Source organism: Condylostylus longicornis, unplaced genomic scaffold, assembly GCF_029603195.1.
Source record: "Condylostylus longicornis isolate FDR11 unplaced genomic scaffold, ASM2960319v2 ptg000015l, whole genome shotgun sequence".
NCBI lineage: Eukaryota > Metazoa > Arthropoda > Insecta > Diptera > Dolichopodidae > Condylostylus > Condylostylus longicornis.
In genome coordinates this window covers 795915-1070600 of record NW_026577984.1, presented here as the reverse complement: position 1 = coordinate 1070600, position 274686 = coordinate 795915, and the positions used below count along the sequence as shown (strand labels likewise).

The 274686-nt window shown below is 24.0% G+C and overlaps 8 protein-coding genes across 12 annotated transcripts; 5 read left to right on the top strand and 3 right to left on the bottom strand.

The window, feature by feature from the left end:
* Positions 1–66050: 66050 nt before the first annotated feature.
* Positions 66051–66743, top strand: LOC129605835 (uncharacterized). Its single transcript, XM_055515810.1, has one exon. The coding sequence runs from the start codon at positions 66051–66053 to the stop codon at positions 66741–66743; it is 693 nt and encodes a 230-aa protein (XP_055371785.1).
* A 46199-nt stretch (positions 66744–112942) lies between these two features.
* On the top strand, positions 112943–117057 carry LOC129605809 (ras-related protein rab7). The gene is made up of 5 exons (XM_055515767.1): positions 112943–113091; positions 114680–114877; positions 114998–115216; positions 115285–115422; positions 115482–117057. Exons 2-5 carry the CDS (start codon positions 114698–114700, stop codon positions 115569–115571), a joined length of 627 nt encoding a protein of 208 aa, XP_055371742.1. The 5' UTR covers positions 112943–113091; positions 114680–114697; the 3' UTR covers positions 115572–117057.
* A 730-nt stretch (positions 117058–117787) lies between these two features.
* On the bottom strand, positions 117788–120096 carry LOC129605849 (uncharacterized protein C2orf42 homolog). Of its 2 annotated transcripts, none has more exons than XM_055515825.1 (6): positions 119960–120096; positions 119413–119902; positions 119119–119356; positions 118574–119044; positions 118100–118417; positions 117788–118038 (listed from the first exon to the last, which is right to left on the bottom strand). In XM_055515825.1, exons 1-6 carry the CDS (start codon positions 120048–120050, stop codon positions 117934–117936), a joined length of 1713 nt encoding a protein of 570 aa, XP_055371800.1. In that variant the 5' UTR covers positions 120051–120096; the 3' UTR covers positions 117788–117933. The 2 variants fall into 2 exon arrangements, with proteins under 2 accessions (XP_055371800.1, XP_055371801.1); XM_055515826.1 differs by having other exon boundaries at positions 117788–118013.
* Positions 120097–120995: 899 nt separating this feature from the next.
* LOC129605848 (zinc finger matrin-type protein 2) lies at positions 120996–122150 on the top strand. Its single transcript, XM_055515824.1, has 2 exons — positions 120996–121194; positions 121355–122150. The coding sequence occupies exons 1-2, from the start codon at positions 121089–121091 to the stop codon at positions 121837–121839; spliced, it is 591 nt and encodes a 196-aa protein (XP_055371799.1). The 5' UTR covers positions 120996–121088; the 3' UTR covers positions 121840–122150.
* Positions 122151–123482: 1332 nt separating this feature from the next.
* LOC129605827 (guided entry of tail-anchored proteins factor 1) lies at positions 123483–124183 on the top strand. The gene is made up of 2 exons (XM_055515800.1): positions 123483–123621; positions 123673–124183. The coding sequence occupies exons 1-2, from the start codon at positions 123553–123555 to the stop codon at positions 124099–124101; spliced, it is 498 nt and encodes a 165-aa protein (XP_055371775.1). The 5' UTR covers positions 123483–123552; the 3' UTR covers positions 124102–124183.
* Positions 124096–126039, bottom strand: LOC129605826 (glutamyl-tRNA(Gln) amidotransferase subunit A, mitochondrial). Its single transcript, XM_055515799.1, has 4 exons — positions 125889–126039; positions 125586–125833; positions 125282–125524; positions 124096–125230 (listed from the first exon to the last, which is right to left on the bottom strand). Exons 1-4 carry the CDS (start codon positions 125919–125921, stop codon positions 124243–124245), a joined length of 1512 nt encoding a protein of 503 aa, XP_055371774.1. The 5' UTR covers positions 125922–126039; the 3' UTR covers positions 124096–124242.
* A 791-nt stretch (positions 126040–126830) lies between these two features.
* Positions 126831–131190, top strand: LOC129605828 (uncharacterized). Of its 2 annotated transcripts, XR_008696738.1 has the most exons (10): positions 126831–127205; positions 127267–128038; positions 128105–128262; positions 128327–128536; positions 128638–128758; positions 128823–129017; positions 129099–129291; positions 129351–129426; positions 129804–130810; positions 131012–131190. XR_008696738.1 is itself a non-coding variant. In XM_055515802.1 (9 exons), exons 1-9 carry the CDS (start codon positions 126957–126959, stop codon positions 130737–130739), a joined length of 2910 nt encoding a protein of 969 aa, XP_055371777.1. In that variant the 5' UTR covers positions 126831–126956; the 3' UTR covers positions 130740–131190. The 2 variants fall into 2 exon arrangements, 1 of the variants encoding a protein (XP_055371777.1); XM_055515802.1 differs by having other exon boundaries at positions 129804–131190.
* Positions 131191–140968: 9778 nt separating this feature from the next.
* On the bottom strand, positions 140969–269791 carry LOC129605853 (tyrosine-protein phosphatase 99A). Of its 3 annotated transcripts, XM_055515831.1 has the most exons (13): positions 269403–269791; positions 246995–248978; positions 209537–209740; positions 199707–199987; positions 196250–196366; positions 190213–190352; positions 151321–151610; positions 144570–144910; positions 144263–144429; positions 142271–142826; positions 141887–142155; positions 141502–141776; positions 140970–141171 (listed from the first exon to the last, which is right to left on the bottom strand). In XM_055515831.1, the coding sequence occupies exons 2-13, from the start codon at positions 247620–247622 to the stop codon at positions 141134–141136; spliced, it is 3306 nt and encodes a 1101-aa protein (XP_055371806.1). In that variant the 5' UTR covers positions 247623–248978; positions 269403–269791; the 3' UTR covers positions 140970–141133. The 3 variants fall into 3 exon arrangements, with proteins under 3 accessions (XP_055371804.1, XP_055371805.1, XP_055371806.1); XM_055515829.1 differs by having other exon boundaries at positions 140969–141776; XM_055515830.1 differs by lacking the exon at positions 269403–269791 and having other exon boundaries at positions 140969–141776; positions 246995–248980.
* Between the last annotated feature and the right edge of the window lie 4895 nt (positions 269792–274686).

Below are 274686 nucleotides of genomic sequence, written 5' to 3'. Positions count from 1 at the left end.
AGTATAAATCAATCAGTAAATTTAATTTATTCATTTATAAACAAAAAATTAGAAAATTGAAATTAATAAATGTATTTATACTATATAAATAAATCTTTATTATTAAATACATATTTTAAACATAATTTGATTATAGAAACTTACTTTACGTTTTCAGATTTAGAAAATTTTTTAAGACAAACTACAATTCTAATTAAATTAAAATGTGTAAAGCTCCTATCCTAAATGATCCTAAACTTGTAAGCTTGTAAAATATTAGTTGTATATGCTTATGTATATGCACACATGATCAAAGTTTTATTAAATCACTTTAATTTGCAAAGAAGTTCGATTCAAAGAAATTCGACTTTAACAAGACGATGTAGACAATGCAGCAAAAATAAACTAAAAACAAAACACTCAAAACATAACAACACAAAAAATTAGGTAGCATCTTGGTTACTGGGCCTAAAAATTGAAAATACTTCCAGATTCTGTAAGGAAAATAAGAAGACTGCAGTACACCTTCTGAAAGAGTACGAAAGGAAATACTTTGGAACTACACTTTCAGAGCGGTGGAAGTGCGATATTCCGGCCTTCCCAATGGGATTCAGCTCATTAGAAGGATGGATCTTTAAGAAGTGTTCTAGGTCAAAGTGTTCACTTAGCGGTCGTGCATTATATATCATCCTTATACGTGGTCGCAGTGCACTGTTATCTTCCAATTGTATAAATCTACGACAAAATGTAAGAAGTAATTCTAATGGTGTATTCACAACGCTTACTTGATATTTGTCATTTATGATTTGCAATTTTGAAAATAAGTTACAATTTTTTAAAGAATCATTGAACCAAAATTTTAATTTCATTGAAATTTTTGTAAGTTGCTAATCAGGGCAAATCATTCTTCCTTTTTTTTTTGAAAATATAATTTCAATTTAAGATTATATTTCATAAAATCTTTAGAATTTCCACAATATCACCTTGAAATTTATTATTTTTGCGTCACTTTAAAAATTCAATATAATTCTATTTTTAAATTTCAAATATAATTACACACAATATTAATTGAATAATAGCAATTGATCAACTCTCACTAAGCCAAAAAAAAAAACAAGAAGAAAGACTCAATTTGTCAATAAATTACAATAATTTTCTAATTAACATGAGTTTTTCTTAACTGAAAAAAAAGAAATTCATTGTTTTGTAGCTTTTACATCATGTTAATTATTGACATGGAGAATTCTTACCAACGACACATTTTAAAATATTCATTATCACTAGGCTTATGTAATCATATCAGATCAGAAAGCTATAATGGAAATTTCATATAAAATTTAATGTCATAAAAATTACATGCTCACATATTGTAAAAATATGACGCTTCCATATAACTTGCTCAATAATACAAAAATTTGCACCTTTTAAATCATTAAAAAAACAAAAACCGATAATTTATTTTTTACCCAATCATTTTTACCCAATAAATAATTTTTTATTTCTTTAACTAAATTATGCATTCAATGTGTATGTAAAAAATATATTTATTTCTAGTTATGTATGTACGTAAGCTCATAAAATACAATCCATTATCATTGCATCGTTTTAATTCAATTATAATCACTTATAGGCCTGCTAATGACACTATACGCATACATATTATATAGAAGAGTGAGAAGGTTTTAAAAAATCGTAAATTTCACTTTAACATTTTGATTTAAATAAATTAACAGTTTGCATGATATTGTCTATTATTTTGAATTTCTACTTATGCCTTCCTCCTATTTTATGCGTATACACTTTGTTAATATATTCCTGCATAAATCATACATGAAATTAAGCGAAATTACCTAAAGAGTCTTCCGATATTGTTAATTCGTTTGACACATGATTCGTATTATAATTTTCACACGTAATATATTTTATTTATTTCTCTGCATGTGAACTAGAATATTTGTACTGTGTAAATGTGTGCCTAAAATAAACAATTCTTGCACAATAATTTAACAATTATTTTTGTGCCTATTATTCATTTAATAAGTATTTTAAAATTAATTATTTCGAATTTTCACTCTCAACATTTTTAATTTACCACGTTCCCTCTTCCCCAATCATAACACAGTCGCTAACTAAATGGCACTCGCACAATGTAGATATAATTTCTAATTTCATATTTCATACAGTGAGTCTGTGTCATATTAATATTCTTAATTTGCGATAAGTAATGCAAAATATTGAAGTTTTTGACGTTCTACGCAAATTATCCGTAGAATTTCAAAAACTTTAATATTTTGAAAACTTTAATTTGTAAAATTCCACAATGTAAAATGGAATTGTTTTAATTAACTTACATAAACTCTCCAAATGTTCGAAAGTACAACATTTAAATTAGAGTATTAGAGAATATTTAAATTATAAAGAGCACGCAGTTAATGAATTCGGAATTTCGTGATTGAAGGAAACCTACCCTATAACTAGCAGTTTTCTTTCTATAAACATATCTAAATATATAGAAAATAAAACCGGATCTACAATAACAAAGACCCTACGGGATAATTGAATTCCTGCACAATGAACGAGATTTTGCACAGCTGTAAATATTCATCCAAAGTGCATTTACTGTATTATACGTATAGAAAAATAAAATTGCATTTTTTAAGAAATTCAAATTGAATTAAATTTTCTAAACCTACTCGAATTTTTAAGAATGAACGCAAGTAAGAAATCAAAAACTCATTTTTTTTAAATGAAAACATATTAGAATTCAGGTATATTGTATACGTTTTTAGAAATCAAGCACAAACTTATTACAGTTATTGCTATAATTTTAATTAATTTGGCTCAAATTTCAATATTCGTTTTCGTATAATTTATTTAATTAGGTCCGGCACTATTAATATAGTAATACGATATAAGTAAATTCATTAAGTCATTCTTTATTAGCCTAAACTTTATTCCAATGCCTTATCCTTTAGTTTTATTTTATAAAACAAATCTAAAATATAACTACCGTAATATTTTAACTATTATAGAATAAAATACACACACATTGTACGCATTATTATAATCAAAAATTCATTTGTATCTACGATGAATTCCTTTCGTTCTTTCATATCAAACTTTTATTCAAATTATGAACCAGTTTGCGAGTAAATAAATTGGCGCCATATTCAATTCAATTTACAATTTTTTTTACCCTTCTTGATCTTTTCCTATGCCCTGTTCTTAAACGTCTATCTTTTATGTTGTGTATCGCTTTTTTACGGTGTCACGGTAAGAAATTCATCATTCAAACTAAATACAAAAACAATTTTTTTTCTTATTCTTGATTTTTTCCTGTACAAAAAAAAGAAGAAGAAGTAAAAATCCTTAATTTTTTTTTTTTGGTTTTTATTTTACTTTTGGTAAGTATTTATTTTGTAATGCAAAATCATCTATAGCTACTAATTATACCCTTTAAGTTGTCTTTAAGAATAAATTTTCCTTGAAAATTATACTTTTGGCAGGGGACACGAAAAAAAAACAGGGAATTATACTTGTTTTTTTTTTTTGCTTTTGTTTTCACATAGCATACAATAATTTGAACGTATGTCAAGAAACAATGATGATATATACCAGGGATGAATAAGCTCCTTGTTAGGCCGAGACATTTATTAAAATTTTAAAATTTTCCAGGAGCCACAATTAAAGCGTTAAGAACTTAACATATTCTGATGACTAATAAATTATATCAGTAGCAGGAGTGATGAAGCGAGTAATTTGTCCCTTCAAAGCTCAATATCATTACAATAAAAGTTTAAAAATCAAAAATCTATCTGAAATCAATCGATTACGGACAATAAGGCATAACATTCTTGGGTTAGACGGAAATAAAATTTGTTATAACATATAACACTTACACCTTCATATTTTTTCCTAATAATTTAAACGACGTCTTGAAACACCCATGCAACAATGGTAATATTTGTGTTACACAAATTATATGACAATGTAACTTGGTCACATTAATATTGAAAGTCTCAAAAAAATCTTCAAAGACCCGATTATGGTTCGCGAGCTTCAATTTAACCACCCCTGATCGAATGTACATGTATGGCTGTATATATTATATACAAATGATATTGATAGTGATAATAATGATTATAGTGCATTGCAAAAATAATCAAAAATGAAAATTTTAAGCTCCAAATACGTGAATAACGCATAATATTTAAAAGCATAATATAATGTGTTTAAATTTTCATTCTTATATACGCTATTATATTGATTATTGTAATACAATATATAGGTATATATTATATACTCATATAAATTATAATAAATGATTCTTAATTAGGTAGTTGTTATATTAATTTTATACGCCCTTAAGACATAAAATTCAAGTCAGTTTTATAAGATAGCTGAATTCACTAAATGAGTTTATTCGAATAGTTATGTAAAATGTTGTTATAGCATGATAAACTAATTACAATATAAAGACTTGAATATATGCTCGAATATTGAATTAAGTATAATCAACATACCTTAATATACGTAAAATATATTTAATGTATCATATACATATGTATATAGAACATACACATTTACATATGTAAATAACACATTTTTTCATTAAATTTTAATATTATAGCAAAATATGTTCAAGCTATTGAACTCAATTTATATTGTATTTAAGCATAAATTTTTTAAATATTCAAATTTATATAAATTAAATGGTAATTATGTATAGTTTACATTGCAATTTATTTATAGTTTATTCATTAACGTGAAAAGATGCACAAGATCATTCAAAACCATGTCCAGATATACATTCAGACATACATGTTTTGAGAAAATAATGAAAATTTAGAAAAAATTCTAAAAATAATTGCTAACTTTTAATTGATTATTGGAAATTATATAGAAAATTTTATTTAACTACTTTTGTATATAAATGAATAAATAAAATAAATATTTGTTGTAAAAGAAAATTGTTATATAAATATAAGATTTAACATGCAATTATTTTTTTCAAATTACATAGAAAATTAATTATTTTATACGAGTATTAGACTATTTCCTTTCATTCAACTCAATAAATATTTAATTTTATTATATTAAACGTAAGTAATTGAATGAGATTTTCTGAATTTTTTAAAAAATGATTCTTTTAAAATATTTTTTTATAAAATTTAAAACAACTAAAAACTAATTAATTCATGCTTATTGTTAATTATCAAAATATCAAGAAAACTACATTCATTTCCGTTCACTGATTAAGTAGCAAAGAATAATTTGAAATACCATTTCTATTATACCTTTAATTTTGAACATAATTCTTAGTTGAGCATATACACCTAAACCTTCCCCCAAGAACTTTATATTTTCTTTAACAACTTCTACGAGTATAAGGATTTTTGCAAATCAAATATTTGACAACACATCTGTAATAAGGTTAACTTGTGTAACTTGCACATTATTTTCCATTTGTTTAATCTTTGAGGTATTCAAGGTATCCCGCAGACAAATAATGTTGACTTGATTGAAAAATTGTCATTCTTTTCAAATTTTAAATGCCAAATATTATTTGAGAGTCAATCATAAATTTTAAAATATATATAACCACAAATCTGTTCTTCATATAATGTTATGGAATTTTTAATGTTTTTTGTAGAGGCTTTAAGTCTTTATATGGGATATAGATATTGGATTGCATTACGACATTATTAAAGACAATATCTAGATTATAAAATATGTACTTTAAATTTTTCGAAAAAAATTTTGTGCCCCAAGAATTATGCAATAAATTAAATTAGGGCTGAATTTGCCTATTTGTTATATATATATATATATATATATACATATATGCGATATTAAATGAATTTTACAATTTTAAATTTATTTTCTAAAATTTATTTATCCTGATTCTGACTAAAAATCTGTACTATTCATGTAGCTTTAACTTTAAAGCATAACTTTTATCTATATGAGCAACTAAATAAATCATCTTTTAAATTTCTTAATAAGAAAAATCCGAATATCACCCTGTATAAAATTAAAATTCATTCCAATGTAATTTTTCTTTTTTTTAGAAAACTCAAAATAACTAAGCACATAACATTTTCTATATTTTTGAATTGATTAATTTATATTTACATTTATTTTCACTTAATTAACAGAAAAGAAAAATTAAAATTTAAAAGGGGAATAGTTTAAAATTTTTTTTATTTTTTTTTTTTTCATATTAGTTAAAATATACAGAGTGTCCTATGATAAAAATTTTCTGCTAAATATCCCTATAATCCTTCTACTAAAACACTAGTAGGAAAATTAGAGTATACATAATACAATACCTGCACAGCTTATAATAGTCCATTTTGTGTAATAAATGTGCATGTAAACATTAATACCCATACACATGCATACAGGTATACTACAAATTTTTATGGAAGAATTCGCGGTTATAGGTTAAGTTTTGAATAGCCCGAAGTCAAAAATGACTTTGTAATAAAAATAGTTCGTAATAACTTATAAGCTTTACAAGAACAGATTTTTTTTTATTTTCAACAATATTAAAGGCGCTTAATAAAAAATTACTGCATATTTTTTTTTTAGTACAAAAGTGTTTATTGTTTTTTTTTTCTTTGTGTTTGTTTTCTGCTTTAAAATAACTTATAATTTTATGTACCTATATTGCAACCTATTTAGATAGCCTTAAATCTTGAATATAACAATATTTATAATATTTCTGCACATCAGCACATTTATATATATGTATATGTATATCATGTATGAGCTTATAGATAAATGCATGTGTTAATGGGTTATTCAAAACAGAACTGTAATTAAATTCAAATTAGCACAACATTCATCTTTTATGCAAACGTTTAAATTTCGAAAAACAAAAAAAAAATAAAAACCTTAAGGGTATTGCAAATTTCAGTTACAAATTATAGTTTATACATGTATGTATGTTGGTATATATGTGTCTGTAATTCAATGTAAATTCATATAAGAAAGCATATAATATGAATGTATGTACATAACAGTATTAAAAATATAATGGAATTTTAAACACATGTGAATAAATTTGAATTCATATTTTAACTCTGATTTTATAAAAGACAATAAAATTTATTGAATGTTTGGTTATTATACAAACTAATTATAAGTAAATAATAAACTATTTGCAAAATTATTTTTTTAATCATTATATTTTTTTAATTTTCTGAAAATTCTTGCTAAACAAAATTAATAATTTTGTTTAAAATTCGAACGTTTTACATAATTGCAATAAAATAGAATGATAACCAAATTTAGAAATATTCAACAAATTATAATGCAAAAGTTTTAACATATAGCCATATAAAACTTATAATTTATAAGAAAGTTCTAGTTTTGAACAAAACCCCACCAACTCGTTATATAAAAGATTTTCTAAATGGTCACCCTTTCCAATGAAAATTGAGACATTAAATTATTTCTAAAGACAGTATAATTATTTCAAATCTTTGCAAAAATAATCTTTGAACCCATGGGATACATTAATAAACACAAACATATTAATATATGTAATCCACGTACACGATGTATACATGTATATAGGAATATAAAATATAATTTACTGGAATATGTGGTAAAAGAGTTAAGCCCACCAATTTTACTTGTTTAACTCAATTCAATAAAAAAAATCTAAGATAGATACAATACCCTTTTACACAGAAAAAAAAAACACAAAATCAATCATAATTTAAAATTTAAAGTTTTACCGCTTAACTTAAAAACTATAATGGACAAATTCAAAAGAAAATCCATGAAATAATGAAATAATCCGAAAATTTCAGTTTTTGAAATTCGAGAGAAGATAACTTCTAACAGAGTGAAGATGGGAGAAACAATTTCTTTCAATTAAATCAATTGTTTATTAGAGTCTAAAGTCTGTAAAAATTTCCCTTCTTTTGATGTCACAAATTACCGCCTAGGAAAAAAACGATATCGATATTTGCTGATGTAGTAATTAATGTCAAAGGATAGGTAAAAGTTTCTTTTTCAGAAATAGCATATTTAAATAAGAATTAATCGCGAACAAAATTTCAGCTTTCTATCTTAAGGGGTGAGTATTTTTTGCAAACAAACACATGGACGGATTCAGTTAATCTAATAAGCATTTTTTTTTTCAATTTTTTTTAAAGCGTTAAAAAGGCATCCTAGTCACGATGTTTATTGGTAATCAAAACATTACGAAGAATTTCAACTTTTAAAACCACGAATGGAATGCAAGAGTAACTAGGCCAACTAGGCCCGTTGTGGTATTACCACAAGTTTTCTTTTTCAGAACTGGCGGCCAACTAGGCTGGATCTCTTCCCTTCCGCTCCTAATCTGAACCACCCCGAGCCCCTCAAAAATCGGTTCAAATTCCTTATAGTTACATTCAAGTAAGATCCAAGGAATCTCTGCCTGGAGCTCGCCAGTACCGGAAATGAGCATAGAAGGTGGATCACCGTTTCCTCCTCCCCTTCGTTACAACAGCTTCTACAAAGATCGTTTGCGGGGCGGCCCATTCTCGTTGCATGTTCGCCAATCAGACAATGGCCCGTCAGAACCCCTACTACAGCACTGATATCCTTCCTACTGAGAGAGATCAGATCCTTTGTACGACGTAAATCCAGCTTTGGCCACAAATTCCTTGTCGCGCTCAGGTTGCTCCATTATTCCATCTAAGGTTGGTGTGCTCCACTGCCGCGTTGTGCAGCAGCAGCCCAAGGGTTCTTAGAGGCATGCAGAGTAGTTCTATATCTTGCAACCTCGTCCGCCTTGCAGTTCTCGGGACTCCACAGTATTGGGGAACCAGAACAAGTTTATTTCGAACTACCCCGCCATCTCGTCGAGAGACGACCTGCAGTCCCGGACCGTTCTAGATGTGGAGATCTCAGAGCGCGGTGCTCTTATCGCGGCTTGGCTGTCAGTGAAAATACTGACGCCACCAGCCGATACAACATTGCAACCAAGCACGGAAGGAGAGCTCAACATCTAATTGCTCAGAATAAACTCCACCACTCACTCTGCCATCGAATTTGGATCCGTCCGTGTAAAAAAGGACCGATCCGTCATCAGCAACTCCCTCGTTCAGCCAGGCTCCCCTAAGCGGAATCGAGGTCCAAAAGTTTCTCGTGAATAAGAGCACCGGAGGAACATATCAATGGAGTTATTGTTGCAATACTGCCGCAAAACTTCCTCCAGGAAGACCTCTGAGCCCTCTTCAACTCCTTCTTGTACTTTCTTAGGCCATCTCTATAAGCGCACCAATCAGATGGTGCCCTAGTGAACTTTGGTTTGTTAAACTGAGTTCTACATTTTTTACGAAGGGCGTTTAACTTATCGGACCACCGTTGTGGTTTCCTGGCGTCCCTTATCTGAGTTAAAGGGCACGCTTCCCTAGAGGCTCCCCAGGTAGTGTGTTGGGAACCTTGGCCAATCAGTCCGCCTGCGGTTCCTGAAAGTCAAAGGAGAATTCTGCCTAGCAACGAATTCAAATTCTATATAGCGATGGTCCAAAAAAGAATGCTCTTGCGATACTTTCCAATTCGTAACCGAGTCTAAAATAGTTTGTGAGGCAATGGTTATGTTTATAACCTCCTGCCTATTTTTAGTAACGAAAGTGGGCTCTGAGCTTCTATTGCATAGTGTGATGTTAGTACTCAAGATAAAATCAAAAAGTGACTCACCTCTAGTGTTGGTATCCGAGCTTCCCCAGATCACGTGATGTGCGTTGGCATCGCTTGCCCTGATGAGGCCAGTGCCAAGAGACTGTGCCTTCTCCACCAGGTTTCTCAGATTACTAGTTGACATCCCCTGTGTTTTTAAAGTCATTCGACAATTGACTTTGTGTTTTAATAAGAAGTAATAGTTTTGAACTCGATAAACTACATATAATCGACCGTTATGCAACAACTTAATATGACCTAAAAGGAATGTGGTTTTTGACTATGTAAAAAATATTTCTACTCTACAATTTATTTTTTTTCTATCTAAAAGCAAATTTTAGTGCATTTTTCTCAGTGAATTATATATATAGTTACAAACATTCATCTACTCTTGTATAGATGAAATAAAAATGGACAAAATATTTATTTTAACCTGAAACTATTTACTTTTTAATCCTTATATTTATAAAAGTATTTGCCCACTTTATATTTTTTTTTTGTGTTTCTGTAGTATTTTAAATTTAACACTTTATGGGGAGGAGAGTAACAAAACGATATGATTCTTTCTTTGCGTGTTTTCATTTATACTGACATTTTATAATTTTTCCTTTTATTTTTATTTAATTTATTAGATATTGTAAATTTTGCTATATAGACTTCTATGTTTGTTTTTATTGAGTTCACAGGCTATTATGAAAATTCTATGTGTATAATACGAACAAGACAATTTGAAGACCATATGAACCTGAATTATTTGAATCGATGTTTCATGTAATTTTAACAATTTTCTTCATTCTGGTTACTGGTTATCTAGATTTTCTTTTTTAAGAAATTAAAGAAATAACTAATGACAGAAATCCACATATATGTGTAATTGAGCTTTATATAAAGGAATTGTAATGATAATTATAATGGCATTGATGATAGAGTTTATGATGATAATGATGATGATTATGATGACTATATATATATAATGATATTGATAATGGTGTACTGATGATGATAAATTTTAAAGATCATTTATATTTATACAGTAATTGACTATTTTATATTATTTGTATATACGAGGATTAATGAGAAATTTTTCAATAGTAAAAATTTTTCGCATATTAATAACTTAATTTTTATTTTTAATATAAAACAGGGTGAATCACTTATTTCATTTTTTTCTTTCTTTGCGATCGATTTAATTGAATGCAGAAAACAAATTCTTACGACGTAAGTGTTTTTTTTTTTAAATTTACTGATTTGAAAGGAAGTCCTTAATTTTCGCGGTTGCCTGATACAAAAATATATATAATAAATGTAAGTTACTTGTTTATTCTTAAAAAAACTATATCTATAGACATAATTTAATGTTTTATAAAAAGTACCTAATTTTAACCCAATTTGAAAAGTTCTCTTGTATGTTTTAGGCTGTTAAAGTTATAATATTTATGTTTTATTTCAGGACTGTGAGATGCTATGGTGGCTTTTTGTACAACGAATATTTTCTTACATTCTTCATGAGTAGGACCAGTAGGAGTCGTTTGTTTCTGATTCATAATTTTTCAATACTTAATATGTATAAAAATAAAAATTTAATTTTCACTCCCTCTACGATTTACTTACTCCGTCAATTTTTGTGCAGCAACCTTCTGGAAACTGAGAAATCAAATGCAGAATTCTTTATTAATTACTGAAAAATTGGTATTGGAACGGTTAACCATAATATCACTTATGTTCTCAACAATTTCCTATCAGACCCTGTACTTTATTACAACTAATTCATATTTACACAAAATTATTAATATTTTTTTTAAAATAAAATGCGTGCTTAATATTAATGATTTGTTTGCGTTGAAATGATAATTTTTGCTCATAAAAAAAGGAAAACTTGTAAAATGTAATATTACACTTATATTCTTGTACATATACACTATACATATATACTGCGCACATTTTTACAAAATATTATTGTTAACTAAATTATGAATGATATTTTTCTTATATATATATATTGTTGTAGTGATAATTAAATCTTATGACGATCATCACATGTTAAATGGATAAAATGTACGTATAAAATTAATACAAAAAAAAATTACCATTTTAACAACATCATTTTTTATAATAAATCGAAAAAAAAAAAACAAAATGGGAAAGAAGATCTTTGCCAGACTTTTATTTTAATAACTCTATTAAAAAAGATAAATTTAAATTTTTTTAAACTAAGAAATAAAACGAAAATAAAAGTAAAAAAAAAATATTAATTTATACGATTTAACTTTAGACAAGGTGAAAAAACATTTTAAATGATCTTAAGCAAAATTTACACATACAATAATTTTAATAATTCTAAAATTTTATGATGTTACATTAATAATATTCAACATAAATATTTTGATAAAATATTTACAACGTGATTGAATTTCCGGGGGCTATTTTATAAAATAATGAAATTTTAATAGAATTTCTGCGATATTAAATTTTCAAATTTATTACTTGATATACGGAAAATTTCGAGTTAATTCTAATGAGCAATGAAATTGAATCGTTGACATTATGAGTTATTGGTTTAGGTAATTTTATTTTTCTTATATTTCACTACTTTTTAATCTTTTCAAAAGTTCACCAACCAAATATATTTTGCGCCAATAGGTTTTTCTACTGACGTAGAGGCAACAGGGCAAAAAAAGGTGTGGCAAAACCACGACTAATATTGAGGCGAATAATCGCCAAAGAATTGGCAACAACTGGGCAGAAGCGTGGGCAGAAATAAAAAACATTGTCGCAAAGACATGAAAGGCATAGTAAAAGACTTAAAATAGACATACTGCTTGATTCTGTATTTTATGTACTTTCGGAATACGAAGCATTCGAACTTTAGGGAAAATCAACTTTTTCCCTTGTTTTATTTTTCCAGTTTTTTCTAACTGGATAATTTCGTACTCGTAAGAAACTTTTTTTTTATAGAATTTTCCCTAATTTAAGCTTTAACTTAAGTCTTTCTGTACTATAACATATCCCGTACCATTCCATCCATTTTTATGCCAAGATTTTAAAAGCCTTATTTTTCACTATTTTTGATTTTCATTAATTTTAAACGCTGTAATTATCAACTATCATTAATTTTCGATGACAAGAGTCACTCAAAAAAACAGTTGACATTTTTAAGAGCCATTATGCTCTAAAAATTATAAACCATCTGAATTTTAATGTTTTTATTGAAATGTAACAAATAATAAAGAAATTTAAAAGAAATTTTATACAAACTTTTAATTTGAAAAACAAAAATTGATTTTAAAAAATTTAAAATTTTTGAAAAGAAAAACTAGAATTTTGTATTAGGAAAAAAATCTAGTAATCAAAAATTTTTTTTCGAAACTTTTCTTGGTAAAGAAAATTGATTGTTTTTTTATTTTTGCCAATTTTTGTAAGAAATAGTACCTATATGGTTTGAAATTTTTAAATGCATTTTTCTCAGATTGAGTGCAATTTAAAAATTTGAAAAAATTATTTTCGAAATCTAGATACCATTTGGCATCTGAAGTTATTAAAATTTTCAAACTGGAGCGTTTTTTTAAAGACATGCCATATAAATTTTGACATTTATTTTATTTGAAAAAAATTTTTTTTTAATAGGAAAATTTAATTTTTTTATACAAAATGGAGTTTCTAAATGATATGGTATTAACATTATAAAAATAATAAATAATTATTAAATAATTTAATGGGATTAATAAATTTCAAACATATTTCTAGAAAAACTAAAATTGGTATACGGTTGATGCAACTAAAGTAAAGCAATTAATTTAAAATATGCGATTGAGTAGAAATAGATTTGAAAGAAGAAAAGCAGAAAAAGAATTTCCTAGAAGTTTGGTGTTTGTTTTGAGAAATTTATAAACTTTTTGGATATGGAATTCTTATTTTTCCAAATTTTTTGATAAAGGAAGAATAAATTGAATTTAATTTTAGTTTTATAAATATCTGGTTTGATTTTAATTGAATTTGTTGCCCACAATATTTGTGGTTTTTGTACTATATCTTCTGTACCATAATAATTTTTTAATGTTTGAGAACTTAGATTAAAGTTTAAGTATCTGGGGAAAATTCTACAAAAAAAATATTCTTACAAAATTATCCAGTTAGAAAAAACTGAAAAAATAAAACAAGGGAAAAATTTGATTTCCCCTAAAGTTCGAGTGCTTGGTGTTTCGAAGATACATAAAATATAGAATCAAGCAGCATGTCTATTTTAAGTCCTTCACTAGGCCTTTTAGGAAATATTTTTTGAATTTCCAATTTATTTCAGAATAGAAGTTATAATTCTAAAAACTTGGATAAGTAAAAATTTTGTGAAAATTCGTCAAAACCCCTAAAACTCGGAAGCCCTTGAGATTTAATACCGAGTACGAAACAAAAGTCCTACCCATTTTCGATCTTCTAACCAACGGTATATGTTAATGTATAGCTTTCTGAATCACTCTGCTTAAAAATGTTGTTTAATAAATCTTACTAAACAAAATTGTGATATTTTTTTTTAAATTTATTAACTTTACCCATAGGGTAGAACTAACTGTTATAACCACTAAAATTTCAAGGAAAATAGTAATATTAAAATTCCAATATTAATAATAAATTTTGACCATATACACATAAAATTATTAATAAAATTTTTTAATTTTTCGTATTGCAAATGAAAAATTATAATTGCCTTTAAATATATAATTCAGGTCAAAATATATTTAAATTTTACTATATTTTAAGTTAAAGTGCACATAAATTTATAAATAAATTATTGTGATTTCAATTACAATTTTAGCGCCCAATAAATCTTACAATTCTCTAAAACAAAAAACAAATTTTACAATTCCTAATTTAATAAAATTTTTAATAAATTCCAATTTTTACAAGAATTTATTTGAATAAATTGCATACTATATCAATTTAAATACCGTTTAAATTAAAAGATTTTTTTTAAATATATTGCAATAATTTAAAGAATCAATAAAATATTTGCATAATAACATGAATGAAAAAACGAGAAAAAAAATAGAGTTGATCTTGTCAACTCTGTGATACCCGTACGAATTTTTTATCCCATGTGCGAATAGACATGTCCTAACTAACTATGGGATAGACTATGACTTTAAGTTACCGTATTACCATATTAATCTATGCAAAATTTCAGTGCTATGTGTTATTCAAAATACTGCGTGTGCAAACTACTATTGAAGCTGTATGGCAGCTACCAAAAAAGCCAAGAAATTTTAACAAATTTTATCAAGCACATCGGCCCTACTAATATATTTGCTTGTGTGAATTTCAATATCACCGCTTTTATAGTTTCTGAGATATAGCCAAGATATTCGTTTGTGTGAAATTTCAATACCATAACTTTTATAGTTTCTGAGATATAGCCAAATAAATTTTGAAGTTGTATGGCAACTACCCGAACCGGTACCCCGATCATGTCCAATTTAAATAGAGTTCTTGCACTTACTACAATAAATCATTTGTGAAAATTTAGTGAACTTAGCTCAATTAGTTTTTGAGTTATCGTTGGGACGGACGGACGGACGGACGGACAGACAAAGCTAAATCAACTCAGAATTTGACGCTGATTAAAAACATACACTTGAGTCTATACCTAAGACCGTTATTTCTTAGCGTTACAAACGTTAAGGCAAATTTAGTATACCCTTCGAACATAAGTTCGTACGGGTATAAAAAGCCTTAAAATGAAATTCCTTTACGGAACTTCTGACATTTTAAAAGTGGGCGAAATGAAAAAAATAAGAAACACTTAAGTCTTTAAAAAAGTATGCGAGTGTAAAAGTTCAAAAAGGGTCAGTGCTGTTTTTTTGTACTTTATGATTGAGATATTGAGATTCTTTTAAAAATATTGTATGTGGCGATTAAAAAAAGACTGTAAATTTTTTTAGTTAAAAACTTTATTTGGTTTTTCTGTTACAAATTTATGAATTATGGAATTTAGAAAATATTTTCAGTTTAATAGTTACTCTTATTACATTTAAAGGACCTTTTCACCTTTTGAATTTTTGTTTTTATAGAACAGTTTGAACACACAGGTATACTGAAAATTTAATCCAAAATTTAAAAAAAAGAATACAAAAATTAAAATATTTTTATGAATTATTATGCTACTAGCAAACACTAAAAAAACATTTCCGAAACACTAAGAGATATGATAAAAAATTATGTTGTATGTAAATTGAATATGTATGTCGGTATAAAAATAAACAAACAGTATTAATAAACAAAGATAAAAAGAAAAAATAACGAGAGTTTAACCCTTAAATACATATCGTACCCAAAAGAAACCAATATGTCTAAATGAATTCATTATTTTGTATTAGAATATGAAGTATGAAGTTTTAAAATTTAGTGAACTAAACAATTACTTTGTCATATAGTAAAACCGGATTTAACATTACAATTCCAGTTTCTGAGAGCGTGGAAATTATTACTAATTTAGGCATATTTAAATAAAATTTATGATTATTTTAAGGAATAAAATTTTGAAATATTAAGAAAAGGCAGAAAATAAAAAGTTAAACTTGTTTTCTTTTCATTTCTAGCAATTATAAAAAAAAGGTGAAATAAAAATTTATAAAAATAATAAAATATTTTAATAAATAATATTCTAAAACTTAATGTTGCACAACTTCAAAGTTTAAAACACGATTAATTTTTTTTCTTAAATCTTTCACATTATTTTTCAATGAATTTAAGTTTTTTAGTGAATAAGAGCGAGGTCGAAATCGTCCCAAATAAAAAATTAATGAAAAATAAGTTTCGATATCTGCATACTTTCATAACAATAAGAGCTGTTTGTAAAGGCGATCTTAAATAATCAAATTTTTTTATAATTCTGTTATAAACTTTATAACAATAAAAGCACTATACCTCCCTCATTGAAACTTTTTTATTGTATGGTAAAAAGCAATAGATTTTAAATACAAATTTTTAGTATTGTTTAGGTCTCTACCCTTAGGCCTTAGTACTAATAAAAACTCTCTTAAATTTTAACATTCTCTCATTTTTTTTTTTCGAATATCCTGCAATAAGCTGGACTCTTTTTAATTTTTTACATCACGAATTCCAATGTGAAAAATATAAAATATATTTAAAAACGAAAATCGTGATATTTTACATAATATTTAGCATAAAATTTAACAAAAAAAAAACATCATTCTTTTTGTCGCAGTTTTTTTCATGCCTCCACGTTTATGTTTTTTACTTCACTGTTTTTTCGCGGTCTAAATTTTATTTGTTTTAATTCTTGATTTTCCTTAAAAATTAACTTAAAAAAAAAAACAATCGTATATTTTAATAAAATAATACAAAGTTACAAAAAAATATAAAAATTAAATCCAGTTTAGAGCCAACCACTTTATTCTCTTAGCTCGTTCTATATCTCTCTTTTGGTATATATGAGTTAAATACCGTCTCGTACGTTAAATACCATCTGGATAATAAGGAGCTGGCATTTAGTACAAAAACTGCCTGAAGATTTGTCATAAATTATGTCTTTTAAGATAAAAGAAATTTAACAATAAAACAAGTAAAACAAAAATATGCTTTGGAATAAAGATAAAAGTAACAAAATATTTTAAGGGAATGAATGGCAAATTCTAAATACACAAGTGACACGATTTTTATCACTAATTTAATTTTATTTTGTAGCCTTTTTGTTTTTAATAATTAACAAGAAACTTTACAAATCCTTATTTATTACCCTGTGTTCCTGTTTTTTTCAAGATGTTGCAGTGTTTTTGTACACGTTGTGCCAAATAGAGTGGAATACTAATGTTAGATTTGATATTTGTGGCAATGAAATCAAACATTAGTAACCTAAATTAATGTAGCACAAAAACTTACGACAATTTAAAGTGCAGTAATATAAAAGTACACTGAATTTTACTGAATCTCAAAAAATAATATATGGAAAAGATTCTGTTTTAGAATCTGCTTTAATGCTTTGAAAAGAAATTGTAAAGCATTTCTTTAGAATTTCTTTTCAAAGCATTTAACTGCGAATTAAGCCTAACACTATGTAATTAAATCAGTATTGGAACTTCTTAGGCCAATTCATTATTTTACTCTTCCGAGAATCTAACATAAGCTAAAAATCAAAAAAAATGTTTGACTCACAGTTTAGTATGTACTGGGACTTACAAACTCTTATAAAATAAAAGTAATATAGAAGTAATTCCTTATTAAGACCTTCTTGGTTAATGTAAGGAGTTGCTAACCTGCCTTTCTATACCCGCACGAACATATAATTTCTGGGATACATACTCAAATATACTAATTGATCTAATATCTTGATACTAAATGCCGAAAACCTATTTAAATTGAATGTGATGGAGACAGTTCGGGTAGCTACTTTATAATTTCAAAAGAAAAGAAAGGTATTCTATTATATCTCAGAAATTATTGACATGATAAACTCAATTTTTTCTCGTTTTTATTAAATTGCCCCGTTCGGCATATTTAAAAAAACATCGAATGTAGACTTATTGTCGCCTATTAAAATGAAAAATTCGAAATGGCAAAAACGCGAAAAATAATGTGGACATTTTCTTCCTTAACACTTGATTTTTTTTTGTGTTTTATTATTTTTAAAAGCCTTAATATTTGTATAAACTAATGAAGAAGTACAAATCTTTTTCCTACTTATCGTATCTATACGAAACACAAATTTCTGTTGAAATAAATTAATTAATTTTATATAAAGTTTAAGCGAAAAACAGTACAAAAAATTAAAATGAAAATTCTCGTTTATAACTTCATATGTATCTTATTTGGGCTACATTATAATTAGTTAAATAAAGGTTCAAGACAATAAGATTTTTATATCAGATTTCTATGGAAAATTACTTTTTAACTCGTTTATTAGGTGTTAAAAATTTATTTTTAACATTATGAAGTTGCCTATATAAAATGAATTAAATTTGCGCTGATATTGAATTTTATAAGTATACGAAATTATATAAGTGCTTGTTAAACTGAAATTAAAGCAACAACTATAAAAATGTTCGAGTAGCTTGTAAATGTTTTATGTTGATGGTTTGGAATTTGAATAGCGAAAACTCTTCACACTACTTTAGTGAATTTGAGAAAAATTTGTTATATCAAAAAATAGCTATTACAATTTTATATATATTAAAAACTTTTATTATATAAATTGCCTCGACCTGCCTCTTTTCTAGGTATAAAAATTCTGTGTTTACAAAAAAAAAATTTTGAGATAATTTAATAAATATTTAATTACCCTAATATGCAATCATTTTATAATTCATAAAAATATTCAAGTTTTCACTCTCAACTCAACATTTATTTTAAGTGAATAAATTGTCCACTAAAAATATGAGTAATTCTTAATTTATTCGTTAATGTTATTAATTTTTTTTTAAGAAATGGAAAATAAAAGTTAATGAAACTAAGTTTGCACAAGTAAATTTTACAAATAAAGTTTTTGTAAACCCCCCATGTGTTAATCTTTCTTGTATAGAGTTTGATTTTTCTTGTAGTGCATTTATCAGCACACATTTTTCTATTTTACTCACCTCGTCCTCAGGATTTATTTCAAGGGACATATCTACTCTTCGCTTTTTGCTTTTTCTCTTGAGAATCCAATCGATTTCCAGAGCCGGATCCTAGTCGTCTGTGCAGTATTCTACTTTGTTTGTGGCAACTTTTTCCGTACTGATTTCTTTAATTGCATTTACATTGCTTAATTCCAATTTTAGCTTATTATTTTCCTCTCTGAGATACTGGATTTCATTCTTTACAAAGCGCTTCTAGCTCACTTATTCTTATATTTAAGTGGTATTTATCAGTTTTCTGATCTTTTTTTGCTTTAATTGCACCCATGTTCGTATATTTCTGTTAGCCGCCTTTGGACATATTTTCTTTGCTTTTACCACATGGTGGTGTCCTCATGTCCGGAGGTGTTCTTTTAAAAGGGTTGGTAGTAGTAGTTTGATGCAATAAGTGGTCTCCCCCAGAATCCCTGAGACCAGTCTCTAAAGAATGTGGATTTTCCAAATTTACTGGATTACCACCTGAGGTATAAAATCGTTTTGTTTTGCTCATTGCATTTGTTTTTGTTTTATTTCGGAGTCTACTTTTCCTAGCCTTTGGCAATAAATATCTCGTGCAAGGCAGCACGCCCAATTTCTGCCATCCCTCAGGGATCAGTCGCAGACCAGATAGCCGTCCATTTTGGATCAGACACTTCTGAATTTGCACTAGATTTTAGTGGACTCTTACCACAAGCATTCCTACGGCGGGTATTTCATACCTTAAAAATAAAATATGTGATCGAAACCTTAAAAAAAAATTTTTTTACGATCACATATGTTATATTTACTTTACAAATATACATTATGGAATACGTTATACAACATCTACGAACATAATACATATATACTACATATAAATGGGCTTCAATATAAACCATTATACAATTCTCAAATTTTAACGAAATATTTCATTTTTTATTACAAGAAATCAATTTTTCGCATCTCTTTCTTAAAAATATACAAAAGGAAAAGGAATTAATACTATTCACTTTTTTGTTTAAATTATTTTTTTAATATTAATATATTTTATTTTAACTTTATGGGTATATTTTAAACTCTTAATGACTCTTACTATAGAATTATTATATGGAAACTCAGTGACAATTCCTGAATAAATGACAACCATCATAAATTAATGCCTCTTAATTTATTAATAAGCCTTAAAATAAATTCAATGGAAAAGAAAATGAAAACCACAATATCTCAGACACAAAGGTTTTCATCCAAAAATATGAGCATTTTGTATTTTTATAACCATTTTTATAAAAAGCGTATTTCTTTGAATTCCAATATTAAAGATGCATGAATTTGGTAAACATACAAAATATAATAATTATTCGTGTCGCTTACAAACATGAATGTATGTTTGTCAGTTTTGGGGTAATTTGATGGTTCATATTAAGCGAAAATTATTTATGATCTTATAATTTAACAAAAAAAAAAAATATTCTTCAAGCTGTTAAAGCTTAATTGTTTGTTTTTTATCTCATGTTTTGCATTTTCTTTTGAAATTCCATGATAATGTTTTAAAAATTGTGCTTCTTTAATAACAGGTAACTAATATAGCCCGACAAAATTATGAAAAAAAGAACGGGCTTTTAAACTTGACAATTTGTTTTTCTTATTGTTTCTTTTTATCTTGTTTTCGGCTATTTAACTTTTTAGTTTGACTTTAAGAATGTGTGATATATGATGGCAAATAATGTGTTAAACATTAAATTTCATTTTTTTTTGTCGCATCATCAGCCTAATAAATTTAATTTTATACTGCGTTGTATAGTGTTGTCATATTTAAAAAATTTTTTAAATATTTTAATATTGTTTGAATTTTGTGTCCGGTAAATCGGACTATTGTTTTTTTTTTTTTATAATTAAAGGATAAATTAGAAAACTGCATATCAATTTTGGAAATTGCTTTTATTGAATTAATACAAATTTAAAGAAACGATTATACCAGAATCTAAAAGATTATATATTTATTAAAGCACCTTCACATTTGTCACTCACTTAATTTTGCACATAAGGTAATGAAAAATATGTGGAAATCTAACTTCTGTCCACAATTTCGGTAAGTAGGTATTTTCTAAACTTACTCAAGACTTGATGGTATTATTATATATTATTATACTTATATATTTTTCGTTCACAGGTACAAGGCCGACCATAGGTCAACTCACCCTACTCAAGAAGGTAGGGAGAGTTAACCCTTTTGCTGGTTTTATTAATTTCAACCTCTCAAAATTTGCTTACTTTCGCTGTTAAAACACTCGGTATTGTTAACTGATTTCGTATTTACTAAGACTGTTGTTAACAAGATATCAAAGCGTACAATTTGGTAACATCATTTTGATTTTTCCCTTATATGATACTTAAAAAGGATTAGTTTTTTTGCGGCAACATTAAATCTAAAAGAAAAAAAAAAAAACAAATTTTTTTTTAATAATTACAATAATCGCTTGGCGGTGAACAATTTAACGCTTTCGATTCAAAAAAAAAAAAAAATACAGAAGGAAAGAATTTTTGTTTCCATCTTCTTTTTGATTTTAATAACTAAACTTAGAATGAATTTTTTCCCTCAAAAATTTAAAAAGAATACAATGAAATTATAAAATTATTTCTCTTTCAATAAAATCTGTGATTTAAGAATAGTAAAAGGAAAAGGAAACAAACCAAATAAAATAAACGAAAAAAAAGAGAGGGTTAAGTTTCAAATGAAATTTATCTTTCGAATAAATCTAAATCTCGTGCATCATTATTTTGCCCCAAATATAATTTTCATGATTAACCGAATTTAAAATTTGAAAGGAGAAAAACAAAAACCAAACAAGTAAATACTAAAGGTTGTTGATTTTTTTTCAAGTTTTAAGGGTTTTTAGTTTTTAGGTAATTGGATATGATTTCTATCTTTTTAAATCTTAAAAGTTTTCTGTGTGAATTTCATCATGTTTATGAGAATAAAATTAATTTAAAAAAGAAAAACAACAAATTTTCTCTTAAAATTAAATTTATTAAAGTGATGATTATTTGTAATTATGGTGGTCAACATAGAAATTTATTTAATTTTTTTTTTGGTAATTTAAAAATATGATCTAATTCTTAGTTAACTATTCCTTCTTTTGTTTTATACCTTTTTAAAATATTTAATATATGATTCATTAATCATGTGAGAATTAAAATTTATTGGATAATTTAAAGTAAACTTTTAGTGTAATATTTTAAATTCATATTTGTGTAAGAAAATAATATTTCAACTGGCAGAGAAAACTAAAACACTATCACTTTTCTTGAGAAGTTCCTTTCAAAATTTCGGTGAGAATAGGCATTACTTTTTGTTAATTTTTGAAAAAAATTTATAATAATAAAATATTTCCTCACCGAACAAAAAACTTCATTGTTGTTGTTTGTTGTGCAAGATTTCAATGGTGTACTAATAAAACAAAACTGATGAGTACTAATAAAACATAACTGACTCCCTGGAAAGTTTGCCATTTAGTTTCAATAACAACCAGAACTCACATATTAAATTTCAAGAAAAATATAAAATTTCAATTTCATTAATTAGTTCCGTAGATATGGTTAAAAATGTGAAATCGGTGTCCGATCGCTGATGTTTTTAAAAAATTTATAGATCCATTGTTTTAACACCACGAATCTATATATAAAATTTCAAGGCAATCGGTTGATTATTTCTCTTTATACGCAAAAATGTAAAATCGGCCCGCAAAAGGTCAAGTACCCTATGTCCGATATATTTTAAAAATCCGTAACGTACAGAAACACGATTACAAAATTTCATCAAAATCGGTTGAGCCATGCACGCATTCACATACCAACGGGGACCGACAGACCCATAAACAGACGTCTTTCTAAAAATAGTTTATTTACACTTCCCTACTATGGAGAAGTGCGGTCTCACCGAAAATTCGGCATCTAAATTTTTGGTGCGATCACCACCCCTATTGCATGCAAAGCGGTCGGTAACAAACAACTATTGAGAAAACTATTTTTCCAGAATTTTTCTATCTGAACAGTTTTATACGAATTATATTCTGCTTAAGGCTATATTTTTAGAGAATTTACGCAATCATCTACTTGCAAACCCTTTAAAATTTAATATACAAATACCACACACTTCTTGTACTTTTTATTTCTTCAAAAATGGTAGATTAGAAGTTCAAAATATTTGCAATATAATTCAATGAAATGTTTGCTCCTCCGAATAATTATACTGACAAATACATAAATGTCCAAATTCCTTTATACTCTGATTATGCTTCCATTTAAAAATAAAAATGAATAACTTATAAGAGCTCGTCAATTATAACCGCATATCTTCGAAAAAAATTATTATTTCACATTTTGAACAGTTTTGAAAAACGTGATTTTATTTTAATAATTTTCTAGTTAAAAAAAATGTATAATACAATAATAACATAATCCATACATTTATCACCAACTTTTTCAAACTCTTATTAAATATCGTGCCAAATTCAGAAAGAAAGTAGTATAAAAACTCTTATTTTTTAAATAATACAAAAATATTGTTATTATTTTAATTTGTATTTAATTAAATAACCTAAATACATTGTTACTTTCACCATAATATTAATATTTTATCAATATAATAATTATATCAATTATTCTTATTTAGTTTATATAACACCAATTATCGAATACATATATTTAATATGTTGGTACACCACACATGCACTAACATTATATTAAATCTCAGTTCACATATGCTTATACTACAGAACTTATTATAATATTATACGTCCCGTATATAATATTATTTTTCCTGTGTATATTTTACTTATGTACGCGCACTTAAAATATATTCGAAAAAAAAAAATTAATTAACACCACACCCAACAAGGAAAGAAGTAAAAAAAAATTCCAACCCAAAACATTTCAACAGTTTCATTCCAATCAATTCACAACAAAATATACAAATCAAACCTCCTTATATATTTTTTCTAAGTTAAAGTAATTATGGTTTTGTTAGCAGTTTATTATATTTTTTCTGTTATTTAATAAACTTGGATTATTACAGTATATGTGGTTCGACTCTAAACCAAGTCTCGTTTTTCATTTCATATTTTTTTGCCTGCATTTTCTCTTGTATCAAATTGGATTATTACAAGTTAATCTTACATACAATATTTTAATATTTTTGCTTACCAATCCACTACATTTAATAATAATAATTTTTTTTTTTTGGCGCTCCATTTAACACCTGACCATCAAACTAACCAAAGAAAATTTAAAATAAAAAAAAAAGAAATTAAATACAAAAAATGAAAACTTATGGTATAAAAAAAAAACTAAAATCGACAAGGTGTATCTTAAAATAAGTAAATCATTTTAGTTATTATTTTAAAATATTTATCATAATTCTTTAAGAAAGCAAATAGGTTACCCAACTCTACATAGGATAATAAAATACTGTAATGTGTTCGTACTTATAGTTTGGTTTGCGAGTTATTTTCTTTAGCCCTTAAAAAAAAAGCTGAGAACAAGAGGGGCAAGATTACTAATAAGGTTAGAAAAAATTGCACACATTACGTTTTTGGAAACAAAACCAGACTATCTAAATTGAGTAGCATCAGTAAATTGAGGTTTTTCAACTAATAAATATTTTTGAATTCCGAATATTATTTTATTTAGTGTTGTAATATGACACAATTCGAATCATTTCAACAAAATCAAACTATTTAAAAAAAAAATACACCTACAGAAGACAATTTTTGTAATTAGACAATAGAACTATTTTTTTTTTCGAATGGCACTGTTTTAAATTAAAAAAATTTATACTCACTAGTGCTCCTCAAAAAAGCAACTTGGTGTATAATTACAAAAATTTTCCTCTACACAGCACTTTAAACAGCATACGCAATGCTACTATGTATATAATTTCAGAAGATTTATTTCATAAAATTTCATTTAAAATCTATTTTAGTAAAAGTTCATAGCAGAATTTTCAACTTAAACCAAAAAGTGAAATTGTTAAGTAAAAATATTCACTTAAATTCTAAAACTAAGATTTTAATTTGCCCAAATATTAAACACGAAACTACTAATTCTAAAGTTTTGTCTGATTGTAACAAATTTTTATTGTCATTAAATAAACACTTCCTTTAAAAAAATGAAATAAGAAATATTTAATTTAATTTAAAGATAAATAAACTTTAGTATCTAAAATATGTTGTACTGTTAATAATAGTGAAAAGGTCCCTTAAATGTAATAAGTAGCGACAGATTTACAATGTGTATATATAAACTAAAAATTTGCAATGGCTGCCGGGAAACACGAGGAAAATTCTCGAAATTTTTGTTTACAGGGAAATTAACATAATAGCATGTACTTATATACAAAAAATGCAAAACAAAAAGGAGAAAGTTCAATTTCAGATTTTAATCCTACGACTAATTTTGCATTGAGCATGATAAACTTACGCGAAATTTTTGTGTTCAGTTTATAAAGGAGAAAGAGGGTCGCACGTTTTGGAAACCGACCCGGACCTGACTATTATTATCCCATTGTTCACTATCATTTCCCCATTTTGTAACAAATTTTTAGTTTCGGTCAAACAAACCTCGAAAAGATTTGATTCTAAATCCCTATATGTTATTGAATAATTATTTCTTTTTGGTAGAGTTATAAACGAAGCTAAAAACCTTAATGTAACAATGTAAACCTCAAAAGAAAAATGAATATCCTGTGAAAGAAGAAATATCGTTAAAAAGTGGAAGAATTTTAAATCAGCAAGTCAAGGTAATAATAATTTTCGTGTAGACAATCATATTTATGGTAAAAATATAATTTTCACTTCTTTACTTAAATTTTTTTTTTTGTTTGGAATATTGTATTTTACAATCCCTTCATATTTTTAAGGCTGCCTATATAATATACAAAAATTCATTCAATCTCCTTACCATTCAATTATAATTTTTTTATTTTATTTTATTTTCTTTAATGGTATGCTTGTTAGCACATACAAGTACCAGCCACCTTTTCAGCAGTTTTTTTTATTTCTTTATCATTATTATTATTAACGTATTATTGTCTTTATTCTGTTATCCTTTTCTGTTATTATTATTAAATTTTTTCACCTCAAAATATACTTGAAAATATAAAAAAGAATACTTTAAAATTATAATTTTGATAGTTTGTGTGCATGTATCGGTTGCAATAAATTTAGAAAAAATAATAAATCTGCATGCAATTTTAATATACACACATACATACACGTACATACTGTTTTAATATTGTTATACATATATGGATATATTGTAAATTCCATAAATACTATAATAATATAAAACCGCCTTAAATATGCCAAAAACCAAATGAAACCACTAAGTTACTAAATATGAGACAGGATTGCAAAAAAAATTTTTTGTTTAATATTTTTCTGTATGTGCATAAAAAAGTATATGTGCATGTTTGCACTAACGGTATAATGTTAGTGTGCATTTATATACATGTGTTTATATTGTGCATTTTGTTGTATTGCTGCTACTGACGTATTTACTTTATGAATTTCCCAGACTTACCGTAAAGTGCTTTTTTGCTTCTTAATTTTTTTATTTTCCTGATTTTTGGAATGTTGCACGATTTGCTAATATCACATGTATAATTTTAATAAGTTGAGAAATTTATTTTTTTTTTATTATAATTGTTAAAGTTGTTTATATTTAGTGCTAACAAGACAGTTTTGAATAAGTCAAAAAACTTCTTGAAAATATGGAAAAAAATTTAAGAAAATGAAATTTTTGTTATCAGTAGCGGACAACAAAATTATTGTAAATCAATATTAAATTTTATTTTTTAGCAAGGTGAACTGAAATGCAGTGTAACTTTAGTTAAAACGAGAAAAAATAGAGTTGATCGTGTCAACTCTGTGATTCCACGAATTTGCTATCCTATGTGCGAATAAATATGTCATAGGTGACTATAGGAGAGACTATGACTTTAAGTTACGGTATTAATTTATGTAAAATTTCAGTACTGTATTTTCAATATTTTCTAAAATATGGCCAAACTATATCACAGCTTTTATACTTTTTAACATAATATAGCCAAATAACTTTTGAAGTTGTATGACAGCTACCAGAAGGAGCCAAGCAATATCAACAACTTTTATCAAACACATTGGCCCTACTAATGTATTCGCTTGTGTGAAATTTAAATATCACAGCATTTATAGTTTCTGAGATATAGCCAAATAAATTTTAAAGTTGCATGGCAGCTACCCGAACTATTAGCCCGATCATATCCAATTTAAATAGGGTTCCGGCATTTACTATAGTAAATCATTTGCGAAAATTTGGTTAACTTAGCTCAATTAGTTTTTGAGTTATTGTTGGGATGGGCGGACGGACGGACGGACAGACGGACGGTCGGACAGACAAAGCTAATTCGACGTTGATCAAAAACATACACTTGAGTCTATATCTAAGATCCTTATTTCTTAGCGTGACAAACGGTAAGGCAAATTTAGTATACCCTTCGAACATACGTTCTTACGGGTATAAAAATTGTAATTGTTGCACATGGTAGCAACTAAGCTTAATTTTCGAAAGCTGATAAACCTACAATCGAAATTGAAAACACTAAATCTTAATAAAAAAATTTCCCATTTCAGTCAGCTGAAAATCATTTCGATTTTTTCGTCTTCTTCAAATTTAAATACTTATAACGAGCAATCAGATTCTTTAAAATGTAGGAGCACATTTTCAAACTCCAATAAGTGCAGAATGGTAATTGAATCTCAGAATTGATCTTCACCATCCAATATCTAGTTCCATTTCTAGATAAATTAAATTAATCGTTACACCTAATTTTGTTATTGGTATACGTCGCTATATTATTTCTCATTTTACATCATTTACTTATCATATATAGGCGAGGAAATTTTTATATTATGTACACAAAAAAATTTTTGAAAATCGGAAACATTTCCACAAAATTAAATTATTTGATTAAATAACAAACATGAAAATTGTGCGCACGTAAATGCATTTTGTATACGTATACGTATTTTGTATTAATAAAAACTCTGAAAGTTTAAATGATTTCCGCAAATAAAATTTTACGACACCCTTTAAAATTAAAGCTTCGACATCACAGATTATAGAAAAATATTAATTTATAGTATTAGTTTTTAATTTTTTTTTTTTTGAAAATTACACCATAAATAGTGGGTAAAATCCCAGTACTTATGGTGTTCTAATATTATAGCCGATAAATTTGTAAATGGGCTGTTGTAAGCTTGCGTGTTAAATTTTCTTTTAAAATAAATTCAGGTGAAGTTCCTTGAAACTTATTATTTAATTTATTTATTTACTTACATATAATAACGTTTATTTTGTTGTTGTTGTTTTCTTTCTACATTTGCATAATAATAATGCAATTAAAGTGTATTTATATGTTTCTTTCGTTAGTATAATGCACCGCAATTTACGGTATAATTTTGATTTTTGTAGATTGCATGTTTTTATAAATTGTTTAATTTTGCATTTAATATATGTTTGCATAGATATATATGTATATAAAATTGAATTCATTCTTATGTACGTTGACGTTTGTATGTAAGTTGACGTTTGTATGTAGTATGTACTATCACAACTATGTCTGTTTTACAGTACCAAATTAAATTTAGGTCTAGGAGAAAATTAAAGCAAAATATCCAAACGAATTTTTCTATTCATAAAAAAATTATCTGAAAATGTTGCTGAAAATACTACTTTAATGAACAATGTTACACGATTTAAATGACGAAATGACAATACCTCAAAAATGAAGTTTTAAAAACAACCTTATGATTATCTAAATGATGGAAATAGAAGGTTTTCTTAACAAAATTTTTCTTAACGAAGAACAAATATCCACTTTTATCTCTTTAAAATATAGCGTAACATTTTAGCCCATCACAAAAGAGAATTTAAATAATATTTCGTCCTAAAATAATTGGAATGTTGAGAGCAGAATCATATTCGAATTAAATCAGTTGAGAGTTCTACAAAGCCTATCTCAATACTAAATTTTAAACTTGACAACTTTAAACCCATTTTCAAAAAAACATAAACTAAAAGAGTCCAAATCGCTCTACAACAGCAAATAATCCCCACTTGATAGTAGTTTTGCATCCTCTAATTTCATTATCATTAACAAAGCTACGAACTTGATAAGAATACAATGTACATAGTTTGTATATATTACGAATCCGAATTCACGTATATTTATACAATAAATGGAAAAGTATTTGTTTCCTTATTAGTTGTCTATTATTTTGACTAGTACTGTACCTACTTTTAAAAGGAATATACTCTTCTCCTTTCTGTTCTTTTAAAATATGATATATACTATATCCTGCATTGTACTAAAAGAGGGCTATGTACATACCAAAATTATTAAAGCAAATCTAAACAAACTATTCCAGGTATATTATAAAAAATAAACCAGTATTTCACATTTTAGGATGTCATTTTTTTTTTTCGAAATTTTGACATAAATAATTTGACACATAATGGAAATTTGAAGTTTTTAACATGCATGTTGAAAATTTTTTTTTCCACTCTAAATCTCAAATTTTTCTTTTGTGATAGTTTATTTATTAACAAAAAAAAAAAGTTTTTGATTTAAGAACTTTTATACTGCACTAATTTATATCAGTTATATTGAAAAGAATATCGTCATAAAACTCAACATATTTTACTAAATTTGTGTACTTGAACAATTTTTTTCTTATTTTAATACAATTTATGTATATATGAAAATTTTTGAAATAAATTTTATAGGTCATGTTAAAATATTTAATTTTGACAGTAGATAAGACTATGCATTTAAAATATAAAAAAACTGAAGCACATTATTAAAGTTTTGCAAAAAAAAATTTATTATTTTCTACACACATAATATTATCTTGGAAAATCGGAATGAATATGACCACACATAAACCGAAATATTCAAATCGAGATATTAGTTTGGTAGAATTTTGACTGAATAAAATTTTAACCGAGGTAAATGGAACTCGAGTAAATGGAATGGAAAATAAATTATATTTTTATATTTTAATTAAATGATTTGTACTTCAAATTTCGTCTATTGCCTACATCTTTATTTTCTACAAATACTGTACTTTCTGTAATCTGTAATTTCTACAAATAATTGTCATAATAAATACCATATTGTTTAAGTCATCAGCCAATAAAATTCGAAATAAAAGATAACTATTTCTAAAAATCTCTTAAAACAATAAAAATTAATTAATTTATTGTATTTTTAAGTAACCCAACCATATACACAAAATCCTTTCAAAAAATTCCCATTATCATTGGGTCAAATACCTCAAATTATTGAATATAACAATTTACTCATAATAAATTATAAATAATTTAATTAGAGTTGAATAAAAAAAGAAAGCAATTGAAACACAAAAAAAAACCTTAATTACCAAAATCTTGTTAAGTACTTATTTATACATTCATACATGCATATGTATATATATCCTCATATTTTTACCAAAAATAATTATTAAGAGAAAAGTTTCCCATAATTACCTCATTCGAATATTTTTTATTGCCCAAAGCCTCAAAAATAAAAAAAAGCAAGTTTTTTTTAATGAACCTTTTGACATCACCTTATTTTTGCTTTAAACGCAAACATAATATCTATATACACGTCATATACCAATTTATTTAATTGTATATCTGTATGTATAAATAATATTCTCAATTTCTCTCAATGTTGTTCAATTAATTAGATTTAGATGTTATGTATATCTTTATGAACAATTTCCTAAAAATTTTTCTTATTTTTTTTTTTTATTGTTTGCTTGTATTTCTTTAATCAATCTTATAATATCTTTCATCAGTATCAAATTATAATTTCATAGCAATTAATTTAAAATCAAAAAGGAAAACGAAAATAGCTACATGGGAATAAATTTCTAAAATTCAATTATTAAATTTTCATTGTTTCAAATTTATATTATACAATAATAATAATAGCACAAATTTATTAATCACAATAAATTTATTGTAGATTAAAAGAAAAGCAAAAATATAAAAATATTAATGAAATATTCACAAATATCATGATGATAATGCCAATAATTAATTCTGTGAAATACCCATATTATGTACATATGTAGGTACTTACATCGACCAAAATCTAACACATTTTGATTGTACTTTATATATATACTAATAAAATTTATGAGAGAAAATAAATACCGAATATTTTAACAAAAAAATTATTACAAATACAAAAGTTTCCGAAATGATAACACCCACAAATTACCACCCCTTATATTTGATTTAAAATTTTATATTTATTTTATTTTACTATATGTATGTTTGCTTGTATATAGAAGTTCAAAACTTATAATTTTCCTTAATTAATGATATTGTTTTAATAAAAAAAATCTCAGCAAATTTATTTACTGCGCAGTGCGCACAGTCATGTTGAAGTAACACAGTATTTTTTGAAGTGTATGATCCCAGTCATTGTAATACTGTACAAGGTATACCTGATATTCTTAAACAAAAGTCGAACTCGTAAAGCATAAATTATACTATTTGTATTTACTTTTGGTAACTTTATTTAAAAATGTAGTTTTCTACTAGAAATTTTATTAATCCTAAATATGTATGCTTGACAATTTTTATTGTATAAAAACCATTATACACTTTTTAATTTTGGCAAACGCCGAGAAGTAGCCGCTTACTTTTTCTTTTGCGAAACCGCATATGGTCAAATACTAAAATGATAAATGGCTTTAGCATTTTCTCTTGCAGAGTAAATTGTAGGAGTCTCAACGTTCTTCAGCCTTTAAACATTGAAAAATTATTGATCTTGTCCGAAAAAAAATCTCTACACTCACATTTTTGAAAATGCAAGCTTTTCCAAATTTCTGTAACATCAATTAACAAACTCCTAAATTGGACCATTATCTTAGAGCTTGCTCTAAAAATTTATTCTTTCAAAAACACATGATTTCCATTTGTTCAAGGGATAAGTGCCACTTTACAAACTGTTGATTTTATTCGAATTTATGGAAAACCAAATTTACCGAAATCTATACTTTCTACTTGTATTCGTCGCGATAAATTGCACCTACTGGAGAATTAATTTCAGTCATACCTCTTCAAAATTACTTAGTATAAGTAATACAACTACGTACTTTTTTATCAAAACCCAAAAAAAAAAAAATAAATTTTTCTTAAATAAACTTACGACTTTATATTTGACGATTTTTTTCTTATCATTACAAAATTATTAAAAACTATAACTAATCATCAAGAAACAACCATACATTTCAAAAGAAATGAGATGATTTTTTGACAGGCCATCTATATTTACCTGTATATATGTATATACATAATTTATATGATATTTTAAGAATATCAAAAATCAACAATATTATAACAAATACACTGTGCAACTGCGGTAATTATGAGTGATGTGATACTCTCCTTCATTAAACCTTTTTGTCTTTGTTTTAAATCTCTTAATTTTCATGGTTAACCTTATTTATTATTTCGATAAGCATTTCGTAAATTTATATATTAAAATTAACATGTATAAATAACGATTTTAACGGGTTCCCATATCTAAATCTGTTCTGTTAATGAATTGCATGTTATACATATACATATATATAATATAATATGTAATGTAACTCTAATTTATCATGTATGTAAATATTAAGAAGAATATTTTCCAAGAAATATTTGTTTGTTGTTATGCTTTCGTTTTAAAAGAATCAAATCAATAAAAATACCTATATGCATTTCAAAAATATTTCGTAAAACAACTTATTCCGATTACAATTGCGTTAGATTAAAGAGTCATTTACAAAATTTTATTTTTACATGTAATACTAGATTACCCGATTAATAAATTTCATGAATTGATTGATCTACTTAGATTATGAATTACAAAAACTCTGATTAGCGAATTGAAGTTTTTGTTATAGCTCAACTTGCTTTATACATAGAAAACCCATTCTATTTTTAATTAATATGCTATTCAAAATATCGAGTCAATAGCTACTTATGAAAACAAGAAAATTAGCCCAAATTTTATTGACAATTCTGAAATAATAAATGAAATAGAAGATTTTTTTTCACCTTATTTAATGACCTTTTTTTAATATTGCTTAACGTATTTACTGACAACAAACCATTAATACCTTAATACTGTTTTTTTGCTCAGCGAATGCTCCGCTCTGATGAGGAGGAAAAAACGATTTTAGGAGGATATTGGTTCGACATATTGGAGGAGCTCTGAAAGGCGCCTGTGCCTGATCTGCTAATTTTTTTAAAGAGACTTCAACGAATTTAGCGGAGAAATATGTATTGTGGAGAGATCCCATGGGCCTGCTTCTGGCCTAGTGCTGGGTGGTAGCGTTGAAGGTGCAACCTACCTAACTAACTAATATTTATTGGATTGCAAATATAATGTTTTCTTAAATAAAAATTCAATATAATACTCTTTTTCGCATCTTAGTCTAATAAAATCTGATTGAATTGCAATTAAACTTCTCAGATATAATTTTGATAATTTTGTAAACTTACCTTAAATAAGTCCATTCATTTTGACCATAATTAATTGTACATAATACAACATGCGTCTCAAATATTATTGATGCTCTAAAAATACATCATTTAGTGATTTAGAATCAAATAAGTTAAAAAAGGATATCATCTAAATTTATTTATTTATACTTTTCTCATTTTACTCACATAATAAAAGAACATTTACAAAAGAGTGAATTAATGATGGTCAATAAACATTAATCATTATTATTATTAGTGTTGCGCAAGCTTTAAACAAACATCAGTTTTGTTAGTAACTATTCGAATAATTTCATACCTGCACTATGATTCGAAATATCTGAAAATGTTAAATAAAAACAAAAAAAAAATTTAGAAAACAAGTGATTGAGGCATCAATTTAAAGGTTATCTATGTACACACACATCACTGTAAATTTACGAAAAATAAAGATCTTGCCAATCTTAGAGTAATTCAATTTTTAAGGCTGCAATTGTTTTACAAAGAGTTAAGGTTCATCATAGTGAGCTCATCATTTTGGCTCACGAAATGACTTATCTCTAAAAACTTTTTTCGACAGTATAAAGTTTTGAAAAATTAAACTAATCTTTTATTACAAAACTAAATTTACTTGCTCCAAAATATAACAACATCTAAAGCACGTTTTGTCCGATCCTTAATTAAAAAGTAAAATAATTAGTATAATTAAAATATTACTTAATTTAATCAGCTTGCACCTTGATTCAGTCACTCGATTTAATCATACAAAATTCGAAATTATAAACAATTTGAATTTCTCTTAAACAGTACATGAACCTTAGCTTTGCAAGAAATCATGAATGAAATTTTAATTTTACAAGTCCAGTATTTAAATTGTTAAAAGTATGGAATGCATTTCATATTGATTGAAGTATGACTTTTAATCCTCACTTAATTTAATTTCAAACAAAAAAAAATTCCTACTCATAATATTTCTAATTCTAATCTTATGTTATGTTGGCTTGGCATTACTAATTCAAAATGCATATGAAAATGTGTAATATATGCTTAATCTAACTCAATCTGTAATGAACAATAAATTCTTTTATTTTTTCTCATTAATAAAAAAATATCCCGCTTATTACATATTTCTAATCTTTAATATAATTTTTTTCCTAGACAGGTGAGAAATCTTAAAGGTATAAAAAAACAATCATGTTGTACAAGATGCAGGTATGCCTACATATATAGAAAATAGCGATAAACCATTAGAAAAAAATTGTATTGAATGAATTTTTTCTCAAGCGATATTTTTAAATTTAATTAAATTTAAAATCACCTTATTTGTGATCCAAACTGATATACACACACACTTATGTTTGTAAATGAAATATGTTGTGTATTTCGATCAGTAAATTTTACAGAAGAACAATAAAATCTTCTTTAGAAGCATAAAAGTTGCGCTTCTCATTATTAAGATTTTCGAATTTAAAAGAAAATTTTATAAAAAAAAAAAATGTTATTATTGTTGTGGGGCAGTTTTACATTTTTTTTTTTTGGCGTTTTCATGGTTCAGAATTCTGATTGATCTCCAATTATAATTTATAACCAAGTGATTAACAGTATTACCTCGTTAATTTTTTTTTTTTTTGAAGAACAATCAATGAGGAGGAATCACAAGAAAAAAGAATTCAAAATTATTATTTGATTAATTTTCTTATGACCTATGGGTTTCAGTCGTTTTCTGTATTTTGATAATTTTTTTTTCATTTCTTACATATGCACATGCAACTTAATTTATAAAAAATTTGAATATAAAATTTAGACAATATTATTGACGTAACATTTACATTATAGACATTAAGGGACTATGAGGTGTTCTTCAAGAATTCAATCTATGAATATTCAACATTGCATATGTAACGCACTTACATAATATGGGCATGCAAGGTTTTTACTTTCTTCATACTTTGAATAAATCTTGTATTAAATGAAAAAAATTTACAAGAAATTTACAAGTGTGACTTACCAAAACATGATCTCAAGATATCAGGTGAACGGCTGGCAATGCCTTCATAATTAAAACAGAAAGTAATGATAATTTATAAGGGATGTTGATCTGTGGACGAACATGCGGCTAATTTGGAATACTTTAGAATTTGTCATGTCCGGCATGCCAAAAGATAAACAATGGAAATTGTTTTTGAAATTCTCTGCAAATGTTGTCTTTCGGGTTAAACGAACGCGATGTATAAAATAGCTGGATTAAATATAAGAAATGCAGGTGGATTTCTTAAAATACGAAAGTTGCTTAGATAAGTCACCCATTTTCGAACATACAACACTGACTTATAATTGCAAAACACATATCAATTGAAATGCTGAACAAATTATATACTGAAATTTTCAATTGCCCGAATTACAAAATTACCGCTCTAATGTTGTTTCAACACAGAATTTCTTTCTACTTTGAAATTTTACTATGTATGCATAGCATGCAAGTTAAAGGTTCTTCCTCTTTATTTTATATTTTCATTTATAAATTTAAATTCAGAAAACTTTTCCAAAAATGATTTTAATATTCAATTATTTATTCTGTGACAAAATTTACGAAATCAACAGTAACAAGTACACAAAAAAGAGTATCATAGTTTATTCAACTTGCACATTTCATACACCATATGGAATGCAAAAAAAGAAAAACTATTGGCGAAGTAAAAGCAATATATTCACGGTTTATAATAAAATGTAAATTTTCTCATATTATTTTCACATAAATCTGATAATGAATATAATAATTTTAAATTTATATACAATATGTAGGCATTATTTAACTTTTACGGTTCACCCGTTGATTTTGTGCAAAACTATAAGAAATTGCTCTTTTTTTTTAAAAAATACAAAATTCTTTTGTAAGAACAGAAATTTATTTTCAAAAGACATCATCAATTCCTGGAAAAAAACCTAAATTTTTATTCTGAAATCATCAACCAAAAATTGGATTATCGATCTTTATAACTTCTCAAATATAATAAACACACAATAATATAGAATACTTTCCACTTATAACTCCAGCCTGTCCATCAAAAATCGAAAAATCCAAAATTTACAAAAAAAAAAAAATATAATTTGAAAGAATTTGTTAACCAAAAATCATTTAAAGTCCAATTCAAGTCATAAAAAACATCGAAATTTTAACTTTTTTTCTTATTCCCTTAATCTTAATATCAATTTATAGTTCAAGGAAAATAAACATTTTGTTGTGTAACAAAAGCAATTTTGTGTCAACGAAAACTTTAGCAAAAAAACTTAAAGGAAGAAAAATAATAATAATAATTCTTATCATATTAAACACATCATTATGTGGACATTATATTGTTATAAAAAAAAAATAATAAAACAGAAAAAGAAGGATCCGAATTGGTTGAGAAAATTTTTAAATTGCCAAAATCAATTTTGAATTATACAAGGAACACTAAATTTATTAGCAAAATTGTAATTTTACCTTTAGGAGAGACGGCGGTGTCCAAAATAAAATCAAGAAAATTCTATTAGAAGCTATTATTACATTTTCAGAAAGCATTTCAAAAAGTACACTACAGGAAATTCTTCAAACTTTTCTTCAATCCTGCTCACAACACATGACTCCTTATCTGCATCAAGGATGATCGTATACCGAAATCAGTATTCGCTAGAACTTACATTGTATAATGATGTACATTGTATAAGAATCAAATTTACCACAGTATAATAAAATTTACCACAACAATTCTTAATCTTTTAAATATGTTCCGAAGTATTCCAATTTTTATTTTAAATATTTTTTGTCAAATTTTTAAGTGTTCTCATTTTATTTGGTATATTTTCAAAAGCCTCTTTAGATTTTTTTTTAATTTTCAAATTAAATTTTTTTTTTTAATTCTATACCCTTTCATTTGGAAGAAGGGTGCAATTAATTTTTTTAGCGATTTTACCAACCGTTTTAGCATAGTTAAAAATCTTAGTCAATTTTCTTCAGACAAATTTTTTCCAATAATCCTTGTGATTTTCACAGAAATTTCGAAATAATTTTTGATTTTCTCTCTGAGATTGGTGGCCTGATAGATATACTCGTATAAGGCATAAATAAATTACTGAAATTCGCCACTAGAGGAATTAAGATGAAGGGAATAGATATCATTACATAATTTAATACATAAATATTAAAAATTTCACGGCACTTGTTTGTGTAAAAATTTAAACGACTCTCTTAATTATGTGGTTGGACAGACTAACGTACGAAGTTTCTAAAGAAAGAAAAAATTTTATTCAATGTATTTCTATAAAAATCAAAATATTATATTGAACCGCTATATTGTATCGTGTTTTGATGTTAAACACGACCTAACTATACGCAATAACATCAAAAAGATGTGGCAGTTTAACAAAAAGGACTGTTTGCTTTGTTTTTTTCTTTATCAAAATTTAATACTTGTAACAGAAAAAAAAAACAAGTGAACCCTTTTATAGTGAAATCATTTTTTATTGTGTGCAAATTGGTCGTTATTTCATCCCAGAAGGGCATTAACATCAGTGAAACAACAGGCAAGAAAAAAAATAAAATAAGAAAAGCTGTTGCACTAGCAATACCAACAGTAGCAACAGGAACAAAAAAATAACAACAAAACAAATCGCAAACAAAAGTGACATCTTTAATATGGTTTTGAAAATAAGAAGAAAAAAATTGGTGCTTTCATTGCCGCTTCTGCTCATTTTTTTGATTTTTTGATTTTCTTCCTCGTTTTTTTTGAAACATTTCGGCACATCAAAACTTTGATGTGATTTCATCTTGTTTTGCTCTAAATTTAGGTTATATACTCTTATTACAACTTCGTATTTTTATAACCAAGTAATATGTAAGTTAACCTATAATATACCCTATGCGCTCCTTCATTATTCATTGTTATTTTAAAATTTTTCTTCTTTTTCTTCTTCTTCTTCTTCCTTATTATTATTATTTTCATTTCCATTTTTCTTAACTAAATATGTGCATGTTCATGAAATTATGTGCGTAAATCTCATGACTCCAATATTTTTACTTATATACAAATAGTTTCTAAAAGGATATTATGCTGTGAGATTTTATAAGCACGCGGAATTTCCACTTAAAAATAAAATATCACTAAAATTAGTGACCATTGGTATTCACTGTATAAAAGAACAGTTAAATAAAAAGAAAGCGCAAATGAAAATAAAAACAAATGACAAGAAAAGCCAAAGAGTAAAAAAAAAAAATAAGAATCTCATAAGCATTTTTACCTTGAAAATTATGTTGTGTTGAATATAAAGTTGCTAAAGTTATCATTCTCCATACGATACGTAAACCTACATAAATATTGCAAGGAAAAATTCCACAATATTTCTGGATGGATTTATGTGAAGTGTTAACATAAATTAGAGAAGTTTTCTGTTTGCTCTTCCCTTAGTCAGATTCGTTCTGAAATAATTGAATAAAAAAAATTTCAAGGTATTTTCTGTTTTTCTTATTTTTTATTCGCAAAATATTTTGGAATTTTGTAAAAAAAAAAGTAATTTGGTAAAAATAATAAAAAAAATCAAAAATATTTCTTTTAATATTATGGTTTTTCTTTTCTTTTTCGGTTTAAATTGAAAAGTGCAAAGTTCTTGAAATTTTTACAGCTGGTCAGGAATTTCATTAAAATTAGGATAAACAACAATGTGTTTAGAATGCATGTGATCCTTGCGTAATAACTAAGTATAGTTTGTGAATATAAATGTTAATATGCACGTATTTTAAAAAGCATTTCAAACTAAAATAATTTTCAACTTAAGAATCATTATTTTTCTCCCGTTGTATTATCTAATATTTAAATTGTTTTCTGGGAATTGAAATAAATAATATTTTATTTTAACAAACTGAAAGAAATCATATTAAATTGTAGCTTATAATTGCTTATAAATATGAAATTGCAGCAATTCGGACAAATTCTGAAGAGCTACTTGCCCACAATTTAACTGTTTTTGTTGGCCTGACCGTCATATCCAGTATACAATCACAATGATCATTTCTTACCAAAGTTAGAAAAACACTGCATTACAATTTTAACTGTGCAACTTTGTTTAAGATCTTATGTTTGGTCAGTGCTTACATATGGTATAGAAACGTGGACTCTAAAAATGGCTGCTTTGAATAGATTAGAAGCTTTTGAAATGTGGTGTTACAGGCGTATCTTAAAGATATCATATCTAGATAGAGTAACGAACCAAGAAGTTCTCAATAGAATACAGCAAAACAGAGAACTACTTCTAATCATAAAGCGTAGAAAAATTGGCTATTTTGGCCATATAATGCGTAATCGAAAATATGAATTGCTGCAATTGATCGTCGAAGGTAAAATAGAAGGTAGAAGAGGCATTGGGAGAAAACAAATGTCGTGGCTTAGAAACATCAGGGATTGGACCGGCATAAGAACAATTGGTGAATTGGTCCACACGGCAAGAGACAGAGATGAATTACGAAACATCATATCAAATATTCAAAATTAGCCAAGTGAGCGCGTAACATCCAGCAGTGGATTGCAGACGAAGAAGAAGAACTTTGTTTAAGTAATTTTATGACAACTCAGTACTATTTTAAAGAATTCATATGATGGTAAATTTTCGGATTTATTTACAATAAAATTGTTCATCAAAATTCATTAAGAATTTGAAGAAAACCGGAATTTCTTTAACTAAACTTAAGCAAATTCATACAGCTAGTTTAAAAAAAAAATAATGTAATACTGCAATGTTTTCTTTTGTACAAGTACAGTTAAGCCTGAATAAGAAATACTCCTATATTACTGAATTTGCATGAACTTTCTAAAAACAATTCTCTATAAGTGGCACTCTTCCTAAATTGGTTCTCTGAGGGCAACGAATTTTCTGAATTTTATCCACTATTTTAGCATTTCTCTAGTAAAACATTAATTCTCTAGTAAACATTTTAAAACATTAATTTTTTTTTTCTAATGGAAAATAATTTTTTTTTTAGTTTAGCCAGTTTTTCTTTTATAAAATTGTATCCTAACTGAATCAACAATAAATTTTGTAATTCTAAGCAATATTTAAGACTCTATGCATAATTTAATGAAGGAAATTAGAAGAAAGAACACCTACAAAACGCACACTCGTCGCCTTTTGGGGTTTCTTTTATAAAGGCTCACCTGTAATACACGAATAGTTTATATTCCAACTAGTTTAATAGCTTGTAGAATATAAATACATATTAAAAAGTTTAAAATAATGACTAAGAAAACTATTTAAGAGTTCAGTTTCCAAAAACAAAATCATACAATCGCAAGCACGAGTATTCAATCAATTAATGAAACTAACAATTACCTTAATTGTAAATTTATATAGATGAGATTTCCTTCTCCTTTTATAGTAAACTAAAAATACATTAAATGTAGGTAATGTGTAAACCACCTTAAAATAAATTTTATCATAATATTATAAAAACTTTTGATGGAAAGGATGAAAATAAGATGAGAATTGTGCACTGTTTGCAACCTATATAATTTAATACGTGTACATGTAATTAGCCAATAATTTAATTCCTAATTAGGAGATCTTAAAAAAGAATGAGAAAAACACAAAAAAAAAAAACTTTTTAAATGATGCATCATTACTCGTATTCAGTTTAAACAAGTTGCACCTTTAAATATCAGAATTTTTTTTTTATGGTGTTCACGAAATATTTGGTGTTTAGTTATTTGTTTTTGCCTTCTTTCTTGTTTCTTTTAATTTCAGCTATAAAAACACGATATTTTGCGCGCTTTAATTTATGTCAAGCAATAAAATAACTTTTTGATGATTTTGATTTATGATCGAACATTGAAATAAAATATTTTAATATGAATATTAGCGAGTTTTACTGGAATCTTTTAAAAATTGTTTTATTTTTCATATGGTATATGCACATACATGTATGTATATGTAGATAATGCTTGTACCTGTATATGAAATGTCACCAAATATAAAAATTTATTAGTTTTAATATTAATAAAATTGATTTTAACGATTTTAAAAGGAAAAATTTCATAATGATAAACTATTAAATTAAAAATTTGTTACGTAAGTTTTGTATTGTAAATTTTTAAATATGATAGCTATAATATTTTTCAAAAAAAAACTACAAAATTAAAATTGATCTTAAGATAAGGTGTGGTGGATTTTTCAAATAAAATTATTGAACTGTAATATAAATGATACTAATTATTTAAATCTATTGTAATAAATCAATGATTAGCTAATAAAAAAATATAAGTTAAATTACATTTAATACTATGCCATCTTTGAATATTTATTGGATCATTATCGAATATTTATTACTGAATATTTAATCATGGTTCTTGAATAATTTACTACAAGGATGGCAATGATAAAAGAAAAATAAATTTCATTTTCAATCAAGTTTAATTTCTTCAATAAAATGTCACATTGTAATTGCGGTAAATATTGAAATATTTTACGGAATATCAATTAGTAGAATACACGCATATTATTTATGTACAGTATTAGATGAGTTTCAAGCCAACCATGCTGGAACATTATTTTCATTAGGTTAATTATGATAAGTTCAAAGTCATTTATATGACAGCATTATTAAACGTATATAATACAAAAGATTTTTAATTATTTAACTGTTTTATTAAGGGTAACACAATTATACCAAATCAAAAGCAAACACCTTCAGAAGAATTACTCAGAGGACTATAACTTTGTCTTAGGCGTGTGTTAAAAATAATAAAAAATTCAGAAATTAAACATTTTCATATGAAATATTAAAATATGCTTACGTGGAATGTCAGTTATTTAGTACATCGTGACGACGTACAAAAATATGTCTGTCTTGAACGCCATTTCAACGAAAAATAATTGAAACTTGCAAATACGTTTGCTAATATTAAAAATTCTTTCTTTATCTTCCGAAATATTGATATTAAAGAACTTTACTCTAAAATAATTATACAAACAAAAATCTTTAAATATCCTTACATATACTTGATTACACGTTTCTCATTAATAAAATCTACAATATTTCAATTTGAAATTAACTATAGTCACTTACATCATACAGATGCATATGTTGTTAAACTTAAGGCTAAAATTTTTTTTATATTTTCATTTTTCAAATTTCCAATTAAAGAAAAAAGAAAGTTTAATTAATTTTAATATGAATTTAATTTCCAATTTTGATCCCATAACAAATCAGGAAAAAGAAAACAAAACATTCAAACTTTCAAATTCATTCATATTAATTATATTGAATCCATCATACTTGATCCATTTTACATGAAATAATTAACAATAAAACTTGATTGGTTTGAATCAATTTCAATTTTAATGGAAAACAAAAAACCTGTAAAATGAAATTTACAAAATAATTTTTTTTTTGAGATATGAAATAATTTTTGAAATTAAAAAAAACAAAACAAGAAAAAAATTAAAAATTTTAAACTACTGCGCGGCTGCTGATTATCCATGTTGTTACAGTTGATCATGGTAATGATTTCAATGATAATGATTATTATTACGATGATGATAATTGTAAGTAAATGATTAATAAAAAAAAAAAAAACAATAATAATAATAATAACAACAACAACATATAAAAACACCTTTTTATCATTAAATTTACCTGTACTTTATACACCTCTTGATAGCGTGATTAAACTTTATTTAAACTGTCATATGGTGAGTTAAATTACTTCCAGAGATAGATTAACTGTGAAACGCTACAGGTGGTAACAACGATGTTTTCCTCAAAAACATTTTTCTTTTTGGCTTTTAATATTTGTTATTTCTCTTTTTTTTTTATTTTACGCTTATTGTTTTTCATTTTATATATTTTATTTTATACAAATACATCTTTATAATGAAATTTTTTTTCCTGATATTATATTTATAATTCGTATATTATGTATATATTGTAAAGATTCATGCTCAGCATGGTCAGCAACATGAAATTGTTGGTCATTTTATGCGCCTCTTACCAACACAAAAAAAAACAAAATCAGGCAACACGAAATTAATCTTAAAATCTAATCTTAAAAACCAAATACAAGTAAATTGTTTCTCATAATTGTGGCTTATCTCTTTTATTTTCGAATTTTCGTATATAAGATTATTTATTTATTATACTTGTAGCAAATAAAATGATTTGAACTTTTTGCAATCTCTTAATATTTTTGCATTTTATCTTCATTTTGTAATTGTTTTGTTATTAAATTTTAACAAATTTCTTTTTTATATACTTTATCTTTTTATCACTTTGTTAATAAAATAAATCAATTAAACTTTAGCTATATACATATGAAGAAACATATGTGAATGTAAGATAATAGAAATTCTAACGCAAATAATGAATTGTAATTTCCAATAAAAAAATGCCTTCTTTTTAGTCTGAAATAAAAATTCAAAGGAAATAAGTGCAAATCTTTAATAATAGAAACAATTTTAACGGAGTATACCTATTGTGAATTTAATTTCGTGAAATTACCATGTTTATATAAAAAACAATTGCTTTATTTTTAATGAATCTTTGTTAAATTTCTCATATTTAATAAAACAGTACTAAAATATTTTTCTTAAATGATATTAAAACCATTTCCAATAAGAAAGTAATTTATTTTATAAGTCTAAATTAAATCCCTTAAAAGAGAGTTTATTTGTTTTCCTGATGAAATGACAATCCATAACTACTATCCACAACCATAATTTTTTATATGTTTTTATTGTTTGCTATTATTAAATTAAAATTATTATTAAATTATGTCATACTTGTATATAATACAGAAAACGTAATTCTCCACTCATTTAAGATGCGCACATTGATTAAACATTGTTTGATTCAAAGAGAAGTTTGAACTACTTGAAATTCGAATAAATGAAATTTGACTATAGTCTTCATTGAATACAAGCAAACGGATATCCAATGCACAATTTATTATTGAATCAATTTATCTCAAATATTGAAGTTAAATAGAAAATTTGAATTATATTCTACAATCTATACCATCTATTCTCTTATGTATTACTTTAAGAACCAAATATTCTACAATCATGCCGATACCTTAAGAAATGATTGAATTCAACAAATGCATGTTTATAACAAATACATTTATAATTAAAATAAACGTGTATGTACATAAATTCTATTGGACGCTTCCCTATCAATGTCTAAACTGACAAACGAAAATTTTATACACATACTCGTATGAAATCTATGCGTCAATATCAGATTTACTTATATAGACTGATACTTTCTGTCAACAATTTAATTATATTTGCAAAAGCCTAAACAACAAAGTTTCAAATTTTATATAACTGTCATTCTTTTGATTGTAAAAAAAAGCAAATCTCTTAACATGCAATCAAACATGCACTCTTTGTCAAATAATTTCAATTTCACACTAAAATAATAGTGATATTAAGAATCCTATTTATTACCTGATATTTTTCTACCTTTTTTTTTTAAATATTCCAAATTAAAATGTTAAAAATCGCTTGAAGAAATTAATTGAGTTAGGCCTGTTTTATTCATATTGTATACAAGATAATTTTCGAAATAAAAACAAAAATTCAAAATAAAATTAATTTCATTAATATTATTATTAAATGATATCATAATATGAAAAGAGAAAAAAAACAATTTTTTTTGTTTTTCTTTTCTCTTTTTTTTTTTGTATAAAAAATTATAAAACTATCATTACAAAAACTACAAAAAAAAATATTATCCTCATCTCCTAATAGAAAAATTCTTCTATTTGACACAACATTTCACAGCATGCAATATACAAAAAGCAAAAGTAAAGAGATAGAGATAAACACAAAATAATATCATGCTGTGATAACTTAATTCCAATTGCCCCAATCTAATGAAACTTTCCTTATACATGTTCAGAGATTAAAATCAACTTTATTTTATTACTCGTATGCATTTCTAAATTACAAAAATAAAATCACAACAATAAAAAAAAAATCAAAATGTAAATATGAGAAGAGAGATTTTCGGTACAGTATACAGTGTTAGGACAGTAATATTTCGGAAGGCGGGTGAATAGCAATCACATTCATAGTGGCTAATTAGATAACTACTAGAATTGATTTAAAGCTATTTTTTTACACATAGTAGATATTGTTATAAAATAATTTTTAAAAATTTCCATAAACCTTCCTCGGTAACAACTTAACGTATAACATAAAGCGGGTACAATTTCACTTTTCGAGAAAATTCAAGTAGTTTATAGAAATTGACATTTTAATAATATTCACTATAATTTGATAATTTCGAAACTATAAAATTATTATAGTGTTAAGAATTTGTAAATTTTGATAAATTAAGTGGAAAAAAATAATAATACAGAAAAATGGTCCACTTCCTTAATTCTACACTAACAAAATGTTGTTTCTCTTAAAACCAAAACTCCCAACACTGGTACACTAGAAATGATCAAGAAACGAGGTTCAAGGCTTGGAAGGGGAGGAATTTTACACTATATTTTTCACTATTATATAAATTTACGCTTTATACACACACACACACAATGTAATATATATGAAAAACCTTCTATTTTTATTCTTCTATGGCCTTTATCCATGTACGGTTTTAACTTTTAATAACAATAAAGAAAAAATAAGAACAATATTGTATAATAATAATAATAATAACGAACATAAAAGGATCTCTCTAATACAGTATTTAGGATAGGTGTAAAGTATAAGTATATTCCTATCAACATTTTTAAATTGATATTATTAATACCTGTTCAAGTATTAACATTCATCTCACGTGGTGAAGCTATTTTCAATGGTGTGAAGCAATATTTGTTTTATGAAAACTGATTGTAATTTTTCATAAACTTTCTTTTAATTCTTATTTTTTATATTTATGCCTTTTTTCTCTCATATAGCTAATATTTTTATTTTTGTATTTTAATATTTCCTCTCTTGGCATAATATTACCTTTAGAAGGCATGCTAGTTTTAAATTAAAAAGCTAAGATATTTTAATTATGTCGCTATATGACTCTGTATATTGTGTCATATACATTATATATATATATATAGAGACTATGTGCATATTATATATGTATGTAGTGTCTATTGAATTTCGCAGAAAAATGTGCTTGGGAAAATTTTCACTTTAAGGTGGGTGCGCATTTCGTGTAAGAAAATAATTTGCCATTATCAATGTTCTTTGTTGTTTTGGAAAACCTATTCATTTTCGATTAAAATATAAATTTTTGAAAAATAGGTATTAAAAATATTTTTAACAAATATTTGAAATTTTGTGTGAAAGGACTTTTTTTTACTTAAAAAAGAATATGTATACATAGTTAGCTTTTCGATTCAGGCAATGTCAGTCTTAAAGTGATCCTTATTGTATAATTATAGTGAACGCTTTTAATTTCATTATGAATATTACATTAATTCGTTAATTCTGCGTATATTTTGAAGAAGATCATAAAATTGTAAATTTTTTACTAATTTCATCTAATAAATTCGTTAATTATAAAAATTCTAAAATCCAAGAATACATGGTTTTGTGCAGATAACATTGATTACAATACTAAAATTCTTAATAACAAAGTTATAAACGAATTTCTTAGAAAAATATCTACTTATTTACTCGTTAAAACTCTAATTAATCCAGGTGTTAAACTTTAAAATATAAACACACAGTTTGAACAAATAAAACATATATAACAACTTATGAGCCAATTATCAAATCACTTAAAAAACCAAAAAAAAAAAAATAAAAAAAATGACTTTTTTACAAATCTTTTCCATTATACCAAAGATATTTTCAAAATAATCATGCTCATTATACCAATTTGTTGAAACACAATAAAGAAAAAAAATACAAAAATAAAAAAACGCCAAAAATTTTTATAATGACAATCGCGTGATGAGAATTTTAAGAAAACAAAAATATTTTTATTTCTGTGAAATTCTTTACAAAAATACCAAAAAATAAAAAAAAAAATTCTTGTTGCATTTTTCCCTAAAAGAAGTTATGGCGAAACGCATTCATGCCAGCGATCAAACACTCAGAAATACACGCAAAATTGCCCACAAAAAAAATTTTTTTTTTTGGAAATGAAAAATTTTGTAATTTTAAAGTAAACATACGCGTTTTAAATGCATTTTTAATAAGAGAAATTGATTAAGTTAAAGGTGCTAACATTTAATTGAGATCTTAAACCATTTGACACGATATCATTATTATTAAAAATACTTATATGGTAAGCACAAGAATTGTAAAATTTCGGAGAAACTGGATGATTGAAAATCAAAATTTTATATGTTATATGAATTTTAGTTTTTAGTTTTTATGTTTAATATTCGAAATTCGTGATAATTTTCTTTAAAAATCTAAATTGATTTGCTCAAAAAAAAATAATTCAGAAACTGAATGGACTGTCAAAGGAACAAAATGAAAATGAATGCAGCTCTACTTATGATTTCTTACAGTGCGGTATAAAAATATTGTGTGCAGCAGTTTTCAATGGAAACGGAAAAGGCGAAATTAATCTTTGTATTTGATATCAAACTTTTTTTTTTAAGAAATATTGTTGAAACACCTTTAAAACACTGTAAAGCCAATTATTTTATATTATGTAACAAAAAATAACCGAATTCATAATTCGGTAAATTACTTAATAAAAATTAAGTAATTTACCGAAAATTACTCTATTTAGTTCAAAGTCAGCTTCTGGCGGCCAAAATCCACCAAACTCTTCATAATATTAAGTGATTGTTTTGATATTGCATATGGCACATTGCATTGTACAACTGAATGTTACAAAATTTACACCAGTCAGCTGTTAAAATAAAGATAAACTCTATATTTGAGGAATATTTGAAGTATATATCTCTTCATGATGTAACTTGTATCCTTCCTGCACTATAACAGATTTCCTGGATAAAACTTCCACTATAACAAATTTTATCCAGGAAAGTTTAATAACAAGGTTCTCTGATCTATATAGAAATTCACGTATACAAATAGTTTAAAATTCCTATACTTTTGTTAATGAACTGATTATTTCGTGATTTCTGTAATGCTTAACATCTCACAAAGTATAACTTTCGATTTTCGTAGTAATCAAAGCCAACATCAATTATACCCTAAAATCTGATTTTGTATTGAAAAAACCTGCATTCCAGTTGGTTTTTTTTCGAAATCTCACATTCTGTATATAAAATTTTCACTACTTAAGATTTTTATAGGTCTACATAAAATCTTTAAATACATTGTAACAAACACTTCATATTATCTTAAGATATAAAAAATAAATAAAAACCACCCAAAAGAACATGATTAAATCCAATTTATATGAAAACAAGCCCTTAAAATTATATCATTAATATTGTATTTTCATTTCTTTAACATTCTATTAATAAAATTTATAAACAAAACAAATAGATCCTTTTAAAAACCTAAAATTAAATGGAACTGAACACGTAATAAAACTATAAAAAAAATACAAAAAAGCGTGGGACGAATTGTGACAACCTGTAAGAATTACAAAAAAAAAATTATAACAATCTAATTTTAACAATACTAATCGATCGAAGAAATCAATTGAATATCAATTTCAAAATAATCACCTATACAGCAACATAAATGTGGTGTACCTTTTTGGTAGATCAATAACAAAAACAATAATTGAAATAATCAAATAATATAAATCACAATAGGTGTGTTAATTAAGACAACACAATAAAAAATAACACAATACTAAACAATAAACAAAACTGTGATCATAAAAAATTCCAAATACTAGGTTTTAAATAGGTACATATAAATTTAGAATGAAAAAAAAAAAGTACAAGATTCGAAAATAAATTTTCTTAGAAAACTGAAATATGAAAATAAAACAAAAATTCCAGGATCCCCTGGAGGTTTTCAAGAACAAATAATAATCTCTTAATAACCAGAAAAACTAACACATTATTTTTATGCTTTTTATTTCTCCGCACTCCTTCTCACTCATTATTGTAGCACATACATACATACATACATATTTTCAATGCAATTGAGACTCCTTTATTTTTGTTCTATTATTTCCCATTTTTTTTTTTTCATACATGTCCGTAAACAATACTTTTACTTTTTTAATAGCTAGCTAATAAAAAAAGTAAAGGAATATAAAGACAAAAAAAAATTACAAAGGAGCATCTAATTTTGATTATGCCATCATATAACTGTTTTACCTGTTAAAAATAATTTAACGGTCATCTAAAGTATAAGCTAAAAACGAAGAGATGAACCATGTTTATTTAGAATTGAATTTAATGTGTTAATATATGTATGTATGTAGATTTAAAGGACTCATATAATTTTTTTTATTATAGGAAAATGGAAATGTTTATTTGAACTTTAATATTCCATTTAGAACTCAGTCAGATATTTTTATAATTATATAATTTTTATGAATTTTAACCCAATCTGTTAACATTAATTGAAATACAGTCGAAACGGATGCGAAATTGGAAGGACATTGAAGTGTTTTCTCGGATTAGATAGATTTTTAGTCAATAGTTTCTTTTTTAAATTAAAACCGAACATTTTCTATATTTTCCGATCTTCTACATATTCCGACCTCCCTTCGTGAATTAATAAATCAAAACAATAATGATATATCTTCATTATAGAATAGATATATAGATAGAATTTCTCAAATGTTTGAATTAATCTACATTTTCTAGAAAATTTGACGTCTTTATATTTAACTTGTGATTTTTTTACGGCAAATAACAAGTTTTCACTTTTTTATATTTACAATTATAACATCCTTTCTTAGGGATCACTATTTCACTTATGCTTGTGAACAAACCCTGTATCATTTCGAGTCCTAACTTCCAGAAAAAACTGAAGAAATTGCAAAGCACAAAAAATTTTTGAAAATAGTTTGAAAACATTGTATATATTAAAACTAAATAAGATCATGTACACATTCTACAAGTTGACTCAAAACTTGCTATGATAGATGCAAAATACGCTCCACATTCAGGGCGGACAATTATTCGAAGAAAGAATAGCGATAAATATTTACAAAGTAAAAACAAATTATTAGTTTAAAAACTTCATTTTAACTGTGAATATAAATGTTAAATTAAAACTTTTATCCTATAGTTGTAGGCGTTTATGTGGTACAATTTTAATTATTGTATGATTTTTTTTTCTTTCAACATAAGTTTTACAATCCAAGAAAGTTACTATTCCTTTTTTCTGCACGAATTCCTATACTACGTCTGAATAGGTTGGTAATTAATCTTATGAATGTGAATTGATATGTATGTGCAAGTATATCATAAACAAAAATATATTATGCAATCCAACTAAATACTTAATTAATTTATTATCCTTTATTTCAAAATTTAGAAAATTAAGATGAAGTTGTAATTTAATAACCTTTCTTAATTTTTCTTCGAATTAAATTGTACATAATGATAATAAATAAAAAAAATGATTGAAGCTATAAAATCATTTGATTTACCCTAAAGTCACCCTTATTCTCAGAATAATATAGAAATCAAACTAAAGATGCTATACACCTTTATTATTATATGAAAATGAATGAAAAGGCTGTAAGAAATCACTAAAAAAGAAGTAAACAGTTCAAGGAATTTATAATTTACTCACATATTTTGTATGCTATTTATGCTATGAATAGTTAGAAGATTTTGAAATCATAAATTGTTATATAAAAAGTTAGAAATATTTATCATTGTCATTTTGATGTTTATTTTCAAAAAAACTATAACTTTCAGTTTTACACGCCTCAACCATGTACACAAATCGTCCTATACGACGGAAAATCTCGTGAAACTCACAATTTGCAAGTTTTCTGGGATAGATTTAAAATCGTTGCAAATAATTCAAACATTATTGGCTGTATCATCTTAATAAGTCCCCAAATTTTTTGGACATAAGACCCCAAATAAATCAACGAATTGTCGTAAAATGAACTAGTTTTGGAATCACCGTATTTGTAACCATTCTTGTTTGAAAATATTCATTCTGCAAAATAAAGCTTAGGCAGTTATTTAAGGTGAAATTCATTTGGGCATTGAAAATACACGAAAAATTTAATACACGCTCACCTTTTATTTGAACATTTAAACATACTTATTGAAAGACCTATTGTATGTTCAAATCATGTGCAATTAAAATTGCTATATAAACGACCTGATCTTTAGAATTATAATTAATTTCATTATGTAATATACTTCTTCAAACACATTATATTATAGTTGTTAAATCAAATAAAACATTCTTATATAATTTAGGTACTGTCAGGTGTTATAATGTATGCGCCCTAATATAAATGTAAGTTATTCTATACGTTATATAGCTATTGTATAACTTTAATGTTTTTTTTATTATTATTGTAAAAAAATTTAAGGACCTTTTTTATTATAAAACATTTTTTCTAATAACTCGAGTTAAAAAAAGAAATTTTACCTGATATGTGGGTATATGGTTGTAAATGAGACCGTATGGCGCTTATAGAAGTAAGGTGTTCAATTTTATTGTATGCATTTTATACCCATGTATAATAAAAGTAAAACACTTAATTATATTGCTTTCATATATAAATAATTTTGTTAACAATATTGTTACAGTGAAATTTTTACTTTTAGTGCGTGGGAAACATTTTAAAGTGATTAGTTTTTTAATATAAAAAAATGTTACGAATAATTAATATTACTGTATTTGTATTTTATATTTAATGTTAATTTTTTTTAGTTTAATTCTGTGCATTTGTTTCTTCATTATTGCTTCAGATGGAGTGTTAAAAATAGAAGAGATATTTTAATAAAATAACAAACCACAATATTTAAAGTTGATCGTATCAACGACCGTGATGATGTGAGTAGTATAGACAACAAACCAACATATAAACTTTGGCAAATTTAAATATTAGGGACCATGAAATTAGTATATTGCATACCTTGAAAAATTTTAAGTTAGAAAACTAAATGAAAACTCATTTATTACATATTCTTAAATTTTGAATTTATTATTCAAAAATCATTAATTTTCTTAATTAACCACCTATACCTAATTAATAATATCCAAAGTTCGTCATATGTGTATTAATAAAATAGGCATAGAAAAAGCAGAACTCTTATGTATCTACATATGCTTAAGCTCTTGAAAACTTATAAAAATGGAAATTAACCTTGTTCAACTATCAGAATTAAAAGAAGAAACAAACTAAACGAAATTCTTTCAAACTTCTGAACTAATATTTAATATTTTACCTTTTGTATATAAAACGATTAATTTCTGTTCTTTATTGTTTGCTTCCTATATATAAAAAAAATTAACTTAAATTTCATTCATTTATACAGTGAAATCCCTACTATATGAACATTAACTCGCAAATACTATTTTTTATTAATTTACAATAGAATTTCATACATTTTTACATAAGAGATTTTTTGCCTCTGATAATTAGTTATTCATGTCGTTTGTTAGACAATAACGTTTATGAAAATTACTTACAGCTTTGCTACGACATCAGAGGGGAAAAAGTTGAATTTTTTATTATTCATTTGTTCAAGTTCAACTGCTTTTCGATATACGATAAGTATATATTTTTTTGTATATTTTCTTTAATTTGTCTTCTTTTTGTTAAAGCCTGACCCTGTTGTGTTTTTCAAAAAATCTTAATAAACAAGAACTGGAGATCTGGCAGAGACATATATTGCATTACAACGACTACTTTTGTGGACTTATAAATCTAGTACAACAGAACTTGAAAAGATTCTAAAAATCATATGCTGCCAGAATAACCGACTTTGCAGACTAACTTGCATGAGTTTTTAAGCAAATTCTCAACATTTCATGGTCATCTGATCAAAAGTATAGAAATGCAATATTTTAGGTTAGTAAGGGTTAAGCAGGAAATTTTTACATAGAAATACAATTTTCTGTATTTTTATCTGTACTACTTTAATGTGAATCACAAAACTTTACAATTTAAAATTAAATAAATTTAGTGATTTTAATAAATCTCTCTTTTAATAGACGTTTCACTGTACTCTTGGAACAAAACCTATTCACATAAATACTAAAAAGTATTTAAAGCTTTAAAGAATTAGAATAATTTTTTTCATATTAAAACATTTGCCTAAAAATCTTTATTTATTACAATATATTTTTTACACTTCGATTTCAATAACAAGAAAATAAATCTGAATAATAACATCAATTCTCTATCCTTTAAATATCTTAAATCATTATAATATTTTTAATAAATTATTCATAAATAAAATACCTTATTATAATAATATTATACACCCTCCAATACAAGTCATTAACCGTATCATCAATATACTTGTTGTAAAACCAAATAAAAACCAAAGTGTGTATATGGTATGTAACATATAATATTATATGTATAACATGTAAATAAACTACTCCTAACTGCATCCGCACAGAATCGTTGAATGAATTATTTTTAAAAGAGAAAAATTTCAATTGCAGCTTCTCAAAGAAGCTGGAAAATATGAAATATTAAAGATGTAACAAAAGTAAAAAAAAAAATTTAAATGTGTTAAATTTACCAGTTAACAAAAAAAAATTATTTTTTTTTCTCTTCCAAATTTTTATAATAGTTATTTTCTTTTTCTTTTCATTTTAAAATCTCTTGAAAATAAATTATCATAATTTACCACAACACCATATTGAAAACTTATAACATTTTGTATTATAATCGCATGCAACAACTCGTATTATACAAAAAAAAAAAACAAAACTCCACCAACTATTCAATTTAACAAAGGAAAAAGAAGAGAAAAAAATCCCGAGTATATAGAAAAAATATTTTAATAAATAAATAAATAACAATCATTCCAATGCAGTTAAATTCAATCTTTTTGTAATAAAAGTATAAATTCAAATTAATTAACTTGTCTTCTTTCCAAAGTTAAAATATACTCTTGTACATGTTAACATATATACAAGTTACATACTTATATATTAAATTATTTATATGAAATATTTGTGTATTATTGTAAGCTTGTATGTTTATACATATAGATTTTATAACCTCCAATTTATAACTAATATGACACCGATTAAAGAAATATGTTCACTAATTAACAGACAAACACTTTTTTTTTTGCTTTTTTTTTTGGTTATTTGGTCTTGTCTTATATACGTTAGCCATTGAACAATAAAATTTTAAAATATTGATTCTGTGATAATATACTGTGATATTCTTTCCATCTGATAACTCTAGGAATACACATATAAAAATTGACAATAGCAAACTGGCATCTTAGTAACCAAATTTTCGTTATTACAAATAATTGGTTTATTGAACAAAATAAAATATTCGAGGGCCAACAATCAATTCCACTTCACATAAATTTTTGAAATTCAAATTAAGTTTTAAAAAAACACAAATGCACAGTTTTGTTGATAGGTTGATGTTGGGCTTTGATATTTAGCTTAACTTTTCAATTAAAAACCAAGTATTTCTGTTAGATTATAAAAGGATTTTAACAAAGAACCTCAATTCCATTTATTATTTCCTGCTTTCAATTATTTTATTGAAATTGAATAGTATCATAAACGTTCCGTCAAAAATACACCACCACTTTAATAAATTTGCATATCTACCTTATATTACAAAATCATTTATATTTAAAAAATACTTAAAAAAATTTTTTTAAATCAAAGCGACATTAATTTTGTTTGTCATATTAATTTTAAAAGTAAATAAATTGTAAATAACAAAACGATACGAAACGGACACGGATATCGTTAAAATATTCGAAAACGTTATAAAAATTTTGTATAGCAGCGCATATTTAGAATATTACTCGTATTGGAAGTAAAATATAAACATACATACGCATGTATATTATTGCTTTTCAGTAGAATTCACAAAATAAAGTGCTTAATAAGAGTACAAGAAACATTTTTTTAATTCTCATGAGTTCCGAACGTATGTACACGGCATTTGTATACAATTCCGCAATTAGCATTTGTCAGCTGATAATCGAATTGCATAGTAGTAGCTGGATTATCGTAATTCCAACCTTAAGAATACATACCGAAAAATTGATTTAAAATTTCATAAATACTTCATGATATTTAATTCGAATTGAAATCAATTATCGTTTCGTAGCGAATCGTAACATACGAATTTACATAAGCAAGCATTTGCATCAGACCGTAACAACAATAGCACGTGGAAACAGCTTAATTAAATATTGAATTCAAAATTCTCTTATACTACTTTAATACTCAATTTTTATTTTTATAATATCACATTCACATTAAGACGGTCACTTTTTATAAGCTCTATAAATGATTATTGTTTGGCTGCTGCTGAACGTCATATCAATAATGTACTTGTAAGGATTATGTATTTGTTCCAATATATATGAAGAAAAAATGTGAAAATATTATAAGAAATAAGAAATTGATCTTTAAGTTTAAAAATTAAAATTAAAATGAGAGGAAAAAAATTTATTTTTTAATTTTTTTTTTTTATTTTAATTCTCGCTTTTTTTTTTGTTAAATAATAAATTTAATTCCCTCTGATGCATAAATCAGAAGGCGATAAATAAGGATTTTGTCTTGTAATAACTCAGCGGGATCTATTTTTGTATGTATTTACGAAGTAAATATGAATTGATCAAAAAGATGGAATTATTTTAAGATTAGTTTAGTTTTACAGCTCTTTCTTTGTTTATTATGGAACGAAATATGAAACTAAATATTTTTGTCAGTCAGGTTATTCAACAATATTGAATTTAACTTAAAATTAATGAATGTTATTAAATAAAAATAAGTAAATTCAATTGACCATTTTTAAAAGAGAGTTGATACAAAAATATTATTTTTTAATATAGAAAAAATTGAAGTTTTCTTTATCGTTTAAATTAATTTTTAAAATTCGCCTGAAAGTATGCAACAAAAATATACGTAAAGAAATTCAAGTGTTTCTCATGGATGTTTTACTCGTTTTATTCACAAGGAAGTACAAACTGAATCCTATATAACTATCACATATGCAATATCTTTTTGTTATATTACCAAATAATTTTAAGAAAATGTTCAAACTACATAATAAAATATTACCAAACAGATTAATTATTTCCCAAATTCAAAAAAAAAAAAACAAAAATTTTTAACCAATTATACGTATTGAGATTAAAGTTTAACAAATTTATGTTTCAATAAATAAATCCCGTCCTATAAAAAATATGAAAATTGGCATTCTTTATTTTCTTTATTCCTCATTTCCAAAAATATTATAATTTATTTCAATGTTTCAATTACGAAAAAAAAAACGAAAACTAAAAAAGAAACAATCCGCTTACTCTAAGATATTTTTGATATTTGAAAAACTTTCAATGAATTTTTAATTCCTGATAAATTTACTCGTAATGGCTCCAACATATTTGATAATATTGGAATATTTGTTGAATATATTATGTAGCTACCATAATTAAGCAAATTTCAAAAATAAAAAGTTCAAAATATCATTGAAATCTTCTTCTGTTCTCAAAAAAAAAAAAAACAAAATAAAACAAAACATTAGGCAAAGTTGAAGATGTCAACTCTCTAATATCCGTACGAATGAAATGATTTTAAGTATAATTTCAGTACTGTAGCTTTAACAATTTCTAAGTTATGACTATTGCAGCAATTACTACTATAAGTAATTTTTGAAAATTTTGTGAGCTTAGTTCAATTAGTTTTTAAGTTATTGTTAGGAAGAATCGACGGATACTACGTCGGAAATGGTTTAAATCAACTCAGAATTCGACGTTGATTCAAAAGCATATACTTAAGTCTATATCTGAAACCATTATTTCTTAGCGTTATAAACGGTCAGATAAATTTAATATTTCTTTTGAACATTCGCTCGTACGGATATAAACCCATTCGAACATGTATTACATACATTATGTATAATCGAACTTATGCACTGAAAATTTTGTTTCACTTTATAAGACTAGGGTCTTAATAAGAATTATCAAATTCTTTTCTTGCGAAAATTATTTTCGCTTTCATCTTCGCTGAGTTATGAGTGAAATATGAAATTTGTAATATTTTCATATTTTGTTCTTATATTTTAGTAAATGTATATATAATTATTTTTCATCTTCAATGGTAAAATGTTAACTTTTGCTCTTTCATAATTTAATTTTATTAAAATTTTCTCAGTTTAACACTTTATAACCTCATTTATTGTTGGAATATTTTAAAAGTCCTGTAAATTATACCTATTGAGCTCATATTAATTCCTAAAATATGAATTTATTGGATTTATCTTGTTATTTTTTTTCTTTTGTGTTTTTTTTTTTACCTTTCTTTCTCTTCGTATTACATTATATAAGTTATAAATTTATGTTGAAGATCCTTTATTCATAATGGTGCGATCAGTATAGTTCAAATATTATGTTATTGGTTTTGTTTTTTTCTTATATTATTTTAATGTTGCAGTGTTACTGAATAAATAACAGTGCATCAATTTTTAAGATATTGTTAAACTGGCATCCAAATAATTTTTTTTTACCTAAATAAAGAGCCAGCAACAACAATGATTGCTAAATAAAAAACATGAACGAATTTATAAAAGTTCACAGGTTAAAAAATAAAGAAAACGCCACAATATGAAAGTAATGTATGTATATACATATATGTGTTTTTTATATTGCAAAATATATTCACTTTTTGATGAAGTTTATTTTAAGGTATTTCAAGATGTAGGAGAATCGAATCAAATTTTTACACATTCTTTCATACATAATAAAAGTACTAAAGACATAAATACACTTTTGAAATTTGATGTTCACTCTTTAGCAAGAAAATCAACATACGAGTATTAAAATTAAAAATAAAAAAAAAAACCAAAACAAAAAATTGATTTTTTTTTTTTTGCTCGAAAAAAGAAACATAACTTTGTTTGATAACTGATTTCTTACAAGATTGGGACCTCCTGTTGGGAGAAAAACACCTTTAATGTGAATTATTATATTTTTAACAATATTGCGTATCATACAAAAAAAAAATTTTAATTCATTTCTGATACTTTAAATGAGCCTCTTTTAAAATTTTTCTGAAAAAACAAAAGAAAGAAGATCACAAAATTGAAATGAACATCTTTTGGGATGCAGGAAATAATTTTCTTGATATTTGTATTTGAAATCGTTTTAAATGAAATTTTATTTTCTTATTTCATACTGTCAAGAACTTCAATGAAATTATGATGTTTTTAAAATTAAAAAAAAATAAAAGACATGGAATGGAAGCAGAACAAAGTTTTTCCCAGAATTTTTTTTTAAAACATAAAAATTTAATTTCAATATTTTTATTATTTTACAACTAAATGAACAAAGAACAGTTTTTATTAAATTGTAGAAAAACTATAAGAAATCAACATTATTGGTGAAAGACAACATTGAAGAGGGATGTGAGAAATAATTGTACAGCGCCAATATGCTAAAATAACAACTTTAAAAACAAATATATTTGTAGAAATTTTTACATCAATTTTCAGCACAAGTAAATGGGAAAGCATCAAATTTTAGAAAATTACGAACTATTATAGTTTTATTCAATAATTTTAATTAAAAAATTAGTTTGCAAATAAATTTTTGGGATGGGTTATGAAGTATCGATATTTCTAGCATAAATTTTGCCAAAAGAATTGAAAAAGTACTTTTAATATAAAGTTTTATACAGTCATTTAAAATCCGAAAGTCATTCGCAGTTTTAACGTGAAAAGCATGTCAAACACAAAACTGGCACTTTATCTTCTAGACTTTACTGCTTGTGGTTGTATTAATAATATTTTATTGAAAGTATAAAGTTAATAAAAAACTGAGTTTTTCCATCTACTCATATACTATCACGTTTTAAACTAAACTGTTCCCCGACAAATCATGATAATATACATATTTGAAAAACAAGTTAAAAAAGAAAAATTTAAACCAGCTCCTTTGGATACGTTTTTCATCTGTTCAGAAGTTCTCTGGAGAAATTGTCTTTGCCTCTGTAATTAAGAAAAAATATAAAACGCGCAAGTACATGGTTTTATTGTTTATATGTACTTAAAAACATTTTAAAAAATTTGATGTGTTCAGCACATAACCAACCGCAATACACATTAATTGTTAAGTGAAAATGTTACAAAATATTATAAAAATGTCTTAAATACTTCTTTCCAATTTTTAGGACATTAGTAAGCTTATAGTTAACATACCTAGAAAAATGTAAATTTGGCCCATAGTAGAATTTCGTTTTGTGCTACCCGAATTCCCTGAAATGTTAATTTCGGTAACAACCAGATTTCCAATATCAAATTTGAAGAAATTTCATCAATTCGTTCCGAAGATATTATGGAAATTGTAAAATCGGCCCGCAGATCAGTTTTCGAGCCCTGATCTTTCCAAAAAATTTATATGTTCATTTTTTTAGTACAAAGCATTTAAATATCAAATTTCAATGAAATCGGTTCATTATTTCTCTTTATATACGTAAAAATGTATATTTGACCCGTAGTAAACGTCCAGTTGCTGACGCCTGATTTCTTCCAAAAGTTAGGAGGCTTCGCGGACGGTCGAACGCCACAGTCGAGTGCCACAGTCGAAATAAACTTACATATAAAATATCATTAAAATCGGTTCAACCGAACTTGAGATACACGCGTGCACAGACCGACAGATCGACAGGTTGCTAAAAATATTTTACTTACACTTCCCTACCATGAAGAAGTGCATTCCCAACGAAAACTCGATATGCAAAATTTGTTGCCATCACATAACCTACCTATTGTATACACAATACGTCGGTAAAAATGGTAATAACATAACTGTGAAATGCAAATAAATGGTCTCGTGATTATTTGTTTAAATGAATATTGAATATAGATCGGAGATTGTTGGTCAATGTGGAATACATTTGGCCGATAATTTCTTCATACCTCTCATGATGTAGCAGAGTTGGTGGATCGTCCGCCCAGAAAAATATTTTTTTTTTATCTATCCTGTGGTCGAGATATTCGTGAGTTTTGCAGCTATATGTATCGAAATTTTCTTTGTTTATTTCATTAAGTTTTAAAATTAATTTTAAATGAATTGTTCAGCTTTTCTTAAGACATTTTGAAAAATTAACCATTTTATAAGAACTAGCAATATTTCAAAAACATTAAATTATTTTTATTACTCAGAAGCTCAGTGACAGACCAAAAAAGTGACTCATTTTGTGAAAATTTTGGTAAATACTCTTCATTTACTCATTACCTTTATTTTATTCACTTATTTTTATATGATCACGGATAACTCATTTCCTTATAAATTACAACATTTTTTTTAAGAAGAATTCGTATAATATATAGATATACGGGTATGTATATAGGAGCGAATAATACTATTTAAAAAAAGAAACAAATGAATTTTTCTTTTCATCTTTCCCAAGAGATCATCTTAACAGTATTAATCATAAATTATTCCATAATATCCCAACTAAATACATCAAAAACAACACATTTTTCTCTCCATTTCCATTTTAATTGCCAATTCATGTATATATACATATATATATAAACGGTGGTACCGCATATATAATAAAATATCATTACAAATTACCATGTTTATGTGCTTAAATCCAATTAAAATCCAAAAATAAACAAAAGAAAATCCAAGAATAAAAAATAAGTAAAATTAAATACATTTAACAATTTTGTTTTATTAAAAGCGCGATTAAAATCGCGTATAAATACCGCTCATTTTATGACTGTCACATATTTAAAACAAGAATCTCCATTAAATCGTTTATTATGTATGTACATGCTTACACACATAATGTTACCTTTGTACATAGAGTTTGACCTAAGTTATACATGAAAAAGAAAAAAAATTTCGGAAGATCAAGCGTAGTGTTTGGAGCCATTTGAAACTTAAGTAACTATCTACCTACATACTATAATATTTTTATGACAATAATACAAAAGAATTGTATAGCTATGTTCAAATAATAAAGAAAATATTATTTGAAAAAAAAAATGATAAAAATCTATGTGTCCTCTCAATGTTATCAGCATTTAAATACATACATAAATATATTTTAATATATCCTTGTATGCCAAATATTGTGCAAGACAATGAATTAATAAAATGCAAGAAATTTACAAATAAATGACAAAATTCTCAAGATTTTATACGAAAAGAAGCCCTCCGACGTAATGCAAATTAAAAATTATTAATTGCCTAACTATTAGTCGAAATTTTTTATATGATTTTGTTTTCACAAAACAATTTAGAAAAATATTATTATTTATAAATTAATTATTTAATTAAGTTGGCTTTAGAGTGTCGAATTCCTTACTTACACTTTGCAATTAAATTACTAAAAAAAGTCCACAGACCACTTTCATATTCAGCTATTTTTTCCGTTCCGAAACCGGCAAAACACACAATTTTTGATCATTATCACACCTTAAAATATTTGGAGTACTTATAACTTGAAAATCAAAATTGTGAGGTTTTTAACAGAACTTGTTATCCCCGCATATTAAAATTTAACTGGCGTAAGAATATTCTATAAAATAATTAATTATCTATTCACATTTATCATAAATTTCAATCCATAATTCTAAAAAAAATGCTATTTATTAACATAGGTTTCTTTAACAAAATCCAATAAACCTTAATTTTTTAAAAAATTTTAAACTTTATTTTTTTTTACTCTTTAAAGACTAACTATAAACTATATTAAATTTAATTAGAAAGAGAAAGGAAAAACCAAAACATTGGAATGCCAATTTTAATGATTTTAATGGTAAAATATTAACAAATGTAAATATGGAACTGTTATTGATACCATGAATTCAATATATTGCCATAATAGACATTGCAAGAACATATCGTTAAGATCTCATCATAAACTTCATTTTAGTCTGTATTCTAATTTAAACAAGAAAAAAAATAAAAACAAATCGTTTTTCACAACATTCAAAGTCACAAAATTGAATATGTTTTTCTTTTTTTTTTTTTTTGTGGTATATATTAAAATCTATAAATAGTGAATACAATGGACCCTTAAAGTGTGCATTCAAGCGCCGTAACTCAAACAAATTGCATCCTTTATTAGTTTTTTTCGGCTCATCCTATCAATACCCGTACTTTTATTTAAATATAAAGTTTTATATGCATGTATGTGTATATATATATATATATACATTAAACTCAAGTGAAGAATTATAACCAATGATCTAAAACTTGTAAAATATCGCCTTATATAGAATAAAATAAAACAAAATAAAACGAAAAAGAATAAAAAATTCACTCAACAAAATGAAAATTTAAACAAAAGTTTATAACCAAAAACACAAAAAAACAAAAACCAATTTTCATTTCATTATTGATGTTGCCACCAAAAATAACAAATATAAAAGTGAATTTTCTGATTTACATTTAAAAGTAAAGATTCCAATTCAAGATCAACAAAAATAAAAAAATTCGCATAAAAATTTTTTTAAGCATAATAGTGCATAAGGTTACCAAAATTTAAGAAATGAAATTAATGGGCTCCAAAAAAATTATTTGAAGCTTTTACGTTGCATTAAAAGTTTCAAAAGTTTACGTTGGCTTCAAACATTACATGTGCATATTGTAAATATGACAAAATTTTTCGAAGTTCCGTAAATAAATATATTGTTATTGCATATTTTCAGGAGGTGATCAGTTAATTAAATCGGTTGAATTAAATAATTATATTTTGTCATTAAAAGATATTAATACTTCTTCTATGCTTAAGACTTTAAATTTCTAAAAATTGCCAAAAAATTGTACTGTGCCCCTATTTTGAACCAGTAAAAATGGCTTCTACGAGGATAAAAACAACTATTTTGTACCAGTAAAAATGAGGACGACGATAAGAGGAAGCATGAGAAATATATTTATTTTAAAATATAAAATCGATTATCGGGAATGATCCATCTCTATTCAAAATTTCAGCTGTTTATTTCAAAGTATGTAAAAGTTTTGTAATCAGATACGCGAATAAGCGGATGGGCAAATTGACTGCAATAAACCATTTTCCTCAACATAATTTTATTGTAACTGTTTCAACAAAATTTTACAAAAATATAAAGAATTTCAAAGCAAGATGGTAATCCTTACAGAAATAAAAAAAAATTTCTTAAAAAATCAAAAACACACAATTATTGTAAGAGATTATCAGATTTTCAAATCAAATCATTGTGATTTTAATTTTCTATTTTTTTTTTCTTGTAAGTCATACTTTAGAATTTTAAGTTTATTCCCTTTGCATAATGTATATACATGTATAGTAAATGCTTTTGTAACAATACATACAACAGAATAAGTATTTTATATGAGACAACAATCAAATTTAGCTCGTTATCTTTAATTCAATTCCTTTATGGGAGAAATCCTCAAAAATTCTAGGCTCTGTTTTACATTAATTTTTCTCTCTTCTTATATTTTATGTTTTTTGTATATAATAATGTATTTGCAGTTGCATACACACTCGTATACATCAATTTTCTAAATTCAATTTTCAACAATCATCTTGTATCCAAAAGAAGTTACCTCAAAAAAGAAATATAATAAAAATAACAATTTAAGATTATATCTAAAAAGGCGCTTACTTGGCTACTAAAAACTTTTCTGTAACAACAATCAACAAAAATATAACAAGCGAAAAATCAAAAACAAAAACAAAATACAACATAAAACAATCATCAAACAAGAACATCAACATTATCAACATATTAATGGAATGAGAAATAACCAACAAGAAATCCATAATAAAGAAAAATGTTGCATAAAATTGAATTTACTTTAACCTTTTCATTTTACATACATACGTTATGTATATGTACATACACATAATATATATTCTCCAATTCAATTCGCCTTATAACCAATTGGTTTAAACATTGCAACTCTTTATATTATTTTTACTGCTGCATTTTCATTTAACAACCACACTAAGATGGAAAAACATTGAAAAAATAAAATATTTTGGTTATATAACGAGATTACTGGGAATTCACGTATGTATACAAACTTTGATAATTTTATATATGTATACAAATACATATGAATATGCGTATAATACAAATATACATAGGTATATTTTTGTTGCTTATTATTATTGCTGATCATGTTGCTACCACTGATAATGCTAATATTTATAATAATCACAATAATAATAATGCTAAGGATAATAATACTGATGCCAATGATGATGACGATGATGGTCATGATTATATTGATGATATTTTTTTTGATGATTATTATTATTATTATAGATAAATGATGTGACGACGATAGTATTTTAGAATATGATGTTCTTAGATGGTCTTTCGAGACATCATGTCTGTTTGGATTTGTTTTGATGTCTCATATCTTGTTTTAATTTTTAGTTGATTTTTTCTCTTCATCTGTTTTTTGTTTTAATATTATATACACTGTATTAAATTAGTTAGTCTTTTTCAACCATACGATTATAATCTAGCTAGGTAATAAAACAAGTTTGTATAAAAATTTATTCTTTTAGAATTTTTTATAGTGCAGTTTAGAGTTTTTATGTACTAAATACTGTATATCATGTAATTTTTCTAAAAAGATTTTATTAGAAATTTTTAGTTTCGAAAATTGCAACTCAAAACCAACTAAGGTGGGTATTTATTTTAATTAATCTGCGAATTATTTATGTTTGCTTACTACTTAGCTGTACATATAGAATTAACTTAAAAATAGCTCATTTGGATGTAAAAGCTTTACGAAAGAAAAACCGTGCTCTCACTGGATCTCTTCGTCTGACAAATAAAGTGAAATACTCTAGCTGTCTCATCGTTTTTATACAAAACTTGTACATCCTCGTAGACACGGAGCTGCAACTTTATAAATAAAAAAATTTTTGATGGAAAAATATTTTTCTAGAAGAAAATTTTTGCTTATTTTGTCCTTGTTAAAAAAAACTATGGTCTTACAAAATTCTAAAAATATCGTTTTTCTGGAAACTTTCTACATTAAAACCATTAAGTATTTTTAATTTTAAAAACCAGATTATGCCCCTTCTCTGTGAGCAGAAAGAAGGGGCATAATCTGGAGTCTCACTCAACATCTGGAGGATCTAGATTATGCAGATGACATCTGCCTTCTGTCCCACAAGATCAGCGACATGCAGAGCAAATTAAAACATCTTGAAAAACTTGCCAAACTTGTGGGGTTAGAAATAAACATAGACAAAACAAAGGCGATGAGAATAAACTCTACTAGCACAGCCAGTCTGGAGCTCAATAACCAACAAATAGAGTTCGTTAGCAACTTGTGCTACCTGGGAAGCATCATAACACCTGAAGGCGGGGCCCAAGAAGATATAGACAACAGACTGAAGAAAGCAAGAGCGGCGTTCGGTAGACTGCAGCCGATATGGAGAAGTAGCCAGGTATCCAGAACGACTAAGGTCAGAATATTCCGGTCTTGTGTGAAATCGGTTCTGACATATGGCAGCGGAACTTGGCTAACATCAAAATCTATCAGTCAAAAGTTGCAAGTATTCATCAATAGATGCCTTAGAATAATATGCCGCATATTCTGGCCAAGACAGATAAGCAACAAAGACCTCTGGATAATAACAGGCGAAGAACCTATCGGAAGGCAAATAAGAAGAAGAAAGTGGAAATGGATTGGGCACACTCTAAGAAAACCCGCCAATAATATCGCTAAAATGAGCTTAGAGTGGAACCCGCAGGGTTCAAGAAGCCCTGGACGCCCCAGAAACACCTGGCGTAGATCTGTAAAATCAGAACTAGAAAACGCAGATCTAACATGGAGTCAATTCAAGCAAATAGCCCAAAATAGAACAAGATAGAGATGTCGAGTGGAAGCCCTATGCTCCCAAGAGGAGCAAGGAAAAAAAAATAAATAAAATTTTAAAAACCGTATTTTTTCTGGTAAACGATTGGTATATGTCACTGTGACAAAATTACAATTTAAAAAAATTTTAACATTTTTTTTCTCATAGTTTCTAACTGTAATTTGTAAAAATTTATAGTTTTGATATATTGTAGAAAATAATTTTAACACGCTGTAGAAATTAATATTTCGCTAAACAAAAAAATTGTTAATTTCCCGACATTACAATTGTTATAAACAACTTTTTCATAAACTATAAATCAAATTTATTTTGCTACGTTTGTGGCTGCAATACAACAATTTGAAAATATATTAACAAATTAATGTTTCATAATCGATTTTTCGGTGAATCGAATCGATTATTAAAAAAATTAAAAAAAAGACATCGAAATTGCGGTCCGGTTAAATGATGTAATTGATCAAATTTCTATAAGAACAATACAGCATCATTTCCTTCCTATCAGAAAATGGAGCTATTTCTGAACATACCTTCAGTACTTCACAACTGCTCTAGTTAAATAAGTTATTCATTCGCTTCTAAAAGCTGCTTTGTATTTTTGTTCTCCTATAAGTATGCAAGATTTTAATATCAAGTACATGGTGCAAACAAGTGTTCAAAGTCATGGGGAGGCAAAGATAGGCGAGCTCAAATATCCGTCAGGTTTATTAATAGTCATAATTCCCTGAATTTAATCAAACTGACTAACAATTAATGAATTCCAGGAAGGAAAGCCCGGACGTGCTAACCCAGCACTTTAGATTACAAATTTATTATCATTTTCATGAAAGTATTTATTGTTTATATTTTTCTAATACTTATTTGAAACAACATAGTATTAAGATTTCTTATTGTAGAAAAAAAACAAGCAAAATTTCACATGGGACAACCTCAATCCTTTGGAATATGAAAAAGTCAAAGTAATTAGATGAGAAAATATCACCTAAATTAAACCAACCTGAGAAAAAAAATTAAATAAAACAATATCTGTCAATTTTTTTGTCATAATTTCTGTTCCTTTGTTTTGTTGACTGCTAGTTGAAATTTAATTCAACGATAAATAAAAAATAAAGTAATATTGAGTAAGGTATTCACAAAACTTCAAAAAGCAGAAAAAAAGAAAATATTTTAAATTTATGAAACGTACTTACAAATCAATGCACATCACATATAAGTTTTGCGATAACCAAAAAAAAACACACAAAAAGAAACAATATGAAAAGGACATTAAAAATCCTTAAAGTTTTCTTTGAATGTCACTAATGTGTCAAGAAATATTTCGATTTTAACAGTTCCCTACACTAATTTGGTAAATTAAAAAAAAAAGAAACAAAGCCTCAAAGAAATTTTAATTACAAAAAAACACAAGTTTCTCTCTTTAACTCCCGCTCTTGTCGTTTTCCTTTGAATTCAAGTACAATTTCAACATGTAAGTTAATATTATATTTTTTTTTGTGCATTTACAATATATGTACCTATAACGATCCAGTGGTTATTATAATATAGGCTAAAAAAAAGGAACATAAAATTTATGGCGAATAATAAACGAATTGATATGATTTGATATCATAAAAGAAAATCAATTTATTTGCCGCATTGTGATGTTTGCTGTAGAAACTTCTTGTATTTTTTAAGCATTCTTTAATCTCCTCTTCTTGTTCTTTTTATTTCAATTTTATACACTCGTTCTTGTTATATATTGAAAATATTTATGACAAAGAGTTTCCGAAAAGATTTCACATTGATTTTAAGGAAACATTAAAAATTTTTCAACATAAAAAAGTAAATTGTTTTTTATTTTCGATAGTTTTTAGTAAAAAAATTATTATTTTTGTATTATTCAAGCTACCGCACTTATTCCCAAAAGTGACTAAAAGATGAGTTGGACCACAGAACAATGTTAATAAAACGACAAAAAATAATAAACGCAGTACAAAATAAAAATGAAATTTAAGAAAAGTTTTTTAAGTAAAAAAAACAAACAAATTAATGTTTCATAATCGATTTTTTGTTGAATCGAATCGATTATTAAAAATATTTATAAAAAAAACATCGAAATTCCGGTCCGGTTTAAAATATGATTATCATAAAAAAATATTCAATATTAATTTGACTTTTGCATATTTCAAGAGATACATATTCAAATTGATCAAATCGATCGGTAATACACTAAAAATATACAGACTTTTGTATTAAATGAAGTTCTATAGGTGTCTCATAAAAAATATCTGTTCGCCGAGTCTAAATTAAATTTGTGATATATAAGAAATATGATGAGATCAGCTAATAACTGACTGCAATGTGCATTGTAGCTAGTTTATCCAAAATGTTGCTAATTCTTAGGAATTCTTTCTAATTTTAACGAAATTAGTAAGCTTTTAGTGAACATGCCTAGAAAAATGTAATTTTGGCCCTTAGTAGCATTCAGCTTTGTATACCATTCGAATTAACTAGTTAGTTTCGATAACAACCGCAACTAGAATATTAAATTTCAAGAAATTTCATCAATTACTTTACCGGAGATATGGTAAAAAATGTAAAATAATTATAACAATAAAAAACAATTATAACAATTGCTCTAAATTTTTAAATCAAATATTTTTCTACTTCATTCTGTGCTACTACCATCTGGAAGACAAGAAAGTTTGAAGGTATTTAAATTTTCAATTAATTTTTTTATTCAAACGCAGTTTTCTAGGGACAATTGGCAACCAAATGTATTATTTTTTAATTTGAACGTTTAGTATTCAAATATTAGGCACAATCAAGAGAGTTAAGAATATTAGTGAACTTACTTCCCTCTGAATTCAATATTAGATTTTACATTAGAAATAAGCAATTAATTATTAATAATATATAATATTAAATTCTTACTAATTCTGATTCTATATTAATAAAACTTTCAAAAATATCAGTTCAATATCATGTACATATGTGCAAAGATACATATATACATCAAACGGATAGAAATATCAGTTCTGGAAGAATCAGAATTATCAGTTATAAATATTAATTTCACATTACTCATTTTTTAATCGCTTACAACTTAATACACATATAAGTGCTTTAAAATGAGAAAATTTATTTCTTCACCAAGACGATATTAGAATATGTACGAGTATACATACTCGTATTACGTATGGATTTAGAATAGATCATTTTCATTTAAATATTTCATCTTAGGAATATAATAGGAAATTTCGAATGTATTTTTAAAGTGTTTATGCATTATTAAATAATAAATTTAAACTCAAAAACACAAATTATATACAGCCACAATTTAGAGTTTGCATTCATCCTTATGTTTCCAACTGCAATCCTCAATTAAATTGTCAAATAAAAAAGAATTTTTATTATTTTTCTATAATTAACCTCATTATTTTGACATTTCCTTTATATATGATTGTATACAATTTATGAGCTAACGCATTTTCTCAAATAAAACCAGTATTTTGACATTTCTCACATATTATGACAGCTTTATACAATATTTTATTATTAAAGCAATTAATGGTATACTAGGTAATCATTATTTCGAAAGTTTATGTTAACAAATTTTCATCTTGATCTAATGTAATACATAAATTTACAAAAAAAAAAAAAAGCATAAAAAAATAAGATCAGAAACATAGAAAAAAATTCTTGGAATAACTTTTTTTCAATTTTTTTAATAACTAGTTTTATCTGTTTATAAATCCATAAATAGACAGACTTAAGAGATTTAATGGCGTATTACGGAAAGAGAAAAGTTGCCATTTTGATTTAGTTTAATTTTTTTTTCTTATTTTTCTTTTTATTATCTTAAGCGTTTTAGTTTTTTTTTTGTTTTTTGTTAATCCACTACTTTGCGTGATCATTTACCACGCGTAAATTAACCTTTAAGGTTAAAGCCGTAATAAAGAGTCTAAAGATCAAATTTACGTATATGTGTGTATATAGATGAATGTGTGTATACGAGTATAATATACAATATAATAAAAAACGAATAAAGAAAAAAAACTTTATTTTGATGTTAGAAACATTAAAGCAAAAAAAAACAGAATATTAAAAAAAAATTAAATTATTACAGAGAAAATGATGTTTCCTTTTAAGAACATCATTATCCAGAGATATAACACAAGTACCACATAATGTAAATGCCACACACCACAATTACGGCAATATTTTTTTTTACATAAATGTATGTATGAATGTGTATAAATATTGCATCGCTTTCATATAAATTAACGAAGAAATTAGAGTTAGAAATCTACTTGATTTTCTTCTTTTTATAAATTGTGTAAACACATAACTTATGTAGTTATACGTAATTCAAAAGAATTTTTGGTAAATTAAATTTTAAGGTAAATTATATTTAATGGTATATGATTTAGAATATAACATCACAATAATATAACAGAAGTTATACGAAGAAAAAACCATTAGATTGTCAAAAAAATAAAAAAAAAACAAATAGTAAAAAATTAAAAGAGAACAAAACAATATTGTAATACTAGGCTCATTTTATTTTATACCCACTGATTTTTGATGGGAATTAAGTTGAAATACTATAATAGTTTTCAGTCACAATTTGTCATAAATGCTCCAATTCAAGACAAATTTTCGACGTTAATTTAATATTCTTCTTATTGTTATAAGTAGTAAGACGCAGTCTGAAAATGGTACCATTGCTATCAGGAGAGTATTTTATTAGACACTTCATTGCATTTTAACAGATTTTTCGCCATCATTAAAATAATTTTAATTTGTAGAACATTATTTGATTTCTCATTTTCCTCCTCAACACTCCATTCACAGAAATCGTTGAGATGAAAATTTCATGCCTTAACTTCTATAAGAGAAGTAGATCGCCTATAAGCTCTTCTACGCCGATTTCCAGACAGACTATAGTCAACTGTAAAATATTTCTATTTTATTAAGACTATATTATTGTACTTAAAAAATTCAATGAAATTTTATTATTAATGTTCCTTAAATTTTTAAAATCATTTACATTCAAATGAAACGGCAAAATTAATTACGCATACAAATACAAAATTTGTTCATATTTCCCTGAAAAAAATTTCATACCACCCTTTTCATTATTTAAAATGTTTCTAAACTGTTCTTCTGTATGTATGTATTTCAGAGTTTAAAATGAAATTATCAAAATGCTTTTTATGATTTTTCTTTTTGAGACATTTTTCATGTTATACAATTCAAATAATTTTTTTTATTCTTTTAAAAATTAAATACATAATTAAATTTTTGTATAGAAAGCGTTAAATCTAAGCTAATTTAATTTGTTTCTTTGTTTTTTTTTTCCAGTAATTTAATTTTAACATTTAACCCTTTTTTACCAAATGATTCTAATATAACACAATTTAGTTGTTACTATATGTGCATATTAATGTATAACATGAACTTGTTGGTAGCACGCGATAATAACAAATAAATCGGTGGTCCTATATCAAAGCTAAATTGTAAATTATTTAAATTATCTAAACTAAATCATAAGTTTACATTTGAAAAGAAAATTATACACGGTTCTGAATACAAGTTGTATATATACAAGTTCTTAGATTATAAAATATTTGTATAATAAAGCCTACTGTTGTTGTTCGTTCAAAATTTACTTATACGACAATTAATATGAAACTAAAATGTAACTTTTTTATTAACTAGTTTATTATACTTAAAACAAGATAGATTGTTGTTCAGGTTCATGGATTTTTTCTGTAATTCTTGTTCTTTCTTTTTTGAACATATTTGGAAAATTGTTTGTAATTTGAGTTTAAAAGAAGATAAATTCGTTTTATTAAGATCATTTTGAGAAGAAGATTAAATACAGGAGTGTATATAAGAGAATAACAGTTGTTATTTTTGTTAAGATTTTAATCAGAGTGTATGTAGGCACATGAACATTACATATAAAGTTAGAATTATAAATTATAAAGAATTAAGATGTCTTCATTATTTTAAATTGTTTTTATATTTATTAAAGAGTTACAGTAATATTCTTCGAATTTAATTATTTGATTGTCCCATCTTTTTATTTTCATGTTTTAAGAATGAACGCAAATATAAGAACCGAGAACACTCTGTTTTCTCTTTTTATCTGAGTACAGGCTCATACTTTTTCCTTATATCAAAGACTATATTTTTAGAAAATACGAAATTTTGCAAAATGACCAAGAAAGAAGCATAATTAAAATGGTGTAATAAAACCGCACAAAATCGTAGTAAAACATTTGGGTTATACAATCGCAGTTTTATGTTCTTCTTTTGAAATTTATTAGTGTAATATTTAGATATTAAATTTTTTTCAGTAAAGCTCTTAATTTTCCAAATAAATCTGTAAAAAAAAATTGTTTCGTTATGAATTACAAAATGGTCTTCAATTGTACACAATTCACACCCGAAATTTATTACGAAATTTAACCGTGTTAAGAAAATATTTTACGATCTTCAAGATGCGCAGTGCGTTTCATAATTATTTGCATAGATTAAAAACAATTTGATGGCAATTAAATTTTTTTTAATCTATGTATTTGATAATAGGCAATTGAATTAGTTTTGAATTAATAGTTACGAACATCAATTCTTCAACGGCTAAGTTTTGTTATCTACTAACTTTTAGTACAGCCAGCCGAATAAAAAACAAAAACAATTTCTTACAATTAGAAAAGATTTCCAATACAATCTGTTTTTTGAATGCTGTTTAACAATGAATTAGTTATTTGAAAATCTTCCCTTTTACTGGTCACACAAAGAGACCGTGACATTCAGAAAAATTCCCATGAAATTAATTAGATGATCAAATGCTTTTACCGAAAGGGATACAAAATACAAAAACTTTCTAAAACAATTAAGAAATTTCACAGCTCCTAAATGTATGCAATCAATTAAACAAATTCATATCGCCACAGATAATACCACGTTTGCAAAGTGCATGCTCCAATAAAATTTTGCTATGAGATTATGAGAAAATACTGGTTTAACTTGCAAATCACACATCCTGGAGCATTGAAAAAATTAAATAAATCTTCTTTTTTAGTTTCCCAAGTTTTACTTTATTTTATAAAAGTGCTCTTATAATTACTCTGGCTTTTATCCTAATTTTCTCTTTTCAAAATTCTTACGTCTTAATTTTTTTTTGTTTTTAATATTAACGATTTTTCACTTTTCGATTTGATCTTTTAAATCTATAATTCTAATAAATATAGTTAGCATTTTCCAACCTATACCACAAAATTTCAAATATAAAATATAAAAATTCACAAAATTCACAAAACTTAAAGAATGCGAGCGAATACAAAACAAAATAGAATTAAAGCTAAAAATTGTTCCTACACATTTTAATTTATCAACATTTTTTATAATAGCTATAGTGGATTTATATTGTATACAAAGAAAATAATCTCAATTTACACTTTTAGAATTTTTCATTTTTATTTTTTCCTTATTTTTCTACATATACGTATATAGGCAATTGATTTGATGTAATAAGGATAAAAACATATGTAAACACTCCAAAAGGAATTTGTTACTTGTCCGGTTTGTTAACTCACATTTTATTATTGTTTCACTATTATTCTATAGTACAATAAACATTTTGTTATATTTTTATCTACACTTATGTATGACTTGAGGTGATTTTAGAATTTTAGAACATGTTTAGTTGTCCGTTTTAACTCTGAATCTTAATAACCTGTACATGAATTCTTTAAAGATAGTCACAAATAACTTTGTAGGATATTTTATAATGTTTTTCTCCTTTTATGTTTTTTTTAGCATGTTATTCCCTTTATATTCTAAATACATATACATTAAGTAAATATATACAAATATACAAATATAGGTAGGTTTATGCATAAATGACTAGTCTGGAAACATTATGGTGTTGCTTTGTGTATTTTAGTTTGCTGTGTGTCATTTATCCATTAAACTCCTATTAAATTTTCCAAATGATTTTTTTTTGAAGTTTTATTATATTTTTTAAATGTTTAACTTTGAGTGTAAATTAGCTTAATAATGGAAAGGTTCAAGTAATTGTCAATAAATTTAAAAAGATTTTTAATTTCGTAAAATTATCAATTTTTCCTTTTACTACCCAAATATTTAAGACTGAAATTTCATGTATCAATTCAAGGCTTGTAAAATAATTTTCAACTAAGCCTTTATAAATAAATTATTCTCTTCGAAATTTTTTGTTAAATTTCCTAAAAATTAAATCTTATTCCAAAACTTTTTAAACAATTTTCGAAAATTTGAAATTTAACATTATTTAAGTATGTACTCCCTGGTACATCGGAACTAACATAACATCTTTCACATCTTAAAATTTGCCAAATTGGGTACAGTTGAATTTGCGTTTACTGTTCCAACAAAGATCTGTAATGGCAGCACGTTTTTGTAGTTTGCTGCAAAAAGAATTCCGTTTTTGTTGGTAGAACTGTAAAAGATCTTCTGTCAAGTCGGCGGCATAAAATTTTTTAGTTCAATCAATAGAGAACTCAATTAATAAATAACATAACTCAAACTTTTTCATTCTAAATTTTTTGTTGGTAGCGCTGCTTTAGTAATTCTATTGCAGTGAAGTTTTAACTAATAAGATTCGCATTCAGAATTTCAAACTCTACGAGATGAAATCAAAACTCATGCACCTATAAACGTTTATTATGTTTTAGAAAGAAGTTGGTTGTAAATTTGAAAAAATAAATCATTTTTCATTGCAAATTGGGTGATGTTTTTAAAAATTGTTACTTTGGAAATCGTTCTTTTGAATTTCTCTTGCATTAATTGGAATAGGAACTCACCTCTGCAGCATTACTAAGCAGGCAGACAGATGTTCAGACATGTACCATATAAAAATGCAATTTTTACCTTATGTCGTTAAATATTTTTACATTTCTTAATACCAATATAGAAATTTTGCGTTTATTTTAATAAAAAAAAACTATTTTCTTTATCTTCTTTTTTAAATTCGCAATTGAGTTCTCTTCTGGTGTTGATTACATTCCTCATTTTTGAATTGAATTACTATATGGGATAAAATAAATAAAATGTGTAATTTTTTGTTATAATATTGTAAGTATAATAATGTTGAATTCAATTTTGTTCAGTATTCATTGTGTCTATATTTTTTCTACAAATAGACATGCATATACTATATTCCAACATTTATAAAATTTGTACAAAGACATACAATATATTTTTTCTTTTTGTATTTATGGAATCTGTTGAATATGGACATTATTTTGGAGGGATTATTCCAATTGCACTGCATACATCAATATAATATTCCCTTAAAGATTTGATGAGATATATGAGGAGACTATAAGGTGTATATAGCTTCCTTTTATATACATAAATCTATTTTAACATGCTCGCAAGCTACATATAAATTATCATGAATATATTATAACATCAATATATAGAGTGTACCCTAACTATTAGTGAAAAATATATTTAATAGAAAAAGAGAAATTTTATACAGAATTGTTAATTTTATTAATTAAACTCGGATAATTTTACAATTGGATGGCTAATTATTTCGGAAACATATTCATTATGTTTTAAGTCTAATGTCAGATTGACGTAATCCAAAATCAAAAAAATAAAATTTATTATAAAAATCGATCGTGCATATCTTCTAGAATCTGCGATATTAATTCCTTGTTTCAAAATTGTTTTTTCATTATTTATTTATGAAAAAATTACAATTAGTTTTCTAAAATTATTAATTTTCAAATGTACTGTTCGAAATATTATGTTTAATAATTGAAACACTCTGTAAAGTAAATAATATTATAAACATATTTATAAACGTGTATATAAAATAATTTATTCGTTCTTGGGACAATAATATACGCTTTTTGAATGTTTTTATTCATTGCTCCTTTCTTGTTTTGTTGTAAGAATGTGTATAAATATACATATATGCGATTTTGTTGAATATTGAGGATTTGATGCATTGATTATGATAAAAGAATAAAAGAAATAATGAAATGGTCACCAGGTGATTATTGGAATTGTATTGCAATGTGCAAATTTTCTACATTCCTTCTTTATGTAAGATTTCTCTTTATAAGGAGCTGTAGTATATGCACATATATGAGGATAATAATATGATCATTATACATTTTGTATATATAAGTATGTAAGTATATATCGAACTTATTTATATCCCTTTTCGGAGATATATGCTAATAGATAAAACTTGAAAAAGAATTTATATTCGAAACCATATTTGTTCAATATTGGTATCAAAAAGATTGTATATTAAATTTTTTTTCCGTGTTATTTTTCGCGTTATTTTTATAAAAATGAGATTTTCTCCTTGTATTGCATAAAAGAGGTGAAAAACGAATCAATATAAAAATTGTTTTGTTTTCTCTTTTCTGTATTCTTTTCTATAGAGATTTTTTATTTTGTAAATTGAGATAGGATTAATTGATGTGGAAAAAAAAGGAGAAATAAAGAGAAAATGAAAAAAAAAAACAAAGAGAAACACAATGAAATAAAAATTGGTTTTAATTTTATTCAATTAAGAATTTTTTTTTTAATAAGAAATCGCGCGTTCGCTACGAACATGTTAATCTCATTTAATTAGGTGCATGTAGTCAGAGATTACAATTTAAATTATTTTGATTTTACATTTTCACTTAACAAAATACTTTTCATGTCGCATTATAAAATACATACATATAATATGCAATCTCATGAATCAAGAATTTAAGGTATAAGTAAATTGGACACAAAAGTTAATATAATTTAAAATGTAATCATCTTCATAAGATTTAAACAAGTTATTTATTTTATACAAAACTCTATACAAATTTAACATTTAGCATTACTCTTACTACTAATTGGAAAGTATTGACTTTGGATTTAACTTATAGTACATTAGATTTTTTGCTATAGAATTTCGGAAGCACATTCAATATTATGCAGTCAAAGCGATCGTGTAACATAATTATGATATTCAAAAACTAATTACAAGCACTTGTATTTGTTAATTCAATTATAAATTCATATTTAACTTGAGATTAATTGTTTGCGGATATTTTTTAATTCATAATTTCAACACAAGTTCAATTTTAATTCTTAATTTAATATTATTGAAAAGCTTAAAACTAATTTAAATTAATCAGTAATAATTATTTGTATTCAGCTAATAACAAATTCACTTCTTGGCATCTACAAAATTTTACAAAAATATCTTAAAAATAATTGATAAAAAGCAAACTGCAATGCAAAATTTATATTCGGCAAACGCAGGAATGGAACAAATTATTCTTATATGTTAAGAGTTGTATATGAACGAGAAATGGTCAGAATTTTTAATTGACTTTAATTGGAATCTCTGGTGTAATATTTAAAAAAAAAAAACAAAAATATTACCATAAAATTCTTCATAAGGAATTGGTAAGCAATTCAAATTGATCTTAATCCAATAATAGAACTTGTTTAAAACTGGTATATTAAAACTGCTCCTAAATATAGGCAATATAACGCAGTAATAAAACAAAAACTTCAATTAAACTTGGTTTTTCATAGTAACACTCAGACTCGTAATAAATATTTATCAATTCTTGCAACTCTTCTAGTTCTTAGCAATATAACTAAAGATTTCTTTTTTAAATAATTTTTAATTTATCCAAATTTAATATTCATAATTAATTTTTACATTCAACATAATTTTATTAGGCATGCAAATTAAGATGCTCATTTTCTAATAATCGAGAAAACTTGAAAAAATATTACAAAACCACTCATAATAAATTTTAATTAATTAATGAAAAATTAACTAACAAAATTAAATATTTGTACATTTTTATATATAATTTAATGGCCCCTATATACTCATATTTCACAAATTACAATTTATGATAATTTTTTTAATTATTATGCATCATTTGCAAAATTTCAAAGAATTTTCAACTTCTTCTAAACAAAGTGACATTAATTTATTAATGAATTAATTTAATTAACTTTATTTAACATTCATATATCTATATATAAAAACAAATTACTTTATAAACTAAGTAAACATAAAACAGAGAAGAACACTATAAGAACAACTAAAAAAATTACAATTTAATTTAACACTATAGAATATGTAAAGTTAAAATCCAGATATAAAAATTAATCACTTAATAAGAATAAAATAAAATCGGTAGAAAATTTTTTCTAGGAATTTCGTGATTTTTCATTTTCTTTAAGTTTTTCATTCGATTTTCTTTCCTTTTTTTTTTGTATTTGCTACAAAATACGTCTTGTCTAGTCTTAAAAACTTTATAATAGTAATTGTAGTGTTTTGCCAATTATGTTGCAGTAAAAAACTCGTGAAATTAATTTTATTAATGATGCATGAACGCTGATCTTTAAATGAACATGAATTTTGCATTTTAAAGTGATAATGTAGAAGAACAAGCCCTCATGTTTGTTTGTTTTTAAATTTTTGTTTTCTTTTTCATTTTATTCTCATTTTGTTTTTTAATATTATATGTCACAACTCTATTTATAAAATAAAGAATTTAAGAATTGAGCTTTTTTGTAAGTTGTCATTTACGACAATTTAAAAATTTATAGAAAAAATATTTCGAATTTTGAATTTATTTAATTAAGTTTACTCGTATTATAATCAACAAACTGAAATTATTATTTCATATTGTTCCGTTCTCTTACAAAAAACAGTACTTAAGTTTAGAATCGAGATTTAGAGCTGAAATTTTTCCAAATTAATCGGAATACAAAACAGGAAATGTAAATATAAAAAAAACTGTCAAAGAGCGTCATATGATTTCAGGAAGACCATCAAATCCTAAAAACAACGTATGTATGTATAAATTATTTCTTTTATAAAAATTAATTTATTTGAATAGTTTTGTACTTGTTTTTAAACTAAATATTTTTCTAAAATAATCTTAATTTTTCAGTTATTTCTAGATTTACAAAAATGCGTAAAATATTGTTAATAGTTCTGTTAACAAAACTTGGAACCAATTACAATTTTCTCACAAATTGGTTCCAAGTTTTAATTTCAATATAAATTAAAAATAGGAAAGCGATAAAATCTGTAATCGTTGACAGAATCGCAAAGGACCAAAGTTGTTTAACGGCTTAGATAAGCCTTAAAACGATAAAACATAACTTTTTCTAAGCTTCCTAACCTTCACAACATTTATAATCTTCACAGTGATGCAAATCCGACATTACTAGCTCAAAAGTTTCCAGCGGAAATTCGCTAGTGTTAAATCAAATTTCTTTCAGCGTTATTAAAGAATAACTTTAATAATTTTTTGAATTTTAATTTAAAGAACAAAAATAAATTCATTGCCTACTTATAATGAGACTTAATTCTCCAAACGTGCTATTATATTTACAAACATTTCATTATATGTCCAATTTCAGAAAGAAATATGACTTAAACAGAAAACCTTCTAAGAGATTCATTTGTAAAACTTACTTTAGTTAAAAAACTTACAGACAGACGGACGTTTTTGTTTCGATTTTCAAAACAATAGTCTTTTGTTTTATAATTTCCAGATTCCTTTTCTTTTGTTGTCCTTTTGTTTATTAAATAACACCAATCTCATTTTAATACCTTGACTCTATATTGAATTGAGATTTTTTAGAAAATACAAAATTCATACCCGTCGGCGTATATCGTTAAGATTATATAAGGTAAAAAAACTAAATAGTATAATGATAATGATTAGGTTTATTAAACCTTCTATATAATAAAACAACCGGTATAGTACTTTATTGCTTTATAAATTCAAATAAATTTCAAAAAAAAAAAAGCAAAAATTGTCATACAAAGAGAACATTATTGTTGTTAAAAATGAAAAAACAAAAAGAAAATTCACTAGGTTTTTCTTTCTTTTATCACAGAGACAATATGGAGACATCAGAGAATTAAATAAACGTCATTCTGCGCTTTACCAATTTGTAAATTAAATGCTAAATTTTTTTTCTCCTTCTTCTTCTAAATAAGAAAATGAAAATAAGGCAAACAATCAACAAAACAACCAAGTACAAAATTATTTCAATTTAAATAAGAAGTTCTTTTCTTTTTGTTCACAAAAAAAGAAAAGAAAAAGCAAAAAAAATAAAAAAAAAAACAAAGCGAAAAAAATTTTTTTACTTTATTTTATATTTTTGGTCATAAATTTTCTTCTTGTTTATCTTAAGATTCAGGTACTGAAAGGATGGTTGTTTAATCGGTTGTTAAATTTGTTTTTTAAGCGTTATGTGTTTTTTGTTTTAATTTTTAATGTTTTATATAGTTTTTTTTTTGTATTTCATTTATTTGTTGATTTGCAATATTGCAGTGTGATTTTTTTTTTCATTCTGCTGCCGCCGTGAGATGGCAATTTTTGATTGCTTCCACAAAATGTGCAAATAAAAGGTAAAAAAAAATTATTTTTTTTATATTATATTTTTTTTTTTGTTTTGTTGTTCTGTTTTTGGTTTTTGTATCAATAAAAATTAAACTTGAATAGGTTGGCTACGACGCCTTTAGGGTATAAAAATAAATTAATGAAATACAGAGTGGGTGTAAATAAATTAAACATTTTAAAATTTTTATTTTTGTTTATAAATTTTTTTCTTTTACTTATTATGAAAATTTTAGATTTTCTTTTTTTTTAATTTTTGTTAAAATTTTAGTTGTATTTATTTGGAAGAAATGAAAGAAAATTAGTTAGAAATTTAAAAAAAAATTGTGAAATATAATAAGTGTTCTAAAACCTTACGTTAAATAGGGTAGCTGAAAACAGGTTTTAGAAGAAGATTTTGTAATTCCTTTTCGCGGATTTCCATTACAATTAAATGAGGATCATTATATTTGAGTTACACACAATGTGTTTACATTATTTTTAATACAGTCACGTTTACATTTTTTATGAACACTTTTTGTTTTAAGTTCAATAAGTTCAAGTTATTTGGCAAATATATTTCACTCTACTAGGTTTATTCGAATTTTGGTAAAAGATGTGTTTATGCGTAATGAAAAATTTCTGTTTTGTTGTATATAGGGGCATATACATTAAACCTTCTATATAATAAAACAACCGGTATAGTACTTTATTGCTTTATAAATTCAAATAAATTTCAAAAAAAAAAAAGGTATGCAATTTAAAAGCACTTTAGAAAAATTATTTAATAGCATGTTTATTAAAGGAAAACCATTTTCATTAAAAAAGTTTAAGCATGCATTTTAAGTTAACACTTGCATGTAGCGGGATGCGAACAGTTTAAATAATCTGAATTTTCAAACACAAATTATGTAATACATATATACTTAACATTCGTGTCTTCTATGAGAAAATTTATGATTTTCTTCAAATTTTATGGAATTAATTTTTTTTTCATTAAATATTTTTAAAACACCTTGCCTTTAATTTCGCTTCCCTTCTATTTAAACTAATATTATTATTAAATTTAACAGCCACTATAAAAGGTCCCTATAAAAATTAAACAAAACCAAAAACAAACAAAAAAAAAAAATTTTATTTCTCTTGTTGTTTTTAGGTAAAGTTGCATTTGTTTAACACCTGTGATGCTGCACTAACTTAATTTGTAAATATGTTATTATAAAAAAAAAAAAACAGAAGAGAAACCTCAATACCAGAACAAATAAAATAAAAGATCTTTGAAAAGGATAATTTGTTGAAAATTTATATTATGTTATTTTTTAATTCACAGTTCTGGGATTTATAATAAAAAAAAAAAACAAAAATTAAACAATCAGCAAAAAAAAAAAAACAGAAAAAAAAATCATTCAAATCAAAGCTTGGTATCTTCCCAATTTCCATTTTAAGAGTTCAGAGGCGGATAAATATCTTGAAACGGCGGATGTTGAAAATATAGTGAATGATTTTAAGCTTTAAGGTTTTTGATTTCTTTTTTTTTTCACATTTTATGAGTATATACAATATATTTATATATATATATATATATGTATGTGTATATTTCACAATTTTTGAATTATCTTTATTAACAATATTATTTACTTTATTTCAATTCATATATTCACATACAAGAGTATATATACCTACAATTTAGTCGTTCAATAAAAAAAAAATTTTCAATGAAATTTAGAATTGAAAAAAAAAAAATTTTACTTAATTTAGATTTTAAAATTTTATAGGATGATTTATACGGTATAAGAGAAATTATAAAAAGAGAATAAGAGTTTTTATTTTGTTATCAATATCCTAAAGGTTTTTGTAAACAAACCAAAATTATAAGAATAATTTTAAAACTGTTGAATTAAAAATTTCCAAACAGGCCAAATTTTACTCGGAGTGACATTTTCACTCTATATGGACTTAATATTGAATTAAAAAGTGTTGATAATTTTAGCTACAAAATTGGAAGGATGAATGATTTAATTAACATAAAAATTTTGAAAATCCTTAAAAATATCGCATAATTTATTTATAATTTTCAATTTTTGGTTTTAAATCTAATAACTAAAATTTGGCCTAAAAGTTTTCACAAACAATAAAATCTAATGAAACATCATGCTCTAATAAATTTTTAATAACTTGCAGTGTACAAGTTATTATAGAATTTTTAGTATTATCTGGAAATAGATTCATTATTCTGATAATTCGAGGGCTTAAATTCGAAGTAATACATGTATGCTCTCGAACTATCAAAATAAGCAAAAATTTAGTTGATTTTAACACATAAATTCGGTTTAGAAATTCGTTTAATATGCCGTGTCCTTATTTTCATTGACCAGCTACATTTCTATATATTCGGATGAATTTCTAGTTGTGTAGTATTACTATTTCTTGCTACTTATACTTATTAATATTAAGGAATAAATTTTATATAACCGATGATATTATACAATTAAAAGACACTATACAAATTTCTTGATTTTTTGTTTCAACTGTGAAACTGCAGGTTTACTTAAGTCTTAATATCAAATGGAATAAAGTAGCTGCAATTTGAATACACAGTTTTATTCGAATAGCTTATTTGTTATTCCAATATATTTGTTGTAATCTTATGCTTATATATTATGTAATATTTTTGTAATATAAATATTGTAATAGAATATTTTCTAATAAATAAATGTTAGTACTCACATTTGACCTATCTTTATTTTCTTCAATAACTTCAATATAATAACATCAACTTATAGCTTCGATAAAATGACAACAACTTCTCAACTCACTCAATGATGAAAATTATAGTTGAAACACAAAAATAAGTTAATCATTCTCAAAAAAAAATAAAAATTAATTATTTTTTTTCCTTATTAATTTTTGATTAATAAAAAACATTTTCTCTAATTGTCCTTCCGTTTAATTTTTTTCCAAACTTAACCTAAAAAATTTTTTAATAAAAAAATTATCATTTCATCAAGGTAAAATGCCACATTTTAATGTAATTTAAAAGAAAAAAATTAATTTTTCTTTAATTTCATGTTTAAAGTGTTTATTAAAAATAAATTAATCAAATTGAATCCATCATCTATGTACTCTACATTAACTATATATATCAAACATTAGCAGTCATCTATAATATTCATTTCTCGAGAAACCACTTAAAATTTCTTTTCCAAAAAAAAAACAACGAAAACAAAAACTTCATTTTATAGTAATTTAAAATTTTATCTTACGAAAATATCTTAATTATATAGGTAAATGTTGATAATGAAATACTTTCCTCATAAATAATTATAACGTTTACCTAACAATTATCTAGTGGAACAATTTTAGGTTATTTCACAAAAAATTTAGAAAATGTAGGTACCAACTTATAATTACGTACTTGTGCTATGTATATACACATTTATATATAAATTAAAATTTTTTGAGAATTTAATAACACATTAAAACCGTTTAGATTATTAAAAAAATCAATTAAGGTCCATAAGTATATGAAATTGAAAATTGAAAAAAAAATTGAAATAAACACAAGGTCTCAGAAATTTATTTTATAATTATCAGAGAAATACGTTCTCGAAATTAGAAAATTTAAGATCTTAATTTATAAAATACAATATTGGGAAATCATTTTTTTTTTAATATTTCTCGTTTATTCAAGCTAAATATCTCACATTTTGGTTTGAATTGAAATTTTCTTTAATTTTTAAGACAATTTGTGATTTAGTTATAAATATCTATTGTGATTAGATATGAGCAATTGAAATTTATTCACAATTTTTACCATAGGTAATATTAATATCGTATACTCTCTCACTCTCCTGTTTTCTCAAATATCTTTTGAACATTTCTAAAACTCTCTCTCAATAAGATTTTATGGTATTTATTTCTTATATATTCGAAGTTTCACTGTCCAAAACACAATCTTCAGCATTATGTTGAGTGATTCATTTTCAAATTAAAGATTTATAAAGCTTACACGAGTTTTTTATTATTTTGAACGAACTGGTTATTAACTATCTTCAATGGAAAATTTTCAATTGCTTCCGTATAACTCTTTATTATACCAGTACAAATTTAAGAAATAAGAGCGGCAATTGCCATACAAATCTTTTAATCATTCACTCGTAAGGGTGTCATATTATTTGCATGGTGAACTCTAGACCTTATCTCGTTTTATGGTATAAAATATTATTTTGTATTTGTATATACATCAAAATTATTCCAACTTTAATACCAATACATTGAACATAATTTCGGTATTGGCAAAACTTCCAAATTTCATTATTATGTTATGTTTTTTTTTCAAAATTAATTATCGTAGTTAATTTATTCATTGATTTCCAATCAAAAATGTTAAATATGAGAAAAAAAAATTAAAAATTTATTTTAAATTTCAATTCGTATCCCAAATTCACCACAAGAATTCACTAATTATCGCATTCTATAGTTCGCACGCTCAAATAATATTTTTATAAAAAGGCTTTTTTAACATATTTCTCTTTTGTATTTAAAAATCATTAATTCTAATAGCGAATAATCATTTATTTCTATATATATATATATATATATATATATATACATATATATATATATATATGAATGCTAATTTTAAATATGAACCAATTATTTAAATTTTGCGGTAATAAATCAAAAAGATAATTTTCAAAGAAACTGTCAAAAATTAACGAAAATTAATCACAACCTCCTTTTAAAAAAAAATTTTTTTATAAAGGTACGTCTTTCCTTTTTTCATAAATGCATAATGGCAAAGCTTCCAAAAACAACAACAAAAAAAAAAGAGAACACTGGACTAATTATGTACCTGTATAGAATTTTAATAATAGCCTTTTCTTAATTTCATTTTAATCTGAAATTATAGGTTTTTTATTGGGATAATTTATTCATTTTTATTTTTTTGAGCACCGTTTTCCGTTTATAAGTTTTTTTTTTCTTGTTTTGGTGCTCTGGCGCACATCATCTTATAGGTTCGTTTAAGAAAATTTGTTATAATGTAGATCTATATTTTATTCAAATTATAATATTCACAAATAAAATAAACATGTACGAGTACCATCTCTATATCAAAGTTTATTATCCCTTACTCATCATGGATCTCAGTATAACAGTTCAATACATTATAAAATATTATGTGCTTATATATTGTACTATCTAGTATTTGTTATCTATATTCAATGAAGTTATAATGATTTAACAATATTTAAAACTTAACACTCATGACGCAAAATACCAATAATGTCCTGTTTATATAATATTAGGAGGAAATGTTGATCAGATAATTTAAATTTTAGTCGAAAACAAAGGAAAGAGTTAAAGACAGAAAAATTCAAAAATTTTCCTCCTCCAACTGGACTCGAACCGATGATCTACCACATTCTAGGCGGGTGCTCTACCAACTTTTTTAATTTTTCTGACTTTAACTCGTTCCTTTGATAACGTCATCCATCTGTTCTGCAGTTGTATGAAGAAATTTCCATTCATATTATATTTTTACTGTAATAGGCTCTATAATTATTGATTGAACAACTACATACACGCTGTATTCGGCATCATAATGTGTTATTAACTATAGATAGAATGAAAGTGAGTTGCTTCGAAAACTTAAATAATCTATACATTATTTCTTACGGAAGAATGCAAAATTCATAAAGCTTTACTTTCTTTGAAGCAGGTAGAGTATAGCGAAATGCTCATTTTTCATGTTAATATCGCTTTGTAAGCTTTGATCATAAAAGTGACAGTTTTTTTTTTTGTAATTCTGTAAAAGCACTAATATAAAATTCTTAAAAATTAAAAAAAAAATGTTTATTCAAGAAAAAAGAGAATGTTTAAAAAACAATTAACTAATAATTTCGCTCTACTTAGGTTAAGTTAGGTATCACTCCTTCACCGAGCTTTTCAAAAACCAACTAGCATTCATATTCGTTAAAATACCTAAAGCATCTCCGGATGTTCCTTACCAGAGCTGGACATTAGCAAACGAGATGAGCCACCGTCTCCTTCTTCTCCTCGTCACAGCTGCTCTTACAGAGATCATTCTCAAACCGAGCATCTCCCTGGCATGTTTACAAATAAGACAATGTCCCTCTGGCGAAGAAACATCAGTTTTCTGAAATTACTTATTTTGCTTTAAAAAACTTTCACTCTTTTATGAATCGTTACTATCATTGAATGTCACATATTCGTACCACGTAAAATGTTTCTCATTTTTTTCCCAAAAACATAATTCAGCAAAAATTTAGTTGAGTTCTCTCTCTCATCTAACACGCAGTAGAAATATATATATGTATATGCAAAAACCCGTGTTATAAACATACAAAATTATCTGCTAAGAAGAAAATCTAATTTGCCATTATATATGTTGTAAATATTATAACGCTAAACAATTTCTTGGTTGAAATTTTCATTAAGAGCTTCATAAATTAAAAATATTTTAAAGAAAAATTTGATAAGAGTTGAATTTTAAGAAAAAAAATTCAGTAAATTTTACCATATTTACAACAATCATATTATGGCGCTATTTAAAGTGCTCATGTACCCTAACAAAAACAAGAACTCTTCACTTTAAAATTCAAATTTTTTTGTTCTCTACTTCTCCCTATACATAAATATACCACTCATTTATAATCTTATGGATTTCTAATTTTTGGTTGCGTGCCTTGTATATGTATGTATAGTTTCATTTATTTTGATGAGTTTTTTAACGGATGCGCTAATTATAGGACTTTAAAATATTATTTAAGTTGAATTAGTGGTTTTAATAGATACAATAAATTGGATATTAAGGTTAAATCATTAAAAACCCATTAATTTTTACCCTATATGCGCACATGTACTTATACATATGTGTATGGGTATTAATATAGTAAGTAATTTTTCATCTTGTTATTTCTGAAATTCATATTTAAATACCCTTATTATATAATAGCATATTACTAATACCCATAGTACACATTATAATATTATGTATGTATGTATTAAATTTAGACGAAAATGATATCATATATTGCCAACTTTATAAATGCTAAATGACTCCTTTTCTTCAGGTATAGGTTTTATGTATTATTATAAATTTTATGGTTTTAGTGAGAAGAGCCACGAATTTCTATAATATGAAAAGTAATTGTTGTTTTTCTTTTATTTTAAATTTAACCAAATATTTACATATACCATTGTTTGTACACAAAATATTGAACAAACACAAAAAAAAATAAAAGTTATATTTTTGAGGAGTAAATAAATATAATTGGGTTTTTCATTTACTTGTTTTTAACTTTTCGTATATTCAACTGACCATAACACAAGTTTTTTGTTTTTTTAAAAACTAAGTATAATTATATTATTTGAAGAGAGAGAAAATTTTATTTGAAACTTAAAAGAAGGAAATTGATATTTGAATACATACACTTTATTTCTGTTATACAGTAACATTATATAGTTACGATCTGTATATGTATATGAAAGGCTAATATGTTTGTTTAAATGTGTAAATTTAAAAAAAAATGTCCAGGAAATATCTTGTTACGCGTCATTTTCTGTTAAGAGGATATTTAAACGCTCTAATTATTTTTTTTTCTACATTTTTATTATTATTTTGTATAAGCATGTTGTTATTCAAGTTGATTTTTAATGAGGTGTGTTCAATTTTTAATGATCTTTATCATCAATACCAAATGTAATAGTATATATATAGACAGGTATTTGAAAATAATTAAGAAATTTCATAAAATGGCAATTTATTTGAAGAAAAATTATTTAGATTTTATTTTTTTAATATGAAATTTAATACAATTCAACAGAATAAAATATAAGTAGATATTATAAATGAAGGGTCTTTGAAAAATTAATTCCAGAGCTGAAACACGACATTGCGTCGGAACGACATTGCTGCATTCTGTGTGATAATATGTGAGCAAGTCGTTGAAAATTTTAATATTTGTATGATTTGTATGCAGGATGGCATTTAGAAATGGTGAAAATTTTATTAATATTATAAATTAAAAATATATGCCTCCGTGTATACTCAATATTTGATAAAACTGGAATTTTAATTAATAAAAATCTAAGATAGTCTGTTTAGAAATTTAAAATTTTTTAAAGTTTTCATGGACTGCAATACATATTATGTATAATATAAAATAGATGCGACTTTTCTCGTGTATTTATAATTGCCATTTGATACCAAAATTTTGAATATTCTCAATGTTATTTTATTAATAATCCTAAATTTCTGTGTATTAAGATCAAAAACCTTTTTATAGAATCAATTGCAATATTTTATATTTTTTCTATATGTATCTTTAAAATATCGATTTTACCTAATAAAAAATTTGCGAATTTCAAAAATATTTAATTGAAACACATACCCAAATTCATTTAAGAAAAAATTTATAAAAAAATTAAAGAGTGAAAATTTTTCCAAATTTCTGTATTATTGTATTAATATTTTCAAAATGAAGGTATCAATTAAAATTTTAATAAAAATTCAAAATTCGAATACATTTTGTAATTTATTAACAAACTCAACTTTTTAGCTTTCTCTCAACTTGCTCAAAAGGAATGTATGTACATACAAGCATTATGAAAATAATTTTCAAATTAGGTAACTAACACACGATTTACAGGGAAATCCATGGGTTACAGGGAAGTAACCCATGGATTTCCCTGTAAATCGTAAAAATTGAATTTAAGTAAAAAATTTTTAAATATTTTGCAATTACTCGTATAATAGGAAAAACCTATAAATTTCTAGTAATTGTTCTGTAAATCTTTTTTTAAATAAAGTAATCTTTCTTTTAATTTACAACACAATTATTTGTAATCAATAAAGGTATTCTCGGACTTGGTTCCAAATTTTTTTAAAATTTTAATATTGCATGATTGAGAAATTTGATCATAAGTACAAATTTTCGCAGTATACGTACATATTATACATTCTAATTTTTTGCTTAATAAATAAATATATAAGACACAAATACAGTATTTTTATAAGTACATATACATTTTTTTAAATATATAATAATTTTATTCCGGTTCTACTAATAATTTACCACAATATAAACCACATAAAATTAATCTTAAAATTTAATTTGATCTCATGTACATATATATATATAAAAAGCAAAATGGATATGTACATATAAAAATATCATATTATATTCAACATAAAATTTATCATAATCAAATTAAAGAAAGAAAATTTCTATAAAAAAAAAAATCTCTTTAAAACCTCTATATTGTTACAACAATAAAAAAAAAAAAGTTCACCTTAATTCTATTTAATATAAAATCTAAATGGTACACTCACCAAAACAATAAACCAAAATCAAAATGTACCTAAATAATAAAACCAACATTCTAGCATTAAATTACTGATTTATATATTGCCTGTTCGCGATCTAATAATAATTGAGTTATCAAATGAAATATTACTATCGTGATAAATAAATCAAAAAAAAATTTCCATAACTATCAAAAGACTGATTTTAATGAGCATAAATTGATGTGATGGTCAAATATTTTCTTCTTGAAATTTGAACAATAAAACAAAAGAAAATATCTCAGGTAACCATATACGAGTATACCTACTCATATATAAAAAATAATATTAAAAACCATATACATAACTAAAACCACTCACCACATTGATCTTTAATATTATACACATAGATGATCTATGACAGAATATCTATCATAATTTTTTTTTGTTGTTGTTAAAACTATTTGTATAACATACAGGGTTGCCAGACCTGGGGTAATTAACGAAAGCTGGGGTATTTTCGATACTATATAATATAGAAATAATCGGGTAATTTTTATTTTGGGCATAATTTTAGGTAATTTTAATTTTTGTAAATCTTGCATCCTTAAAAATTATAAATTTTATAGGGTAATCAGACAAAATCTATAAAATTTTCAATTTTCAAACTTCAAAATTTCATTTCAAAAATAACTTTGATGGAAACGACTAACTTTTTATTCTTAATGTAATCAGATTTTATTTTTTAAATTTTTTTTCAATATAAATAAAGATGCTGCACATCTCCAATTCTATTTATACTTCAAAAAACTGTTTTACAATTTGGAGAGGGTGAGTGCACTACGAAATGCTAGACATTCACCCTGAAAGATAGTTTTTATCGATTTTAAAAGATTTTTTGAATTTGCAAATAGTATGGGTGGGCTTGATGGTGCAGCTTCAACTTTTTAACTTGAGCCGCTTCGTTGTTGTTTTCTGACATACATTTTTGATTCATCATCTTGTTGTTGGCAACGTAGTATCCCCTTTTATGTTAAGTCGAATTTTTTACAGTTTGTATTCGTCCGTTTTTTATAGAAACAAAAGTGTTTAAGACCAGACTCTACGAAAGCATTGATTTTGTTTAGTTTATTTTTTGCTTATGTGACGCTTTATTTCATCATACTACTCGCCGTGCAGTATTATTTTTCCTTCTCCTTTCCGTTCCGATCTATAAATAATCAATCGTCTGGTACAATTAAAACATGTTGATCTACAAGTACATAGCCATTCACAATATTATATGAAATTTAAATATAGGCCCAACATAGATTAAATATTGGGTAATTTGACCATTTTTCGGGTAATTTTTGCATTTTCTATTTGGCCACCCTGATAATATATATAAATTCGTACACAATATAACACATTGCATATAGCGTGGACATACATAGGAAACTATTGTAAACTTAACATAAAACTTATTTTGTATTATTAAGTATAATTTATATACTGTTTTTGAATTTTGGAAATTATTTAGGGGATTTTAGATAATTTAGTGAAATAAATTAAAGTTCATTCAAGAAAATGAATTAAAATGGAATTTTCAAAAAAAAAAAAAATTTTCCTTTTTTAAAGTATATATACATATATGAGAGCTTATTCGTTTAGCCATAAAACCATTTAAATATTATTAAAGTGAAAAAAACAAAAATATGAAAGAATTTTATTACACATTTCTTTAATCAAAAATGATTAATTGGAAAAAATAAAGTAAAAGATATAATAATAAATAAATATATATATAAATTTGGTAAATAAAATATTTTCAATAGAATATTGAACGAAAATAAATAATAATTTGCATTTTATTTAAAAATATATTTTTTTTATACAGCAAATCCACTTTTAGCTTTAAATATGGGAGAGGGAAATTTGAAAAAATTTCCGTAGGAGTATACATTTTTACACGCACATATTATGTATATTAAGAAAAATTTATGCAAATATTCCAAAAAATATAGATGTGGAACCTAAAAAAGAAATTTATTTGGTAATAAAGTAATGTGTATTTGACCATGTATAGATAACCCTAATAGAGACAGCTTCTTAAATCAAAATGGCGAATTTGAACGGTTAACATTCTAATTATGATCCTATATTTCCAATTTTCTACTTAAAATATTTTATGATGATAAGTTTTAGTAATAAATACACTGTTATATTTTGCCAAATATTTATGACGGTATAATATTGAAGAAACGGTAAAAATTAATTAAAATATTTGTTATACATATTTTTAGTGCAAAATTGTTATACACGAACAAAGGCAATAAAAGTTGAAATTATTAAAAATATTTTCTCTTTAAATTTAATGTATAACTTTCTATATTAAATTTCATATTACAAACATATAAGATATTGTATTATAAATATAATATCATAAAATTTATATGATTTTTTCTATAATAAATTTAATTTCTTGTATAAAAATTAAATACTTAAAAAGTAAAATACGAGTAATATCTCTGCACATTTTAATCATACTCTATGGAAATTATCGAAACCATATAGGTTTATGTGCGCTCATTATAATTGCTATTATAGAAAAAATATTTAAAATATAACATTTAATACAGTATAAGTACATTTAATGAAAACACTAAGGCAATTTATAATTTCAAAAATATTCAAAAATATTTGAAATTACACGTATTCCCTAAAGATAATTTTTTAAATAAATTTTTTCTTTTATCACCCAAATTATATTGAAGTTTATTGTTATAATAACTATTTATATTTTATTTTTAATATATTGTACACGTCGCTATATATTTGATTATATATATATATATAAAAATTAAAATAAATGGAGTTGACCGTGTCAATTCTCTGATACCCGTACAAATAAATGGAAGTAAGAATTTTACGATATTTAAAAATCTACTTAATATTCAAATATTTCGTACTTAATTCTAGCATAATTTAGTCTAATTTTATACTGTATCACTTTAATAGTTTCTGAGACAGAGCCGAATAACGTAAATTGTATTGCAGCACCTATAAAAGTACTATTACAAGTTTTATTGCAAGCAACGCCACTGTTATTATATTTAATTGTGCAAAATTTTAATACTGTAGAGTTAATCGTTTCTAAGATATGGCCAAGTAAATCTAGTAGCTTTTTAGCGGCTATCATAAAAACACATTCCATCTTCATACATTCACACTATATTGCCATATTTATCTGTACTAAAAATTTCAGTACTATGAGTTAAATCGGCTTTGTTCTACAGCTAAATAGCTTTTAAAGTTAAGTAGCAGTTTTGAGTTGTATCGAATAATTGCCTCGATCATGGAACGGCAAATTTATAATACTCTTTGACCTTACATTTATACGGATATAAAGAGTATTGAAATATTCATTGCATTCTATTAAAGATAATGAGTCCTTTTATAAAATATATTATTGCATACATAATTTCACATACATCGGTAATAAAGTAATATTATCTAATTTGAACGAAAAAATTAAAAGCAGTTTTTCTATATAAACACAAGATTTTCTTTTTCTTTTAAATAAATTCAACTTCTGCTTTTTTTTTTTGTTTTATTGATGGCTACTATAACTTAATAAATTACAAAAATTAACTTTTATATATAATATCATAAAAAAATAAATTCCTCAATCTTCTAATTATGATTCATTTATTTTATGATTATGTTAAATTAAAATAATCATAGTCTATCATATTTTAAAATAATTTCTTCAATTAAAATCCTTTTTTCTTATATGAATTAAATCCTTACACAGAGAAAAAAAGAACAGCATAACTTTAATAAATGTTATTTAGATATCGATTTCTTATAATACGAGTATTCTTCAGTTCAAACTTTTTTTTAAAAAAAAATTATAAAATTTTTCAACATTTTTAATAATAATAATAATAATATCTTATAGTTATTAGTTTTAACAATTATATATAGTAAATATACCATTAATTATACCATTTATTTAAAAGTTTGTATAACGAGATCATTCCTTATACAACATATTAAATTTTTTAATAAAACAACAAAAATGTCGCAATTACAATTGTCAAAAATAAATATTGTTTAAAATTGTATTTTATATTAAGAAAATATAGTAATACTAATGGTGAAGAAATATCCTACAGGCTTCAAATAGAGCTATTTCTTCGGCCAATCGACGAATATAAAATGTTAAATAAAATGTTCTTTTATATGGTACTGTATAGGAAATGTTTAGTAAATTCGTGAAGCACCATAAATTTGTTCAAAATTTTGCATACTGTTCATAGTCTGTATATTTTCCTTCTGATCCTCTTGTATACATTTACCATAGTGTTTTTGTCAGCAGCCTGGTAAAGCTGGCATGATAGATAAACTGAAGTGCAAATTGTTGACTAATTCTCGTTCGTCTTTCAATCTTAAATTGAAATTTTTGAAAATAATGGTTCACGTCCAAAATCTAAAATCATATTGAGATTCTTGTATTTTAATCGTAAAAAAAATAAATGACATAATAAAAAATTAGTGACATAAATGCCACCGAACAAGAACTAAAACCGAAAGAGAAAATTTTATTACTAAATTATGGTTAAATATACTACCCTTAGAATATACTATTATGACATGCTTTTAATTAAAATTTTGAAATTTTTGAATAACAACTCTTACATAACTGGCAACTTACATAAAACTAGGATTAAAAGTTCATTTAAGAAGACAGACAATAATATATTTTTATGCCGACAATTATATTATCCTTACTGTTACCAATATTTATTTTCGATTAAAGAAATTAAAATAAAACGTGCTAAACGTCGTCGAAAAATTACATACGTACATATATTTGTAAAACGTACACAATAATTATTAAGAAAAATAATTTGTTTTTTTTTTTTTTCTTAACAAAACATGAAAATTACCTTTCCTTAAAACATTGAAGTTATAAGGTTTATTGTTCATTTTCTTTTTAATTTTTCTTCTTTTTTTTTAACTATCAGTAATTATGATGTAAACATTTTAAGACTTAAACGGTTATTTATTGCTATAATTAAAATTTTAACCCTTTCCTTCAATATCAGTGTCCATATATTTTTATTAAATTCATATAAGAAAACTGGAAGTATAGCCACTACAATTAACTTCATTTTTAAATCTAATATCAAAATATTGTTATCGAAATATTAAGATATAAAAAATTCCCCTATTCGTTTATAACTTAAGAAACTAGACAAAGATATTTTGAATTCAAATTCTTGAACATATTAGTATCAAAATCACTTTAATGTTAACCCTCAACTTGTTCATTTATTAACTCTACTACTATTCAAAACCCGAAATTATAAATATTGTTAAATTTTGTACGGGCCTTGAAAGCCTTACCATTCAACTTGTAAAATGCAGTCAATTTTATATGGTACACTTTTTAGACCAAGCTCTTTAAGCTTTTCAAAATATTTAAGTTAATATTACGTAAGCTCACAGTTCTCCTAAAAGCCAATATTGACTCAATGAAAATGCCATATTTGATATTTTTACCTTTAAGTTTTAATACCAAACCCTATTTATTTTATACACAATTTTGTGAGGAAATTTTCTGTACGCTCGAAAATATTCAAGTTAACAGTTGCATTATGATGAATTAAGATTTTATTTCAAAAGTACAGCATATGTGATCTCTTATCGTCCGCATGATTATACGCTTACATTATTCTTTCCTTTTCATATACGTTATGTGTTAAACAGCAATAAATTTTTTTATCAATTTTATATTTAATTTTTTCACATTATGATTTTATTAGTTTTAAGGTTGGAGCATTTTAATGGGAAGCAGCTTAATGTTTTACGTGTTTTTTGTGACTAATTGCTATAGAATTGTGTCAACCAAATAAAATTGCAGTCGAATATATACGGACGCCGAGTAATATCATATATAAAACGAGTAGTTAAACTTTTATAAATTTAATATATTGTAAGATGAATAAATGATCTGCACACGCATAATAAAAAGACGATGAGTAACGGAATTTTTTGAAGAATTTATTTTTTAAACAACGATATTAATTACACTTAATTAAGAAATATTTTTTTAATAAAATTGACGAATAGGAGGTGTAAGCCACAGTTTAAGAAAATACGATATTAAGACAATATGAAGTTTATGCCACTCCCTAAAGAAGATGGCAAGATGAACATCTTCCTTGATTCAAATATGTTTTTGGAACACAAGATTGAATTTTAGAAAATCTATTAAAAAATTTCACGATTTTCAGGAAGCCCAGCTTTATAGCCTTATAATTCGAGCAAGAGAGTACAAAAAAAAAATGTAACTTATTGGTCTGCTCATGATTATTATATGATTTTTTCGTCTGCGTCTATTTCAACACTCTGCTTCTACAGTACTATCAAGTTTCCGGTTCCCTATATCTTTCGTTATTTTAATTATAGAGTATAAAAGTTGTTAATTATTGTATGCGTAATTGATATAAGCATTAATTACAATAAACCAGGTTTTATTATATTTAAATAATTTGCGTTAATTGTCAAATGATAGTTAATTAACTATTAAATAAGTAATTACAAAACTGTGAATCGAACAATTATAGGTTAATAAACAGCTTTTATCATTTAATTAATATAACAATTAAATTAGCAATGTTAATTAAATTAAATAATTGAAAGTGAATTAATGAATAAGTCATAAAGTTCATAGGAAAAATTACGTACGCTAAGCTTTGTATGGTATAATAATAAAATATTATGAAAAAAAAAACCGTCTTGAAAAAAATCGCGTTCTATGCAAATTACGAAAACTAGTGGTCAACATGCAAATGACAGAAAATAGGGTCAACATACGGAATATGGAGTTGGTTTCATTAATGAGGCATTTTGTTTTATTAAAAAACCTAACTAAGTTCAACGGCCACAAAAATCTATAATCAAATTGGGAAGGGATCCCGTTATAGAGATGAAAATGTATGGAGACTCTATTTTAAAGTGTTTCCTTGTAACTGTGCAGAGTTTTTCAATATTTTTTGACCACGCTATGTTTAACAATAATTTTTGTAACTTTTGTACAGATCATCCAGATATTATACAAATGAATCACCTCAAAACATTTATTAGTAGGATAGGTAGCAACTGGTTCACAAATTCTTGTAAACACATAGATGGTTACCCATTTGCTTCAAATCGTGCTTATTCAAATATTCTTTATAAATTGTCATAGTTTTAGAAATATTCGATAATCTCAATTAAGGCATAGAAATAACTTTCAAATCCATAATTTGTTTATGCATTTACATTTATGTAAACATAAATTTGTTCGAATTATAACCAAACAATTTCCAAGTTATTTATAATATACAAAGACAGGTGCTTGTCAAAATAAATTTAATGATAATTTTACATTTACACGAAGAATATGTGAATATACCTGCACATGATGCAATAAATTCAAATTAACAATTTTCTTGATTCACGCATTTCTTTCGAAATCAAATAAACTTAATCAATAGTTTCAAAATTATAAATGAAAAACACGATTATCCTTAATGATACACATATGCGTGCGTATATGTATTTATAATACACATAAGTATTACGATTATTCGCATATATAAAAAGAAAAACATACACGTTTATTCATTAAATGCATACAAATGAGAATGGAAAATCTAAAATTAAAAAATTCTTATAAAAAAATTCAAATAAAACAAAAATTAAAAAAAAAAAAAATCGTCAGTTCTAAAGCCGTAATTAAGTCTAATTAATTTGGTATTTTACAACCCTAATATTTAAAACCTGATAGCCTTTAGCGCATAATAATAAACCAAAAAGATCGTTATTCATTTAAAAAGAATATCCTTTCAATCTACACGCGAAGTGAAGCATCATTATACAAAATATATGAAACAGTGACTATGAAATAAGTCCAAATATTATCACAAAAGTTAAGGGCTTAGGCAGACATGCAATTTTTAGTTTTACGACTTTTTTTTGATTGCTTATTTGAATTCCATTGGTTTATATACAAGCGAACACACATGCAACTGTATGATCGCATGCAGACTGCTTGATTGTAAAATCGTTAGACAGTTCGCATATTGCAATACTAAAAATTGCATGTCTGCCTGAGTTCTGAATGGGTCCATTTACAATTGGAATTAGATTTTAATTTTTGAAGTCAATTTTTAAGCCAAAGATTTTAGATCAATGTCGTTTATCACAAATGTTTTATTATACAATATTGACATTGTGTACAATGCTGCCGGTAACACTAATTTCACATATGTGTATAAATCAATCACGTTATTCCTTAAAATATTATGTTCTTTGCACATTATGCTATTTAATTGGAATTTATTTTATAGGAACCATTTGCAATATAAGAATATAGAAAAAATTAAATAAATATTTTGTCAGGAAAAATGTAATTTCAATATGAATTGTTTTCGATGGGCATCAATCATTGTCAGTTAATAAACTCACTTTAATATGTTTGGATAATGTTGCATATTCATCCGTTATTCTACTCTTTTATTAATTTAAAATACATTATAACTTAGATAACACGATTATAAGTCATAATTAATTTAATTTTTCCTGCATTTTTGAAGTTCAAGTTTTACAAAATACCAAAAGAATGCATGGATCCTTTGTTGGATGGATGTTGAGTAATTAATATTTCTATTTTATCCCAAGCACATATTGAATAAAATTTATTTTTATAAAATTTTTGGTTTATTAGCAAAATATGCATTTAACAGGCTTATTTTTCAATAAAATGAAGTGAAACATCGGGTATATTTTGCTTTTATAGAATAATCTAGAGATGGGAAACCAGCGGAATAATGGGTTTCTTGTGCGCCCCCGTCTCTGAAGGAAAATATCTTTAAATTATATTTACGGTGGTCGATTACTTAAGGTTTTTGACTTTTATTTTCTAAATATATATGGGCTCATTTGTTGCTGCTGTTTTAACTATGGCCTTCAAGAGTAAAAAGGCTCCATCTGAAACTATTTCCTCTGGTTTAGTAAAAAATATATTGCATATCTATCGCCTTATGTTTTTACAGTATTGCGTTTTGTAATAACTGTTTCCCATTATTGAGTTTATGAAAATCTCTATTCTCCCTTTTTAAAATAGTATCCTACAAAATGATGGCCAACTTAATTTAAGTTTATATTCACTTAAAATACGAACTTCAGAGAAAAAAAAACTAAATACAGAAGAATTTACTCAAATATAATTTATAAAATGAAAACATATTTTTATATGAAAGAAAAAAGAAATCCAAAACAAAAAAAAAATAAAAACGAATAAACACCATTTTTATAGCGAAAATTTTTAGTTTTAAAATTTTTTTAAAGACCAACATTCATGCATATTTTTTTTTTTTCAAATTTTTGTTCCATTTTCATGAAAATCACGATTAAAATAAAATTCTGGGTGAAAAGTGATCATCATCATTACAATCATTGAACGCTCATTGAACTCAAAATTACTAAAAAAAAAAAACAAAGCAACAAAATGAAAGGAAAACTGTTAAATTATAATATAAAAACATACATACACACAGACCCATAAAATTTTGAATTCCTTATACCTTAACAAAATTGTAAACAATAGGGAAAACTCGTCATGTAAAATCGCACAGTTTGTTAGTTTGGACACAACAATTCACATAACCAGCAACATAAATAGAAACATAACCAATTTAACATTTCTTAAAATGTTCTAAACATATTCAGTTGCACATATACATAATATTTATGTACGTACAGATGTGAAATTAAATTTTATATTTATAAAATTATGTACATACCTACATATACTGTGTATTGTATAAATATTATAAAAAAGTGAACCATTTCGATGGTAAAATACATCATAATGATAGTTATTAATCGGCTGTTGAATTGGCTGCTAATTTGCAGTTTAAGTTCACAAATTTTACCCGTTGGCATGCAATTATGGGATCTAAATTACAGTATAAAATAAACAAAACCGCCGCTAAATGCATTTTTTTTTTTTGTATTTTGTCTTTTTTCTTTACTTTATTTTATTTTATTTAATATCCAATCCCTCTCTTGCTATTTGCAAAAAAATTTTATATAATGCATAGTTTATATTATATTGTAAATAAGCTTATGATACACAGGTAAATTTTGCTGAAATATATGAATGTATGTAGGGATATGGATACAAGAGAGTCAAGCAATTTATTTTGCCATTTAATTTTTTCATCACTGATCGTGTTTTTTTCGCGTAATACTATGATGATCACAAAATTTCAACCTGTAAAAATCATAAAATCAAAATATATTAAAATCTTTATAATACACTCATGTTAAATAATATATATATGTATGTATATATGTATCTGGAAATGCCAGTTAAAATAAAGGAAACATAAGATTTAATTCAATTATAAAATTTAAATTTTTTGGAAACTACAAAGAAAATATTAAATTGTTAAGTGGTTAACCGAAATTTTACTATTTACATTTGATTCTCTAGAAAATTTTAATTCTGACTTAATCAGTATAATTAATAAAGTTTTTAATGAATTGTCAATAACCATAATCTATTTACTTACATAATCAATCTATTAAATTAACAGGTTGTGGTAAATAATCACTCTTTATTCCTTGCAATTCTTAAGAATACTTAAGAAAGCAGTAGGTTAGGTTGATTCGACACGGCTACCGCAAGGTACACATAGGACAGTAAAACCCACTGTAATACCGCCGAATTCACAAAATCTCCCGCCCTCACAAGAACCAGCTTGAGCTTAACAAAACAAAAGAATAACTTTAAAAACTTTTTTTCCTATATTATAGTAAACTAAGCATTTAGCAGTTTTTCGAAATTTCAATATTTTCTTGCACTAAATATTGAAGAAATTTAATATCTTTCGAATTATTTAAAAAAATTTAATCTCTTCGAATCCGACACATCAAAAGATCTGATTCAGTAGAAATTTCTTTACCATAAACATTTATATTAAAAATAAAATTAGTGTTTAGAACTAGATGTCAAATTTCAGTATCTTCCGAGATACAACAGGTTTAAGAAATTTCATAAATTTGTCTGTATCTATTTTTCGTTCAAAAAAATGGTACAAATTTCAAGCAAAAAGGTTTTAAAAAAGTTAATAGAAGCTTTTAGCTCCACGCATACTGTCGAAATGGTAAAGCATTCCAAGCATTCCAATTTTCTTCCGTTTTCTTTAATTCCGTTTCTGCTTTCTTTCCGGTCGCGTAGAGATTTTTTTAATAATATACAAATTAAGTATGTATAATAATTATACAAAATTTTTATTAAACTTGCTTTAAATTTTGTTCAATTTACTTTAATATTTCGTCATATGAATTCCGAAATTTCAAAAATATTATTGAAGATTTAATTAAGGTTATACAGGCATTCCTAAAATTCTTTTTTACCTAGCTACATAAGAAAAATATAAGAGTTTTTTATTTCTTTTTCTCATTTTTAAGAATTATTTTCGATTTAACTAAATTACAAAAGTATTTCAAAAAAAAGGGGGACCCGAGACGGACGGTAAATAATATTACTATCAGGCACTGTGATGGTTAAGTTTTTGCAAGATGATTTTTAACGATAAAATAGATGCATAGATTGATTATTTCTTTTCGTTTTTGGTTCGAACTTGCATTTTTTTTTTTAAAGACTTAGTTGTTTTGTTCTCTTATTGCTTACACATACCCATATATATAAATTATATACATAATTATATAATTTTTTTGAAAGGAGTAATGAAAAATTATTTTGACTTTATTAAAACTGAAAGAGTAAAACGAAAATATTTTAAAAATTCAATGAATTATTTATCAGAGGTTTGAGGCCAAATAAATTTTTCTATATATCTATGCAGTATAATACATATACATACATATATACACAATATTATAAAATAGTTTTAAATTTTAGTGATAGAATAATTATAGATTGATTTCTTCCATTTAAAGGATTATAATAGTTATACATACACTTTGACTGAAAAACAAGCAATTTATGAATTATTATAAAATAAGAGGAAAAATAAAATAAGTATGTACATTGAAATTTTGAAAAATTGATTTTATACATCTTTATATAAATATTCAATATATACATATTCATTAATCTTAATTGTATGTTGGCTATATACGCAAACAATTTGAGAAAAAAAATTGAAGTTAAAACAAAATGAAAATAAAGTATGATAATAAAATTAATGTGCGCATGAATGAATATTGTTGGTTATTTTATATTAGTTCAATTATGTATTAAGATAACTATGAAAATATTTTAAAATTATTATTAAAAAATTAGACTTAATTATACAAGAGAATAGGAAAAAGATATTTCATTTAATTTTTCATAAATAAAATTTTAAAATCAACCATTTTTTTTTTTTGGTTTGATTAATTACATCTTTATTTTGGAATATATACAATATAATTACATGTAATAGTAGATTAAATAAGTTATTCAAATATTTTTTAAAAAAAAATGATTTATTACATTATTTACATTATTATTTATATAAGTGTAATTATAACACATAAACCATAAAATATTTAGTAAACATTGTTGCAATTTCGAAAATACAAAAATATAAATTTAATTCTGAATTTTCTTAGCCCGCAACTTGTTAGCATATGCATTTAACATTGAAGTCTAGTGGCGAAAAATATTTATTAATAAAAATTGTAAACTACATCAACTAATTCAGTTTATGCTATTCCACTTAGCTGGAGAAATACAAAACAGGATGATAACCTTATCGACAGGATGATATGATTTTGTCTACGGTAACATATGAAGAAAAAAATTAAATATTAATTGAAAATAGAGTTCCAAAAAAACCAAAATTCATTTGGAATTCTACAGATGACCATACACTTGGTATTGGCTGTTAGGAGAGCGTATTGTCTTTATGATTTCTTAAGATTGTAATTTGTCAGCTCGTTTGAGTATAATTTAAAAATTTGCACTACACATCAATCTATCTTGTTACAGCTCCTAGTAAATAGACTAAAAACAGACTGTTTTCCACCATTTTTATGAATTCATTTAATGGAGTCAAAATGCGGTATAGTTCTATTCCTAATTGGTATCTAAGCAGATTAACTTAAGAGAAATTTTCTTAAATAACGAACGCATTCAATAACAATCGGGAGATAGTTGTAATATAACTCCCATTAATTATAATTAGAATGTACCAAAACTCAAATGATGACTCTGTATGAATTAAAGACAGAGTATAAAATTATCTATAAGGAACGAGATCTCTGGCAAGTTCGTTTATTGGTTATTTTCATATCAATATTTATAATATTCATATTTAATTGTGCCAGATGAAAGGGCCAAGCTCATTCAATTTTTGCTTTCGACAGAGGCAATATTACATACGAGCATATGTAAGAAAAAGTTATAAAAAAAGTATTTCAGATGTCAAAATGTCCGCGGTAGAGAATCCCAAGCACTTTTCTACGTTTATAGAATTTAAAAAATGTTTATGATTTCGCTATAAAAATAGCTAAAAAATGGCATTTTTAGAAATTTGAGGGGCTATTCCATAAGAAGGGGGGAAATAAGTTTCCGGTAAATTTGTACTTACATATAAAATTTCAACTTCCTATCTTGAAGGATGTAAAAATTTTACAAACAGGGACAGACGAAGAGAGAGAAACTGATAAGCACTTTTTTTCGAAATTTTTTATGGTAAAATCGTTACAATTATGTAAATAAGTTATGGGTATTTTATTAAATCAAGGTATTGTTTTGCAATATGCAGTAATATTAAATACATGTACCTAGGATATTAAATTTTTAGGTTTAAGTATTCCCAAAATGTATTTAAAAATTTTTTATCGGGAATTATAACTAAAAGCAGACACTCAGAAATGGTCTTTATAGTTATTTAAGCAAGATTTTTGACAAAACCTTGCTTAAATAACTATAAAGACCTTAAAAATTTTCAAAATTTTTATATGTCGTATATTAATGAAGTTACTAAAGTCAACGAAAAAGATGGTATTTTCTCTTTATAGAACTGATTTTTGAAATACAAAAATTTTAATTTTTGGTTTTTCATTTGGTATCAGCAAATGTACACTACCTACTTTTAGTTCTATTTGGTTCAATATATTAGAATAGGCACAACATAGTCATAGTTCGGAGCAATTATATTCAAAAATATTTATCACGAAATACTTCCGTTCCATTATTCAATATTTTGACACAACATTGAAATCATTAAAAGAAATACATACATATGTATGTATATGAGAATATCTCAATTTTCCAAATTGGTCTTACGAGTATATATAGACATAACCATATTATGTAGAGGGTTTATCTCTATGATGTTGTGCAACAACCTTGCATTCTAAAAAAACAAATTTTTTTTTTAGCTTATTTAATTTTATTTTTTATATTCTTGTAATCTTTTAAATTCTTAATAAAAATCTAAAAGTGCGAAGTATTAAAAAAATAATAACTTCTCTAGATATTAGTAATATAATAACAAAAAAAAAAAGAAAAACACAAATAAAATAAAATAAAAATTTAAAAACCTACTCCTTTTTTGATAAAAATCTCAAAAACATTATACAAACAAAATAGAAAACATTTTTCAACTTTTTAATTCTTCTAAATTATACAATAGAATTTTACCTAGGTAATCACGCAATTAAAATTAGGTATTTTTCATCTTATATTTAAAAAACCATTTTAAAATTTTCTATATAGATCTTATAATACTAATAAAGAAAAAGAAATATGTGAGCACATGTAGGCAGATTAAAATTTTATTTTCTAAAAAATTACTGTCAGTCCAATTGCTCATACTGCTCAGTTTCAGAAAGTTTTGAACTAGTATGTCATAATGTTCTGTGAATTGAATTGTATATTCTTTAAGTTATAATAGCATAACACTATAATTTATAAAATTATGTTAAAGATGATTAAAAGGCCATAGAATCCAATGAAACAGGAAATTACTAGGAACGTCGAACAAGGCATACTATTTTAATTATTAGAAATAGCAGTGTGTAGCAATATTTACAATTACAGAAATATTTTATTTACAATCAATTTAAATTTGGAAAATTACAGTCGAAAAAGCATTTGCCAGCAAGTATTACTCGAACTTACACTAGCAAACCATAAGGTTTACGTTCATTTTTAGTATTTACTCATGTCTATATTTAGCATTGAATTGGAATTTAAACTTGTTTAAATAAAAATACGGACCATTTTTACACCATGTTTCAAATTTAATTTAAGAAATTTCAAGATTTATTTTGAATTATTTTTTCAAACAAATATAATAAATTTGCCTACTTACAGGCGAATTGTATTCCTCCCAAAAGAATAACATTTTCTTGCTTCCCAACCTTTTATTTTTACATTTTTAGTAATTTGTTTTACGATATGATATTTTACTTAAAAATTTTCTTCCATTCAAAAGTTTTATGTATAAAAAAAAATATGATTTTTAACGCTAAGTGTAATTTTTATAAAAAAAATACAAAAAAAAACTTCAAAATCTAAACCAAAAAATGAAATAAAAAAAAGAGAAAAAATATAAAGTATTGTTAACAAAATATTTATAAAGCGAAAAAGATATATATATATATTCCATATACAAACATACATATCCATATGTACGAGTATAACTATTCAATCTTTTTAATGAACCACTCATAAAGATCTCAATTAAAGATTTGCCTCCAGACAAAACGGGTTCCCATTATTTAAGTGGATTTAAGAAGTGAGCTTCTATTCACCATTTTACCATAGTATTGTAGAAAATTTTAATGTCTTAATTTATTCCTTTCATATTGCATTGATTTTTGATATTTTTATTAGAACAGAAATTAATTTATATAAATTAAAAATATTATTAATATAATATATATATATATATATATATATATATATATATATATATGAGCAACATACAAATAAATAATATTAAATTTTTATACCCGTAAGAGTGAATGTTCGAAGGATAGTATAAATTTATCACTCTGTTTGTAACGCTAAGAAATATAGGCGTCTGCAGAAATATAGACACAAGTATGCATAGACCTTTTTAGTGAACGTCGAATTCTGAGTCAATTTAGCTTTGTTTTCTATTATATTAAATTAATCAATTTTATACAAGTTGCAATTTATGTTAGTAATTCTATTTATTTTGAGTTTTGTGATCAAACTTGAAAAATACTTTGTTTTAAGTTCTGCATGAACAATTTTGGTAGCGCAGCCAATAATTTGACATAATTTTATTGTGATTATATAAGTTTTGCAATGGCTGCCATATAACTCCCAGAATAATTTCACCACATCTCGGGAGCAATAAGACCTTCAGTACTTAAGCGACTATTCTAATGAAATAAATTCTTACAATATAGTTATCCATATAATTCCAAAAAATAATTTGTTCGATATATTGGAAACTATATAAAGGATATACGGCAACCTATTAGCAAGAATTTCAGTTTTCATTAGCAGTTTCGCATACTACACACAACAAAATATCTACCAGGGCCATCACTCTAGTAAAATGTTAACATAATTGTAGAATACATAGATAGCACAAAGTTAGCACGATCAACTCCATATCTTTTCTCATTTTTTTATAAAAAAAAAAAAAAAATTGGGTTTGGTATACATTGAGCGCAAAAATAACATTTATAAAAAATTAACAAAAAAAAAAACAAAGAAACTCTTTAATTGTCTTCGATCCATCAGTCATTATTAAAACGATTTATGAATGAGTAATATGTATATATAGTAATATAAATACATGTATATATATACATATATATACGAACTTATAGCATAAATTACTTTATTAAGTCATTTGGCAAAAAAAAACCGAGGTAGATTTACTCGATTTACTTTAAACAGAAACTTAAAACTATGGTAACGTTTTTCATCATTACCCGCATTAATTATGAAAGAATTGGTAACAAAATGAAGGAAACACCTACAAAAATATTATATAAATATTTATTTTATATTTTTTTTTTAACTTTTTATTATATTTTTTAAAATAAATTGAGGATTTTATTGCAATTTATAGTGCGATGCATACTCCATAGAAAATTACTTACTTTAAAATTCAAAATGAAGGCACAAATATTTGAATACTACACTAAATAATTGCTTTATGAATGGTATTCGTTAATTACTAAAGGAAAATGAATACATATAGCCATTTTGTCACACTTTATAGTGGGGAAATATAGTAAAGTGTAACAAAATGTAAATTCTCTAATTTCCTACAAATTCTTAAGGCCTGATTGTCTATATCAACATTCTACTCACTAGATGAGAAGAAAATCCTTGAGTTCAATATATTCGTACTATGTTATTGTATTCGTTCAATATTATTTCGAAAATTTTTCGTATTACATATCCCGCCTTTTTTAAACATATGCAAAATTCGACGATTCTATATGTGAAGATGTAAAGTTTAGTCGATATTTAAAGAAAGAATAAGAAAAATGATAGATCAAATCAAGAATATGATAACTCTGATTTGAATTAAGTGACTCAAAAGTCAAGAACTACATAATCGGTCTGTTATTGAATAACACGTTTCGAACTCGAACAAAAATAATTCAGGACTCAAGAATACTCCAAATATTAAAATGATTGTCAAAATTTGTAATTGAATTGAATTAAGATAGCCGCCAGATACACATATTACTTTTGTTGCATATTGAGTAGCCCTTGCACAATTTTGTTATCTGTCCTGTCCTGTTTCTTAATGTTTTCCTTCTTCACTGTAATTAAGTCTTCTGTTATTGAGTAACGTATTTCGAAATCCTCGAATGCATATGTGTAATGATTGTATACAATAAGTGAGGTCATATGATGGCATAAAATTTTCACCGGAAACACAATTCTTCAAAGTAAGCACAAGGAACTTGATATTCGGCTGGTCAATTTTACATTGTTACTGACATTAAGAGAAATAATCAATAAATATCCTTGAAATTTAATATTTTAGCTCTGATTGTTACCGAAATTAACTGGCAAATTTTCGAGGGAAATTGAATGGCACCAAGCGAAACTCTACTAAGAGCCAAATTTACATTTTTCTAGGTATATGTTAACTAACAGCATACTGATTTCCTTAAAATTGGAAAAAAGTATTTTCAAAACATTTTCAAAATATTCTGTAAAACTTTTGATAAACTATAGATAATATACATTGCAGTTCCTTATATGCTGGTCACATCAAATTTTTTATATTAAGAAACCGGATTTTTCATATTTCTTAATTAAATTTGTTCCCAAATTCGTCTCTTATTGTAATTTATAAACTCTTCGATCTTCAGTCAATGATAGTCCATAATTGTGTACTATACTATTTCTATTATAAACTCATACTTTCCTATTCCGTATGTGTTACCGTTTTAGTAAAATTGTTGTAAACTTTAATAAATTTCCTCCTTCTTATAACATGGATCTTTTATAGAAAATATAAATATAGATTTTGTTCTACACTTATATCCTAAATTATAGAAAAGAAACGTGTTAAATTTCTTTTGAATATAGAAAAATTAATAATAATTATAAACCTCAATGAAATTTTTCTTTTATTTTTCATAACACATTGGTCTCATTGCATACAAAATGAATATTTCAATATATATGTAAATGCATATTATGTGTAAGTATGTGTTTAATATTGTACTTATCAATTATCCTTAATTCCTTGTACTTTATTTTTATTCATTTCTATATTATTTTAACTTTTGTTTTTTTTTTAATATGTTCAAATTCTGCAAGACATCTTATTATAAGTTACTGACAATTTTCCATAATATATATGTACATATTATAGGTACTTTAAAGTATTGTAAGTCGCTATCATTATCACGTTATTATCTAGTAATTTTCTTATAAAAATTACATAAAATCAATGCGATTTTAAGTTTATGATAAAAACACTTCTGTGATATTTAAGTGGAAAAATATAATGTATAGTTATGTATGTGAAAATAATATTATAAGTTAGTATTAATAATTTTTCTTATAAATTTAAAGTCATGATTTTTCATAAATTGTTTACAATAAGAAAAGGTGAAAACTATTTATATTGAAAATTAGATTCTTATGTACAAATCTAAATATACTTATATATACAAATATAATCCTTAAATTTTAAAAGCTACACTTGCAATACGAAATCAAGTACTCGTATATAAAAAAAATATTTTGTCTTGTAAAATTTTACCAAAAGTAGTTGAATTTGAATGTCGATTCTGTTAAGGACTCAAGTAAGTAAACAAAATAATGACTTTGTGAGTAAAAGTATTAAACAAATGAATAAACTTAATTCGATTTCAAATAATTTCAACTGCAACTTAATTAACTATATTCCATATATTGACATTTCGAATTTCGACTGTAACTTTTATAATAAAATTTGATTATTTACCGAATAACCAATTTACTTAAATTTAAAAATTTGCAGGCATTATAGGAAACTGTATCATTATTTATTTTGATGTACGAGGAATGTACGGACAGTTGGATAAGAAAGCAAAAAAGATAAACCGTGTGCATTGTATGAAAACTGGAAAAAATTTTCTTTCTGACAAAAGTATTACAGCAATTCCACTACTAACACTTTGTTTTAAATGGTAATGATTTATTTACTAAAATAGTTACTGTGAAATTCAAGCATTACCGGACGGACAACGGTTGAATTCGCGTTTGCAGTTTTAACAAAAATCTGCAATGGCAACACATTTTTGTAGTTTGCTGCAAAAAGCATTCCGTTTTTATTGGTAGAACTGCAAAAGATCTTGTATCAAATCAATAGCATAAAATTTTTTTCTTGCTTTTATGTTCATAATCTCATATTAGTAGATAACTTATTTTTGAAAGAGCAGAAACATTATTGAGATTACACCAGAATTTTTGTTGGCATCGCTACTTTAGTAATTCTATTGCAGTGCGCTTTCAACTAATAAGATCACTTGCAGTCAGAATTAAAAACGCGAATTCTATCAATTATTATACGACCTCATATAACTGCAATCAAATTTCAATGGTAGGCCGAATTTTCGTCCTATTACTGAACTCGTTTTTTCAATATTTGATATGGCAGCTATACGAGCCACTTCTTGTAAATCAAAAAATTCCAAATATAAATTAGAGTTTCTTCTCTTTATAGAAACTTCTTCAAGATCTCTCTTCAAATAAAATGAATAAAATTAAAGTAAAATAAAATATTCATATTTTAATAGTGTATACGATTCAAATAAATTTTGATTTTAAAATTCAACAGATAAATTATAGAAATATGAGTTGAAAAGCAAAACAATTGGCCAGAGTTGTTTTCAACACTTTTGTAATTCTTAAAAATACACTTTGTAAATAAATTTTTTTATACTTAATATACGTCCACATAAATTCATATATATATATATATATATATATATCTAGTATATGTACATTTAAGTAGAAAATAACCATTAATTTCACGTTCATAAAGTTAAAGAATAAAATTCTATCATAATACAAACAAAAGAAGAAAAAAAAAAAATTATACTTACCTACATCTTTTCTGGCCATTGGTTTTATTATGATTTTAAGATCTAATCTTTATCTTTATATTAAAACTATTTTTATTTTTTCATTTTTTTTCTCCGTTAATATTCTTCTTCTATATAACAATGGTATTTTTCTTCCTTTTTATTATAATATAAAACTCGCTTGTTATGCAATAATAAATAGCGCCTGAGATTTTACAAATTATGGTTATTTAAATAAACAGCACACGATTTTCATCAAAATTATACCCCACCAAAATTAACTAAGAGAATAAAAGAAAGAATTATAAAATATAGTGAAAATAGAAAATAAAAATTTTAAAAGCTAAAATTGCAAAACTATAGAATCTCAGAAGAAAAACAAAAAAATAAATTTCCTCATCTTCATAAGATTCCTTACGAGATTTGTTGTAAATTTTCATAAATTTTACAACAAATCTCGTAATTTACACTTATTATTTTGGTAACATCAAAATAATAAGATTTTGTGTTCATTTTAAAAAATGCTTTTTAAAATTAAAATTTTGATTTGGAAATCGTTTTCGGAAACCAAGGATAAAATAAGTTCAAACATGCTAAGTTTGAAATTTCAGAACTAAAATTTATTTTATTAATTATTGATAATGATAGAAAATTTTACTTGTAAAACATGTCCAATCGTACATAAACTGTCTTAACTGCAGCGCAGCCTAAGCCAATTTAGTTTTTTAGTTAACCAAAATAGCTTCTTTCATCTTTTTATTATTATTTGACAGAAGCTCCTATTATTCTTAATCAAATTATACCCCATATGTTGGAGCGAATTAACGACTGAGCTGAATGTTTTTAAAAATTTTGAACAGCATGTCATAACTGCGTGTGAGCAATGCACTAGATTCTGTTGAAATTCTTTTAAAAATTTCAGAATATATTAGCTTTTTACTTTTTATTGTACAAAAAGGTAGATTACTAACAAATTAAGTTCTTGCTTGTGTTTTTACAATTTGATGGAATATTTTATGACATTTTTAAAGAAAACTTTTGTAGCAATATAAAACAAAATCTTAAAGAAGCTGCATGAATGATAACATTTATAGATTGCAAAATAACAACAAAGAATAAATGTAAAATCTTATATTTTTTACCTGATCATTTAAATTTGCCTTACAATATTAGGTTGCCAGAATTATTTATATTGCTCAGGCTTTATATAGTGCAATTTCTACTTTCTTTATGCCTATTAAAATTAGAATACTTCTATTGCATAAATTGCTTCTAAGTCATCTTTTCACATTCTCCAGAATAAATTTTTTGACCTAAAACTGAAAAATTTTAAAGTTCTTTTTAATAACAAGTTAAAATTTATGTACAATTTTTTAACTTATGTTTTTTTGGTACTTTAAGAACGCCAATCTCAAAAATGTTTGAATAGAAAATTTTTTTCCTATTGCAACCAAGCACAGTGTATGAAAAAATTTCTTTTTTACAGTTTTTGGTTTTTTAGTATAAAAATCGGAAACTTCACATTAATTTTAAAAAAAAAATATTTTAACTGTGGAAAAATGTTTATTTATATGAAATACCATTATATTGAATTTTCATCCTTTTTTAATAGTAAATTATTGTTATTCCTGTTTCAGAAACATTAAATAACAAAATAACAGGAAGAAAACAAAACAATAGTAACGGTTAACGTAGAAAAAATTAAATTTATTTTAATACATAAATAATATAATATCTTATATTATTTGTGCGCAATCTATGATAAAATACTTTTAACTAAAACACGAAACTTCATGCACTCAATTTGAAATATTTTTAAACTCTCCACTTTTGACAATCAAATATTGTGTAGAATTATAAAATAAACGCAAAGAAAAAAAACGTCAAACTATTAAAGCTGTTGGAAAAGGAAAAAAAAAGAGGAATGAAAAACCAGAAATCAGTCGCGTAATAAGTAAAGTGAAAAGGTTTTTTTTTTTGTGTAATTTATATAGAAAGTTAATTATTGAAAGTTATCAAAATATTAATTTAAATTTATTAAAAAGTGAGTTAAATAAAAATATACTATATTTTATTATTTTTAGATTTCTATATAAAATATATGACTCAATTAACATGGAAACTAATTTAATTAAGATAAACAAAAATAAGTAAAAATTGAAATAGGCAGCAGCAAAAAAGAAAAAAAAACAGCAGCTCTTTGTTCCACTTTGTCATTTTTATGATTTCAATACGAATGAATTTTTGTGACTGTGTAATAAGAAAAAGATTGTCGAAGAAACCTTCGAATTTATCATAAATTACGTTGTTTCCTGAAAATTCTTATTTCTAGCACTTTTTTATATGCAAAATTAATAAAAAAATGTTTATAATATAAATTTTTAATTACGTATATTCATTTGATTACGTCAGATAAAAAAAAAAAATTATTTTTCAAAAAAATTTGTAAATTTTGCAACAAAAAATGAAGAAAAAAATTTTTTTCTTATTTTAAAATTTAATTTCATAATAAAATTAATTTTATTCCATGTACAATTTCAATCGAATAAAAAATTACAAGGAAACACTCAAGTAAAATTCAGATTAAGAAAAAAATGTTTTAGAAAATTAATTGAGGGGAATAACTGTTATTAGTTCAGTTTTTTTTTTTTTTTATTATAAAAATTTACGCTTATAATTCTTTAAACAACTATGTTTCCTATCATGCGACAATGATGAAGCGAAATATGAGATGTTTTTGTGCATTTAACATCAAAAGTTTCATTAACAATATTATTATTGTACGAGTACTAGTAGCTACCTAGAGATTTAATAAGTATGACATTAAAGAGACAACAAAAGGAAAATCTACATATCTACATACATATTGTGCACTAACATATTATCGTGATTATAAAAAATATTCATGACTCATTATGGTTTTTTATTTAAGCTTGATTTAAAATATACGGGCATCTAATTCATATTTCTTATCACCATATTATAATTTTAATATAATGAAGATAAAAAGAGTCATAAACATAAAATATTTTATTAATCTTTTCATTTTCCTTTTTCATTATATTTAATTCAACCCCAATTCCAAGTAAATATTATTGGATGTGTATAGTAGTTCTGTAGGTACGTAGATATATAGTTGCTCATCAATAAAAAAAAATAATTTGTGATTCAATTATTCATTATAAATTTTTAAAAAATGTTAAGCTTTCAAATAAAATCAAATAACCAGTTTCTAATGAGGTTGAATTACGTTTTGAATTAAAAATAACAAAAAAAAATCAAAGTACGACTAATCATATGAAATTTAAACAATTGAAATGTACCTTGGTACCTACATCGGTGTAAATCTTTAAGAAAAATGTAATTATGTATGTATGTATATGAATATGTTGGAATTATTTGCTTAAAATTAATTTATTATTAAATCAAAGAGTTATCAATCGTGGTTTACCTTGATAAATCTGAATTTATCTGGTTAATAGATTTTTTGTATAAAAATCTTTTTTGGTAAAATTAATTATCTCGATGTACCCACCTACCCACAATACAAACCTTAATTAAATTGAATCCAAAAACAAATTAGATATTATAAACAATTTCATTCAAGTAAAATATAAATTATTAATTTTAAGGAGGAAACGAAAATAACAATGGCAACTAGAAAGAAATCTCTTTTGAAAGTTATTATCCTTGGCGATAGTAGTGTTGGTAAAACATCGTTAATGAATCAATATGTTAGCAAACGTTTTACAAATTCATATAAGGCAACAATTGGAGCTGACTTTTGTACAAAAGAAGTTGTTGTGGATGATCGTGTCGTAACAATGCAGGTATATATCAAATTTTTTTACATGACAAAAAACATTTAAAAATAAATAACTGTATAGTTATGTAGTTATAAATAAATTTTGATAAAAAATCTGGAAACGATTCTATTTTTCTTTTTTAAGATTTGGGATACCGCCGGCCAAGAACGTTTTCAATCTTTGGGTGTAGCATTTTATCGAGGAGCTGATTGTTGTGTTTTAGTTTATGATGTTACAGCTCCAAATTCATTTAAGAATCTTGATTCTTGGAGAGAAGAATTTTTAATACAAGCCGGTCCAAAAGATGCTGATCATTTTCCATTTGCTGTTTTGGGCAATAAAGTTGATTTGGAAAATCGGCAGGTAAACAATTTTTTATTTTGCCATCCCATATTTTGATATTACTAATAAAAATATATTTATATATTAAGGTTTCAACAAGAAGAGCTCAACAATGGTGTCAATCTAAAAATGATATTCCTTATTTTGAAACTTCAGCTAAGGATGGTCTTAATGTCGAATTAGCATTTCAAACAATTGCGAAAAATGCATTAGCTCAAGAAGCAGATGTATGTTAATTGGCACAAAATAACTTTACTTTTACTTTAAATATTTTCTTTTTTTTTAGGTTGAATTATACAATGAATTTCCTGATCAAATTAGACTTAATTCTGACCGTAATAATCGACCCAGAAATAATGAAAATTGTCAATGCTAATAAATTACTACTAACTCTATATCTTAAAAAAAATATGTTTATATACAAAAGAAAAATTAAAAAAAAAAGTAATTTTAAATTGTAATATTAAAATAATTAAAACTTTATAAATAAATTTAAAATTAAAAAAAAAAAAATTATATATTTAAAAAAAAAAATTAAAATAGGAAAAAAAATTAAAAAAAAAAAACTATGTGAATTCAAGTTATTCATAAAAAAGGAAAAGCAAAATATTCATTAAAGTGAAATAAAAACTCTAATTTTATTATAATTACAAAAAATATATTATATACATACATAAATATAAATACTAGTTAATTAAGAATGAATTAAAATCAACCGATTTTGTTTTTTTTTTTTAATTTAAAAGAATTAAAACATTTTTTCTTTGGTAAAGTTCAAGATTTTTTTTTATTTTCCATACATATAAAAAATATTTCTTTCATTGCTGTTATATAATTTAGAAATATCTAAATCAATAAACAAAATATTTTTGGTGCTTCTTCTTTAACAAAAAATAATTATTATGAAAATTTCATCAAAATGGTACTAATCTCAAAGACAAAGAATTTAGCATAAGGTGAATATAGGTGTAATCGATAATGTCAAATGTCGGTCAACAAGAATTAAATCTGACGATCACCAACTACTAATTTATTAATAATTCGTATACAACTTTTGCATGCAACCAGTTGACAACTGCTTCAGCGATAAATTATTTTTAATTTGAATATTTCTAAAACTGAATTCGATTTTTGTACTAAATTACTTGAAAATCCTCTTCAAAATTTTCCATTTCGCACAGAAAACAAAATCAGCAGTTAAAATTTTTTATTACAAAAATGCGAAAAAATTTAACGTTATGACTGACAATTAAATTGTGGCATTTGTTTTTTGCTTTATCGGTTACATTACAAATGCAGAAATCTGTTGACAAACATTACACAAAAATTTTGCAATACTTTTCTTAACAAAAGCATTGTAACTGCAATCGATTATCTCGATTAAGATGCAAAAAAGAGCTCAACGCGTATTTCACATTATCGATTATAACTTGTAATGCGAAATAATTTGCAAAAAATGTACGTTCGTTTTTTCTTTCTCAATGCCTATGTAAATATATTTTTCCAAAAAAAACGTAAAGCAGAAAAGTAAGAAATTTTTCAATAGTATTTCAATTATAAAACAATATTCATCAAAAACATACATCAAAAAAATCAATTAAATATCTAGAAAAATAATATAGATAAAAACAAATTTTGATCTTGAAACGCTCTGCAAAATTAAATTAAATTTCCATACCGATCGTTCTAATATTACAGTTAATATATGTAGTTAAATAATTCGATTAAGAATATTTTTAATAAATACTTGAGTTACGATAAATTCCTAACATTTTAAAATTTTGCTTATTGAAGTTTATTTTAAATAATAATTTATACTTCAATAATAAATTATGTTTTCTTAAATAAATCATATTTAATGAAAAATTCAAAATAAATTCGCAAAAATTATAAAAAGAAAGTTAAAAATAAATTTTATCTATTTGAAAAAATAATAAATTTCAATTTTCTCTAATCCATATTTAAACTATTCATAATAACACAGTGAATTAAAAACATCTATTGTTAATATAAAATTTTATAAATATAAATGTAAGATTTTATAATATAAAAGTAAAAAATTTCATTCAAAATTAAAGAAACTAAAAAGTTGTATTATTAGATCATTAAAAAATTCTTCACATATACCAAACATTTTGAATCTATAAAAAATTACCATAATCGTTCCTATTTTGCACTTTCTTATCTGTATTAGTTTTACAAAAATTTAAAAAAGACACAATCATTGTACTTTAGTTGCACTTGAAAATACAAATAATCTGGGTTATTAAATAATTAATTTATTGTTTCTTCATAATAATATCTGCAACTTTAAAAAAAAAAAATATACAATAAAAATAAAAGTTACAGCAATTTGTATGAATAATTTTAAGGTGGGAAAAATTAAAAGAATAGAAAAATTACTCACATATTATTATTAATTTTTTTTTTTTTTGCTGTATATATATTTCATAAAAATGAAAAGAAAATTTTAAATAAAAATTTAATCGATTCTAAAAATATTGTTTTAATTAAATAGAAGGTAAATATTTTACTTTTATTTTTATGAACTAAAAGTACAATTTACAATAACTTTGTTAAAGGAATACATAACGAGGAATATATGATAATTATATAGATAAATATTAAAATTAAATAACAAAATTTTAATTCAAGTAATGAAAATTTAATAAAAACACATCGAAATCATTGCTCTCAAACACTTTCGAATGATAAATTGAAATCTGTTTAGGTATGTACTACCTTATCGCAAAACCTAGTGTGAATTCGATTTTGAGAACACCAAATTTACTCTTAGGATAAACATTTGGGATCCATTCTAAAATAAATTGTGATTTTTCATCCTAAAAGTATATGCGATAAAACAAATCGATAAATTGCTAATTAAAATAAGAAATAACTTACACAATTTTCACTATTCTTAAGGCGTATGTAAGCAACATAGCGTTTTGGTTTGATTTGTCTATATTTTTTTAAATTATTCTTATCACAGTTAATATCAACTTCAGGAATGGCTATATTTGCCGTATAAGTCTTACAAATTTTTTCAAATTGTATTGATAAAGTATCGGTGTTAAATATTTGATTTAAAATAAATTTGTTAGAAAAAAGCCACAAATGCCGTATTAGCTTTCTATTTTGAAACTTTATAAAATTAAAATAATCTGGTAAACGTTTTCGGCCCTTAGAGGAAAATCTATCGTGCAATAATATAAAGAAATTCTAAAAAAAAAAATTAAATTATTATATTGATATTATAAAAAAAAAAATACAGAATAATCAAATAATAAATTATATTCACATTAAATTTTTCATTTTTCATAAAATTTTAGTATGAATTAAAATATTATTAAAATATAAATTTACAAGAATGCCCACCTCATGTATATTGAAATGGTGTACAATTTTTGACTTGTTGATTTCAAATTGAATACTTGTGTTAATTTTTTCAATTACAAAATTTAACCAATCACTAAAATTTAAGAAACTACTTGATTTTTCGGTTGGGTCTAAATATTGTGGTAACAAAACGTCAGATTCAAGCATTTTTGGTTCAAATGTCGTCTCATACATTGCATTCATAGTACAAGTTTCTGTATCTACTTTTTTAATAATGTTCATTTTCTCGTTGCATTCATTTGTTAAAATTTCATAAATATTTAAACTTTGAAATATATTACTAGAAGAACCACTTTTATGAAATGATATATTGGATTTCAGTTCCTGAGACTCATTTACTTTTATCTTATCTCTATCAAAAACTTTAATATTTTCCAACCCAGAACAATTTTTTTGTTCGTCACTATTACATTCTTTCTCCACAATACTTTTTTGAAAATTCACAAATTCCTGAAATAATATTAAATACATGGTGAGTGTATGGTCTTACTAATAAAAATAATGTTATTCGTAAAAAAACTTACAATTTGTTGAAATTTATCAATTTCGCATATGCTCCAAAAATTATCAAATAATTTGCAAAAACTATTGAATTCGTACTGCAAGGAATTTGAACTCATAATTCCAGTTAATAAAAATAAAATATGAAAGCAAAAGTGTTCATATTCCTTATTGAATTTAGAAGATCCTTTTAAGTTTTTGCAAGTGCATTGATATCGAGATGCTAATTTATTTAAACTTGTTCCATCAGGCAAAATGACTCTAAAATTAAAATTATATTTATGTATCAAAATGACGTATCTTTGTTAGATTTTTACACATGCAAACGGCCAGCCGGAAATGAAATACTTTTGCAACATTGGACAGCAAACGTATAATTATTTAAACGTTGTAATGGTGGAGCAAAACTTAAATTTGTATTATACATATTCCACAATACATCTTTGTAATTTTGGCTGATTTTTAAATTATCAATTATTTTCCTGTCGATCTCTATTCCTGTAGCTATTTGGTTACAAATTCCTGTACTTTTAACATGTTTGCATATTATTTCAAGATCTCTAACATCATATTTGCAAGTATCTGCAAAACAAATAGCATTTCTACTAATAATAGAAGTATAATCATCTTCTGCCAATAAAGTTGTATCTGTGATTTCTACAAAATTTCTTAATGTTAAATCTCTTTCTTTTACTCGCACACTAAAAATTTTAGTGTCATTATTAGAAATAAGTTCTATGGGGTCAATCCAACCATTTTTCCTCGAAATATTGTCAACAAAAGAAAAACATCCTTTATTTTTGCAACCTAAAAATTTATAAAACTATTAGAATAATGAAAGTTTTAGAATAATCCTTTGGGTACTTTTTGCTCTGAAACCATTATAATATCCGCAAAATTTACACTTCTTAACGCCTCTCATAGTAGGCTTTAATTTAACACTTTTAAAATCCATTTCACTTAAAATTAAAATAGTTTTAGTATAATTTGTAATAAATAACCATCTGTTAACATATACATAGGTAAATAAGTAAACATTAAACAAGTGTCAACGCATCATGTGATTTGGAATTTCTCCAAACTATTTTGAACAATTGTCATCTTCTGTAAATTAGAATTTTAAGTTTTCAAATAAAGTTACAATAGCTGGGTTTTTTGATTGAGACAATTTTGCTTATGGTTAAATGTACTTCAATGGTCATACTGCAAGTGTGAAAAACACTTGCTGCGTTTAAATGACAGCTAATTAGACTCAAAAAGTGTTTTGATGCTTATAGCTTGCTTTCTTATCATCTATCAGTTAAATTGATTTCCAATCGATTATAAAGTTTTAATTTCAAGTTTAAAAGTGTTTTAACTAAAACTTTCATTTCAAAAAACCTTAATCAGTAATGTCAATGAATGGGCAAAATTACTGAGCATATACATCAATTTTTACATTATAAACTTAATTGGTTTCACCTTGGGTAAAAACTGTATTTTTGAATGAAAATTTCACTTTCAATCAACGTGCTACTACCTGACTACAATTAAAATGCAAAAGAATAAAATTTCCTGTATGTAATTTTTTAAATCAACGTCGGATCAAAAGGAATAGAGAAAAAGTTTTAGAAAACTAATTATCAAGGAAAAATCTACGAACACTTTGGGAAAATTACTTGCTGAAAATTTGGATACGTCTTTTATGAAATGTATAAAGAGATAAAACATCTTATTAAAACTTTCAACAAATAAACAAAAATTAGTAAAATTGATGTGATCCACTTATGATTGAAACTATAAAAGTAAGACTGGCCGAGATTATTTCCATATTATGGCATTACTGTTCTAGCCGCTCCTGGGGAAAAATTTGTTTGTAATTTTATTATGACTTTTCAGTGTTTATAATTTGTCAAAAACAGTCTATTTGAAAACTATTCGCATTTTATCAAAAGTACTTAAAATTAAATTATAATTTTATTGCAAAAAGATTAGGAAATATTTACAATTAATCATGAGTATGAGACCTGACGATCATCGACGAAAGTGGGATCGAGCTGAATATCAAAGACTAGCTCAGGACCGAATTAAAACTATACAAAAAGAAGACGAAAGCGGTGGTATGTAAATATTGGAAAATTTTGGTTTATGCTATTATGTATATATACATAGAAAATATTATAAAAAAAGACATGAAATTATCTAATACTTCTTCTATAAATCATTTTTTACCTAGCTAATCAATTTAATTAGAAATTATATAATGTACATATATTTTAGAGCCTGTACAACGAGAAAATTTAAAAATTCGAGACTATAAAGTTGATTTGGATAGTAAACTGGGAAAGAGTGTTGTTATTAGTAAAAATACGCCGACATCTCAAAGTGGAGGTTATTATTGTAATGTTTGCGATTGTGTTGTTAAAGATTCTATCAACTTTCTTGATCATATCAATGGAAAGAAACATCAAAGAAATTTGGGAATGTCAATGAAAGTGGAACGTAGTACTGTAGATCAAGTTAAAGAAAGATTTAAGATAAATAAAAAAAAGATGGAAGAGAAAAAGAAAGAATATGACTTAGATAAAAGGCTACGCGAAGCTAAAGAAGAAGAAGAACGTTACAAAGAACATAAAAAGGAAAAAAGAAAAGAACGTAAGCGTAAAGCTGATGATAATATTGATGGTGACGATACTGGAATGCCAAGTGATATAGCCGCTATTATGGGATTTTCGGGTTTTGGAGGTTCTAGGAAAAACACATAAATTTTTTTTTTATGTTTTAAAAGGAGACGAAAAAAGAAGGACTTTTTTTTTTGGTTTCTTTATAAAAAAATTACCTTCTAAGAAAAAATATCAATAGTTGATTCATTGGGAGCAAAATATTTTGAAAATAACTTACATATATTGATATCAGTCATAATTCTATATATATTATAATTCTAATTATTTTATTTTTTAAAAATAAAGTGTTATAAATTTAATTTTAATTTATAAACACTTGTATAAAGTTAGTTTTTGAACAAAATGAAATAAAAAGGAAATCGATGCACCTGAAGCGATTGAATATCAATATTTTAAATAAATTATTCTGATTATATTTTTAAATTTAATTTGTTTTTTGTTTCTAATGCCTTCAAACGAGCCTTCTAATGCCAAGTATACAAACTTTTTATAGTACATATTATAAATTCTATCAATACATGGTTTTTATACCATTAAGAAATTGGCTTATAGGCAATTGACTTTACCTATTTGATTGGATCTTAAAAAATATTTTTGATTAGAATTTTCGTGTTTGTCTTCCTGGTGCATTTCTAATTTTGGTTTTGCTATCATTATTTTAAGATAATTTCTATTTTATTAGTTTTCATTAATGATAGTTGGATAGAAGATTTTCTAGTTAAAATTTATTTTAAGTGCACAATTGATGAACACGAAAGAAAAGTTTTGAAAACTTATCTAACGAAAAGTCTGAGATCATTGATATACTGGATTAGCACAAAAGAATAACTTTGGTGTTAATTGGGTTTAGTATTGAATATCTAAAAACCTGTTACATCTTAATTTTTAAAAAGCTTGGTTATGCTCTAATGGTGGGTAAGACCGTTTAAATTTAATTCGCTGATGCGTCCTTATTCCTCAACTGTTTTGTACGTTATACAACCTAGATACATATGTATAAGGTATCCTATTACATATTTTTTCCTTTTTTTTTTTTGAAAATACATAATATGTAAGTATACAAGTACATATTTAAATACGAAATGTATGTTAATGCGAGCGGTAAATGTCTGTTTTTAGAAAATATTATTTTCAGTGAAGTGAATTTAAAGAAGTTAAATCCGGATTTAAAAAGTCTGAGCTGGGGAAATATAACATAATAAATGATAACGTAATTAATGAAAAAATAAAAGATTAAGTCGTAATCTCGTAAAAAATTTCGCAATAAACTTTCATAAATTCAAATTTACAAATTTTGAGTTAACCAAAAATATTCGTACTGCTTCCGAAATAATTTGATAATATCTCGTAAACTATAAAATCTTCAGTACTGAAATTTTACGTTAACGAGTTTCATGACACGGTTTCTATTTTGAAGTGGCTTATTTCACACAATTTCAAAGAAAAGTTTGCTCAAATTTTGAAATTTAAAATTTGGCATTTGGTAACAGGAGCACCATTCTGAGTAAAATTATAGTAACTGATGCATAAATTCTTTTGTTAGCTGTTATAAGAACTTATAAAATATTCTATTTAAAATATTATAAATTTTTTTTTTGATGTAATCTTGAAATTGGAATGAAATCTATAAAGTCTGTTTATTGCAATGAGTGTGAACACTCTCACCAATAAACTCCTGAGAACATGAACCAAAAAACCAGCTGGAACTATTTTTGACGTTTTTCTAACTTCTTCTGCTTAGTGAAAACTGTTTATTTACAAAATTTACTTTATAAAAATTTATAAAATTTCAGAATGTTCCCTCTAATTTTTATTATAATATTGAACACTTTAATTGCTTTTGCACATGAACTATCAAAACCGGTAAAATTAACAATATAAAATAATGAGTAGAAAATAATGCATATTTTGCAGCTTAAAACTTATTTGACCAAACCATCAGAAAAGCAACAAGAATTAAAAAGGCAGATATCAATACTTGAAAAGGAGTTGGATGGTATCAACATGTCACTTAACTACACCGATTGGGTTAAAAAACAAAGACAAATATTTTTGTTGCAAAGAGAGCTTCCTCCGCCGTTATCTAAACAAACTTTATTGAATGAAGCTATAAATTTTGGTCTTGGATATGTATTTCAAATTTTAGGATCGTTTATACTAATTATAGTTTCAATCTATTATCGTTATGTGCCAGTAATAGTATTTGATGATAAATTTAATTTTTCCCCTTTTGGAAAAATGATTGCTTTTCCTACTGGTGTCAACAATGCTATTTCAGTTCCTTTTTGGATATTTGTTACAAATTTTACAACAAGGTGTGTGGCGAATATTTTCAGAAGGTAATTTATTTTGTAATGTTAGTTTCTTTGATATTCAATGTACAACACTCTAAGAACAAAAATAAATATTTAGTATTTATTCTAAACTATGTGTATTTGATGACTTAGAAGGCTTATTTATATTTACATTTTCAAAATTTTGTAGTTAGGTTCTTGCTGCGTAAATTTGGTTATTTTCTAAACAATCAAAATTAACTTGTGATTCTATCCATTTAGCTATTGTTAATAAAAACTGATCATTAAAATTATCGCTCATTAATTGCAAACCAATTGGTAAACCTCTTGAAGATAGACGTATTGGAACGTTAATAGCTGGAATACCAGACATATTTGCTGGTTGAGTACAATAATCTTGTACAGCACATTGATCTCTATTAGAAGACTTAATGAAATCTGTGTAAAGTGGAGCATCTGATAGAGTTGTTGGGGTTAATAATACATCAACCCCGTTTTCATTATTGAAAACTTTTTTAAAATCATCTGCTATAAGTCTACGAACTTTCAAAGCTTTTAAAAAATATTTTTCATAATTTCTTCGTAAGAGAAAGTAATTGCCAGCTAAGATTCTTGTTTTAACTACTGTATTAAATCCTTCAGCACGACTTTTTGCATATAATTGTTCCGTACTAGATTCGTCTTCAGCGCGATGACCATATTCGATACCATCATATCGAGCCATATTACTGCTAACCTCACACTGATTTAAAATGGAATAAACAAAAATAGAAGCTTCTGTATGAGGTAAGGACACTTTCTTTACAATGGCTCCTTCATTTTCTAATAAATCGGCTATTTTTATCCAGGTTTCTTTTACATCTTCTGATAAGCCTTCACAGTTGTATTCTTCTGGAATTCCTATTTTAATTCCTGAAACTGAAATTTCATCTTCCAAAATGAATGGGTTAAACTCTTTTTTTACAGTTGTTGAATCATATTTGCAAGGGCCAGCAACTGCGTTAAGAATTAAACTGCAGTCATTTACTGTTCTTGTAATGATACCTGGAACATCCATTGAATTTACTAAAGGGATTAACCCATGTCGTGAAAGTAATCCATAAGAAGGTTTATAACCAATAACACCACAATATGAAGCTGGATTCCTTGTAGATCCACCGGTGTCAGAGCCTAAGGCACTAAAAATATGTTTACAAATACTTACATAATTCATATTGTGTATAGTTTACCCAAAAACAATTCCTGCAGCAACCGCTGTAGCAGATCCTCCAGAGCTACCTCCCGCAATTCTCCACATATTGCTTGTTAAATCTTCACTCCAAATATTTTTGGTTGGGCCAAATATTGAATCTACAGTTCCTGAGCCCATTCCGAATTGATCAAGATTCGTTTTTCCTACCAGAATCGCCCCAGAATTGAACAGTTTTTCACATACCGTTGCATTATATGGCGGTATGAAATCTTGAAGCATTCTAAAATAAAATAATTAAATAAAATAAAGATTGGACAAATATTTCAATCTTTTGTAAATACTTTGATGCACATGTGGTATGAATATCTTTTGTACAAAAATTGTCTTTAACCGCAATTGGGACACCATCTAGATAGCTTTTTTCTTGCTTATTTTGATAACGAAATGTAGATTCTTTTGCTTGATGAAATGCAGCTTCTGGACACAATCTTACAAAAGCATTTAATATTTTAAGTTTTGCCGCATCGTCTAAACTATAATCTATTACATTTTGCGGGTTAATTATGCCGTCTTTGTAGGCACCAACTAACTAAATATTACAATGTGAAAGCTGTGAGTTTTAAGTGCAATTTTAATGAAAATACCTGTTTGATATTCGATTGGATATGGCGTTTCATTTCTACTGCCTTAACAGATCGCTAATCTATGGACATTGTTACATATTTTTTTAGATAAACGTATAATTATGTAAAATATATTATAAGTAAATGAACTATCTATAAAAACAAAAACAAAATATTTACATTATTTTGATTATTGTGTTTAAGAGGCGTTTACATTTTTTTTTTAAATTTTATTTTGATTTCTTTCTCTAATGCACATTATTAAATGCACCTACATAATATTTAATACATTTTTAGGACTTTTAAATAAAATTAAAACAATCTAGATTTTGCTAATTATTGAGCTCTCTAATATTGCAGCTCTTCAGTTTAGAAATGATCGATCTGTGAATTAGGAAAGGAGACAAACAGTGACCCTCTAATAATTAAAATATTGCGTACCATTGTTTGGAGAATCAAAAATAGATAGAGCTTTCTTTCAGAAGTTGGTTGCAAAGCACGATGGTTTTCGAGAAGTGTATTTATAACTGGACGAGAACAAGCATTTGAACAATATAAGATCAAATTTTTAGTAAATTTCCATTGTAGACCGGATACGAGCTTCATCTTAAAAGCTTTTGAAAGAATTAATGAAGGACATCTTGTCAAAATTAAAAAGGAATAAAACAAACTCAGTTATAATGAATTTTCCATTTACCTGTAAATTGTACGTATTATATTATGTCATACTATTTGACATGATGCGGCATAAGTATTTTTGAGAATTAACTAATTTTTGGTTAATTCACAAAAAATTGTTTCATACAACATTGTTTTTTACTCAAAGCTAACAGTTTTAACAGTAACTATTGTGCAATATAACTTCAAAAAATTTAACTTCAAATGGGTTAATACTCATGACAATTGCCATGCTAGCAGTTTGACAGTGACTGGATAGAAACTTATTGACAGTGTCAGTTCATAAATAATTTTGTGGTCTTATATTAGTGGAAATTTGTTTGGTTTTTATGAAAACAGAAATTTTAAAGTAGTTTAAATTTATAAAATATAGTTCTTAATCTTTTAATATTTGATAAAAACATTTAGAATATGTCTACCGCTACAGTTTTAAACCTTTTAGAAGTGTTGAAAAATTCGACGGACAAAAATAATTTACTAAAAGCGCTTGTCAAACTGAGAACAGATATTGTCAAAGATCGAGAAGGGATTATGCTTTTCAAAAATTCGCAGGGAATTCCACCGTTAATCAAATTTTTAAATAGACCTAACGAAAAGATTTTAGAAATTGCCTTGAGTATTTTAGGCAACGCTTGCACTGATGAAGAATGCTGTACACAAGTAAGATATTCAATCTTTAATAAGTCATTGTTTAATTTGCGTGATGTTTTAATTTTTTTAGGCTTTCGAGAACAAAATTGTTCCATCATTAGTTACCATACTGAAGAGTGTACCTAATCCATCTATTCAATGTAGAGCATGTAGATTATTAGGGAACCTAGCAAAACAAAATACATCTAAGTTTCTTAACTACAATTCTTCAATTTCCCAATCGCTTTGTCTTATTCTTGAGGAATCCATTGAGGATCAAACTACTATAATGGGTGTGAGAGCTGCTAGATATTTGTTAAGCAACAAAGAATTCATTAAATCTTTTATTGGAAATGGTGGCTTTAAAATAATATTACAAATTCTTATAAAAGAAATGAAAAAAGATCATATTGAGGTGCAGAACACTTTGAATGACGATATAGATGTAAAAAAACGTGTTGGTCTTAAAGTTCAAGAGCATAGAGAAAAATATTTTCAGGAAGTTGCGAGACATTTGGAAGGTGTTAGAAATGATATATTTGATAATGAAATGTTGAAGAGCAAAAAGAAAGTAATTTTATTTACTATGCCTAAAGAAAAATCTCATCTCGACATAGTGCATGAAATACTGAAGTGTGTACACTTAATATCGGAAATTCCTTCTCGGGAATCTGCGGCCGAATTACATAGCCCGTTATTAAGTTTACCATGCATTATATATTTTGCGAATGAAAGCAATCCGTTCCGGGGTCTTTCTTTAAGAATAATATCAAATTTTTCTAGAAACCCCTACGCGGTTTCTTCTTTAAGTCAAGCTGATGCCGCCGAAGCTGCTTGTACTTTATTAATGGCAGAACATTTAAGTACTTATACTTTATTACATTATTATATTATTATGAATATTACTATTTTAATTTCTAATATTTTAGAAATACCATTATCTAATTCTGAACTCAAATGTTGCATTCATTCACTTAATGTGTTAGCAGGTGATGCATGTAATCGTGCTAAAATTAGGCGAAGTGGAGCTTTACAAAAATTATTAGAATTAGCAAAAAAGTCGAAATCTTATTCAGAAGTATCTTTGGTAAAGTTACCTTATTATTACAATACTGCAATAAATGACGTTTCATAATATTTATTTTTTTCAGATATTGTTCGTTTTGATAAACTTTCAGTACGACAACTTAAGTATAGATTTTATGTCGCGTGAAGGCTTAGTTGATATGTTGGTTAAAGAATTGGAGGCTTTCCTGAACTCAGATGATGAGGTTCGGAAAAAAAAAGTAGAAGAAAAGCTAGCAAGAGCTCAAGCAAAAAAAAGAAAATCTCCCGCCGAAGCGATTCAACCAAATTCTAAAGTAAATATTTAATTGATTTCATTTTAACGATTCATAATTTGATTTAATTAATAATATTTTTAATAAATTTCTTATACAAAATTCAAAAACAAATTTGATAGGCTGCGAAATGGGAAGAGTTTTATGATGAAGATTCTCCTGTTGGTTCTCCGTTAAATCTATCGCCATTTAGTCCATGTAGTTCTAGAAGTCTGTCCCCTGTTAGTGCAAAAGTAATGACAGGTGAATTATATACATACATATATTCATAAAATTGTAAGCTTTTATCAATTTTCTTTTATGTTAGAAAACGATTTTGAGTCAGAAACATATTCGCCAGTTTGCAGTGAAGATGAAGCAGATAGTGAGGATGAAAGTAATGCAATAAAAGAAAAAACGTCTGATGAATGTGATGTTATGAAATTGTTAGATATTGCTTTTAAGACAGAAACAAATATTGAGGAAAATTTTTCTGATTTTGAAGATGAAAAAAAGGATCCTGGTAAAAAGTTTTTTTCTATTTTCCTTAGTACTTGAATTTGAAAAGATTTGCAACATAAAACTTTTCTTTTCTGGGTTTTAGTTCAAATGACAGAAAAAATATTTTCTCGAAATGCTATAGATATTATCGATAATTTATTGTTTAGAGTTAGTTTGTTGACAACTAACAGAGTAGAGCTTGGAAAACCACAAACTTTAAATATTATTATACAAGCAATTAATGTGTTTGGAATAAACCATAGCAGTTTTGGAAGCTGTTTAACGAATATCTTGTCGTAAGGCGTTAGGTTTTTCTCTTTATTAAATTTTTAAAATATCTTTCTTTCGATTTTAGAGATAGCAAGTTCTTTCTTAAAATTTTAAAACAAAACGTTCCTCATCAATTGTATAAGATGACTAGAATTGAAGACGTAAGTTAAATTTATAAATTTATATTTATATTTATAATTTATAAAGTGATGTACCTATCAATACTAAAATAAATACATCATTTTGATAGTACTTATTCATATATATCTTTCTAGTCAAAAGTATGTATAGTATCTTTTTTTACGGGCTTAAAAATGTATATAAAAAATTATATAAGGCAAACTGAAAGATATTCAATCTGAGGTTACATTATTTCCATTATTTTCTCGAACAAGCACTCAATAAACAAAATTTATTCTACCTCAGATTCATTTAATCAAGTTAATTTTGGAAGACATTTTTTGACTCATAAAAAAATAAAAACTATTTCATTTAAAATTTTATTTGATTTTTTTAAACCGTATTAAACTTTTTCTAGTTAAAATCCGGTGGTGTTAATTTTATTGATACATTAACTTGTGTAGCAGAAACTGGATATGGACGTGGTGAAATAGCTAAATTATTAAAAAATGAAATAGATCATCAGAAAAGAGGAGCAATTGCGATTTCATTTATTATAAAAAGTCCATCTTTTTTATATTCATTATTGACTGAAAATGATGTTCTAAATATATTATTAGCTACAATTTTAAATAAAAATGATGAATTAAGAGTAGAGGCGGCTGATGGAATAACATCAATCGCTCAGACATTGGGAATTGCTACTCCACGATGTCATAAATTTGTTTTCAACACAATCAAAGAATTCGACGAATTAATTGATTTTATTGAAACTTGCAATGAAAATGAAAATGAGGATGATGTAATGAAATTTTTAATACACAGAGGTTGTTCACAAATTCCAGTAAAGTTTAGTAAAACAATTTTATCCCACAACAGTGAAGTATTTAATTCAATGTTAAATAGCGATTTTCGAGAAAATAAAGAAGGAGAAGTACATTTAAAAGATTATACAGTACATGGAATAAAATATTTTTTAAATTTGATTAATTTAAAATCGAAAAAGCAACCATTAAACATTCCGCCAGTATATCATTTTGATTCTATATTAGAAGCATATGAATTAAGTCGTATGTATATAATGACAGACTTAGAAAAATATCTATTTGAAATGTTAGTGCATCGCTTGGATTTGAAAAGTTGCCTACGTGTATTTGAATGGTCATTAACTCATTTTAATCCGGAATTATCAGAAATTGCAATAAATTATTATTTGTCATCGGAAATCGATGGAAAAGATAAAGTAGATTTGTTTCGAGATGCTGATTATTCAAAATTTTCAAAAGAATGGTATCAAATGATTACCGATGCTATTTTGGTAAAATGTCAAAATATGTGCGTTGATTTTTCCTAAAATGACTTTTGAAAAATAAAATATTGAAGAGAAAGCCACAAAACTTTTCTATTATGTATATGGAAATATATGTATGTATATATGTAAACATATTAATTTTGAAATTTGTATTACAATTAATATATTTTAAAGATAAATTTTAAAAATTAAATATTAATTAAACTTAAGAATTTTCCCATTAAATTTACTGCTGCCCCGGTTGCTATCTATGTATTTATATAATAATGAGTTTAAAAAAATTCATTTTATTATTTTTTGTTTTGTTCTTAAAGGTTGGATGGTTCCGATGAACTTCTAAGATTTCATGCTATTATTTAATTTCAATTGTTTTTCATACCTATAGATTAAATTTGATAATTTTGTACTGAATATTTTAAAGACTTAAATTATTGTATACAAAAGTAATTTAAATAATTTTTTAACTTAATTTAATTGTATATCATTTTAAAAAAGTGGATTATTTTCATAATTAGTCATTTGTGTATTTAATATTTTGTATGTACAATTATGATTTTTGTATAAATATTATGTACACGTCAATCATCACATATATTAAGAAACAAAATCCTATAAATAAACCTTATATGTATCATACAAAGGAAAACTTTCTTTTAATTGGACATAATTTTAAGTATTTTAGTGTTGATGTCGTTTTGACGTAGTGAAAATTTCAACAAAACAAGTTCAAGTTGCACAATTTTATAATGTACCTAAAAATTGGACGCGGAAAAGAAATTATTATTAATTTATTTTCTATAATTTAAGGAGTAAAATCTGGCGAATTCACAACAATAATAAGTCTATAAATTACATATTTAATGGTTTTTCGTGCCTTATATAATATTATGTACATATTGGTTACAGTTCAATATAATAAAGAAGTACTCATATATCATTTTCGAAAATTATAGCATGACGAAAGTTCTGAAGCATTTTTAAAGATTTATTTAAATCTTGCAAAAATATTTTTAGTTTCAATAAAATCATATAGAAAAATGTAAGATATTAAACATCTAAACTATTGAACTAGTTATTTCCTGTAATGATACAAAATAAGATTTTTAAAATTTAATACCCTTATGATGATTGGCGAAGTGAATGGCTATGCGAGTCGAATGGACTAGGGACTAGGCGAATCGAATGAGATTTTAAATTATGATCGGCCAATGCTTTCACTCGCCAGATTTAAAATGTTGTTACCGAAAGACATCAGAAAACCTACCGAAAATAATAAGGTTAACACCACGTTTTATTACAAAAACAATGGAATTTTCCTATCTCTTTACCAATACATATCGAGGTTGTTTTATATTAATTTAATTAAATGCTCGAGTTGTTTTTGGTTTGATTTGTTCACGCTTAAATTTATATGAAACAGTCAATATATTTTACAATAACTTGTAGAGTTTTATGAATTTACTTTGCAAATAGTTTAGATTTTTCCATTACACCACTATAAATACTATAATACCCAATAGAAAAAAACACTTATGTATTATGTATTTGTATTTTTGGTTTCATTCGTCAAGCTTGCTACACAGAATTTTCATTCGACAGATTTGAATGCTCATTCGCCTAAAATTTCGGTGAATTCGTTAATAATAATACCAAAAATTTCATTCGCTTCGCCGAATAATAATAAAGACCTAAGTTAGAACTTTAAGTGAACATATAAATATCATTACAGAAATCAGTCATAAATATGTCATATGTTCTATGTTAATCTAGTTATTATATACTAATCAATGGAATTATAGGTTTGTATACACTTCTGAGATAATAGGAGTTAAGTTTTGAGTTTCACTTTATGTTAAAAATGAAAAGCAAGGGTCAATAAAGAAATTAAAAGAAAATTTCAAATAAATTTTTTACAATTTTTATTTTTATATTTTTATGTAATCTATTTTTTTTTGTTTTTCTTTTTTTTTCTTATTTTTTTCTTTTTTTCTCTTAAATAGATATATATATATAATTATATGTATATATTTATATATATATATCTATATATATATATGTGTGTATATACATGCACGTATATTCGTATATATATATATATATATATATATATATATATATATATATATATATATATATATATATATACATATATATATATATATATAACCATATATATCTATCAATAATATAGTTTTATATATTTCGTTATTTTTTTTTTTATTTTTTTTTACATCCATTTTTTTTTTGAAATTTTTTAATCTTACTATAGAGTGTGTATTCTAAGGTTTATAATATTTAATTTAAATTTAATTTCCTATATCTTCATTGTTTTGCTTTTTTGTTGTTGATTTTCTATAATACTATTTAAATTTTCCATTTCTTTATATTTTTTTACAGTCAAATTACTATATTTGAATAGTTTTGTATTTTTTTTTCTTTTTGTTTTTTAATATATATATTACCAATCCTTAAAATAGTACGACACATTTTTGTTTTAATTATTTTTTTTATTTTCAAATTTTTGTTTTTTTTTTTTTTGTTAATAATTTATATAATAAAATTTTAATATTTTTTATGATTTAATTGTTTTTTTTTTTGTATTTTCTTTCCAATTTATTATAAATATTTTCATATATTTTATATAATAAGTTTAACATTTATTTAATATATTTTGCTTATTTTTATTTAAAAAATGTTTATTACCTATTTTTTTTTATGAATTATTTTAATTTTTATTTTTTTTTTTAATTTTTTTTAATAATTTTTTTTTTAATAATATTTATTTTTTTTTATATAATATTAAACATTTACAGATTTTAAATTTTTTTATTTTATTTTGTTAGTTTTTTCCATTTTGTATTTTGAATATTTTATATACTCTAATTATTTTAATATTAAAATTTTTTTTATTTTAATTTTTCTTAAATGATTTTTGAAGTTTTATATTTAAGGGATCTTGTTTTTTATTAGCTATTTTCTTAGATTTGTGTAATTACATAAAGTATTGAAAAAAAAAATTAAAAATAAAATTATTTAATAAAAATGAAAAGCAATGGTTTAAAATGAAAATGGGAAAATATTATTATATTATCAAAATATAATATAAATTTAAAATGTAATTGTTAATAAAGAGCGAAATGATATTTATTATAGTGAATATTCAGAATTAATTGTAAGAAATCTCAGTATGTATATTAAAATTAAAAATGATTTTTTTTATTTTAGAAACTGAAATTTCTTAGTAGATTAAAGCAAATAATTTAAATATTTGATTCACTTTTCAAGGCAAGTTAATATAGAATAACATTCTGAAAAATTTTAAAAATAATTACTGAAAAAAAAGTACGTAGAAATATAACTGCGTAGTAAAAAATTCGGTGCCAGTCAGAATTATATTAGTATATAAGTTACCTAAGTTAAGTCATTGCAAAAAATTAGCTATATTTATGAATAAATTTAGGTGAACAAGATTTTGTTTATGAACACAAAATATATAATGCCATTTTCCCTGTGTATCGCGTTCGTGAAAATGTAAAATTATGTATTGCCTGATTTGTAAAAGTATATAAGTAGCTAGGTCATTGCAAATGAAATAATATTGTTATATAAGTAATATGAAAATTATTGAGACAATTATTATAATAATATAAAAATTATTTTAAATATATTTTACTTTTAATTGATAACATTTTATGAATAAGAATAGCTAAATATTATAATAAAAATTTTTTGTGGCCATTAATATTAATAAGAAAGTTGGTTTTTTCCTTAAAAGAACACATTATTTGTTTGTGATTAAATTAATTGTCTTTAATTTTTTTTTTATTATATTATTTATATTGTCTAGAATCCAAATATATTGTTAACTCATTTATTAAAACAAAAAAAAAACTAATAAAATAAATTATTTAATGAATTATTTTGTTAAAAAAATTATTAAATTTGAGATTCTTTTGTGTATTTTAAATTTGATTGTTAATTTTTTTTTTAATATTAAGGTGGCTATATTTATTTTTCAGTTCATTATTTTTATTTTTTTTTTTTTTTTTAGAAAGATTGATAACTATTATTATGTAATTATACATAATAATGTATATTATATGTATGTATATTGTTTTCTTTTTTAAATAAAAAAAGGAAGATTACAGAATAACATCAATTTTACAAAAGGAAAATAAAAAAAAAAATTGAATATAAACACAATATGTCAGTATGAATACATTTGTTAAATAATATAAAATTAAAAAATTAATAATAATCATCATTTATTGACAGTTCAGTTATAATATACATATAACAGTAATAAAATGGTATACGTTAAAAATTTAATTCGGTATATTTTTTTTTGTTTTTTTATATTACTAATTACCTATTTATTCATGCTGCAATTTTCTGCACTTTATTTTACTATTTATTTATTTATATATTTATATATATATATATATATATATATATATATATATATACATACATATATATATATATATATATATATATATATATATATATATATATATATATATATATATGTACTTAATTTAACATCTTAAATCTCTTCAAAATTATTTACTATATATATTTATATATATATAAATTTCTATTTTCAAATTTAAAAAACTAATTTTGTTTGCATTATCTATTTACAAATTTTAAATTTATATATATATATATGTATATATATATATATAAATGTATATATATATGTATATATATATATGTATATATATATAAATTGAATGCCAATTTCTTAACGTTCGCTTTTTAAAGAATCTTATTTATATTTATTTTATATTTATAGTAATTAAATTAATAATTTAAATATTAATTTTTATATTTGAATAATTTTTTTTTTGTATTTTTTCTTCTTCTGTTTTTACTTTGATTATTATTAAATAAAATATTTTACATATTATTATAGGTTTAAAAATCACATTTCAATTTTATATATATGTATGTATGTAGGTAGAATATATAATATAATAATAATTAATGTTTTTCTTTTATATGCGTGTACGTGATATAAATTAAAAATAATTTAAATTATAAATATTTTAAAAAACAATTTATATATGTATGTATTATGTTTAATATACGGAATAAATTATTATATAATATTATAGGAAAATTCAAAAATAAAATTTTGAGAATTAAAAGAAGAATAAGGAAGTAATATTTTTCAAAACAAAAATTAAATAATGGTATTTACGAAATTATTTATTTAACTTATTTTATTGCAGTTATTTGCTAGTTAAGAGGGTGGGTGTACTTCTCTGCTTTACATATAAATTTTGTTAAAAAATTAGGATTTTATATAGGTTTATATGGAATATGTGGGGTGGGGGGGCAATTAATAGTTGCCAATTAATAATGTTTATTGTGAATCAAAACTAATATTTTTGTTGAATAATATTTTTCTATATAACAATACAAAAATTTATATTAAATTTTATTATTATATTGTATAACAAATTTTAATGAATATTAATTTTTTCTATAATGCACAAGATAAATGTAATAAAATTAACAAGGGACTCTTGGCTTATGTGAATATTTTCAAAAAAAAAAAATACACATACTTGTGAATGTATTTAATAAAAATAATTGTGCTGTTATACTAACATGATCAATGTATATTATTGTTATACTATCAAAATTGTTTTAGATTTGTATATTCAAAAATTAATTTTAAATTATTAATAATCGTTTTAATTTTTTTAGCAAACGTAAATAATTAATATAAATTTCATATTCAAATAAAATTATAATAATAAATAAAATTTATTTAAATATATGCATTTTTTAATGTTTTTATATTTTTTAATTTTTTTTATTTTTGTTCATACTAATTACATATATAGCTTTATGTAAAAAGTGTACAAAACCAGTCTTTAAATATACATATGTATATATATATATATATATATATTTAATTTATACTTTTTATATGTATATATATATATATATATATATTAAGGTAAAAATTAATTTTACTATATACCCTATATTTGTTTTTGTTTTAATATTTTTTATAAATATATACATATATAAATTTATATTAATATATATGTATATATTTTAATAAAAAAACAGAAAAAAAGAAAGAAAAACAGAACTATTAATATTAATTTTTCCAATATATTTATATATTAATGCAAATATTTATATTTTCGCAATTTTCCTTTTTTAATTAATATTTTTATATAGAGTATTTTAAATTTTATTTTTTGTTATATTTATATTGTATTATTGTTATATAATCTGAAAATTATAACAAAATTTTTATATCACTAATAAAGAAATATGAATGTGTGTTTTATATTTAATTATAACTAATTTTTATATATATATTTACATATCATTTTAAATTTATTTTAAATATATATATATTTTTTATAATATTAGAATTTAGGTTTTATAATTTTTATAAATTTTATATTATGTTAAATAACAAATTTTTTTTTTGTTATTAGGTTTTTAATTATGAAAAAGATAAAAGAAAGAATAATTTAATTGTTATATAGAAAAACAATAAATTTATATCGTATAATAGTTCCATCGCAAAAAGGAATAATCGCTAAAGTCGACATTGTACCGTAAAATTAGATGACTGCGCTAAAATGTTCTCCATGTTTAAATGTATGTGTTCAAAAAGATGTTGGGGCACCATTTATTTTGGCCAAGCTATTAAAAAATTTTTCTAATCGTTAAAGTTTAGAATGAATTAATGAGCTTACATATTTTGCTAAAATAGCAAAACTCGCTTTAAGTGTTTATTTTAAAATTAAATTTTAGTTCAAACTCTTCTTTAAAGAATGTGTATTAAGGAATAATAAACAAAAATTGCTTAAGTCTAACATAGCTAAAGAATAGAAATGTGGAGCAAAATTTTAAATAACTTTTAGTAGCTATCTTAAAATTTTTCGAAACAAAGTTTTGGAAAAAGTTACAATGTGTGGTTTTTAAATAAATATATAAATAGTTTTTAAATAAATATAAAAAAATTAGAATAAAGACTAAAACCCTTTTAGTTGTATAAAATAGAAAGAAGTAAAAAATTACTCCAACAATCCAACCCTAATGATTCTTAGACTTTTGCAATAAATTCATAGAAATTATATTGAAGAGGACAAAAATCTTATGCAAATTTTTATTTTTGCTCTCGTTTATTCCTTTTTGCCACACAATATTATATTTCAAATTTTTTTTTTTATATTTAAATAATATTAAATTTGTTGAACGCACAATAATATTTTAAGTAAATTTAAGAAAAAAATTTAATTAACATAATTAAAAATAAAATTAATTTTGTATAAAAGCTAATTTTTTTTCTTGTGTTTTCATTTTGTTTTTTTTTTTCCATTTTGTATTATTTTCGCAATATTAAAAATATAAAAACATTTTTTTTTTGTTGTTTTTTTAGTATTAGGTATATATAATTAATAATTATAATTTATGTTTATATTTTTAGATATTTTAAATATTTTTACATTATATAATGTTTTTTTTGTTTTGCCTATATTATTTATATCTTATAATTTAGATTTTTGTAAAAAACAAAAAAAAAAGATTTTTTCATTCATTCAGGCAGTTTAATTTAATTTTTATTTTAAACAGTCACGCACCAATCATTCATTTTTATATTTATTAAATTTTAATTATGCAAATATCATTTTAATTATTTTGTATTTTTTGTGTTTTGTTTTTTTGTTTTTTCTTACAATGTTTTATAATATGAATGTATAAATTAAGAAATAAGTATAAAAATTTTTACACAATTAATTATAAAAATTAAATATAAATTAAATAATAAATTTTATTATTTTTTTTTGTGATTTCGTCGTATAGGAATTTTTTAAAACTGAAAAAAAAAAACAAATAAAATAATTTTTATAAATTTTATTTATTTTTTCTTATTTGTTTTTTCTAATTACATTATAATCATAATAATTAATTAAAATTAATTTATAAAAGATTAATTTAAATATAATTATAAAGTGTAATTATTAACTTACTTAATATTTTGTTTACTTTTATTTTTTATATTTCAATTTAGATGCGATGTTTGTGAATAATAATTATATTTTCTGTTTGAATCAGGATGATTTTTGATTGAGTTTAAATTATAAAAAAAAATTGTTTTATTATTAAATTTGAGTTTTAAATTAAATTATCAAAATTTTAAATTAATTTAATTGTGAATTAAAATTAAACTTTTGAATTGTATATCAACTGTAAATATATAAATATAAATTGATATTAATATAAAATATTTCAAATTATAATTAGATAAATTTGTGTAGTTTTTTGTTTTTAAAAAAATTGTGAACTAATGGATTATTGTATAATTGTTACAAAATTCTATATAAATTTATAAAAAAAAAATTGTAAATTTTAAGAATTTAGGAAATTGTTATTTATGTCATATATTTATTTCTCAAATGAGCGTAAAGCTCCTCTAGAATTGAAAATATAATTCTTAGCTTTTGTGTGAAATTGCCGTAGTGAATATTTTTCAACTTTATAAATATAGGTACAAAAATTAATAAATTGGTATAATTTTATAAAAAAAAAAAGTAGGTAATCTACTTAATTCAATAAGTTAATCCGTAAGGTAATCTTAATTGTAAAAATTTTTAAATATCTCAATGAGTATATGAAAATATTGATTCACATAATTTTTAAAAAGAAAACAAATTTAAATATCGATTTCAAGAAAATGAAGAATTTAAAATTAAATTGCTTATGTAATAAAGTTATACCATTCAAATATATATTATAAATATAGATTTGGATGCATATCGAAAATATGCATTTAAAATCTATTCGATTTAAATATAAATTTAATATTTAATAAATGGTTTACAATTCTGAAAGCGATTTGTACAAGAAAATTCTAAAATTCACTGTAAAAACATCATTAGAATTTTAATTACTATGTATGTATGTAATTTCGAGAATAATTAATATTAATAAAGTGAATTTATAAATTGAACTTACATAATAACAAAAATTATAGTAAAAAATTTAAAAAACAAAATATAAAAAGTTTTTAAAAATTGTTTTTAATATTAAATCATATTTTGTAAGAGATGTAATTTGTCATAAAAGCATACAACTTCAATGTTATACAATTAAACATATTAAAGCAATAATATTCATTTAAAATAATATTGTAAAATTTTATTTTCTAGTAACTTTGCTCTTTTTTCCTACAAAAGCGTATATTTTTTGACTGGACCACCCTAAAATTTTCCACAATATAAACTTACATACCATTATGAGATTCCCATTTTCATATAATATTAAATTTTTAAGCAAAAATATAAGCTTCATTTAAATTCAATCCTGACTTATGAATACATTGTGTATTCTTTTAAACCTAAAATATTATAGAGGAATTTGATAGAAAACCTAAAATATAAGAAAATTTTAAATAATTTAAGATTGTATATAGTAGACTGCACTTCAATACAAGATGTAACAAGTCAAAAACTGTATATATGGCTGAAAATATAAACTATAAAAATCAAAAATATTTATATTGTAAACATTTAGTACATTTCAAACTGATGTTCAACATTTATATATCATATTGTTAAATTTAACATAGAATTATGAATTTTTTGAATATGAAAAATGCAATTGTTAATAACAAACCAAATAAATTTTAGTTTAAATTATTTCATAAATAAATAGAATATCGCAAATCATCCTGTCTATTTGAAATTATTTAAGGTTATGAATAATAAATTCAAATTCTGAATTAACTTGAAGAATTAATTCTTGGATAAGCCAATATCGTAAAGCTTTGCTTAAATCTTTATTAAAACCTAATTTGACTAGAAATTTTAAAATTATATTTATATAATAATTAAATTTAAAGGAATCTTTTTATTTTTAAATAAATTAAAATAAAATATAAACTTAAATTGGAAAATAATTAAATTTATATTTTGTTTTTGTAACACAATTGAATTCTTATATTGGAAATCAAAATAAAAACAATTTTCACAAAGCCTTGTAATTTTCTGATGTTTTTTTTTTATATTTTTATATCAAAATTGAAATATAAAGGATTCTATTATTGTATACGCAAAAAAAAAAAAATTGCCGTTTTTCTAATAATTATTTTATAATATAGAAAATTATATAACTATACTTATATATAAAATCAAGACAAAATTCTGAACTTATTCACACAATATTCTTATAAAATATTTAATTGTAAAAAAAGGATTCTTTAATTTCTATTTTTAAATATAATTTCATATTGTATTACTTTACTGGTTTTTCATTTGTGTATATTTTATGTGTATATATAGGTATATGTACTATATATGAATTTGTGTTTTTGTTGTTTTTTTGTATTATTAAATACTTTTAATGTCATCGTTTTACATATACACCTAAATTTATATATAATATATTTATTTATTTTAACCTACAACATCTAATTTTTGAGCATCTGTAACAGCTACAGATGTTATATCATTATCAATTTGATTTAATGGATGTTGAAGTGGTTGTTGATTATGATGATTATGATGTAAACCAATTGAATTACCAATATTAACACCACCAGCCGATATAACAACATCCAAGGGTACAGTTTGTATTGGTGGTATCATTATGATGCCATCAGATGGGGTTGTTGTAATATCACCAGTTCCAATTATTGTTGAACCATTGTTTAATATTGTTGTTTGTTCATTAGCATCAGTACCAGCACCAACAGAATTATTAATAGTAGCATTTATATTAATATTAGTTAACTGATTTGAATTTAATGTGCTACTAATATTACCATTACTACAGATTTTACTGTATAAATCCGGTGTTGCTGTAGTAACTTCTTCAAATTCTGTACGAATTGCTGTACGTTTTAATAATTGTAAATTTGATGGTAAATATGATAATATATTATATATAAGGCATATATCTTCACTTGATGTCCATACACCAGGACGTTTATTATGATATAATTTGGCATATGTATATATATTTGCTGTACGATCATATTCCATTTCCATTGATAATGATGTTATTGCACAAAATGTACATGCCTGAGCTCCACCATATCTAAAATTATATAAAATAAAATATTTTTTGTTAAATTTTTATAATTGATATTAAAAAATTATAATATTTTACGTTATAAATATAATTTAATTTTGACTGTAAAATATTACCTATCAACAACAACAATTGGTCCATTACGATAATCACTGGTACGATCATGTACATCAACAATAAAATCATAAATACTATTTGGATTCGTCATATCTGGCCAACTAGGACAATGTAACATTTTAACATTTAATTCATAATCATCCTGTATTGATTGTATAACAAAATCACGACTAACGTAGTCATTTTTATTTGTTTTACTTAAAAATTTAACACGATAATAATCGCTTTCAATGGGTTGCGTTTCATCAGGCCAAAATTGTGCAAATGTCTAAATTAAAAAAAATTAAACATAATTTAGTTTGTATAATTTAAGTGAATTACAGTATGTAATGTAAACAATGTAATAGGCAAAGCACATATTTTATTTTATTAAAATTACTTACAATTTCATCTAGTGATGACAATAGTACAATTGTTTGAGCATTATGATCCCATACCATTTGCCAAAAATCTTTAACAGTATGTGACATTGGATGTTGTGTTACAATAAAATCTCTTAAACGTCTAAATCCTTGTAACCATGATGCATTTATATAATCGCTACCATCTTCTCCTGGTTTTGGGGTTAAATGTACTCGACTACCTTCAATTGGGAATATAGCACCACGATTTTTAATTGAATTAACTTGTTTCATTGCTGATGCAATATGAATATCTTTTGTTTGAAATTGTATTATATTTTTATATTGATTTTCCAAGAATGTTGTATTATTTTTAAGTTCATCAATTTGATCACGTCGCAAATTTGTTTCTTGACTTGCAATCGCTTCAACTAATGCATCATGTATAAATATATATTGTTCTTCTGTTTGAACTAAGAAATTTCTTTGATTTCTTATATGACGTAAGAAACCAAATACATTAATAACACCTTTTGCAGCCATTTGTTTTAACATTGCATCTAATACTATATATGTGCCAGTACGACCAACACCAGCACTAAAAGCAAAAAGAAAGAAAGAGAAAAAAAAAAGGGAAATAAATTAAAATTCTGTGTATACTTCCTTTAAATTTGTATGTGTAGTGTGTACATAAAGATATAAGTAAAAAGGCAATGGAAGTATGGAAAATAATAGAAAATATTTTAGAGTACGCAAAATGAAGATTTCAAATTTTTAAATTTTACTCCTGACACTAATAAAATAATAGTTATAAATTAAATTCTGGAATTGAATTACTTCAATTCAAGAAAAGCAGAAGAAATATTTCTTTAGTTAATGAAATTTTCTCGAGAGAATGTATAAATTTTTTGAAATAAACTTTAAAAGTCAAAATGACCTACAAAAATATAACATTTTACTCCAAAAATAACTTTTCTTAAATTTTAATTTTATATTGAAAACTTAATTAATTGATATTAAGGATTTTATACACAGTTATGCGTATGCTTTAGAAGCAACATTTTGCTCAAAATTTAAAATATCTACTTCGAATTAATTCTTGAATTTTAAATATGAATTTCAGTAAATTTATTAAATTCCAAAAAGAAATAAGTCTTCGGATGCCTATATTGTCAATGGAATTCCAATAATTCAATAATCGTTTAGTTAATTACCGATTCACAATCAGGAATTTGAAAAATATTTACACAATTTAGGGTTTTCACAACTATTAAACCAGCTAAATCCAACTACTTTATTTGAAACATATACTGAAAATCAACAATAAGAAAATTTAAGATAATTTTTCACAAAATATAATATATTTTTTAAATTACGGAAAATCAAGAAGTTTTCAATTTTGTGTGCTGATGTAGAATGATTACTGTTATCTCTTAAATTTTCTACGCTACATTATTTTAATCTCTTAAAAGTTATTGAGATAATAAATTATTTTTCAAAATTCGAAATGTTAATACATCAATTATTATAGTAGATATGCGAAATATTTAAATATCAAATAGATGTTTTTATATATTTAAATGTATCGAACATCCAACTCGATTTTTTTAAAAAAAAAAAGACATTTTCAATATGAGTAAAAGGATTAAATTTGCATTTGATTTTATATGCATTCTAAGTAATATTACAATATTTATTATGAATCAAGACCCCATTTTCAATGTAATTACTTAAATTTGGAAATGGAGCGGTGCTATGTTTTATGCCGATCACTTTTTTTAAAAAAAGAAGGAAATTAAGTCTGGAAACTTATATATTTTATATATTAATGAAATCAGTTGTATTATATAATCCAAATTGTTCAAGAATCTTCTAAACTATAGGAGGCTCTTAGTGGGACTCTTGGAATTCAATCAATTGCAAAGTTATGTATAAGAAAACATTAATCAGTTATAAAATTCTACCAGAATGGCTTAAATTAATTAAACGTTAACAATATAAAATTAAAAAAAGTTGATAATGATTTACAGTTACCTGCAATGAACAACAATTGGTCCAGCATCTGGTGGATTAGCACTTGATGATTTTTTAACAAAATTTAATACTGGTAAAGGATGATCCGGTGTTCCATGGTCAGGCCAATTTGTATAATGATATTGATAAACAATTTTTTCACTATTTATTTGCTTCTTTTTCTTTAACTATATGAATAGGAAAAAAAAAATTAAAAAAAAAAAGGAATATTTTTATTATTATCAGAAATTTTCAAAAAATCGAATTATCGAATTCATTTATAAAAAAAAAAAAATTTTAAATAAGTACATAATTCAAATGATTTTACCTTTAAATGCTTAATTTGTAATGTTCTTACAGTATAAGTAGCCATAACTTCTTCTTCAACTAATTTTACTTGTATAACACCATAAGTTTCAGTACCATCTTTTGGCCAATACATATCACATTTACGACGTCCTCTTTCAACTAAATTTGTAATCATAACAATAATTGCGACACGTTGTTCCCATATCATACGCCAAAAGCAATCAAATGTATCTGGTAATGGACCCTGTGTACCAACAAATGCTCTAGATTTTTGATAGCCATCAATAAAATTTGCATTAATATAATCTAAATTTTTCTTTTGTCCTGGCATCGGATGTAAATGAACACGGCTATGATCATCTTTAAAGAAATAACAAAAAAAAAAAAAATATTGAGTTACATTGAAATTATTTTGTTAAGAGTAGAATTTTGCATGATATTACAAAGTGTGTATTTTTTTTTTGTGATAGAATTGTCAATGAATCTTGGTCAATTATTTCATAAAAATTTAATTGAAAATATTAAATGTTCCTGAATCCTGAATAATCTATATTATATAGAATTTTGTTTGGTGAAAGTTTTTTTTCTTTTTGAAATTTTTGAACAATCCACGAAAACACTTTTAGTATCTATATATTGTATTGGGTATTACTAAAAAACGATCATAAATATCTAGTGTTTTCTGCGTATGAAGTCTTTCTACACTGTTACAATGTATATATATTCAAATATATTACACAGTATCGTTTCTTTCTGAATGAATGATAAAATCAATACAAATATTTTTAACCTATTTTCGATTAAAATGGTAGGTATCGTAAGTTCTATTTAAAAAAAAATTTTACGAAAAAAGATATTCAATTTTTATGTTTTTTTTTTCGTGTTTGTTTTTTATTTTTAATGTAGATCGTGTTTATGTGAAAATTTTTTAATGTTATATTATACCTGTATACTTATATATTAATTTTACATGTAAATATAATGTGAAGGACATCAATTTAATGGATTTAAAAATCTCATTCTGTAATGGAAGGTGTTTTTCATTCTCATTCTATGTTATTGTTATTATAAAGTGCTTTTATTTAGTGTACACATAATTATTAAAGTATATATATATATTGAGAATATGATGTTCCTTCATTGTGAATTTATATTTCATGTTTTTTTTTTGTTTTTTCCCCATTTTACATTATTTTTTGTGTCATTATTAAAATAGAAAATGTGTATTATAAAAACAAATCCAGTATTTTGAAAATTCTTACATTATACATATATATATATATATATATATGTATATATACCAATTTAAAAAAATTTAAATTTGCAATAAAAAAAAAGCAATATATGTACATAGGTATTTGGAAGTTAAATAGGAAAAAATTTTTCATCTGATATGTTTATCATGGAAAAAGGCATGGAATGCTCTTGTTGTGATTTTCATCAGAATATAAATGATAACATAACTAGGTATTTGTGATCTTATATCTTACTATAATAGAAGGTTTTTGCTGTTTGTTTGAAAACATGTTTATAAAATTATTATTAGGTTGGATTTATTAAATTCTTTTCAAATAATACATAAAAGTAAATATACATACATATTGTTGTTCTTTTATAAATGCGACTAATTTTTTATATAATTAATATTTTAAGAATTTCAATTAATATTATATGTATATTAATAATAAATAATTAAATATTAAATATTAAATATTGAATATTCACAAAGTTAAAAATGGTATTTTGATTACAATTTTAATATTTTGAAAATTTATTTAAAATCGAAAAAAAAAATTTATTTTTCATAGCAGCTTTCTCTAATTTTAGCACAACTCGCATTCCTGGGAAATATATAACCTTTAATTTACTATCATCTTTTTTGCTTGTAATGGTTTGGTAAGGAAATAAAATACTGAAAATGTTTTACAACAATGATGCCTCTCTTCTGTTACAGAGGTGTTTAACTAGCCAACCAAGTTTCTCATATCTCGAAACCTGTTGAACTTCATATGTAGGATGTATAAAAGAAACACGCTTTTTTATGGGAAGCGTGTATGTTGCGCACCAAATATATATTTGTTAAAATAAAAAGTTTTGTTTTCTTTTTGAAAATTATATTAGGAAAATACCCGGAAAATTGTCAATTCTTGTTTTTTAAAATTATTTTGTAAAATGCTTTATAAAAAAGTATGAGAGAATTTTAATACATAATATTGTGAATGTATAACAGAATTAAACTGCTAAAAATAATTTTTCTTTACCCTTTAGTGAAAAATGTTTATAGCATACTTGTAGGCGTATTTAACTGTATTTGACATTTCTTTATATTCATTTTGAATTTATTTTCCATTTCATTGAATTTACATTTGCTGTTACAGAAAAAAAAAATTTTATTTCAGTTTTAATTCATAATTTTGCTTTAGAAAAGCATTTCTCTTTTTTTTTTTAAATAAAAATTTTAATTTGGTTTTATAATTGTAATTTGAAAATTTTCTTAAGCCGTTTTCGAATTCACACTCTATTTATGAAATTAAAAAAAAATTTTGGGAGTAAAAATATTTTTCCATTAATAATTGTATAAATTTTTATAAAATTTTTATACAATTAAATCTTAAATACAAGATCGGTAATCATTCTTAAAATACTTTAACAATGAATTGAATATAGAGAAAATTAATGTGGCTTATCTTCAAGTATGTTTAAAAATCTTAGAAATCATGTAGTTCTTCTTAAGACTATGTAAGAATTTATTGCGAGTTTCTTTACTGGATACTACCCAGTAATTGCTAACATTGAATTGGGCTCAACATATACCTAAGATGCTGGTTTATTCATACAATTTCATTACATATCTATAGGTAAGTATTTTTTATAACATGTCACGAGAACATAAATTTAATATCCTTTAATTTTTCCCCAAAGGGAAACTTTAAATTTCAACTTAATCTTTGGATCTTGATACCTTGTTTTACTATTGAAAAAAGAACTATAACACCAAAAGGTGCAGTATCACATGATTCTTCATAGACGCTTATAGGTATAAATTTTCAATATTTATTTTACTCTACCTCTAATAACTTTTCCGTTTTTTTTTTTTCTTTTCCTTTATAAGTCTATTTTAAATTTTTGATTTATTAAAGTCCTTTTGTTCTTAAAAATAACATTGGCTTTTGTATTCAATTTTATATATTCTTTATGTGTGTATCTACATGTATCTACATATACGAATAATATTCATATAAAAATTAAAAATATGTGTACGCGCGTATCGATTAAATATTTATTATTTGATTGAAAGAAAACGAAGCAATTCCAGGATTTCAAATATACTTAATATATATATATATATATATATATATATATATATAATATTCATACATATATATATATGTATGTATATACAGAAAAACAATTGAAAAGGAAATTTCTTATATGCAATATTAGTTGAATATATAGTCGCGGAACAAAAGAATTTTCTCAATTCATTTTTATTGGGTGTATAAAAATATGAAAATTTTATTTGCCTATGTAAATATTTCCAACCTCAGTCTGTGTATTCTTGTTTTTTTTTTTTGCAAGTAAAAACAGGAAAAAAAAAACTTTGACCTCAATTTATAAGTGGACGCGCTCGGCATATATAAAAATTCATATATATATATAAAAGTATAAGAATGCATGAATGTATTTCGTATAATGTAGTTGTATTTGCATTTATGCATAAATTAAAACCATTTTTCAATTCAAAATCGAATCATTTAACAATAAAAATGGATTTACAATTTACGAGTACTTATAAACAATCCATTGTGAATGGGAAAATAAATAAAAAATTGAAGAAGAAAAATGGAAAGAGAATAAAAATAAATATAATTTTTTTAATTATTCAGCACAACCATAAGATATAAGTAATCTTATGTTAAAAGATATCAAATTTCCCATTATGTTTATAGTTCTTATTCTTTAGAGAGCATTTTTCATATGCCTATACTTACGTTTATAATTGCTGCAATAAGGCAATAATTAAGCTATCTTAATTTGCTTAATGCTAAGCATGTTTTACAATGTTTAAACTCTCCGTACTCAAATTGCAAGTTTAAAAAAGTAATAATAGCTGATACCAGAAGTTTTAAGGCAAGTTAAAAGTAAAATTATTAAAATACTTACAGATATTTCTCGATTAAAGTGGTTTTCGGGACCGAAAATTTATGACTATAAGCAAAATGACTTAAATCGAACTTTATATCTAATTTTCATAAAAGAATTTATAAAAAACAGAATTGACGTATTAAAAATTTTGGGGTCTTATATCGAATTTAATTAAGATTAATGTTTTATTCGATACTATACATTTACATTACTCGACGCAGATTTAGGCAATTTTGTTTGAATGTCATTGTTGATAATATTATTGAAAGAAACTTACACTTAAATGTTTTGATTTTTTCGAAACTAATTTCGCATATTCTTATATAATATGAAATATTTTAGTAATTTAATTTTCTTCGTAATTATTTTAGCTGGGATGAAGTTTAACTGCAAATTTAATTTCATCGATATATACAACTAGTTTAAAATTCAAAATGTTTCATATTATTGTGTTAATCCCTTCGTGTTTAATATTTCTCATTAATTTTCGGCAATTTTTCTATATTTTATACAAATAGTCATTATCTTATATTGAAATTTCAAAAATACATGCACAGATATTCTCCTGGTAAGGTTAATATCGTAAATTTCTTAAAATGAAATGAGGTACAAAATTTATTAAACTATGTTTTAAAATAATTATGTGAATTTTAAATTGGGCTTCCATTTTGATCTCCTTTATAATTACCCAATCGAAACAGTGCTTATTATAGCTAAGTTAATTATATTATGTAAATTAAAATAAAAGAAATTTCGTATATAAGATCAAAAATTTTAATTTATAATACCCAACCAAATTAAATGAATGAATTGCTTTTTATATTCCATAAAAGATATAGAGAATTGAATTAAAATTTAAAAGAAAAATTATGTTTTTGAAGGGAATGGTGGTTAGAGAAGAGAAATTTACACTCTATTGGATTTGAACCATTAATAACAATCATAAAAATAAAGTTATATCACTATAAATGTATGTATGAATATATATATATTTATACAATGAAAGTTCTATAATAACAATGCAATATAATTTTATCCTCATTTTCGCCTTTTCTTTTATTTATACGCCTATAGCATGCGATTTTTCTTTTATTTTTTTAAATAATATTTTAGAAATTTTTGCATCCTTCTATTATGTATAACACTCATACTATAATGGAAAATTCTTCTGTTCTTGCGGTATGAAATATTTTTTGCTATATAATGATAAGAAAGAAACCAAAGTTAAGATCATTGAAGCAGTAAATATACACATACATATATATTGAAATATTTGCGTATAATAAAATTGCAAGGAAAAATTCTATTTCAATTTTAAAAGAAAAAAAATTTTTCTTTTTTTTTTAAACCAAATTTAAACCACTCGCGTTCAGATTGTGAATTTATATGAATATATACCGTATATGCTAATATGAGTATATATGAGTGTATATGTTTATGTATATAATGGGTATAATAGAAATTTGTGAAAATTGCTTTGTGGTAATAACTATCATTTTTCCATTCATTTTAAAATTATAAACAATTCTTTCCTATATTCTTGTTTTGTTTCTCTTTTAAAAGTTCCGATATTTATTTTTATATTCATGGAATATATAGCTATATATACATACATTAAATATTGGGTACTTTGAAAATTTAGGAAAAAACGGAATCTACATATGTATACATGTATATGTATATAAAATAAAAAGTAAAATATCCTTTGAATTGTTTGCGAGAATTGGTTAAAAAGAAAAATAAATGAAAAATTCATCGCCAATAGCTTTTCAAATGAAAAAAAAAGAAAAATAGGCAGAATTTTTGTCGTTTATTCAATTGTGGTAACTTAATTTTTTGCAAAAAATTGCATAAAATTTTAAATGGGATTTTGTAATATTATTTCCTACCATAGCCGGTTCACATAGATTCGGAGATATATTTGGAAAAAATGATTTTATATCACGAAACCGAAACGGATTTTAAATTTTTTTTGTTTGAGAATCTATAATTTCGTTTTTGTTTTTTTTTATGATATTTGGACTATTATAATTCATTAGTGTTTATTAATTCATTGAGGTTTAACTAGATTAGTGTTAGTAAGATAATAATGAGATTTAAAAGGTAATGTGTACGGATATATTATATGCGTCAGAGTCCTTGCTTCTGCATCGAAATTATTAAGAATTGTTAACAGTATGATTCGAAGTTTTTAGTAATTCATGGATATTTCACGCTCAAGAAGTTATAAGAAGACCAAAAGAAAAGATATTAAGAGATGTTTATGTATTAAGGGATAAAAGAAGATGTTTACTCAATTTTACTATATATGATTTTAAAGAGTATAACAGAATATGTGAATTATTTATAATTTAAGAACTATTTGGTAAAAATTTTTAGCATTGTTGAGAAATTTTCTCATTCATTGTGTAAATGTTCGATTAATCATTCTCACCTTTCCTCAAATTTAGAATTAATATTAATTAATTTTAATTTTGAATTCATTTTATTAATATGATTTTATTATAATATTATGGTTTATGATTTATGATATGAAATCTCGAATAATGAGAAATCTAACTTCAATTTAAGCACAAAACTGAATTTAAAAAAATTTTTTAAAATAAATTTTTTTATATACTTACATGCAATTATATTGAGGTAACGATTTTTTCTTTTATTTTCTGGATGTTGTGAATGTTCACAGGGTAAATCTTCAACAATTGATTCATTTTGTATTGCTTCATATTCTCGACTAAATCCAATATCACCATCAGCATGTAAAGATGCAACATGTTTTGTAAATTCATTAACTGGTACAGCAGCACGTATTTCACCGCCAACTTCAATTGCAACTTCCCAATCAACTTGAGGTATTGTTGGATGATTTGGTGGATCATCCAAATAATAGTAAGCAGCATGAAAACATTTCCTGCTTTTGGTTTGAAATTAAAAATAAAATAGAAAAGAAAAAGAAAAATATAAAATCATTTTATTGAAATGAACTTGAATTAAATAAATTTTAAATTTGTATGTGTTTTATAAAAAAATAAAAGATAAGATTGGAATTATTCTGAATTTTTTTTCTATAAAACTACATGTGCTTCATAAGAGTTAAATTTGGTTTTTTTTAAGTACGTGTGTGTTATAATTTATAACTTAAGAAACGCCTGTACTGAATCACAATTGGTTAATAATTTTTCAACAATAAATTAAATTATTCAAATTAGTAGTGTAATTTTAACTTAAATCTTATCCGTTAGTTAAAATTTTTTTCATAATTAAATCCCCTCAGATTGGATCAAGTTTATTTGATTTACACAGTGCTGTTGAATAACCAGCTAAATAAGCAGACAGAAATTAACATTCTTTTTAAAAAAAATTCTGACAACTTAATTTAAAAATATATTTTTTATAGGTTTCTTACTCATAGGCTCTTAGGACCCTCAACAACCATTGAACATTTATATGAAAATTTAAATATTATAACAAAAAATTCTTATTCACAACACTTAACATAATTTATCCCATAAATTTACACATTATCTCAATATGCAACCTAAAAGTATGCAATTTTTTCAAATTTATATCTATCAATTGTTTCATTCATCATGAAAAATTGTAATATTGTGCAGTTATGACACTATGAAATCCAATAACAATTCTTAACATCTATTTTAAAGTATTAAATTTGTAGAGTGTATTTGGCGTTATAAATATCTAGGATAATTAATAGAATAAAAAATTAATTGAATGAAATAAATTATGTAAAATAAATCAAAACTTAAGTACTACTTGCTAATGCACTTTTCGTTATTTAAAAACTCTTGACTTACAATATAATAATATGTATAACAAATTAATATAGTGAAAGAATTTTTAATTACGTGATTTAAACATATATACGTGTATATACTTATTTTATGTCCTATAAGTGTTCATTTTTCAATTTATTAGTAATTAAATTTACCAGAAATAATCACTAATAAATCACTTATATATTATTTTTTATATATCTATGGTATATTCATATATGTCTGTATAATTATTTCAAAGAGTCGCGATTATGCTAATTAGGTCTCCTTCTATATATTATTTAATTTTTGTTATTATTATTATTATTATTGTATAATAATATACGTAATTATGTTTTGAAATAGATTTTTTTATGATTATTTTTGTATAATAAAAACTTAATTTTATTTCAATTTTATAATTTTATACATATAATTAGATTTTTATATAAAATAGTTGTTTATATGTATAGGTATATTTGTTTTTGTTCAAAATATGTATATATATATATATGTGCAATAAATTGAAAAAAAAATAGCACTATATATATATAGGTATACCAATTTAAATTTTAGAAAATTTAGAAAACTTTATTTCAATTAATTATTTTGAGTTTATTTGCATAAATTAATTAAAATACTTGTATTTAATAATAAATGAATTTTAATTATACAACTACACATGCATATATATATATAGATAATATAAATTATGCAATGTATAATTTGTTTACTCTTTTTATATTCATATTTTTGTTTTTTCAATAATTTCAAATTTTTAATTTAAAATTTATACATATAATAATTGAATTGATTACAAAATATTAGATTTGATTATAATTTTAACCCTTTAGCAGAAAATAAAATGCTTCCTTGAATATTAACATTTAGCATGGGAATATCTAGGATTCGGAATAGTATTGGGACTTAAATCGACAATTTTTGAAAATTTTATTTTTCCTATTCTAATTTGAATATTGAAAGAGTTATTTTATATTTAATATGAGAGGAATGTGGAGTGCCAAATTTAATTATAAACTGAATTGGTTGCAAACTAGAGTCCCGTTTTTGCTAGATGTTCCAAAAATATAAAATTTTATTATTGCTTATGAATTATGTATAATATTCTGTTGCTTATAAAATTATTTCAATAAGACAAAAATATAAATTTTAGTTCAATAAATTCTTTTGCTGTTTCGTTTGAAGAGTTGGAAACATACTTTTGAAACAGTGACGAAAATAATGTTTTCTTAATTGGCCATTTTTCACTTCTCGAAAAATTCGAGAAATACCGAAAATTTGAGCTTAATTTTCAGATTTGTCCAATAAAAAATTTCCTTGCCCTATGATACTTTTATGGAATTTTCTTATTAATTATTTAATATTTTTAAATACTCGCGATGTTATGTGTTTGTCATTAAGCCTATTAAAATTTTGTTATGAAAATTATTAATAAATAAATTTCTTTAAGGCTCGTTAAATATAATATTATAATTAGTGTTAATGTGCTATATAAGTTTTCATTAACCTCATGAATTCCATTGGCCTGAAAGATGAAACATGAAGTTTTAGTAGTTTTCTTTTGTATGTAATCATATTAGAAGGTCATGGTTCTAGTTTTCAAAGTTTTTTATATTGTATATTAATTATAGTCAAAAAAAAAACTACTATATAAACCTACATACATATATCAACGATGGAAATTAGTAAAATTAAGACATTCAAGCACATATAATAATTTTTGTTTATGATATTTACATATTCATCGTAAGGGGTTAAAATTTTATAACTGAATAAGTATATAGTGTTATAAAGAACTCACATTTATAAGTGAATATCACTATAACTAAAATATTATTTGAAAAAAAATAAATTATTATTCTAAAATGAATAAATAATTTAGATTAAGAGTGAACTTGAGTTAATGAATGGTGCCAAAATATTATTATCCTTTTTTATTCTATGTATTTATTTTATATGGAATAATATAATTCATTTGTTTTTAATGTCAGGATCAGATAAAATTTCAATAGAAAAATTTCAAATTTTTTTTTTTTACTTAAAAATTAAATTATGATGTTTTTTTCGTAAAAAATATAGTTTATTAGAATTATTTTTTACTAGTAAATATGCGAAAATCAAATTAAAATAAAATATTTTACTTTTCAAGTACAAACATATGTTTATATTAATTATGAATAAATAATTATTTGCTAAAATATGTATGTATAGTTACAGTTTCCATAGAAATTCCTATACATTGCAATTTGCAATAAAATTCTTTTAAAGATTTTCACTGAAATTAAAATATAATTTTTTCTCACGGGAATATGAATTAACAATACCGAAAAGAGGCGAATAAAATTAATTAAAACTGGAATATTTAGATAAATAAAAATTATAATCGTATGTTGAGGTAACTGAAAAAAATGAGATTAAATTCCATAATATTTTCAAAATTTTTAAGTTATGTGCAAACATATTATATAATAAAATATAGCTACTATTCAATATTTATAGTTCATTCAGTAAGGTCACCAATTGATATCGATTGAGATGTTTCGGTGAAAATTTAATTTTCTTTTAAAAAATTCTCGCAGCTCAAATTATAGATGCAATATTGCGATTTTTTAAGGGTCTGGGAATTGGGACGAAAATCACAATGCAAAAATATTATAATATAAACTACTATTTTGATCATCTTGTTAATAATAAAATTTTCGATAGAGTACCTAATCAAAATACAGTAATTAACATTGGTTCTCAAAGATTTTAAATTTGAAAGAGTTGGAGTTGAAACAGGGATAAAGTTAAAAGAGGGAGTTAATAATAAAATGTAATAAAAGTCTTACTGTATACATACTTTGTATTTGTAAAAAGTTTTAAAAATTTCTTTTGATTATTATTATAAATGTCCTATAATATCCCACAAATATCATTTTTTTTTTTGTTATACATACCTACATGTTATACAAATTTATGTTTTATTATATTTTCATTGAATGCATGAATTAATATTGAAAACTATTTAATTTTTTTTTATTAAAAAGTTCTTCACTAAAAAATATTGCATGCGATATATTTTAATTAAAAAAAAAAATCATATATCAGTCATTATTTTTCACTATGACTACATGTGTGTACCAACACATACATACATATATAATATGTGCATGTATATAGATTTATTTAATATAGAAAATTTTATATAACTTTTTTAATTAAAAACTTCAATAATATAAAATTCATTACCATTTCTTCTTCATGACTTTACGATTTTTATTAATTTGATTTTTTTTTTTTTAATGAAAAATCTGTCTTTAAAATCAAAAAAAAAAATATATGCAAAATATTCAAAATATTATATAGACAATAGAGAAGCGATGATTTTATCAGTTTTATTATGCCCATACATATACATATATGTGTGTGTATGTATATAGGCATTTTAATTTATTTTGAATTAAAAATTCAATAAAATTTTTCATGTAAAATAAAACATAACCTCCCAGAAAATAAAATAAAAGTCCAAACTTTTTTAATAATATTTTTATTCTTTTACATACATACATTTTTTTTTTTCAATATATGTACATACATTTATATGTGTATGAATATCAATATCTTTTAAACTATTAATTAAAAAAAAATTCATATATGAATACTCGATCTACATTTATGGATTTTTTTTTTTGTGTATTCTGAGAACATTTAGAACTTTTAATTAAAAATAAACAGAATTTTGTAATAAAAATAATCTAGAAACAAATTTGATTAGCTTAATATATGCATATATTTATACATACATATACATAAAATGTATATAGGGAGTATAATATGCAAATGCATCATGATATTTTCAATATTTCATATTAAACAAAAAAAAAATATTAATATAATTGATGACTTAACAACTTTCAGCAATTTTAAAATTATAAATACATGCTTATACATATCTGCATACACATATGCATAAATGATTGCGTATATTAATTTAAAAAAAAAAAGTTCTCATTGTATCTATGATTTTTCAAAAATTAAAATACCCAAACACATACATATATTCGCGTATATTGAAATTATTATATAAAATAGGATAAAAATCAATATTAATTGTTTTATGTTTTGAAGAACAAATTGATTTATTATTAGACCCGCTCTTAACATATCATTCAAAATTTATTAATTTTTTCAATTTTTATTTTTCTTTTTTAAATGTTATATATGAATATACTTTTAAGGGGTTTTAAAAAAATAACTATAATAAATTTTTTTTTTTTTTGAAAATCATTTGATTTTACAAATATTTTAATAAAATGTAAAATAAAAAATTAGAGTAGCCTCTAAGTGGTAAATATTCGAACTATTAATATTATAATAACAGGGTGATTGAACTATAGTAGTATGTAATAGTATGAATGAATGTGTAAACCAAGACTAAGATTTGTTATGTAAGTGCGTCTAATGTATAATTTGTTGTGTAATAAAATTATTTTATTAAAGTATGAATTCCTTGTGATATACGAGTATATTACGTATATATTACATTTATACAATTTTAACTATTTTTAACAAAAATAAAGATCGTATCACATAAATTTTCTTGTAACCGTGCGAAATCTCAATATGCGTATCCTTATTTATTGGTACTACCCGAACCAATAGTATCCCGATTTTCAGAGTATCCCGATTGAAATTAGTTTTTGAGTTATAATATGAATTTATATGAATAAACGAAGCAGACATGGCTAAAATTACTAAGATTTTTTTATATCTCGAAAACTTTATTTAGTAAATCAGTAATATAAAGAGAATCGTTAATTTATGACATTTCACCAACATCAATTTGAACATGTATGTAGAATTTGCAGTATAAAATAATGTTTTAAATAGTATTGCAGAAAATTAATTTTTGTTTTGTATTATGAACTATATTCAACAAATTTCATGAGTGCTGGAAAAATCATGACTACCATAGGTTTGATAATTAATTTTTATTAGTCATTTAAAAATTTAAGTGCGTTTTTTTTTTTTCAATTTTCCAAAAAATTAATTTTCTGAAAAATTTTTCAAATTTTTCAAATAATTTAAAATTAATAAATACTTTACTAAAACGAATTCGATTTTTCGAATATTATTGCTAATTGAAGTCTGAAAAATATTGACGTAGCTGCCAATATTTGATTACTTTGTAAATTTTGATCATAAAAATGCTATTATTAAAAAATATTATAAAATTTATTAATGAATTTGAAAACTTTTCAATAATTTCAATAATTTATAGTTATTTTTGAAATATAAAAGAGAGAATATTTATTTTCTTTTCCAAATTTATGCATTCGTAACAAAAAAATAAATAAAAATTTATTTTTAAAAATAAAAGTATTTCTTTCCAAATTCTTTTATGATTTTTTCAAAAACAAATTTAAAATATTTTGATTGAAAAATTGTTTGTTTTTTTGTTTTTTTTTGCATAGCCATTTTCATATTTTATTTGTTTGTATGCATGTGCTAATAACCTTGTTTCTTGATCAATTTTTGCTTCTTTTTTTTTTCATATTCTTAATGATTTTTTTTAGAAAAAAAAAAATATTAAAAGTTTAAAATTTTTATAAAATATTTTTGTTTACAAATTTGCATATCTTTAGGGTTTGTTAAAGCGATTTTTTGTTTTTTTTTTTTTTTTGTTTGTTTCTCAAACATAATTGAGGATGCAACAAATTTCTTATCTTTAATTCAATAAAAAAATATAAATAAAGAAAACGAACAAAACTTTTTATTAAAAAACAAAAATAAAGAAAATAAAAATAGAAGAAAAAGGATAAACAATGAAAGCTGACAATTTTTTAAGAGAAGCGTGAATAAAATTTTTTTTTATTTAAGAAAGAATAAAAATTAAATAAGAATTGAATGCATAAAATTACATTTAAAAAACTTATAATAAATTCCACTAAAAAAAGAAGGAAAATAAAAAAATTAAATCGAGAAATACACCAGATGGAGAACACTGCACTTTCATTATAGTGTTTAAAAAATATACGGCGAAATATATATATACGAGTATATATATATATATATAGGAAATGTTCCGAAATTAACTGGAGGAAAAAAAAAAGAAAAATAATTATTTGCATTTTCATTTATTTACACCGCATTTTTGGTTGGTTTTTATTTAATTTGAGTTTTTCTTTTATTTCTTTGTCGTTTTTCGATCCAGTTATTCCTTTTTTTTTTTTTGAATCTTTTCCAAAGTATTTTAAAAGTATGTTTTGTTTTTTTTTTATGTTTTTAATTTTTTTTTTTTTAATTTTCCGCTCTTTTATTTTCAATGTAAATTATTCTCTTTATTAAAAACTTATAAAATTTTACATAACTTGTTAAAAAACACTTTGCCTTCAAACTTATTATTAGAAGATGGTATTAATTTTATTTTTACGTTTGTAATACCAAAAAGGAAAATATATTTGTTGAATGTGACTAGCATTGTTTGTTAAAGTTTTCTTTTTTTTTAATTTTGAAGATCATTTACAATATGAAGTTCAACATTCTTATACGTTTAAGCATACGTTCGGGTGTAAATTTAATTAAGGCTGACTCTACATTTAATTTACCTCTGATATTTTATTAGAAAAATAAAAAACTTAAGAAATATTATGTATGAAAACCGAGAGATCTCGGGTCAGGTCTGCATTAATATAATATTCAAGATTAGAATATAGCTTAATATGCTATGAGATAAAAAATTAGTATAAAACTAATTACTACTCGTATATTGACTGCCAGAAATATAAAATAATATTAATAATCTTAAATGTTTAGTATTAAAAAATTGCGGCATGACTAACGAAACTGGGGCTCGACCATCTTTGATATTATATTCACCAACCGTATTTCTCTTGTAGTTTCATAATAACTTAATAAATTTATTACCAATAAAATATTCATATAACAATTATATACCTTATAGTAATCAAGAGTCAACAAAACAAAAATTATTATTATTCTTTTTTAAAATTTTTTATTATTATTTTGTTGAAGTTTATTGTCTGAATTTATAAGTTGAAGTGAGTGAAAATAGTTCAAATTAACACAATAAAATATATAAAGTAGATATAGAGCTGAAAAATACGATTTATTTAAATAAAAAAAGTTTTATTTGGAAATTTATGTTGGAAAAATTTTTTTTAAATTGTTAAAAATATTAAAAAATTTAAAAATTTTACATTCCTAAGTGAATTATTAAAATTATAGTCATATACATTAAATTATTTAATTTAAAATGTAATCAACTCTTCCAGTTGGTTTAGGTAATGGTGTATTTTATATTTTACCGCATATTTAATTTAAATTAGCCATGATTACCTTCAGTCATGAATTCATATATCAATTATAGTTCTACCAATAGCCATTCCGAATACTATATTCGAACTATAAACTAAGCATGTATTTAATTATTATAAAAATTGTTAAAAGTCCAAATATTATACAAAAAAAAATTTGTCCATTTTACACAGCTGCATTTATTAACTGTTGCTATTATTGACATTTCCGAATAAAAGAAGAAAAGAGGATTGTAAAAAGTAAAAAAAAAAAACAAATATGTTACAAAAAGGATTTTTTTTTTATTTAAATTTTTCTTTTAATTGTATTGGAAATTATATTGAATATTATCGTAGAATATCCTTTAAAATTGAATAAATTCAGATAATTGTTTTTGCGTATACCAACTATTAAGTTAATTTTATAATTTACGTAAAAAAAAAAGAGAATTTTTTTTTTTCCATATCTTTTGATTTTATTGCCAATTTATAATTGTGTTTTTCAGTATTGTCAGTAAAATTCAACATTGTTTTAATTATTCAATGAGCTTAATATGAATTGGTTTCTATATAAAGTATGGTATTATGTATGTTTGTACGCGATATAACTATGAAGACCATATATTATATTTAAATTCATTTGTATACACACTCTCATATAAGTTTATTTTAAACTGACAAAATCAATATACGTAAACTTAATATAGTATGCATAGGCTAGCGTAGATTTGTAAATTTTAAGGGAACTGTGTTATGTAAAAGCCATACAAAATATCGATACCCTATGTAGTAAAATATAGCAAGTGGTTTTCTTTGACAGGTAGCGATTGACGCACTAAAAGCAATGCTTGAGAATTGTTTTATATATATGGGCTTATGAGTGAATAAGAGAATTAGAATTATGTAGGTTAGGAAGATTTTTATTATTTTTAAAGTTTGTTGCGACAGAATTATTGTTCCAGACGTTGTTTCTTTTTATACATGTTATCCTAAAGTTGATCTGGTCAATTAATAAATATTTTTTATATTATATTTTTGAATTTCTGCATAAATAGAGGAATTGCTTTGTTTTTTAATATTGTGCATTTTGCTTGAGTTAAAGTATGTGGTTAAAATGTTGCACTTCTGTTTATTGTGGTCTTTATTTTTGTTTGTTAAATTGTTTCTGTGTGTATATTGACATTTGGTTGGCGTGAAAATTGTGTTTGATTTAATTTTTATTCTTTTTTTTAATTTTAATTGTTTTTGTCTTTTTTTACTTTTTTAAATTTTTTTAAATGCTTATTTATTTAATTTATTTTCATTTTAAATAGTTTTGTATAATCTGACATATGAATTTAATTATTTGATTTATGCTTTTTTGAATTTTGTTCGCTGAAATGAAAAATTAAACTTTTTAAATTTTATATATGTATATATACATCTATAAATACACATTGTATATATTTGCGATGCTTTAATGTATAAGTAATTAGATACAATGCATAGAAGAGAAAATTAATCATTAATTATCAATATTTAATTTTTTTTATTAAAATTTTGAATAACCCATTGATTTTTAACAAATAGTTTAGGAATTGTGATTAATTCGAAATTATTTTCCGAAATTTTTGGAATTAACCAAATTTAGAAAAAGAATGCTTATTGTTCCGATCCTGCTTTTAGCATATAAGAAATTAAGAACCGATCGAATTAAAATTTTTTTCCGACTGCTTTAATCGGATCAACTTCGGTATAATTCGTATGTTTTTTCTCAATTAATTTTTTATTGAAATTGTTTTTTAGTTTAGAAATAACTATTGAAGAAATAGGTGCTTTGTATTTTTATTTTTGTGCATTATTAGAGAAAGCAGCAATTAAAGGGATAATACAATAAATTATTATTTTCATGCCATAATTTTTTTTTCAAACATGAAATATTTGGCAATGCCTTATAGCTTTAGACATGCTAAAGACGGTTATAATTTTTGTATAAACTCTATACATTTTTTTAAAAATCATAAGCAAAATGAGAGTTGCTCTTTCTATGCATTGGCTTTATACCAGAGCAATGGTTAATATAAGTCCAACACGTACATTGTTAGTGCAACAAAATTTCAAATTTTCTGTCTCAAAATATATAAAAATTTTTAATGAAAGACGCAAACGAGTGGAACAAGTAGCTACCTATATTTTTTTTGAAATTTGAAATTGAAAATGTACTATAGAAAGATTGTAAAAGATTTGGATAATTTTTTTTTCTATTTTTCTATTTACTAAAAAAATATTCTAATATAAAAATAACAACTCTTTTGACTTTTAATGAATTTATCATTTATTCCTTCTTCTTTTCATTTTTTCCTATATAATCTAAATTTCTCTAAATTTCTTTAAATTTTTCATATTATTTTCTTTTATATGTGTGCTCTTATACATTCTTGTATATTCGATGAATTTATTATAATCCTAATTACGTTTTATAAAAGGAACAAAAAAAAAAAAAATTGAGAAAGATGAATTTTTTTTCTTTTTCATAAATTTTTATTATAAAAATATTTATTATATAAAAATGAATATTTTAGTTTCTTTCCAATTTCCATATTATTATTTTAGTTATTAATATTGATAAAAAAAAAATAAGAGAGAAAGAAATGCCAAAAAGAATTTTTGAACATAAATAGAGTTTATACACACAATATAATATGCTATGTATGTATGCATGTATAATCCTTGTATACATATGGTCATGCATGTATTATGTATAAGAAATTCGATTGCATTTAGTTTATTTTTATATTTTTGTAGTTTCTAAACTAAATATCACGTAGTAGATTTTATTTCCATTTTGAGAAAATAAAAAATTATTAAAGAAAATAAATATTTTTTTTTTTATTATTTTTCGTTTCCTTTTTTTCTCTATATATATTTTTGTCAATAAAAAAAGAAAAACAGGAAATTTTATTAACTCGAAACAGGACAAAATTTTTATTTTTTTTTTTTTTTGAGTAGATGAATGAAATAATTTATAGATATTGGCATCTAAAGCTCGCACATACAAAAATAATTTAATAACATTTTGATAAAATTGAAATATCATTAAGAGTTAACAACTGTTTAAAAAAAAATGCTCGTATATAAAACTAAAGTGATAAATTTATACGTCGTTTATGTTCAGTTCAGAAGTGAAGCTATAAAATTATATAGGTTGAAATAATAAGAAAATAATAACCTGCATTGTATATAAGAACATTTTCATTATACGCTTAATAGTGGTACAATATTAAGTTTTAATATTTTTTAAGATCGTGAATCCTTGACGAATACTTTTAATAAGTAGGCCATTAATTTTATAAAAATTCATAAGAATGTTCAATAAGAAGGTGGGGTCTTTCTTAGTATGTGTACTTTGTTGGTAAAATTTCAATAAAATTGATTTTTATTTGTTCCCAGTTTTAATTTTTAAATAATTTTTTACGTTTATTTCTGACATAGTTGCCGCATTAAAATATCATTTTAATTGAATTATTAATGGGATAATAAACTGATTGCATCCAAAAATTTATGTATAGAAGCATCTAATTTCTATATTTATATCAAAAGTTTTAATGGCTTTAAGTTTGAAAATTTAAAAATTTGAATTCTTAGAATATGACAATATTATTTTTGGAGCACAACATAATGTACATACATGTATATAATGTATATACATGTATAAGATTTTAACGTTTATACATAATAAATATTTATATTGCAAGGACACATTATATTTCCGTATATATATGTACATGTTTTATTTCTAAATTCACATGTATATATACATATATATGCTGTACATACAAACCAAATTAAGGAAAAAGGACGAAAAATATGATATTTTTCTTTTTTATTTTCTTTTTTTAGTTTAATATTAAAATTATGATTGCGGTTTTTATATATTCAACATTTTTAGCAAACATATGTATAACAAAAAAAAATTTAAACAAAAAATGACTACATTGTATGACCTGAAGCTAGTGGTTTATACTTTGTGAATATGAAAGGAAGCAATTTTCTTAAAACTAATATTAACTATATTTATGTATATACTTATAATTTCTTAAATTTCAAAAAATATTTTGTATACATACATAAATGTTATGATTTATTCATAATAAATATTGTATAACAAAAGTTGTAAGTACGTGCTTCCTATATATACATACTCCTACATTTTTCAATTATATGTACATGCATGATAGGAAAAAGGATTTGTATATGAGGAAGTATTTGCTATATATGTCCAATATGTATATGTACAAGTCCAATATAATTTTTATCAATAAATAAATTTTAGTTTTTGTCTTATAGATTATTCAATATCAAAGTGATAAATAATAAATTAAAGGAAAATGAATATTATACAAATGATTTTTTTTTTAAATAATATTCTAAATTTTAACATGAAATAAATTGAAAAGAGAAAAAAATTTATTTAAAAAAAAAATAAAAAATTTGTTCATAAAAGTTAAATTTTTTTTAATTTTATTAGAAAAATAAAAGCAAATAAATAGAAAATCTAAAAATTTAGTTCGATCTTTCTTTGAGATATTTTTGGAAGAAAAAGCATTTTTTGTTTCCAAAAGAAAAATGTACATGAGAAATTTTTAATTTTTGCTGTTTTTTGTAAAGAATTTTAGTAATAAAATTTTTATGTTGCTTAAATTATAAAAAAAATAAAATAAAAAATTGCTTTTACCAATTTTTCAGTATAGATTAGTAAAAAGAATTCTAGTAATGCTTATAATCAATGAAGGTATTATAACAGGGTGATCAGTAATTAGTAACATAACCAGTGCTTAGGGAACCAAAATTCAAACGGTTTCCGAGGTGGAGGGAGTTTAACGAATTTTCACGAAATTTCTACTTGCTTAAGTAGTTTTAATTTTACAATTTCCCTTCCGAAAGAGATAAAGGCTTCAAACAAAGATAATTTCCCTGTATATGTATATATAATATATGGACTAAGCCATTTCATTTAATAATAAAGCCTTGTAAAAATTTCTTTTCCCTGAAAATGTACATATAGAATGCTTGTCAGTAAATCTAAAATGTTGTTTTATTCAATCTGCAAGTTTATTTGAAAAATTTACATAACAACAATTTATTAGCGAGCAACTTAAATTTTAAACAGAAATTTTTTTGTGAATTTGAGAACACTTTAGATTGTAGAAAATTTCATTTAGCATACTACAACACCAAATGTATTGTAGTATGCTAAAATTTTCACCATTTTTTCATGTATTGCTTGCAAGTTTTCAAGGATTTTGTTGAGAAAATAAAAAAAAAAGCTAGTAAGATAATATTGACATTACACTATATTGTGCAATTAACACCCTTATTATTTTTGGATATAGATTTTTAAATGAACCGATTAATGATTGGAAACTCTTGAAAATTTCAATATTAATAATTTAAGAAATTAAATTGATATTAAATTACCGACTAACATTCTTAGCCTTAGACTATGTCCCTTCCATTTTATAGAACTAAAATTTACTTTATTAAAAAAGTTTTTTAAAATCAGTTCGCAATTATTCTTAAAATCAAAATATTTTTTGTTTAGAATATTGAATTCTAGAAATAGTAATGCAATTTCGTTTTTTTAAAAAAATCATCAAATTAAGGTTATAAAATTTTTTCTATTCAAAAAGTGAAATACCAATATGTTTAATTCAATAATTTAATCAATAAAGGAGTATGTTTTGATTTTATTTTTTTTTCCTATAAAAATAAAATATTAAATGAATTCTACACTGCATTTGAATCTAACAAAGCTGGGAAGGTGAATGCAGGAATGTTGTGAATAAATATGAATTAATTTAATATAGAATTATTTATAATTATTTACTGGCATTATACAAAAAAAAAAAATAAAAATGATTCTTATAATTCTCATAAACGATTTTCCAAAAAACAAACTATTAACTACGTTTTTTGAAAAATTGTCTTCTGGGTTATTGCTTTTTACATATGTATGTACTCGTATGTTTAAATAAAAAGTATAAATTCATAATTTTAAAACTAACTAATTTGTATTCAACGAAAACTCTTTATGGTTTTAAATATTTAAAATTTTTTTTTGTCTGTATGACGCCAATATAGTGTTTGGATAATTTTAAATTTAATTTTAATATTTTAATTTTATTTCAGTATTTAAAATTTTGTATTTAATTGATATGAAATAGATTAGTTTAGGAGAGGTTGGGATCAGCAAGCAAACCCAATCATTTCTATATAAAAGGTATAATAATATAGTGTGCCCATAAAACTATTATAGATCTATCGCAGAACTGGAGAACTACGAGTCACAACTAACAGCAGACTTTCGAAAAGGATACACCATCATCTCTTTAACTTAGATAATAATATAGAAAGCATAAACTGTTGGCGTAATTTAGTGATTAAGTCCTTTTAAACCACTTTAATGTAACAAGTTGACAGGCCACCAAAAAAAAAGCCACTTTATAGTCACTTTTAAAAAGAAGTAAGCCTGCTGATTAACACAGGCATATACATGTTATAAGATTCTCTGAAATATGTTAACAAAATCTTTCCATAGCGCTGACTTCCAAAAAATCACCCCCGAATTGTAGATTTTTCAAATTTTTTCTTTTCCATATATAATGAGGGAAGTAAATTATTTCAATAAGCACTTTAACCACTCATTCCATATGACATTATACATTTTATACAATGAAAATAGGTGGCGGATAATTTTTAAAATTCACAATTAATGGTCTGAAAAATGTCTATACAATTCATTTAGAGAAACTTTTAATATGGGTCGACTTCGATATTAAATTAATTATTTTCATTAAAGTAAATGAATATTTATAAGTGACTAAGATATTTGTAAGTTATTCTGAAATACAATTATAACAAATTGATTAACTATAAATTATTTACAAATTTTATTCATTTTGATAAAATGGTGTGTGTACAACTTATTTTTCAATAATCCAAAAATTAAAATGAAAAATTTTATCGCGTATCCCTAAATGTAATATTTATATACAATCCAAAATTAATTTTTATTCAATTCATTAATTTATTTATTTGTGTAAGTAAAATTAATAATTGCATGAATTTTTCATATTTGTCATTTATATAACATTTTTTTTCATATTGTCAATTATTCTCATGAGTTACAATTTATTTTTTATTAATTAACTATGAATACGAGTACATATGCATGTGTACGTGTGTGAATGTTGTTCGAGTTTGTAAAAATTCTTATCCTGAATTTTTGTAATTTATATTATATAATTGAATTAATATAAAATTTAATATTTTATTTAAGGATTATTTTTTCAATTGCGTATAAAATCAAAGAATAAAGTAGGAAGATTAATAAAAAATTTCAAAAGTTAATTATGAATTTAATTTTTTTAATATATAAAATAATATGTATTTTTTTTGTAAAATGATAATCAGTTAAAGTACATTCGTACAGGATAAAATAGTTTCATGACAATAATTAATAATCTAATCTAAAAACCAAACTAAGGACTTAATCGGGTATTGCATGATAAAAATGAAATATAAGAAAGAAAGTACAGAAAAATTTTAATTTTTTTTGTAAATTTAATTTTGCTTAAGTAATTGCTTTTATTTTTATTTTGTTGTCTATCACTATCAGTGTTGATATTGAATTAAAATAATTGTACTATTAGAATAAGATGCTGAACTGTACTATTTGTACTTTGTTACTGGGATTATATATTTTCTTTCCAAAAATTAAAAAAAAAAACCCTTTATTACCTAAGGTTAATATAATATAAAAAAATTTGTATTTGAATAAGTTCATTTCTTTTAATTGTTTGATAGCAAATCTATACGTATGACTACTTTACAGATTGTGCAAACAAGTATTGCTTGCTACCTACATTTATTATCAAAAACCAAATTATAATATTATATTTAATAGGAAGAAGGCAAAGGTATAATTTTGGAATTGAAAATATTCTTTCAACGTTTGCAGGGGAGAGGAGATTTAAACTTCTTTTTACTATTTTGAAAATATTTGATGTTCACCTATAGTTCACTTTGTATTAAATCAATGTTATGCCAAAAATCTAACTAAAACGTCAAATATTTATGACTTGCCGTGTGAAGCGGATTATTTGTATTTTTTTGTACTTCAACTTTCTTTTGTACTTTCGAAATATAAAATGTACGCAAAAAAGTACAATTGCAGGTTATTTATAAACACTATATGATCACTATATATACTTCAAATTGAAAATTGAATATGTTTGATATTAGGTTAAAAAGTGTGTTTGAAATGTTTTAGTAATATGGCTGTCAAATTGAATATATCTGTATTTGTGTGAAGTAGCTTATTATGATTAAGAAAATCTCTATACATTTTAATTATATATACTAAAATAAATCAATCAGGCTAGCTATTATTTTTTATTTACCTATTGTAAAATTATCGAAATATTAAATAAAATTTTTTCATAATTTAATTAATTAATTTTACATTTTTTTTTACCACGAATATATAGATAACAAATTTACAGTAAAAAATACTGTAAATTAAAAATTTTATTTAATTATTTAATAAAAATATATCAATAATTATGTTCCTTATACCTGTATACATACATATATATACAAATTTTATTAATATGCAAGAAAAAAATACCAACTAATTGATAATTATGTAATGGTTTTTTCATCATAAGAATTCAATAAAAATTTAATCGAGTAGATTTTTTAAATTGTGTTAAATTTAATTTTAAAAAACAACAAGAAAAAAAAATATTCGAATTTTTAAATGAAAGAATTTTTAATTTAAGCATAATATTTTTAAATAATTTATATTGAATAAAAAATAAACAATTATGAGTGAAAATAAGGATGAAAGGCACGTAATTTTATATATACACACACACACACACACGTTATATTAATATTAAATAAAAAAAAATTACCAATTTTTTTAACTTTCCAGTAAGTTTCTTTTCATTTGTTTTTTTTTTTTTAACAATATTAATAATTAAAATAATTTGATTATTCAGTAATGAGTACCACAATATTTATAATATGTGTGTGTACATATATATAAAATGATATTATTTTAATAATATATTTTATTATATTGCCTGAAACAACAATTTACTTATAGATATTTATGCAAATTAAATGATTTTTACTTATTTTCTCTTATTTAAAGTTTATGTAAAAAAAAAAATTGAAAAAAAAAAACGCTTTTCGCCTGCCAAACACTGCCAGATACCTTTAAGGTTATACTGTTCTTTCCTCTGCGTTACAATTATAATTTGAAATGTATAGGATGGCAATGGATTTTATTGAGAAACAAAATTTTTTATTAAAAGGGAAATGTGCTGATTTATAAATCTTGGATTTAATATTTGATTTTACATTTTTTTTGGAAAAACTGTTATTCTTCCAATGCAATATTAAATAACATTCATATATGTATATACATAATTGCATTTATGTACAAATGAAATTGTATAAATATCTTAATTTTTTTTTATTTAATTCTCTTTATTTCTTTTTAAGGGAATGTTTTATTTTTCACCATATCAAAAGATAAAATGTGATAAAGTATTAACATTTAAAGCCTTTAAGTGTTTTAAAATAGTAATATTTTTTGATTACCATTGAAACAAATATAAAATTCGTATTGAAAATATTTAAAAGTTTATATATAAATATGTATATACACATGTATGTAGTAAAAGCAATATTTCTGTATTTTAACTGTAATAAAAAAAATTGGATGTGATTAGCACATAACCGACCGCAATGTGTATTGTCTAGTTCAGTGAAAGTGTTACAGAATATAAAAATGTCTGTTAAATACAGAAGTTAAAAATGTCTGTTAAATATTTCTTTCCAATTTTTAGGACATTAGTAAGCTTATAGTTAACATACCTAGAAAAATGTAAATTTGGCTCTTAGTAGAGTTCCGTTTGTTGCCTTGTGAATTATTTGAAATGTTCGCCAGCTAGTTTCGGTAACAAACACAAACTCAAATATAAAATTTTAAGAAATTCCATCAATAACTTCCTTGATAATATGGCTCAAAATGTAAAATCGACCATCGACCAGTTCGGTTTCGGAACACAGATCTATTCAAAAAATTTATAGGATCATTGTTTTAAAAACCAAAATTTCCAGAAAATTGGTTGATTATTTCTCCTTATGTCCCGAAAAATGCCCATTTCCCGCTATCTGGTATATTTTAAAAGTTATTATTTGTGAAAAAGTGAAAATAAACTCGAATTTCATCAAAATTGGTTCTGCCGAATTCGAAATACAAGCGTTCACATGCAGACCGGCATCTCCCTAAAAATAGTTCATTTGCGTTTCTTTACCATGGAGAAGAACTTTTCAGTCGACAACTTGTTTTGCAAAATTTGATGCTTCCATATAACTTCTCTTATTGTATACAATACGGTCGGTAAGATTCAATAAAACATTAAAATACAATTAAAAGAAACATTGAGAAAAAACAGCAATTGTATTTATAATGACTAGCATTTTTTCGGTCATAATAAAAAACTTGAAGTACAAATAAATTTTAGCTTTTTTAGTTTTATTGGTTTGAAGTTTGGCATAGAATTTACTAAAGAATTTTAATAAAGAAAATTGAAAATTAAAATTTCATTTTCAAAATAATAAAAAAAAATTTGTGATTTTTATAATAGATTTTTATATAACAAATAATTCGAATAGAAATATTGCTTGTAAAAATTTATTGCTTTAAATTAATAGCATGAGAAATATTCTAAAGACTATATAAATTCGATAAATAGCTTCAGAAATATTTGAAAAACTTGTATATGTATAATAAAAGTGCAATAAATTAGTTAACGAAGACTAGACGCAGAATTCAATAATGCGACGGTTAAAAAGTTTTCATTTCTATTTAAAATTAATTGGCTTAATTTTAATATCATAAAAAATTTTATTAATAAAAATTACATTTCATAAAATTATTATTTTGAAATTATAGTAGGTATGTTAAAATTTTTATTTGCTTTTTAATAAAAATTTTTTATTACGATTTAGTCTTAAAAAAAAATTTTATTTAATTAAAATATTGTGGCATTCTAAGAAAGAAAAATTCAATTTTCACTGATAAAAAATAATTTATTGAATTTCTTAAAACATTAAAATTTCTGAATATTTTTTTATAATCTCATCGTATACAGGCTCTGTATAATATTTTATCTGATTTATTAAGAATTAATTTGCGCAATAATAAACGAATTTTCATTACTTTTCTCTTTCCCTATATGAAATATTGAAATTTTAAGATTTATATTAACTTTTGATTTGTTTTTTATTATGAATTGAGAAGCACGAAAAAAATAAGATTTAATTTCCAATTATTTTTGATTTAAAACAATTTTTTGTTTTGTATATCTTTCCCAATAAATAAGAAGGCTATTGAGAGAATTGAGAAAATATTATGCTATATTTTTGAATTTTATAGTATAATATAAAGGTTACCTACATAGGGAAACTTAAAAGAAAGTGCCTTAATAAGTATGCAAATTTTTTATAATTTAATTAACAGTATGCGTGAGTATTATGGGTGGATGTAGATAAATAATAACTTTTATCTTATCAATAGTTAATCTAATTAAATGTTTTGTATGAATGAATTGATAGTATACAAATGTGATAAATTATCGGGATAAGGTTAATGTTAAATTCAAATAATTTAAATTTAAAGTTTAATAGCACTTACTTTCAAAAAAACTTAATGGGATTTAATTATAATTTTAAGTTTTATTGATTTGTATTTTTCAGTGGTGTTCATGAAAATAGTTTAGAAAGCTAGCGGGATTTCACATGAACTAATAATTTAGCTTTTGTTTAGGATCTATGGTTTGTTCTTGTGAAAAACATTGAAGTAAAACAGATTCCTTGTTTGTTTCAATTTACATACATAATATTCGATTAAAACAGAATGTTTCAAAATTAAGAATTAAAATTTTATTAAACATTGTTTATTGTCAACAAAATCTTAAGAAATTTATAAAAAATACAAGAATAAAAGACTTAAAAAATATAACGTAAGAAAAGACGGTTTAAAATTTACAAAAATAATTTTTTCCATATTTTCCATTTTAATTTAATTAATATTAAAGTAATTAAAAGTTCCCTCCAATGCTTTTTTTTATTGTTACCATGTAACAATATCACTTTATCATTTTTTATTCTTACTCCTACGCAACCCTAAAAAAATACCCAAGCAATTAGATAATATAAAATTGTATAAAGATAATAAAAAAGTACATTTTTCGTCAATACATGCGCATAAATTTGTATACATATGTACCAAAACATCTATACGTAGATATTGTATTAATATCGATGTGACGAAAATTTTCATAATAAAATTAAAAATTTAATAATTTAGTGCTTTCCAATGCTCTGCAAGCGACAAAAGTTTACGTAGACAACGTATATTAGTCATTTTAAGCAAATGTCGGAATAATTGTTACACACAATAATTTCATTATAGTAAAATATGAAGGGCATGTTTGCGGTTCAGATTTCTATTCAAACAATAAAAATGAGACAAAAAAAAAAGGAAATAAGGTGAGCAGAACCTTATCAATTTTAATAGTTTATTTTCTGAGTACGATTTACGTTTTGTATTGGCGGCTAAGAATATATTTTTTGAGTCATAAGAATAAAATGTGAAAATTTTCATACATAATGTTTTCTAAAACAAAGATATGTTGCCAAAAAACACAAAAAGCTTCGACTTTAAGATTTCTTAAATATTGTTGTAACCACCGCAAAATTACTGAAAATATTGATAAGTGCAAACTAACAAATCGAGAAAATTATAACACTAGTATTACAATTATAACTTTAAATAATTTTTATTTTGTATTCATTTATAAATTAAAAATGTGATAATTTGTGATCAATTATAGTTTGACATATAATTAACTATCTATATCGAAAAATAAATTATATTCGATATTAAGTTATAACTCAAGAAAAACAAAATTTAAATTAATTTGAAAATGTTACAAGAAAAAATCACTCGTGGGATACGAATTTACTGATTTGTTTTAATTGTCCATTTAATAAGAGATATGCGGTCGAAAACAACGTTACATACGTGAATATTTATTCTATAGAAGAGCCGCATCTGTTTGATGCAAATACGTTCATTTCAATAAATTTATTATTAAAGAAGTTATAAATATAATTCTTGGCGAGCAGCTTCGCCTAACTATTTTAGTACATTTGTGTCAATTTAATTGTGGTGAAAAATTTTTCCTAATTTCTAAAGAAAAAACAGTTTCCGTATTTTAATCAATTATCTTCATATATGTATGTAAGTATGTATATACATAAGGTAAACTCAAATATTTATTTTTATTAATTACATAATCTAAGACTTTTTTTTTATCTTTACAGTTTAAAAGAATTAAGGCAAAAAGATTTAAAACGCAGGAAAAAAGGAGAAAAGAAAATATAATTTAAACTTACACGGAACGTAAAAGTCACAAATAAAAATTGGGAAAAACATTTTTTTCCTGAACTTACGTGAACCAATTTCCCCTTGATTTATTTTTCTTTTTAAGTTCCATTTCTGCTTTATTCCTTGTTTTTTTTTTCTTTTTATGTTTTTCTTAGGAAAATTTAAGGATAAAAGTACCTGTTTTCCGTTTTGGTTTTTTTTTATTATTTGCTACCTTCTTTAAAAACAAAAAATAAAATAAAATCCCTTGTAAGCGTGTTGAATCGTGGTGAAAAGAAGAAGAACACAAGGGCCAAAAAATCTTTTTTTTTTAAATTAAAAATAAAAAAAAAAGATTCTTTTGCAAAAGGAATTAAAATTCTAATTAAATTGCGTAATAAATTATTAAATTTTTTTTTTATTTAAGTATCTTTCACTTTTTTTTTTCTTTTTAGTAATTATATTTTTATCTTTATTTTTTTTTTTTGTTTCACTTAAAATTATTGGAATTCTTTAAATTTTAATGGTATCAAAAACAAAAAGAAAAAGAAAATTTTCTTTTTATCTAATTTTTTTTTATTTTTTTTTTTCTTATTTTCAATTTTATCACCTTAAAATAACAAAATTAAAATAAAATTTTATTTTTTATATTTATTCATATTTTCTCTCTTTCTCTCTCCCTCTCGCACTCTTTGTAAAATAAATATTATTGCATGTAATTAAATCAACTTTAAAAAGTTCTCCATAAAAATAAGAAAATTGTTGTTTAATTACAGTAATGAATTAAAAAGAAAAACAGAAATTATTTTAAGATTTAATTAAGAACAAATAAAAAAAAAATTTTTTTTTTTTAAATATTATAGAAGTTTTGATTGTTTTCTTCTCGTTTTTTTTACTCGCGCTAACAATAAACCGAATATACACGCTAGCTAGGTAACGTATTGTAAATAGAACTGAGAAGGTGATAATATGATAGTGAAATAAGGTAGAAAATAAGTTACTAATAAACAACAATTCTATTATTTTTCTCTTTTTTTCGTTTTGTTTCTTTTATATTATTGTGGCTACAGTGAAACTCTCTTAAAAGAAACTTTAATAAAGCAAATGTGGAAAATACTTAACATATAGGATAGGGTGGATAAAGTTAAAATGTTAGTTATTTTTTTTTTAAGAATAACTCTCTTTAAAACCCGTAATTTTTGACAAAAAACACATTAATAAGGTCTCAATATTCTTGACGAGCTAAAAAAATTTATTATATTTTCCAAGATTCAAACCAATTTCAATGAAAAAAAAAGATATCCGTTTGTTATAATCAAATACACTATATATCTTGTGTATACTTATGGTGGGTTTTGCAAACATTTACCATGGTTCAATATTCCATTAAAATAATATTTTTATGTCTATATGTTGCTTAATTACTTTTAAGTCTATAAGTTTGTTTAGATTTTAATGAATCATAATAAATTTAATATCTTTTAAGTGGCGGAATTGTCTTAAAAAATGAAAGGCCATCATTTTATATAAAACAAAACTGGAGACAAAATTGAGTTTTCTTTTAAAATGGATTTAGCTGTATTTTACATTCTATATAGTATAAATGTACATACATATATGTATTTTGTGATTTTTTTTTTATCTTATCTATAATTGAATATAATGCTAAAATATCATTTCAAAATATTAATAATAAAAATAATAACTTTACACACTCGTATGTGTGTGTATATTCAATGAAATTTAGATAAATATAAACACATATATTTAATATTTATAGTATAAATACTTACTTAATATAGGGCAATAAGTTATAGATTATAATATAAAGAATTTTAAGTATAATATTGGAATAGAATAGTTTCACTTAAAAATTATGTCATTAATTAGTATACTAGTTGAATAGAAATTTTTTGGATTTGTTAAAATATTTTTTTTTTTTCATATATAAAATGAAATAAAATTTTATATAAGATTAGAGAAGTTTGTAGAACATTTGAACTAGCTACGATATGTCAAAAATTATATCAGTTGCTTACACAACGATAAGCTTATTACTGTAATTATATTGTGTTCAATTTCACGTTTAAATGTTGCATAAAAGTAATTTTGAAATTAGTTTTGCACTCTCAATATTTTTAATTTATTAATATTTTTCAAAATCACATTTTTGTGGTCATTGTTTATTATGAATTCGCAAAATTTATACCGGTTTGTTTAATTAAATTCATAATGTACTATAATGCTACAACAATTTTATTTTATTTTTGAAATATACAAGTACATATATGTTTGTTTTTAACACTTTGTGTTAAATGTCTGCTCATTAATTAAAAAAAAAAATTTATAAATAAAATTTGACATTTATTTTTGCTTTTGCACTTCAAAATAATTTTTCAAATTAATTTTTATAATAATTTTTTAATAATTATAAATTCATGAAAATTTTTGAAATAAATTAATTTGTATTGTTACTTTGTAATAAAATGTCATTTATTCTGACATTCTTTCTTTTATAATATTTGAATTTTATTTTCTGTATTTGTCATTCATGACGCTTAAGGATAATTTGTATAAAAAATAATCATACAAACAAATAACACTTATGCTTATGCACTTACGCTTACAAGTGATTTACAATTAATTTTTCTTGAAAATTTTTTTTTATTATTAAAATTTTGCTAATTTGTAACAAAAATTTCAGCAGACAAAGTGTTAATTTGTAAGCTTTAGATATACAATACAAATATATGAAAGCTTTTAATTTATTTACAGTGTTAACGTCATGTTTAAAGATCGAATACTAATCAAACTAATAGTGTGACTGTGCATATATACAACTTTATTTGTGTTATGGAAATTCCCCTACGTTAATTTGATTTTTAATATTTTTTAGTATTCCAATGAAAAGATTAAATTTTTCAAATTATGTGATTGCTTTATAAATTAATGAGATGCAGTGTCTTTTCTTAAATTGTTTTTAAAGTGAATTAAATTGTACTTATTTTTTCTCTTTTTTTTTTTAATTGAAATAATTGATATTGAATCAATATGTTTAAAACACATTTTAGCTGGAATTACAAATGCAATATGCATTTTATTAAGTCAATATTTTAATGACAACGTTAACATATTTGTGTAATATAGAAATATTCTCTGTATTATTTTACCGTACATGTATACATGTGTATATAGAAATTATGTTATGTAACATAAATTCATATTGAATTTTTAAATTGTCATAATATCGGTTACCTAATTGTTACCTAATTTCTAATGCGCCAATTATTGTTTTGAATTTAGCTTGAAATTCTTCATTCTATATTATTTTAAAAAAATTTATATTGTTCGATTCATTATATTTCAAGAATTGTATTCAATAAATCACTTAAATTTAGTTTGCATGGACTATTCAATTAATTTTTTTGAAATTGTTCTACAAATATTAAAGTATTTATTATGATTTTTGAATTTATTTTAATTAAGTAGAAATGTTTTGTTAATGTTTGAAATATTTTTTCGCTAAAAATTATAAAAATGGCTGTTTTAAAACGTAATATTTATGTTATATAGGTGTTATACAGAAAAGCATTGTATTTTTTTTTATAATTAGGCCAAAATATATTTATTATATTAAAATAATAATGTTATAAGACGGGATTGACATCAAAATCGAAAACTAATTATTTCATTCTAAATTTTTATTTATTTGTGTATATGTGCGCAAATAAATAACAAAAATTATTTTCCACGAAAAATATATGGAAAAAAAAATATAAACGCAAATCAAATTGCGTTTTATTTTCTTTAATAAAAAAATATCTATGTACCTATATACATATGTATATGTTTATGTGAAGCAAAAATCTTTTTTAAAAATAAAATCTTTCTTCACAATAGTATAACAATTTTACAACAATAATAAAACAAAGATGGTAATATAAAGCTGTGTTTGATGCACTAAGAGAGGAGGGTTTGCAATGATATGCATGCAATTATAAATGGATATTATAAATGGAAACAGCGGAGAATTTTAAATGCTTAGCTCTGTTCTTCAGCTTTTCAAATACACTTTTAATATACATATATTTTCTCCCGCAAATTGACAGACAATCGGACCAAAAAATTTAATTATTCATCAAATATACATGTTTCTAAAAAAATTAATTTCCTTTAAAATAATTTTTATCTTAAAAATTTTATTTGTTTTAACTGTTATTGTTTACACTCATTTGTGATGATATTAGAAACATAAATAAGTTTATAAACATTTAAATATCAATTTCAAATAGGTTTTAATGCCTTTAATGTTATTTATGATAATATTTATGTATGTATATATGTATGTAAATATATTTTTAGATTTTGTATAAAAAACCAAAGAAAATAGATCTCGTAAATTTTTTTTTATAAGCACCAACAACTGTTTCTGTCGTCAATGTTTATTTTTCTGCTTGAATGTTCATATGCATATACATACATACATAATGTATATATGTAGACTATTATAATATTACAGTACCTAATATACTTTAGGATAATTATGGATATGTATTTTTGTACCAATAATTCTGAATAATAGCGAAACTGTTATAATTAATTATAGTAGTTATTATATAAATACCATACCTATAAAATTACAACGAGAAAAATTCCATGTTTTTCCGTCATAGCAACATTGAGATGACGTTTTTCATTGAAAAATGAAAAACGTTAAAAATTGAGATAGTCGTTTTTAAGACAAAGTTTTAATCTTCATGGTTTTTGTTCATAGGTTTGTTAAAAAAATGGAAGGCTATCCATCAATTATGTTATAAATTACGTTCAAGTTGTAACAGCATCTACATGTATTACAATAAATGTGCGTAATTGCTTTCTTCAGCTATTCTGGGTATAAATAGTGTAATACGTTTAGAGAGTGTCATGTTCCCTTACCTTAATGATACGTAAAAATTAGCGACATTTTCTTTCTTTTTCTTTTAAGCCTGTATTATGACTTTTTCACTTATTTTTGAATTTAATTAATGTAAATGATTTTTGCTATTCTTCATCTTACTATTTTAATAAAAAAATGTTTCTGAAAATAATACAGGTTTATTCGTTTATTCGATATTTATCGCAAAATGTTTAATCATAAACTCTGCTATGCCGACTAACTTATACGTTTCGATTCGAGAGTAGTCCACTAAAATTTAATTTCATGTGTGGTGAGTTTTCATATAGTGTGTTATATGCCACACCTTTTATATTTTTTCCCTAATAATAAGCTTGGTAATTTTCCCAAAAATGTGATTTTCTAACAGCGTAAAATATCCCTAGTATATGGCAGTGTTACTCTATATAATGTGTGATTAATTTTTTTATTTTTTATTGGAAAACTGTTATAATTAGTTACTTTTGTTATACAAATGTATATTTAGTATTATAGTTTTATTATAGTAAATCTTTTATAGTTGTTTTTACTCTATGATTATACAAGTATTTGTTGAACTATATACATATAAATATGTGTATACTCGTATATAGTTTGATAAATAGAAGTGAAGAAACAAATGAAAATTTATTTAATAATCCATATGATAAAGTTTTAATAGCAGTACGAGTATACATGCATATATAAAATAAAACTAAAAATTTTTTGCAAATTATTATTTTTTTTATTTAAATTAGTGATAAGCAATATTTGTTGTAGAGTTTTGTTTAACGTTTTTAAAGAAAGTTTATGATAAAATAATTTAAATATTGCTGCACACGTACAATAAATATTTGAAGACAGCAAAATATGATCTAACATACTAATTATATAAACAGTAGTTTGTGGAGAGCTATTGTTCGAAATAAATTTTAATAATAAAACTGTTTAAAAATTGTTTGTATATAAAAGTAAAATTGAAAATCAATAGTTTTGTTGTCTAGAGGTGATAATTGACTCTTATTTATTGTTTTTGTTATATTTAAAAATAAATTTTTATAGCTATGAAATTCTAAATTGAAGATAAATACAAACAATAATAAAAAATTGATATTTTTCTTCATTCTTTTCATTAGACAAAAAATTCTATTTTTCATCATTCTATTAAAAACGCTTAATATATATGTAATTCTTATTTTTAATGTCATATTCAAGTTTTTTAAATTTAAAATCCTCTGCAATATTTGGTTTCTATTCGAAGAGTTCTTTAAATCATAATGAACGTTCCCCAATTATCATTTATGAATGCATTTATATGTTTGCTTATTTAAAATTGCTTCATTATTTGCCAATAATTATGAAGACTGTTAAAACAAGATAATTTTATCTTATAGATAATTTATATATTTATGTACATATGGAAAATGTATGCCTTTGATTGCTTCCTATTGATAATTTTTCATTTATAGTGCTGATGATTTCAATACGTAAGGTACAAGTTATAAATACAATAGACATTACTATGTACGTGTAAATTAATAAAAAAAAATTAAAGGTTAATATTATTGTACATGGTTGTCACATTAATTATGTTATGTCGTTTTCATAATTTACTTATTAAGGTACACCAGTAACATGAACAGTTATAATAATCTTATCTTAAAAAATAAGTGTTTTGTAATTATTATCATTACATTGTTACCATTTTGATCATTTTAATATCAATAAAAAATATTATTGTTTCTGCAAAGGTTTTTGAATTTTTAAAATTTTCGCTGAGTGATTTTTGCCCTTTTTGTTTATTTTGCCTTTTAATTTGTAAATAAGAGACAAAGTAAAATATAAACACAAAATATAAGTCGATTCAGCTATCTGAACTTTAACATAATATCATCTTTTAGGGCATGAAAAATGGGTAAAAGTTTTTTTTTTGCAAGTAGGTGCAAAATTTCAACGGTTTACGAGAAACTGAGATTTTAAGAAATTTTCACGAAATTTCTACTTGCGCAATTTTTTTTCTTCTCGTTTGCGTTCTGAAAAAGATAGATTAAAAGTTAAAAAAACAGTTTATGGAAGAACCTATCACAATTTAAAATATTCTAAATATATTCTATATTTCCCAAAATTCAAATTGACATTTCTCAAATTTGAGATTTAAAAACGCTTTAATAAGAAGTGCAAGCTAACTCAATTGTTGCATCTTCCACTTTTTATTAATTTTTAGTTCTATACATAACTGATACACTTTGTGTATGTATACACATATTATGTACGTACATATTGTTGTTGGTAAAATTCTCATTGTCATTTCGAATTTTGATAATTACAACTTAACTCCAATTTATAAAATTCGTACTTTAAAATTTTTTACCTTATTCTGTAGTTGAATTTTGAATTTAAACTTTAAAACTTAAATATCGATTTTTGAATATAGCTCCTGTACTAAAATTTACAAGAACTTAAAATTTTTATTTTGTTAAAGTACAGCATCATAAAATTTTGTTTTACCGCTAGGTAGCTTCTAACAATTTGTTATTGAAAATGTTTTTTTTTTATAAATAAGTACAACAATTATTAAACCAAATTTAAATTACTTGTACATACATACACAACATGTACGTATGTGCACACATATTTATACATACTAAAATTTATCATACGATAATTTTGAATTAGTAATTATTAATTGAAAACATAAGTCAGTTGTAATAAAGCATTTGTTCATTAAACATAAAACCGACCAGTTTTATTTTTCGTAGTTTATACAACTTGGAAATACATAAATCGTTACTACATTTTGATTGAGAAAAATTAGATCAATTAAAATTTTTAGAATTACAATTTCGTAATTAGGGATTTAGAAAAGCCTAAATTCCTCCATAAAAAAATTGGCGCCCGTGGCAGGAACACGTTCAATACAAAGAAGCAACTACATTATTACATGCGAATTTGGAAAGTTGCTACAGAACCTTAGAACATTAATACATCATTACTCTAGTACTCCTACTTGATTTACAAGAATTAAATCATTTAAAGTTTTAGCTTTAATGTAGAAAATTTCAACCGGAAATTTCAATTTGGACTCCCATTTTGGGATCACGAAACACGTGCTATTTCACACCTACAATTAGAGAACTTTAAAATTCAAATTAATTACAATTTTAATTTATCATTTTAGAATTTATATCAAAATATTGGTTGGTAAATAACTACAATACTAAGGTAAAATATTTTGAATTTTTATATACAAAATTCATTATAAACAAATTATGGCTGAAGAACTAAAATCCTTAAGATACAAAAGAGGTGCTTTAATTAGAACACAAAACTCTTGCAAAAAATTGATTGAAAAAATTGATATGTCTACTGCTACTGTAGAAGATCTGGAACCCAGATTACATTTTTTGGAAGGCCTATTTTTAAAGTTCGACTCGCTTCAAACTGATATAGAAGGCTTGGACGAAACTGAAGACGATGTCAGAGAAGTTTTTACGGAAAATCATTTAAGTTTAAAATCTGAAATTTTGAAATTAATTAAAAGAATAAAAAAGTCTAATGAACCTGATATTAGCATCGTTCCGCCTGAGAACACCTTTCTCAACACATCTAGAATTGGTAAAAATTCAAAGTTACCAAGACTGGAATTAACTAAGTTTACTGGAAAATATTCCGACTGGCCTAAATTTTTTGCAATGTTTAAAACTCTTGTAGATGATGATGCCGACTTAAGCGTAATTGAAAAATACCAACATCTCAAAAATTGTGTAATCGAAAAAGCAGCGAAGGTTATAGATGGTCTTGATTTTAACGAAGAAAATTATTATATTGCTCTCAAAAAATTGAAAGAAAGATTTGATAACAAACGTTTGCTCTTTCAGGATCATATTCGACAAATATTTAAAGTAAGTAGTGTTGGAGCAGGACAACATTCACAATCAGTAACACTTCGTGAATTGTTGGATATCTTCAATTCCCACATAGAGACATTAAAGGCTCTTGGTACCAAGGAAGACATAGCAAATGGAATTTTAATGTATCATTTACTTACAAAGGTCGACTCTACAACTGTTGCTAAATGGGAAGAATCTCTATCTCCTAATAAATTACCCTCTTGGGAAGATATGTGTTTATTTTTAGAAAGGAGGTGTCAACTAATTGAAAATGTCGCAGAAATCGAAAAAGCTTCTGAATCAGTGTCTTCTAAAAACTTTTCAAAGATTGCAGGTACGTCATTCAATTTTAAAAGAACTGCTAGTAATTTGAACAAAACAATTTTGACTGCAACCAACAAACAAAACATCGCAAACATAAAAGATACACCTAATTTTATTACATCTAGCAAAGCATGTCGTCTTTGTTCTAGTGTAGAACATTTCATACAAACTTGTCCAAATTTTCTGAAATTAAGTGCTACTCAGCGATTTAACGAGGCAAAGCGATTAAGTCTTTGTATTAACTGTTTAAAGTCCAATCATAAAGTTAGTGATTGTAACGCTGGGCGATGTCGTCAATGCTACTCTAAACACCATTCATTGTTACATATTAACAGACCCGATGTCGAAAATTCACATGTTTCTTTAGCCAATTCAAATACATCTCAAATTCAACAAAGTTCCGATAATAAAAACGCAAATACAAATAATCACGAATTAAAAAATTTAACAACATTATTTTCAACAATTGAAAATCAAAATGCATATTCGTATTTAAAAAATACTCATTGCGAAAATCCAGCGAAATTACTCAATTCATCAAGTTTACAGTCTTCTATAATTCCACTAAACTTAGAAAAGAATGATGTTTCTAATTCTATACGCAAGCCAAATGTTAATTTACCAACCAATAATTCAACGTTAACTACTCAAGTTCTTTTAGCCACCTCACTCGTAAAAATCAAGGATAAAAATAACATTTTTCATATTTTTCGAGCACTACTTGATTCTGGGTCTCAAATTCATTTTATTTCGAATCATATAGCAACGTTTTTGGGTTTAAAAAAACAAGCGACATCCATTACAGTGAATGGTATCTCTTCAATTAGTCGACAAATAAAATCAAAAGTAAAGGTCTCGCTTAAATCTTGTGTAAATGAGTTTGAAGAGCAAATCGAAACATTTGTACTGAACAATATAACCGTTGCTCAACCAGAAAAATTTATAAACATATCGAATTGGAATATACCAAAAAATATCAAACTTGCTGATCCTCAGTTTAATATCCCTCAGAGAATAGACATTTTAATTGGTGCATCTTTATTTTTTAATCTGCTTTCTATTGGTCAAATTCAATTGGGAAATAACTTGCCAACAATGCATAAAACACAGCTTGGTTGGATTGTTGCTGGTAATTATTCAAATGAACCAGTATTTCGCAATTTGTCTTTAAATATATGTTCACACACAGAAATAAACAAAGTTATTTCTGAAGAGAGTAATTTGGAAAAACTTTTAAAACGTTTCTTCGAAATGGAATCTTTTGAAAAGGTGGATTTTGACAGCGACGTAAATTTCGACTGTGAAAAACATTTTATGGAAAATTTTACAAGATTACCAAATGGGAAAATTGCTGTTCGTTTGCCTTTTCTAGAAAATCCATGTACACTCTCAGACTCCTACGAAAATGCAAAATGGCAATTTTTTAAATTAGAAACCAGGCTGCAAAAATTTCCAGAAATCAAATCTAAATATATCGATTTCATGCGCGAATATATTGATTTAAATCACATGGAATATATACCTCATGATAAATTAAGCAAACACAATTACTTTCTTCCCCATCACTGTGTTTTACGACCGACAAGTAGCACCACAAAATTAAGAGTTGTTTTTAATGGCTCTGCAAAAACTAAAAATTATCGTTCATTAAATGAAATTTTAGCAAATGGTCCTGTTATTCAAAATGATTTATTTACTCAATTAGTTCGTTTTAGGTCTTACAAATATGCCATAACATCAGATATTATGAAAATGTACCGCCAAGTTGAAGTTAAAGAAAGTGATACTAATTTCCAACACATTGTATGGAGGGAAAGTCCAAAACACGATTTAAAAATTTTTCGCCTAAGAACAGTAACTTACGGCACAACACCTGCTTCATTTTTGGCCTGTCGAGCTTTATATCAAATAGCCGATGAAGAAACAAGTAAATTCCCTTTAGGATCAGGTGTAGTTAAAGAAAATTTTTATTATGATGATTTAATTTGTGGTAGTGAGAATTTAGAAGAAGCAATTAAAATTAGATATGAAGTCGAAGAAATATTGTCAAGTGGTGGTTTTTCACTACATAAATGGTGCGCAAACAATAACGAAATATTAAACACAATACCTCAAGAAAAAAAAGAAAAATTTCTAAATATTGATGACAAAGATGTTGTAAAAACTTTGGGACTTATTTGGCAACCAGATGAAGACATGTTTCACTTTTCATTTTCAAACAATTTAAAATCACTAAAAACAACGAAGAGAACAATTTTATCATCCATCGCAAAACTATTTGATCCACTTGGGCTCCTAAACCCCATAATAGTGAAAGCTAAAATATTTATGCAAACCTTGTGGCAATTAAAGGTCGATTGGGATGAATCTTTACCACAAAACCTAGTCCACGAATGGAATCATTTCTTCCAAGATTTAAAAAATATTAATAAAATTTCAATTCCACGCTTTATTATATGTCAAACAAAAATATTAGAGCTTCATGCATTTTCGGACGGTAGCGCATCTGCATACGGTTGTTGCATTTATATTAAAAATGTAAATGATTCAAATGAAATTTCTGTAAATTTGCTCACGGCAAAATTACGAGTTGTCCCTATTAAAAAACTCACCATCAATCGAATTGAACTAAATGGAGCACTAATAATGGCCGAATTAGTTAATCGCATCACTACGATTCTAAACTTCAAATTTGCGAAAATAGTTTGTTGGATAGACTCCACCACTGTTTTGGGGTGGTTGAATGCAAAATCTACAAACTTTAATCGCTACATTTCAAACCGTACAGCAAAAATTAAAGAACTTTCTACTGGATATTTATGGAACTATGTGCCTAGCTCTGAAAACCCTGCAGATTTGGTTTCTAGAGGTTCAACTACATCGAAGTTGTTAAAATCTGAAATTTGGTTTAACGGACCCTCATTTTTGTACAAACCATCAGTGGAAAATAAGTACATCCCAACAAATTTCGAAGACTTACCAGAACAAGCTGTTGAAGTTTTTCTAACGTCAAAATCCGTTACGAATATTTTTACTAATCTTATATTTTTAAATTCCTTTCGTAGATTACAACATGCCTTCGTATATGTACTGAGATTTGTAAGAATAATGAAAAGTAGAATTACGAAACCAAAGACTTCTAATAAGTATATACAACTTGAAAAAGCAAAGTCACCTTCAGCGGAAGAACTTGAAGACGCCTTACTCCTTATTGTTAAACTTTCGCAACAAAATTTCCTTATAGAATATGATTTACTAAAAAAGGGTTCACAACTTCCAGTTAACAGTCAGTTAAAAAGCTTATCACCATTTATCGATAAAAGTGGAATAATTCGTGTAGGTGGACGCTTAAAAAATTCATCACTTAATTTTGATCAAAAACATCAAATGATTCTTCCTAAAAATCAAATCACAAAAGCATTACTTGAGTACCAGCATATCAAAAATTTCCATGTTGGAGCACAAACTCTTCTCTCAATCATCCGCACAAGATTTTGGCCACTTGGGGGAAAGAGTTTGGCGAAGAACATCGTATTCAGCTGCGTCAAATGTTTTCGTTATCGACCTCGCACTATAGAACAACTTATGGGTGATCTTCCCAGCGAACGAGTTCATCTTTTTCGAGCATTTCTCCATACAGGCGTAGACTTTTTTGGTCCTTTTTGGATAACACAACTTGTAAGAGGCCGAGCCCCTGTAAAAGCATATGGTTGTTTGTTTGTATGTTTTTCAACCAAAGCGATTCATTTAGAAGTTGTCTCCAACTTGTCAACAGAAGCATTTTTGGCGTGTCTAAAACGTTTTATATCACGAAGAGGTAAACCTGCAACAATTTTATCGGATAATGCAACAAACTTTATTGGATCTAATAACAAACTTAAAGAGTTGAAAAATTTATTCGAATTACAAAAAACTAAAGATGAAATTAACAAATATTGTTCAACAGAATCTATTAAATGGAAATTTATACCGGCCCGATCCCCACATTTTGGCGGTATGTGGGAAAGTTCAGTGAAAATGGTAAAGGACAAATTAAATAAAGTCATTGGAACTAAACCACTAACATATGAGGAGCTAGAAACTTTATTAATTCAAATCGAAAGCTTAGTAAATTCGAGGCCTTTAACCGCACTTTCAGACGATCCAAATGATCTAAACGTGCTAACTCCTTCTCATTTTTTGATTGGTGGACCACTGTAAACATTTCAGAACCACTTTTTTTAAACGACAATCAAGAATTTTTCAAACATGAAAATTTACTCACTAGGTGGCAACGTATAACTAAAATTTATCAAAACCTTTGGTCCCGGTGGCATTTAGAATACTTACATTTATTACAACAACGCTCAAAATGGAGAAAACAACATGCCAATATTAAAATAAACAGCATGGTTTTACTTATCGAAGAAAATTTACCTCCAAAAAGCTGGTGTTTAGGAAGAGTAATCGAAGTTTTCCCAGGCAAGGATGGTTGCATTCGAGCTATCGCTGTTAAAACCAAAAACGGCATTTTTAATCGCGCTATCACTAGGGTTTGTCCATTACCAGAAAAATTTGAACTCGATAATCAGTCATAAACATCATTCTAAGTTCAACATATATATTAACCTTTTTTTGGGGTGGCGTTATGGTAAAATTCTCATTGTCATTTCGAATTTTGATAATTACAACTTAACTCCAATTTATAAAATTCGTACTTTAAAATTTTTTACCTTATTCTGTAGTTGAATTTTGAATTTAAACTTTAAAACTTAAATATCGATTTTTGAATATAGCTCCTGTACTAAAATTTACAAGAACTTAAAATTTTTATTTTGTTAAAGTACAGCATCATAAAATTTTGTTTTACCGCTAGGTAGCTTCTAACAATTTGTTATTGAAAATGTTTTTTTTTTATAAATAAGTACAACAATTATTAAACCAAATTTAAATTACTTGTACATACATACACAACATGTACGTATGTGCACACATATTTATACATACTAAAATTTATCATACGATAATTTTGAATTAGTAATTATTAATTGAAAACATAAGTCAGTTGTAATAAAGAATTTGTTCATTAAACATAAAACCGACCAGTTTTATTTTTCGTAGTTTATACAACTTGGAAATACATAAATCGTTACTACATTTTGATTGAGAAAAATTAGATCAATTAAAATTTTTAGAATTACAATTTCGTAATTAGGGATTTAGAAAAGCCTAAATTCCTCCAGTTGTCTTTAAAATATTATCATATTTGTGTATAATATTCGTGTAAATGATTACATTTAATTAAAATAAATTTGTGAATTCTTAAAGATAAGATAATATATACCCTATTTTGGCTGTTTACTAGCAGATTAATTGCCTGTTTTGTCCACTCAGTTTTTTAAGATTATCAATTTATTACAAAATGCATTTTAAGTCAGTGAATCATGCACCTATTTTTCAAAATTACTCAACTGATGAAAAATTAATATATTAAATCAGTATATGAAAAGTTTCAGCTTCATAAATGGATGCGAATCATCAAATTTTAAATTTTATACATAATTTAAACGAATTTCGATATTTTCGTAATGTCATAGATTTACCTAATTAATAGAGCTAAGTGAATAAAATTATATTATATAAATTTTATTGAATATTTTTTGTTATTAAAAGAATTTTATACAAATAGAATTTTTAATATTACGAGTATATTCATATATGGTCATGATAATAATATTATATTTACTATTATCATAATAATTATCCACAATATTCTGAAATTGAATTTTAAATTTTAATATAAAAAGACTATTATCCTTTATACAACAATGATAAACAGATATATTTGTACGCATATCGTAAGAATAATTTTTACTGGGCTATAAATTAAATTATTTACTTTCAATATAATAACATTAATAAAATAACCTTGCAAAATATTTTAAAATTAAAATTAAATTTGTTTAGCATGATGACCTACATTGTATATAATGATATGGAAATTTTATTTAAATTTTGTTATTATTGTAATTTTTTTTTTGTGCATTTATAGAAGTGTGTGATATTATAACATTTATATTTATTCAAAATGGCCAACAAAACACTTCAATTATCGATAAAATAATATTAAAATTTAATAATAAAAATTTAAATTTTATTTTGTGAATTTTTATTTATAAAAAAAAAATACATACTTTAAAATTCAATTATTTTTTTTGTTGTTATTTTCTAAACTAATTAATTTTTTAGATATTCTATATTTAGGAATAAATTAAGATTAGATACTATGAAAATACATAGTTAATTGGTGAATTTTTTTTTATTGAATTCATGATTTTATTCAATGTTATTGAAAAATATCTTGCAGAAAACCATTTTAAAAAGATTTAAATATGCATTTTAAATTTAAATTAATTAATCTTAAATAATAAATTGGTTTTTTTTACTTAAATATACTCCTAAATTCTTGCCTCTTTTAGATTTTCGCTTAAATTAAATTTTAAAAAGAAAATTTATATTCTTCTTTAAAAAATTTAATAATTAATTAAGACAATTTAAAGTAAATTTAATTATACTGTTTTGTTTTTTAGAATAAAATCAAATATTTTCAAATCAACAGTTCTAATTTTTGAAATAAAGAAAATTATTTTTATAATATCATATAAATTATATTCTAAAACAAAAATTTAAATGTAGCAATATTAATTTTCTATATTTTTCTATTTCTGTTTGTACAATTACAGAATTGCTCTTAACTATAAGTATAAAATAATTTTAATTGAATATTACACTCCCACATTATTTTGTTATTATTGTTGTATAATAGTTATCATATCTATAAAGCTAATTTAATTATTATTATTTTTTCTGTAATTCTTAAGATTTTTCAATTAAAATAAATTTATTTTATTCTTCCTTTTATTATTATAATTTTTTTGCTTGCTTTTTTTTAAATTGAAATTAATATCTTTTGGTAATATTCTTTTAATTGTACCAAAAAAAAAATATCATTAAATCCCAAATTATTTTAATCTTTCTTAGATTTTCTTTAATTGTATTATCAATTAATTTTATGTATATGTGTGCTTGCTTAGAAAAATATTTACCTACACATACAATATGAATACATATTTCTTTATAGATATTATATTTTTTCTTTTTATTCTTCTTAATTTTACAAATCTAAATATTATTAGGAAATAAAAACAGAGTAGAAAAAAAAATGAGTTCAAACAAAATTTCAGAAAACAAATGCACGCCTATCTTTAATAACCCCAAAATATTCTCAATAATACCTACTTATGTAAATATACATATATATAATTATTGTAGATCTTTTGATGTAAAATAAAAATATAGAAAAAAAAAATAAAACAAAATTATTATAACATAGAATTCAAGAAATTCCCTAAACATTTTCACAGTTGTATTATCCTACAATTTAATTCGGAATTAAATCCTTGAATAATAATATGAAAAAAATTGCGAGAAAAAAAAAATAAATATATAAAAACAAGAAAAAAAAAAGTACGAAAACAATAAACAAATAAATATTATTATAGTAAACACAAGATAGGGTGTACAATAATAAAAAAAAAGAAGAAAAAAAAAAGAAAAAAAAAAGAAAATCCAGAATAATTTCCATGACAATGCTATTATTTTTTATTATTATCATTGTTATTATTATTATTATTATGATTATTTTTCACATATATATTATGTATTTGTAAAAGGATATAAATGTTTGCATTATTAATATATAAATATATTATATGTACATATATACATACAATATTAAAATTATATTTGTTATATGAAATAAAAACTTACCTCCATAAGAAAAATGCCATCACAATCAGAACGATCCCAAAACAACTGAATACAATACCAACTAATACAGCTAAATTGTAATCACTATGTGATTGCCGTAACAAGGGTTGAATTTTTTCACAATTTGGATGCAAAAGGATCTAAAAAAATGAAAAGAAAAAAAAAAAAAATAACCGAAAAAATTAGACATATTGTATATGTACATGTTATATAGAAGTATGTGCATACATTATATATATAGTATTTATATATAAGCGAGGAAAAAAAATATTAAAATATATATAAAAAATAAATACAAATAGGTTAATATTATAATATAATATGATGTATATAAAAGGATATTTATGTTATATATCTGCATTTTCATATATATTTATACATTAAGGACATAATACATTATTTACATATATATGTATATTTATGTACATATATACATTATATATCAGAAATTATATAATCGTTTCATATATGAAATTATATAATTTTTTTCCCCGTTTTGCTTTTTTTTTGTTTTTCTAAATGAGATAATCTCAATTGGGAGTTAGGTTTGTTCTTTGTTTGTTTTATTATTTGTTTTTTTGTTTGTTTTGTATGTTTAAGCGCTTTGTTATTTTTTCAAGTACAAATTTGAGTGGAAATATCAGTTTAAAAAAAAAAAATATTATGTACATACATAATATACGAAAAGCGAATATAATAAATGAAAAAGGATATTCCCATGTCATATAAAATTTCAAATTATTTATGCATACATATATACGAGTATTATGTACACATATATATATGAAAAAGAATAAAATTTTTTTTTTAATGAAAATTCTCTATAGAATGTTGATTTCTTCAAATTCATATTCCAATTTAGTTTTGGTATTCTGCACTTATACAATTTTAGTTGTATATACTACCTTACATGCATATCATTTAGGAAAGGTCCAAAAAGAATATGCAAAATTAGTTTTTTACGTTGCTTTCTTCTAATTTTTGCCTTTTTTTTTTTGCTATTTCATTCATAAAAAAATTTTTTTTTTGTTTATTTCTTTGTTTCTCTTTTAAAGGTATTGTTCGGCAGAGTTTACGAATTTTAATTTAGTTAACAAAATTCTAGTGGAAAATTTAAAAAAATGTTTAAGAATCATTTTGATGTTAAAATATTTTTTATGGTCAAATTTAGAACTTACAAATATTTTTTGATTAAATTGAATTTCAAATTTAATTTTAACCAAACCATAATATTTTAAGAATGTTTAATGTTTATGTCAATTAAAAGCTTATTGAATGTTTTATGTCATAAATTTAATTATTAAAATTGCTATGTATAACTCGTGCTATGTGTTTTATGTATGATATTTAAGGAAAGTCTAAAAACAAATTATTGCAGAAGAAGGGGTATGGTATTTTTTATGCGCACGTACTGTGATTATTTTCAATTCAATATCCACTTTTAAAACAAAATTAGCATTCGAGTTTTTTCCTGTTAACACCTTTTAAGTTACTTTAAGCATTATGAGTAAGGGTGCATCAAAAAGACCAGGTCAAAAAGTCTCTTCGTTATGTTTTGCATCTCCACTTAACTATTGCTTAAAAATTATTGTCATTTAATTTTACAAGGTTTGCTGATTTTACTACAATAGAAAGGATATTATTTAAAATACTTCAAATTTTAATGTTAAGTTATAAAAATTGGCTCGCAACAGGAACAAGAATATTTGCTTGAAACTCTAATCGAACTGGTTTCTAGTTCTATTAGGATTTTTATAAATCACATCTCGTTTTAAATTCTTAGATTGGGAACAAGATGTTTTTGCTTTTATTAATCTATTTTTCACTTTAATAATGAAAAATAATGTTAAAATCTCAGTTCTGTAATTTGGGACATTCGTCTTATTGTGATGAATTAAAATCAATTAAAATGAATGTCTATATAAAATGTCTACTTGAAGCTATATTTAATTTGTTTGTCATTATTATTCGTTTTATATTAAAATTATTAATTTAATATAATTCACTAATATACTGCTATATATAAATATTTTATTATATACTTATTTAATGCTATATAAAAATATCTATAGGGAATCAATATGTAGTGGACAAACTATTGAAATAAATAAATATCAAAAACATGAACGTTTAAGATAATATAAAATGCTCTATTAATTTTAATTGGATATAATATTGAAGCCAATATCAATTTAAACCAAAACAAAAAACAAAAAACAGCACAAGAAAAGTTTTATCACAAAGGTAAAAAATAATAAAATTGGAAATTGCAATAAAAAATAATTTTGTTAACATTCCCATGCATAGTAAACCATATGTTTGGAGTCCTACATCTGTTTCTGAATAATATTGCATATTATTTTTTTTTCTCTTTAAATAAATGAAAAAAAAAAATAATTTTTTCTTAAAAAAATAATCGATTTTCATTGCTGACAATTGTGAAAATGAATAAACAAATGGGAATATTAAGAAAAAGAAAAACAGAAAAACAAAATATGTAAATTAAATTGTGTCAGTATCATTTTAGATGCAAAATGAGAAAACAAAAACTTTATATATAAAACATAAAAAAGAGGAAGAGCAAGAAAACTTCGTTCTTGTGTTTTTTATTAATTTTTTTCCCATAAAAATTAATTATATTTTATTTTTTAAATTTTATATTTTAGATAAAATAAAATTGAATTCATGCATATAACATTTGTGGAATCTTTATATATAAAATTCTTATAGCTTTTGTATATAATGTGTACAGGAGCAATACCACTTATATATAGAACAAAATGATGATTATTATTAAAAGAATTGCAATATAGTTATCAAGAATTATGAAAAGAGTTTTCATATTTCATTTTAGAATATTATTATTATTGAGATTGTTAGTATGCAGTGCGGGATCTACCATATATGCAAAGTGAGCATTTGCAATGGGCGCTGGAAAACCGGGGCGCATTTAAAAACACAAAAAAAACAACTGAATTTCAAAAAAAGAGAGTTTTTCAATTTTTTCTATTATGCATTTTCTAAAAATTATTTATATGAAATCTATTTTGTGTTTGTAATTTACAGCGAAATTAATTTTATAACATGTACTTATATGCAAAAATTTCAAAACTAAAAGCTTAACGTTTTAATTCCAGGTTTTAATTAGGCATTCAGCATGGTAAAGTTACATGAAAGTAATTTATCATGCCCAATTCACAATGGATGGAGGAGGAAATACACTTTTTAAAAAATATGTAAGGCGCTAAATAAGGCAGAACCGAGCCTGTTAGTATGTGGAAAATATGTTTTAATTCTACAGCTTTAATACTTTTTGAACGAAATGTTCTTGGTAAGCTATTCACTAAGCTTGTGCGTGTAGTTCCGAAAAAAAAACCGATAAAATGGATTAAATTTTTTGATCCTAAATTATTAATTAGGTAAAAACAATTTTTTTTTTGTTTAAGCTGATAGACGTTGAATTCCGAATGTTTAACTTGATCTGCTTTAAAAATGTGAAATAATTGTTAAATTACAAATTTAAAGTTTCTTTTACTACGATAAAGAAGTATGTATTTGTTTATTAATAGACCGAAAGGGGTTTGTTTAATTTTTAATTAAATGTTTTTTATTTCAAATTGTAGAAATATTTCAGAAAATCAATATTTATGAAAAGTCTCTGGCTAGAAAAATATTTGCATTTCATGTGACATAATGTAATTGTTAATATAACTATCAATTACAATTTATAAGACCAACAATATCGGTCAGAGTAACTTATAATTAATTTACTATTTAAAACCTAGAACTTTTCAAATTTCTTAAGATTGCAAGTATAATATAAGGTTCTGAATTAAATATTAAAATATTTGCTTGCTCAACTAAAAATTTCGCGCTTGTTATAATAATTTGAGCCAAATTTTATTTAATGCAAAGAAAAATTTTGTTGTTTGAACGAAAATTTATTATGTTTGCGTCAACTTTTGTTCACTTTAATTGGATCACCTTTAATTGGATGTGCTGATTTCTATTTATTCAAATGGAGAGGGTAAGCAAGTGCACTTCATTATTATTAAATTTGAAAATTAAAATTTTAAATTGTATTTGAATTTTTTAATCGAATAAATTTTTCAAATAAAATAAATTAAATTTTTTTTTTATAAATTTTCTTTTATCTGACAATATTGAATGCGGTTTCTTAGATATGTGAGGCTTGATATTTTATTCTTATGATTTTTGCTTAGTTTTCCTTTGTTAAAGAACAAAGAAAGAAATATAAAAATATAATTTCTATATTCATTTTTTTAACATAATGAAAATAATAACAGTTGAAGTTCTAATTTTATTTTTATTAAAATTTAAAATGAATTTTGAAATAAAATTTAATTGAATTTTTCGTTATTTTAAAGATTAAAATTTCAGTCAGGTGTTATTGCTCTTTTTTTTTTGGGTAAATTTCAAATTATAATAATTTTGTTTATTAAACTTTAGAAAATCTAAAATATACGTGGTACAATATAGTATATTAAAACCATTTCATTCAAATTAGATAATAAATTTAAATAAATAGAGGAAAATCTTATTTTCAATTTCATTTCAACTAATTTGTTTTTTTTTTTTATTTTTAATTTTAAATACAAATTTTATATACAATGTGTATGTACAAATATTCTTTCAATTTTTATGTTATTTTGTATGTAGTTTTAGTGAAGAAAAAAATTTATTCAAAATATTTTTGATCCTTTTATATCTAAAAATATTGCATATGTATATGTGGGTGGAAAATGATTTTATTATATTTTAATTTGATTTATTATATAATAATATCCTTTCCAGTTTAGTAGCATATACATAGTTCGTATTTGGCAGACTGTATTTCGGTAAAGTTTTCTTATTAGATCAATTAATTAATTGAAAAATAATCTTTTAAATCTTTTAATGAAGTACAGAATATAAGAACCTTCGTGAAGGATATTTTAACTTTACTACGGAGTTTATAACCTCTTGAAAGAGTTGTCTGCGATATGGACATATGTATATATTTTTGTTCAGAGTAAAATTCTATGTCGATTTAGACATTTCCGCACATCCGTCCGATTGCACGATAACTCAAAAAACAATAAAGAAAATTTCACAAAAATTTCACATACTGTTTCTTTTCTGCCAGGGGCGGATCCTATTATAATTCAACCGAATCAACATATTCAAGCTGCTATACGACTAAAACCCATTATTTTAAATATTTCAAAAATCAATAAAGATATTAATATGAAATTTTGTAAACGTTTGTCTAATTAAACTTTAAATATATTTTCAAAATTTTAATGGAATGCTTCGCGTACCTGCTATATAATTCCAAAAGCCAAATTTGAATATTCGAAAAAATAATAGAGTTACGTTTATGAGACTTAGCAGTCATGTGTCCAATTATGGGTTACACATATCCTTGAAGTTTGTGTGAAATGGCTTGACAGTTTCGAGTAATTGCCATATAACTATAAAAGCTAATGCTAAATATGTTAAAAATAAGTTTTTCTGCTCAGATTGTTAAGGTATTGAAAAACAATAAAATACATTATTTATCAGTTTATGTTCCTGTCCGTATATAATTGATTAAGATTATTTTTACCAGTCTGACTCGGATTGTTCATTATTAGTGAATGAAAATAATTGAAATTATGGGAAGTAAGTCAGCTTTAATAAGTAATTAAAAAATTCTTTCTCGAATTTAAGAAAAGTTTTTTTTTCATTTAAAATATTAATAAGATCGCATTTATAATTCCTTTATAAGTGAAAATTAACATTCACTAATACCGAATATAATTTCTAGCAGAAATGTTCTTCAACATGATATACCGATAGACCTACATTACAGTTTATAAATAGAGAATACATGTATATTCCATAATTTAATTATGAATATTTTTGTTATACAATAAATTTTATGGATTACTTTGTATAATTATAAATACATTTATACATATATATGTATATAATATAGAAATAATAATAAATAATGTCATGATATATGATATCACTTTATTTATAAACAGCTTACCTTTCTTGGTTCTGAATATTTGCCAAAAACCAATTTACGTGGATTCATAACACTACGGGATGCAGCGCATACTTTTACTTCATATATGGAATTTGTTGTTAAATTTTCTAGAATCATCTGAAATATTATGAAATTATAATATGAATATTTTATATGAAAATGTTTAAAAATAAAATAAAATATTTTTTAAAAAAAATGTTCGTATAGTGAATACAACAATAAAAGCCTTAAAAACCAGAGCCCCATTATATGTATATGTATTAAAATAAATTGCAAAGTAGGTATAGGTATTATGGGATAGGAAAATATTTTTGCATTTTTAAATAATAAAATGCAATATGCTTTTATATAAAAGAACAAATAATACCACGGTATTTGCACAAAAAAAAATTATGTAATGTAAAATAGTATAATAAATCAGGTAAGATTCAAGTCCTTTATGTCCTTTTAAATTATAATATTTTGGCGCCTTTTTGTTTTGTAAAAGAATCATGCCTTGTAAAAGTACAATAATTGAAGTTTTTATGGTATAAATGCAAAAGATTTGAATTAAACTGTACAGCAAGTTGTTGGCTAAAGTTTAAATCAAATATAAATTATGAATCTATTATGTATATCTATAAATAGTTGCAATTTTATTGTACGATTGTGTATAAAAATTATATAATTCTACAGCTACCATAATATGAAATTGGTCATATGCATTTTTATTTAATTATTTTAATGGATTCGCATTTTTTCTTCTAATTATATTTTTATTTAAACTACTTATATTATATAATATAGAAAATTTTGATGCCCTCCAGTAGTTATTCCAATAAAATAAAATCTTGTGGAAATCTTATATCAATATTAAATTTAAATTATTTAATTTTTTACATGATTTTTCATATTTTCTGAAGTTTGTATGTCGTTTTTTAAACCAATTTTACCACATTTTTCAAGACAATTCGTGTGATTCAAAATATAAAATGAGAAATCTTTTGAATTGATTGGAATATAATTTTCCCTATCAAGTTCGCTTTTCAATATTTAAAACATTTTTATATACACCATTTTCATTTTTGTAATATTAAAATAATATTATGTCCTATGGGAGCATCAATTCGTTTGTTGTCAATTTATAAAAATGAATAGATTAATATACTATGGTGTATAATTTTGTATATACATATATTGCGAATTTTTATAACAGAATCAACTTTATTATTATATTAAATAATTTTGAACAAAATTTTTTGTATAACATTTTTTTTTCTTAGTAATTTAAATCTAAGTAGGTAAATTTAATTTGAAAATTTGGATTAAATTTTAAGAGAAAATTGAAGTTGTTTTCATAAAGTTTATTCCTACAACGTTGTTATTAAGTTAGTCTAGTTGGGACATTGATCTTGACGGAACTGTTATATGAGTAAAGCAATTTTGAATAAAATTAAGAGCAGCAAATGAACTGGACTTGGACATAATTTAGAAGTGTGATTTTTTAGAAATTTAGATTCTTTTATTCACTATAAGAAGTATGGTGGAAATGCAATGGCAAAATTATTTGGAAACACACTTTCAAGCCGTAACAAACCTTTTATACCCTCGTAACATAAATGAACGTAAATATTAAATGATAATGTATATATAAATGAGAATATGGGATAATCTTAGGTGATTTCAGAAACTTTGACAAGGAACCTAATTTTTACCGATTGTACTCTAAACGAAATAAAATAAGTGGTTCCATTTTACCTTAAAAAATAAATGTACCAATATCTTATTGCTCATTTGTTTAAGTTTTTGGTTTAACAATTTAAATATTTACATAGCCAAATTAAACAGCACTAGCTAATTTTTTACAAACAGAATTTGAATTAAAAGCAATCAAATAAAAATTACAATTTTAATTATTTAAGAAAAACATTTCTTCCGGAAATATTGCTGGATGCTTAGAAAATGAAACGAAGGATTTATACAAAGAAACTTCGTTGATTATTTTTTTTATTAATTTTTATTGGTCTTCAATATTTTATAAGAATTTTTATAAAATTTCATAAATCCTAATAATAAATTCATATAAATAGATTCAATATATTTTTTTTTCTAATAAACGCACACTATACCCTATATGATTATGATTTTCTGTTTTCATGTTAGATGGAAGCCAAACTCTAATATAAAATGAAAAATTCCTTTTTAAATTTCTAATACAAAGCGTTGCATAATATTTTTATGTGTATTATAGTTATATACACAATTCATACGCATATTAAGACCGTAGAGAGAAGCAAAATAGCTATGTAGTTGTTTTTTTCCTATATTTTTAAAAAAACAAACTTTTTTTTTTATTTTAAATGCGAATGCAATTTTTCGCTTCATTAATTCTTAGAAATTGTTAAAATATGTTGTGGGAGTACACTCATATGCGATATGAGATTTTAATTTTATTAAAAGTAAACAAACATAAATAATTCATATATAACTGTAGATTTCAAAAATTTATATGCGTATGGTTAAAAAGCAGTTTTATTGTTAGTTTTTATTTTTCTCTCTCTTTTTTTTTAATGTTAGTTAAAAACAAATATTTATTTGTTAATATAAAAAAATAAATTTTTTTTTTTATTGAATTGAAAACATAATTTTTCACTTTAATTAATAATTATATATAAATGTAATATAATTATAATAATAATTTTGTTTTTGCAAAAAAAAAAAAAATTCTAAGGAAATATGGGAAAAAGTTGGGTAATTAGCATAAAATTTTATTAAGTATAAAATTTTTAATAAAATTAATAGTGTAGAATTTAAAAACTTTTGTTAATTATATTTATGGTATTTTTAACTTTGTAAAATATTTTAAAGTTTTAAATTTATTTGATTGCACAAAAAGTGTAGTTGAAATTATTTTTAAGTACACTCTACTAGATATTTTTGAGTATTATATGCGATATAATCAGTTTGTGTGAAGTTGAAAAGGTTAGTTGGAAAGAAATTCGTTAATAATTTTTATATAAGGAATAATTTTTTAGAGTCACAGAACTACCTTCCAAACTATTCCAAATTAAATTGTTTTTTAATTAGATTTTTCAAAACTCGTAAATAAGCAATCATTTTTATATTTTAGAATTCATTTAAAGTCAAAGTTGTGGACTGAATTTTAATAAATTAATTAAATAGTTTTAAGTACTTTACTGCTATGTCGTTGAAAATTAAATTTACTTTTAATTATTGTATTAAAAAAATACACAATATTCTTTATTACCTATTTATTTTTCATTAAATTTTTAATTTATTTAATTAAAACGAGCAATAATTATGTAACTAAATAATACAAAATGGATCTTATGAATGAAAATTTTTCAATTGCACTAATAAATAAGTTTTTATGAATTTGTAAAAATTGCATACTTTTAGGATAACAAAAAATTATTAAAGTTTTTTTATTGTAGCAAAGTTTTTTTTAATTACTCACCATTGTTTCTAAATGTTCAGTTGATGCATTCTCTTTACGATTTTCATATTCAGTTGTACCAACAGGACGAAAACTAATTACATATAAATCGATTGTATTATAATAATCATTTGGTCTTTTCCAACGTATTCTTAATGCATCCTGTGAATGGCATGTTAAATTTAATATTATTGGTGGTGATGGGCCGCTTATATCAGTTCTTTGATAAATAGGTGTTGATCCTTCTCCTTCATTTTTTGTTGTAAATGCTTTAACTGTTATTCGATATTCGGTATATGGTTCTGTAAAAATAAAAAATTAACAAGCATAAACAATAAATGTGCTATATAAAAAGATAAGGTATTTAAAAAAAAAGAAAAAGCTTAATATATGAAATGAATTTGAAATTTCATTTCAAAATTTAAATATTCATATTGAATTTAATTTATTCAATATGTGGTTGTCGGCTATAGTAACAGCATGTTCCAAATATTTTCAAAAACACATAAAAATCTTTTCATATGTACATATGAAAATTTTCAAATATACTGCATCAAGCGAGTTTTTTTGAAAAGAGGTCTCGTTAACGAGGTTTTTTGAAAAGAAGCTTAAACTAATACAATTTAAGACGACATTTAGTTCGTTCTCAAAATAAAATTTCAAATGCAATTATGTAAGGTAATGCTTTCTTAAATTAGGATTATTCAATTCCTGCCCATTCAACTTTCAAAGGAATTCACAAACGTTGAAATATTTACACTGGTTATTAAAATTTTAATAAATATTTCTTTAATTAAAGGACATGTTAATGTTACAAACAAAAATATATTGAAAATTTATGTTTGAAGCAATTAATTTTTCAAAAATGTTTTTCACATATAAATATTTATATATATAAATATATATGTATATATTCTTGAACTGAGGGTCTCTGATAGGTAACAATAATTTTATAATTGTTTAAATTTGTATGGCATTTTATCTCCAAAAAAAAAAGTAAATATAATAATTAAAAAAAAAAACACAAAAAAAAATTAATTTCAATTTGTATAAGATTTTTTTTTTCCTGTTTTTAATAAGTTTCAATTTAACCCAATTCATATTGAAGAATCATTATTGAAAAATCTCATTATAAAAATTTTAAAAAAACTTAAATTATTTTTTAATATTAATTGAAATATAATAAATTAAATATTGAATTTATGTATGTCATTTGCACATGTATATGTTATACGTGTGTATGTATATATTGTTCTCGAAATGACAATATTTGGTTTTTTAATTTTTTTTTTTGTTCTTCTTTTTTCGTGTACAATTATCAATTATTATTAAGAATAAATTCAATTTTAAAAAAGAATTTTCCAAACATAAGTACATAGGTTATACGTAATTCGGAATTGCAATAATTGTAATAATTTCCACTTAATATATAAAAAGTGCTTTTTAATATAGAGAAAAGAAAAAACTTATATTTGCATATATCAAATTTCTGCAGCCGAATTTTTTCAATTTCTGGCTTTATATTTTTATATTAAAATAATTTTAAGTTCATTTAATTGTTAAACAATATCGGAGTAATTATTATTTTTGATAATTAAAAAAGCAAATTTATTAAGTATTTAAATTATATAAAAATATTAAATGAAGTACGTTTTTTTTAATCCTTAAAAACTTAAATTTCAAAACAATTTTCATTAATATTTTCAAATACAAGAGGGCACTATTGAATTATAATTCTGTAGGATCTTCCTGAAATGCGATTTATTCGAAAGCTTAATTAATTTAAACATTTTAATAACAAAATTTAAATAATTTTAAAGTTATTTTATAACTAGTAGAATTTCTTTCAGAATTGTTGGTATTTTTGAGACAAAATGAAAGAATAGGTCGATATTAGCGACTTGTAATCTTCAACAATCTTAAAAAACTTCTAACTCAGAGTAAGTCGTATTTTTTATATTTTTGACATAAATTTGATATTAAAATGGCAACACACAGAAAAGACTAAAAATGTATAGTTATTAAGAATATCTAAGAAAATAAGTTAAAGAAAAATTTTCTCTCTGTGAATAGCGCTCTAGTTTTAGTTACTCTTCAAACATCAAGGACCTTACTATGTAATTCGATTTTCGTATTTGCAGAAATGAAAAGCTGCTAGTATACATATTGATTGGCATACTACGTTACTATTTTTTAGCACTTTTCCAAAAAATTTTTTGAAAAAAGTGCTTATTAGTTTCACTCTGTCCGTCCGTCCGTCCGTCCGTCTGTCCGTGTGTCTGTTTACAAAACTTCTACACCTTTGAAGATAGAAAGCTGAAATTTAATACGTACATAGATCTTCACTAGAAACTTATTTCCGTAGAACAAAATTTTTACCTATCTCCCCCCCTCTAGAAGTTATACCCCCCCAAAACCCTAAAAATGGCCTTTTTTAAATATTTGTTGCAATGAAACCATAAGCATTTTTGAAATTTTGCAAACGCAGAAAGACAGTGGCTTGCTTCCCCTTGCGCGGTATACTATAGTTGAACTTAAGAAAAACAAAATGGCTGCTCAAATTTACCGTTATTTAAAGTTCTTTTTTTCCAAATTTTTGATGTCGTTTTTCTTCTAGACCCCAGACTGTAGAAGCTTGAAATTTTAGGAGCTTTTAGATATTAATAAATTGTTCATTTTGTTAGAAGAAAATTTTTTTCCATCTCCACCCCCTCTCAAGTTATCACCTCTTGAAATTCGTAAAATTTGAATTTTTGACACCTTATATTTCCGAAACCGCAAGCTTTTCCAAATTTTTATAAACGCAAAAAGCTAACGGTAAATTCCGTGAAATTAAAAAATATAATTATTTTTCTTAACTCACACAATTAACCCTTAAAATCGAGCATTATGTTAACCCCTTTTTATATTAATTTTTGCTTTATTTCAAAGACTGCATATATGCGTCATCCTAAATATATGCAATCCTAGAAATAGTTTTGTATATGAATGAAAATAATTTTAATAGTGTGATAGCTATACATAGACTGTATTTAAAAGCAGAATTTTCACTTGTTGAAGGGAAAAGTGCTACAATACAAACCATTGGTTTGACCCAACTTTATTCAAATACGAAAATCGTTTTACAAAACTTGAATTATATAGTAAACCCCCCGTTTCCTGGACAAATAATAATTGATAATGTTACAGTTAAACATTTCGATATAGCGAAGATATACACAGTTAAATTAAAGGTAATTTTTATGGAAAACCTTTTAATTATTTTGAGTGCCATTATTTAAGAATGCTTCCTTACCATTTTTAAAAATGTACAAAGTCCGTTGCTTTTACTTTTTTTTTTTATAGAATTTTTTTTTTTTTTTTTCAATTTTCCACTTTTTTCTTTTTTATGTATATCATCTACATCAAGCTGGCCCGTATAAATAAATTTAAAAATAACTATAATATATTTAAAATAATTACATTCCAATGAGAAAAAAGAAGTAGGTAATGAACGCTTGTTTGTCTGACGTGGGTGACATCAATTTTTTTTTTTTGTTCATTTAAATATTTGAAATATATTCAGATTTTTTTTTATCTTTCTGATTTCTTATTGCCTGTTTTTTTGTTTTTGAATAAAAATTTTATAATTAATTATTTATTTTTCTTTCAATTACATTTCAAATTGTAAATTTCCAATAAAATTAACTGTGGTCCTTAAATCTCTTTAAATAAATTTGCTTTTCGAAATTATTTGTGTGTTTTTTTTTTGCTTTCTCTCCCCTTATTTAAATCTAATATGGTAATTTGGTTTGTAAAAATAATAAAAAGAAAACATGAAGGTAGGTTTTATTGGTTAAATCATTCATCTTTTTTTTCTCGTTCACCTGCCATTAGCTAATTAATTTATGTTATATAATGGTGTAAAAAATATTTTTCCTTTAAGATTAAATTAAATTTTTTTTTTTTATGATTTCGTTATTTCAATTTAATTAAATAAAATAAACCATAGAGCTGATTAAATAGATACGAAAAAGCAAAACAAGTTGAAATGATTTTCTTTAATTTTGGCCACAGGATAATGATAGAATGTGGAAAAAAAAATATTTTTCGAATTTGGAATGAAGATTATAAGATAGGATTTAATAAAAAAATTTGTGTTTTTGTAAACAAAAATTTTTGGAGTTATGGTTTTAAGTTTGTTGTTTGTTTTTTCTTTAAATTAGTTTTGGGTATTATTTGAATGACTTTGATTTTGAAATTCTGGTACTTTCAGTAATAATTGAATATCCACGTGGCTTCCGTTTGCTTATCATCACAGATTATTTTTGCAGTCTTATATACTTAAATAAAAGTGTATAAAAACAACAGTAACATTATGTGATATTAGTGTATTAACACGTTCCCAGTCTAATCATGAGAATTAAGACTAAAAAATCAGTAATTTGAATTTAGCTTTAATTTCTTTGATTTGCTCTTATAGAATTATGTTGCATTTTTTTATAATAAAATCTTTGAATTATCTTGAACGTGCTTAATAATTTTTATATTTTTTAATTTCTTTTATTTTCTTATTATTAATTATCTTAGGACCTTCCACTTGATTAACAGCCATTATCAGTTTTTCTGGTTAACTAGGGAACCAGTTTGCCGCAATTTTTTCCTTATATTAAATATTGAAGGTTATTGATATTTATCGTTTATTTTTGTTAGTATGAAATATCGAATTCTATTGATATATGGGTAATAAATTTTACATTAATACTTTATTTTATAATATTGTATTTTAGGCTACATAATGTAAAGTACTATAATTATTATAGTGACCTGATCAGGGTTTGAATCCGAGACCCTTCAGTTAAAGGACTGTTGCCATAACCAAATTTCAAGTTAAGCCAACATAAGCTAGCAGTTAACTCGTAATATTTCATGAATATGTGTAAGTATTACTAAATTAATTTAAATGCATTAACCTTTTTTAATAAATAATTATAAAAATTAAAATGTTTTAATTTCAATATAAAAATATATAATGAGGAAGTTTTTCATGTCGTATATATGCGTATTTCAGAATTCAATTAATCTCGAATAAAATAGTAATAATTGATGAAAATAGCCAATAAAATCTTATTAAGCAAAATATCAATATATTACATTAAAATTTTGTGGAAATTTTTGTGTTGTATAACATGAATGAATTAATGTGTTTATTTATTTAAATTTTTGTATGTAAAATTATTATTAAGACAATTATGGTTGTTATACAAAAACCAAAAACATAAAAAAAACTATTATTTAAAATATTTTCTATATACTTATATATATATATATATATATATTAATATGTAAATTTATATGAATTTCAAAATATGCTTTATGACAGAATATAAATCAAAAATTAAAATTTATTAATTTTCATCAATAATATTTAAAGACACACTTTATGCATTAATAAATTCGCCCATGTAATTATATTTTATGTACCATATTTAATTTTTTTTTTTGTTGTAATTAATTTATGTTTATTTTACAGGGAAATTTAATTAACATACAGTTTACAATTAATATATGTATATAACCGTGTTGTTTTAATATTTTACTATAAATTTAAATAATTTTTGTTAAATAAAAATAAATTAGATGTGACAAGTATGAATGACAAATTCAAAAATATTGATGAATTTCGAATTTTTTAATATATTTTGTGTTATGAGATCTTAAAATTAGGTTCACTTGTTCAAAGTTCAAATTAGGCAAGTTAAAGAATGGAAATTAAATAAACTTTAGATTTGTAATGAAATGATAGATCTCTGATTAATTTCTATGGAAAAGTATGCAAAGAATAGTCAAAGTTGATAAATTTTCGAATTTTTTCGAGCTTTGACAATGATTGATTTTGACCATCACAATTTAAAATTACTTATTGATGTTTAATACAATAATCTTGCAATATAGTCAGCAATTAATTATAAAAACCAATTATCACGTCATATTAACATTGGCTAAAAAAAAAATATTTTTCAGAGACATAAAATTGACTTACGGCAGTTGTACTAAACTAGAAGAACTATTGAGTAAAGTTAATTGTTTTCGACTTGCTTTATGAATTAAATTTGGTGATTAAACAACCAAAAACTTGACTGGATGGAATTATTGACTGGACTTATTGGATGGAATTATTGATGGAACTATTGACTGGAATTATTGGAAAACTTGACTGGACACTATTATTTTTTTGTGTACTTGTGTCTTTCGAGATTTTTACAAACTTTCCGGAAATCCAGGTTATTAAATTGTATTAAAATGATGAATTAAAAATATTTTCGGTTAAAGCCCTTGCTTTTAATGAGAATTTTACTTTTGAATCAATATTTTTATTGTTATATTTAATTGTATTACACGTACATGTTGAGTTCTATGTAATTAATAATAATTTTGGCAGTAGAAATTATTATTAATTTCTATAATGTGCGTTCAAGAATTCAAAGAGAATTTCAAAAGAAAACGAAAATTAATGCTTTCCATTTAAGTATATGTTATTTAAAAAACGACTAACTTATTTTAACAAAAGTCCCATTAAGAAATGTGAAGTTATCGTTTAAGATTTGAAAAAATTGTTATATTGAATCTACAATTATCTGTGATAACTAATTTTGTATTTGTTTTAAAAGTTTTGATAGTTAATTAATTGCATTGTGGAATTTCATAAATTGATATTAATTTGAAAATATATAGAAAATTTACGAAAATATCTTAAAATTTTTAAAAATTTTCAAAATTTTCGTGCTCTAAATAATATTACCATTTCTAAATAATTATTTTATGTAATTATTACTTACTTATTTCTGGTTATAAAATTATTTTGCCATCATATATCAATTCCCTTAAAAAAAAGACAAACTCACGTTTTTAAAATCCATATTCATAATTTTATATTATGATAAGAAATGTTCTATATATGTACTACTTTTCCATTAAAGGGAATCTAAAAAGCTTTTTGTTTTCAATTTTTTAAGACACGTAAAGTAATTTATTGATAATTCACCTTTTTATATAAAAATTCTTTTAGTTTTCATTGATGGAAATCATTTTCTAACGATAAGGAAATATTCTGTCTCTGTGGATTTTATTCTTATAGTAAGTAAGTATACCAAATTTTTTTATATATATATATATATATATACTTAATATATATATACACACATAAAACTCTATAAATTATGTCCCTTGATATTTTAACGTTTCAATAATAATTCTGAAAAATTATTTTCAAAATTTCTTCCTTAAAAGCTTGAGTATATATGTATAAAATGTAGAAAATATGAAAAAATAGAAAATATATTATATACGTATATGAATATTTTTTAAATTATTTTCAAAAATTATATTGGAACAAGCAATAGTTCAAGTAAGTATATTATATGCATATTGATTTGACAGTACATTTCCAAAGTAGAACAACAGTGAAACATGTTCAATAAAATAAAAATATATTAATGTGAAACAAAAAATTATTTTAAATTTAAATCAGTAACTTTTATGCTGGAATGAATAACATACGATGTATTAGTCGAAGCTTTAGCTGAAATTATTCATAAAATATCTTAAGACGGAACGTTTAATTTTCGAATATTTTTCTAATTTCGAATAGTATGCTTATAAATAATAATTAAATTTTGTGAAATAAAAAATTCAATTGTTGAACTCTATATTATTATTGAACTTTGAAATTTTTAATTTGAATATTTGTTACTTTCGAGAAGAGGCGGAATAACTCTAAAATATTAATATGAATTCATTTTATTATAATGTTTTGGTAACATTTTAATTTGCCCTTTAACTTTTTAAATATTTACTTAATTTACTCAAGCAAAAATAAATTATAATTACATACATGTGCACATATATTATAATCCCTTTAAATGTTATAATAATTTATGTGAATAGTTATTAAAGATGTTTTTTTTTTTATTTTCAAATTATAAAATTGGAAAAGTAATTTATTCTTAGAAATTACGCACAGTTAAATTTTTATGCACATTTATTATATAAATTTTATTTTGTATAATTTTATACCAGTTTTCTTATAATATCGGCTAGTAATGTAAAATTATATAAAATAAAAGAAATTATTTCTTTCAATTTTGTTAAAATTTCATTTCAATAATAATTATTGTTATATAGGTTTTCACATAAAATATATACATATTAATAGAGTATATTATAAGAGATTCTATATATTTTATGAAATATTTACTTTACTATATAATTGTTATAATTTTATCTTGTTGCATATCTTATTTTAAAATAATTATGTATAAGAAAAATATATTTTAATATGAAAATATTATTATAATAATCATAGAAGTATATATAACAATATGAGGCATACAACGTATTCGTATACATGTATGTATCTTGTATTAAATGAGAGGGATTATTAAGATAAGGGTACAAACTTTTATATAATTAATAAAATTGGGAATAAATATATTATAATAAATGAATAATAAAAAAAGGATTGTTTTATTAAGAGGTACGTGTATAATTATTATTATGTAGGAATATTTTTAAGAAAAAACAAAAAATTAAAAAAAAATAACTAAAATTTTGAAAAAAGGATAAAAAAATTTTAAAATAGAAATCCTATGGGTTATATTATAATTACATTATTAAACTTTAATATAATAATTAGAATATTATCACATAATTTTAAAAATGTCTATTATAATTACACACACTTATATTTTAAGTGTGTATATACGTTTATAGATACGCATGGAAAGTATTTTGATATTACATACAAACACATCGTTAATATACGTAGTAATTTCCTAATGTATTTCCTGTATAATTAATATCTATACGAAATCTCTAAGGATTTGTTATTGCATTGTTAACAAACATTAGATCGTATAAGAACATTAGTTTTGTTTTGAACTAAAAAAAACTCATAAACATTAAGATAAATAGAATAATGTTTGAAATTTTTTGTTTTTGCAAAATTAAAATTATTCAATAATTTGTTCCGGATGATTTCATCAGCAACTTCCTAAAATATTCCAATAATATTTTAGTGGCTTGTTAAGAAGAAAATTATTACTCTTTATGTCTGTGCGAACGTATGTTGGAAGCGTATAATAAATTTGTGTTATCATTTCTATTGCATGAAGAAATAATAATGGTCTGAGACATAGATATAAAAGCATGTTTTTGATCAGCGTCGAATTCTGATTCGATTTAATGACGTCTGTCCGTTTGTTTGTCCATTAAAACGATAACCCAAAAACTAATTGAGCTATGCTCATCGAATTTTCACAAATGATTTATAACAGTAAATACCGAAAACTTATTTAAATTGGATGTGATATCGAGACAGTGTTTTGTGTAGCTGCCCTACAAATTCAAGAATTTTTGAACTATATCTCAGAAATTAATGAACCGAAAGTATTGAAATTTCGCTTCGCACAAGCAAATATTTCATTAGGGTTCGTATATTTAATAAAACTAATAAAAACTTCTTGACTGGTAGTGGTGCTGCCATATAACTTCAAAAATCGTTTGTTCGTATATTATGGAAACTATTGAAATTGCAGAGCTGAAATTTTTCATAAACGAATTAAAACCGGAGCACGTATAGAAGAGCGTGGTAATTAACACTAAGCACTTAAAATAATTTCTTTGTGTGGGTATCACAGAGTTGACACGGTCAACTCTACCTATTCTCGTTTAATATAATTTTTTTAAGGCTAAAGACGATTTTCTCTTATATTTTTTTTTTTGATTTATGTTAATTTAATAAAAAAAAAGAAAAATCGTTGCATTATTATTATTAAATAAAATAAAAAAAAATATATAAAATTTAAACTTACTTAATTTATCTAAAACACAGTTTAGAAGTGGACCAGCTGAATTACCGAAATTTTTAACAATAGCTACTTCGGTTTGATTGTCATGTACATAAAAAATATGATAACCAACAATGGCACCATTTTGATTTTCTGGTTCATACCATGATAGTTTTATTGTATCTGATGTTACATTTAAAATAGTAACGTTACGTGGTTGACTTGGTACTGTAAAGAGAAAAGAAGAAAACAAATTTTAAGAAATTTAAGTAATTTATAATTTTATTTTATATAATATATAAATTATTTGTTTGCCTGTAAAATTTAATTAGATTCTGTTTTTGCCTTAAAAGCATTTAAGGCAGACGTTTGACTTTGGGAAGTTTTGCTTTTCAATCCAAGTTCTTTCTCAACCATTTATCTATTGCTATGAACTCTTATATGCACGTATTGTGAAAAAATATTAGCTTTATCACACTTTAAAGATAATTAAAATCTAATGTATAAATAGAAAATTTCTTCAAATAATATTCAATTGTACTTTTCATCAAATAATAATCTATTATTTTAACATAATATATATATTATGTGTATATATAGGTGCAACTTAATCGGGAAACCTTAATTTGATGTTTAATTTGATTCAATAAATCATTAAATTTCTCTTTGATAATTCATTTATCCTTTCTTATCTATATCAAATACATTATCATTTTAATTGTTCCTAAATATATGCAAAGAATGATTTAAAGAATAAAATACAGGATGAAATATCATTATTTTAAAATATTATTCTTTAAATCAACAATAGAAATGACATTTTCTCTTTATTAAAAATGTCCCTCAATTGATATTTTAATCTCCTCTTTTTTACACCCTATTAAAACAAAAGAATGACGAAAACCGAAAATTTCCGTTTCTATAATAATAGTCCGGAATTTTGCATTGACATCAAAGTACAATATAAGTATATGTATATTGTGTATGGAATATGACAATAACTGCAGAAAAAGAAAACACAACTAAAATTTGAAAAGCTATGAAAAAATTAAAAAGGAACCAAATTTACAATATAAGAAAAGTCAATATTTGCATAGAATTAAAATGAATGAACAGAAAAAGAAGAAAAATAAAAGGAAAAAAAAAACAGAGACGAAGAAGGAAGAAGATGAAGAGCATCTTATTGAAACAGTGAACTTTATTTTGTTTTTCCTTTTTTTTATTTTTGTTATTCACTTCTTTTCTTTTTCTATTAACATTGCACTATTCTTACTTTTCTTTATTCTTTACGTCACCTATCACTTCTTTTTTACTATTTTTCTTATCTCATTTCTTTTACATGTTAATTATTTTACACAGGGTTTTTGTACTAATAGACAGGGTTGAATTTTTCTAATTTCGTTTATACAAGGGGCCTCCATATTTTCCTAAAATTTTATTTTCATAAACAGTATAAATTATTATTGTTTACAACATTAATACGTTATGCGATGTAGCGTCTCGTTGCATTACGCTACCTTACGATGCGATACATTCTGTTACGTTGCCTCACATTACGTTACATTATATTACGTTCAGTTATGTTTCAAAACGCCATTTATTCTAAAATATTCATATATTAGCCAAATAATCTTTTTTAAATTAATATGAGAAATTCTTGAGACATAATTACTCTTTTGAAAAAAGAATGATCAAAGTAGTAACAATTTTGTCTCGTTCCGTTTGTTCTCGTTTATCATTTTAACAAACTATTTAATGTAAAATTGACGTATGCTCCATTTTCTTTCCAATTTTTAATTCATAAACCAAATTTTTCTAATAATTAACTATAAAAAACGTTAAGAAAATGTTGAGCTAACAGTGAAATCTGTTATACAACGAGTAATCCATGCAAAAAAAATCTTTGTTCTAATGCAGCTTGTATTAAAAAATTTCCATTTTAAGAACAAAATAAAATGATTTTGGCCGTTCACTATAAGGAGACTCCACTTTGCGCACCTATACAATATCTTACTAATATACATATTATATAACATTATATTATCATAAAGATATGTGTTCTATATAGTTCTTATAGCGTTCATTAGCTTAACTATCAAAAACCATTTAAAAAAGAATATAACAATCGTTATAAACGATTTAGAAATGATGATAAAGAAAAAAATAACGAATATATAAAATAGAAAAATAAGTATAATAAAGACGAGCATAAAGTAAGAAAAAAAATAAGAAAAATAATAACAAAATAAAGATCAACCCAACTTAACTGTTATTGTCTTAAACTGTCTTAAAAAGCAAACTAATAGATAAAACAAAAGAACGATAAAATAAAAAAAAACAAATAGAAAAAAAAAAACAAAAAAAAAATAAAGCACCAAAAAAAAAATTAAAGAATAAGAGAACAAAGAGAGTTATACCAAGAAACAAAATACAAAAAAAAAGTGTGAATAACATCCATAAACTATTACATCCAGACAACTTTTATAGAAAAATCGAAACAACAACAAAGCCAAAAAAATAAAAAATACAAAAACTTAACAAGGATATCTACTTATTAAATAGAATAACTATTATATTCATACATCAATGTAATATAATCTACTCTACTCTATGTAATGATATTAGCTATTATTAAAAAAAAATAAAGTATACGGAAAAAAAAAATTTGCAATGTTACAAGGATGAAGAAATAAGATACAAGCAATTTTATCTAAATTTACAAAATTTTCAGACAATTTTGTTTGATTTTTTGTTTTTACTCTGTTGTTTTTACCGACCGTATTGTGCAAACAATAGGTAGGTTATGTGATGGCAACAAATTTTGCATATCGAGTTTTCGGTGGGAACGTACTTCTCCATAGCAGGGAAGTGTAAATAAACTATTTTTAGCAACCTGTCGGTCTGTCGGTCTGTCGGTCTGTCGGTCTGTCGGTCTGTCGGTCTGTCGGTCTGTCGGTCTGTCGGTCTGTCGGTCTGTCCGTCTGTCGGTCTGTGTGTGCACGCGTGTATCTCAAGTTCGGCTGAACCGATTTTGATGAAATTTTATATGTAAGTTTGTTTCCACCATGGCACGGATCGATCAACTTTTGGTATATATCAGGCCTCGGGAACTGCACTTTTTAGCGGGCCTGTTTTACATTTTTGAACATTTTGAAGAAAATATTCAACCGATTTACTTGAAATTTTATATATAAGCTCAGCTCGACCGTCCGCAAAAATTCGTATGTTTTGGAAGAAATCAGGCATTGGCAACTAGACGTTTACTACGGGCCAAATATACATTTTTGTGTATATAAAGAGAAATAATCAACCGATTTCATTGAAATTTAATATATGAACTCCTCGTATTAAAACAATGAACATATAAATTTTTTGGAAAAATCAGGGCTCGAAAACTGATTTGCGGGCCGATTTTACATTTTTCACCATATCCATAGAACAAATTGATGGAATTTCTTGAAATTTGATATTTGAGTTCTGGTTGTTACCGAAACTAACTGGCGAGCATTTCAGGGAATTCGGGTAGCACAAAGCGAAACTCTACTAAGAGCCAAATTTACATTTTTCTAAGTATGTTAACTATAAGCTTACTAATGTCCTAAAAATTGGAAAGAAGTATTTAACAGACATTTTTATAATATTCTGTAACACTTTCATTTAACTAGACAATACACAATGCGGTCGGTTATGTGCTGACCACATCAGATTTTTTTTGTTGTTATACACTCTTCACATAAAATCATTTGGGTCATATACATATTAGCCCATTTAAAGAATAAAATGTTATATAAGAATAATGTATATAAATATATTTAAAAAAAAAATATTATATAATTCTCAGGAGATTCTTTAACTTGTAAATAGTTGTGAACTTTTAGAGAGATTTAGTTTTGAAATATTTATATCCCCCATAACATAAATAAAATTGAAATATTTGTGTTTTTGTTGCTTTTTTTTTGGAAATTTGTATTATTAAAGGTTATTAAGAACTATTATAGCATATATGTATTATGTAAATATATACTCAAATATCAAAAATTAAAAAAAAAAAAGAAATATTCAATATGAAGTGGATTAAATTTTATTTCAAGGATGCAAAAATCACATATCCGTATTATATAATAAGATTTTAAATTTAATGAAAGTGCATAAGAGTTCATTTGAAGTTGATTTAATAATTAAATTGCAAATATGTAGGTGAAATTCTGGACGATATTGTTCAGGATGATCATTGTTTTATTTCATATGAAACAGTGATAGTTTCATAGGTTGTACAATGCGCGCGGTTTAATGCCTCCAACAAATATTTTAAGATACCTGTTATAAGAATATTGCGTTCCTAAATTCTCTAGAGAAAAATTAACATTCGAGAGAAAACTAAATTTGATAGTAGTTGCAATGAAAATCGCGAATAATGTTTTAAAAATTTATTATTTTTTATGTAATTTCGAATGGAGTTTTAAATTATTAATCAAATAAATTATGAAATATCGCTGTTTGTACTTTATATAATTAAATATAATTTGTGTTTAAAAATAATATATTAACAAAATTTCAAAATTAAAATGACAAATTAATAAAAAGTCAAAAATTATCTTAATCAATTGTCACATTTATTTAAAATATTATAGGTAAAGAAAATTATTATTTAAAAAGTTAATGAAAGTAAACAAAATTTTTAAGAGACAGGGAGCAGCAATTCCAAAATTAGAGAGCATTAATCGTCTTGCAGTTATTAAGTTACGAATTTTGAATTTAAGAGTATTTCGTTGACACAAACATTTTTTGTACCGTATTATGCAAGATAAATTCGTTTTCACCTAAAAGCATGCAAATTTTTAAATTTTTTTAATTTTTTTAAATTTTATGTGTTTCAGAAATATTAATAGTAGAAGTTATTAGATTTTGTTAAACAAATGTAAAAGAACATTTTGCTCGGCTCTTATGCGCCTCTTATTGAGAAAATACATGTGGCTATTGTTGCAAAATTCTTACAATTGTATATTAAATAAGAGGCTCAGAATTAAAGCGGCCTAAGCCACATTAATTTTTTACCGAAATAAATGAAATTTAATATTTTGTTTTCTTAAGATACTCATAAAATCTTTCACTTTGTAATTTGTTCGAAAAGAAAATAATAAAAGGTTTAGCTTTCGTTTATTTTTATGAAGATATTATTTTTACGTAATTTATATAAACTTTCAACAAAAAAGCAAAAATTTTGGGAGTGAGGATTAGGCACCTTTTGGTTCTGAGCCACTCAAATTACACTTATTATTTTCACTTAGATTATAATATTTTTATCATATAAAAAGTATTTTAAACATCAACAAATTCCTTTCTTTAAAATATTTCGCACTTCTTATAAAATTTAAGCTTTTAATATTTATTAAGAATTTTTTCAGGAAAGAGAAAACATATTTAACCCATTAAATGATTTTACTATAGTTGTGGTCTATTTTGATTTAAAAATTAAAAGCTAAATAAATCCACTGATTATATTGAGTTAAAAAAGTCTAAGCAGACATTAAATGTATTCATAAACTTTAATAAACTTGTATTGTAAGATGCAATCAAAACATAAAATTATTAAAAACCACTAAACGCATCATAATTGTAAATTTTATTCAGTTTTATTAAAAACAAAATTTTAATTGCACACTTGTCTTAATTATTGCATCTTATTATACGTATTATTATACCAAAATGTGCATTAATAATTTTTAAACATGCCTTTAAAAAAAATTAAAGTTTTTGAAGTACGTTTACAAAAATTTTTTATTAACAATTATTTTTACATGCCTTTGTTAAATAATGTTGAAAATGAAGTAAAAACTCCAATTTTTGTGAAACTCTCTGTTTATGAGTATTAAGTGTTTGTATATATGTGTGTACATATGCTTTATTCAGATTTCATTCGTAAATTTTTCTACTTGAATAATATTCTTCTTTTAATACCCTTATTTCTTTTTAATAGCCTGATATTGAAAGGTCTACTCTGTTTTTTTTTCCTTCCTTTATTTTTCGTTAAGCCTTTTGGCTATTTAATGATGTTTTAAAACGATAAAATTTGTGAAGAAATACTTTTATGGCATGAAGATCTTAGAAATTTTCAGATTGTGGTTTTTTTAAATTTTTTTTTTTTTTTGTTAATTTTCTTTTTATACATACTTATATAATGCATAATACATTTGAATACATATACGAGTATACAATACACATTGAAGTTATCATGTAAGTTTTTAACTTTACTATAATAAATTGCTGTATATTAAGGATGAAAGGGTGTATTATAATGTATCGAATTTATTTGCCTGTATATGTGCATTACATTTCTTGATATACCATGGTAATATGGAGAAAGATATAGAATTTAGCTGGAAGCATCTTAAAAAAATATCAAGAAAAGCTGCTTCAAATCCAAAACTACACTACCATCAAAATTATTATTTATTTTTTTTTTTTTTGTGATTCTAAAGAGGTAATGGTCTATTATACTCAAAAAAAAAAGAAAGGAAGAAAGGAGTAAAAATTTTTTTGTATTATAACTATATTTGAAATAAGAAAATGCAAGAAAGGAAATTTTCCTTTAAGAAAAAAAAAGGAAAGAAAAACATAAAAAATAAATAAAGTATAAAATAAAGTGCAGGAATAGAGAAAAATCTTCAAAGTATGCAATCTAAGGAGAATTAAGTTAAATTATTCACATCATTTCAAAAAGTAAAAAATAAGAAAAAACCAAAAATTTTCATTTTTAATAGCTACACAAAAGTTGTTTATGTTTTAGTTTTTTTTCCTCAATTTTTCTTCTTTTTTGTTTTTTCCAAAATTTTTGTATCTACTTTTTAATTTGGTTAATTTTGAAGTATCAATTTTGTTCAAATATTTGCTGTTATTTTGTAAAAATTTGAAAGTATGCAATTTTCTCAAATTGATTAAGATATATTGTTTAGGCAAATACAAGAAATACGAAAAATTCCAAGTGTTTTCAGAATATTAAAATGCTGAATATTTTATATTTTGAAATTTTTTGTCGGCGCATACCAAAAATTCCTTCCTTTTTAATATTTGGCTATACCATCTTGATCTAAATTGGTCGTAAATTTAAAATGAATGAGAGACAAAATAGATATGGATAATTTCTGTACAATTTCTGGAATATTTTGAGGGAAAATAATATTAAATTTATAATCACCTGTGTTTGTTATTCTTTAAGAATATTATTTAAGAGATATCTGACTCTTTGTTCCAGTTAGGTCAATTTATAACCCTTATCTGGGTTTATCTACACCCAACACAATTTATAATAATGCAATATTTCTAAATATTTTTTATAAGTAATACATTTCCCAACACCTTATATCTATATACAGAATTAAGTAAATTAAATAAAGCATTCTAATTGAAGTGTTATATTATACTACTTTCCAATAAATTTTATATAAATTTTATTGAATAATGTGCATTTATCCCATTTATATAACAACTGCTAAGTTACCTTAAGTTTTTAATAGATTTTATTATATTCTCACTATAGTAATTTTCTTTAGTTCCGATTATAATCACGAACATGAAAAATAATAGTGTAGTATAAGGAGAAGAAATTTTTCAATGTACATTTTTAAGGCTAAATAGAATATGCAATAGAATTAATTGCTTTTCTTGACTTCACTTTTCAAAAAGGATATATTATGTACATCTGAAAGGATACTACAATTATAATATATTTTGTTTTTTTTTTTTTTTTTCTATTTTGCAATTATTGTTATTTTGACTCTTTTTTTTTTGGTAAAGACTTTTAATATAGTTAAAAGAAGATGGAAGTTTTCATTTTTCTTTGTTTTTTTTTTTTTTAAATTAAAATGTTAAAATATATGTACGTATATATACTAGGAACATTATTATAATGTACATTTCTTTGATTGCTTTGTTAAGTTTCTTTTTCTCTTATTTTTGTTTTTTTTTTTTTTGAAAATTTAAACCCATTAGCAAGGAAATGATAATGACAAGTAATTAAAAGACGTAAAAATTATCCTTGAAATTTTGAAAATATCCAAAGAAAAATAAAACCTCTGAAAAATTTAAGAAACGAAAAAAGAAAAACAAAAAATGGAAAGATTAAATAGAAAAGACAAAAAAAAGTACCAACAAAGAAAATTACCAAATAATTAATTAGATTTTAGAAAGAATAATATAGACGAAATTCACAATGTCATTTAATTTATATGAAAAATTAAATTAAAAATTAAGACAAAACTAAGATGAATTTTCTGAAATTAAATACCAGGACAATTAATTCTATATACATATATAAACATCCAATCGTACACTTATATATAATATGTATATATTGTTTTAATTATATCACAAGGTAAAAGAAATTTTCTATATTTTTAAAAAGAATTTTATGAACTTTTATTGGAAAATAAAGTTTGTAATCCTATACATAAATTAGAAATTATTTAAATTAAATTTTATCTAAAATAATAATATTTTTCGAGACTTTTATTCAATATAAATTGATATTATTTTTTAAAGTTGACATTGAAAATATTCTCGTTCGATAAATATGCTCCTTTTCCACTTTTCTTTAGAAATGAGTAAGTCTAGAATCAAGAGTTTTTACCAATATGATCGTTTTATTTTTACGAACATCTCATATACAGTGTGAATCAGAAAGTTATACAAAAATACCATTACCCATTTTCAATCTTCCAACCAATAATACATATATGTTGTATAACTTTCTGAATCACCCTGTATATATTGACAGTATTCAACTCATTTTGTAAACCTCTATGCTTTTCGTACATAATGAGAATTTTTAGCGAGTGTAATTTTTGAACCAAGCCACCATACAGAGTAAAATTGGTTAAGCGACGGCCATATATATTAACAACTTGTTTGCTTCGATAGAAGATTATCATTTATAAACCACTATACCATTAGCAGATCAAGCTTAATATTGGGTTTCATAAAACTGGCTCAATATTGGGTTTTTTTGAATGTGCTTCGTAATAGTCATCATATTACAATATACATTTCCTTCTGAAGACCCTATCATTCTTCCACCTTAAGAACATAGACTCAAATTAATGACTTACCCACACTATGGGAATAAGATGTGATGTCGTGAATGTGTTAATCACTTTCCAGCTTATAAAAATTGACTTAATATCCCCGGATATTTTCATTAAAATTTTCACTTTAGGTCTCGTTTCCCTAATGTTTTCATAGTTCCTTGTCATAGGACCAATTATGGGAAACATGAACTTATCATTAGTATACTGAGTTTATGCAACAAATACAAACAGAAGCTTGATTTTTCACTGAGGAAAGACACGATGAAAAAACTATTTTTTACTTATAGTTAAGTGTCGGCTCTTTTAATTCTTGCTCTAAAAGTTTGAGTTAATAATTGTTTATTACAGTTTAAAAAAAAAGTATATATATGCTATTTGTTTTTTGATTTTTTAAAATTCACAAAGTTAGCTTTAAAAGATTCACAACTAGCTAATCGTTTTACGGTCACCATGATTTATTTAAAATTAAAAATTTTTTTGTGTAGAAGTGAGATGCGCAGGTGTCCTAATATTCAGTTGTCAAGTAATATATTTAGAATTTAAGGAAATAGATTTGATAAAAAATTTTCAAACTTCATTTCTCTTTTAAAAATTTTGACCTCAATTTAATTAAATACAAAAATTTTAGCTATTTATCCGTGTCTTTAATATGTGCAAGAAGGATATGTTAAACATTTAGTTAATTGACTCTTGAAATTAATAAGGAGGACTAATTAAATTAAATAAATATTATATTAATTTAATTTTAGTTTGCAAAAAGTATTTACAATTAATTAATTAAATATTTTGTGTATAAAAAAATTTTGATTATTATTTTTTTTTTTTATTAATTTATTATTAACTCACTCATTAATTATCAAATAAATTATTATGATAAAAACTTCAAAGCCCTTGAGTGTTATTAATTTAATATCATTTTAATCATTGTTTAACTTTAATAATTTTCAAAATTTTTAATTTCCAATGGTAATTAATGAGTAGATTTTATTAAGGTTTGTTTTTTTTTGATCTAGTTTTTTTTTTCCTGGTATTTATTAGTTAATTAACATGTAATTAACTTTATCACAATATTTATTGATTTTATAAATAATGACAACAAATTATGTTTTAATTTTGCAAAAAAAAAATTCGCGTATTTTTATTTATTTTTTGAAAATTAAGTTATTTATGTTAATTTACACATTTAATTAAATGAGAATGAACGGTGTTGACTCTTTTGTTTTTTTTTTGTTGATTGAAATTATGAGTATTTTTATTTTGTTTTTAATTAAACAATTCTTTAATAGATTTATGAGATTCATAAATGAAATTTAATACTTTTTTTTTTGTTATGAAATATATTGATAAGAATTGTTAAAAATTAATATTCTTTTAATTACAAAATATAAATTCTATGAAAAAAAAAAATATTTAATTGTTAATTTTATAGTTAAGGCATTGACAAATAGGAATTTCATCAATTATAATGCATTTTTTTTTTGTGAATTTTTATAAAGGTTTCTATCTTGTATTTCTATAAATTTATATTTTAATAATGCAATCAAATATTCACGTAAAAAAGAAATGTAGACGATTGGTATTTCAATTTTAAAATTGACGACTTTTCTGTTAAGGACTCTGAGAAAGTTATGAATTAATTAGCAGCTCTCTATAATGATTAGCTAATTTATGAATTAATAGTAGCTCACGAATAGTTCATGTAGTTTAGAGTTACGTTACCTTAGCTACTTAGTTTTTGACTAAATAAGTTGAACCGTTATTGTTTTTTACAAACATATACAATAAAAGAATCAAAGTACTTTTTCACCACGATAATATTTAAGCCCCGTTTCGTATTTTATTCTATCTAAACCATGTGATTAAACCAGCAGTTTTAGTATATTATAATAAAAATTCTTGAATTTTGATCATATGATTACTGGCCGGCTCTCACAATTTTATTTTCAAAATGCTATTTTTTTTCTTTCAAACACCTGTCCTTATTTGCGCCCAATTCTTGCCTGAAGTAGTTATTTATTTTTCTTTGGTTCTTCATTAATTACACTTAGATCTAACGATGTTTCGCCTACCCTGAGAATTGTATTCCAATGCCTGTTTGGCTATAGACTGTTCTGGCTTGCTAAGTAAGTGACCTACTAATCGGGAAAATATGTAATATTATATAAAAGATTTCTTTTATGTTTTCAAAACTTTCTTCATAGCATAATAACTATTTTCTATTATAAAATTGTAATTAAAATTTTTTTTTAATTATTATTACAATAAAAAGATATTATTATACATAAAAGTACTACATTAGTTTAGATTATTAGAATTATTTTGTAATTGTGTCAATATTTACAGAATAAAAATAATGTATATATATGAATGGAAAAAGTAGTCTTATTGAAATCATAAAGAAATTTATGTTATCACACACCTGAGTTTCAAAATTTTCTTTGGAGTGGTTTTAATATTTAAAATTTATTATAAAATTAAAAAAAATATATATATAATAGAAGTATGTATTTCATTCAATATTTTAGACATTAGAATATTTGAAAACAAGAATTTTGATTCAATATAAAAATAATTGAGCAACATATACAGTGTAATACAAAAATGAAAGTGAATTTTTAATTAAAATATTATTTGAAAATTTTCAAATGGACGTATCTATATAAGTATAGCAACATAATTGTAAAATACTTTATAAAAAGAAAAAAATTATACGAACCAATTTCAATAGATACAAGTCGTATATATAGAGTATGTGTGTATGTATTTTTTGAAAAATACATTAAAACTTTACTAATCAAGTTCATTTTCATTCATAATTTTAAAAAATAACCTTTATTTTAAACTTTTAGTTCTTTTTTAAAATTTATTTCTCAAGTTTTAATTATTATGAATTTCTCGAAATCTACTTAATATAAGTGTACTATTATATACAGTATGCCTTCCTAAAAAGTTCCTGAAAATTTACATTTCGTTATTTTACAAGGTAGATTAGACGACTAAATTACGACTAGGTCACAGTTAAACGCAATGTGAAGAACGATTTCTCGAAAATTTCTTCATACCTCTGTAACTCTATTTGTAGAGCGTCCGCCTAGAAAGGGACAGCTCAATACTTCGAGTCCAGTTCGGAGAGAAATTTTTTTTTAGTTTTTATGCTTTGACTCGTTCATAAAGCTATTTTGTTATTGTAAGGGTTGCTTATATTTTTTCGCAGTAAAAGAAGCAACTTCCTTTTTTTCTACGTGTACTTTCAAAAAATATTAATGGTTTCTATAAAAAATAAATTGCCAAAAAAGGCATAATTAGAACTTTCAGGGGCTATAAACTTTAAATTGGCTTTTTTCAGAAAAATTAATTTATGTACAAAAGTTTAATTTTTATAGGAATATCTATATAATGGTAATATCTTTATACAACTACAAGACAAATGGATGACGTAATCAAAGGAACGAGTGAAGGCAGAAATATTAAAAAAATATTCACCTGGAACTTGATTGGAACCAGTGACCTACAGCTTTCTAGGCACTATGGATTTCAACTAACTAATATTGTTATATAGAATTAAAATAGTTCTAAATGAACTTTTGTATAGCACCTTGTACAAATATTTTTTCATATAACATAATTTATTTACTTTCATTTTAAGATATTTTTGTAGATGATGATGTTGTTACACAAAAAAATAATAAAAACCATATATATACGTACATACACTTGTAATATTGTTATCATACGTGGATGCATTACAAAAGAGAATTTTCATTATAAAATTTTCAAATGTTTCAATATACTTATAAAAAGTAAAGTTTTTAGTAATTTAATAATAGAAAAAAACTTTAATATTTATCAATAGTAAACCTGCTTACATATGTAATATAGAAATATTTTCTAGAGTATCAAAATGAATTAAGAATATTTAAAGAAATGCAAGTTCATATAAAGAACTCGTAAAGAATACATGTAAACTCTTTTTTGAAAATCACAATTTTTGTATTGAAAAATAATTTTGAATATTGAAAAATTCAAAACCACTATGTTGAAAATTCAATAACTTTGTATGGTTATATTATTTTTCAGTTACCTTTTCGTAAACTTCTATAAAATTTTGTTCTATATTAAGGAAGTTTAAAATATTTCAATATTCAATTGTGAGTGGTCTCTTATGAGAAAAGTTACATAAGAAATTCTGGATTTCATTTATTTAAAAAGAATAAATTTGAAAGTAGTTAAAAACAAACTTGCTATGTTCAAAAGAAAACGGAAAAACCTTTAGAGCTTTTTTAAACCTTTTCATCCTAAAACTGAAAGTCAAAAAATGCAGCAATATGGCGTATCGTTGAAAAGGTTTCTTTATTCAGGGAAATTTTTCAAAATCATCAACTTGTGAAGCCGAAATTCCGAAACAGAAAATAAAAAGAAACCTTTAATATAAACAACGATTTTTGTTGGTTTAAAAGACGTTTGTTAAGAAGAGACGTCTTGACGTCGCCAGTAATCTTAGCGAACAAATTTTAACAAATATGAACAAAAATTTAATATAATCATGTAGGGTATAGTGAGAAAGATGTTAATGCATTCAAATTCATTTATTATTAAAAGTTAATTTGTCAGAGAATACTGCAACCGAAACGAAGACAACGCACATTAATCATATTTTGGTTTATTAATTTGTTATAAAAAATTTAGAGAACATGGAAAGTATTGTAGAATTTATTTAATAAAAATTTTTGGATAATAAAGTTTTGAATGTATGCTCCTAGCAAAATATTTGTGTACAATATTATATTTTCATTTACAATAATATTTTTTCTGTGTGTAATAGCTATGTACAACATATAACATTAACAGCAATTATAATTTTAATAACATTCAAGAATTTTAAAATTTTAAAATCCTAATGTACTTGTATTCCAGCTGAAGCACCAAAATCCTATAAAAAGGAAGTGATATTAAAAAAAAACTATTTTTTTTCAATAATCAACAGACAAGAGCCTACTGATTAAAAAAAAAATTTTTTTTAAGAATCCTTATTACTTTATTTAATTCAATATTAGGTGTAAAATACTTGAACATGAAAAATTGTATAATTGAATAAAATATAATATGTGTTTGTGTGTGTGTTCTTCATTTTGGATTATACAAATGCATAAATATATGTTTATGTACATTTATTTTAAATTGAAAAATTTCACAAAACACAAAAGAAAAAGAAAAATATTTTATTTAAACCTCACATTTGCTGATTTTTATTATAACTTGACAAAGAAAAAAAAAAGTGTTATATTTTTCTTTCCTCCTTCTTTTAAATGTAAGAATGTACAACTATATTAAGTTTTACAAGCTTTAATAATGTTCAAAGTACAATAATTTCATTACAATAATAACAGAGTGTAACATAAAGAATGGTGCTAGTGGACCAATATACTACATAGGATGACGCTTATAAGTTTTCAACCTATAAAATTTTTAATTAATTTAAGCTAATTAAAGAAAAAAAAATTGCATACTTATAGGTGTCAATATTAGGTTTATTTTTTTCTAATTACATAATTAAGGAATCTAAATCTTTCAACTTGCGACTGAGTTTGGCGATTAATTCCGATCAAAATCTTTTTGATCGGAAACATTAAAATAATAATTAAACATTAAAATAATAATTTTCAAACTGACAAACTAAAATGTTAAATTATTCAACAATGTCCATATTATTCTTATAACACTTAAGGGTATAAGAAATTTTTAAACGAAACACTTGGTGTTTATATTCTTCTTCTATATTAATATATGGTTTAGCATATGGTATATAATTTAAACATGGATATAAAATTTTAAATAAGGATTTTCACAAAAAAAAAAAAAAAAACACAATAAACATATAGAAAATGTGAAGAAATGGAAGAATAATGTAAAGTGCATGTTTCAAAACGTGTTAACATTAGCGTTAAAAATTACTTTTTTTTTTCTAAAAGAAAAAAATTGTTTTCTTACAAAAAAAAAAAATATGTGGAAAGTTAATGGAAAATATTTTCTAAATATGTTTTTGTATTCATATAACATATAATTATATATAACTATTTTATGTACATATATAATATAGAACATTCGTGTATGTACAAAAATATATATAGACACAGTATTAAGGTATCTATTCAATTATATTTTAAATTACATAATTATATAAAAATATAAAATTGCATTTACGGTTTTAAGCTGGCCTCATATGTATAATATACGTGCATCCATATATGTATATATTATTAATATTGAATTTGGTACCTTTTATCATATATAAAAACGGCCATATTGGTGTTGTACATTATGTTTGTAAAATAATGGTATACTAATGGTATATAATAAGAAATAATCTCATATGTAACATTTTAGTATTAATGATAGTTTTAAAATTCAATTCAGATGGAATTTTAGTATTAAGATGGTGAGAAATTCTAAATACAAAATTAGGTTTCTAGTCAAATATGAAAAAAAATAGGGGCCTTAATAAAAAAAATTGTTGAATATTTAAAATAGTTTTTTAGAGTAAATAATAGCGACGGATATCAAACACACATACTTAAGAATTCATAGGAATATTTTTAAAATTTTTAATTTTAATTTTTTTTACCAAAATTTCATAAAAAACAATATTTGCTTTAATTTACAAGAAATATTATAATTTCTTATTTGTTCAAATGTTCACATTTTAATAAATTATTATTGCAATAAAGCGCGCATCTAAAATTTGAAATTATATTGAAAAAATTTCACTTAATATTTTAAAATTAACACCCGGCTTAGACAATCCTGATATTGAAAATGTTATCGGTCTAATTTTCTAGAATACAAAATAAATCGCAAAAGTACAATTAAATTCATAAGTACTAATTTTTGGTTGTTTATGTGTGCATACAATTTTATTGCATTTTGGTTTTAGAATCGTTTGTTTTTGTAGTGCTACGAGTATGTTCAGCATCACTGCTGAATAATCATAAATTCGTTGATAATTGTACAAAATTGATATTCCAAAATTAATTTTAAAGAAAAAAAGCTTCTTTGACAGAAAAATTAATTCTAATTTTTATGAAAAGTTTTTGCCCTTTATTATGTGAAATAATAATAGTGTCTAAATAAATAATCTACTAACATTCAAGAATGAAATTTTGATTTATTTAAAAAATTTCTTTTTCTAATATTTCTTTTAATTTTTAATTTTTTTCTTATCTGTTATAAAATAGCCGATTTATATTTGTATGATATTAGAAAAATTTAATTTAATTTTATAAAGATGCATATTGACTATATAATATAAATGTATGAGTGATATATGCAATTTTATTTCAAAGATGAAAACTTTGATAAATTAAAACTGTAAAGGAAATGAAAAAAAATTTATTGATTTTTCATAAAAAAAAAAAAATTTTTTTAATATCATTTTTAGAGAATGAAATTTTTTCCCATTAATTTTCAACTATATATATACATATATGCATAATATGTCGTTGAACTTTATATATATGGAATATTTTATAAAGGACCTTAATAACCTTTAGTTAACTTTTATGAAATGTCAATGACTTTATTATTATTTTGTTATATTTTGTTATTTTGTTTTTCTTTTCAATTCCAAATCCTTTAATAAATTCATTTTTCAGTTATATTGTAAATTCATGAGTGCAGCAATAATAAAAATTAATCAATTTCAAATGACACGATTATGGGTCACTTTATTAAATTAAAAAAGTAAAAAACTAGAAATATAAAATTTCTGTATAAGCATTATGAAAAATGCTTTTCGTTTATAATATTTTTTTTTTAAAAACAAGAATTATATTGCGGGTAAGAGAATCGTTAATTAATGAATTGTGAAAATAATTGACAATGGAAATGTCTGGTTCGAAAATTTTTAATAAATCTTATGGGTTTTATGAATTGGAGTAATATAGCATATAATTTTAGGTACATCATAGAGAACACGGTTAAAACAGATTTTAATTGTAATTTATAACTCGTCGAAAATAAATTTTGTAAACTAACCATATTACTTGCTCAAATTTACAGTATTGCAATTATACGAATTATAATTTCATTTTGTAATGAAATGGTGAAGTTTGTTCATTTGTTATGTAGAAAATAACTAAGAAATATTTTATTTATTCAAAATCAATATAGTATGTGAGCAAACTTCCTTATAATTTATTAAAATTCTGTGCCATAATAAAGTATGCCATCATAGACTCTAATTATAACAGTTATCATAGCTATAAGGAATATGAGAATTTTTCAACTTAAATCGCTTTTAATTGATTTTCAAAATCAATTTGAAATTGAATTCAAACAAAAACAGAAATACAAAAAAAAAAAAAACAATTCTTTCATCATTTATTTATTATTTTTCCTATACATTCTTTAATTGATTTTTGTACCAGCATAGCCTTTATACATTTGCTTTTTAAAGATTTTATTTTATATTTGGATTTTATTGACAAGCCCTTGAAAGTCCTTATTCTTACTATATGTTATCCATATTTATAGTAAAGCTGTAATAAGGAATATTTTGAAATCCAGTCTTTTTCTATTATAAAACTAAAGAGTTTTAATTAATTAAGATTGAATATCATCAGAAAAATGAAAGCTAATTTAAAAAAATTACAAAACAAAAAGAAAATTAGAACAAAATGAAAGGAAAAAGTGGAAAATAGAGATTTTTTTTTTTTAACAAAATAATAAAAAAATTTAGATAATGTGTGTATGTTGGAATGTTTTAGTTTGCATGTTTTATAATTGTGCTTATATGTGGTGTATATGTATATAACATGAAAACATGCAATATGGAGAGAAAAACAATTGAAATGGAAAATAATTGGCTACTACATCAGCAATTTTTCTTTTCATTCTAGAATTCTTTTCCTTTTTTTTTGCTTTCTTAACATAATTGGTTTTCTTTATATTTTCCACAATTTTTTTTTTTGTATATCCTTTTTACTTTGTATTTTTTTTATGAACATATTTGTAAGTTCAATTCATTTTGTTTTTGATTTGCTGATGATTATATTTAAGTAAAGACATGATTTGACCATATATTATGACAGTTTTGTTATTAAAATGTTTCAGATAAATTTGTAATATGCTTAACTTTGAATCTTTTTCTTTTAGTGGTTGGAATCATAGCATAAACATGTGTAAATTTTTTTCTTGTAGAATTTGTTGGAACAAATATGTAGTTAAAGGAAGAAAATATTGAAAAAAGAAATTAAATTTCTGCAAAATGCAGAATGTATTAAAAATTATATAACAAAATTTAATTACATGATGTTTGACAGTATTTTTGAGTAATAATATTGTTTAAATAATGCAGCTGATCAGTGGCTAAAATCTAAATTGATCAGCTGTTTAGTGATTAGCCTTCATTTTAACCCCTGTAATGAAAAAGTATAGTGGCTAAATGTAAATGGAGAAAACATTAAATCAGAAAAATTTAAATATTATTTAAATTTTTAGAGTTCATAGTTTTTTAATTATTTGCGAATTTCTTATAAATTAATATTAAGAATTCTCAGTTACGGACCTTGCTAATGTAAATACCAGGGATTTAAACAGGTTTATAAAGAACTCGGTCTGTTGAATTTACTAATACAACGTGTAGTTGTTAAATTAATAAATAATGTGCCTATTACACTAATATTATGAACCTAATATGGAAATTTCTTTATACAATTGCACAATGGATGAATGACGTAATCAAAGGAACTAGTTAAAGGCGGAAAAATTAAAAAAATTTTCTCCTCGAACTGGACTCGAACTAGTGACCTACCGCTTTCTAGGTGGAAGCTCTACCAACTGAGCTATTTGAAACATACAATCACAAGAACATATATATAAATAGTTGTGCCTATTACACTAATAAATTAAATTCACTAATACAACATTGTAGTTGTTACTCGGGCTGGTTCAAATGTGGATGGGAATGTGGAGATCCGGCGGTATTACAACGAACCTATTTATATTGAATTAGTTGTGACTGATACTTAAACTTTAACATTTCTTTAAAATTACATAATATTAACTAATCGAAATTAAAGCATTAGTTTTTTTTTCAAATTTAACTTTGTTTACGACAAAGGAACTCTTTGAAAAAGAAGATATTCAATATCCTTTTTAATGGTAAAATTTTATATTTTTTAATATTAAAAATTTAATTCTCAATAGCAATAGTATAATATTGTGATTTCTTTTTTGGACCTTCTTTTTATTCTTGAAAAAATTTAATTTTCTGAATTAAATACATAAAGATATATTGATGTCCGCAAAAACATATAAAGAAAATCAGATCTTTTAACTTAATGTATTACATTCTGACAATATTAAAAAATGATATAAAGAAATCAATATCTTATACTTATATAAAGAAAATATATATTATTTTAAAGCAAGTATATATTTGCACAGTGAAGATTATTTCTAAATGCATTATTTCGTATAACAAAATAATATATATATGTACATTAAATAATATTAAAAGTGGAATATAGAAAAAATATAGAAAAGTCGATGAAATCAATATAAAATGAAACTCTTAAGAATTATTAAATTGAAAATACTTTAAGTATGTAATGCAAGTAGATTATTTTTTTTTCTAAATAAAATTGAGATTTATTGAACTTACTCTTAGAGCAATTGTTTAAAACATTATAAGTAGAGGATTTTGATTATAATTTCTTTTCATAAATTTCTATTCAGAATCGTATTAATCCACTTTACTTAGAATAATGAATTAATTTTAAATGATTCATGTTTCATGCCAAGAAGACCATTTCTTATTTGTACTTTTATTGGTTAAATAAATTAGTTGAGATTACAATTTTTTTTTTCGTATAAAATAAAGTCATTACATGAAGCATTTCAAGTAATTTCCTATAAATTATAAAATTTTCATGAAAAACGAAAAAGTTTAATGTACTTATTACAAATTGAAGATTTAAAAATTCGCACGGCAACACTTATATTAACTTTATTATTGATTTTCAAAATAATTATTATAGCAAAATTAAATAAATTTGAATAAATTATAATAATTTCAACTAATATGATAAAAAGAAAATTATTTGGCCCTATATTTATGCAAATTTTTCTCATAAATTTCACATACTTTTTAAAAATTAATTTTTTTATTTTAGGTAGCTACAAGGTCCAGAATTATTCAAGATAGTTAGGTAGCTGTAGTAAAATTTTTTATTCTAGAAAGTAATCATATTTCATTAGATTATTAAATTGTACCCCTGTAAGTATGCAAATATAGTTTAAGAAATATTTTTAAATTTAAAATAGAGCAAAATTTTAGTATTTTTACTGTATTTGCATTAGCGGAAGGAAATTCAACTTATTATATTAAGGTTTATAATAAAAAAATAAAAATATGTACATACGGTTTTATGTAAACAGTTTGTTTTCTTTTTCTAAAAATAATATTTGTCCTTTTGCATTTAGTTTTTCTTCTTTATGTCATATAAAGCCAAAGCTTTTCCAAGGCTTCTTAAATGTTTATTATTGTTGAAGTTGCAATTGTATTTTCTTTCGTTCATTTTTAATACAATATTTCTTTAGTTTCTTTCTTAAAATATTACTTTTCTATTATAATATTTTCATTTCATTGTTTTTTTTTTTGTATTTTTTTCAAGTTTTGTATTCATTTCTAGTCTATTTAATATTGGATTTTCTTTGAGTTTTTTCAATTGTTATTTTATTTTTTCTTAACTTCTAATTTTTTTATGTACTTTTTTTCTGTATCGAATTTCCTTTTTGAAAATGTGTTTTTTTTTCTTTATTTTTTTTACAATAGATAACTATTTTCCAGTTGCCTGAATCTATTATTTTCTTAAGATTTTCCTTTTCCTTTTCTTTACTAATTTCATTTTTTTTGCAGTTGTTTTGTTCTGTTCCTGTCTTGTCTATTTTTAGGTTTTTATGTTATTTCTTTTTTTTTAATGTGGTAGTAGATAACTCCATTTTGAACAGTAATGTTTTATTTTTATATTAATACAATTTTTCTCGATAATTATGAAGGTATAAAATGATCGGATTGACCTTAATATGCCAGCTTTGTATTGAATCAAAAATTGAATTCTTTAAGAAATGTTAAACTATTGCAGCTTTTGATAGGTTAGTCTTGTAAGTGATTGATTAAGGTAAGTATAGATTTAACGTACATAACTCAATAACTTCTGGTTCTGTTACATGAGCCACATACTAAATTTTAGGTTAGGAATAACAAATAACTTACACATTAAATAATTTTGGTAAATATTTGGATATTTATTTTTATTTTATTTATAAAATTTGGGCATCTACGTTTAAATTTTTTTTTTAAGAATAAAATTTGGAAAATGATATTTGAAATTTTGAAATTTTTGGCTTTAAGATCAGTTTGAAAGAACTTATAATTCAATCATATATGAACATTATTTTTGTAAATATTGCTATACTTTTACAAAATTAAAGAAATCCAGATAAATTGTCAAATATACCAACGTTAATCGCCATTTGGTTTAACTAAATTGTATTTATTCCGAAGATTTATCCTCCTAATCTTGCCGTCTCACCTTGTATTTAAATAAAAAAATTTAGGAAAATCAATTTAATTTGGTTTAGTAATTGGTAAATTGACAATAATAAGATGCCAGAATTCGAATCAGAATTTTATTTTATTTTATTAATAAAAAAATTTTATTTCACTGTTGCAACAAATTTTAAATCAATCTTTTCCCAAAAACAAATAATAAAATCGTCGTAAAAATGAAAACTTGGGAAAGTTACGAAATGTACGCAATATTTTTTTTTCAGTCAAAGGGAAAGTTCTTTTTTTTTGTAAACGGAGACAAAAAATAAACACAATAGCAAAAAAATTGAAAAATTTTCACATTTCATAGCTTTACTCTTTATTGAATATAACACAATGAATGAGTTTTTGGGGTTCATCTTTCATCCGGCATTCATATTTTTTTCCTAAGTATTTTAGTATTTTTTTTTTTTAAGACTTTACAAATTCGAATAAGAATTGAACTCGAATAGTGCATAATATAGAGAGAAGTTCATTTCAATGACCTTTTCTTTTGTTATTTGTTATATTGTTATATAGATATTTGTTATATAGAGTTGAAAAATATCGAAGGATTTTTTCTTTTTATAGTATAAAATTGCGTTGTTTTTTTCCACCATACACTTTTTATTTCATAAAGGGTTTCTTTTTTTTTATATTTGCTTTTTTTGGCGTACTTTACAACCCTTATGTAGTTGTGTATTGGAATTCAATATGAAACTTGTACATAAATATTTTGAACCATAAGACCATACATAAATGTGTCTATACATAATATTAAATCTAAAAGCGTCTAAAAGCGTCTCTTGTGGTAATTATATTAAATGTCAAATATAATATAATACGTTAACCCAGTTGGCTTTGGTATAATCTTAATACATCTTGTTGATTATTTTATTTTTCGTATATAAGACTTACAAACATATACATATGTGTATGTTACATAGAATTCGAACATTTGAATAAAAAAAAAATAATATTGAATTTCTTAATAAAATAAAGAGATTTTTAAAAGTTTCTTTTTTAAAGACATGTAAAGGGCATTTTCGTTTCATATTAAAAATGAATACATTTCTCACTATACTCTTTTGTTACATTTGAAATATTTATTTTTAGAATTGTTATGCATAAACTTTGCATTCTATTTCTAAATTTAGAGATTACAAGCAAATGCGTTTAATATAGAAAATGTTTTCTGAAAAAAATTCTGCAAATAACAAAATTTATTTTAAAAATTCTATAATAAGTATAAAGGTTATTAATTAAGAAAGTTCTGTTTTAGAATCAAATGAACAATTTACAATGAAATTGTATTATACAAACCACAATAAAATTTTAATCTTACTGTAACAATTGCTAGAGTTAATATACAATAGATATAGGAATGCAATGACAAATAAGTTGTAGTAGTTAAGTCAATTTGGAAAGAAGGATAAAACTGCTTTATTATATTGTACTTAATGCTACAAAACAGTTACTTACTTAGACGCTTAATTTCACAAGTCATACAAAAAATTGAAAATCTACATTTTCATGTTCCTGAGACTCGACATATTCCACAACTGATAATTTTCATGGATTGATCAATATGTGACATAACCATAAATAAAACGAGACACACAAGTTCACATCTATACTGACACTTTGTAAAATATTGTTTACAATTACGCTTCTCTTTTTTATATGCAATCCTAGACATGTAGAATTTGGTGCCATGGCATAACCTTTCATCAAATTGTATGCAGTGCCGTTGGTGCATATTCATATGGGCAAATAAACAATTTTAACGGAATAAATTCATAAATTTTTGTATATGCATTAATAATGCTCTTACCCTCGTACGTTATCATAAAATTAAATATAAAATAATTAATATTTTATTATATAATTATCATACATAATTTACCTAGAATCTAATTATAAATAAAAATGCATATTTTATAAATAATTGCAGGACGTTTTCAAATCGGTATGTGTGCATGTATAATAATATGTAGTTGAAAATTTGCATTATATGTACATAAAATATGTAGGTTTGTGTCTATATTAAATGAATACATGTGTATGTACATGCTTATGTATTTAATTCAAATATTTTGTAAAATTCAAATGAATTAAATTCAACCTTACGTTAATGGCACAATAATTGCAAATAATAATAATAATAATATAATAATAATATAATAATAATGTTATATAATAAAATTTCTCAAGTTTTCGTCCTATATATTTTACATTCATTCTTTCTTTTGTGTATTTTCTTTTTTTTTGTAATTAAAAAGAGCAAATGTATATAAAATAATGAAAAAATTGTATGTGAAAGCAAACTTGTAAATCACATCAGTATACTCATATAAAAAAAAATGCAAGAGAAGAAAACAAAAAAACAAAAAACGGAGGAGATTTATTTTTTTGTAATGATTTTAATGCTGTAAAGTCCTTTTTCTCTTCTTTTTTTTTACCTTTAAGCCACTAACTGAGTGCTTCATCTGATTTACTTATTACTAAATATATTAAAATTATTTTTTATGTATATTGTATATACTCGTATATATACATGTAAATGTATGTTAATAACTATGGGCATATATTTTAGCAACAGTTGTTGCGCTAGTACAATAAGTAGTTTCCGTTCCAGTTTTCAAATTACTTAATACATATAATGAAAACAGAATGGCTTTTATAATTATCACTATACTTACATAATATTATATACATGTACATATTATGTAGTTATGCATAATGGATAATAATTATGTATAATGTATATATATACAAATAAATATGTTACACAATTTAAAAATATATGTATATATAAAATTTCAAGGATTCTCTGTAAATAATTCAAGGATATTTAAAATCATATTTTAATGTAACATCAACATAAAGCATAAACATAAATACTATGTAAGTATATACATACATAAATATATATATATATATATGTGCTCGCGAAATCATAATGCCTGCCTACATACTTGTTTGTACATATATGAAATTAATAAATCACATATTAAAAATTAAAAAATATTTTCGGTTGCCAATTCTATTATATCATATATTATAAACTTGTATACTACATTAATACACATACATACATTTATGACTGTTTCTGTAAGATTATAAAAACTACCCTTTTGTTTGAAAACATGGGACATTTTTTGTATGGAGGGAAATATAAAAAATGTTGATAAATTTCAAAAAAAGATTGGATAATTTTAAAAGTAAATTGAAAATATAATAACAATAATAAAATAATGATAATGAATTTTATAAAAAAAACAAAAACAAAAAATAAATGAAAATGTATAAAAGTATTTAAATTTCAATTTTAATTTTTCAATTTCATTCCGGTTTTCTCTTTCAACAATAATTTTTGCCATCTGAACACTTCTTTATTACCTAGAGGAAACTCAATAAAATTCAATAAAATATTAAAATATTCCTTATGAAATTAATATCAAAGATTAATTTTATGAAAAAATATTTAATAAAATTTCATTTTGGTTTTATATACAAAAACATAATAAATAAAATTAATTAAAAATTCGGTAAAAAATATTATGAAATGAGTATGTTTGTATGTACATATGTGAATTTCTCCCGTAAGCAATTATTATAGTTACAGTGTGACAAAAGTAAAAATTATCATTTAAATCATCACCATCTGGAGACGAAAGGCAAAAACTAATTTTTCTTTATCTTTAATTTTAATTTATACTTAATTTTCCTCATTTTGTATTTTAATAAAAAAAAAAAACTTTAATTTTACAAAATTATATTGGGAATATGAAAAAAAAATGGTGATAATTAAATTAAAAGCACTTTGGGTTGTGACTTTAAAAGTAAGGAATTATTATGTATTTATGAAAATTATTTATTTTTTGGTGTACTCCCGGTTTAAATTCAGTTATAGTTCATCAATGGCTAATCATTACATTAAATTGAATTAATAATATTTCTTCAAAGTATTTACAGTGGCGAACAGATTATTTTAAAAATTTAATTTAACAATCTTTCAAAATATAAGTAGTGCTTTCCAATTAAAAAACTGAAAAAAACAGTGAAATCTATATATAAAGGACACTCAAAATTTCATAAGTTCTATTCATCATGTACTAACATATGCCTTAATATGTCGGTTCTACGAACTGTAAAACAAATGCTACTTCCAAATAAGCTATCCGTTAAATAGAGATTATTCTTTTATACTATTCAATATAATAGAATATAATATAAATAGTATTGTAATTTAGAATTGCATTTTAGAGTGGACTAAACAATAGGTAAGCATTACACGTAGATTAGTTTTGATTGTATACGAAAAATTATATTTTACTATTATAAAATACCGAGCAATATGAAAAATTAAAATTAATTTATTTATAATAACTTGCTATTCATATACATAGATCACTTAAATTCTTAAAATAAATTAAAGCAAAGCGGTCAATAATATAGAAATGTACTTTTCGTCAATTTTAATTTAGTATAAGAAATTAAGTATGGTGTACCTATTCTATGATGTACCAATACGGTGTTAAGAACAAAATTAAAACAATCTTTTCAGTTAATATAAATTAAATTATAGAGAATTCGAATTTTAAATTGAAAAACTCCTTCTTAAAGTATTTCTGTTAGAAACCACAGAATTTCAAATTTCCGACTAAATAATAAAGTTCAATTCCAATAAAATTACTGTTTTCCTTAAAAAGTAAAATTTGCATTTTAAATAAATAATAAAAAAAAAGTATATAAATGAAATGTCAAAGAATTCATATAATTTAAAATCAGATTATTAAGATTAAAAGAGTCCACTATTTCTCACACATAAACACAAAGCGCAATAAAAAGAAATACAAAATGAGAACTTAAAAATTGTCGTCACTGAACAAAAGAAAAATTTCCCCGCAAAAAAAAAGAGATGTACAAATGTATATATATGTAAATCTACCGTTATTTATATACGTACTTCAAAGAATCCTTATATACAAGTGGAAACACAAAATATATAAAAAACATCAAGTTGTAAAATGATAATTCGCGTTTGCTTTCTTCTCTTTTCCAAAATTTTAAATATGACAGCGATATTCAGTTGGTTTAACATCAAGGATGCATTTTAATGCTATGTATATGTACATATGTATATAGCTGCTTAATGATAACGATAAATGAGTGCAAAGAAAATGGTAAATCCATAAGGAGATAAAGGATAAACCATTAGAAAAAATAAATATTTTCTTTTATTTTCATTTTAAATTTTCGTTTATTGCGGTGGCAATCGTGAGAAAAGTTTTTAATATAAATGTATAGGGATTGTTTTTTTTTTTTATTTTTTTTTTCTTTCTGGTACACATTGGTGAAAAGTATAAGAAAATTTCTTTAAATTTTTTTTTTTTATGGTGATTCAAAATATTTTTGGGATTTAGATTATTATTCACATTTTTTTATTTTTAAGCAAACTTGTAGTAATTATCTCTAAAATGTCAAGTTTCGTTTTATGGTTTTTAATATTAAATCTTCATATTAAAATATAGTCATAAATAGTCGACACTGACCGCCCGCAATACCATTATTGTTATTAAGGGATTTGAAGAATTTTTTTTTATTTTAACAAAATAAAATGGAAAGAAAAAAAAAGAGAAGATTTCCATAAAGTAATTAAAAATTTTAATGAGCTTAAGCAGTTGCATTTTGATTATATAGCCTTTGGAAATCCCTTTCAGAAATATGAATATTTAAAATCTGCATCGTTAGATTTCATCATGATATTTTTGTATATATGTATACCTATATACTATTTACACAGTTTTGAATTTGACCTTTTTTATTTTAATTATACATTTAGCAGATTTTTTATTCAGAAAATAAGAATGGCAGAGTAGCAATAATTAATATAAAATGACAAGCAAAATTACAATTTAGATTAATTATTAGTTAGCACAATGTTATGTGAATTAATATGAAAATTAACATATTATTCATATGCTTTCAAATTCTAAACTTAAAGGTAGCTCTATTTTCTCAAAATTTTATTTTAGAATCGAGATCGAATATCTTTTAATACTTAAGGTTTTCGCACTTGAATGTTATATAATAAATAAGTTGTTTCAATTAGAAATGTTTGAAGCTCCCGTGAATATTTCAATTCTGATTTAATTTTTTGGTTTCCTTGCTTTACTATATATACGAGCAATTGGGTGCTTGCTATCATGCTGGTACAAAAACACATCTATGGGTAAAATAAATTGAAATAGTATGAGCTATCCAATTCAATTTACTGGGTTTTATGCTGTGGTATTGGATCTAATTTCAAATGGAAATAATTTCACCATAGATATGCAAAATCCACAAATATGTATTAATGGAGAGCATAAGCATTTATCAGAATTTTTAAAAAAATTTCAAACCATGTTAGACGTTTCTTAAAAAAAATCCGATTAATGGTACTGAACCATTTTAAGCTGCGGAATACAAATAGTTGGCAATACAATAGTCATTCAAATTCATTTCATACCAACATGCATGCTGCTTGAAAAAAGAGAATATTAACCTTTTAAGAGTTCGAATAGTGGAAAAGAATTTTACATTTGACTTCCACAACAGAATGCTCACATATTTTCTTGATTTCTCTTTACTCCTTTCCTTTTTAATTTAAAAAAAATTCAAATTTCTCTTTTACAAAATTTTTTATTTATCGTTTTAAGTATTCATTGTTTTTATGAATTTCTAACAATTCCAATGAACAAAATATCCTTTTCCAAGTTAAAAATAATTGTTTTAAGAATGTAGATTGAACTTTTAAATGACTGTTATATTCTCTTGTGTTGCAAAGCAAGAAAAAAATAACAATTGCTTTCTTCCTTTTCCAGTGGAATTTTTCATCTTCGTTTATGTTTAACATCGATTTTCAAGTTCATTATAACAACGTTAATAATTATTCTATTAAATGTTAATTATTTTCTCAATTAACCTTTTGAGAGTCATCGTTAGACTCTATTATGTAAGATGGAGAAAAGAAGGATGTAAATGTAAAAGTTTTTCCTTTCTTTCTTTTTATAATTAGTTCATAATGCATATACAATCTTGCTCTTTCCGATATTATAGTGTTGAAATATCCTTGAAACTTAATTTAATTTTTTTTTTTACCTTTATGTTATTGTGGTGTAAAGTGCACAGGAAGTAAATTCTTCAATAGATATTATGAATACAATGCCTGTACTCGTATATTATGTACATTGTTCATATTATTACTGCTAAGTATATGTACCTATTTAATGTTAGAGATGAAAAGTTGACTTAAAGATAAAAAGAGGAATTTAATGAGTCAATATAATAAAATGAAATTGATATGAGGAAATAATAAGTAGTATATTAATATCCCGATGCAAAGACGATGTTACTATGGTATAACAAATTTGTTTCTTGGTTTGCAAAATCCAGAAGTAAGTAATAATGGAGAGCATAAGCATTTGTCAGAATTTTAAAAAAAATTCAAACCATGTTAGCCGTTTCTTAAAAAAGTTCTGATTAAGTATTATGGATTCGGCAATTATTCTTAAAAAGTTTGTTTTGCTTTTTGCTGAGCCGGAAATCAATATCGACGGTTCCGAATTCTGAAAGTTTTGGTTCCACGAATGAATATATATATATAACTAAGTATGCCATGTTATATATATATAAATATATATATATATATATATATATATATATATATATATATATGTAATAGACTCGTATAAGTATCGATGACTTATGAAATCTTTCGGCAAACAGAACTGTTATACAATATTGTTACACAATGTAGAATTAGTAAAATGCCTTTAACGGCGCTATTATGCGCTACAGCCACTTTCATATTTCATTTGCAGATTATTTCTACATATTTTGAAAATAAAGTTCAAAACGAAAGAATCATCTGAGAATTTCTTTTTGGAGGCAACAGCGCTGCAAAAATTGCTCTTTGTATAAAATTTAATTTCAAGTGAAGTTTTCCTATAAATGCTTGTATTAACTATAACTTTATTTTTAATACCAAATAAATGAATGTATATTTAACAATTAAATACAAGTGTAAAGTAAAGTATAGAGAACATTTGTAGATTTCATTATTATTTTATATAGAAAAAGAGGAATTGTAATAATTATAAGATGAATTTTCAACAATAATAATCACTTTTATTATTACTTTTAAAGTTATCAATTAAAAAAATAAATCAAATGAATTTAAAAAGAGTTTTATGGTAGTTTTATGCCTATCAAAATAAAGTAGAATTTTTTTTGAAAAAATTTTTATATAAAAGTAAGCAAAATTTATTATTCAGCTGAAAGTTTGATTCGAAAATCGAATCATACTGGAGAACATAAACGTCTCCTTTCTGTGAGAAGATAGGACTGGAAGGCTTCTGGACTACAGTAATGTATTTAAGCCGAGAATTTGGTGGCGATAAACCGATTAGGGCCATCTTATTTTACTATGGCAGGACCGCTCTTGGGGTTCTGGTCTCCTGCACTGTCAAATTTCAATTGGTGGGACGGTGCTGAACCGCCTTGAAGGGATTATGCGCATTATGTAGAGTGACTTTATGTTGTCGAAGGGAACGAACGGAACGACGAACGAATTGGGGCGGCGGCCAATATTACGGCAATGGACTGGCTGATGGAAGGAGTGGAACTTGCTTTGGTATGATGGGTGAACTAATGCAACAAAAAGAATATTGGTTCGACGAATGGGAGAGCTCTCGGAAGTGCCTGTGGGTAATCTGCAAAATTTTTTCAAGGGATTTCAATGGATGTAGCGACGAGAGGTGTGTTGTGAACGGATGGCAATTGCCTTCTCCTAGCCTAATAGGAGGCAGCGTTTTCTAACTATCTAAAATCTTGTTAGTGCAAAACTGAACGTAAAAACTTGGATTTTTTATTATTTAACATAGAACTTAAAACGTTCATCTATTTAGAAAGAACATAAGTAATAGCTGTGTAAGATTTCAACAATCTATGTTATAAACATTTGAATAATAGGTTCAAATCAAAATAATATTGGAAATTATTTTTAATTATTTATAGTTAAATTTAAAAAATTTCAAGATTCTTCGAGATTTACTGTTTATTTTCAGTATACAGAGCATAGAAATACATCAATATACGTTCTTAAGATTTGATTTTGTAATTTGTCGTTTTTTTATGTAAGTGAAGCACTGGAATGAATAAGCACCTCTACGGGAAAATTAAATAACATTGAATATAAATTTACATACGAAAAAATGGACAACTTTTTATTTTTAATGGGAACAGTAAACTATCAATCAAAGTATTGCAGTTTTTTTTAATAATGCAATAAAATAATGAATATTTATAATTGAAATGTAAAGTATAAAAATTATACAAAACGTGCATTAGTTTATTATATAGATAGAAAATAAATAAATTTCATATTCCAGAGTCACGCAGTTTAAAAAAAATGTAGAAAAAAATTTTAATAATATCGTTTAAAAATATTTCTCCTTTATTTTTATGGTATCACTTTTACTTTTAAAATTGCCAGATATGTAAACTGAGAATTGTATATTTTCCAAATTGGCTCAAATGTACTACTTCTCTACAGCAGCTCCGCGTGATAGAACCAGGTCGAACGTTTGATCTCAGGTCGGTTCTTTTGAGGACCGTATCTAAGTCCCCTCTATATCATTTTTCGATACCTCGTCCAGTTCAGCTCTTCTTGCTCAATCGCATGATCAGTCCAGCCCCGGAAAAACCAGACACTCCAAGAGAGAGATTGAAATGCTATCTCCTTCTTGCCAATTTCCTGGCAGCTGCAGCACGATGTATTGAATGACCGTATACTGGACTAGGGTTGACTTTTTTCAAAGATTTCTTCAAATTGTTTGTTTTATTAAATTTAAGTAGTCGCATAGATATTTAGATATATTGAAGAAAATTTAAAATCAATTAAATATAGAACCTGATTTAAAAACTATTTATTTTAACTGCGTACATACTTCGCCAAACGAGCTAGGAATACAAAAAATACATGTTCGATCGTAGAAACAAATGAAATATGCCTACGTACACGTCCTACATACATGTACTATACATGTTTTCTCATCGTTTATATAATCGTTAAAACAATCGCCGTAAAATTCCTATAATATAAAGGAAACATTCTTGCAGAAAAATGTCGGCAGAATTTTTGAAATATTGAAACAAAATTGATTACCAACGCATGCCGTTCGAGAATTCTTCGAATTGTTAAAAAAATGTGATAAATTATTTTTTATAGAAAATTTTCAGAATATTTAAAGATTTTTTACAAAGAAAAATCACTAAGTATAACAAATAATTTCCATTTCTATAAGTTCTAGAAATAATATACTCGTAAATTACAGAAAAAAATAGTAGATAAAATAATTTCGAATCTGAAATCTACATAAATCTTATACAGATGAATGCTTTGATTCAAGTGTTGCATGTCACTTGTCTATTTTAATAATTTATGCATGGTAGAGCAACTAGAATAAATTGAGATGAAAAAATAATATTTAAAAAACTACTTTATACAACCATATATGTATAACTAAACCTCTGGCTTTGCTTATTAAATTAAATTTCAAATTGAATCGTTGTTTTAGTCGAACAGAATCTAATTGACTTATGATTGTTATATTATGTTTATTATACGAGAAAAAATTTGTTCTTTATGTTGAAAATAGTATTGTGAATAAAAGTTACAATTTTCTTTTTAAATTAATCAAATTAGCAATTAATTTTCAGGTGTATTAGCGTTAAAAAGTCAGCATTAATTTTTTAAATGATTCAAAATTTTTGTTTCATAAAGGCATAAAATTGAATTAATATGATCAATCAATCTAAATTATTTACTAAATCTAAATTAAAATACACCCTTTTAGGATATATGGGGCATGAGTTCATGAATAAAGATAAAACTGTTTAGATTAATCCTTGTTGGCAGGTTTGTTGCTCTAGGATATCATCCTAGAAGAGTTTAGTTAGATTCATGAACAGTGTGAGTTTCCAGAAAGTGTTCAGAATGTTCTTTGATGATGATATAACAGATTTTACAGATTCCAATGTATTGCCACTCCAGTTAATTATCGAGTCTAATTAATTTAATGAATTTATATCAAATATTAAGGCTAATTTTTAGAACTACCTAAATATTCTATTCAATAATGCAACGGCATTTTGAAATATTTAATGTGAAGAAAAATATAAGCTGTTAAGAATTCGAATAAACGAATTTCGATTGTATATCAAAATCCAAATGTTTTAAGACTTTTTTTAAGCAAATAATTTTAATTTTTATTAGTAATTTGTATTTAAAATAAAAAATATATATTTTTTTTTATTTCCTTTAATATACCGAAATTCATAAAAGTTAACAACTCTTAGGTAATTACTTACTTATAAAATTTATATTTACTAAATTATTACCATATACAATGTTGCAATACACAAAGTATATAGATGACACGCATATATATGTAAAAATATAGTTACAAACTTACAAATATACATTTTATATAGTACATAAAGGGAAAACAACAAAGAGAAAAGGCAAAAGAACTTTATAGAAATAAAATCATAGCTTATCTTTTTAGTCCAAACGTGGTAATTATTTCCATTTTAAGTGTTTCAATCTTAGTTCTTCATTTAACAGAACATATCCTTGATAATGACTTCCTCAGATTTCGTTTTTTTTCTTGTTTTTGCTCTTTCTTTTTTTCCTTACTCTTAAATATAGGTCTACTGTAAGTATATATGTACGCAGTGATACAGAATAATTTACTTTTATAGTAAGTGTAATTTATTTTTAATGTTATTGTCATTAAATTAATGCAACAACATGAAAGTAATAGGTATTTTGGTATACACATATACACACATATTATGCAAAATATATATATATACATGTATATTTAATCACATCCCTTTGTATTACATCATTTAATATATAGGTGGGATTGTGTTTGTTTTCAAGATGAACGGTGGATGAGTAAAGATTTATGTTGAAAACACAAAAAAAAGCCCTTAAATTTACTGTAAGGACAAAAGTGAATAAAAAAAATTTTCTTTCCAGTAGAGGTTATTTCGTTTTTTTTCCTTTTTTCTTTATTTATTTTAAATGTAAATAGCAATTTTTTTTATTCTCCCATATAATGATTCTTAATTCTCTTTAAGAATTGTTTTTATTGAAATGAAAAAATAAAAACCATCAAATAAAATACTTTGTGAAATTTCGAACATAAAAAAAAAAAATAATTCGAAAAGTCTTTAAGTGAATCAGGGATGAGAAGAGAGCAAAAAAAAGGGATAGATAGGAAAGTAGAGGAGAAGAAAATTTGATGTTTCTATTTCTCTTTCTCTCATTTTTCGTTTCTCTTAATTTTGCTCTGTATATATTTCTTAATCCTCTTAGACCTATTAAAATATCCAAAAGCCTATTCAATAAAATTAACTTCATTCCTATTCTTATGCCAACTTAGCATAACTTCATTGTTTACGCAAATGTTGTTCTCGTTCTGTATTTGTTTTTGTATTATCCTTATTAGTTTGTTAACTTTGAAGATTTTTATCAAGTTCATCATAGTAAGTGGAATGATTTAAAAAAAAATAACCGAAAATAAACTCATTCTTATTTATTCGTCCAATATTTAGCCGCATTAATAGCGAAATCTTTGTTTCTTTTGAAAACTCTATAGGTATAATATAACGATTAATAGGCTTAACTGTTCTTATATTATTGTTGTAGTACAAAAAGTTTTTACCACAGTACAGAGTTATCCTCGATCATTCATTACAAAAATCTTATTTCAATGCCTTTTTTGTTTACATAATTTTTCTTTTAAAGATTTTTAAATACTTATAATATAGAATTTTTGTTATTCTAGTCGAAGTTATCAATGGTATAAATTTTCCAAGTTAAAAGTACCAACCGAATTTTGAAGTATATTCAACTTACGAAATTTTATTAATAGCTTTATTCTAATTATCCATAGGATTTTTCTTTTCTTTACGTCCTTTTTTATACTCAGTACATAAACATTTAATATATACAAACTGAGCTTCCTATAGGCAATTATTGTGTATTGAGATGTCCTTGAAGTTCAAAGGAGATTACTGGTTTGTTGACTTAATAATCAATATGTAAATAATTATATGTATAATATATATGTATATATGTATATATAGATCAATGTTATTCAAAATACGTACTTTTTATCTCGGTATAAATTAAATATATATTATATTCATTTATTGCGTATATTATTTGAGATATTGAATAAATTTTAGTGGTACTTTATAGTTGGTGTACTTAATTTGACAAATGGAATAATTTAAAATAAATATTCCTTCCCAATTTGTCATTTATTGGATATTTTATTATATAAGAATAATAAAATATATTAATTATAAATTTCATTGGTATATTTTGTAAATGAGGAATGAAAATCTTTCAGAACTACAATGAAATTTAGAAAACTTCTTGTATTATATTTAGGTACTTTCGATACTGAAAGTACAAGTATATATATACGATATATAAAATTACAAGTAGTATACAATATCCGAAATTTTAAAACTGAAAATTAATTGGTCAGTATAACAATAAAACACAAGGATATATTTACTCCTTTGTACCGTATTTAAGATCACTTAAAATAGAGTTAACGCCTGCTTTCATTTCAAATTTCAATTAACAATTTATTCCTTCTGCAATAATTGTATATTAAGAATATGGGTTAGTATACCCAATTTCTTTGATAATATTGGAATAAATTGTACCAATAAGATGATTAAACCTTTGAAATTTTCCATTTGGAAAAAAAATGGGTCGGCATTTTTTCAAACATTTTATTAAAATTTAATTAAGTATAAAGAATTTATTAAAAATTTTTTAAAATTAAATGTTAATTTTAACTACAAATAAAAATTCTTCAAAAATCTTTAAAGATTTTTATGTAAGAATAAATATAATATAGATGTCATATGTCACACTAATGTGTACTTAAATCTGCCCCAATTGGAATAAAAAAAACCATACAATAAAATGGCAATATTTTGAATAAAAAAAAAAAACTAAAGTGTTTCTTCTGAGGTCAGTATTTTTGGGATGCCATTTTTTAGCACATTCTCTTTTATGTATTCCGTTTTGGTTCCTCGAATCTGTCGTTTTCGGTGAAATTTCTATATATATATAAAAAAGAAACACAAGTATGGTAAACTTCCTGTTTTCAATTTCTTTGTTTTAGATCAACATTTTTTTTTGTTTTTACCTTTATTTATATGTTTTCGTGTAAAAATAAAAAATATAAAAAGATTTTTCTTTTAAACAAAAGAATAAACATTTTTTTTATTTCAGTTTTTTCTTTTAAGTGTTTCTGTTTTCTTTGGAAAATAATTTACTAGTTATCCTTGATAAATCCACCTCCATATAAAAGACATATACCCATGCATATGCCAAAATGTTTATATTCTTACATATTAGCTTATAGTATCAATCGATAGATTGGAGTCTGTATAAAATGAATTTGAATCAAAGCAAATCATTCCATTTCATTATGAAGTGAAATAAAATTGATTTCCTAATAAAAAGTGGATTACCAAAAAGAAACAAAAAAGAAGATTTGTCAAAAAAAATAAAAGCTAAGGATGTTTAAGTTTTGGCTCTATGGTCGTTTTTATGCTATTTACATCAAATTTTTACTCTGATAATGATGATGATCATGATAGGGATTTTGGCGAAGGATAATACATGTATGTATGTGTATATTTGGAAGAAATAAAACATTTAAATAAAAATTTTTATTATTTCTTGAAAATAAAAATTATACTTATCTCTTTTGTTCTTTTATATTAAAAATCGTTTAAGATTTACTTTTTATAGATTGAGTATTAAACTTTTTTCTAAATAAAAATTAAAACTTTTCCGAAATTTATTATAATTGTTTATAAGTAAACAAATATATAAAAAATTAAATTATATGGAAGATAATCAATTTCTTTATGAATTTTTTATAATGTTAAAGAATTTATATAATTCTTGTAAAAATTAATCAATTTCTTGCTAAACGAGTTTTACGCAAAATTCTTTTTACGGATGATTTTATGGTTTTCAATATTACCCAATACAGCTCTGAAAAAGTATATCCATATTTGTGTAAGGAATAATTACGCCAGTTTCCTTAATACCATTTCACATTTGTAAATAATTTCTTTATATAGTAAGGTATTTTGTAAAAATCTCCATTTAACATAAAATTATTTTTTTCAATTTATTAAAAAATTTGTCAGAACTCTACGAGTATAAGATTTGTTCGTGTCGGCATTTAATAATTTGCTCTCATTCATTTTAAAACTTAAAAAATGCTGATGTAAATTTTATGCCTTTCAAATACTTTCATCAAATAAATTTGAAAATATTTAATAATGTTTAAATAAGCTATTCTCTATACTAAAAGTACTTGCGGTTGTATAAAATTATACTAAACGTTTATAGTATAATTTTATGAGCGAAAAAAGTTCACTCGACTAGCATAATATTTAAATTTTATTGAAAAATAAATTCAATTAATTTTGCAACTAATTTGATTTAAATTTCACCCATTTACACTTTACTATATGAAAACTTAATTATGTTTATTTAATTTATTTAATTACAATTAGATTTTTAAAACATTCAGCCTATAATAGTATTAAACTAATTTAAATATTATTTTTAAATAATATTAAAAAAAAAGAAAAAATGGTAAATAATATACTAGGATACGAGTATTATAATTTTTCTCTTACCATAATTATCACCGTCACTGCCATCACCAATTTGAATAAGACCATCATTATTACCAACAAAAGTTCTATAACGTGGATGTATACCATATTTACCACCATCAATATTTGAACTGTATCCTCCACCATCAGATATTATTTGATCATCAAAATTACTAGAGATACCATCAATATGACCAGTATTACCATTATTAATATTAGTAACACTATCAATATTTCCACTATTGCCACTTGTATTAATTATACCAAAATTACTTAAAGAATTTATAGCATCAGCAATAGTATTTCTAATTTTATTACTATCATTTTTTAAATTATTATCATTACCAACGTTACCAACGCTTCCGTCACCAATTTTATTATTTGAATCATTTATGTTACTAATTATATAACTATTTGTAGAATCAGTTAAATCTGATGACGATGATGATAATGCTGTTGGTGTTGATGGTGGTGAATTGTCTGATATTATTTCTGATTCAAATTGCGTAAATGCTGTTGCGGTTGATGCAATTAAATTTATATTGCATACCGTTATTATTATAGAAAATTGTAACAGAATTACTGTTATTTTAATGATAGATGAAAACATTGAATTAATGTTTTTTATTAAAACAACTGGACGAAACATTTTTCCGTCCAGTGTTATTCAAATTGTATAAAATTTTATATGTTTCTTATGTTTTGTTCCTTTTTTTGGTTTATATTATTAGAAATTATAAAAAATATATATATATATAATATGCTCGTGTGTATATTACTTGTTTGCTTCTAGTAAGTGTTATATTTTCAAAATTTAATTTAAATATTTCATATTCAACATTTAAAATTGTATGAATTTTCCGTGGCAATTAGTATAAATGTTGTATAACAGTTACAACCTTCTGTATAACAGTTACAATTTTTTTTTGTATAGCAGTTATCAGTATACCTATGTTATTTTCTTACACATTTGCTTTCAATTGATGTTCTTATTATTTTTTTTCTTATTTTTTAAATATAAAAGCTAAGTATATATAACAATAATTCATAAAATATATTACAAAATATGACAATTTTGAAGTATTAGTATGTATAATTGTGGATATTAGAATTTTATAATATAACAGTTTGTTGAATTCGAAGATATTCAAAAAGGTGTAATAATGTTGTGCGTTAAATTTTTTATATTAATATTGTATTATAAATTTTAGGAATTTGAAGTATTCAATATTTAAAATACACTTTAAAAAACACTTTCTTTTTTTGTATGACTCATTAATATTATAATATTTTAAACTTTATGTACTTTATATGTAAGTTAATATTTATGAAATCCAAAAAAATTGTAGAACTGTTGTAGAGTTTTTAATTACAATATTTATTTCTTGTGCTATTATAGATGGATTATTTTTTGTTTTATACTTTTTTCTTATTGTTTGGCACGTGCTTTTTATTTCTTTTAATTACAGAACATTAATAAAATACGGCTTTAAAATAGTAATGGTATTGTGTTTTTGTAAATGCTTCTTAAATTTATAGCATATTATTATTATTAGTATTATTTTTTGTTATTGTTTTGTTGACTATTATTAATAATGTATACACATATACTTATGTATATCTGTTATACAATATAAAATCGTGTTCATATAATAATATGACAAAAAATTGGTTTATTTTCAAAAAGTTGGTTTTTATTTATTGTGCATGTACGACATAAAATTTATCGCTATAATTCATATATATATATACGTATATTATGTAAATATTGTTAGTATTGATATACTTAAGCGGGGACTAGATAATATATGAATTTAATATCAAAACTGGAACGTGATGCATTGTTTCATTTGTTGGTTATTATTATGTTTTTTTTTTATTATTATGTACTTATGTACACTTATATGTTATACATATAAATTATAATATTCTTTATTTTTAATTTACTCTTTTCATAAATGGCGGTCTTTAGTACGTTTTTATAGTTTGATTTTGTCATTTAATTCTGACCAACAAAAAAAAAATGAATATTATTTTTTTATATTTATTTATTTTTATTTTTTTGGTTTATATCATAAAATTTTTGCCGGGCACTAACTAAACAGTATGTACAACTAGAATATTATATTTATGTACGTGTATGTGTTGTTTAGGTATCTATATATACGGTTATTATGTATAGCTAGATACCTATAATACATACATGTACATATATACATAAATTTATTATAAAAAATTAAAATTCATTTAGATATTCACATTCAAATCATTGTGGCAACATGAATACATACATAATATGTATATCAAAGTTGAACATATTGTGTATGAGATCACAGAGCCCAAAATACTTACATATGTAAGTACGTACTTTTGTAAAACAACAACTGTCATGTACTATAGTACTTTGTAATGCTAAGTGAAAATATGATGAAATTTTAGAATTTGGGAATACAAAGTAGGGGTTTAGTTGAATTTAATTTCCTTGCATTATAAATAATTTTTGTGTGTGTTTTTTTTTTCTTTTTATGTGTCTACATAATAATATTTTTTTTTTTAGTAAATGTGTTATTTTGTAATAATGATTGTTTTTACGTTTCATTCGAATATAGAAAAATTTTATTAAAATATTTTTAGATTTTGTAATATAGTGCGGATGATTAATACATACATACACAATTTAACTTACTTTTATATTGAAGAGTTTAACCGAACAATGGTATTAATAAAATTTTATTGTTTTAATAGAATTGCCAGACCATTTGAAATAACAAAAAATCAAAAAGGAAAAGGAAAAATAAAACGATTGTTTAATATTGTTAAAATTCAACACCAACAACACTGACTAAAGGTTATTTTGATAAAATGCAATCATTTTTTTTTTAATATTTTCAATTTATTTTAATGTTTTTATTGCAAAAGAAAAGTTATTCTTTGTTCTTTCTCTTGTTTTTTGGTTTTGTAAATTGTATTATTATACGCAATCTATGTCACGTATCAACTTTACATCATTCATTACAAATAAACTGAAAACAAAATTTTAGAATATAAAATAAGTATGAGTTCCACGAATTTATAATTTAAGTTGAGAGCAATTTTAATATATTTTTGTAATTTTAGTCCAAGGACAATAAAAACTAAACCGGAGCCTTCCAAATTCCTTTTCGTCTTAAAATAAAAATTTTCAATTGTAATAAAAATTTTATATGTATTTAAAATTTGCAAACTGAGGACTTAGTTTTAAATATTTACAAAATTTTGTGAAATTTTTTTTTGGAACATTTAAAACTAAGTAAGTATGTTCATATAAATAATTTATAACCAATTAAAAATAATTCATTATTGCAAGCCAAAAGGATAATTCGAAAATAATTATAAAACTTTATAAATGAAAAGTTTACAGTTCACTATGTAAAGCTGGGAAGGAAAGCAGACAATCTATGTTTTATTTAACCTCAAAATAACATGTATCAAGCTTGACATTATGATTATGATATTTGAATTTAAAACAGTAACAGAAATAAGTTTATTTATTTTATAAGGTATATATAAGGGACTCAGAAGCAAAATACCGTATCCCTCACTCACAAAATTTTTGCTTTTTTATTAGAAATAGATGTAAAATTAGGTTCCAAATTTAATTTAATCGACAAAAAAGTCAATTTTTTCCTACTTATATTCCGTTATTTTTTTGGCCTAAACCCAAAATTTAATTTTTTTCAGTGGCCTTACCCACATATTGAGTATGTACATATATGTACATGATAAAAAATTTGGAATACCAATTGATTGGTTAATTTTACGCTTCGGTATCTATTTTAATTTATAAAACTTAATTCTTACTAGTGCCATTCAAAGAATTGTTCTATTGTGTAATTAAAAAACTTGTCTTCTGTAAAACTTTATACTCAGACGATGGTATAATTTAAATTTTTATTTTTATCGCGGTGAATGTTAAGTTTTGGCCAAATTTTTTTTTTTTTTTGTGATTCAAAATTTTTAAAAACACAAAACCATAACCAGAGAATATAAAAAAAATTGATTTTAGAATGTTTTTAAAATACTAAACTTTGTATGTATATATGTTGTGTATAGCAAAACCAGATCATGTTGATCCAAAACAAAAGTTTATTAACATTACGATTTCATTGGAGTTTTGTATTTTAGCTTCGAAATTCGGAAAATATAATTTAATATGACTCATTTATCTTTGTTATTTATTGAAATAAAATTTGTACTTAGTTGCTTTCAACTAAATTTTATTATTCCCACATCAATTCATAACAAATACGCTATAAAATACGAGTAATTCTATATTTTTTTTTAATTCTTAATTTATTTTTGTTTTTCAATTAACTAGATATAGCATACTTAACAGAGATGAATTCAGCGTATGCTTCATGAATTATATTATACATACATACCTACATAATACGTATGTATATGAATTATAATTTATGGTTTTTAATTTAAAATAAATAAATTAAAAATTATTAGAGAATATTATGTTTCACTAAATTTGAAATGCTCGCCTATTTCTCTTATAAAACAAAATAATTAATGTTGATTTAGCCAGACTAATTGTTTGCAATTAATATTTGTATAAATTTATAGAACTACATAAATAACAACTACAATATTATATCAATTTATATACATACATACATACTTATACAAAAAATTATATTTTCTATAATATTATATAAGCAAGTGTTGCACGTACATAATTTGTAACAAAACCACAAATGAAAAACGAATGCTCGGTTTTGAGATCAAAATAATATCAAAATGTATATTTTAAAATTTAATTATAAATTGTTAAAAATTATTTACATATTTATCAAAATTGACCCAAACTTTGTATACCTACATATTTATAATTTTGAGTTTCTCTAATGAGATCATAAAATAAATAAGTATGTAAGTATATACTAAAAAAATTGAGGAATTCCTATAAGTATACCTATACAGAGAATAATTATTTATCTCTTTATTATTATACAAATTTACAGGAAATACCACTTTATTACCACAAAACATCACACTTAAGAGAAATTAATTCACAACGTTTACCTGTAGAACAACAAAAAAAAAAACAAAGACATGGTACGAAAGAAAAAAGAAACCTGAAAGGTAAAGGTAACATGAGACAATGAGACAGGTAGTCAGTCTTTTTTTTTCATTCTTTCATTTTTACAATTTCTTTTTAAATGTATTATAAATTTCTGTTATCGTTCGTTATATACATAGCAGATTTTAAAGCGTTAATATTATAGTGAACCTTGTGCAATTCAATTAAAATTCTATTGAAGTTGTGGAAACATTTCGGAATTTGAAAAAAAATAGTAATGTTATTCCAAAATTAATTTTCTACTAACCATAACACGAGAAATCAGAAACTCTCATATTTTAATTTTTTTTCTAATGACTAATCCTCTCTCGCTTTCCTTTTGGTATAGAATATTTTTTCTAGTTCGTCACCTTTTCGTCGTCTTTGTTGAAAACGAAAAAACTGAGTAAAGTACCTATATTGGTAAATTGATCCTATGTTACGGGAATTTTGATTAATATTTCAAAATCTTTACTTGATAAAGAATAATCTTATATTATATTCGATTATTAGACATAGTTTCTATACAATTTTGTGTTATGTACCACAACCACAAGATTGCATGCATTTTAATACTTAAATTTTTTTATATACCTGACTTGTTATAATTCTATACTTTCATTGACTGCGAGGAGACATGGAATTACATACAATCAAATTTATATTTAAATAAATTATATAACTACTTATATGTATTTAGCATTTTAATGACTCATATTCATGAGAATTACAGAATAAACAACATAAAAACCACACAAAATATAAATGGTCTTTTGAACTTCAACTTTTTTTTAAAATTATTGGTAAATATCGAGGAACACGTTAATAGTTACCTACTTACTTTTTTCGAAAAACAATATCAGAAATAAGAAGCAAGATATTAATAAAGTTGGGTCAAACCAATGGTTTGTTTTGTAGCACTTTTCCCTTCAACAAGTGAAAATACTGCTTTTAAATACAGTCTATGCATATCTATCACACTATTAAAATTATTTTCATACATATTTAACTATTTCTAGGATTGCATATATTTAGGATCATGCATATATGCAGTCTTTGAAATAAAGCGAAAATTAATATAAAATGGGGTTAACATAATGCTCGATTTTAAGGTTTAATTGTGTGAGTTAAGAAAAATAATTATATTTTTTAATGTCATGGAATTTACCGTTAGCTTTTTGTGTTTATAGAAATTTGAAAAGGCTTGCGGTTTCGGAAAAATAACGTGTCAAAAATTCAAATTTTACAAATTTCAAGATGCGATAACTTGAGAGGGGGTGGAGATGGAAAAAAATTTTCTTCTAACGAAATGAACTATTTGTTAATATCTAAAAGCCCCTTAAATTTCAAGCTTCTACATGCGGGGGATTAGAAGAAAAACGAAAGCAAAAATTTGGAAAAAAGGGACTTTAGATAACTGTAAATTTGAACGGCCATTTTGTTTTTCTAAAGTTTAACTATAGTACACCGCTCTAGGGAAAGCAAGCCACTGCCTTTCTGCGTTTGAAAAATTTCAAAAATGCTTATGGTTTCTTTGCAACGAATAGTTAAAAAAGGCCATTTTTAGGGTTTTGGGGGGGAATAACTTCAAGAGGGGGGGAGATAGGTAAAAATTTTGTTCAACGAAAATAAGTTTCTAGTAAAGATCTATGTACATATAAAATTTCAGTTTTCTATCTTCAAGGGTGTAGAAGTTTTGTAAACAGACACACGGACAGACGGACGGACGGACGGACGGACAGAGTGAAACTAATAAGCACTTTTTTTCAAAAATTTTTTGGAAAAGTGCTAAAAAGGTATACGTAAAAATTTTTAACTTTCCCGATTGATATGAGATAAATGTTTTCTAGCCAAAGTTATTCACATTCTCTTCATTCACAATTCATAAAAAAATTCTTAAAAATCAAAAAATTTAAAAGAAAATTCTTAAAACAGGGTAAATGACTCCACTGATCGTTTTCGGCCATCAGTGAAAAAATTTAAAATGTATTTTTTCATTATATATTTGATATTTTGATTGCTATGTTATGCAGTTAATATTTAACTACATTAATTTTTAGTCAAGTTTATTAGTTATATTTGAGACTTCAACTTATGTAAAATTATTTTTATTAAAAATTTAATTGTGTATACCCACTTATAATTTCATGCCTCAACTCATCCCCATCTCTGTGCAAAACTGAAAACCTCACTAAGTGCATAATGAAGAAGATCATATTTTAATGTGAATTTTGGGAACATTCAATGCCAAATTTCAATAACAATTTATTGTTATTATGAACACTGAGATTTGAATTACTGAGAACACTTACAGTTCAAGTATGAAAGATAATTTTATACACATTGTGAATGAATGTACCTTTATACCAGAATGTACTATGTATGTACGTGTATTTATGTATTTAATTTTAAAGTTCACGCGATTCATTTTTTTCGCTTGAAACAATTTAAGCGTTCATAAAACGCACACCTTCACAGTATTATTTATTTTATGTTTTATTTTCGTTTTCTAAATGAACTTCTTTGTTCCATTTATGTGCGGTAAATATTATGATATAAAGTAAAAACTCTGACGTGAATTTTGAAGTTATTTTTCTTTTTATTTGCTTATATAATTTTTAATTTTATAATTTCTTAAATTGGTGAATAATCGCGAGTATATAATTTTTTTTAACAGTCATTAATTATACATGTATAGTTAGTTAAAACAACGTGAGGGATTAAAGTACGAATATCTAAACATATTGTATATGAAGTTATAAATTGTGTATTCGCTAAAACAAGAGGTTTTCATTGTAACATTGAATTTATTTTTTTTTATTTTATGTTTTTAGAAAAAAACTTCTAAAAGATTAGAGATTGTTTGATATTTTACGTAAATAGGTTCATTTATAATTTGTATACAAACTTTTGAATTATGTTCAATTTTATTGCACTGTATAGAATATACGGTAATAAGTATTATGTACATGTATATTAATGTTTTTTGTTTACGATAAAGTCATTTCCGAATTTTCGTAACCACAGTAATTCTTAGCTCCTACTCAGATGTCTTCCCAGTTGTATATTGGAAAAATTATATGAATTTTAAAAAAATATAAAAATTGCCCAAATTTGCTAAATAAAAATCAGAAAAGCAAATTTTTAGAGATTGTTGAATAATTCTGTAATATTGGCTTTGAAACCTTATAGTGGTTTCTTTGGATATAGTGGCTGAATACTTGAGCGTCCAATACCCCATGGAAAATTTATGAATAATTGGGGCACTTAAGTATGTATCTTTAAATACATAAGTATTTAAGAATATTAGTATTGAATACATTAAAATTTATAAGTAATTACCAATAATAATTTTACCCGCATTGCAAATTTAGTTAAAACAACCGTGATCACTTCAAAATAGTATAACTTACAATTACTATCGCTTTCAAATTGGAATCCAGCCAAAATTATGTAAATACAATTTATTAATGTGTTTAATTAATTATAAAAAAAAATATTTTGTCTTCTTTTTAATTTTTAGCACTTTTCCAAAAAATTTTTGAAAAAAAGTGCTTATTAGTTTCACTCTGTCCGTCCGTCCGTCCGTCCGTCCGTCCGTCCGTCCGTCTGTCCGTCCGTCCGTCCGTCCGTCCGTCCGTCCGTCCGTCCGTCCATCCGTCCGTGTGTCTGTTTACAAAACTTCTACATTCCTAAAGATAGAAAGCCGAAATTTAATACGTATATAGATCTTTACTAGAAACTTATTTCCGTGGAACAAAATTTTTACCTATCTCCCCCCCTTTAGAAGTTATACCCCCCCAAAACACTAAAAATGGCCTATTTTAACTATTTGTTGCAATGAAACCATAAGCATTTTTGAAATTTTGCAAACGCAGAAAGACAGTGGCTTGCTTCCCCTAGCGCGGTATACTACAGTTAAACTTTAGAAAAACAAAATGGCCGTTCAAATTTACCGTTATCTTAAGTCGTTTTTTTTCCAAATTTTTGATGTCAATTTTCTTCAAGACCCCAGCCTGAAGAACTTTGAAATTTTAGGAGCTTTTAGACATTAACAAAGAATTCATTTCGTTAGAAGAAAATTTTTTTCCATCTCCACCCCCTCTCAAGTTATCGCCTCTTGAAATTCGTAAAATTTGAATTTTTGACACCTTATATTTCCGAAACCGCAAGCTTTTCCAAATTTTTATAAACGCAGAAAGCTACTGGTAAATTCCATGAAATTAAAAAATATAATTATTTTTCTTAACTCACACAATTAACCCTTAAAATCGAGCATTATGTTAACCCCTTTTTATATTAATTTTTGCTTTATTTCAAAGACTGCATAAATCGTTCATCCTAAATATATGCAATCCTAGAAATAGTATCGTTTATGAATGAAAATAATTTTAATAGTGTGGTAGATATACATAGAGTGTTTTTAAAAGCAGGATTTTAACTTGTTGAAGGGAAAAGTGCTACAATACAAACCATTGGTTTGATCCAACTTTATTTATTAATAAATTGTAACCTTAACATGCTTATTTGGTTATTCGAACAGAATTGCAAACATGTAAGTGCAGCTTAAATAAACCATTTTTTTTTTGGAATCTCCACGCAACTTTCAATATTATTTTTAATGTGTTTAATAAATTTTTATTTTTACCAATTATTTATAAATATAATTTAAATTATGAAGGTGTACAAATAAAAGCCATGACACATCATGTAATTGGTAGACACTTCTGAATACTATATATGGACTTTTTTTCAATTCAGAATTAATAACGAGGTGTATGTAAGTACTATAATATACTGAAACAGTTAATAATCGTATAAAAAAAAAAAACATAAAATAAATTGATTTAAATTTAATTATTTTAAAAGCGTCACACCTTATAAAAAAAAAATATTATATTAAAAAAATATAAGCAAACTTTTATTTTTATTCGTATGATTGTATGCATGTGCGTATGAATTATCAGGTTGGTGATATACACTTGTATAATTATATTTGCATAAATACACTATTATATGTAGCAGATGCCTTATAATTTTATATAGAAGCAAGTGCACTGTATAGGAATGATGAATAAGTGCAAGTAAATAATATGAATGAAAAAAAGTTGCTTTTAAAATGAAATTATCTTAAATGTAAAATGAGATAGAGAGAAGATGAACAGTAGAAGATTGATAAATTCTGTACACCATTGCGTGGTTATTTGAAATATTGAATACAATGCCAAAGTCGAATTTAGAAGACAGGAAAAGCAGCAACGCAAAACTCAAAGTCAGCAAAATATCAATTTCATATTCAGTGGCATAGTGCAATTTAAGTAATCATGTTTTGCTGAACAATTTTCACCCATATTCTCTTGAATTCACTCAAAACTGTGGTAAGTAATATATTAAATTTCAAAATTGATTTTGCATAGTCAAAATTAAAAATTTTTTGAATGCAGGTGAATATTTTTAATAGAATCGTAAGAGCTTAGAAGTTAATTAGTATAAGTCACCCAATGTAAACAACATTCAATTCAATTAGCAACATTCAATTAGCAAACGAATTGTTTTTACAAAATCACAAGAACTATAAAAGGTATACGAACTTAGTAGCGTTTTTCAACCAATGGGCATGTGAACAAAGTATCATTAGTTTTAAATTAGCATACAATTAATTAGTTTTAAAATTGACTTATGAGTCCTCTAAATTTATACGTCATTTAGACATTTAGGTTGTTAATCCTGTTAAAAATATATTCTTTACAATAAACAACAAGTCGGTGCATATTTTTTGACCATCAAATTTGAACTTTTCTAAGAAAAATTCATTGCACATATCCGTTTCCGGCCGGTATATAATTTAAATATTTTTCTGTTTTAAAACGGTATTACTTATACATACAAAATACATATACAATTTTATTTAAATTAAATTTAGAAAAAAAAGTGAAATTATTTTTTTTACTTTTTTTACATCTACTTAAATTGTATACGTTACATGTCGTTTTTTAAAATGAAGTAGTCATTGATGTGACATGACGTGATATGCTATGATCGCAATGTAATGGATCTTCATATAAGTAAGCACAGAAATATGTATACGTATATTCAGTTATAATGCGTATACCATTACACACTTTATATACTTATAACATATAATAGAAGTACCACACTATTTAAACAAACTAATTGATATGCAGATATGCAAGAAAAACTTTAAATGCTGACTTTTTTTTGTAGTATACGTATGAAACGTGTGCTTAAAATGCCCTTATTTTATATTATGTGTGTATAGTATTAAATTTATGCATTTACAATTACACAAATATTATGTGTTTAATGCATATTATACAAGCAAATTAATCTATATGAATTGCACTAAATTTGTAATGTTTGTATGAAAAAGAAACGAGTGCAACAGTTATCCACTTATATTTCAAATACTTTCGATTTATTTATGCTAAATAATTAATTTAATGTTTTATTTATGCAAAATATTGCAGCAATATAGCGTACTTATGTATAAGTATTTAGAATATATTGCATAAATTCATGTTTAAAGCTCAAAAGTTTAAAGCAAATTTATTTACTATTAAAGTGTAAAAATAATTTTTTTTAATTTATGGTTCTAAAAATAGTTCTCGAAGACATGTGCTAGAAATTTGAATGATAATATTGTCTTGTATTAAATGTAGTTATAAAAAAAACTATTCTAATTTTAATAAGACTCTAATGAATTCTAATTTTACAATTAAATAGATCATAGTAATTTTATAAGCGCTAATTGTAAATATTGACTATAGAAATTGAAAATTTTACTATAATGAAAATTTACGAAAATAAGAAATTGAATCTTCAAGTAAGTTGTAGTTTACAAAAATATCTATAACTTGAAATTTTTTACTATAACATTTATTACATCCGCACGACAGAATACTGGATGAAGGGAACGTGTAATCAAATATTTGGTCATATCTCGGAATGTATAAAGCGTATAGTATTCAAATTCTGTGTAAATAAATGGGTTGATAGGGCTACTAAGGTGTATAAGTTGCTGCAATTGTAGTTTTTCGGATTCGTAAAACCGGGATAAAAGTGCACCGCAGCCGCATATAAGTATTTCTTGCGCGCCCTATTCCTTGAGTTCGGGACATGGTCCTACAGCATCCGCTCAAAATCCAACTCTCTGATGTACTAATACCCTGATACAAATCAAAAACCTATACAAATTCAAAAATAAATTGCATTTGACAAATATGTACTAAGTAATAACAATATGTACGCAAACCATGATCAAGTTGTATAAATGTTAGTATCAAATTTTTTTTGTTTTGTCCAATATTTTTTGGAAAACATTCGTACAAATATCACAGAGTTAAAATGGTCAATTCTCTTTTCTCTTGTTAATATTTAATATTATATTTTATTACAGTTAGTCGAAATTTAGATCTGCTCCATGATTATTTTATAGGATAAAGTTAAGTTAGTTTCAAATTTAAATTAATGCGATTTTGTAAATTAAAATATTTTGAAAATAAGATGAGAAAAAATCTAAATGAATGTTCCAAATGTATTGCATGCATAAAAATTTTGTAGAAACTCAAAACTAAAGTTTGCTTAGAATAGCTAAGAATTTTAAGCATTATTATAAAAGAAATATAGTTAATTGCAAGACAAAGATGCGTGTCTATAGTATTTCTTTTAAATAAATGAAAATTGCAGAAAATTAAAAAAATTAAAATTCCTTGAACATTTAAGTACTTATTTATTAGATTTAAAAAGAATAATAACCAAACAACTTTTATATCTAGTAAAATTTTCTTTTATTATTAAATTGACTGCGATAATAGAAATGTAAATGATCATCAAATCATTATGATTTTATGAGGTTGTGACATTGTAATTAAATTATTTTTAGCAAATAACCTTGTAATAATGATATAAAGATGCTAATGTGAATAAGAAAGGTTAATCTATTGTATTTATGGTTATTAATTATTAATTCTTATTATACCGCTGTAATTACCATAATAATGAACTAAAAAATTTAATTTGAATTTATAAGAAGTTAAATTGTTTTTTTTTTTTTTTAAGCAGACGTATGTATTTTACTTAAAGTTAATTTAATTATGATTATAAAATAACTTTATACAAATAAATATACAAGCACATATAAGTATCTCTTAAATTTTAATTAAAAAATATGTTTAGTAGTAGTAACGACGTACTTTAATAATTCTGCTAATTGAAAGTTAAAATTTAAGTTAAACAGGTTTTTAGACAATTGGTATCATATTATTTTGAGAAAATTTGATCTTTAGTATGCGTTATATTATGGTATAAGAGTTTGAATTATAATTTTGATTAATTTTCTGATATTGGTTACTGTGAAAGGGTTTTAGGAACTTCACCAAACTTTAAAGATACTTTAAATATGCTTTCAATATAAAATACACGAAGCTATAAAAGCCAAAAATTCAATTAGGTTAATTAATTTTTTCGATTACTTATTATCTATTTAATTGTTAGCTTAATGAATTGATCAGCTTTTAGGGGTCTTATTTTATCTTATAAGAATTTACTTAGTACTAAAGGTCGTTTAAATTAGTATCATTTGATTTTGGTGATATTTTGTTGATCGAATTCGATTTATGGAAAATATTATGTAAAATTCGATGAGAAAGTTTTGAATTACTTATACAAATTTAACAAATTAATATTAATAAATGTTTATTTATATTTTAAATATACAAGTAAAATTACATGAAAATTTACAAATCTAAGATATTTATAAATTTTTAAAATAGATTCTACTTCAAAAGCTTTCCATAAATCAATTTTATTTTTGCACAATTAAGTAATTTATTTTCCCTAAAATAATTTCATCTACTTATACTAAAATAAAATTCCCTAAAAATGTTTTCACATACTTATACACTATAAATGTAAATGAAATTTATTTTCTCTTATTATACATTTTGGCAAAGACGTAAAAAACTTGTGCCAAATGACAATTTATAAGATATTTACTTCTTCATATCAAATTAACTTTTAACATACGGCAATGGCGTAGTACTTTGTAATACATACATACGTACATATATTATGTACATATATGCGAAAAAAAGAAGAAAATAACAAAAAAAAAATCACATCTGTTTTTGAAATTCTGTAAAGAATATTCTTTTGTTGTTGTTTTAATTTGAAAATATATTAATATTTTAATTCTAAATGAATTATTAGGTTATTTCTTGCCATAGGTCACTACTAAAAATTATTAGATCATCAATTCAAAATTAAAGTGATTTCGCTGTTTTTTTTTTTAATTCTTTTTTTGCTACTTGTACGTATAAAGAACACGATCTGTATTTAAACACTTTCTATACAATTAATTATATACATAAATATGTACATATACTTAGCATTTAAACTATTTCATTTCATTAAACTCATAAATAAATTGGTTCTTGTATGTTTGTGTATATTTATTAGAATCATAAATAAGTAAACATGCTGCTACAAATTTAATATTTTCAAAGTTATGCATGGAATTTTAATAGATTTTCTTTTGAATTTAATGTTGAAAGAAATAAAAGAAATCGGAGAAGAATACTTAAATATTTATTTTAATTATATTGGATCTTCCGAATTATATTTACAATAATATTGTGAGACGTGCACAATAATAACGTATAAGTAATAATTTCGCGAAGGCACGTTCTTCACGCTTTTATACATATATATCAATGTACATATTATTATTGTTGAGGTAAATCTTTTAAAAATTTTAAATTTGAGTAGAAATTTAAAAATTATTTTTTTACTTGTTTACTTGACTCATATAGCCATTATTCGTATTAGTAGCTCAAAAATAAACGACTTTTGAGTAAGTAGTTCAACTTTTGTGAGTCATATTAAATGAAAACTTTGATATTAAGTATTAAATACATGGGAAAGTTTGTGGTATATTCGAATAATTTGAGAGTATACAAAATTATTTTGTGAATTAAAAGTCTGTAGCCGATATAAGTGGTAAGCAAAAAATGCGACTCTTCGCACATTTAACAGAAAATTTTTTAACTTCGATATCCAGAAAATGGCCGCCAAAACTAACCATTATCTTATTATCGTTTATTTAATAAATTTTTAGTTTTTATATATATGTGAACCTTTAAGTCTTATTTAAGTACGGTAAATAAAAGACACAAAAGTCCAAGGTTAGCTACTTCTAGGTATTATGTCATTCCATTAGAATTACTTTTTGCATTTTGTTCCTCTTCTGAGTTTTTGTATCTCATATTGCTTCTGCTAAGTTTTCTTCTTATCAACCCCTAAAAGTGTGCAATATATCGACAATATTATGTTACTAAGAGAATCATGTATATAAAACAATTTTTTTTTCAAACTAATTTTTTTCGATTTTAATTGTGTTCCAACTCGAAAAGGTTTATAATTTACGAAATGTTGCCAAATTCATTACAATTTGATGATAATGGGTTAAAGTTTAATACCGATTACCATATTAAATACATTTGGTTAGTTAATAATATTAGCAAGATAATTATTTAAAAAAAGTTAGATTCCAAAATATTTGAAAACCTTTATGTACCATACAAAAGCAAGTAAGTAACTATACGTTATGACATTTATGAAAAAAAATAACGAGTTTTTAATCGAAGCGTAAAAATTTATCAGTTAAGGTTAGCGTTCTTATAAAAAAAAGCGTTTTTAATACCAACTAAAATAATTTCTTGTTTTCGATTTTTTTTTTACCGAAATTTGTGTGAAAATAACGTTTCTTTTTTCTTTTATCGTCAATCTTTTAAAACAATTTTTTTTTAGTAATAAAATATGGAGAAAAAAACAAAACAATGTAGGCATATATGTATGTACACTTGTGCATACATTCACAATAAAATGATATCAAATGTCATTCATAACAAACAAATAACTGTAGATGACATTACAAAAACTTGAATAAAAAAACGGTTTGATGATATTTTTTATATCTTTTGTTTTGGAAAAAAAATCTTTGATATTATATGATAATTTTAACTGGACAATCTGCAATTTTAACAACCAACAAGCTAGCGACGAGTCAAAATTTAATTAAAGTTTGTTTAAGAATATGATTTTGAAAAGAAAACGAATATCTTATGGCTTGCACAAAAGAAAGTGCTTTAAATAAGTAAGTTGTCAAATTTCCAATAAATAAAATTACTTTTTGACGTTTTATGTCACTCTATAATGCTTATTTTTTGTACGTATTCGTCAAAAAATATCAAACGAAATTACCTGGTTAGAAAAAACTGGAAAAATTAGATTTTTCCTAAAGTTCGAACGATTGGTATTCCGAAAGTATACAAAATACATAATCAAGCAAGATGTTTATTTTGAGCCCTTCACTAAACCTTTCAGAAACTGTTTGTTTGAAGCCCCTATCTTTTCCGGAACGGAAGTTATAATCAAAAAAGCTTAGATAACTAGAAATATCGCGAAAATTAGTAAAAATCTCTGTATCTCGAAAACCCTTGAGATTTTGCACCAATTCCCGAACAAAAGTTTTACTCATTTTCGACCCTCTAACCAATGGTATATGCTGTTGTATACCTTTCTGAATCACCCTGTATATTATACAAATATGAAAATCAAACAATTCTAGGTACTTGTTTGAATGAATCAGCATCAATTTTGTATAAATTTATAAAATAAGAAAGCCCTCAAAAACTTTAAAATTTTTATTAGTTGCAAATTATACTTTCATTTAAAACAAAAAAATGTTTTCTTATCGCAATAAAAATTATTAATGCAAAATTAGTTTGATATTTTTTTATTAATAATATGCCTTTAGTAAATATTATGTTTTATTAAAAATAAAACAAAAACAACAAAAGGAAGTAAACAGAAGTAAAAAATAAAATTGAATGCGTATACTTAGAAATTAAAATGTGCACACACACATCTATACAGATAAAATCAACGTGCATGTGTATTATTATTTGTATAGATACATAAAATATATATATTTTTTTGTCTTTTATTATGAACGACCGACCATCCATTAGGCACCCCAAAGTTCAATGATCCTACCGATATATAAAAATAATAACCATAAAAAAAGAAAAGAAAAAATAATTAAAAAGAAAAGAACAGAATCAAATGAAATGAGAAATTTAACACACATTATTTTATACATACAAATATACATTCTATATGTGCATGCTCACAAAATGTTATACATTCACACATATAAACATTCATTTTGTAGGTGCATCATCGGCAGCCATATGCGATTGAGGATATAAAAGTGGTGATAAGATAATGTATGTAAGTATGTTCTAATGTATGTACTTATGTATGTATGTTTATGCATTATTCTGTAATAATTTTGTAAGAATATTTTTATGTAGGTAATTTATGTGTATACTGCTAACAAATTATGTTATACTATTGTATTGCAATGATTCTTGATTTTATAAAAAAATTATTATAATAATCATTAATGATATTGATTATAATAATAATTCTGATAATGATAATTGTAAGCAAACTTTTATAAAATATTATGTGTGTACACATAATATGTAACTTTTGTATGTTTGCAATTATGTTCTCATAAAAAAATGTATATTTATATGTAGGTATCTTTTATAATTGTACAACACTTTGAGGGCAGTATGTCGCGCATTTTATAATATTTTTGTTTTTCTTATTTTGTTTTGCTTATTTTCATAATGGTTTTTTTTCTCTTTTCAACATTTATGGGAATTTATCAATTTATGATGATGTTTGTTATCAGCGAGAGTAATTTTTTGTTTAAATATACGTGTATACTTAATACACACTACTATTTTCTATAAATAAGTATATTATATTATAAAGTAAAAGTATAAAGTTAATTTTGGTAGAATTGACTAGAACTAAATTGGAACGGAGAATTTTCATTTAAAACAAATTTTTATTTTTTAATATTAAATAGGTATGTAAGTATGTACTTATATTTAATATTTGTTAATATAAAAATTTCCATATACATATACATACATACATATAAATGATTATTTATCATATTATTTAAATGCAAAATAAAATTTTGGGGGAAAATTTTAGAATTCTATCTCTTTTTTCTTATACACAATTTTCTATATAAACACAGTTAGGCGTAAAAATTTTACTTTCCTTTCTCAACTTTTTTAAATTAAACATTTGGTTTTTCTCTTTATTTTCTTTTTTTTCAAATAAATAATAACAATTGTAATTTTGTAGTAGAGATAATCATAAATTTTTGAAAAATTAATCTGTAAAGTAAATGTTGTATGAATAAAAATAAGTATGCATGCACAAATGTATATATATATATACATGTGTATGAAATCTCGATATCTATATCTAATGTATAATGTAATACTGGATGATATACTAGAGATACAGAAAAAGTTTCTAAAGAAAGATGAAAATACAGAAAGTAAGTAAAAAATTTATTTTTACTGTTTATGTTCAACTATATATTGTGTTATTGTTGTTATTTTATTTTTCACATGATAGAATCTAGTACGCAGGCATGTTACTTTGCTGCGAATAACCCCGATTTATTCATACAAAAAAAAAAAAAGAAGAAGAATGTAGATATCTATAGATTTTTTTGTTTCCCTTATTTTCTTTTTTGCTTAATACTCATACATGAATACCTACACCAATATACAAACACATACAATTTTATATTTTGGAAAGTTAAATGTCAAATACTGGGGCTTCCATAGTTCTATTACAAATAAAATACGGATACACACAATATAAAAAACAAAAGATTTTGGTTCGCTTTTATTATGGTTATTAATGTTTTTTATTATTTTAAGAAAAAATATTATTTTTGCGTTCAAACTTGTAATTTTTTACACATTTTTTATTTTAAGTAGCACAACAATCAAGTGAATAAAAAAAAAAAATATTAATATTTAAAAAAGTTTCATTTCTTTTTAAATTCTTTTTGTAAACAAAACTAACCATAAAACAAAAAAATTGAAAATAGGTTTATTTTTGTATACAACTTAAGATAACCGCAGTAAGCTAAGCTTGTTTTTTGGTGTGAAATTTAATAAAAAAGAAAATTAATAAAGTTAAAATAATAAACAATAGGCGCAACCATTTGAAATTCACACCAGTTGATAAGTATAAGTAAATGAATGAATTGAACATTTTTGTACATACATATTTCAGATTAAAACTTAGTTTGTTGATCATTCAAAGATTAAAAATAAAAAAGTCTCATACTGTCATAAACATTTGGACATGATAATTTTGGGATGGGAGAAAATTTTATTAATGAATTTTGATAATATGCATATTCGTATAGATATACGTATATAATGGGTACATAGGATGGTCAAGCTGTTTGCAGTAGAAAAATATTGAAAAAAATTTTAACTAAATAAGTTATTGATTAATTGATTTTTAAATTTTTAATAATTGGTTACAAAAGGAAAATTATTCTATGTTGCACATCTTAATTTAAATAGTGCATAAACAAAATGTTTTTGAAAAAATTAAACAAGTAAGTATGTTATTTACAATTATAACAGATCGGAATTCTAACTAGAATTTTAGTCTTAAATTCAATATACATCAATTTTTTTTCAGTTCAAAAGATGATTTAATAAAAAATTACACTCACAAACTCTGAAAACTACAATTGTTATTCATTATGTGTATATATATAAGTATGTATATTATTTACTGAGTAACTAAATTAGGTTAAATAATGATATCAATCCACGTAAAATGTTTTAGAACGCATGAGCACATAATGAACATATTAAAGATAAGGCGAAAAAGAAAACGTATATTAAAAATTATTTATGAACACATGTATTTTACTGAGAATTAATTAGAGTAAGTGCTGTTATCATTTGCGGTCGAACTACAAAAGAATCGGTTTGGTAAATATAATTTTTAGGTAAGAAATTATTTTTATAAGAAAAAAGGATGCTTGCAAACAACCGGCATTTTATTCCTCAAACCCTTAGATTTATTGCAAATTTGAACTTAGAATCGACTATTATCAGTTATCTATGTAATAACTGCTATAATTTCCATATTAAAAAACTTAGATCTGGCAAACCTAATTTTATAACCAATTTATTTATTGTAAGTAATATGTAAGTATATTATGTATACTTATGTGTGTATTCGACAATTGCACAGCATTTTATTCTTTATAAAAATTTATATTTTTTATATTTATTATATTTTCTCAATGGATTTAATAAAATGTATATTGACTTATTTCGTAATGGCATACATAAATGTATTCTGAATTGAATTGAATAAAATAATTTTAGTATAGTAGCTACAACAAAAAAACAATATAGGTACATATATATATATATTATATAAACAGCTAGGCGTAAAAATATCAAGACTAACTGAATCAAAGTTGAAAAAAAAACAAGAACAAATGCAAATGAAAATAAAAGAAAAAAAAATTTTTTATATTTGACACAATCAGCATAAATTATCATAAAAATAAAATGCTAATAATATCTTCCTAATCAATTTAGTTATTTATTTTTATATCTGGCTTTTACATACTCATTGTAGATAATATTACATATATGTATATACAGTAAGTTGTTAATAGTTAATATGTAGATAAATATATGTTTTTAGTACCTAATTTTATGTAATTATGTAGGTATATTTTGCATACTTAGAACATAAAGCATAACTTGCTTAGTTATTTCATTGAATGTATGTAAAAACATATTTTGAAAGTAAGTAAGAATATACATATGTATGTATATATATAGCTAAATTAATAGGAATATTCACATGCATAATTAAACATTTACAGCTGCCTTGAATCTATACATTTCCATATACATAGCTGTGATAATACCATCTTCCTTTATTACTGAATAAAAATTTACATTTCAAATGTAATTTGTTATCTTATTAAAATAATAAATAAGTAAGTAGGCTGATAATGTGTAGGAATGTATGTGAATTTTTTTTAGTTAGTCAGTAGGTTGGTATCTACATATGTACTTGCTTTCTCGTCATGTATACGTTCCTGCTTACTCAAGTATCCAACATACTGGTATGAAAATATGCATATGTACCTACATTTTTATGGCGTTTATTAGGTGCCTGGTCTAATTAAATTCTTTGTTGATTTTTATTTTTATTAATTTAATATTTTAATTTTGTTTTTCATTTAAATATTCAAATGGTTTAAAGTATTAAGAATTAATTACAATACAAAATATCAACATCACGGTAAAAAATTGCATTTTTTTTTATAAATTTTTTTCTCTTCTTGCTTATACATTTTAAATTATCATTAAAAATGAGAAAATAAAAACAACATTCTTTAAAATATAATATTAAAATTTATGAATTAGAAAATTAAGAAAAATAAATAATAAAAAAAAAAACGAGCGAATTTAATACAAACCCACATTGTATGTAATGTAAGTAAATTAATGTTGGATAGATGGGAGCTTCATAAGAGCTAATATAAAAGAAAAAAAGAAAAAACAAGTGTATAAGAAAAAAAAAAAGTGTACTGAAAAATAAATTCTGTATACACATAACAGAGAATACATTACAAAATAGACCAATTTATGCAAACACACACAAACACACACGTACTATATTTATTCTTGTTCGAATAAAATTTATTCTAACTAGAGAAATTCTTATAGGATAAAAATTTCAATGTTTATTATGGGAAAATTTTATTAAATAATCTTGTATATCAAAAATTTTTTTCATTTATATTATTCTTGAATATTGGATAATTATTTGGACACTATGTAAGAATTACTTTCATGTAAGAAAAAAAATTATAATAAATGTTATAAAAAGTATACCTACTTAGTATATCAAAAATTCACACACAAACACACACATATAAATTTCTCTTTTGCACATTTTATTGATTTTTTTATTTTCTTTGATGGTAAGAAAAAAAAAATTTTTTTTCTATACAGCAGAGCAGCAGCTGTCAATAAGAAAATAAAATAATATTCCCAATTCATAAATATACTTTTTATATATACATACACACATACTTATTTTGCTAATAAGAATATAGAAAATTTTTAAGAAAAGAAAAAAAAAACACACACAAGATTTTATCAATTACACTAAATAAAATATGAAATTTCTTTAAAATCATAACATAAATTACTTTATTAATTAAGTAGAATTTTTCAATTGAAAATTGAATTTTCAATAATGCAAAGAAAATTTAATTCAAAAATTTTAAATAATTTGCAAATTATGAATTTTAATTTTTTTTCTTATTCTTCCTTCTAAAATAATGAAAACCTTTACTTTTTCAATTTGTCAATTAATTTAGAGAAAAATGCTAATAAATAGTACACAATTAAATGGTGGCAAGAATATTTGATTTTTTGTTTTTTTTTGCTTAAAAATTAAATTTTCATTTCGTGTTTTTTTTCGCCAGTAATTTTTTTTTATTTCTATTACATATTCATATAAAAATCACTAAAGTACAAAAAAAAAAATTTTTTTTCCATTTCATTTATTCACTTTATTTCGAACTCTATTTCAATATTTGCAGTTAAATCGAACTTTATAATTATAAATATATTAATTATTTTAATATTTCAAATATTATTTATTTCAATTTTACACTTTTTATAATATTAAAAATTTTTAACAAAAATTTCTTCTAAAAAAAAACTTGGACGACGAATAAAAACCGCGACCCGATGACAAAAACACAAACACATGTAAAAATCAAATCTTCTATGAATTTTGACTTTAACTGAGAGAAGATGTCAAAATGAATACAAAAAGAAGAACGAAAAAGAAAAAAATGTAAATTTTTTTTTTTGCTTACTTTATGTTTTTTTTGCTTTATTTTCTTTACAGTAAAATGCATATAGAAATAATAATGTGGAGAGGAATGGAGATTTTATTTTCGTTTTTGTTATTATTTTTATTTTCTTTTATTTGTTCTCTCTGTAATCAAAAATGTATATTTTGCTTTTTAGATTGTGGAGAGATTTTGTAGATACCGAAATTTTTATACAACTATAAAATGTCTTTTATTTATTTATGTATTGTTGTTGTTATATTTATTCCATTTTATACGCATTAATATTATTATGTTGGCTACATTGAGTGTCATTTTGTTTTGTATACCTTGTATGTATACTGTTGGCAAAAATGATAATTATGACAGTTTATATTTTGACATTTTCTAATGTTTTCATTATTATTGTTGTTTTAATGTTTTATACAATTTCGTTATTAATATTTATTTTTAAGGTTATGTTATTATTTTCTTTGGTAAAATTGGAATTGTGGTGAAAATAATTTTTTGAAAAGTATGTATGCATATGTATTTGAAAAAAAAAGGAATGAATGAAATGTTTACGAAAGAAAGAAAGGATGCAGATAGCAGAAATGTAATTATTACTGGATGAATAAAAAAATCTATTTATTAATTAGTTTTTATTATTTTTAAAATTGTTATACACCATATTTGTTGTTTTGTTGTAAATCAATTTTCTGAAATTCAAATTTTTACAGGTTATTCTTCTAAAGAACTATTTTGTAGATTTTAATAAAATTCATTATAGTTGTAGGTAAAATAGAACTTAAGCCGTATGAAATTGGATAGTACAAGTAACTCTAGATTTTAAAATAAAATCGGTTTTTCTTTAATTTTTTGCAACAGTATTATAGTTATGGTGAAAATATGCATTTAAAAATTAATTAATCCTATAAAATATCCTATAAAAATAGCAAAATAAATAATATCATGAAGCAGATATTGATCTTGGGTGATAAATTTGAAACTCATAAAATTTGTTTTTTTTTTTTTATTACAGTCCTAATAAAAATAGATAAACACGTCTCAATATAATGTATAAGGATGCACTGGTATATGGAGAGAAATCATAGTATGAAATCCTTGAACTCATACTGTTATATGATTCAAAAAATATGAAAATATTCTTATGGGCTGAAATGTGTTCCATTCATAAGTCGGTAAATTATTTTCTATGAGTAGGTGCATAAATAAATCATAAATTTATTTCATATATTAAAACGACTAAAATTTATTTTCTTAAGTAATAAAATTTATACTTCTATAATAACCAAGATCTAGACTTGATTTGAATGCCCTAAATTTTAATTTATATACATACATTACATACCCCTATTCCTTGTAAAATAAACCATAAAAATTGGTAATAAATTGATTTATTATAGGTTTTTTTTTATTTCATATTAAAAATGTAAATATAATAATAATATGTTAAGAAAGTATGTATGTATGGATATATTATATATACATTATGCGTGAATTTAAATCAAAATTGAAAAAAATTGACTTGGGCTGAAAAAAAAATGTTTTTTCTGTTTTTGTTGCATGATTTCATAAAGTCATAATTTTCGTATATTAAAATATGCACGAGTATTAGATTAGGATTTTTTTAGAAATTAGATTTTATGTTGGGTAGTATGGGTGCAAGTTAATCTCCAATTACTATCTCCAGTAAATTATTTCGCACAAATACTTCACCGTCTCTTTTGTATATAAATAAATGTATATAAAATAAAATTAGAAGTATAAAATAAAAAATTAAGCGATTAATTTAAATAAATTAATAAATTAGTATTAATAATATAAATTAAGCGAAATTAAATAATAATGTCATTCGTTATCGATTTTCTACGAAAATATTATTAATTAGGAAATTTATGAAAAAAATGGCACTCATTCATTACCAGTCAGGACTACTAGAAAATGTGTATTATGGATATTTTTAAAAAATGTCTTTCAATTCTTTTAAGACATAGATCAATTAGAAAACTTTTAAAACTTCAGGATCATTTTTGTAAAGCGATACTCTATTTCAGTTTTAGAAATGAAAACTATGGCAATAAAAAATAATTTTGTTTTTACATTAAAGTAGTTTGTAATGGAAAGATGCAGTACTATCCTTTAGATCCGGACCATCTTTAATCATTTGAATGTATGAGGAAATTAATGAGAACTTTTTTATTTCATACACCATATTGACCGTGTCATTGTTCTCAACGTGAAATTTCTCTTATTTTCGACTGTAAACTTTAAATTTTTTAAAAAGCACTTTTCCATTTGTATCCATATCCGCATGTGTTACATGTCCTTTAAGAAAAATACGAATTCCGAATGTATATTCAATGATTAAGAACAATTTCTTGAATATTTCCGAAATTGTATGAAATTTCAAGAGTTATAATATTATATTACCCACGAAATACTCGTATTAAATATTTTACACTAAAATAGGCAACCATATTATTCTCTAATTTAATTTATGAATATTATTGAATTTTTTAACATTTATAAGAAAAAGGATATTTATCTTATATAATATTTTTTTTAGTTATTAACGATTCTATACCACAATATGCTTTTACCGGCTGTTTATCCCAAAAAAAATAAAATATAAAAACTTTTAAAAATGAATTTGATTTTAGAAATTTGTCTAGACATTACCAATAAATAAATCTTATTTTATATGTTTTATTATATAATATTGTTGATTCAATTATTTTCTATTTCTTATTTCTTAAAGGTTAAAATTCTTTAATCTTTTATTTCTACATATAGATTTTAAATACGAAATAGAGAAATGAAACAAAAAAGAAAAATAAATTGAAAATAAATTAATCTTTTGGGTTTAATCAGAATCATGACGAAGTCCTTCTTTCAAATTGATTTTTTTTTATATGTGAAAAATGGTAAAAGCTTGATATGTTTGCTTCTCATACATAAATGCATAGTTATACAACCAAGTGTATTTAGAATCAGAGAAAAATCATTTGTTTTAATGAAACAATCTTATGAAAAAAACCAAATTAAAAGTAAAGTGTTAGAAATTTACACGTAAAGAAATGTGTACCCATAAGATGCATATTATGTACAATAATTTTTCTTCCTTTGTTCCCAGTGTGTTTAGGGAGAAGTTGAACTTCAAAATATAAGTGAATATAATCAAAGTAAAATGTGTATTTTGTAATGTGAAAAGAAAATGTGTTAAAGTTAATTAATTTAATTAATCAATTATTGCATATTCTTCTATATCGACTCTTAAGATACCATAGATCTTATTGTTGAATTTAAGATGTTTTTAACAAGTTAAATTTTAATATGGTAAACTCATATTAAAATTTTAGCTAAAGTAAACCGCAAATAATAGGACGAAAGTTCGATTTTCTTGAATTTGCTAAAATTCTAATGAACTAAAATTCTTATGGAAGCAGTAATCAACTATACAGTTTAAAAATTATTAAATTATTTTCCTACTAATTTATAAGATTTCATTATATTTGTTGCGTTTATTAGATCCAGTAATTAGAGTAATTAAGTAAATTTTGAGTTTAAATGATTTTGAGTAAAACAAAAATTATAAGAAAACTTTTCGAATTTGGTATATTATTCGTGAATGTTCATTTCATATTTCTAATCATTGTATAGTCTACATTAAATCGAACGGACACAGTGTCCATTCTTTTATTAAGTCCTATGAATTTATAACTATATCACATTGCTCAAATTATTTTAAATTAGTTACTATTTAATTACTAGTATTTTTACATTATACAGCTAAGTTTATAAAACAATATTTCATTGTCATGTAAAATTTTACAAAGTAAAAAAGACTGAAAGTCAGTCACAATACTAAAAATGAAAATAACATTTTATTCTTATAGTTGTCTTATCTTCAAACAATAAAGGCCGGAGAAGTAGAAAATTTAGGTCAAAATCCCAGTTTTTTTTTTGCATTTTTGTTTTTTTGCATTTGTAATTTTCTTGTATTTAATTTTCTTTTTCTCATTTCTCTTTACTAAAATCATATTTTACAAGGGGTGTACGTAAAACTTTTAAACCCTTGTGATGGTGAAATGTAGCCAAAATATTTTGTGTCGCTATTTTCTAACATGTTTAATATTAAACAATTCCAATAAGAAGAATGATAAATACTATGTATAAAAGCATACTCTCTTAAAATAAGTCATATCAGTAAGCAAAATATTTTTAATTGAAAAAATTCAAAAATATTTTGTTATACTAGAGGATAGATAAAGCAAATTAGAGCAAATGGTCAGGAATGACGATTAATGTGTGTAGTATTATCTAGATATATGACTTGTAACTTCGTAAAATTTTCTGGAACAAATGAACACAATCTTGCCAATTTAATGACTTTTAATACGATAATAAAGGTATTGTAATTAACTGAACAGTTCTTAAAGAAATTTAAGTGCTAACAAACTATATCTAATTTGATTAAAGTGTTTGGTTTCAAAGAACTTAGTACATTTGAATAACTATACATAATATTAAAACGAAACTTGTTTATTAATAATTCTTTACCTATAAAGTTCCTTACTTTTAGGAATTTCCTTCTAAAATTTAAATTATTACTTAACTGAATTACGATATTCTAAAACTAAAAACAAACGGTACTGATACACTATGAATATCTTCGGTACACTCTATAAATTTCTTTAATGTACCACATTTAGTATATAATATTATGTTTGCAACAAAATTTATGTACATAAATATCATAGAAAAATTTTTACC

Coding starts and splice junctions, on each gene's coding strand:
- LOC129605835 (XM_055515810.1), top strand. CDS start 66,051: ATGCAGAGCAAATTAAAACATCTTGAAAAACTTGCCAAACTTGTGGGG.
- LOC129605809 (XM_055515767.1), top strand. CDS start 114,698: ATGGCAACTAGAAAGAAATCTCTTTTGAAAGTTATTATCCTTGGCGAT. Junction 114,878..114,997: donor ATCGTGTCGTAACAATGCAG/GTATATATCAAA, acceptor TTCTTTTTTAAG/ATTTGGGATACCGCCGGCCA. Junction 115,423..115,481: donor CATTAGCTCAAGAAGCAGAT/GTATGTTAATTG, acceptor CTTTTTTTTTAG/GTTGAATTATACAATGAATT.
- LOC129605849 (XM_055515825.1), bottom strand. CDS start 120,050: ATGGATTTTAAAAGTGTTAAATTAAAGCCTACTATGAGAGGCGTTAAG. Junction 119,903..119,959: donor TAATGGTTTCAGAGCAAAAA/GTACCCAAAGGA, acceptor ATAAATTTTTAG/GTTGCAAAAATAAAGGATGT. Junction 119,357..119,412: donor CCGGCTGGCCGTTTGCATGT/GTAAAAATCTAA, acceptor TTTTAATTTTAG/AGTCATTTTGCCTGATGGAA.
- LOC129605848 (XM_055515824.1), top strand. CDS start 121,089: ATGAGTATGAGACCTGACGATCATCGACGAAAGTGGGATCGAGCTGAA. Junction 121,195..121,354: donor AAAAGAAGACGAAAGCGGTG/GTATGTAAATAT, acceptor CATATATTTTAG/AGCCTGTACAACGAGAAAAT.
- LOC129605827 (XM_055515800.1), top strand. CDS start 123,553: ATGTTCCCTCTAATTTTTATTATAATATTGAACACTTTAATTGCTTTT. Junction 123,622..123,672: donor CACATGAACTATCAAAACCG/GTAAAATTAACA, acceptor CATATTTTGCAG/CTTAAAACTTATTTGACCAA.
- LOC129605826 (XM_055515799.1), bottom strand. CDS start 125,921: ATGAAACGCCATATCCAATCGAATATCAAACAG. Junction 125,834..125,888: donor TCCAATCGAATATCAAACAG/GTATTTTCATTA, acceptor TGTAATATTTAG/TTAGTTGGTGCCTACAAAGA. Junction 125,231..125,281: donor GCTGCAGGAATTGTTTTTGG/GTAAACTATACA, acceptor ACATATTTTTAG/TGCCTTAGGCTCTGACACCG.
- LOC129605828 (XM_055515802.1), top strand. CDS start 126,957: ATGTCTACCGCTACAGTTTTAAACCTTTTAGAAGTGTTGAAAAATTCG. Junction 128,263..128,326: donor CTTATTCAGAAGTATCTTTG/GTAAAGTTACCT, acceptor TATTTTTTTCAG/ATATTGTTCGTTTTGATAAA. Junction 128,759..128,822: donor TAGTGCAAAAGTAATGACAG/GTGAATTATATA, acceptor CTTTTATGTTAG/AAAACGATTTTGAGTCAGAA.
- LOC129605853 (XM_055515829.1), bottom strand. CDS start 247,622: ATGTTTCGTCCAGTTGTTTTAATAAAAAACATTAATTCAATGTTTTCA. Junction 151,611..190,212: donor ATGGCATTTTTCTTATGGAG/GTAAGTTTTTAT, acceptor TCAAACCAAAAG/CAGGAAATGTTTTCATGCTG. Junction 144,430..144,569: donor TACAAATTAAGCATTTAAAG/GTAAAATCATTT, acceptor CTATTCATATAG/TTAAAGAAAAAGAAGCAAAT.